The following is a 282,811-nucleotide window of genomic DNA, read 5'->3' as shown; positions in this document are numbered from 1 at the left end:
ATGAGTGTTTGTGGTTTGAGGGGGGGGGGGTTGTGGGGGTCTATGGGTGTATGCTATTTTTTTGGGGGGGGGAGGGGTGTTTGTGGGGTAGGGTAGCGTTGTTCTGTATGAGTGTTTGTGGTTTTGAGGGGGGTTGTGGGTGTCTGTGCCATTTTGTGGGGGGGGGGGGGGTGTTTGTAGGGGGGTGTTTGTGGGGTAGGGTTGTTCTGTATGAGTGTTTGTTTTTTTTGGGGGGGGGATTATGGGATTCTGTGGGTGTTTGTAAGAGAGAGATGTAGGTTTTTACTGTTTCAGTTTTTGTATTAAGGGGGTTGGGGGAGGGAGTGTGTGTGTATGAGTGTGAAAGCAAGATGTTGTCTGTCCATGGCAGTGTGTGGCATTTTGGGTGGTGGGCAGTTTGGTTGTATGTATGTGTGTTAGTGAGTGATGCTGATTGTCCATATTAGATGTGGGTTTTTTTTTTGTGGCTGGTAGGGGGTGATTCTCTGCGTGTGAGTGTGATACAGTAATCTTAATTCAGCAGGGCACTCTGATGTGGTATTTGTAGGCACTTGTATTTTTTTTGAAACCAGAGGGATCCGTTGCAGGCAGGCAGTAGGAGTAGATATGGGTTTTTTTTCGAGTGTGGAATGTGGGTGGTGTTCTGTAGGGGGGGACGGGGCTGAGGGCGCATGTGTCTGGAGGTCTCCTTGTAGGCACTGATTTCAGCTGGGCACTCAGGTGGGCTATTATCTGTTTTTTTAGGGGGGGGTTGGGCGCCGGAGGTTTCTGTTTGGGTGGGTTTTTTTTGGGGGGGGGTTGATTTGGTTTTAGTGTGGAATGTGGGTGGCGTTCTGTAGGGGGGGCGGGGCTGAGGGCGCATGTGTTTGGAAGTCTCTGTTGTAGGCACTGAACGCCGGCTTGGAGACTCACCGCATGAACAGCTTGCAGAGTAAGGTCCGCGATGTAGTGGTTGTTTAGTGGCGTTCTTCGTCCGCGCTTTCCTCGCGGTTGGTCCCCGTGCTGGTAGCTACCCCCTCCTCAGGAAGGGGCGGGACTCGTGTGTGTTTGTTTTTTTCCTGAACGCCGCTGCATTTTCTTCGCTGTCCCACTCCTGCTCCTCTGCAGCACCGGTCCCATTCAAAGGCTTGGTGGTTTCTAAGTCCATGTGAGTGTTTGGGAGGTGGAACCGTACTTTGTGTGCATCACCTGAGGCACAGCCAATCAGCAGCGCGTGGGCGGGTGGAACCGTACTTTGTGTGCATCACCTGAGGCACAGCCAATCAGCAGCGCGTGGGCGGGGCAAACACTGATGTTCAAAAAGTGGTCTCTGCCGCCTCACTTTAGAACGTTGGGAAAGTGAGACTTCATTAGAATGTTGGAGGTGTGTTTTATATAGAGAGATTATTCTAAATTATATATTTTTTTACATAGTTATTCATATTGGAACATTCTTATTTTAGGTACGTGTCCTATTTTTCCTTTTTTTTTCTCTGTTTTTGTTGTGATACGGTATGACTATGTTCTTAGAATTAATTGTTTCTCATGATATAATACAATTATGTTCCCAGTATTCATGTTCATATTTATATGTACAAGTTTGAATAGATGCCTCTAATGGGATATAGTTAAACCCAGAGCTACCACTTGGATATACATATCTGTCTTTTATTTATTTCATATTTAGCTTTGATACATGGGCATTGCGATGTTGTGAATGGTTCTCTTGATAATTAATGTTGTTTGATCAGTGATATATGTGTTATATTAATGTATGTAATGTACTTATTAATATTGTTTACATTTTAAATTATGAGGGATATTTGTGTTTATTATTCTTTTTACATATATTTATATATATATTTTATACATATTTTGATTGTGTGATATATTATGTTTTTATATTATTTTATATTTGTAATTTTATGTGTTTCTCTATTTTAGCCCCTGATGCAGCCCCTTTGGGAGAAACACGGCCTGTGTCGGGCAATTTCTTGGTATATGGTGGTATTATTAAAATCTTTACAGCTTTACATTTTGTATTGATCTGCTCATTTATTTTCCACGTCGGAGTTTGCAGATTGTTTGCCTTGTTGTTTTTGGAACAAAAAGGTTTTCCACGTTGGACTCTGCGGGCTTTAAGTGTCCTCTTTTGCATGTATGTCCCAGTGCTCTGGACCCAAGCACTGAACACACCAGTTATGGGAGCCTGTGCCTGAAATGGTCCTATTGCATTGAGAGTGCATTTCTCAAAGCCACTCAGCACCCTCACTGACAGAGGAGCAAATGGCTGACGCAAGGGCAAAAGGCTCAATGGCCCAGGGAGCTGGAGTAGTTCTGTACCCGAAAATGGTTGATGCTTCCAGTCCAAAAGGAGGGCTCAGAGAAAAAATATCCAGAAAAAAAGAAGGCATCCAAAGGGAAAAGTTTGACATGCTGAGGAGAGATTAGTAACCTGGCCTCTCTGCTCAATGGAAAACAGACTGCTAGTCCTGCGCTCGAGCATTGGGTGGGAAGGTACCCACGCATGTGAGGTAGGGGCACTGCCTCAAAGTTTTAAAGTGACAGTTCACTATGGCAGTGTCCGCACCGAGCGCCATAGATATCATAACCCACATGTGAGAAGATCATGCTTGCTTGTCCTCAGAGATCTGATATTAACTGAAGAAGAATTGGTAAAGTAAGAAATCAAATCAGACCAAAAAAAGGTCAGGAAAGATTTTTACCTCTCAATAAGCTACAAGGGTCCCCCCCCCCCCCACACCTTTTTGTTGTTTTCAATTGCCAGTTGACAGTAAATTTGAGTAGAAAATGGTCAGTCCAAACCAAAAGTGACCAATGAACTGTCATAAAAAGATTTGGAAAGGATAGAGTGGTAAAAGCAAAGATATCAAACTGATTGTCTTTTTCAAGACTACTGATAGTGGTATGAAAGGAAAAGCCCAAATCCAACAGGAAATCATTAAACTCTATTACAGCAACTTAAATCTAGATGGAAATTTGCATCCTCTAGAACAGAGTCCAGACCTGGAGTACCCCTTGCCAGTCAGGTTTTCAGGATGTCCACAATTAATATGCATGAACGTGATTTGCATACACTGTCTCCATTATTTGCAAATCTCTTTCATTCATATTAATTGTGGATATCCTGAAAACCTGATTGGCAAGGGGTACTCCAGAGCTGAACTTGGGAATGTCACAACTGTTAGGAATAGTGAGCCCTTGGACCAAAGCCGGAGCTTTAGCAGACAAAACATCTGGGCTGGCACAGGCAGGAATCAGAACAGACTGGACTAGGATAAACTAACAGACTCAACAAGGCAGGACAGAGGTAACTAAACACAATGGACAACACAAGAACCGGATCCAGACGAGGCAAGGAAAAGAAGGCAAAGGGCCAGAACTGGAACCCAGACAGGACGAGGCAAGACTCGGAACTGGATTAAAACTGGGACTGGGACCCAGAAATGCAAGACAAGGCAAAACACAGAAGTAGATTAAAACTGGGTCCAGAAAAGGGCAAGACAAGGACAAGGCAAGGACTGGATCCGGACAGGACTAGACTGAAAGAGGCAAGACAGGGTAGGAGCTAGGCAACAAGAATAAGAGAAGTAAGACAATAAACAAGGCAGGAACAGGATTCTGGATTCTCAAACAGGCTTGGCTGGAACAGGATTCAGGATTCTCAAACAGGGTTCAGGATTCTTGAACAGGCTTGGCTGGAACAGGATTCAGGATTCTCAAACAGGGTTCAGGATTTTCGAACAAGCTTGGCTGGAACAGGATTCTAGAACAGACTTGGCTTGGCTGGAACAGGATGTTGGAACAGACTTGGCTTGGCTTCGCTGGAACCGGACTCTGAAAGGGGCTTGGCTTGGCTGGAACCGGACTCTGAAAGGGACTTGGCTTGGCTGGAACAGGATACTGAAAGGGCTTAGCAGGGAACTGGGATAGAACTAACTCAAACATAGAGCAGGAGCAGAACCTGGCTCAAACACACCCAGGAACAGAACTTGGCAGAAACAGAGCTCAAGAACCAGGAAGCAAACATAGCAGGCAAAGGATTAAGCAGACTAAAGGAAGACAAACAAAACAAACAAACAAACAAAGAAGCAATGTGCTTATCAGCATCCACAGCTGGAAGGGAAAGGCCAGGCAGATTGAGAAGCAGCAGACACATATTTTTTTTGTATGAAAAAATGTTTGAGTTACAAAATCAAACGGCAATTTCCAACAGGCAGTCCAGCTGCCCGGCAGTCCATAAAAAGAATATACCCCAAATTATCTTCCAGTGAACAATCTGAGATCTCACAAGCAGTGGCGTTCCTAGGGGGGAAGCGGTAGGTGCGGTCCACCCCGGGTGCACGCCGCTGGGGGGGGGGGCCATGCGCGCGCCTGTCCTCAGTTGTTCCATGCTTCTTCTCTGCCCCGGAACAGGTTACTTCCTGTTCCGGGGCAGAGAAGGAGCATGGAACAACGGAGGACAGGCGCGCGCATGCCCCCCCCCCCCAGCGGCGGCATGCACCCAGGGGGGTTTCTTCGCGAGGGTGTCCTTTCGCCGGGGGGGGGGGGGGGGGGGGGTCCATGCTGCATCGGGGGGGGGGGGGGGGGGGGGGCGCTGCACCCGGGGGGAGGGCACAGCTGCGATCCGCCCCGAGTGTCAGCCCCCTGAGGAACGCCACTGCTCACAAGCAAAAGTTTCAAAAGCTGGATCATTCAAAAAATTATACAAGTTCACTTTAAAATAGCAATACCACCCCACTGCAACCTATACAAGACTGATGAATTCTCTTATAACCTTGGGGGGGGGGAAGGTTCAACAAAATCAGGTCATCTTGAAGTTGTAATCAAGATTCTGTAATGAAAAAAAAAGCCAGACTGATTTTCTACAAATCAGTCCTTAATTATGAGACTTGTTACATAAAGACTAGTGTTCATATCATCTGTTCTTAGGTCTCATATTATTTTTTCTTCAACTCAGGATGGTTGAAACTGAGAAGAACAGTCAATAAGTCAGCAGTTACATTGTATCCTGGGGGAACAATAGCTTTTACTATAATAAGATAAAGGTATAACCGAGATAGCATAGTCTCTCTCAACAATGCTAGTCAAATATCCCACCCCAATCCCTAAGCAGAAAAATAAATGTAAAAAAATACGAGAATGGTATGGGATTTGCGTTACAAGACGTATGAGGAGAGACTTGCTGATCTGAATATGTATACCCTGGAGGAAAGGAGAAACAGGGGTGATATGATACAGATGTTCAAATATTTGAAAGGTATTAATCCGCAAACGAACCTTTTCCGGAGATGGGAAGGTGGTAGAACTAGAGGACATGAAATGAGATTGAAGGGGGGGGGCAGACTCAGGAAAGATGTCAGGAAGTATTTTTTCACAGAGAGGGTGGTGGATGCTTGGAATGCCCTCCTGCGGGAGGTGGTGGAGATGAAAACGGTAACGGAATTCAAAAATGCCTGGGATAAACAAAGGAATCCTGTGCAGAATGAATGGATCCTCAGAAGCTTAGCCGAGATTGGGTGGCAGAGCTGGTGGGGGGAGGCGGGGCTGGTGGTTGGGAGACGGGGCTAGTGCTGGGCAAGATTTCTACAGTCTGTGCCCTGAAAATGGTAGATACAAATCAAGGTAAGGTATACAGAAAAATTAGCACATGAGTTTATCTTGTTGGGCAGACTGGATGGACCGTGCAGGTCTTTTTCTGCCATCATCTACTATGTTACATATTGATAGAATAGATTTATATAAATAATATAAACAAGTTACCCCAGAAGTTGCCCACAAAGGAGCACACTAAGAGGCAGTACACTCCCCTTAGGCATGCCCCTTTGACAGTGTGCTTCAGAATAGGTGTGCTGAAATACTCCTGCAGCAGCGCCAGGAGACTGAGAAAGTCAGGTAGATTCATTGTCAGAGCGCACTAATAGTGCAGAGCAGAGGCCCAATAAATGGTAAAAATGGTCTTAAGAGCCTCCGAATAGGCAGTTGAAATATTCCTGCAGCAAGAGATGTTGGGGACGCTGGTGATGTCACTGAGAAGGGCAGGGCTAACACCGCACTACCAGCAGCAGGAGATGGTCAGAAAATCAGGTAGATTCACTGTCAGAGCGCACTAATAGTGCTGAGCAGAATCCCAATAGATTGTAAAAACTTTTCATTCTGATTAGAGTTATTTGAAACGTTTGGGTTGCATGAGCTCATTTGTGCACTGAAAATAAATGAAGATGCCTTTGAATGAAGACTGATCAGAGGACATGCTTAGTGAAGAAGAGGCACGTCTGGAAGGCCAGTGGGGTTCTAGAATCCTGCGTGGTCTCTCAGCAGGTCCTTGGCCAGTGGGATCACCTGAAAGCTCAGTGTTGCACTGACAGACATTTAACCTACTTTTGTCTTGGATGCAAATTTATTTATTTAGATTTTGCTCACACCTTTTCAATAGTAGCTCAAGGTGAGGTACATTCCTGTATCTCAGAGTATGTATTTCCTCACAGTATATAATGCCTATTTCTTAGTGTTTGCACCAAACTATAATGTACTTCTAACTGTAATATTGTTTTTTTTTGTTCACTTTTCAGAAATTACAAATACATTTTGCTTTTGAATCCCTTGAACTACCTCTTAAGAACACAAACCCTGTACTATTTTTCAGTAATGTTATGCCTTGTTATTTTATCATCTGCATAAAGGAATCCTGTGCAGAAGGAATGGATCCACAGAAGCTTAGCTGAAATTGGGTGGCGGGGGGGGGAAGAGGGGTTGGTGGTTGAGAGGCTAGGATAGGGGAGGGCAGACTTATACGGGGTCTGTGCCAGAGCCGGTGATGGGAGGCGGGAAATACTGCTGGACAGACTTATACGGTCTGTGCCCTGAAAAAGACAGGTACAAATCAAGGTAAGGTATACACATATGAGTTTATCGTGGGCAGACTAGATGGACCGTGCAGGTCTTTTTCTGGCGTCATCGACTATGTTACTATGTAACCAGTAACAAATTGCTCTTCAAACTCAGGGTAGAACAGGAAATGGCTCAAAATTCCAGGTGCATTAACCTTTCCGATTTGGTAGAAGGAAAATCTACCAATTTATTTTCTAGTATCCCAAATTAATTCTACTTTTGTTAAAGGCTATAAACATTTGCTTATTGGTCAGTGAATTCCTTCAGCCAATCAGCTTGTGTTAGGATAGAAGTTGCTCACAGTTTAGCCCCTTTGGCTCACCCGTTCACACCTTTCCAAAATCCAGAGAGGGTGGTATTCAATAGCACTTATGTGTTCAGCAGTGGATGCTGAATGCAGAAGTGTTTTGTTTTAAACTGGGGCCACTACATGTATAATTTTGGATGTATAATGCATTATAAATCCAAAATTATATGACCAAAAGGGGGCATTCTGGGGTGGAACCAGCTGAATGTATAATCTACATGTCTAAGCAGCAATATTCAGCTGCTATAAATGCATAGATTATATGTCTAGCTATGCCAGATGTAAGACGGATATAAGTTGGAATGTCTAAATTGGACATGCTACTGAATATACATATAATTTCAAATGTCTGCATCAGAGGTTTCAAATTATATACTGTCTACCCTGAACAATATTACTCTCAGAATGTTGGAAAGAATTATATAAAAGGATCGATGATTCTGGCTAGCTGAAGGTGCAATAACTCTTACAACATTGAAAAGTGAATGCTGTAGATATTGACAAAAGGACATGTCACTGTGTGAGTGGGTGTTTGATTGCAGAGATAGTGAGGAACTGGGTGGATGTGTGAGTATATGGCTAAGGCTGGTTCAGTGGTGGAGGGAGGGTTGGAAAAGGATGAGGTAGAAGGTAAATTATTCCTTTCTCCCCTCCCCTCCCCTCTCCTTTTCACCCTCTTTTCCCCTCCTCTTAAACTTTCTTCCCTCTAGTCATGCTATGGTTCTTTTTCTTCTCTTCAGCTGGAGTGGAAGAGTATCCTAGTGGTTACTGCAGGGGGCTTTGATCCTGGTTAACTGGGTTCAATTTCCACAACAACTCCTTGTAACCTTGGGCAAGTCACTTAACCCTCCATTGCCCCAGGTTCAAAAATAAACTTAGATTGTGAGCCTACTAGGGACAGAGAAAGTATCTGCATATATCCCTAGTTTCTACATATCGTGCTGATATTTCTGCATGGAAATCGAAGCGTATTCCATAACAATGCACATAAATTGGTTAACAAGCCAATCAGTGCTGATAATAGCCACTTAACAAGTAATTATTGGCATTAATTAGAGTTTATGCACAGAACTGTCTAGGCTTATTCTACAACGTCCTGTGCGTAAATTCTAAGTCGCATAGTTGAAAAGGGGATGTGGAATGGGCGGGTGGTGGGCATTACTAAAGACTATGCAAGTTATATAATACACAGTCTGTGCCTAATTTAGGTTTTACTCTTATAACTGCCTGTAACTAAATGTAGTCGCACATACTGGCACTTGGCGTATTCTATAATCCACGCGGAAATTTAGGCTTATTCTATAAAGTCCACCTAAATTAAGGCATACTTTATAGAACGCACTTAGGCGAATTTCATTTGTGTGTCAAATTTTTTAGGAGTGATATACAGAATCTAATCCATAATGTGTACAGCACTGCATGTCTAGTAGCGCTATAGAAATGATTAGTAATAGTAGTAGCTGCTATGGGACTGGCTTTTTTTTCTTTCACTGGAGGAGGTTGGGGACCTTATCAGTATATAGTTCTTTGCTGCTGCACGAGTCTCTTGCTGATTAGCTGCTGAAATTTTAATTTAATGTGTGTGCTTCTGAAGCAAACTCCCTGCTTACAGATGGACAGACAGACAGACTGACCCTCAAAAGAAAGGCACTCTCGCTTATGTGAAACTCATCAAAGAAGAGGTAGACATTCACCAAACTCAGCAAGAGGAAAGAGAATCTGGATATCTCCTCACTTACAAAGTTGAAAACCAGAAACTTCAGCTTAGTAATTTTAGAGAACATAGTCTAAAAACAAAACAAAAAAATATTATTTTCTATGGGAAACTACGAAGGCCCTGGATATTCAGTGCTGAGCCATGTCGAGGCACCAGCATTGAACATTCAGGGCTAATTGTGGTTATTCTGGCCACCAGAGCTTATGTGGATCGCAGTCGATATTCAGCCAGGGCCTGCATAGCTAACCGGGTGGAATTTAGGACTGCTTTTAAGCTGCCCTAAATTTGCCCATTTAACTACGCGTGTGCCGGCACTAAATATTACTGGCCCACGTATAACTGCTAGTTCCTCCTCAACTCTGCCCCTGACCTGCCAACTTCAAGCGTATTCAGCAACACTGCCTGGTTAAATGCCGCTGAATATCGGTGGTTGGGTGGCTCCAAGCTTAAATCGCTTTAAATATTGGGTGGTGTATATGTAAGTTTTGTACACTACTAAAATCAGGACTAGAATATCTCAAATAACTCAGTTATACCAAAACTCCATTTATGCAGGCATTAAAGGCAGCCTTATCAAAAAATTACAAACTGTACAAAATACCGCTGCACGCCTCATAGGTAGATCACCTCGCTTCGCCAAAGCAACTCCTCTTCTATACAACCTACGCTGGTTACCAATAAAAGATAGAATATCTTTCAAGTTTCACCAAATTCTATATGGTTCTGCTCCATCATACATGAACAATCAGTGCCGTAGCGAGGGCTAATGGCACCCGGGGCTGGTCGCCACTGCGCCCCCCCCCCCCCGGGTGTAGCATGGCGCAACCCCCCCCCCCCCAGACCACATTCTTACCTGCGGGAGGGCCGATCCGCCCCGAGTGCACGTCACTCGGAGCTGCGTCGGCCCCGCTGGTTCCCTGCTCTCTCTGCCCCAGAACAGGCACCCGGGGACCGCCCCTCCCGCCCCCCCTTCCTATGCCACTGTGAACAATCTCATTGATTTACTCCCACGTAATGCCGTATCATCATCCAGAGAATATCTCATTCTGCATTTCCCTATTTGTAGGAATGTAATCTAAAAAACAATTCACAATGCCAGTTTCTCATGTCAAGGCACTAAAATTTGGAATTCTCTACCAACAACTAAATATACAGATGATTACCTGTCCTTCAGAAACCTACTGAAAACTCGTTTTTTCAATTTAGCCTTTCAGAAGGCAAAGAATTCTATTTGAACATTATCCATTCATACAATTAATTTAACTTCTTTCCTCCCTAATTATATCTAGCCCAAATTGAACCCATATTTATTAATCTTCACTTCTTTGTTTACAAACTTAATTATGATTTAATCTTCTTCTCTATCCATCTACCTTTAAGAACAGTTGCATCCAGATTAATTCACCAAATTTAAAAAAAGCCAATGTTATAGCATTATTTATTGTACTTTATAATCTGTTTATATACTTTTTTAATATGTATCATTCATTTAATTGTTTGCTATGTAAACCACAGTGTACCTGAGTCACTCTCGGGCTAATGTGGGATAAAAATAGATTTTTCTATGTATTTTTCTTTTTTTTTTTCTTTTGATATTGAACTACAAACAATACAACAAATATTCACCTTACATCAAATAATGTCAATGTCAAGTTATAAACTCCAATCACATCATCATCATTATTGTCATGTATGTGGAACTCCTCCCATATGAGGAAAGGCTAAAGAGGTTAGGGCTCTTCAGCTTGGAAAAGAGAAGGCTGAGGGGGGATATGATTAAGGTCTATAAAATCCTGAGTGGTGTAGAACGGGTAAAAGTGAATCATGTTTTCACTCATTCAAAAAGTACAAAGACCAGGGGACACTCAATGAAGTTATATGGAAATACTTTTAAAACAAATAGGAGGAAATATTTTTTCACTCAAAGAATAGTTAAGCTCTGGAACTCGCTGCTGGAGGATGTGGTAACAGCGGTTAGTGTATCTGGATTTTTAAAAAAGGTTTGGATAAATTCTGAGAGAAGAGGACATTTCTCTGGTAAGTGAATAGTATTTTGCTTTGTGCTTTGGGAACTTAAAGATTGGGGTTTAAAGGAGGAATTGTAGGTTAGTGATAGGCAGAATAAAAATATAAAAAAGCACATTTTATCAACTAATCTCCATAGTCTTTTCCCCTTAGTTTTAAAACTTGAGCTTTGTACCAAAGCATTAAAAGATAGCCTCTAGCAGGCACTGCAGGATCTAGTTTAGTCTTTCCACCCTCCCCAACACCCACCACCCCTAGGACAACTCTTCATTTATAGTCAGTTATTGTAATTAGGATAACAAGCAAGGAGTGCTCTTACTGAGTTTTAAATACATTTCATTACTATGTAAGAAGGAAGCACTAAATACATCACACAATATACCATATAAACTAAAAGACATTTTTATATTAGGCTAATATCCTTAATACTTTAGCAAGTGTCACATGTATGATTATCTCCCAGTTGGTGAGCAGTTATATGTGTGTGCCCAATGTAAAGAGCTCTTAGCTCTCAAAGAACGTGTCCGTTCTCTTGAGGCTAGAGTAGCAGACTTGGTGGAGCTGAGGGAGACAGAGAGGTACATAGAGAAGACCTACAGCGATGTTGTAGAGAAGTCCCACCTCCAGTCTGGTAGCCCTTGTGCTACCTTGGAGGAGGGAGGTCTCCTAGAAGGAGAGTATCACCCTGGTGAAGTAGGAAGTACTCTTGTAGCCAGGACCTGCCCACCATGGGATGTATTATCCTCTCGCACCGAGGATATGTATCCAAGTGCTGCCCAGGAGGGAAGGGTTAGGACGGCTGTTGTAGTTGGTGATTCGATCATTAGGCATATAGATAGGCTGGGTGGCTGGTGGATGTGAGAATCGCCTGGTGACTTGCCTGTCTTGTGCGAAGGTGGCGGACCTCACGCATCACCTAGATAGGATTTTAGATAATGCTGGGGAGGAGCTGGCTATCTTGGTACATGTGAGTAACAATGACAGGAAAATGTGAGTGAGAGGTTCTGGAAGCCAAATTTAGGCTCTTAGGTAGAAAACTCAAATCCAGAACCTCTAGGGTAGCATTTTCTGAAGTGCTACCCGTTCCACATGCAGGGCCCAAGAGACAGGCAGAACTCTGGAGTCTCAATGCATGGATGAGACAATGGTTCAGGGAGGAGGGTTTTAGATTTGTTAGGAACTGGGCAACATTCTGGGGAAGGGGAAGCCTATTCCGAAAGGTTGGGCTCCACCTTAACCAGGGTGGGACCAGGCTTCTGGCATCAACATTTAAAAAGGAGATAGAGCAGCTTTTAAACTAGAAATGGGGGGGAAGGCTGACAGTCGCTCAAAAGCGCATGGTTCAGGATAAGGTACAAGTACATAAAGCGAATGCTACATACCTGTAGAAGGTATTCTCCGAGGACAGCAGGCTGATTGTTCTCACTGATGAGTGATGTCCACGGCAGCCCCTCCAATCGGAAACTTCACTAGCAAAGGCCTTTGCTAGTCCTCGCGCGCTCATGCGCACCGCGCATGCGCGGCCGTCTTCCCGCCGAACCGGCTCGTGTTCGTCAGTCCCATATGTAGCAAAACAAAGCAAGGGAAGACACAACTCCAAAGGGGAGGTGAGCGGGTTTGTGAGAACAATCAGCCTGCTGTCCTCGGAGAATACCTTCTACAGGTATGTAGCATTCGCTTTCTCCGAGGACAAGCAGGCTGCTTGTTCTCACTGATGGGGTATCCCTAGCCCCCAGGCTCACTCAAAACAACAACCATGGTCAATTGGGCCTCGCAACGGCGAGGACATAACTGAGATTGACCTAAAAAAATTTACCAACTAACTGAGAGTGCAGCCTGGAACAGAACAAACAGGGCCCTCGGGGGGTGGAGTTGGATCCTAAAGCCCAAACAGGTTCTGAAGAACTGACTGCCCGAACCGACTGTCGCGTCGGGTATCCTGCTGCAGGCAGTAATGAGATGTGAATGTGTAGACAGATGACCACGTCGCAGCTTTGCAAATTTCTTCAATAGAGGCTGACTTCAAGTGGGCTACCGACGCAGCCATGGCTCTAACATTATGAGCCGTGACATGACCCTCAAGAGCCAGCCCCGCCTGGGCGTAAGTGAAGGAAATGCAATCTGCTAGCCAATTGGATATGGTGCGTTTCCCCACAGCCACTCCCCTCCTTTGGGATCAAAAGAAACAAACAATTGGGCGGACTGTCTGTTGGGCTGTGTCCGCTCCAGATAGAAGGCCAATGCTCTCTTGCAGTCCAATGTGTGCAGCTGACGTTCAGCAGGGCAGGAATGAGGACGGGGAAAGAATGTTGGCAAGACAATTGACTGGTTCAGATGGAACTCCGACACGACCTTTGGCAAGAACTTAGGGTGAGTGCGGAGGACTACTCTGTTATGATGAAATTTGGTGTAAGGGGCCTGGGCTACCAGGGCCTGAAGCTCACTGACTCTACGAGCTGAAGTAACTGCCACCAAGAAAATGACCTTCCAGGTCAAGTACTTCAGATGGCAGGAATTCAGTGGCTCAAAAGGAGGTTTCATCAGCTGGGTGAGAACGACATTGAGATCCCATGACACTGTAGGAGGCTTGACAGGGGGCTTTGACAACAGCAAACCTCTCATGAAGCGAACAACTAAAGGCTGTCCTGAGATCGGCTTACCTTCCACACGGTAATGGTATGCACTAATTGCACTAAGGTGAACCCTTACAGAGTTGGTCTTGAGACCAGACTCAGACAAGTGCAGAAGGTATTCAAGCAGGGTCTGTGTAGGACAAGAGCGAGGATCTAGGGCCTTGCTGTCACACCAGACGGCAAACCTCCTCCATAGAAAGAAGTAACACCTCTTAGTGGAATCTTTCCTGGAAGCAAGACGCGGGAGACACCCTCTGACAGACCCAAAGAGGCAAAGTCTACGCTCTCAACATCCAGGCCGTGAGAGCCAGGGACCGGAGGTTGGGATGCAGAAGCGCCCCTTCGTCCTGTGTGATGAGGGTCGGAAAACACTCCAATCTCCACGGTTCTTCGGAGGACAACTCCAGAAGAAGAGGGAACCAGATCTGACGCGGCCAAAAAGGAGCAATCAGAATCATGGTGCCTCGATCTTGCTTGAGTTTCAACAAAGTCTTCCCCACCAGAGGTATGGGAGGATAAGCATACAGCAGACCCTCCCCCCAGTCCAGGAGGAAGGCATCCGATGCCAATCTGCCGTGGGCCTGAAGCCTGGAACAGAACTGAGGGACTTTGTGGTTGGCTCGAGATGCGAAGAGGTCTACCAAGGGGGTGCCCCACACCTGGAAGATCTGTCGCACTACCCTGGAACTGAGCGACCACTCGTGAGGTTGCATAATCCTGCTCAACCTGTCGGCCAGACTGTTGTTTACGCCTGCCAGATATGTGGCTTGGAGCACCATGCCGTGATGGCGAGCCCAGAGCCACATGCTGACGGCTTCCTGACACAGGGGGCGAGATCCGGTGCCCCCCTGCTTGTTGACGTAGTACATGGCAACCTGGTTGTCTGTCTAAATTTGGATAATTTGGTGGGACAGCCGATCTCTGAAAGCCTTCAGAGCGTTCCAGATCGCTCGCAACTCCAGAAGATTGATCTGCAGATCGCGTTCCTGGAGGGACCAACTTCCTTGGGTGTGAAGCCCATCGACATGAGCTCCCCACCCCAGGAGAGACGCATCCGTGGTCAGCACTTTTTGAGGCTGAGGAATTTGGAAGGGACGTCCCAGAGTCAGATTGGACCAAATCGTCCACCAATACAGGGATTCGAGAAAACTCGTGGACAGGTGGATTACGTCTTCTAGATCCCCAGCAGCCTGGAACCACTGGGAAGCTAGGGTCCATTGAGCAGATCTCATGTGAAGGCGGGCCATGGGAGTCACGTGGACTGTGGAGGCCATGTGGCCTAGCAATCTCAACATCTGCCGAGCTGTGATCAGCTGGGACGCTCGCACCCGCGAGATGAGGGACAACAAGTTGTTGGCTCTCGTCTCTGGGAGATAGGCGCGAGCCGTCCGAGAATCCAGCAGAGCTCCTATGAATTCGAGTCTCTGCACTGGGAGAAGATGGGAGTTTGGATAATTTATCACAAACCCCAGTAGCTCCAGGAGGCGAATAGTCATCTGCATGGACTGCAGGGCTCCTGCCTCGGATGTGTTCTTCACCAGCCAATCGTCGAGATATGGGAACACGTGCACCCCCAGCCTGCGAAGTGCCGCTGCTACTACAGCCAAGCACTTTGTGAACACCCTGGGCGCAGAGGCGAGCCCAAAGGGTAGCACACAGTACTGGAAGTGATGTGTGCCCAGCTGAAATCGCAGATACTGTCTGTGAGCTGGCAGTATCGGGATGTGTGTGTAGGCATCCTTCAAGTCCAGAGAGCATAGCCAATCGTTTTCCTGAATCATGGGAAGGAGGGTGCCCAGGGAAAGCATCCTGAACTTTTCTTTGACCAGATATTTGTTCAGGGCCCTTAGGTCTAGGATGGGACGCATCCCCCCTGTTTTCTTTTCCACAAGGAAGTACCTGGAATAGAACCCCAGCCCTTCTTGCCCGGATGGCACGGGCTCGACCGCATTGGCGCTGAGAAGGGCGGAGAGTTCCTCTGCAAGTACCTGCTTGTGCTGGAAGCTGTAAGACTGAGCTCCCGGTGGATAATTTGGAGGTTTTGAGGCCAAATTGAGGGTGTATCCTTGCCGGACTATTTGGAGAACCCACTGATCGGAGGTTATGAGAGGCCACCTTTGGTGAAAAGCTTTCAACCTCCCTCCGACTGGCAGGTCGCCCGGCACTGACACTTGGATGGCGGCTATGCTCTGCTGGAGCCAGTCAAAAGCTCGTCCCTTGCTTTTGCTGGGGAGCTGAGGGGCCTTGCTGAGGCGCGCGCTGCTGACGAGAGCGAGCGCGCTGGGGCTTAGCCTGGGCCGCAGGCTGTCGAGAAGGAGGATTGTACCTACGCTTGCCAGAAGAGTAGGGAACAGTCTTCCTTCCCCCGAAAAATCTTCTACCTGTAGAGGTAGAGGCTGAAGGCTGCCGGTGGGAGAACTTGTCGAATGCGGTGTCCCGCTGGTGGAGCTGCTCTACCACCTGTTCGACTTTCTCTCCAAAAATGTTATCCGCACGGCAAGGCGAGTCCGCAATCCGCTGCTGGATTCTATTCTCCAGGTCGGAGGCACGCAGCCATGAGAGCCTGCGCATCACCACACCTTGAGCAGCGGCCCTGGACACAACATCAAAGGTGTCATACACCCCTCTGGCCAGGAATTTTCTGCACGCCTTCAGCTGCCTGACCACCTCCTGAAAAGGCTTGGCTTGCTCAGGGGGGAGCGCATCAACCAAGCCCGCCAACTGCCGCACATTGTTCCGCATGTGTATGCTCGTGTAGAGCTGGTAGGACTGAATTTTGGCCACGAGCATAGAGGAATGGTAGGCCTTCCTCCCAAAGGAGTCTAAGGTTCTAGAGTCCTTGCCCGGGGGCGCCGAAGCATGCTCCCTAGAACTCTTAGCCTTCTTTAGGGCCAGATCCACAACTCCAGAATCATGAGGCAACTGAGTGCGCATCAGATCTGGGTCCCCATGGATCCGGTACTGGGACTCGATCTTCTTGGGGATGTGGGGATTAGTTAAAGGCTTGGTCCAGTTCGCCAGCAATGTCTTTTTTAGGACATGGTGCATGGGTACAGTGGACGCTTCCTTAGGTGGAGAAGGATAGTCCAGGAGCTCAAACATTTCAGCCCTGGGCTCGTCCTCCACAACCACTGGGAAGGGGATGGCCGTAGACATCTCCCGGACAAAGGAAGCAAAAGACAGACTCTCGGGAGGAGAAAGCTGTCTCTCAGGAGAGGGAGTGGGATCGGAAGGAAGACCCTCAGACTCCTCGTCAGAGAAATATCTGGGGTCTTCTTCCTCTTCCCACGAGGCCTCACCCTCGGTGTCAGACACAAGTTCACGGACCTGTGTCTGCAACCGTGCCCGACTCGACTCTGTGGAGCCACGTCCACGATGGGGGCGTCGAGAGGTAGACTCCCTCGCCCGCATCGGCGAAGCTCCCTCCGCCGACGTAGTCGGGGAGCCTTCCTGGGAGGCGACGGCAGCCGGTACCGCACGCGGCACCGACGCCGGAAAACTCACCTCGGGCGATGGGCCAGCCGGCGCCACGCTCGACGGTACCGGTGGCGCAAGCACCGCCGGTACCGGAGGGGTAGGGCGCAACAGCTCTCCCAGAATCTCTGGGAGAACGGCCCGGAGGCTCTCGTTCAGAGCGGCTGCAGAGAAAGGCATGGAGGTCGATGCAGGCGTCGACGTCAGAACCTGTTCCGGGCGTGGAGGCTGTTCCGGGCTGTCCAGAGTGGAGCGCATCGACACCTCCTGAACAGAGGGTGAGCGGTCCTCTCGGTGCCGATGCCTGGTGGGTGCCGACTCCCTCGGCGACCCAGAGCTCTCGGTGCCGACCCGGGAAGGAGACCGATGACGATGCTTCTTCGATTTCTTGGAACGAAGCATGTCACCGGAGCTTCCCGGCACCGACGAGGAGGACGTAGAATCCAGTCGTCGCTTCCTCGGGGCCGAGGCCGAAGGAGGTCGGTCTCGGGGGGGCTGTACCGCAGGAGCCCTCAGGGTAGGGGGAGACCCACCCGAAGGCTCGCCGCCACCAGCAGGGGAATGGACAGCCCTCACCTGCACTCCAGACGAAGCACCACCGTCCGACGACATCAGCAGACGAGGTCCCGGTACCACAGACGTCGATGCAGCTATCCGATGTCTCGGCGCCGATGCAGAGGGCCGATGCCTCGATGCACTGGCGGCCGAGGATGAAGCTCTGGACGCTGAAGATGTCGATGCACTCGATACCCCCGGTGCCGATGCCGACGAAGAGCCCGAGAACAAAACGTTCCACTGGGCCAATCTCGCTACCTGAGTCCGCTTTTGCAAAAGGGAACACAGACTACAGGCCTGCGGGCGGTGCCCAGCCCCCAAGCACTGAAGACACGACGCGTGCCTGTCAGTGAGCGAGATGACCCGGGCGCACTGGGTGCACTTCTTGAAGCCGCTGGTAGACTTCGATGTCATGGGCGAAAAAATCACGCCGGCGAGATCAAAAGTCGAAATGGCGGAAAAGGCACCGAAAAAAACAAGGGGAAGAAAACTTCGACCCGAGGCCTAAAAGCGGCCTACCCCGACGACGAAAGAAAACTTACCGGGGCGAAAGCTGAAAATAGCGGGGGAAGAAAAGACAAAAAGTCTTTTCCCACACAGAATGGATTACAATTTTTCTCTCTCGAAAACACACGACGAACGCGCGAGGTCGACTTTGCGGGGACCGACACGGCGAAAACACGACCGTACCGAGCGCGGACAAAAGAAGACTGACGAACACGAGCCGGTTCGGGCGGGAAGACGGCCGCGCATGAGCGCGCGAGGACTAGCAAAGGCCTTTGCTAGTGAAGTTTCCGATTGGAGGGGCTGCCGTGGACGTCACCCATCAGTGAGAACAAGCAGCCTGCTTGTCCTCGGAGAAGTATTGTCATACTGGGAAAGTCCAAAGGTCCATCAAGCCCAGCATCCTGTTTCCAACAGTGGCCAATCCAGGTCACAAATACCTGGCAAGATCCCAAAACAGGGAAGATATGGTATCCCGATAGGTTGCAAAAGAGACCATAGTAGATCAGGTGTCCTTAAATAAAAATAAAAATCAGACAAAAGATTGCAAATTAATACTGTCAAGTACTGAGCATGATGTAAATAGGAACAACAAACATAGTTTGAAATGTCTATATGCGAATGCCAGAAGCCTAAGAAATAAGATGGGAGAGTTAGAATATATTGCACTAAATTAAAAATTAAATATAATAGGCATCTCTGAGACCTAGTGGAAGGAGGATAACCAGTGGGACACTGTCATACCAGGGTACAAATTATATCGTAGTGATAGGGTGGATCGAATTGGCGGAGAGGTAGCATTGTATGTTGGAGAGCCTTGACTCAAATAGATTGAAAATTCTGCAGGAAACAAAACACATCTTGGAATCACTATGGATTGAAATTCCATGTGTAAAGGGGAAAAGGATAGTGATAGGAATATGCTACCATCCACCTGGCAAGGATGAACAGATGGATGTAGAAATGTTAAAGGAAATTAGGGACGCAAACAAACTGGCAACACAATACGAACAACAGCAGATCACCAGGACTAGATAAGAATGTCGCTTTAATAAAATCACATAAAAGACCCAACATGACCATGTTTCGCCCTACCTTAATAAAGAGATGTTGTTATCCACTTGTGATCTGCTATTGTTTCTGTACTTCTAGATTGACTACTGCAACAGTTTTTTTAGGATGCAAAACCCAAATACTGAAGAGACTCCAAACTGCCCAAAACACGGCAGCCAGACTTATTTTTGGCAAATCAAAATTCGAAGCTTCACTGGCTCCCCATCAAAGAAAGAATAAATTTCAAGATCAACACAATGACCCACAAGATCATACACGGTGAATCTCCTGGCTACATGAATGATTTGATCGACCTCCCTGCCAGAAACAGATCTATTTCTTCAAGAACTTATCTCAACCTACACCTTCCCAATTGTAGAGGAATTAAATACGCATCCAGTTTCTCCTTTTTGGGCAGCCAGCTTTGGAATGCTCTACCAAGACCAATCCGATTAATTAACGACTACTTGCCCTTTAGAAAAATGCTGAAAGCTCATCTCTTTAAGCAAGCCTATCCTAATGTCCCAACCTAATCTCACCAACCTCCAGTGGCGTACCAAGGGGGGGCGGTCCGCCCCGGGTATCAGTGGGTGGGGGGGTGATCCGCTTCGCTCCCACTGCTCCCACTTTACCTTTAAAAATATTTTTTTGAAGCGTCGTTGCAGGCAGCGCCTTGCGTCTGCCCTGCTTGTTGTAAAAAGTAAATCTCTTTGCTTCGTCGTCGTCGGGCCTCACTATGTCCCGCACTCCTCTGAGGTAATTTCCGCGAGGGCGGGACATAGTGAGGCCCGACGACGACGAAGCGAAGAGATTTACTTTTACAACAAGCAGGGCAGACGCAAAGCGCTGCCTGCAACGAAGCTTCAAAAAAATTTTTTTTAAAGGTAGGGGTGAGAGCAGGAGAGTCGGGGTGGGGTCCTCAGATGGGAGAGGGGTATTGTGGGGGTTCTCACATGGGGAGGGGAGGGGGTTTTCATATGGGAGAGGGGTGTTCTGGGGGTTCTCACATGGGGAGGGGAGGGGGTTTTCATATGGGAGAAGGGGACTGAGTGGGGAGGGGGTTCTCAGATGGGAGGGGGTGTTCTCACATGGGGAGGGGAGGGGGTTTTTATATGGGAGAAGGGGACTGGGGTGGGGAGGCGGTTCTCAGATAGGAGAGGGGTGTTGTGGGGGTTCTTAGATGGGGAGGGGGTTTTCAGATGGGAGAAGGGGACTGGAGTGGGGAGGGGTTTCCAGATGGGAGAAGGGGACTGGGGTGGGGAGGGGGGGTTCTCAGATGGGAGAGGAGAGGGGTGTTCTGGGGGTTCTCAGATGGGAGAAGGGGACTGGGGTGGGGGTTCTTAGATGGGAGGAGGGGGCTCTCAAATGGGAGGAGGGGGCTGGAACTGGGGTCTGAGAAGGGGTCATGACGGAAAATGGGGCATGCCTGGGTCAGGTGGGAGAATGGGTCGGGCTGAAAAGGGGGGCAAGGCATGTAGATGAAGGGGGCTGAAGGAGGGTAGGTGGGATAAGGGGGCTAGTACTGGGACTGGGGGCTGAAAGGCGGCAGGGGCTGAAATTGTGGGGACTGGGGGTTGAAAAGGAGACAGGGAGAAGTGGCTGGGGCTGAAGCTCAGGACTGGTGACATAAAAGGGCTGGGGTTGAAACTGGGGGCTAAAAAGGGGACAGGGAGAAGTGGCTGGGGGCTAAAGCTCGGGACTGGTGGAAGAAAAGGACGGGCTGAAACTGGGGACTGGTGGGATAGTGGGGCTGGAACTGGGGGCTGAAAAAAGGGGAAGAGAGAGGGGACAGATCCTGGATGGAAGGGGGAGGAGAGGGAGGGCAGACCCTGGATGGATGGGAGAGGGAGGGCAAATGATGGATTGAAGGGGCAGAGAGAAAGGGCAGACAGTGGATGGAAGGGATAGAAAGGGGGAGAGAGAGAGGGCAGACAGGGGCAGATGTAGATGGAAGGGGCAGGGAGAGAGGGCAGACATTGGATGGAGGCGACAGCAGAGAGGGCAGACACTGGATGGCAGAGAGAGAACAAAGACAGATGCTGGATGGAAGGAAGACAGTGAAAAGAAGATGAGGAAAGCAGAAACCAGAGACGACAAACTGTAAATAAAATATATATTTTTATTTTTTTTTGCTTTAGGATAAAGTAGTATTGTAGCTGTGTTAATGTTTATAATAGAACATGTAAACAAGGTAATCTTTTTATTGGACTAATTTTAATACATTCTGGCTAACTTTCGGAGAACAAAACCCCCTTCCTCAGGTCCGGGTAGGATATTGTAACAGCACTATACTGTATTGACCTGAGGAAGGATGTTTTGGCCTCTGAAAGCTAAATGTATTAGTCCAATAAAATGGTATTTTATTTTCTATATTTGTTTTATTTCTATTTGTTAATTTGTAAAGTGGTGATTGGTACTTGTTAGTTTTTTCAAATTTACATCTGCTGTCTTTATGTTTTGCATAGTACTAGGGGACATTTTCTGTTTCTGTGGTGTTGCATTGTATGCAGAGTCTGGCATCTTGGGGGTTCAGTTTAATTTTTGTCTAAATAGAAAGGTTATTGCTTATTCTATAGTGGATTAGGGTGTATCTGTGTTTGTGAAAAAGACATGGCTTTCGGTTGGCATTGACTGTGCAAGATGGACGATCTGTGTTATTCTGCCTGGTTTCGTTTTACAGTAGGTGAATTGATGTTCTAGTGCTCACTGTAGTGTTTAAGATGCTTTCCTTTTCCTTGTGTGACTTGTAGAAATTACTGCTTATGGTATGCTAGAATTGCTCTATAGGTCCTGAGTGTTTTGTATTCTCGGCATGCCTAGTACTAGATTTTGGAGGGGGGGGGTGGTGTTAAAAAATGACCGGCCCCGGGTGTCAACTACCCTAGGTACGCCACTGCCAACCTCCACTCCCAATTCTGTTCTGACTTAGATGACGACCTCATCATTGGTTTTATTTATCCCACCTCCCCATTCCCCCTCTACTCATCCCATCCTTCTCTTCTCCATCTCCCCTTTATTTTATCCCTCCTTACCTATTTTCTCCCTAATTATACTATCCTATCTACCCTCTCTTATCCTAATCATATGTTATCAAGCTCAACGTATCATACACTATCATGCTCAACTTACAATGTTTTGAAATTTCTATTACATGACCTTGTATTTCAATTTACTATGTAAGCCGCATTGAGCCTGCATTATGTGGAAAAGCGCGGGGTACAAATGTAATAAATAATAATAATGGGTGATTTCAATTACCCCGATATTGACTGGTTAAATGTAACATCAGGGCATGCTAGGGAAGTAACATTCCTTGACAAAATCAAGGACTGCTTTATGGAGCAGCTGGTACAGGAGCCGAGGAGAGAAGGAAAAATTCTTGACCTAGTCCTTAGTGGAGCACGTGATCTGGTGCGGGAGGTAATGGCGCTGGGGCCACTTGATAACAGTGATCATAATATGATTTGATAGTAGCTTTGGAGTAAGTATACACAGGAAATCCAATACGTTAGCATTTAACTTTAAAAAAGGACACTATGACAAATGAGAAGAATTGTGACAAAAGACCTTAGAGGAGCGACTGCGAGGGTCAAAAATTTACATCAGGCATGGATGCTGTTCAAAAACACCATCCTGTAAGCCCAGGCCAAATATATTGTGTATTAAAAAAGGAGGACGGAAGACCAAACGACAACCGGCTATTAGAGTTAAAAGAAAATCCCTCAGAAAAAGGAAGAAGGAACCAACTGAAAATAATAAGAAACAGCATAAGGAATGTCAAGTCAAATGCAAAGCGCTGATAAGGAAGGCTAAGAGGGACTTTGAAAAAAAGATTGCGTTGGAGGCAAAAAACACATAGTAAAAGTTTTTTTTAGGTATATTAAAAGCAGGAAGCTGGCAAAAGAATCAGTTGGACCGCTAGATGACCGAGGGGTAAAAGGGGCAATCAGGGAAGACAAATCCATAGCAGAAAGATTAATTTAATTCTTTGCTTCAGTCTTCACCAAGATTTGGGAGAGATACCGGTGCCAGAAATGGTATTCAAAGCTGACGAGTCGGAGAAACTTAATTAAATCTCTATAATAAAATCAACTATACCAATATAAACATACTAAATCACACTCTTCCTGTTGCGGAAAACCTGAAACTCTTAGGTGTAACAATTGATCGTAACCTTAATCTAGATAACCATGTGAAAAATGTTATTAAAAAATGTTTTATGCAATGTGGAGGCTTAAAAGAGTAAAACCTTTCCTCCCAAGAGAGACATTCCGCAAACTTGTGCAATCACTGGTCTTGAGTCATTTGGACTACTGCAATTCCTTAAATGCGGGTTGCAAGGCTCAAACCATTAAGAAACTCCAAACTGCCCAGAACACCGCAGCCAGACTGATATTCGGAAAGGCGAAATACTATAGTGCTAAACTCCTCAGAGAAAAATTGCACTGGCTTCCACTAAAGGATTTAGTTACATTCAAGATATGCACCTTAGTTCATAAGATTATTTTTGGACATGCCCCATCTTATATGTCAGACCTTAAAGATCTACCAGAAAGAAACAACAAAAGCTCATCACATACTTTCTTAAATCTCCATTACCCCAATTGCAGAGGACTTAAATACAAATCAATACATATATCTAGTTTTTCATACATCTGTACACAATGATGGAATGAATTACCAACCACTATAAGAAACACACGCGACCTGATGACCTTCCGGAAACTATTTAAGACTTACTTGTTAAAAAAAGCGTACAAAATGGATCCCTCAGAACGATCTGACTCCTAAACTACACCAGACACAATGTATATTGGAACGCTTTCATTTTGCCTATTTTATTTACACCCTAATTACCGATAATCATACCCTGTCCTGATATCATTATGTTATGTTGTTATCCATTTACCCACTTCTTAATCAACATAATTTTCGTATGAACCTAACAGCAATAATTCTGAAATTCTTCTCCGTTAATACGATTACCATAATATTCCTATGCACCTTATGCTGTGGAGGAGTGGCCTAGTGGTTAGAGTGGTGGACTTTGGTCCTGGGGAACTGGATTCGATTCCCACTGCAGGCACAGGCAGCTCCTTGTGACTCTGGGCAAGTCACTTAACCCTCCATTGCCCCAGGTACAAATAAGTACCTGTATATAATATGTAAGCCGCATTGAACCTGCTATGAGTGGGAAAGCGCGGGGTACAAATGTAATAAAAATAAAATATATACTCTGATTCTCTATTCCATCAATGTGATTGTAGTTGTATTATATTGTAAGCCACATTGAGCCTGCAAATAGGTGGGAAAATGTGGGATATAAATGCAGCAAAATAACATAAAATAAACCTGGAGGATGTAATGGGGCAGTTCTACAAATTGAAGAGTAGCAAATCTCCTGGACCAGATGGTATTTATACCAGAGTACTGATAGAACTGAAGAATTAACTTGCGGAGCTATTGTTAGTAATATGTAATTTATCCTTAAAATCAAGCATGGTACCGGAAGATTGGAGGGTGGCCAATGTAACGCCTATTTAAAAAAAAAAGGTTCCAGGGGAGATCTGGGAAATTATAGACCGGTGAGTCTTATGTCGGTGCCGGGCAAAATGGTAGAATATTATAAGAACAAAATTACAGCGCATATTCAAAAGCATGGATTAATGAGACAAAGCCAACATGGATTTTGTGACGGGAAATCTTGCCTCACCAATCTATTACTTCACTTACATTGGCACTCAACTGTGGAACGCCTTACCCAAATTAACAAAAACTACCCAGAACTACCTAAATTTTAGGAACATTGAAAACAGTATTGTTCAATAAGGCTTACTCCCCAGGTTCAACATAATCAGAATTATCCCTTACTACTATAAGATCCAATAGACTCTAATTACATCTTATCTTTCGTATTTACTACTGATTGTTATTCATATCCTACTTCAATACCCATCGCTGTTTAATGTTATTTTTTATTCTGCTAAATTTGAAAAATTGTACTTCTTGCATTGTAACTTACTACAATATTTTTGTAAGCCACTTTGAGCCTGCTATCAGTGGGAAAAGGTGGGATACAAATGTGATAAATAAATATTACATTTTTTGAAGTGATAAACAAACAAGTGGCATTTACTTATGAAGGCAAGTCTTACAGAGTGCACAGTAAAGAAAAAGCAGGTTGATGCATTGGTTGAAGCAGGATTTTTGGAGGTGAACCAATGCCCAGCAGTGCAGCAGCAGTCTCAACTGGTACAAGTGGAGAGACTAAGATAGCAGTGCATGGAACAGGGGAAGAGAAGATTATAGCAAAGTGGATCTGGGGAAAGTCCACCAGCAGGATTGCTACACTGAGGACCTACTCAAAGCATCTTGGGGACATTGTGGGTCTCTTGGTCACTTATTAGGGAGACGACCAAGTGTATATTATAACTAAAGGGTTATAACAAACCTTACTTGGCTAGGGCCAGGTCTATGTTCAGGTGGTGCTGGTCATCTCAGGCTGGGTTCTGGGGCTGTTGTGGACAGGTGCTGCATTGCCACAGCGGCTTATAGCTTGGCCACCAAGGGACTGGTACTGATGTTTTCAGATAGGCTGGTATGGAGGAGGTGGCAGGTCCAGGATTACCCTGGTCCTCTGGTGCCATTCCCAGACTTCAGGAGGCCGAGTGAACGTTGGGCATGCCAAGTGCACCAGAGTTGTGGTTGATGCAGCCACTAGCTGTAGGAGAGCCCAGGGAGTGAGCTGCAGTTGGTGTGGGAGCATTTCCATGCATGCACAGACATGCCCCGGAGCATGCCCAAATTGAATCTGGGGCTATTTTGAAGCTGCCTAGCAGGCTTGCTGTTGGAACTTGTGCCTGGGCCACACTGTGGGAAAAATGCACCTAGATCTCATTGGAACGCAGAAGGGACCAGAATTTCATCAGGAGCAGGGGCGTAGGCAGACCTGCCATTTTGGGTGGGTCCAGAGTTAACCTGGGTGGGCCCTTCCTACCCCCACCCCTACCCCGTACATACATTCAATATACTGTTTTTTTTTTAAATGACCTGACGTCTGCCCGTTTCTGTCTGAAACCCCTCCCCCAGTCCTACCTCAGAGAGCCAATGCCTGTTGCAATTCCTATAGGCAATCTGCACCGGGTCTACAGGCTTCTCTACCACATTCCCGCAAAAGAAACAAGAAGTGACATCATTAAGAGCAGGACATGCTGACTGGGTGGGCCTGAGGCAAGACTGGGTGGGTCTGTGCCCACCCAGGCCCACCCTCAGCTACGCCACTGATCAGGAGAGCCAGGTATGAGTGACTCTGGGTTAAAAAAATGCATGTGATGCATGTGGGAAATTTAAAGAGTAATGAGATTTGATATACTGCCTTTCTGTGGTACACTCAAAGCGATTTACATTTATTATATGCAGGTATTTCCTCTGTCCCTGGTGAACTCAATCTAAATTTTTGTGCCTGGGGCAATGGAGGATTAAGTGACTTGCCCAGAGTCACAAGGGGATGTAGTGGGAATTAGGTTCTCAGCCTAGTTCACTAACCATTAGGCTACTCCAATATAATTTTATTTTAGGGTAATTTTATGGGTTTTGTCCCAGGTTATTTCAAATTATTTTAATTAGTTTTCAATTATAGTTGAGGCAAGGGCGGGGAATTGTATGGGTGGATTTGGGGTTTAGAAAAAAAAATGTGTTTTTGTGGGAATGGATCCTCAGAAGCTTAGCCGAGATTGGGAGGCGGGGCTGGTGTTTGGGAGGTGGGGCTAGTGCTGGGCAAGACTTCTACGGTCTGTGCCCTGAAAATGGCAGATACAAATCAAGGTAAGATATACACAAGAAGTAGCACATATAAGTTTCTTGTTGGGCAGACTAGATGGACCGTGCAGGTCTTTTTCTGCCGTCATCTACTATGTTACTATGTTAAAAGTAGTAGTTTTGGGTTTGGGGTGTTTAAAAGTTAAAAATGCCTGTGCGGAAGACATGCCACATGTGAATCATCTATTTAATATTGTTATGTCAGTGTGAGGTGATGTCATGGAGTTTTGTGATTTTTGGTGAATATTGTGGAAAATGTGGTGACTTGAGGTTTCAAAATTGGTAAATATGAATATTTTGTGAACAAATGTCTGGTATGTGTGAAAATGAATGGATTTTATTTTGTTTGTGCAAAAATGGTGTTTGGTAATTGACTTCTATAGAAAATTTGAGTTTAGAATGGAGATTCAATTCAAAACTTGGTTTACAACCTGTTAAGGATGATTGCAAAAATCCTTAGAACTATCTAAGTGCTTGTCTGATTGGGTAGAGATGAAAATGGTAACATTGTTAGTGACATCACTAGAGTCAGTTTCCAAGGAAACAATTTGAGTTTTCAGTTGGGAGAAGAGCTGAAGACAGTGTCGAGATCAGATGTGAGTGAGAAGAGCTCCTGAATTTAGTGTGAAACATTCAGAAAAAGTGTTTGATTTACATGGATGTATTAGGATATGACTGAGAATGTGTGTGAAGTGAAAATTGTGAGAAAGTTTAAGTGCTGTGCATCACTTTACCCTCAAAAGAATATACAGCTATCAAATCTATAATAGTCTGACTGGGATTTGCTGACATTGAATCGGGTATGTTTAATGACTGACAGTGAGTGAGTCTGTGCTGGGAAAATCTGGTATTTCTGCAGAATGTTCTTGATATATAAACCTTATAGGTGTGTGTTAGGCCCTGTAAAATAAGGGCTCCTGGAATTCTGATTAGGTCTTGGAGAGCTGAGTGGTCTGGAAAAACTGACTTAATAGAAAAGTTCTTTGAGCCTTACAGTTTGAGAAAACTGGTTGCCCTTGCAGTACCTGAAACTTTGACAAACTAAATGGTGATGTGCTATGCTATGTCTGTAAGATAAGGATGATAGGGAGTGTCAATATTGCCCACCAGGCTTGTGAATGATAGCATACACAATCATTGGCAATATTGGAGTGTAGGAGTGGTCTAATAGTGTAGCAGTTTGCTGACCTAGGGAACTGGGTTCAATTCCCACTGCTGCCTGAGAGTCAGCAGTGGGTTGAGATCCTGGAGAACCAGGTTCAATTCCCTCTGCATCTCTGTGTGACCCTGGGCAAATCACTTAACCCACTGTTGCCCCAGGTATAACAGTAGTACAATGTACTACTTAGATTCTGAGCTCACTAGGGATAGACCTAGTACCTGTAAAATGAAACTGTAAACTGTTTAGGTCTAAGCAGTATATAAATACAGAAATGAATGAATGAATTAATAGTGCCTGCCTGTGTTAATAGAATTAGGGGAGACTGTATTTGGAAACAAGTGGGCTTCTTGAGCTTAGAGAACCCAATGACTAACTTAGGGGACCTTTTACTAAGTTTCGTAAGTGTCTACTTGCGTTCAACGCATGCCAAAATGGAATTACTACACGGCTACCGCGTGACCCTTGTGGTAATTTCATTTTTGGCGTGTGTTCACTACGCGCACACGAAAAATATTTTTTATTTTCTGGTGCATGTCAGCTGTGCGCACCAAGTGGAATATGGCGCGCGTAGGTCATTATTGCCCAGTTATCATGGGAAACTTTACCACTAGGTCGCTGGCAGGTGTAGAAATGTTATCAGAAATTAGGGAGGCTAACAAACTGGGCAACACAGTAGTAAAGGGTGATTTCAATTACCCTGATATTGACTGGTTAAATGTAACATCAGGGCATGCTAGGGAGGTAAAATTCCTTGATGAAATCAATGACTGCTTTATGGAGCAGCTGGTTCAGGACCCAACAAGAGGGGGAAAAATTCTAAACCTAGTCCTTAGTGGAGCACATGATCTGGTACAGGAGGTAATAGTGCTGGGGCCACTTGATAGCAATGATCATAATATGATCAGATTTGATAGCAGCTCTGGAGTAAGGACACACAGAAAATCCAATATGTTAGCATTTAACTTTCAAAAAGGAAACTATGATAAAATGAGAAACTTAGTGGAGCAGCTGCAAAGTTCAAAAATTTATATCGGGCATGGATGCTGTTGAAAAATACCATCCTAGAAGCCCAGACCAGACATATTCCATGTATTTAAAAAAGGAGGAAGGAAGGGAAATGATAGCTGGCATGGTTAAAAAGTGAGGTGAAAGAAGCTATTAGAGCTAAAAGAAAATCCTTCAGAAAATGGAAGAAGGATCTGACTGAAATTAATAGGAAATTGCATAAGGAATGGCAAGTCAAATGCAAAGCGCTGATGAGGAATGCAAAGAGAGACTTTGAAAAGAAGATTGCGTTGGAGGCAAAAACATAGAATAACAACTTTTTTAGGTATATTAGCAAAGAATCAGTTGGACCGCTAGATGACCGAGGGATAAAAGGGGCAATCAGGGAAGGCAAGGGCACAGTGGAGAGATTAAATTAATTCTTTGCTTCAGTCTTCACCAAGGTAGATATGGGAGAGATACCAGTGCCAGAAAGGGTATTCAATGCTGACGAATCAGAGAAACTGTATCAAATCTCTGTACACATGGAAGATGTAATGGAGCAATTTGACAAATTGAAGAGTAGCAAATCAGTATACATCCCAGAGTACTGATAGAATTGAAGAATGAACTTGCAGAGCTATTGTTAGTAATATGTAATTTATCTTTAAAATCAAGCATAGTACCAGAAGGTTGGAGGGTGGCCAATGTAACGCCGATTTTTAGAAAGGGTTCCAGAGGTGATGCGGGAAATTATAGACTGATGAGCCTGACATCGGTGCCAGGCAAAATGGTGGAGACTGCTATAAAGAACAAAATTAGAGAACATATACATAAGCATGAATTAATGAGACAAAGCCAACATGGATTTAGTCAAGAGAAATCTTGCCTCACCAATCTACTACATTTCTTTGAAGGGGTGAATAAGCATGTGGATAAAGGTGAGTCAGTCAATATTGTGTATCTGGATTTTCAAAGGCATTTGACAAAGTACCTCATGAAAGAATCCTGAGGAAATCAGAAAGTCATGGGATAGGAGGCAATGTCCTATTGTGGATTAAAAACTGGTTACAAGATAGAAAACAGAGAGTAGGGTTAAATGCTCAGTATTCTCAATGGAGAAGGGTCTAGATAGTAGGGTTCCCCAGGAGTCTGTGTTGGGACCGCTGCTTTTTAACATATTTATAAATGAGCTAGAGATGGGAGTAAATAGTGAGTAATTAAATTTGCTGATGTCACAAAGTTATTCAAAGTTGTTAAATTGCAAGAGGATTGTGAAAAATTGACCTTATGAGACTGGGCATCCAAATGGCAGATGAATTTTAATGTGAGCAAGTGCAAAGTGATGCATGTGGGAAAGAGGAACCCAAACCATAGTTGCGTGATGCAAGGTTCCACATTAGGAGTCACTGCCCAGGAAAAGGATCTAGGTGTCATCATTGATATGATGTTGAAACCCTCTGTGCAGCAGTGGCTAAGAAAGCAAATAGAATGTTAGGAATTATTAGGAAAGGAATGGAAAACTCCATGGTGCAACCTCACCTTGAATACAGTATATGCAGTTCTGGTCATCGCATCTCAAAAAAGATATAGTGGAATTAGAAAAGGTACAGAGAAGGGCAGCAAATATGATAAAGTTGATGGGAAAGACTTCCCTATGAGAAAAGGCTAAAGCAGCTAGGGCTCTTCAGCTTGGAGAAGAGACAGCTGAGGGGAGATATGATAGAGGAGAAGTGGAACAGGTAGATGTGAATTGCTTGTTTACTCTTTCCAAAAATACTAGGACTAGTGGGCATGCAAAGGAGCTACTAAGTAGGTAATTTAAAATGAATCAGAGAAACCTTTTCTTCACTCAATGAGTAATTAAACTCTGGAATTCGTTGCCAGAGAATGGGGTACATGCAGTTAGTTTAGCAGGGTTTAAAAAGGTTTGGATAATTTTCTAAAAGAAAAGTTCATAAGCCCTTATTAAGATGGACTTAGGAAAATCCACTGCATATTCTAGGATAAGCAGCATAAAATCTGTTCTGGGATCTTGTCAGATACTTGCGACCTGGATTGGCCCCTGTTGGAAACAGGATACTAGGCTTAATGGACCTTTGGTCTGTCCCAGTATGGCTATGCTAATGTTCTTAACTTGTCCAAATATTTTTGTAAACCCAAATATGCTAACCACTGTTACCACTTCCTCTGACAGTGAGTTCCAGAGCTTAACTATTCTTTGAGTGAAAAAATATTTCCTTCTCTTTGTTTTAAAAGTATTTCCATGTAATTTCATTGAGTTTCCTTTGGTCTTTGTACTGTTTGAAAGAGTGAAAAATCAATTAATTTCAACCCATTCTACACCACTCAGGATTTTATAGACCTCAATCACATCCCACCTCAGCCATCTCTTTTCCAAGCTGAAGAGTCCTAACCTCTTTAACCTTTCTTCATATGGGAGGGGTTCCATCCCCTTTATCATTTTGGTTGCTCTTCTTTTAACCTTTTCTAATTCCGCTATATATTTTTTGAGATATTGTGACCAGAATTGAACTAAATACTCATGGAGCAATACAGAAATATTATAATATTCTTGGTCTTATTTTGCATCTCTTTTCTAATAACTCCTAGCATCCTGCCTAGTCTTCCAGTTTCCTAAGGTCTTCCTGCAATTTTTCACAATCCGCATGTGTTTTGAGAACTTTGAATAGTTTTGTGTCATCATCAAATTTAATTGCCTCACTCGTCGTTCCGTTTTCCAGATCATTTATAAATATCTTAAATAGCACCGGTCCCAGAATCCATGCGGCACTCCACTATTCACCTTCCTCATTTGAGAAAAATGGCCATTTAACCCTACCCTCTGCTTTCTGTCCAATAACCAATTCCTAATCCACAGAAGGACATTGCCTCCTATCCCATTACTTTTTAATTTTATCAGGAGTTTCTCATGAGGAACTTTGTCAAAAGCTTTCTGAAAATCTAGATACAGTACATCATCCAGCTCATCTTTATCCACATATTTATTTATGCCTTCAAAGAAATTAAGCAAATTGGTGAGGCAAGACTTCCCTTGGCTGAACCCATGCTGAAGCTGTCCCATTAAACCATGTTTGGCTATGTGTTCTGAAATGTTATTCTTTATAATAGTTTCCACTTTTTTCCCTGGCACTGAAGTCTGGCTTAACAGTCTGTAATTTCCTGGATCACCCCGGAATCCTTTTTAAAAATCGGCGTTACATTGGCCACCCTCCAATCTTCAGGTACTACAGACGATTTTAATGACAGGTTACAAATCACTAACAACAGATTAGCAATTTCATGTTTGAGTTCTTTCAGTACTCCAGGATGTATACCATCTGGTCCAGGTGTTTTATCACTCTTAAACTTGCCAATTTTGCTCAGTATGTCTTCCAGGTTCACTGAGATTTCTTTCAGTTCCTCTGCATCATCATCCTTGAAATCCATTTCCGGTACAGGTAGGTCTCTACATCTTCTTCCGTAAAGACCAAAGCAAAGAATTAATTCAGTCTCTCTGCTATGGCCTTGTCCTTCCTGAGTGCCCCTTTTGCTCCTTCATGATCTAACGGTCCCACAGATTCTCTCACAGGCTTTGTGCTTCTGATGTACTTGAAAATGGTGCTACTATGAGTTTTTGTCTGCACGGCAAGTTTTTCATGATATTCTCTTTTAGCCTTCTTTATCATTGCTTTGCATCTAGCTTTAACACTGCTTATATAGCTTCTTATTTTCTTCAATCAGATTCTTTTTCCATTCTTTGAAGGATGCTCTTTTGGCTCTATTAGCCTCTTTCACTTAATCTTTTAACCATGCTGGCTATTGTTATATATTGTTATAGCCTTACAAAACTACCTCACCAATCCACACAGTTATTACAGTCCACCTTATATCCAGCCTAACACCTTCCTTCTCTCTTCCCTTACCTAATCTTTGAACATTACTAATTGTATCTGATATCATGGAATGATTATGTCATAACCAAACTCTGTAAGCCACATTGAGCCTGCAAATAGGTGGGAAAATGCGGGATACAAATGCAATAAATAAATAAATAAATAAATTGTTTGCTCTTCTTTCCACCTTAATTAATACATGGAATACATCTGGTCTGGGCTTCCATGATGCTATTTTTAAACAATGTATATGCCTAATTTAAAGTCCTAACCTATACAGCTGTCCCTTTCAGCTTCTTTTTAACCATTTTCCTCATTTTGTCATAGTCACGCTTTCGAAAATTGAATGCTGCTACAGTAGATTTCTTTAGTGACTTCAGTCCAGATATCAGTTCAAATTTGATCATCTTATGCCATTGTTTCCCAGCAGACCCAACTCCTTTACATCTTGTAACATGCCCTGCATTCCACTAAGGATTACATCTAAAATAGCTCCCTTTCTTTTCGGTTCTTGGACTAGTTGCTCCAAGAAGTAGTCATTTATTATATATAAGAATTTTACCTCCCTAGCACTCCCTAATGTAGCACTTATCCAGTCAGTCTTGGAATAATTGAAATAATCTGTTATTATAATGTTGCCCAATTTTCCAGCTTTCCTTATTTCTGTAAACATTTGTTCATACATCTGTTCATTCTATCCTGGCGGATGGTAGTACAGCCCTACCAGTATACTCTTTCCCTTCACATATAGAATTTCTATCCACAAGGATTCCACACGACTGTTTTATGTAGAACTAGTAAAACAGGCCCATTTCTGACACAAATGAAATGGGCGCTAGCAAGGTTTTCCTCGGAGTGTGTATGTTTGAGAGAGTATGTGTGAGATTGACTGTGTGTGTGAGAGAGAGAGCGAATGTGCGAGTGTGTGTGTGTGATAGAGAGAGAGAGTTAGACTGCTGGGTGCGAGTGTGTCTCCTCTGTCCCCCCTCTAGCCACCCAGCGATTCTCCTCTCTCCCCTGTTCCCCCTCCAGGCACCCAGCGATTCTACTTTTTCCCTTGTCCCCCTCCAGCCACCCACCAATGCTCTTCTCTCCTCTGCCCCCCCCCTCCAGCCACCCAGCGAGTCTCCCGTGTCCCCTGCTCCCCCTCTTCACCTAGCGAGTCTCCTCTGTTCCCTGCCCTCCCTCCAGCCACCCAGTGATTCTCACTGTGTCCCCTGCCCCCCTCCAGTCACCCAGCGATTCTCCTTCTCTCCCCTGCCCCCTCTCCAGCCACCCAGCGATTGTCCTGTCTCCCCTGCCCCCCCCTCCAGCCACTCCTCCACTTTAATCAGCATATATTAAATTCCCCCCATGTGCTACAGAAAAGCACCGAGCACATCCTATATAATAAAACGCACCGCCAACGTTCCGAAGCCGAGAAAGTGAAGCCTTCAAACCTTGAAGCATTCCTGCAACGTTCCGGAACTACGTGTCGTCAATTGAGGAGATGGAGCCTTACACTTAGTTCCGGAACATTGCTGGAATGCTTCAAGGCTTGAAGGCTTCACTTTCTCAGCTTCAGAACGTTGGAGGTGCGTTTTATTATATAGGATATTTATTTTGTTTCACTCAATTCCCTCTTTAACACCCCTCCCATCCAATTTGATCCATTCTATCATTGCAATATAATTTGTATCCTAACACAGTGTCTCCTTGATTGTCCTCCTTCCACCGGGTCTCTGAGATGCCTATTACATCTACCTCTTCATTTAGTGCTATAAACTCCCATCTTTTTTTAGGCTTCTAGCGTTTATAGACAGAGGGTAGGTTTAGATGGTAATCTGAATCATAGTTACCTGATGCTAGGGTCCACCTTGTGGGTCAGCACTCAAGAAAAGATCTAGGTGTCGTTGTAGATAATCTGCTGAAATATTGTACTCAGTGTGTGGCGGCGGCCAAAAAAGCAAGCAGAATGTTAGGAATTATTAGGAAAGGGATGGTGACTAATACGGAAAATACTATAATGACTTTGTATCGCTCCATGGTGCGACTGCACTTTGAGTATTGCATTCAGTTCTGGTTGCCATATCTCAAAAAAATATAGTGGAATTATAAAAGGTTCAAAGAAGAGTGACCAAAATGATAAAGGGAATGGAACTCCTCTCTTAAGAGGACAGGCTAAAGAGGTTAGGGCTTTTCAGCTTGGAAAAGAGATGATTGAGGTCTACAAAATCCTGATTGGTGTAGAACGAGTAGAAGTAAATCGATTTTTTTACTTGTTCTAAAAGTACAAAGACTAGGGGACACTCAAGGAACTTACATGGAAATACTTTTAAAACAAATAGGAGGAAATATTTTTTCACTTAAATAGTTAAGCTCTGGAACTTTTTGCCGAAGGATGTGGTAACAGCGGTTAGCGAATTTGGGTTTAAAAAAGGTTTGGACAAGTTCCTGGAGGAAAAGTCCAAAGTCTGCTATTGAGACATACATGGGGAAGCAACTGCTTGCCCTGGGATTTGTAGCATGGAACGTTGTCACTATTTGGGTTTCTACCAGGTACTTGTCATCTTGCTTGACCACTGTTGGAAACAGGATACTGGGCTAGATGGACCATTGGTCTGACCCAGTATGGCTACTTTTATGTTCTTATGAAATTTGAAGTTGTGTTTTTTTTCCTCGCATCCACAAGCTGCTTTGAAGTTGACGAGGATAATTTGCATCCTTTACTTTGTTCTCCCAGCTTTGACCATCATTTATGGTGAGAATACAGAATGCCTATAAAAAATGTAATGAATCGCTTTTTCCACACATGTTAATTGCGCTCTCACAGGCAACATGTCTAGCCTCCTCAAGAGGAACCTGGAGCTTTTAAAACTTTCAGTGCAGGCCTAACCCTGGCACAGAAAGTCCATCCTTATTGATTTGGATGACTTAATAGCAGCTGTTACCTAGATAGCCCTAGATATTCTGAAAGATAACATACCGTTATTCATAGCATCAGATCAGCATCCTGAAAAGACAAAAGCATGCAATAAATAGTCTCAGGAACAAAGGATACATCTTAGAACATAGAAGAAGCAGGTGACACTGTCTGGGGGTTTTATTGGAACCTTGCTAAGTTTTGCCTTGCCACTGATCATGAGCCTTATTGGCAATGCTGTATGCTGTAAAGATTACTTGGTTCCTAGTCGGCACCGCGGTCATTTAAGAGGTCCTCCAGGGCCCCATTAAAATAACAGAATGGATGCCATACAAAGGTTTGATGAATAAATTAGTTGTATTCTTCACAGATCCAGACTGCCTATGAAAAGGCTAAACGTTATTCGGCTGTTACAGCACTACCTTTCATTTGCCAGAGTGAAAGAGAAAGAGGAAAAAAAAATCCTGTATCTACCTGAACAAGATCAAAAGCAGATGGAGGCACTGCTAGATAACAATGGGCCACTTGACCCTGTTCTTTAGGAAGTGTTAAAAAGCATTGGCACGTGTTATAGGAAAACCACAGAAGTGTTGCTTGATAAGCTATCCAGTCACAAGAATGTGATGACCTGGTATGCCTACACGACTTTTTTTTATACAAGGGGGACTCCGTCAGCGGGTCTAACCTGCTCGACCTGGTTTGTGGGGTTAGGCAGACACACACTCTTTTACAACAAAGGAAACACAGAGGTTGGGAAGAATTCATGCAGTCCTTGGTCAAACTCAATATACCCTCCATGGTAGTTGGCAATGTGAGCAACAGGGCCGTGCCAACACAGTAAGCGGGGTAAGCACCGCAGGGGGGCGCCGACCTCTGGAGGGCACCGCCACGGTGCTTACCCTAGCCGCTTACCCCAGCTCTGCGCCGCCCTGGGGGCTTTAAATCTGTTATCTAAATTTATCTCCGATATCGCAGCAGCTGAGCAGCGTCAGTGAAAGCGCTGCTGACGTGTTCAGCCTTCCCTTCATGCTCGTTCGTTCCCTCAGTGTCTCGCCCTCGCAAGGAAATGATGTCAGAAGGCGGGACATTGAGGGAACGAATGAGCGTGAAGGGAAGGCTGGAGGTAAATTTAAATGAAAGATGGACATGGATGGGAGGACCCAGGGAGAGGAGAAATTGCTGGAAATGGAGGGGAGGGGAGAGAGGAGAATGGCTGGATATGGATTGAGGAGGGAAGGGCAGAGAAGAAATTGCTGGAAATGGAGGGGAGGGGAGAGAGGAGAATTGCTGGATATGGATGGAGGAGGGAAGGGCAGAGAGGGACAAGGATGGACATGAATGGGAGGACAGGGCCCAGGGAGAGAGGAGAAATTGCTGGAAATGGAGGGGAGGGGGAGAGGAGAATTGCTGGATATGGATGAAGGGGAGGGAAGGGAAGACAGAGGAAGGAGATGCACATGGATGGAGGGGAAGGGGGAGAGAAGAAATGCTGGGCATGGATGGAGGGGAGGGAAAAGAGAAGAAATGCTGGGCATGGATGGAGGGGAGGGAAGAGAGAGGAAGGAGATGAGATGAGGGAAAAGGAAGAGAGGAGAAAAACTGCACATGGATGGAGAAAATAGGCAGAAGCTGGATCCACTGGACAGTCAAGTCTGCAGAGGACCCAGCTTTTACTTATGGATATAGAGCAAGAAATGAAGAAGAAAGGAGGAAAGTAACGAAATAAATGGAAAGGAAGCCCTGGAAACGGAGTTAAGAGGACAGATAGCAGCAGAATCAGATACTGGGCCAGCATGATCAGAAAAAGAAAGTCACCAGACAACAAAGGTAGAAAAAAAATCATTTTATTTTCATTTTAGTGTTTGGAATATGTCCACTTTGAGAACTTACATCTGCTATCTTATTTTGCAATGTATAGCAGTTTGTTTCTAAGAATATTGCTGAGAATTCCTGTCAGTGTGGCAAGTGGTGAGCGATCATTTTCATGGTTAAAAATCATAAAAAATTATTTGCAATCAAGTATTTCGCAAGAAAGGCTTGTAAGCCTTGCCATGATTGCTATTGAGAATGATATATGTGCCCAGTTAGATATCAAAGATTTAAGTACTAATTTAGTGAACATGAAAGCACGAAAAGCTAAGTGGTTGTAAACCCTCTATTTGTTCAGCAATCCCACAAAGATGCACTCCATCTTTTAGCTCCTTTGCATTTTGTGCCACACGGGGGGGGGGGGGGGGGGGGGGGGGGGGGGGGGGTGCCAACTGCTAGTCCTGCACAGCCCTGGAAAGCCCACCTCTTTAACATTGCTAGTTGTAACCACTCGCCTCCACCTACCCTCCTCTCTTCCTTCCCGTACACATTAATTGATTTGATTTGCTTACTTTATATTTTGTCTATGAGATTGTAAGCTCTTTGAGCAGGGACTGTCTTTCTTCTATGTTTGTGCAGCGCTGCGTACGCCTTGTAGCGCTATAGAAATGCTAAATAGTAGTATTAGTAGTAGTGGCATCAGGGCACCCACTTATAGAATTGCCTCTCAGTATGTTATTTTCCATTTCACATTGCTTATTAAAAGCTTTAATAAAAATGTTGTGATATGCAGCACAGGCCCAACAGCAGTGCTATGCACTGCCATGTTTGGAACAGCTTTGGTTGTTTGGCTGAGAGGTGGTATATCACGTCTAAATAAATAAACAATAAGCTAAGTTGGCTTCTGCTTCCTGGGCCTTCCGGTGTTTCTGTGGAGGCAATATTCACTGCATCTACAGGAAGCAAAACTCAGTCCACTATACAGCAGTGACATCTAGTGGCTAGGCTACATGATCACACCTACCACCTTCCAGAGAGTAGCATGGTAAGCTTATCAATGAAGAGAGAAAAAATAGGGGGAACACCTGGTACTTGCTAATGAAGACTCTTGCCACTGAACTTCAAGAAAGGCTAGTTCCAACTGGACAGGAGACCTAAAAGAGTGAGAAGAAAACTGCTTGGGCAGAAGCTTAAGGCAGGTCATCTCTCCAAAGGAGGAAGCAGGTCTAGTTTAATTGTTAATGAGAGTAGAAGGTTGCCTAGGGAAGTGGTTTCTGGGGGAGGAAAGCTGCAATCAAAGCAAATCAATAAGTCTTGACAGTTGCACAATTAGAATCAACAGTGCACATTTTTTTCTCTGCTGGGAGGTATGCAATTTTCAAATAACCCATTTATCTGGGTGAGTTTTGGGGAAATGTCCCTCCTTTTGTGTGTATATCCATAGGAAACAAAATGCTTTGTTTGTTCAGACTTCTTTATTACTTACAGAAAATGAACCAGCAACCTTAAATTGCCATGTGCCACTTTCATATTTAAGGAAACACCAGGGATCATCTAGCTTAAATAGAAGCAATAAAGGTATGTCATGGTTTCCACAGCCTTCTGCAACTCTTTTGCAGATTTCTTCTGAACTGGCCATATTTGTGAACAGTATATATGTTCCACCAAAAATTAAAGTCAAATTGAGCATTATCTTTTCAGTTGAAAAAAAAAAAATATATATATATATATATATATTTTAAAGGCTGGTAAGAAGAGGTCTCATCTTTGTCCTTTGTTGTTCATATCTGAATTGCCAACTATTCTTGTGTGAAAGTAATGAATGAGACAAAATAAATAGCATTATAGTAAAAAAAAAAAACAAAAAAAAACCTGCACAGACCCAGTATAACAGTGCTATTTATTTTGTCTCATTACTTTCATACAAGAATAGTACATAGATGGCTTATTAGATCCAGATGTTATTTGTTCATTTTGTTATTTGATCCATACTGTGTCAATATTTTTGTCTTATGTATTTATTATTTTATATATATATTTTTAGACTCCGGAAGAAGGCCTTTTTAGGCCGAAACACGGCTCGTGTTAAGTCTTAAATGTCATAATAAAGCTGTTTTTTTGGACATCATCTTCTGTACCTTCGCTTATCACCCTCGCTGTGATTTACTTGCTTTCTGCGACTGCAAGGGTTTCTGTTCTGTTTGTTTGCCAATTTCAGATTTGGCACATGACCATAATGCCAGAACAAATTAATTTTGTATTTCCTACTGCGGACAATGTTTCCGGCGTTAATCAGCAGTTGGCGCGCTCCGACCAGTCACTGTACATATAATTTGTGAGCCACTACCACTAGATCAATGGGTGACATTAAGGACTCAGGCCATAAATAGGCGTGAGCTGGTTTCAATTTTAGCGCACGTCCATTTTCCAGCCCCTTAAAAAAGGCCTTTTTTCCTAGACACAGTAAAAAAAGACCCAGCGCATGCCCAAAAGACACGCTCGCTCTATCACAGACCAATTTTTACCGTGGCTTAGTAAAAGGACCCCTTAGGTATTTGAGCAATCTTCACTGGATACCAAAATTATACTCCTACCGGAATTGTGCACGTAAAAAAAAAATTATAAATTCTACATATAATTTGCAAATTCTGTGCACAAAATATGCTAATTCTGCAAGTTTATTTGCCATAATTTAACCAATATTACAGTCCCCCTCTCTTTACAGATATCATCCATATTTCTCCCAGCACCCATAGCATTCACTTTTTCTTCTAGCCCCTTCCCTGCACCCACACCCCATCTATATTTTTTCCATCCCCCCTCTCTGCACCCACACATAGCATCCACCTTTTTTACAACCTCTCCTGGACCCATACATAGCCTCCATTTTTTTTATTTACAGCCCCCTCCCTCCTCGCACCCACACATAGCATCTACCTTTTTTACAGCCCCCCCTCTTCCCTGTACCCACATATAGCATCCACTATTTTTGTTTACAGCTTCCCTCCCTCCCCGCAACCACATAGCATTCGCTTTTTAAAGCCTCCCTTCCTCCCTCCACCCACAACATCCACCTATTTTTACAGCCCCTCCCTCTACTTACATTCACATTTTTAATGGCTCCCTCCCTCCCTATTTTACAGCCCCCTTCCTCCTTCCCGCCCCCTTTTTTACAGCTCCCTCCCTCCACTCACATCCATTTTTTTACAGCCCCTCCCTCTTTTTACAGTTCCCTTCCTCCCTCCACCCCCTTTTTTTTTTTTTTACAGCTCCCTCCCTCCTTCTGCCCACCCACCCACTCCACTTTTTTTTTTTACAGCCCTTCCCTCCCTCTACCCACATGCCATTAATATATTTGTTTTCAGCTGCCACTGCACTCACCTGTGAGGTAGGAGGAGCTGTATCGGGAGTACTTCTTTGGGACTCTTTACTGCCCACTGCCGCTGCTCTGGGCCAGTACTGCTGCTTTTTCCAAATAGTTGCCAAGATTTCCTGTGGCAGTCTCACAAGATTACAGTTAGAAGTCTCGGTGGCAATTTTGAAGAAGCAGTGGTCCCAACCAGAGAACGGCAGCAGCAGGCAGGCAGGCAGGCAGGAAGGAAGGAGTGGGGTTCTTTCCTGCCCCCCCAAAGAGGCCACTAGTCCACCAGGGAATGCTCAGGTAGGTCCAGGGCGGGCCCACCAAAGCTCAAGAGGGATGGCAGGGGAACCAGACAGGAACATGGGCTTTTGGGGGGGGGGGGGGGGGGGTGGAGGAAGCCAGCCAGTTCCTCTCAGAGCAGATTCTGCACAAAAAATGTTGAATTCTGCACGGCTGGGGAATCCTGCACAAATTCTGCGCTCCACTGTCATGCAGAATTCTGTCAGGAGTAAAATTTGTATTTATATCTAGATATGGGAAGCCTTCAAATAAATTAAAAAGCTGTCAAAAAATAAAAAAAAACTTTTGTTCTCCACCTTTTAAGTCCATGCCTATCCAATTGGAACAGTTTTAGACTACAGATTGATCACCCATTTATTTTTAATAATCTTTTGTTATTTTTTTTTGTTACATTTGTACCCCGCACTTTCCCACTCATGGCAGACTCAATGCGGCAGGCAATGGAGGGTTAAGTGACTTGCCCAGAGTCACAAGGAGCTGCCTGTGCCGGGAATCGAAGAGATCCTGGATGGATGCATCAGTCAAGGGGAGTGAGAGGACATTCTAGATGGAAGGGAGAGACACTGGATGGAATGGGGAATGCCTGGAGAGACAGCGAATGAAAGAGGATAGAGAGGGGAGAGATTGTGACTAGAAAGGAGAGAGAGGGGGAGATGCTGGAGGGAAGGAGGAAGGGGAGTTACTGGATGGAAAGGAATGAGAGAGATGGGAGACAGTGATAAGGAATCAATCTATTATTGTCAAAAATGCAATGCAGCGCATTCTTTCTTTAGCAAAATTAAAAAAGCAAGTGATTATGAGGGATTATTTGATATCTCATGGTGGGAAACAATTACAAATTGGTTTTCTGGGTTGGGATCATGGTTAAAAGGTATAGTACTGGGATGTATTGTTTTCATATGTGTTGCAGGGCTGTTGCTATGCTGTTTGCCATGTCTGATGAGTTGTTGTCACAACATGTGTCAAAGAACTTTAAAAATGACAATGGTAAATCAAGTTCACACTGTCAGTTCACCAGATACTATGGGTGATACATCAGAACCCAACTGTCCAGGATTATTAGGATACTTGGACGTCAGAAAAACCTCATATGCTGATTCTATGATTTGATAGAAAATGTTTGTCATTGCCATGACGGCCTGAAGAATAACCTGGCAATAGGAATTGTTCTCAGTCTAACAGTGATGCAAACTATAATCGTATAATCAGGTGTGAACCTTATAAATAAGGTTCAAGGGAGGATTTGTATATTTAGTGCTGGAAAAGTACCAGTTGGCAACAGCTGTGACCGATTATAAGTCATACACATGTGCAAACAATGAAACCATTCACGGGGTTAATAGGGCATAGATCAAGGGGTCAGAACGTCTGAGAACCAGTAAAGAAAATAGCTGACATTCGCAGATGTGGCAATGATTGATTCAAGAAATTAGACACAGAAACTACTATATAAGATGTATATAAGAAACTGAAAAGCAAGCAAAGCCTCATTTTTATCTTGATTTGTATTCTTCTATATTGTAAGTATTCACTTTGCTTCCTGTATAACGTTCTTATACAGCCTCGGCCCAAGGGAGGGTAGTTGAAATAAATCTTTTTCTCTACTATGTGTTTGTGAATTGTTTACAAAGAAAGTTAGATCTAACACATGGAGTGTGCTATCATTGGAACCATTGTTGTGTAAGATACGGGAAGAGAGGGGGATAGGTGGGTTTGGAATACAAGGGGTAACTACGAAAATACTTGCCTATGCAGATGACCTATTACTGCTGCTGGATGAGAGAGACTCCTCCCTTCAATGTCTGTTAGAGGTCTTGCAAAGCTATGGGAATCTGTCAGGTTTTAAACTTAATCTCACCAAATCACAAGGGATGCCGTTAGGAAATGGGGTGAAGGAAAGTTGGGGTGATAGGTTTCCCTTGAAATGGGTGGAGGGTCAAATCAAGTATTTAGGAGTTTGGGTACTGGAAGATCTGTCCACTCTGTATAGACTGAATGTATTTCCCTTAATGGCAGAGACCAAAACACTGCTGCAATTCTGGGGTGCCTATCCCATTTCTCTCACGGGCCGCGTAGCACTTTTTAACATGATGCTAGCGCCAAAGTGGCTCTACTTATTTCAAATGCTGCCAATATGGCTGCGGAGGAGAGAGGAAAGGGCACTGCATCAGATGGTGCAGGGTTTCTTGTGGAGGGGACGGCGCCCCAGATTGACAATGGGGTACTACAGAAGCCCCGGGCTCATGGGACTTCTGAACATTAGGTATTTTGTAGTATCTAGCATATTGAGGCATATTAGAGACTGGCTGGCTGGTACGAAGAACTTCACGCCAATTAATATAGAGGCCTTGTTATCCCCTCATGAGCATCTTGGGTGGCTGGTACATACCACCAGAAGAAGACCAAGGATGGAGATAAAGAAAAACCCGTTTGTATCCTCGGCACAGGCGGCATGGAGGTGGCTCTGTCGGAGACATGGATTTTCTCTGGCAGCAACGCCTTTTCTGCCATTAAAGTATAATCCAGATTTCCCAGTGGGGACTTCCTCCAAGACTTTTATTGATTGGCAAGCAATCAATATTTGTATCAGCTGCTGGATGAAGAGAAAATTAAACAATTCCCGCAACTGCAGCAAGAGTTTGGACTGCCAACCTTGGACATCTTTGCTTACTACCAGGTGCGGCACTACGCTTCCTCATTAGGCTGGGTGAATCTGTGCGAAGATGTACAAGAGGTAATAAGCTCGGCTCTCACATTAGAATCCCAAACTGTGGTGCCGCTGAGGTTCTTTCATCACAATCTGCTGGACACAACGGAAGACATAGATTACAGAGGATATGCGAAAAAGTGGGCTGATGACCTACAAGTAGAAGTCACGGAGACCCTATTAACAGGGCTCCTGAGGAGCATCCTGAAAGCTACCCCCTTTTTACGGGACTGGGAGCTGCAGTATAAATTTGCTTTGAGACTTTACATTGCACCTAACCGAGCATACAAGGCGAAATTTGGAGCTTCAGGGGCATGCCCAAAGTGTGGACAAGATCCTGCTACTCTGGGACATATGTTTTGATCCTGTCTGCAGGTACATAGCTTCTGGAGTGAGATTATAAACGTTATTGAGACATACTGGGATCGTAAAGTGCCTTTGCAGCCCTTGCTTCTATTTGATGAGGTGATGTACACGGGCCTTAAAGCGCGGGCCTGAAGAGATTTTTGCAGAGATCCATGCTGCAGGGGAAAAGAGTGATATTACTAAACTGGAGAGAAAGTGCCAGCCTCACCCTGGCTCACTGGAGGGTACAAATGGTGGAGATGCTGAAATTAGAGAGGCGAGGAGTGAGTGACTTTGAAACAGAAGCAGGTAGAAACCTGACAAAGATATGGCGCCACTTTTGGGACACTCTGCAACCAGCAGCCAGAAGTAGACTTCTCAACTGCTGAACTCTGTGTAACATGCTGCCATAATTTAAAGCGTTGTGTCCTGCCTTCTAGTGGAGAGATAGGGATGGAAAGGGGGGTGCGGAGGGAGGGAGAGGGAGGGATTGTTGAGGGAAGACTTAAGCTGCATATTGTGATGGTACTAGAAACTTGATAGTTATTGGTTGTATAGTTATGTGAGGATGTTGGAGCTTGCGCATGTAATTTCTTTTGACTTATATAAATCAATAAAAAAGATTTAAACATAAATGGCCAGACAGCAAAAGTAGAAAAATAGTTTTATTTTTAATTTATGATGAAGTAATACGGTAGCCATGTTAGTCCTCTTTAAAAATTAATATAAAGAAAAAAAATAAGGTGACACCTTTATACTGGACTATACACATTTTCTGACTAACCTTTGGAGACCAAAACCTACTTCAGGTCAGAACTGTATACTGCCGTAATAATATTCATGCCTAACTTAAGGAAGGAGGTTTTCACCTCTAAAAACTAGTAAAAAAAAAAAAAAAAAAATTAGTCCAATAAGAATATATCACCTTATTTTCTGTTTTTGTTAATTTTTAATGTAGCAACTGGAATGGGTAAATTAGGCCTTACCTGCTAATTTGCATTCCTTTAGTCCCTCCGGACCGGCCCAGAATGTGACTGATGGGTTGTGCACGCCTTCTAGCAAGTGGAGACTGAGAAAAAACTGACTCTAGCGAGCCAATAAGAGCCCTTGCCAGATAGAGAAAGATCCAGTAATAGAGTACCAAAGCAGAAGAAGAAAGTACCTAACCTGTGCATCCAAAAACCTGAGCAGCCACCAGCACCTTGCCAACCAAGGGTGAGTGCCTGAGAACATATCGTTTTTCTGTTTTCTTTCATTCTTTTGATCATGTTCTCTCTTTTTTTTTTTTTTTTTTTAAATAGAGAAACCAACTAGCAACACAGCTCCCAAAAAGAAACCGACAACGAACCACTGAAACACAGAAATCTGAAGGGAGGGATCTGGGCCGGTCCGGAGGGTCTAAAGGAAAGCAAATTAGCAGGTAAGGCCTAATTTACCCTTCCCTTAGCGTCCCTCCGGACCGGCCCAGAATGTGACTGATGGGAAGTAACAAAGCAGTGAAATTATGGGAGGGATCCTAGCAGCCCCGTCGACAACACGCGCGCTCCGAAAACAACTGGGCGACGATTGAGAATGTCCAAACGGTAGTGCTTAGAAAAGGAATGCAAGGACGACCAGGTCGCCGCCCTGCAAATATCCTCCGGAGGAACCAGACAACGCTCTGCCCACGAAGCTGCCTGACCTCTAGTAGAATGAGCCTTGACATGGTCTGGAACTGCTTTCCCAGAAAGAAGATAGGCCGAAGCAATCATTTCCTTGAGCCAACGAGAAATCGTGGGCTTAGAGGCCATGAGCCCCTTACGCGCCCCGCCAATCAAAAGAAACAACCGATCAGATCTCCGAAAGACATCCATAGATTTAATATAGTGCTTCAACACCCGCTTGACATCCAAACACTTCAAACTCCGCTGCTCCTGGGAGCCAGAAAAGGAACTTAAGACAGGCAAAACAACTGGCTGAGAAACATGAAACCAAGACACCACCTTTGGAAGAAAAGATGGAACCGACCTCAAAACAACACGATCGGGAAGAACTCCAAAAAAGGAGATCTACACGACAAAGCCTGCAACTCCGAAACTCGCCTGGCTGACGCAACGGCCACCAAAAACACCGTCTTCAGAGTTAAATCCTTCAAAGTACAGGACGACAAAGGCTCAAAGGGAGGCTTAGTAAGAACCGATAGAACCAAATTCAGATCCCACGATGGAAACGAACATTGCACAGGAGGACGAAGAAGATTAACCCCTCTGAGGAAACGCACCACATCCGGATGACTAGCCAACGACTTTCCCTGTACAGGACCACGAAAACACGACAAAGCCGCAATCTGTACCTTAAGGATTACCTTAAGGGAAGACAACGCCAAGCCTCTGTCAAAACCCTGCTGCAAAAAATCCAAAATCTGCGACACCGAAGCAGCCAGAGGAGAAAGAGAATACTCCAAACACCAATCCTCAAAGATCCTCCAAGTACGCACATAATTCAAAGAAGTGGAACGCCGGCGCGAACGCAGCATAGTAGCAATAACTGGAGCAGAATAACCTTTCCTTGCTAACCTAGCCCTCTCAAGAGCCAAGCCGTAAGAAAGAATCGACCCGGATCTGGATGAGCGACTGGACCCTGCGACAACAGATCTGGCGAGACTGGAATCCTGAAGGGAAGATCCACCAGAAGACGCCGAAGGTCGGCATACTAAGGCCTCCGAGGCCAATCCGGCGCCACCAGAATGAGACGACCCCTGTGAGCCTCTACCTTCTGCAGAAGACGTCCTATCAGTGGCCAAGGAGGAAACGCATACACGAGTCCGTCCGGCCAGGATTGAAGAAGAGCGTCCACTCCGTGCGTTTTGGGATCCCTGTGACGACTGAAGAACAGAGGAAGCTTTGCATTGGCTGCGGAAGCAAACAGATCCATCTTGGGAGCTCCCCAACGATCTACCAATTGACGAAAAGCCACGTCGCTTAACGACCACTCTCCGGGATCGAGCATGTGACGACTGAGAAAATCTGCTTGAACGTTGAGAGATCCCGCTACATGCATCGCTGATAGAGTCACCAGGTTGACTTCTGCCCATTGCAGAAGCAGCGACGCTTCTCGCTTCAACAGGAGACTTCTCGTCCCTCCTTGTCGATTGATGTACACCACTGCTGTGGCATTGTCTGACATTACTCGCACTGCCTGACCTCTCAGCAGATGACGAAACCTCTGGAGCGCTAGATGTATGGCCCTTGTTTCCAACAGGTTGATTGAACAACTGGTCTCCGGAAGAGACCAGCGACCCTGAGCCACCTGCCCCTGACAGTGAGCACCCCAGCCGTGAAGACTGGCATCCGTCGTTACAACAATCCAGCTGGGCTGCTCCAGAGGCAAACCCTTGGTTAAATTGACTCTCCAAAGCCACCAATGCAGACTGGCCCTGACTTGCACCGAAAGCGGTAGAAGGTGAGAAAGCGACTCGGTCTGGGACGACCACCTGGAAAGCAGAGACCTCTGCAAGGGCCGCATGTGAGCTCTGGCCCACGGCACTGTCTCTATTGTTGCCGCCATCAAACCCAGAATCTGAAGGTAATCCCTTGCCGACGGCCTGGACATCTGTAAGAAAATTCGAATCTGAGTCTGCAACTTGAGCACGCGAGCCTGAGGAAGAAACACACCACCCCAGCTTCGTATTGAAGAGGACTCCCAGATACTCTAAGGACTGAGAAGGCTGAAGATGACTCTTTTGCATATTGACTACCCAACCGAGGGATTGCAGGAACTGGACTACCCGAGCCGTCACCTGAACACTTTCGCCGAAAGACTTTGCCCGAATCAACCAATCGTCCAAATAAGGGTGGACCAAAACACCTTCCATCCTGAGAGCTGCCACCACCACTACCATGACCTTGGTAAACGTGCGAGGAGCCGTAGCTAGTCCGAAGGGAAGGGCCCGAAACTGAAAATGATGGCCTAGAATCGCGAAACGAAGAAATCTCTGATGTGCCGGACGAATCGGAATGTGAAAATAAGCTTCCGTAAGATCCAGAGAAGTGAGCAACTCTCCATCCCGCACCGCAACAATGACAGAACGAAGAGTCTCCATCTGGAAAGAGGGCACCTTGAGAGCTCGATTGACTGCTGTGAGATCTAAGATCGGACGAAAAGACTCGTCCTTTTTGGGCACCAGAAAATAGATGGAATAACGGCCCTGACCCCTCTCCGCCGAAGGCACTGGACAAATCGCTCGAAGATCCAGAAGCTTGCGAAGCGTAAGGCGCACAGCGCCGCCCTTGACGCAAGACCGACAAGGCGATTGAAGCAAAGCATCGGACAAGGGACGAGCAAACTCTAATGCGTACCCGTCTCGAATAACCTCTAGAACCCACTGATCTGAGGTAATTTGGGCCCACCTCTCGTAAAATTGCGCCAACCGGGCGCCTACCTGGACAAGAGGCTGGGTCCGCACACCTTCATTGCTGAGAAGAGACAGAGGAGGAAAAGGAACCCCCTGTCCCCCGACCTCCCCGAAAGGACTGAGTTCTTTGCGCAAACCTAGACCGAGGACCTTGAAAACCTCTGGTGGCCCGAAAACGACGGAAATCACGGCCTCTGCCACGAGCGGAGGAATAACCGCGACCAGAACCTCTAGGTTGATCCTCCGGTAACCTCGGAACTTTAGCCTCCCCCAGGCTATTCACCAGCTTGTCCAACTTCTCGCCAAACAAAAAGGAGCCCTTAAAGGAAATTTACACAGCTTGGACTTAGACGCCGCATCCGCTGACCAACCACGAAGCCAAAGAGTAAGGCGAGCCGCCACGGAAAAAGCCATCGACTTTGAAGATGCCGAAGCAAATCATACATAGCATCCGCCAAGAACGCTGAAGCCATCTCCAGCTTAGCGACATCATGATCAATGGCCAAAAGATCATCCGAAGAACGATCTAAAACCCGCTCAGACCACCGCAAACTCACGCGTGCGACCAAGGAACCACAGATGGTGGCCTGCACCGCCAGAGCCGAGACATCAAAACATTCTTTAATAGGGTTTCAATCCTGCGATCCTGGGGGTCCCGCAGTGCCGTGCCACCATCTACCGGCACGGTGTTACGCTTAGTCACCGCTGAAACCACAGCATCTACCACCAGGGAACCTAAAAGCTCCTTATCCGACTCAGGAACAGGGTACAGCCTGCCCATGGCCCTAGCCAGCCGAAAACCAGAATCCGGTCACTCCCACTGAGCCTGGATAATATCCCTTATATCTTGATGCATGGGGAAAGACTTGCCGGCCCTGCGAATACCCTTTATTAGCATATCCACCTTCCTGGACTCAACCACTGTACTATCCTGGTCGTCAAAATGGAGCTTAGAGGAAACCTGAGAAATGAGCTCCTGAAAGTCATCTTTATGAAAAATTCTGACCACCGAAGGATCCTCCCCTAGGAGAAGGGAATCACCCTCATCTACCGCCTGACCAAAATCCTCAGAAAAAATCTCCTCTGGGAAGCATGACTCCTCTGCTAAAGCCGGGAGCTCTTGATCAGGGTCAAAGGAGTCCTCCTGCTCTGTTTGCAGGGACTGCCTGATTCTCTTTAAGGGCACAGCAGGGCCTTCCAGCAAACTCTGTGCTGGAGGAATAACAGGAGCTGATTGATGCAATAAAAATGCCTGATACATCTGAATCACGAATTGCGGAGGGAATCCAGCAGCCCCCTGAGACAACGAGGAAGAAGCCTGCTGCACAGAAGGCAGCGCGGCCCTAGGGACATCGGGCCCAGCAGAATCCAAAATGGCAGACGTTCCCGCCAAAACCGGCAACGAGGGAGCGGGAGACGCGACCGCAACACGGACACCCGAATCGGTCCCCCCCCCCCGACGCCGGTAGTACCAAAGCCGGCGATTTAGCTGGTCCTGCCCCCTGCTCCTCGAAAATCTCATCCGCAGTACAAAATTTGCAGGCGCCGCTTGAACCGAGGCCCCAACGCTGACAGACGGAGCAGCGCCGCAAGCGCTCCGACATCGCGAACAGCTGATCGCAAAAATAAACAAACAGCCCCGAAAACGAAAGTAAAAGCGCTACTTCAAAGAACAAACTCAACGGAGCTGTCCTGCTTGCTGAAATTGAGCCACACACAACAAAGATGACAATCACGGAGCCCAAAGCCCGGATTCCTCTTTTTTTTTTTTTTTTTTAACTCTTACTTTAGCAGAGCAGCTACCTCTCCCTGCCTCTACAGGTCTCCCCACGAAGAGCTGGAGGAATTTAACAGGAGTCAGCCTGTTCCGGAGAACAGACTGCTACTGAAAGCATCATTCAGAACAGCAAATTTATGCTTTCTGACCAGGGAGGAATAGGGGGGAGGGACTCGACCACCCGAGTGTGACACCCCCGGGGCAAATAGAGACCCCCACGGACCTCAGCCCCAAATAAGCAGGTTTTTTTTTTTGTTTGTTTAAAATGCACAGGAAAACTGAACCTTTTACTAAGAACAATAGAGAAAAGACAAAGAATGAGACTGAAGGACTCACCACCTTCCACCTGCTGGAGACTGAGATTACTGGATCTTTCTCTATCTGGCAAGGGCTCTTATTGGCTCGCTAGAGTCACAGTTTTTTCTCAGTCTCCACCTGCTGGAAGGCGTGCACAACCCATCAGTCACATTCTGGGCCGGTCCGGAGGGACGCTAAGGAAATGTAAGTTTTTGAAATTTATATCTGCTCTTTTATATATAGAGAGTTGTCACTGTCTCAGTTCCTTTGGTTCACACAGTATGCGCTTCTTGGGGGTTCAGTTTAATTTTTGTTACACATTTCTATTTTTAGTTTGTGTTTACTTATTCTGTATCTCACAAGGGCTACCTCTATTCATGTGAGAAAAAGGCAAAGTATTCTGTTAGCATCAAGTGTTCTATGTAGGACTAATCCATCTTCTTTTGTTTTCCAATAGGTCAGTGATCCCTAAACCTGGTCCTGGAGGCACCCCAGCCAGTCAGGTTTTCAAGATATCCACAATCAATATTCATGAGACATTTGCATGCACTGCCTGAAAATCTGACTGACTGGGGTGCCTCCAGGACCAGGTTTGGGAACCCCTGCAAGGAGAACCATGTTGCCACTTTATAGATTTCTAAAGGAGGTACTAAGCAGCACTCAGCCCACGATGCAGCTTGTCCCCTGGTAGAGTGCGCTACAAATATTGTTTGAGAACTAATCTGACATCAAGTTTACGCAAATGTCTCTGATCTGGATAAAGAACCTAGCACTGGCAAAACCACTGCCTGGTTTAAATGAAATTGCAACAATACCTGTAGAAATATGCTAGCCCTTGCTCTCAGTGGAATACAGGCCAATGGCTCAGGCTAAGAGCTAGGCCTCTTAAAATCAAAAATAATCTCTGACACAAAATACATTTCACTGTAGCAAAAGCTGAAGTGAGTTCCCAGAGAGCTGACAAGGGAGGGGGAATTTGCTCGTCACCAATGCTGGGACTGGCACCTGTAAGACGTCATGAGCGAAGATGTTTTGGCTAATGAAAAATAGTAGTGGGTCAGGTGCAAGTAGGGGGGGGGGGGGGGGGGGAAGCTGAAGAGGGCAAAATGACCTGTGAAGTTATTTCTTCACAGATGTTGCCCTGAACATATTTTGCTTATACTTAAGAGTTTGGGAACATGTGAAGTCATTCTTATCAACTGATAAGGGCCAAAGAGCTCTGGTGAGAAAGCTAGGGTCCACTCCTTGGCCACCTTTAAATCTAGACTGAAAGCCCACCTCTTTAACATTGCTTTTGACTCGTAACCACTCGCCTCCACCTACCCTCCCCTCTCCTCCTTCCTGTACACATTAATTGATTTGATTATTTTTTGTCTATTAGATTGTAAGCTCTTTGAGCAGGGACTGTCTTTCTTCTATGTTTGTGCAGCGCTGCGTACGCCTTGTAGCGCTATAGAAATGCTAAATAGTAGTAATAGTAGTAGAAATGAATAGAATCAGAAGGATATAAAAAAGGGCAGTCTAAAAGGGTATTTGATCAGAAGGCTGGAGACGGCTGGGCAGAAGGCTACAGAAGGCAGAGGGGTGCAGAAGGCTGGAGAGAGAGGACGTGTTATGAAGTGCTGTTCCACTATGTGAATGCCTAATTTGCCTGTACTGCCTTTGGGTAAGATACTGATGCTAATAAACTATATTATTGTAGCTACTGACCATTGGGTTTCTTTCTAATTATGGGGCTTGGGTCAGGGTAATTAAGTATTTAGAGGGAACATGCAATCCTTTTCAGGATAGTAGAAAGCCCATGGCTTCCGCTGCCCAAACTGTTCTGGCAGACCCAATTATATTCATACCTTAGGTAGGAAAGAAGGTACGGGGCGTAAAATTACCCACTAGTTAGAGAATAGAAAAGAACACCTGCAGGTGAATGCTTCTAATTCAGACACCTACCTAGTTGAGGCCATGGCTACCAAAAATACCATTTTGAGCATCAAATCTTTAAGGGAACATACAAGCCGACAAAGGCTCAGAGAGAGGTCTAGTAAGGACCGAAAGGACCAAGTTGAGATTCCAAACTGGAAAACCAGATCTAGGAGGAGGGCAAATGAGTCCCGCTCAATGGAAACTCTGGGCCATTGAAGCTCAAAGAGGAAAAACAGCCCGATCGGCACACCAAGACTCAAAAACATGCCAAATGCAAATATAATTCCGAGAAGTGGAACGACGTCGCAAACGTAGCATAGTGACAATCACATTCACCAAGCATCCTCTTTGTCAAACATGCCCTTTCAAAAACCAATCTGTAAGACAAAATCGAGCAGGATCTAGATGAACTACTGGATCCTGGATTAGGGTTACCATATGGCTCCAGAAAAAGGAGGACAGACTGAGCCAGTCTGGGTTTTACTTCCATTGCTTTCATGGGAAGCAAAACCCAGACTGGATCGATGTGTCCTCCTTTTTCTGGAGCCATATGGTAACCCTACCCTGGATCAGGAGACTGCTTTAACTTCAGAGGAGTGTTTACCAGAAGACGCATGAGATCGGAATACCACAGCCTGTGGAGCTCTCAAGACTACAAGACCCCTGTGCATCTCGATCCTCTGAATGAGGCACTCTAGGAAAGGCCACGGAAGGAAAATATAAAGCAGCCCTGACGGCCAAGGCTGAAGAACATCTATGCCTTCTGCCTTGTGATCTTTTCTTCCATTGAAGAAACTGATGGTATTTCCTTGGTGGTACAGAACTTAGACTCCAGCCACCATGAGACCCTTTCTCTGACAGACCCCCCTTCTCTAACATACCGGACAGTGCCGGACCTTTTCCGCCATGGTGCAAGGCTTTACGATTGTTTATTTTTATGGGGAAAAAAATCCCCCTGAAAGACAGCTGAGCTACACCAAAGAATAGCAAAGCTTGAAGCACAGATGCTTTGCTCGTTCATTTTTTTTTTTTTTTTAAGAAGATTAACATGGCTGTCTCTCCTAGACTTCAACACACTTCTCGCAAAGGGGTCGCGGTTACTGCAATATTTCACTGTCAAGGAGGCTCTTGCCTGTACAAACATAGGAGGAGGTCATGGGGGGAAGGACCCAGCCACCTGTGACACCTACAAGGCTTACAGGGAACCCCCGCAGACCTCAGCCTGACTAATAACTAACGCCGGTGCACAGAAGAAAAGTGAAACCATAAAGATAAACAGTTCGCACCAGGAAAGATTAGAAAGAAGATGAGAAGTAAGAGACTGAAGGGCTCACCACCTTCCACCTGGTGGAGACTCAGAATACCGAATCTATCTCTAGCTAGCTGGGGCTCTTATTGGCACTCCTGAGAGTCAGTCTCCACCTGCTGGAAGGCATGCACAACCATCAGTCATTTTCTGGGCCGGTCTGGAGGGACGCTACAGAAAGGTGTATAAAATGTTCTTCTGCCCACGGCAATGCTTAGGGAGTTTTTTTTCTAGGAAGGACTTTGATGATTTCATGGAAGTTTGTTTGTAAACATACTAGATTCTGTGGTCCAACTTAAGAATACTTTTTACTTTGTAGTAAAAATCAGTTTTAAGAGCAGTACTTTATTACTTTTAGTTGAGTATTTTTTTTTTTTATAAGACTTTCTATTTTACTTCACTACATGAAGCCAGTATTTTTACTTTTTACCTGAGTATTTTTAAAAAGTAAACTACCCCCATCTCTGGCAAGGAGTATGCCGCCACTGCCTTATAACGTGGTCTGAACCAGTTGAGGGACTGTGAAGAACTTGCAGGTAGGTGCCATGGGTTCTCTGTAATAAACCAATCTGGGTAGCTTCTCTTGTGGTGAGGATGAGGAAAGGGGAAATGTGCACCTACCTGCAAGTTCTGCACAAACCCCACTTTCCACTTCTGAGAAACTGCAACCACACAGTTAAAAACTTCTAGATTAAAAAAAAACTTTTATAAAGCAGCATAGACTACTAATTGGATTATGAACATTCTACAAGATAATCATCATGCTTTTATTAACGAGGCTATAAAATACATCTCATTTTCATAAAACTTTTAAATTGTAAAATGAGGGAATGATTATCCTCAACTATTCTGATCAGGGTTCATTACACAGCAAAGTCTTTATATCAGAAAAAATTCAAACATCCCATTACCTTTACTGTATAAATCGAGCAAGCTTATATACATTTTTTGACATGTTTTCTCCAGAGGTTTAAAGTTTTGTTTAAAATAAAAAATGTTTCGGTGCCTGTGAATCAGTGTTCAAAATGGAAACAAAAAATACCTTTAATTAGAAGACCAGAATTGCCCCACTCAGTTACAACTGAGTAAGAGAAACACATTACTACAATACCAAGGACTGTCTTTAAAGAGGTAACCAAGAATGGCAAAGCACAAAAATCCTAAACTTCTGTTTCAAAGGGGTTTAGGTATTTTTAGATTTCTGAAGTTTTGGTGAACAAAAAAAATACTAAGAAAAAAAAAATTAAATTAAGAGAAATGAAATATAGACCAGCTTCATGACTCAGGCCAAAGGACTGCAAACTGCAGTGCATGCAGGTTTGGAGCCCCCTATCCACTTGGGTTAGTTGAATCTAGGCATGTAGATCAAGTGATGTTTGTTCATTAAGGCTTGATATACTGCCTTCCAAATTAAAATCAAAGCAGTTAATAAAATGGTAAAAATCAAAAGGAAAAGTAAGGATCTACAACTACCACATAGAATAGTATAAGCAAAGGAAGGAAGAAAGTTGAGAAACCATTGTTGCCAGGACAGCAGCCCACAGAGAGCATGACCTCAAGACCAGGAGGGAGAAAGGGAAAACAGATGCCATTATTACGGCAGTCTCTTGTTGTTGGCCAATAAACTGTTGAGAATGCTCCCTAAAGGAGGTGTCCCTTTTAACTTTTGGACTAATCAGTAATTCCTGAGCCACCAGTAAATTAGTGGTAAAGACATTTTGTGTGGGCTAGGAAGAACACAAGAATGAATGAGAAACTGGTTGACTTCTCTATCATTCTCCTAGGGTCTACAACTCTCACCATATATTAAGGATAACAGCACATCATGCATGCAGTTTTAATAGCTATGAATGTCAGGCAAAAATGACACCATTGAGACAGTTACTGTAACAGAACTTAAAAAAAAAAAAAAAAAAAATCCTCCAATGAAACCATGGAAAACCAGAAACTATACGTGCTAGTTAGGAAAGAAAACAGGAAAGCTGAAAAATAGTATGATACTTATTCTTCACTATACAATTATCTTCAGTATAAAATGCCCTGTAGCGTTGCTGCTGTAAATAGATTACAAGAATTACCATTGATGGGAAATTCTTTCAATAAACTGGTGCTAGTCTACCAAGGGAAAGTAGAGCAAAACTACCTTAAACAAGCTCAGATTCAAATGAAAAAAAAAAAAAAATTACAGACCATTCTACAAAATATAGGAAACAAAGTTTTTCTATGAAGGAAGACTTCCAAGGATTCTGACATTCTGAGGCAGCCATGGTTTGATCCCATTTCTTTAGGATGTATGGATATTTTAAGCTGTGCTTAGTAGTGTCGTTTTGAGTCTCAGTAAGCTCCTCTTCAGAACTTTGCAGCTACACTATCAATGGGATTCCATGATGCTCACAGAAGTTAAATAGAAACAACACACACCGTGGTTTCCCCCATTCCAGACTGATATGAAAGCTACAGAAACAACAGTATTGTCCCAGTCACTGGCACCAAGAAATTAGTGCCAACAGCAGCTTGAGAGCCTCTCTCAGTCCAAAGACTGGCAAAAAAAAAAATCCCCTGATTTTCTTAATTCTACCTTTAAGATTAAGTATTACTGTAATGTAAAAACATTTTATATACTTGCTCTTTAGATCAGCAGTACTACAAAACAATTCACTTAGTAAGCAGAGCTAATAAAAGCACTAAGCAAAAATTAGTTTTTACAGGGTTTTTTTTTCCCCTGTGGTACTCAATTGCAAGGCCTGACCCCCCCCCCCCCCCCCCACAAAAATAATTAAAATCCTCAGGGAATATCTATGCTATTTGGTGAAAGAATAATAAAAAGGACAGTATAAACATAAAAACAGTGATAACAGTGAAAGCTGTTTTCTTTTTTAAACACTACACACCTATAATTTCCAGAAGAACTGTAAAAAGCAGCAGCAGGAGATAAAGCAGTTTTTGAAGTAAATATGAAGTTGGACATTTCACATGCTTTAAAAAATAATTCTCTGCAGTTGCAGAGGTTATGAGCAGCACAAAGGACAATGGGAAAGATAAACAGTGTTGCTCAACAGAATCATATCACAGTATCTGAGTTTTAATTCTAAATAAAACATAAGTAGAATAAAGATTCTGCATAACAGAAGCCTCAGTTCCTAAATCTTTTGACTTGTAATTGAGGGCTGACTGCCTTGTGGTGGTTTCTGCATAGGCTTTGTATTCAAATACTTTGCGTCTGAGTGCGTCTTCTTATGTGCAACAAGGAGTGCTGGATCATTGAAGCTTTTCTCACAGTGATCACACTTATGTGGCTTGTCTCCTACATGTACTTTCAGGTGCTCATTTAGCAGTGATTGATAAGCAAAGCTTTTGTCACAGTGATTGCACCTGTAGGGCAATTTTACTGGCTGGGTTGTTGTACTAATGCCTTCCTTGCCTTGTCCACATGGGAGCTTGTTTTCTGTGTGGGTTTTTTTGTGAGCCAATAGTAATGCTGGGTCATTGAAGGATTTTGTACACTGGTTGCATGGGTGCTGGCTTTCATCAGAGTGGATCCTTTTGTGATTGACCAGTAGTAATGGGTTATTGAAACTTTTATCACAATGGTCACACTTGTGTGGTTTATCTGGCATGTGGGTTCTTAGATGAACAACAAGGAGAGATGCATTCTCAAATTCTTTAGGACACTGACTGCATCGATGGGGCAATTCCTCTGTGTGAACCTTCTGGTGTGCAACAAGGAGAGCAGGGTCATTGAATCTTTTATCGCAGGAGGAACATTTGTGGGGCTTACCTCCTAACACAAATGTTGGTTGGGCATTATTAGTTTTCTCCATGGATTGTGGCTTCTGCATAGGCTGTAGATTCTGTACTGACTGTGGTGTCTGCACAGGTTGTGGCTTCTTGTTACTGTGAATTTTGCGATGAACAATAAGTGCAGACTTATAGCTGAAAGACTGTTGACATTCTGTACACTGATGAGGAGTAGCACCAGAATGGATTCTTTGGTGTGCCACAAGGCCCGACTTATGATGGAAACTCCTCTCACAACCTGAACACTGGTAAGTCTTCTCTTTTCTATGAGTCCTTTCATGTGCCGTCAGGTGAAACTGCTTGCTAAAGCTTTTCTCACATTGCTGGCACTTGTACTGTTCTTCACTTTTTTGCTTCTCCGCAAGAATTGAGCGTACAATGAAGGTTTTCCCATCAATATGGAACTGATTTATGGCCTCTCCTTTATGATCTAAGGCAGGCTTTATTTGATCATCAGCCTTTTTTTCACATTCGCTCAATTCTTTCTTTCTATTATCTTGGTGGACTACCCAGTGCTCTGTAGAGTTGGTTGGTTGGCTGAGGTTTTCATTAGGTAGATCAGCTATGCCTCTCTGACTTAAGTCCTGTCCTCTAGTATGTTCATGGTTCCTTTGCTTCAAATTGGCAGCCTGATGTAACACATTCTTATTTTTCTCCAAACCTGGTAGACTTTCTCTGGTCTGTATTTCAGGATAGGAGTTCTCAGATGCCACTTGCTTGCTTTCCCTTGGGCAGTCAGACACTAAAAAGGGGGGGGGGGGGGGGGGGGGGGGGAGAGGAAGAGAAAAAAAATCCCACAGAATATATAAATTTTGGTCATATGTGGTCTTAAAAAAAACTCCCCCCCACCAATCACTCAAAAAAAAGCATTTCATATGTACTGGGCTCTTCTGCTATAATGTGCCTTTGTGGCAAAATTCTGAGTATAATCTATTATATACAAGAATAGTGATATAAAAAGTATTTAACCTCTCTTGGTTTCCTCTGTATGAAACACTGAATGGTTCTTGATCTTTAAATAAAAGGAACCTGAACACACAGTTCTTAAATTATAACTTCATTTAAGGAAAAAAGGGGCTCTACTACCAAGCTGTGCTAGTAAATGGGCTTAGTGCATGCTCTTGATTTATGTAAGCCACACTGTGCCTGCTTATGTGGGAAAGTGTGGGGTACAAATGCACCAAAATAAAAAATAAATAAACCAGGACTTTCCCATGAACTAAGCTCATTTCTAGCATAGCTATAAATTTGGCCTTTCAATTATTTCATTTCTGGCTGTGCGCTGTTAGCATTAATGTACCCCCTCCCCAACATGGGAGCCCTTACAGCCTTATTCAGTTGACGCGCTGTCAGCATGCTAAGTGAATAGCACTTCCATGCCCATTCTCTGCCAAATACACCCCCCTCCCTCAAATACTGTGCTGCTAGCATGTGCAAATGGCAAAACATTTTGCTGGCCCTGTATTAGGACATTTTTCCTGCAATAAGCACACATTAGCGCTTAATGCGGTTTGGTAAAAGGGGTCTCAAAGTTATTCAACACCCATGTGAAAAAGTAACTGTCCCCCCTTAGTTACTCGTAACCAATTGACCAAATATAATTGACAATTAGATTCAGCTGACTGAACACAGCCAACTTGATTACAGTCAGCCCTGTTGAATATAAACCTCATTATATATTGAGCCTTACAAGAGTGAGATGCTATTCTATGATGAAAGGAAATTCCAGAACAGATAAGAAAAAGTTATTATAAGAACACTAGTTAAAAAGGCCCGTTTCTGACACAAATGAAACGGGCGCTAGCAAGTTTTTCCTCATAGTGTGTATGTTTTGGAGAGTGTATGTGAGTGACTGTGTGTGAGAGAGAGAGAGTGAAAGTGCGAGTGTGTGTGTGTGTGTGAGAGAGAGTGAGTCTGGGTGTGAGTGTGTCTGTGAGAGAGTGTGTGTGTGAGAATGTGAGTGTGTGCAATTGCGTATGTGAGACACAGTGTGATAGAGAGTGTGTTTCACACAGATACAGTATGTGCGAGAGTGTGTGACACTGATTCTCTGTGAGACTGAGTGTATGAGACCAAGCGAGTGTGTAAGTGACTGTGTGACACATAGAGAGTGAATGTGATACACTGTGAGACAGTGTGTGTGAGAGTGAGAGACAGAAAGACATTGTCTGTGAGAGAGAGAGAGAGAGTGTGTGTGTGACAGAGATACCTCCCTCCCTCTCTCTCTATGGTGTCAGGCCCCCCCTCTCTCTCTGGTGTCTCAGATTGCCGCCACTGCACCTAAGCAATTGGTGTGCTGGAGGAGGGGGAGAGAGAGTGTGTGTGTGTGTGTGGGGGGGGGGGGGGGGGATGTGTTGGAGGGGTTCAGGTTGGAAGAAGAGGGGTGTGGGGTGTTCAGGAAGCGCTGGCAGATGAGAGTGAGTGTGTGTGTGTGTGTGTGTGGGGTTCAGGAAGCAATGCCAGATGACATTGTGAGTGTGGGGGGGGGGGGGGGCAGGGGGTTCAGGCAGCGCTGCCAGATGAGAGAGAGAGAGTGAGTGTGTGTGTATGGTGTTTCAGGAAGCGCTGCCAGATGAGAGAGAGAGAGTGAGTGTGTGTGTGTTTGTGGGGGGGGGGGGGGGGGGGGGGGTTCAGGAAGCGCTGCCAGATGAGAGAGTGAGTGCATGTGTGTGTATGGGGTTTCTGGAAGCGCTGCCAGATGAGAGTGAGTGAGTGTGTGTGTGTGTGTGGGGGGGGGGGGTGTTGGGGGGGTTCAGCTTGGAAGAAGAGGGGTGTGGGTGGTTCAGGAAGCGCTGCCAGATGAGTGAGTGAGTGTGTGTGTGTGGGGGGGGGGGGGGGGGGGGGTTTTCAAGCATTGCCAGATGAGAGTGAGTGTTTGTGGCGTGGGTTCAGGAAGCACTGGCAGATGAGAGAGTGAGTGTTTGTGTGTGTGTGTGTGGGGGGGGGGGGGGTTCAGGAAGCGGGGCGAAATGAGAGTGAGTGAGTAAGTGTGTGTGTGTGGGGGGGGGGGGTCAGGAATGGCTGCCAGATTAGTGAGTGACTGTGTGTGTGGGGTGGCAGGGGTTTCAGGAAGCGCTGCCAGATGAGACAGAGTGAGTGTGTGTGTGTGTGTGTGGGGGGGGGGTTCAGGAAGCGATGGCAGATGAGATTTTGAGTGAGAGAGTGTGTATGTTTGAGGGGTGTGTTGGTTGTGTTGGGTGATTCAGCTTTGAAGAAGAGGGGTGTGTGGGGGGTCTGGAAGCGCTGCCAGATGAGTGAGTGTGTGTGTGTGTGTGGGGGGGGGGGGGGGGGGGGCGGTTTATCAAGCGTTTGCAGATGAGAGTGAGTTTGTGTGTGTGTGTGTGTGTGTGTGTGTGTGTGTGTGGGGGGGTTCAGGAAGCGCTGCCAGATGAGAGTGTGTGTGTGTGTGTGGTGGTGGTGGGGTGGTTCAGGAAGTGTGGCCAAATAAGAGTGATTGTAAGTGTGTGTGTGTGTGTGTGTGTGTGGGGGGGGGGGGGGGGGGGGGAAGGAACGGCTGCCAGATTAGTGAGTGACTGTGTGTGGTTGTGGCAGGGGTTTCAGGAAGCGCTGCCAGATGAGAGCGAGTGAGTGTGTGTGTGTATGTGTGTACGGGGTTTCTGGAAGCGCTGCCTTATATGACAGAGTGTGTGGGGGGGGGAGGGGTGTGTGTGTGGGGGGGGGGGGGAGGGTTCAGGAACCGGTGCCAGATGAGTGAGTGTGTGTGGGGGGCAGGGGTTTCAGGAAGCGCTGCCAAATTCCGCATTTTTAGGTATAACTTGTCTGGAATGTTTTTACGTTTGGGGAGCGTGCCAGGTGCCCTTGACCTGGATTGGCCACTGTCGGTGACAGGATGCTGGGCTAGATGGACCTTTGGTCTTTCCCAGTATGGCACTACTTATGTACTTATGAGAGAGTGAATGTGTGTGTGGTGGGGAGGAGAGGGGTTTGCCAGATGAGTGAGTGAGTGAGTGTGTGTGTGGGGGCAGGGTCTTCAGGAAGCGCTGTCAGATGAGAGAGTGAGTATGTGTATGTGTGTGTTGGGGGGGGGGGGGGGGGTTTAGGAAGTGTGGCCAAATGAGAGTGAGTAAGTGTGTGTGTGTTTGGTTGGGGGGGGGGGGGGTTCAGGAACCGCTGCCAGATGAGGGAGTGAGTGGGGGGGGCAGGGGGTTTTGGAAGCGGATGAGGGAAGGTAGCGCTGCCAGCTTGCCGGGTTTTTTTCGTTTATTGCCGTCATTGCCTCCTCCGTGTGATGTCCCGCCGCCGCCATCCCACCCCCCGCGATGCCCCCACCCCCGCCGCCATCCCACCCACCGTTCGTTACGTTGTTTTGCTGGCGGGCGACCCAAAATCCCGCCAGCAGAAGTCCTTTGTTGTCTGCTGACTCCGCTTGTTCTTCGGCATTGCTAGCCTTTGCTGGGCAGGGTTCTGTGCGTCGGACGTCCTGCACGTGCATGACGTCAGACGCACAGAAGCCCTGCCTGCATAGGCTAGTAAATGCTGAAGTTCACGCTAGAGTCTGAAGACAGGACTTGTGCTGGCGGGGTTTCGTGTCCCCCGCCAGCAAAGCTACGCGACGGTGGGTGGCTTTGGGGGGCTGCTCGGGGTGGTTGTTGGACCTCCATCATTTTGTTGGCTGGGCTTCTTTTCTTTTGATGTTGGTTGTTGCGGTGGGGGGGGTGTTGTTCCTCGGTCGTTCTGTGTGCGGGGCTTCATTTTAACTCCTTAGCTTTCGGGTGGTTTGCGAGGTTGTTTCCCAGCGTTTCCTAGGCAGGGGGAGGAGTAGGGAAACACTCCTCCCCCTGCCTGAATGCAGTCCCTTCTTTCGTTTTTCTTTTGGTTTTCCACCCTCGACGTCATTATGTTTGATGCGAGAGCGGGGCAGCGAGTCTTGTCAGTGGCTTCACCACCACGAACTTACGAACCGTTCTGGGAGTCTGAGTGACTTCAGAACGTTGTCCTCAGAACGTTGAGGGTGCGTTTTATTATATTAGATAAGCACAAGTGTTGCCATAATGGGACAGACCAAAGGTCCATCAAGCCAAGTATCCTGTTTCTAACAGCGCCAATCCAGGTCACAAGTACCAGGCAAGATACCAGTCAAAACGGATTTTATGGCTGCTTATCCTAGAAAAAAAAAAAAAAAAAAACACAGTGGATTTTCCCAAGTCCATCTTAATAATGGCTTATGGACTTTTCTTTTAGGAAAATTATGCAAAACTTTTTAAAACCCTGCTGAACTACTTTTACTACATTCTCTAGCAATGAATTCCAGAGTTTAATTATATGTTGAGTGAAGAAATATTTTCTCTGGTTTGTTTTAAATTCACCACTTAGTAGCTTCATTGTGTACCCCCTAGTCCTTGCATTTTTGGAAAGAGTAAACAAGCAATTCATGTCTACCTGTTCCACTCCACTCAGTATTTTATAGACCTCTATTGTATCTCGCCCTCAGCCATCACTTCTCCAAGCTAAAAAAGCCCTAGCCACTTTAGCCTTTTCTTGCAGAGAAGTCAACTTATCCCCTTTATCATTTTCATTGCCCTTTTCTGTACCTTTTCTGATTCCACTATATACTTTTTGAGATGCAGTGACCAGAACTGCACACAGCATTCCAGGTGCAGTCGCACCATGGAGCGATACAAGGGAATTATAACATTCTCATCTTTGTTTTCCAATCTTTTCCTAATAATTCCTAACATTCTATTTGCTTTCTTAGATGCCACTGAACACTGAGCAGAGGATTTCAACGTATCATCAATGATGACACCTAGATCCTTTTCCTGGGCAGTGACCCCTAATATGGAACCTTGCATTATGCAACTATGGGTGTTCCTCTTTCCTACATGCATCACTTTGCATTTGCTAACATTAAACATTGTCTGCCATTTGGATGCCCACTCTTCCAGGCTCTTACTACTACTACTCTTAAGGTCCTCTTGCAATGTTTTCACAATCCTCTTGTGATTTAACAACCTTGAATAACTTTGTGTCATCAGCAAATTTACTTGCTTTGCTAGTTATTCCCGCCTCTAGATCATTTATAAATGTTAAAAGGGGAACCCACTAGCTACCCTTCTCTGTGGAGAATACTGAACATTTATCCAGTTCTTAATCCACAATGGGGCACTGCCTATCCCATAACTTTCTAATTTCCTCAGGAGTTGTTCATGAGATACTTTGTCAAATGCCATTTGAAAATACAGATACACAATAATCAACTAGTTCACCTGGATCCACATATTTATTCATCCCTTCTAAGAAATGTAGCAGATCTGTGAGGCTAGCTATGTGGTTGAAGCCTGTTTTTGCTGGGCAGAAAGACTTCTGGATTCCCTGGGGGACCACAGCTCAAGTTTCTAAGGATGTCAAAGTTAAGAGTTAAGTACAGCCTTTTTGGAGGACACCATGTATGATGTAGTTAATGCTTCAGCAAAGAATTTGGCCTTGGCAGTGCTGGAGAGGCATTTCCTCTGGCTAAGGATTGGTCCGTGACTGTGGCTTCAAAGGTATGTCTGAGTCAGCTGCCCTTTAGAGGGAAGTTACTTTGTACATAGTAATATAGTAAATGTCAGCAGATAAAAGACCTACACAGGCCATCCAGTCTGCCCAACAAGGTGGCCAGAGTTGAATCTGTTTCTTCACAGGTTCTACTTAATGATTAAACACATGGATACTTAATCTTTGTCTCTTCCTGCCAGTTTTGTGGCACAAACTGTCTGCCTGGCACTGGCCCTACTTCTTAACTACTGGAAGATTTGGAGAAGCTAGTGAAGAATTTGGGTGGATCCAAAGTTCCTAGACTCCCTGAGATTAGATCTCCCTCTACAGTCAGGAAGCATTTTTAGAGACAAGGAGATACCATCCAGACAGGTCAAGTGGAACCCAGTGAAGTAGGTTTGGAGTACAGTTCCTTCCTTTCAGTTCTTCTGAGGGGGTCACCATGAAGGCCAAGAGGCATCTGGAGCCTCTCGGGCCTCCCAGTGACGGTGATTGGGCCTATCCTCTATTTTCATAGGAGGAAGGTTGTAGCTGTTTCATCAGAGATGGACTGAAATCACCTCAGATCAGTGAGTCCTGGACATCTTCAGGCTAGGCTATACTCTGGAATTCTCTGTTGGAAGATGACCCCTTCATGAGGGAGGAGCATCTAACATAGAAGGCTGTATTCTAATGGGTCCCTCATTACCCTTTTTTTGTTTGTTTTTCTCATTTTGTCTTTATCTTAGTCTGAGCTGAGCCAAGATCCTGCACCATGAATCTTTGTTTGCAGCTACTTTGGAGGCCCTTGATTCAGCCACAATCCGGCTTTCATAAAGATACTGTACTGAGACAGTCTTATGTTCCTTAGTAGCCAAAAATAGAGCCTTACTAGGCAAAGGTAACAAGTTCTCATGTAAGTTGACTTGTCCACTGCTTTCGATTTGTCATATCACTAACTGTTTATATTGAGTGAGGTTGATGTGGGAAATGTTTTTCATTGGTTCGGAGGATTTTTGACATTGCTAGCATTTTGACATTTAGATTACAAAAAGTAAAATTCCAAGGTTCACTCTCATGCGTAGAGGGTAAAATGCAGGGTTCCTCAAGGCTGACCATTGTTGCCAGCTTTAATGTATTTATGAGTTCCTTGCATTAATATATTAGGGCAATTTGGCTATACAGTTTTCATCTACGCAGAAACTACAGTCCTATTACCCACACTTCAATCTGCAGAAAAAATCAAAATAAGAGACTGCCTTAGTTTGATAGATTCTTGGATTTTGAGGCACTCTCTGAAACTGAATAAAGATAAAACCAAATTTTTGTTAATAGGCCAATCTAATTTGGGGTCAAGAATACAACTCAACCCTCCTAGGCCTGTTTTATTTTTTTCCAGGCTGCACTCTTATTCAGATTGTAAATAGTTCAGGTTAATCTGGTTATGTCCTTGCCGTTATGAGGCCCAGTTGTCCAATTTTTGTTGTCTTTGGTGAGCCTGGATGCTAGGGATTTCCCCACTTGTGAGAATAAATAAGCCCACTTGTTCTCTAAGAAAGCAAAGGTACTTACCTGTAGCAGGTGTTCTCCAAGGACATCAGGCTTTATATTCTCACAGTTGTGTCTTCCCTTGTCTTGCTACATATGGGACTGACGAACACGAGCCGGTTCGGGCGGGAAGACGGACGCGCATGCGCGGTGCGCATTGGCGCGCGAGGACTAGCAAAGGCCTTTGCTAGTGAAGTTTCCGATTGGAGGGGCTGCCGTGGACATCACCCATCAGTGAGACCAATCAGCCTGCTGTCCTCGGAGAATACCTTCTACAGGTATGTAGCACAATCCCTCCCTCCCACCTCCCTTGGAGTTGTCTCCTTTGTTATTTTAACTTTATTTTTGCTGTAGTATTAAACTGAGGAGACTGCGTTCTTGCAGAGAGTGGGAAGGCACATGCATAGTGGACCATTTCTCGCACTCCACAAAGCTGTACTTATACTGGTTATAAGTTCCGGACCGGGCGACACTGGTCGGTGTCGCCCTCTTTTGAGAATATAAAGCCTGCTGTCCTTGGAGAACACCTTCTGTAGGTAAGTACCTTCGCTAAACTAGAATATATAATGAGGCAATTTTGATAAATTAGAATAGTAAATCACCTGGACTGGATGGTATACATTCCAGAGTGTTGATAGCACTGAAAAGTGAACTTGCAGAGTTATTAGTAATATATAAATTATCTTTAAAATCAACCATGGTTCCAGAGGTGATTCAGGAAATTATAGACCAAGCTTGATGACCGTGCCGTGCAAAATGGTAGAAACTATTCTAAAAACAAAATTACTAAGCATATGGATGGATCAAAAGAAACAAACAATTGGGCGGACTGTCTGTTGGGCTGTGTCCGCTCCAGATAGAAGGCCAATGCTCTTTTGCAGTCCAATGTGTGCAGCTGACGTTCAGCAGGGCAGGAATGAGGACAGGGAAAAAATGTTGGCAAGACAATTGACTGGTTCAGATGGAACTCCGACACTACCTTCGGCAAGAACTTAGGGTGAGTGCGGAGGACTACTCTGTTATGATGAAATTTGGTGTAAGGGGCCTGGGCTACCAGGGCCTGAAGCTCACTGACTCTACGAGCTGAAGTAACTGCCACCAAGAAAATGAACTTCCAAGGTCAAGTACTTCAGATGGCAGGAGTTCAGTGGCTCAAAAGGAGGATTCATCAGCTGGGTGAGAACGACATTGAGATACCATGACACTGTAGGAGGTTTGACGGGGGGGCTTTGACAAAAGCAAACCTCTCATGAAGCGAACAACTAAAGGCTGTCCCGAGATCGGCTTACCTTCCACACAGTAATGGTATGCACTGATTGCACTAAGGTGAACCCTTACAGAGTTGGTCTTGAGACCAGACTCAGACAAGTGCAGAAGGTAGTCAAGCAGGGTCTGTGTAAGACAAGAGCGAGGATCTAGGGCCTTGCTGTCACACCAGACGGCAAACCTCCTCCATAAGAAGAAGTAACTCCTCTTAGTGGAATCTTTCCTGGAAGCAAGCAAGATACGGGAGACACCCTCTGACAGACCCAAAGAGGCAAAGTCTACACTCTCAACATCCAGGCCGTGAGAGCCAGAGACTGGAGGTTGGGATGCAGAAGCGCCCCTTCGTCCTGTGTGATGAGGGTCGGAAAACACTCCAATCTCCACGGTTCTTTGGAGGACAACTCCAGAAGAAGAGGGAACCAGATCTGACGCGGCCAAAAGGGAGCAATCAGAATCATGGTGCCTCGGTCTTGCTTGAGTTTCAACAAAGTCTTCCCCACCAGAGGTATGGGAGGATAAGCATACAGCAGACCTTCCCCCCAGTCCAGGAGGAAGGCATCCGATGCCAGTCTGCCGTGGGCCTGAAGTCTGGAACAGAACTGAGGGACTTTGTGGTTGGCTCGAGATGCAAAGAGATCTACCAAGGGGGTGCCCCACACTTGGAAGACCTGGCACACTACTCTGGAGTTGAGCGACCACTCGTGAGGCTGCATAATCCTGCTCAACCTGTCGGCCAGACTGTTGTTTACGCCTGCCAGATATGTGGCTGGGAGCAACATGCCGTGACGACGAGCCCACAGCCACATGCTGATGGCTTCCTGACACAGGGGGCGAGATCCGGTGCCCCCCTGCTTGTTGATGTAATACATGGCAACCTGGTTGTCTGTCTGAATTTGCATAATTTGGTGGGACAGCCGATCTCTGAAAGCCTTCAGAGCGTTCCAGACCGCTCGTAACTCCAGGAGATTGATCTGCAGATCGCGTTCCTGGAGGGACCAGCTTCCATGGGTGTGAAGCCCATCGACATGAGCTCCCCACCCCAGGAAGTGACGTGTGACCAGCTGAAATCGCAGATACTGCCTGTGAGCTGGCAGTATCGGGATGTGCGTGTAGGCATCCTTCAAATCCAGAGAGCATAGCCAGTCGTTTTCCTGAATCATGGGAAGAAGAGTGCCCAGGGAAAGCATCCTGAACTTTTCCTTGACCAGATATTTGTTCATGGCCCTTAGGTCTAGGATGGGACGCATCCCACCCGTTTTCTTTTCCACAAGGAAGTACCTGGAATAGAATCCCAGCCCTTCTTGCCCGGATGGCACGGGCTCGACCGCATTGGCGCTGAGAAGGGCGGATAGTTCCTCTGCAAGTACCTGCTTGTGCTGGAAGCTGTAGGATTGAGCTCCCGGTGGGCAATTTGGAGGTTTTGAGGCCAAATTGAGGGTGTATCCTTGCCGGACTATTTGAAGAACCCAATGGTCGGAGGTTATGAGAGGCCACCTTTGGTGAAAAACTTTCAACCTCCCCCTGACTGGCAGATCGCCCGGCACTGATTCGTTGATGTCGGCTATGCTCTGCTGGAGCCAGTCAAAAGCTCGCCCCCTGCTTTTGCTGGGGAGCCGTGGGGCCTTGCTGAGGCGCACCCTGCTGACGAGAGCGAGCGCACTGGGGCTTAGCTTGGGCCGCAGGCTGTCGAGAAGGAGGATTGTACCTACGCTTACCAGAAGAGTAGGGAACAGTCTTCCTTCCCCCATAAAAACGTCTACCTGAGGAGGTAGATGCTGAAGGCTGCCGGCGGGAGAACTTGTCGAAAGCGGTATCCAGCTGGTGGAGCTGCTCTACCACCTGTTCAACTTTCTCTCCAAAAATGTTGTTCGCTCGGCAAGGGGAGTCCGCAATCCGCTGCTGGATCCTATTTTCCAGGTCGGAGGCATGCAGCCATGAGAGTCTGCGCATCACCACACCTTGAGCAGCGGCCCTGGACGCAACATCAAAGGTATCATATACCCCTCTGGCCAGGAATTTTCTGCACGCCTTCAGCTGCCTGACCACCTCCTGAAATGGCTTGGCTTGCTCAGGAGGGAGCTTGTCCACCAAGCCCGCCAACTGCCGCACATTGTTCCGCATATGGATGCTCGTGTAGAGCTGGTAAGACTGAATTTTGGCCACGAGCATAGAAGAATGGTAGGCCTTCCTCCCAAAGGAGTCTAAGGTTCTAGAGTCCTTGCCCGGGGGCGCCGAAGCATGCTCCCTAGAACTCTTATAGCCTTCTTTAGGGCCAGATCCACCACACCAGAGTCGTGAGGCAACTGAGTGCGCATCAGCTCTGGGTCCCCATGGATCCGGTACTGGGACTCGATCTTCTTGGGAATGTGGGGATTAGTTAAAGGCTTGGTCCAGTTCGCCAGCAATGTCTTTTTTAGGACATGATGCATGGGTAGTGTGGACGCTTCCTTAGGTGGAGAAGGATAGTCCAAGAGCTCAAACATTTCAGCTCTGGGCTCATCCTCCACGACCACTGGGAAGGGGATGGCCGTAGACATCTCCCGGACAAAGGCCGCAAAAGACAGACTCTCGGGAGGAGAAAGCTGCCTCTCAGGGGAGGGAGTGGGATCAGAAGGAAGGCCATCAGACTCCTCGTCAGAGAAATATCTGATGTCCTCCTCCTCCTCCCATGAGGCCTCACTATCGGTGTCAGACACAACAAGTTCATGAACCTGTGTCTGAAGCCGCGCCCGACTCGACTCCGTGGAAACACGGCCACGGTGGGATCGTCGAGAGGTAGACTCCCTCGCCAGCACCGGCGAAGCTCCATCCGCTGACGTCGTCGGGGAGCCTTCCTGGGAGGCGGCCGCAGTCGATACAGCAAGCGGTACCGATGTCGGAGACCTCACCCCGGGCAAGGGGCCAGCCGGCGCCTCACTCGACGGTACCGGTGGCGCAAGCACCACCGGTACCGGAGGGGAAGGGCGCAACAGCTCTCCCAGGATCTCCAGGAGAACGGCCCGGACACTCTCGTGCAGAGCGGCTGTGGAGAAAGACATGGAAGCCGATGCAGGCGTCGAGGTCAGAGTCTGTTCCGGGCTGTCCAAGGTGGAGCGCATCGACACCTCCTGAACAGAGGGTGAGCGGTCCTCCCGATGCCGATGCCTACTGGGTGCCGACTCCCTTGGTGACCCAGAGCTCTTGGTACCGATGCGGGAAGGTGACCGGTGTCGATGCTTCTTTCATTTCTTCAAACAAAGCATGTCACCGGAGCTTCCCGGTACTGACGAGGACGACGTAGAATCCAGCCGTCTCTTCCTCGGGGCCGAGGACGAAGAAGGTCGGTCTCAGGGGGGCTGTACCACAGGAGCCCTCAGGGTAGGAGACCCACCCGAAGGCTCACCGCCACCAGCAGGGGAATGGACAGCCCTCATCTGCACTCCAGTTGAAGCACCACCGTCTGACGACATCAGCAACAGCGGAGGTCCCGGTACCACCGACGCAGCCTTCCGATGTCTCGGTACCAACAATGCAGAGGGTCGATACCTCGATGCAGTCGATGCCGAGGTCGAAGGTCTTGATGCTGCCGACGTCGATGCACTCGATGCCTCCGGTGCTGTTGTCAACGAAGAGCCCGAGAACAACACGTTCCACTGGGCCAATCTCGCAACCTGAGTCCTCTTCTGTAAAAGAGCACAAAGACTGCAGGCCTGCGGGCGGTGCCCAGCCCCCAGACACTGAAGACACGACGTGTGCCTATCAGTGAGCGAGATTACCCGGGCGCACTGGGTGCACTTCTTGAAGCCGCTGGGAGACTTCGATGACATGGGCGGAAAAATTACCCCGGTGAAATCAAAATTTGCGATGGCGACGAAGGGCACCAAAAATAAGGGAGAGAGAAAAAACCCGTACCGAGGCCCCAAAAAAGGCCTACCCCGAAAGCAAAAGGAAACTTACGTCAGGGAAACAAACTGGACACACGGGAATGGACAAAGACCGAGGTCTTTTCTTTTGCGAAATCGCAAAGACGCGCGAGGGTCAAATTTGAGGGGCGCGAAACGGCGCAAAACACGACCGTCCCGAGCGCGGACAAAAGAAGACTGACAAACACGAGCCAGTTCGGGCGGGAAGACGGCCGCGCATGCGCGGTGCGCATGGGCGCCTAGCAAAGGCCTTTGCTAGTGAAGTGGAGAAGTGGCCTAGTGGTTAGGGTGGTCGACTTTGGTCCTGGGGAACTGAGTTCGATTCCCACTTCAGGCACAGGCAGCTCCTTGTGACTCTGGGCAAGTCACTTAACCCTCCATTGCCCCATGTAAGCTGCATTGAGCCTGCCATGAGTGGGAAAGCGCGGGGTACAAATTTAACAAAAAAAAAAGTTTCCGATTGGAGGGGCTGCCGTGGACGTCACCCATCAGTGAGAACAAGCAGCCTGCTTGTCCTCGGAGAATATACATTTTACTCTCACCCGCATAATGTATACTCCCGGATAGACTACATGTTGGTTACCACTTCCTGGCTGAACACACTCTCTAAAGTGAGTAAAGTGAGCATACTTGACACTGTGCTGAGTGATCATTCAGCAGTCACCTTGAACATATCATTTGCTGTAGAACCAGATGAGAGGGTGTAGAGATTTTTGCCAACGTTGTATAACAGAGAATTCTCACCAGTCGTAGTAGGCATGCCATATTGTAGTATTTAATATTGGGAATTCCCAGTCCCCCCTGTCTCCAACCTCCCAACATGTGTTTTTGCTGCATTTTAGCTCATTTTCTGGCCCAACAGAACCTAAATATTAGTCGATAGAAACATTTTATGTCTTTCTGCATCAGCACTATGGGCAAAATCTGCAAGGCATATAGCCATCTCGGCAACACCACCATTTTAATAAGGTTTATCCTACCCGACAGCGTCAAAGTACCCCAGGAGTCTAATTGTTGCTTCGTCTGTTCCAGTATTTTTGCTACATTTAATTTATACTAGTAAAAAAAAACCCGTTTTTGATGCAAATGAAACGGGGGCTAGCAAGGTTTTCTTCAGAGTGTGCATGTGGGAGTGTGTGTGTCCCTGCCCTCTGCCCTCTCTCCCTCCCCCTCTGAGTCCAGTCCTTCAGTGTTGTTTCCTGCTGTTCTGTGTTTTTGTTAGAGAGAGAGTGAGGGCATCTCTCTCCCCTCCCCCCCCCCCCCCGAGTCCTTCACAGTTTCGTGGGACTTCCTGCTGTGCTGCTTTCCTTCACTCATGGGGAAACCGGATATCTCTGGCGCTTCACACTTCCGGCTGGAGGCTTCAGTGGTGCCTTTTATATATACAGATAGTTCTTTTGGTCTAGCCGGCAGCAAAATACCCATATATATAAAGGAGTTGTGAGCCTGTTTCAAGGGGAATCCGCTCGGCCATAGTTTCTGTATGTTCACATTGATCGCAAGAGCTTCTGACTTTTCTATATTTAATTTGAAACCCAAGTAATCCCCATATTCTTGAAAGATTTCCAAGAGATTCGTCAGAGTTTCTTTCAGTTTTGTGATTATCATTAGCAAGTCATCAGCAAAAGCAGCCAGCTTGAATTCCTGCTGCTTAAGTTGTACCCCCGAGATCGCTGCACATCCATATATGTCTCTAATTAAAGGATCCAATTGAAGCGCAAAGAGCAGAGGCGACAGTGGACATCCCTGTCTGGTTCCCCTACTAATTTGGATTTCGCCCGAGACATTGCCATTTACCATCACCTGCGCTCTTGGCAAGTGATACAGAGCTCTAATCGCCTGCACAAAGTTACCGTGAAATCCATATTTCTCTAGCACCGAGTACAGAAAGGGCCACTCCACTCTGTCAAACGCTTTTTCTGCGTAAAAACTTATCAAAGCCTGTTCGTTGGAGTGGCCCAATCCTTCCAAGGACACCAGGATGTTCCTCAAATTTTTTGTGACCGATCTCTCTTGTACAAAGCCTACCTGTGCCGGATGTATAAGTAACATAGTAACATATAGTAACATAGTAGATGACGGCAGAAAAAGACCTGCACGGTCCATCCAGTCTGCCCAACAAGATAAATTCATATGTGCTACTTTTTATTTGTACCTGTCCTCTTCAGGGCACAGACCGTATAAGTCTGGCCAGCACTATCCCCGCCTCCCACCACCAACACCACCTCCTTTCTTCTGCTGGTCCCACCTCTTTCTATACAGCCTAGCAACCTTCTCGCTACAGCCTCCGCCTTGTCACACTGTTTCATTGCCTTCAGATCCTCAGATACTATCACCCCAAGATCCCTCTCCCCATCCGTACCTATCAGACTCTCACTGCTTAACACATATGTCTCCCGTGGATTTCTCTTCCCTAAGTGCCCTTTGCATTTTTTCACATTGAATTTTAATTGCCAAACCTTAGACCGTTCTTCTAGCTTCCGCAGATCCTTTTTCATGTTTTCCACTCCCTCCCGGGTGTCCACTCTGTTACAAATCTTAGTATCGTCCACAAATAGGCAAACTTTACCTTCTAACCCTTCGGCAATGTCACTCACAAATATATTGAACAGAATCGGCCCCAGCACCGATCCTTGAGGCACTCCACTACTCACCTTTCCCTCCTCTGAGCGAATTCCATTAACCACCACCTTCTGGCGTCTGTCCGTCAACCAGTTCCTAATCCAGTTCACCACTTCGGGTCCTATCTTCAGCCCATCCAGTTTATTTAAGAGCCTTCTGTGGGGGAACCGTGTCAAAAGCTTTGCTGAAATCTAAGTAGATTACGTCTATAGCTCGTCCCTGATTTAATTCTCCAGTCATCCAGTCAAAGAATTCAATGAGATTCATTTGGCACGATTTCCCTTTGGTAAAACCATGTTGTCTCGGATCTTGCAACTTATTGGCTTCCATGAAATTCACTATCCTTTCCTTCAGCATCGCTTCCATTATCTTTCCAATAATTGAAGTGAGGCTTACTGGCCTGTAGTTTCCAGCTACTTCCCTATCACCACTTTTGTGAAGAGGGACCACATCCGCCGTTCTCCAGTCCCTCAGAACCTCTCCCCTCTGTATGGATTTATTAAACAAATCTTTAAGAGGACCCGCCAGAACCTCCCTGAGCTCCCTTAATATCCTGGGGTGTATCCTGTCCGGTCCCATGGCTTTGTCCACCTTTAGCTTTTCAAGTTGTTCATACACACTCTCTCATACACATAAAGATCATAAAGGGCATCAGCCAAAAAAGACAGGGCAGACTCCATACGCGGACCGACCTCAGCGAGGGAACCCGCTCCATCGGCGGGCTGCTCAACCGCCTGCTGCAACCAGGAAAGGCCCGAGATATCAAAGGACCGCTACAGCACGGATTCCAGTCGCCGGTCCTGCATATCTTTCAAAGCGACCCCTCCCTCCACCGGGAGAGTAGTCTTTTTAGTCACAGCTGTGACAAATGCATCCACTTTAGGCATCCCAAAGAGGGTCAACTGACTTTCCCTCAGGGTCAGACCATTGAGCTGAAATAAGCTCTTGGATGGACGCATGGACGGGAAAAGCCCGAGAAGGATTCTTAGTGCTAGCCATCCTAGGATTAATAGAAGAGGCAGCGCACTCGTCAGGATCTTCATTACAAAGGGCCTGTAAGGCATCAGAAGTGAGAGCTGGCAGCTCGTCGCGGTGGAAAATCCGAACCGCTTTAGGGTCATCCAACTCCTGTGGCAAGCAGCCACCCTCATCTGGATCATCAGTCCGTGAGGACCTGCCAGACCGCTCAGACTCCTCGAAACTAGACCACGGGGGAGAACAGAGTTAAGAGTCCTCCTCAGACGGGGTATTCACTCATCTATGCTTAGCGTCAGCCAAACGCTTGGGGGAAGAAATAAAGTTTCCAGCAGACGCTGGGCTATAAAGACCCGGAGGCAACCCAGACCGACAGAAATTGTCAGGAGCCTCAGGCAGTGCTCTTTTTAACATAAAAGCCTTATGCATCAGCAGCACAAATTCAGGGGAGAAAAACTCACCCTGTACATCTGCCCCCACATTGAGGGAAGTAGAGGCAAAAGCTCCTCTAGGAACCTCGAAACGAGGAATCCACCTGCACTCAGACCCCTCCGCAACCGCAAGGGTCGAGTCACGTGGCGCCTCCAAGATGGCGGCCGCTGCCAACTCCGGCGGGTGGGAATTATCACCGCCCGCTATGCTCGTGCCAGCATTAGCACAAAGCCCCGCTGCTGATCTGCATTTCCCACAGTGGGAGCAGTGCTTAACCCCTTCAGCGGCCATCAAATACAGAAAACAAAATGGTGCCTTGGCACCAAAACTTACCCCGCACAGAGCGCTGTCAGCGGGAACCTCCCTGGAGGAGCTGGGCACCACTCTCACCTCAGGAGACCGAGTCAAACGAGCTGCGGTCAAGCTGCACTGAACCAGGAGAAAGCCTCTCTCTGCTTTTTTTTTTTTTTTTTTACTGTGAGGAAAGTTAGAGGCAGGCAGCCACAGAGGAACTCCGGGAGGAGGGGGAATGGGGTAAGGCAGGGAGAGGGAAAACCAAGTATGCCTTTAAAGTGGGCACCACCAGCCACAACACCCGCTGCTCTACTGGCAAAGCACAGGAGCCACCCCAGGTAGAAATCCAGGAGCTGAGAAGCGACGTCCCTCACCTGCTGGGAGATAAGAGTTATATTGAAGGCAGAGGGGGTTGGGCATCCTAGAACACCATGCGCTTTCAGTGTTCTCTATCTCCACCTGCTGGTAGGCGGATACAACCCATCAGTTAATGGATTCATCTGCTGTTGATGACAAGGAACAATCTACACCTAGACAAGCAACGTGATGCCAACACCAGACTTCTAACAAACTTCCTGAACCAATGGAACTTCAAAATGGCACCAGCCACCTCATCTCATGTAAAAGGTCACCAATTAGACATACAAGCTTACAGACTCTTAGCCAACAACCATATAATAGAGAGTCATAACTGGGTAGAGGTGTCCCTACTGCCTATAAACATGCTGTGGTCACACCTCTCCTTAAGAAGCCTTCACTGGACCCTACTTGTCCCTCTAATTACCGACCCATCTCCCTCCTCCCTTTTCTCTCTAAATTACTTGAGCGTGCTGTTCACCACTGCTACCTTGATTTTCCTCCTCACATGCTATTCTTGACCCACTACAATCTGGTTTTCGCCCTCTCCACTCAACCGAAACTGCGCTTACTAAAGTCTCCAATGACCTATTACTGGCTAAATCCAGAGGTCAATATGCCATCCTTGATCTTTCCGCTGCTTTTGACACTGTCGATCACAGCATACTTCTCGATACCCTGTCCTCACTTGGATTCCAGGGCTCTGTCCTTTCCTGGTTCTCTTCCTACCTCTCCCTCCGCACCTTCAGTGTTCACTCTGGTGGATCCTCTTCTACTTCTATTCCTCTGCCTGTCGGCGTACCTCAGGGTTCTGTTCTTGGTCCCCTCCTCTTTTCTATCTACACTTCTTCCCTTGGTTCATTAATCTCATCCCATGGCTTTTCCTACCATCTCTATGCTGATGACTCCCAAATCTACCTTTCTACCCCTGATATCTCACCTTGCATCCAAACCAAAGTTTCAGCGTGCTTGTCTGACATTGCTGTCTGGATGTCTCAACTCCACCTGAAATTAAACATGACCAAAACCGAGCTTCTCATTTTTCCCCCCCAAACCCACCTCCCCACTCCCCCGTTTTCTATTTCTGTTGATGGCTCTCTCATTCTCCTCAGCTCGAAACCTTGGGGTCATCTTTGACTCTTCTCTCTCCTTCTCTGCTCATATCCAGCAGATCGCCAAGACCTGTCGTTTCTTTCTTTACAACATCCGTAAAATCCGCCCCTTTCTTTCCGAGCACTCTACCAAAACCCTCATTCACACCCTTGTCACCTCTCGTTTAGACTACTGCAATCTGATTCTTGCTGGCCTCCCACTTAGTCACCTCTCCCCTCTCCAGTCGGTTCAAAACTCTGCTGCCCGTCTCGTCTTCCACCAGGGTCGCTTTACTCATACTACCCCTCTCCTCAAGTCGCTTCACTGGCTCCCTATCCGTTTTCGTATCCTGTTCAAACTTCTTCTACTAACCTATAAATGTACTCACTCTGCTGCTCCCCAGTATCTCTCCACACTCGTCCTTCCCTACACCCCTTCCCGTGCACTCCGCTCCATGGATAAATCCTTCTTATCTGTTCCCTTCTCCACTACTGCCAACTCCAGACTTCGCCCTTCTGTCTCGCTGCACCCTACGCCTAGAATAAACTTCCTGAGCCCCTACGTCTTGCCCCATCCTTGGCCACCTTTAAATCTAGACTGAAAGCCCACCTCTTTAACATTGCTTTTGACTCGTAACCACTTGTAACCACTCGCCTCCACCTACCCTCCTCTCCTCCTTCCTGTACACATTAATTGATTTGATTACTTTATTTTTTGTCTATTAGATTGTAAGCTCTTTGAGCAGGGACTCTCTCTTTCTTCTATGTTTGTGCAGCGCTGCGTACGCCTTGTAGCGCTATAGAAATGCTAAATAGTAGTAGTAGTAGTAGTAATATCTTGAAAAAAAAAAATAAAAATAAGGTCAAACCAAGCTGCAACACAAACACTCAGATTTCTTACACAAATGTGATATCAATGAGGATCACATCAAGACAGACAGAATCTGGTCCTCCTTTAAGATACCAACAACCAGCTCACTGAAAGCACTACTGACAAATTATGCACACACCAATTGCCTTCTAGACAGCTGCCCAAACTACATGATGGAACACCCACCAGATTGGTTCATCAAACGCTTAACTGAACACACAGAATACATGTTCTCGAAAGGCCACTGCCCTTCTTACAAAGGCAACATCACACTCACTCCAATCCCTAAAGACGCCACCAGAAAGATCAGTGAATTCACTAATTACAGACAAGTGGCATCAATACTACTGCAGACACCACAATGGAGGGACTAGTAGCACAACAATTAATGGAATATCTAACGCACTACTCAGTCCTTCACAACTCTCAATTAGGCTTCAGACCATGCTATAGCACTGAAACAATAACCACCCTGATCACAAAATTCAGAAGAATAATAAGCCAAGGTCGGACAATACTACGACTACAATTATGTCAAGCGCCTTTGACCTAGTAGATCACAGAATACTAAATGACTCTGCTCGGGAACATAGGAATAACTGGAGCAGTAGCAGCCTGGTTTAATGGTTTTCTAGGAATCAGATCCTACCTTGACAAGGTGTCCAATGAATTTTCAGCCCCCTGGATCCCTGAATGCGGGGTCCCCCGATACCACCAATATTCATGTCCTGATGGCTCCACTTGGCATGAAACAGGAAAAAATGGGTTTAAACCCATTCATATACGCAGATGTCACCATCTACATTCCTTTCAACAACAGAATCACAGAGATAGTGGATAAGGCCAAAAAAGGACTCAATGTCATGAAAAATTGGGCCACAACTGTCAAACTTAAACTGAACCGAGATCAAACTCCTGGTTTTATCCAGCCAGCACAATCCCACTACTTACCAAAACCTCATAACAGATCAACAATCTTGCACTACTGAAACACAAATAAAGATACTAGGAATCATTCTGGACAAACACCTGACCCTTGAAGACCAAGTTGCTGCAATCACGACAAAAAGCTTCAAAGCTCTATAGAAACTGAGAAGAATCAGAGACTACTTCCCCAGTCATTCTGTCTTATAGTACGCTAATATTGTCCCAACTAGACTACTGTAATGCAGCATATGTAGGCTGCAAAGAAATCCTACTACGATCATTGCAGACCATCCAAAACACAGCAGCAAGATTGATATTCAAAAAGTCAAAATATGATAGAGCAACCCCACTACTTATAAAGCTATACTGGCTCCCGATCCAGACCAGACTATTTCTCAAAACCAGCACAAACATCTTCAAAATACTGTTTGGCATGTCACTGGAATACATGCTAGACACGATCAAACTATCACCAAGAACTGGAAACCCAGGAACCAGAGATTACCTACTACTTCACCTGCCCAACTGCAAAAAAGTACAAGTCCACCTACATGGCGGAATTTAGCTACCTGGGCTCTAAAATGGTGGAACTCAATTCCCATAGTCATAAGAAGCATCACAAACTACCTTCAGTTCAGAAAAGACCTACCTCTACAGGAAATTCTATGAGTAAAATATGTACTAATCATTCCGGAACAGCAATGCACAACCTCTAACTGTAACACATCTTTTCATTTAAGAAATGAGCTAAGCCATATCTCTCAAGAAACCCAATGACTACGCCATACGCACTAATAGTTATCTTGCCAACCACTGTAAAACAGCATCATACAACCTTGTAAATGTAATTGAATCAATGTAATCTCTAACAACTGTTAAATGTAAGCCACATTGAACCAAAACTCATTTTTGGATAATTGTGGGATACAAGTATGAGTAAATAAAAAAGTAAAACCACCCCATGTCTCTGGGGACTCACCCTCAATTGCTGTATCAGCAGAATGGTCAACTTCTTCATCCCAACATACAAAACCTAGCCCTCACAGCTTGGAGGCTCACAGGCTCCCTACATCTTTAGCACAATATACAGTTCAAGGTGTTCTGTCTGCAGCTACTAAGCAATCTACTCAAAAACCTTATTCCTATAAATGGAGGAGATTCATGACATGGTGCACGGATCATGACTTTGATCCCCTTACTTGCTCAGTACAAACTCTTCTCCAGTATTTATTACATCTCTCCAACTTGGGATTAAAACCTTCATCTAGCAGCCATTTCGTCACATCATACAGATGCTCAATCATCTTTTTCATCTTATCCATTGATCAAGCGTTTTTTCACAGGACTGCTAAATCTACATCCTCCTATTCAACCTCCTCCACCTAAGCGGGACCTCAATTTAGTTCTTACTCAGTTGTTCCTTTCATCCCAAAACACTTGGTCAACCAGTATCAAAGTCTACTCTTTTACTTTGGATAACAGACTATTTATTTTCATTACAATTGAGCTAACCTTTCTCCACCAGATAGAACTGAAGTTCATTCAGTTTGAGCGATGACCACTTCCATTGCTCATTTAAAGGGAACTCCATTCCTGTCAGTTTCTTCATGGCTATGAAACAACCCATCATGAAAAGATTGGGAGGATGAATATTAAGAAAATAAGCTTTGGAGTACTGCTTGTTCAAATTTGACATCCGTTCACGATGTATTGTCCACAAAATAATGTTGAGCAAAAGTATGTGGAGTAGACCATGCAGCTGCTTTGCTTATATTCAGGAATGGAGTTCCCTTTAAATGAGCAATGGAAGTGGTCATCACTCGAACTGAGTGAACTTCAATTGGTGTGTGCATAATTTGTCAGTAGTGCTTTCAGTGAGCTGGTTGTTGGTATCTTAAAGGAGGACCAGATTCTGTCTGTCTTGATGTGATCCTCATTGATTTCACATTTGTGTAGGAAATCTGAGTGTTTGTGTTGCAGCTTGGTTTGACCTTATTTTTTTTCTTCAAGATATTGTGCAAGCTTGTCTGCTGTTGGTGTTTTTTTTTGTTTGACATTAGCAGAGCTTGTGTGTTCAGTACGTTTTTCATTCATATTTTTTTTTTCATGTTTCTCTTCTGGGCGCACATATGTGCTATAGTATTCCATTTTGGATCTTTATATGTTGTGTGCACATGCTTAGGGCTTTCCTCCATGTGGTTTTGTTCATGTCTGACTTGTTTTTGAACCATTTTCTTTCCAGTTTCTTGCACAGTTTTTTTCATCTCTAATAGCTCCTCATTGAACTAGGGGCAAGGGAAGGGGAAAAGGGGGGGGGGGGGCTTTAGATTGGCATTATTAGAAAAGATAGATTAAGAAAGTTATAATGTAAATGTTTGCACAGTCATTTGCTGTAATAATACAATTATGATCAGTTGTTTTGAATAAAAATGATTTAAACAAAGAACAGGGCATCACAGAGATGCAAGGGAGGACAAGGGGGGAGGGACCCGGCCACCCGAGTGTGACACCTCCTGAGGCTAGAGGAGACCCCCATGGGCTTCAGCCTCAAGTGACAGGCTTTGCTTCCCCCCCCCCCCCCCCGGCTGCACAGATCAACTCAAGAATTAAAACTAAGAAATAATCAGAAATCAAACTGTCATCTCAACAACTAAAGAAGAAGAGAGAAAAAGAATAAAGAAGGAGACTGAAGGGCTCACCATCTTCCACCTGCTGAGAGACTAAGAGGCATATTTTCAAAGCACTTTGGGAGGCTAAGTGCTTTGAAAATGAGCCTCTAAGAATACTGGATCTTTCTCTGGCTGGCAAGGGCTCTTATTGGCTCTCTCTCTAGTCACAGTTTCTATCTGCTGGAAGGCATGCACAACCTATTAGTCACATTCTGGGCCAGTCCAGAGGGACGCTAAGGAAACACCGATTATTTAATAGCCAACATGTTAGGAAAAGATACGACCAAAATTAAAACCCTTAGAAGTCATTGCACTTTATTCTTTACACACATCTATGGGGTCCTTTTACTAAAGCTTAGTGTGTGCTAAATGTGTGCTAAATATTGCACATCCTATTTTATACCTATGAGTCATGTGGCACTTAGCACAAGCTAATGTCCATTGCAATGTGCTAAGCTTAAGTATAGGGCCCCTAAGTTAATATTCAGCTTAACTGATTAAAAGCACAAGGCATATCTTCTTGATCAAGTGGATTATTTGATGATTAAGTCACACACTTACCTATGACCATACCATCAATGCTCTCTCTTGCTGAATCAATATGATCCTGAATACAAGGATCTCGTCCTTGTTCCATTAGCAGCAGGACTTCAGGTTTTGGAATATCATAACCTGTGTTTAAAATGGGGGGGGGGGGGGGGGAAATTAATAAAGCAGATCTCTGTGCTCTCCTTTTATTCAAAAAGAGGCAAGTTCTTTCATTGCTGACTTGTAGCCTATGGATTGAGACTTATCTGTCTTGAAAATTAGGTTTCAATTTTATTCATAAAAATCATTTGCTAAATTGAAACTGATTTGTCTGAGGTACAGTACATCTGAACCAAATGGTGCAGGCAGTTTGGTTGTTTCTGGCTTGGACTACTGTAATCTGATCTATTTGAATCTTACTTAAACAAAAACGTTGTCCAAGCTACAAGACAGAAACAAGATTATATATATATATATATATATATATATATATATATATATATATATATATATATATATATATATAAACAAACTAAAATCATACCAAAATGCATACATTTACAAATAAAAACATCTCAAAAGTATATTAAAAAAACAGTACAGTGAAAACATGGAGGAATTACATTATTATTATTAGCATTTGTATAGCGCTACCAGACGCATGCAGCACTGAACACCTGACACAAAGAGATAGTAACTTAGAGACTATGTCATAATTTGAAAGTCACAATATTAAAAAAATACTGACCGAGTATGGCAATATTTATGTATTGTCTGTGAGGCTTAGTTCACTCCAAGTAAATGGCCAATGCTAGTTTGCAGTCCAAGGTGTGCAAGGCACTCAACAAGATGGGCATGAGGTCAGGGAGAATGATGGCAAGACAATCGACTGATTCAGATGGACCTCTGGCATATATCTCTATACTGGCAGTTACTCAATGAAACTGAATACTTGAGCACTGCAAGTACCCAATGAGCCACCTCTCTCATATGATTCTTCCATAGCTCCATGGATGGGAGCGTTTTGTCCATCCATGCCTGCAAGATACATTTCTTTATCAATAGAGTCGCCAGGAAAACAAATCTACTCTGGGCGGCTCTCAACCCCTGCTCCCGTAGAGACTCCACACAGCCCAGCAAAATAATTGAATACCTCCATTCCACCCCGCACTGCAGGATATCCTCAATTGCACTCAACGCCCCCACCCATATATTGTGCAATGAAGGGCACTCCACAAATGAATGCAAAAAAGTGCCCACGCTTTTCCCACATTTATTGCAGCTGTCGTCATCCCACAACCCCATTACTTTCCCTTTTCCTTAGAGATATGCACCCTATATAATATTCTATACTGGATGTCCTGCAGGGCTGCATTTGGCGTCACCTTGTGCAAGTCCCTGAAAACTGCACTCATCCGGCCCTCAGAGATGTTCTCAACCAGGTCTTTACTCCATATATCTGTTAGACTGGATATATGGTTTGCCCTTTGGGATTGCCTAACCAATTTACACCACTGTGTCAATTTATTGAGACTTGGATCCATTCGCAAAAAATCATAGTCCAATTGCGTAAACCGCACTTTCATCTGACACAAGGTTTTTGAATATAAAATTTCATTCTCCTAATATTTTCCATTAGTTCACAATTGAGTGTAAAGTTGATGATTTTTGCAAAAATGCCCAAAATAGGGTATTTTTAGCCCACTTTTACAAAAAAAGACCTTCTGGAAACTCTTTTTAATCATTTTCATTAGAAAGAGCACGTTTCAAACCCCTTAAAAAAGTAGGGTTGGTTTTTCATCGCTGGCATATAAGGCCCTAGAAATAGGGACAAAGTTGAGGACGTTGCTATCGCACGCTATCGCAACATCACATGCATTCTATTGTTTTATACAGACATTACTAGTACCTAAATTGTGTGTTGGTCCATGGTGACATTGTCACTACCAGTTCAGGAACTTGAACCAGTAACCCCATCGCCATAGGGGTCACGCCCAATAGCTGTGCAATACCAGCCACAGGTGGGTTTCTTGGATGAGGATCCCAAGCCTCTAGTCTGGGTTCTTCATCAAGGTTCCAAAGCCTTGTTTGGGTATCTGTCCGGTTCCCAAGCCGACGATTGAGCAGCTTATCCTAGGTTCCTAAGCCTAAAGTGGATATCTTAAATGGTTCCCAAGCCGAAGTCTGTAATGTTTGTATGAACTGCCAAATTCCAACGATTGCTTATTTATTATTGAATTTATGAGCCACTTTCTTTAGTGTCACTTCTGGGAACTGATACTGGCGGCCTGACGACGTAACTGATGGCGCTGGAAGCACACAAATAAGATGTTGTGCTGGAACCCAACAAACATCTTTTCTTTCAGGCCAATAAAATGAATGAGCCGGGCCTGGTGGATGCATAAATGTTACCAATGCATCATTTTGTTTGATGGAAATTTCTACAACATTGCCTACCCACCACTTATTATCATAAATGCAGGCAACATAACAACCAGGCAATAGTTTGGCCAATTTTAAATTAGGATCGACGATATCGGAAATTTTGGCCACAAAGTTAATCGTGTCATTTGAAACTTTGCTGACAGAAATCTAATTCGAATCAACTGGCACAAACTGGTGATGATCTCTTGTGCCAGCTATTGTGTGGCTAGCTTTCCATCTTTCTTCTTGCAGCATCCTGTTTTCTTGCATTTCTTCAGTCGGAACATACATATATTTAATTCTATGAACGTTTTTGTCACAAAAGTTAAACAGATCTATTGGTGTCAGTATTTGGTCGGTTAATGGTTGCTGGAGGCTGGCTCGAGCAGCCAAACGTTTAGTTGTGCCACCAACTCCATCACATGGTGACTTGCTATGACTCGTGCCAAAAAAGTTCCATTCGGCCTCAATTTCAAAATCATTCTTCTGATTGCACAGATTGACAACATTTTTGTATTATGCTGCTGAACCATCACTAAAGTAGTATATTCTTGTAATCTTCGTTTTATTCGTCAAAAACTCAATCAACTTCCGAATGAACATGTGCACGGAAACCGTATCATGTTGCATATGATCAGAAATTATGCAGCAGTTGACAATTTGCAGCACGCCATCTTTATAGATATAATAAGCGACAAATGGATGCACTGTGCATTGTGAATTCTCCCAGTGAAAGCCCTGAGCAGCGTCTTGGACAACAAACGAGTAATTCTGCGCAAAATCCATCAGTATGATAAGTTCGGTTTCTTTTAGGCCAGCTTTTAATGGACTTCAAATATTCGCTTTGATGTTTTAAAATGAAGTGGTGGCCAGTCAGTTTCCAAATTTTGCTAGCGAGTTTTTCAGTAAAGTTGTCAACAGTGAAAACATGTGTTTTGAGCATTTCACAGTCAGTATGAACCTATTGTTTGAATTCTATTGATTATTCTGAGTCCCAGTCCTCAAATATTTCTTCCAAATATGCTATCAGTGCCTCTTCACCAGGACAGTTTTGGCATCGCTGCAACATACAATCTTTGGCGTCCAGATCGCAAACTGCCTTTCCCATGAGCATCTTGTAGTCTTCTTTAATGTTGGCACCTTGTAGCATAAGCTTAACATTCTGATGGATGGTGCACAGACGGAATGTGTGCCTGAGGCACCGACAGTAACACACCACTTTGGTCTGAGCTCACAGAATTTGGAAAAAAATTTCAGAACCATATTTTTTTCCAATATGCTACATACAGTTCTTTCAGATAGCACAGTAGCAACCGCTTTTGGTTTTGAACCTTGATGCCATCAAGCCGAACAGAAACAAAATCTTTTTTACCAGGGCACATCCTGCTAAATTCATCATCCTCGTAGAAATCTCGAACTTTGTCGGCGATTGCCTTTGGTAGCAGTTTGCCAACTTTTGCATTCGGTAGTGCACAAATGCCTCTGTCTTGCTTTAATTTTCGCGCTGTTTTAACCATACATTCCGAAACGCTAAACATTTTTGCTGTCACTGGTATTGACCAAATCTTTGGGGCCAAAGTCAGTAATTGAATTTTCATGGATCTATTGGATATTTTAATTTTCATTTTCACATCTTCGATTAGGTCAGTGTAATCTTGGCATGACAGGCATTCCTTAGCAGCCGACTTGCTAGTTTGTCCAATATCTTCGGCTGATACTGCAGCGGCTACCATTATTTTTTCTGCTACCACTTTTTGCACGCGTTCAATTTTTCGTTTCACATATCCAGTTTTATCCCTACTGGCCAACCTCCGAATTTTTAATGCAGAAGTCCCCAAATCAGTCAAACTTTGATCAAGAGTATCTGAAATGTCCATATCGTAATTTTCTGGTGACGACGACTCTGCCTTGCTTTCGACCATAGAAACATATTTGGCTTTACACTTAGAACACATTTTTTGGCCTGGCTTCACATTTGTTTTCAATTTTTTTCAAATCATCGGACATGGCTAGATCAACTTTCAACAGTCCATGTTTAACTATGTGATTTTGTTTGTTGAATGGGTTGCAGCACGACTTTTGCTTCATTTCGTACTTTTCCAAATACATCGCTTTGTGATGCAGGCAGATTTGGTCATCGTCTGTGAACTCAACCTCCAATCACCGAGTAATGAGCATTTTTAAATTGGCGGACAAGCTGTGCACATAATGCAGCATAATTTCTTTAGAATAAAATGAACCATGGTGGCAAGTTGACGACAATTTTTTTCCAACAACGCAAATGGGCAAAGTGGGATTGTCAGTTGACTCTGACATTCATTTTTCACATATTAAGCAAAATCGCAATAATTAATAATATGAAGTGTATTAAATTAATGCGAATCTGAAAAAGAGAAGTTATAAAGATTCTTATGTTATGACAGAAACCTACAACTACACCTGCACAGTACAGAATCCTATTGGAGGTGTATTTTCAAAGCACTTAGACTTACAAAGTTCTATAGTAACCTATGGATCTTTCTAAGTCTAAGTGCTTTGATAATGAGCCCCATAGCCAAAACATGCTAATGCGTGGCATCAATAAGGTATAGAATATTTAATCAATGTCATTAGTGTAGAAGCACCGCTAGCAGACTAACAGATTCATATAGCATACAAAAAATGAATTATACACAAACTTCAGCAGAAATGGAAAGAAAATGACACAATATAGAAAAATGCATGTTGAAGTATATGACGTTGCGATAGCAACGTCCTCACCTTTGTCCCAATTTCTAGGGCCTTATACGCCAGCGATGAAAAACCAACCCTATTTTTTTAAAGGGTTTGAGACATGCTCTTTCTAATGAAAATGATTAAAAAGAGTTTCCAGAAGGTCTTTTTTTGTAAAAGTGGGCTAAAAATACCCTATTATTTTGTGTTTTTTGCAAAAATCATCAACTTTACACTCAATTTGTGAACTAATGGAAAATATTAGGAGAATGAAATTTTATATTCGAAAACCGTGTGTTGATAAGTTGTTGTGTGCAAAGTTTCACGTTTATCACCTTTAATTCCAGAGATATAAAAAGCCAAACTTTACAATGTTTTTGTGCCGCAAATTTTTCGGACCAAGTTTACTCCAAGTTTTCTTCATGGAAATCGCTCATGAAGATTTTTTTATTATTTTGTTTAATAGAGTGCAAAAGGTTGTACAAGATGGCCAAGTTTTGTTCCTCTCAACAAAATATTACCGGAGATACAGTGTCTCAAAGTTGCAGAAATCTCAGAGTCATACCATAGAAGGCTGCAGTATGGGGTCAAACAGATTACTATATCTCAGCAAGTATTGCATCGGTGAACGTAAAACTTTACCAATGTTCATTGGGGACATGTATGAATGTTCACAGAAAATTTCATCGAAATCCGTGATGGTCGTGCAGGGACCACCAGACCACTTGACATGGAATGACCCAACTTCTCAGAAGGAAAGGTAAGTGGGACCTTTTCTCTTTGTATAGTTTTGAATCTAAGGGGACTGCTTCAAACAGACCCATTGAAGCTAACTCAGTAATCAGATTGCCCTCAATAACCTCTGCTCACAACTTAATTACCACCTAATTCAGGTCAGTGGCAGTGCTACCTCTCCAGCAACCAAAAATAACTTTTAGAACAAGATTTGAGCCTTCCCACTACACTTTTAGTTCTTTGGCTGTTGTTTCTACTACTAGAAAAAGTTTCAGTTTAAAACTATGGGAAAGGCGTCTACTTCCAGAAAACACTTTTGTATTAAAACTATAGGAAAAGGATTGTATACTATGGAAACTAGTTAATAATGCTTGCTTTTCTCTCTCTCCTAAGACTAAACTAGGTCCTGCAGTGCCTGCTAGAGGCTGTTAAGGGAAAATTAGGTTCTTACCTTGGTAATTTTCTTTCCTTTAGTCATAGCAGATAAATCCATTACGAATGGGTTGTGTCCACCTACCAGCAGGGGGAGATAGAGAGCACTGAAAACTACCGCCATCTGCCTCTCAGTATTTGAAGCTTCCAAAGCAGTGTTACACCGCAAAGCATAATAACATGAATTTTCCTCACAGCGAACAAACGCCCCAGAACAGGAGCAGTAATTCAAAGGAGGGACGAACTCAACCTCCTGTAACAGAACAGAAATCCTGAAAACTGTTTTCCAACTTCTCCCAATGAGTGAACATATATACAGGAAAAACGGAACCCAAAACAGCATCAATCAAAACAATCAATCAGGGCGGGCTCATGGATTCATCTGCTATGACTAAAGGAAAGAAAATTACCAAGGTAAGAACCTAATTTTCCCTTCCTTGTCATCAAGCAGATGAATCCATTATGAATGGGATGTATCAAAGCAATCCCTAGATAGGGTGGGAACAGGCTCCAAAATGCGCATCTCTCCTGGCAGCCACATCCAGCCTGTAATGTCAGGCAAACGAGAGCTTAGAAGCCCATGTCGCTGCACTGCATATCTCTTGAACAGAGAGTGCTCCAGTTTCAGCCCAAGAAGAGGAAATCACTCTTGTGGAATGTGCCTTAAAGGCTTCAGGCGGAAGCCGGCCAGACAGCAGATATGCTGAAAAAATAGCGTCTTGGAGCCAGCAGGCTATAGTGGCTTTAGACACTGGAGACCCTCTGCAAGGACCTGACAACAAAACAAAAAGGTGATCAGAGGTCCTGAAAGCATTTGATATGCGCAGATATTGCAACAGAACCCTTCGCACATCTAGAAGGTGCAATTGCCCAAAAGATTCTGGAAACTCCTCTCTAGAAAAGGAGGGCAGGAAAATAGGATGGTTTAGGTGAAACGCTGAAACCACCTTAAGCAGAAAGGAAGGCACCGTACGTACCATAACTCCGGACTCTGAGAATTGCAGAAATGGGTCTCGACAGGACAGCGCCTGGAGCTCAGACACCCGTCTCGCCGATGTAATGGCCACCAAAAAGACCGTCTTTAGTGTCACATCCTTCTCCGAAGCTCGCCTAAGCGGCTCGAAGGGCGAACACTGAAGGGCCTTTAAAACTAACCCCAGGTTCCAGGCTGGAAATGGAGCCCGCACGGGAGGACGGAGCCGAAGCACCCCTCTAAGACACCGTGCCACATCCGGATAAGCAGCCAGGGAGAGGCCAGCCACCTTCTGCCGAAAACATACTAAGGCTGCCACTTGAACACGCAGGGAATTATAGGCCAAGCCTTTTGTAAACCATCCTGCAAAAAGTCAAGTATCGGCGAGACAGAAGCCTGCATGGGTGTAATCGCTTTAGCAGCACACCAAGCCTCAAACTGGAGCCAAATCCGAGAATAGGCAACGGAAGTGGAACGCTTGCGGGCCTGAAGGAGAGTGTTCGAATAGCCCTTGTCTCTCAATTGCGCCCTCTCAATAGCCATGCCGTAAGACCAAAGCGCCAGGCGTCCTCCATGGTTACCGGCCCCTGTGACAACAGGTTCGGTACCAGAGGCAAAGGAAGGGGAGCCTCCACCAGCATCTGCCAGAGGTCCGCATACCATGGCCGCCTGGGCCAATCCGGAGCAATGAGAACCACCTCTCCTTGATGAAGCCGAATCCGCAGGAGTACTCGCCCTATCAAGGGCCAAAGAGGGAACACATACAGGAAGCCCTGAGGCCTGGGTTGAGCCAAGGCATCCAACCCCACCGAGTGAGGATATCTCCATCTGCTGTAAAAGCACGGGACTTTGGCATTTGCGGTTGACGCCATAAGATCCGCTACGGGCGTCCCCCATTTGGCACAGATCTGAAGGAACACTTCGTCTGCCAGTTCCCACTCCGCTGGGTCGATTTGATGCCTGCTTAGATAATTGGCTTGCACGTTGCTCTGACCCGCAATGTGAGCTGCTAAGTCATTCCATGTCAAGTGGACCAGGGGTCCCCACCTCACCATCTCAGATTTTGATGAAATTTGATACATAGTTTCTTTATGATAAAAAACTAAGCTGTGCAAAATTTTAGTTCAAAAGACTAAAAATTGGAGGTTCTAGGGGACCTCAAGTAAAGGGTTGCAAAATGTCGCCTGAGCAAAAATGACATTTTGGGCCAACTTCCAGAAGCTGTAAAACTGGAAGTTTTAGTAGTACAAGGGGGATATTTGGAGAACCTGCACTACTGTTAGGGCTTAATGAACTGGCAAAACCCCATGTTCCTAGTCCTCTTACTTTTTGAATGGTTTAGGCTCAAACTTTGCCAAAAAAACGGCTAAAATCAATTTACAGCGATGTTGAGGCTGCTGTAGTTTCTAAACTAGTTGGCCTTTCAGGTTGATATTTGGTAGGTGTACTAAATGCAGGGCTGTAATGAGGCATTCCAATTTGCAGCACTTTCCTTCAAGTGGTTGAAAATTTATAAGCGTTCAAAGTTGGTATAAAAAGCATTTTTGCCCATTTTGGGCTATCTTTGATGCCCTTGATCTCCAGTGGGACAGCTTCAATATTCTTTCTTTTAGCACCATTAGAAAGAGCAGATTTCCTTCTATCAGAATATGTAGTTTTCATTTTGGAGTCTCATCATATAAGGATTGCAAAAATGCCCTCAAATGTTTGCGGGCAGCAGCCTGTGATTTCTTCACTACACCCTTGATACAAGTGTAGTAAAAGTGATTCTTCTTTCAAAAAGCACCAATTTTTTAAAATAAAGAACACATTATGTTATAAACCTGTATTCAAGAAAACTAAAAAAACAGGAATGTTTTTTAGGATGTGGAAGGATGAGGCCAGGTTTCATAACAGGTTTAAAGAAAACTGCAGTCAGTTAGGATGACCCACTTGGCCAATTATGATTGGTGGACCCTGTTGCAAGGCGTCTGAGTGTCTGTTGCTGGTGTTTCTTCACCCTTGCTACAGTTTGACCTCTTAGTGAACTGTAGGCATCAAAGTAAGCCTAGCAACAGGCACTCAGGAGCCAGGAGGTACCAGAAGCATACAATTGGGCAATGAAACAAACAATTCTGCCTTGCAACAGGGTTCACCAATCATAATTGGCCAAGTCTAACTGGTTAAAGAAGTTTTCTTTAAACATTATGTTATAAAACTGTGTTCAAGTAAACTAAAAAAACAGGGTGGAAACCATTGTATACATACTTCTTGTTGAAGAAACTCGCACCTGCACCGACAGGCTCATTTATATTGAATTAAATGCCACAAATGAAGATATTAATCACTTTAGACTGAAGTAAAATTTTACCCATTGAAAACCTGATTGCAAGAATAAATGCGTTTGTTGAACTGATGCTAATGGTCATCAATGGATCCAGAAAGATCAGATGAATTTCCACTTTGCTCAGTTGGCTGTTCAAGTACATCAGAGTGTCATTTACTGACATACAATAAAAATAAAGGTTTGAAATTAATTGAAGAGCTTCTGCCTGATCAACAGAAGTTGTTACAAGAGCGTTCTGGTCAACTTTTCAATGCTGGATCAACTATTTGCCTTCATCATGAATCCTTACTGTTGAAAAAGTTTGAATTTTTGCAAAGAACCTGCTGTAACCCATTTTCCAAAGGTGGTCATAATGCAAAAAGGGGCTTAAGAGTGCTGGATGACACACTAGCAGCCCAGCTAAAGGCCTTAACAAGTAAAATATTTGTGCCGGGTCAGAAACTATGTCCATCTTGTCGAAAAGATGTCAGTAACAGAGCTGCTGATTCTTTATCATCATCATCAACAGCAGCAGATGATGAACACAGTGACATTTCTGGCAAGTTGAACACAAGTTTGACATCTCTTGGTATTTCTCCATTAAAGTTCAAAAAAGTCAGCAAGCGTGATGTACGAGGCTACACCAAGCGCAAAATCAGGCGAGTGCAAAATACTTTGAGTCATCATCTGGCAGTTGCTGGTAGCTTAGACCTAAATGAGTTTGAAACTCAACCTTCTACCAGTCAGAAATGTGACAAATGTTCTGATTATGATGACCTGCTAAACGAGTTGAAAAACAAAGTCCAAGTTTGAGCAAATCATGCAGAAATACTGCAAATACTAACTTTAGCACCAAACAGCTGGTCTATTGAAAGAACTGCCTCAGAATTCATGGTTTCAACTAGAATGGTTAAAAAAGCAAGAAATCTGAAATCAGTTTGTGGAATTCTGGCAAAACCAGACAAGAAGAAAGGTAAAGTTTTACCAGAAGAAACAGAAAAAAAAAATTCTTGCCTTTTTTTTTTTTTTTGAAGATGATGAATTCAGTAGACTGTGACCAGGGAAAAAAGATTTTGTCTCTGTCAGAACTGGCACTGAAAACATTCAAATGCAAAAGCGCTTGCTGCTTAGCAATCTAAAAGAAATGTATGTTGCATATCGTACTCGAAATGGGCCAGAAGTGGGTTTTTCCAAATTTTGTGAGCTAAGGTCAAAATGGTGTGTCACTGTTGGCTCATCTGGTATGCATTCAGTGTGTGTTTGTGTCATTCATCAAAATGTGAAGCTTATGCTTGCTGGAAGCCATCTGCTGAACGAAGATTACAAAGCACTGATGGCTAAAACTGTGTGCAATTTGGAATGCAAAGAATGCATGCTTCACAGGTGTGAAATATGTCCAGGTAAAGATGTGCTTGAAAATTACCTGACAGAATTATTCAGTGATGCTGACCCAGGTGAAACAATCGAGTTTAAGCAGTGGGTTCATACAGATCGCACCACACTGGAGACCAAACAGATGTATGTTGATGATTTTGTATCTGAGCTTGCATTGAAAGTTTCAAACCTGTCAATTCACCATTACATTTCCAAACATCAGACACAATACTTAAAAACTGTTAAAGAAAACCTAAATCCTTGTGAAATTGTTGTTCTCTTGGACTTTGCTGAAAACTACTCCTTTATTGTCCAAGATGCTGTTCAAGGTTTCCACTGGGAAAACAGTCAAGCTACACTGCATCCATTTGTTGTGTACTTGATGATGCTTCAAGTGAAATTCAGTGCATAAGTGTTTGCATAATAAGTGACAGCTTGAGGCATGATGCAGTTGCTGTACATGCATTCTTGGAAAAAATAATCACGTTCTTGAAAAGCAAAATTGGAGAAATAAAATATGTAACATACTTTAGTGATGGCTCAGCTGCACAATACAAGAACTTCAAAAACTTTGCCAACTTGTGCTATCATCAAACAGAATTTGGAATAAGTGCACAGTGGAATTTATTTGGCACAAGCCATGGCAAGTCACCATGTGATGCCATAGGTGGTACAACAAAGTGACTAGCTGCTCAGGCTAATTTGCAACGACCTAAAAATAGCCAAATTCTCACAGCACAAGGCTTGTTTGAATTTTGTGATCAAAAAATAAATAAAATCAAGTTCATTTTTGTTTCCAAGGATGAAATTGAATCTTCAAGATCTGCACAAGAGGAAAGATTCAGTAAAGCTTCCACAGTTGCTGGAACTTGTGAAAATCACCAGTTTATTCCCATTGACTTGAACCAAATTTCAGTCAGTGGAGTGTCAAATGATTCCTCCTCATTTGTTGTCAAACTTTGTCAGTCAGATGACCCAGTGAGTGTACCTGGCATAAATGTGTCTCAACTTCAGCCTGGGCAGTATGTTGCCTGTGTTTATGACAACAAATGGTGGATTGGCAATGTCTGTGACACATCATTTGAAGAACATGATGCCTTGGTCAACTTTATGCATCCATGCAGGCCTGCACGATCATTTCATTGGCCTAGCAGAAGAGATTCTTGTTGGATTTCTGAATAGCATGTTTATGACAACAAATGGTGGATTGGCAATGTCTGTGACACATCATTTGAAGAACATGATGCCTTGGTCAACTTTATGCATCCATGCAGGCCTGCACGATCATTTCACTGGCCTAGCAGAAGAGATTCTTGTTGGATTTCTGAATAGCATATTCTAGCAATTCTTCCAGTACCAGCAACTACAGCACTTGGACGACAGTATACATTTCCAGAAACAGCAGTGAAACTTATCAGTGAAAAATTCTTGTCACTTCAGCACCGAGGTTTTACTTGGGAACCATTAAGACACCCCCATTAGGCTTGAGAAATTAGGCAAAGACAACCAAATGAGGCTTGGGAACCTCAAGTAAGATGCCCACCTTCAGGCTTGGGAACCTGTGCCAAGTGGCTGGACTTGCCTGGCTATCGGGCGTGACCTCTTGGCGATGAGGTTGCCACTTCCTATTGAATTGGTAGTGGCGTAGCCACCATGGACCAACGCATGCTTAAAGCAACTGAGTGACTTATACAGCAATTAGAAACATCGATGGGCCCTATATCCGTTTCATCTATCATTCAACAATACTGGCCAAAAAACACTTTTTTTGCAATCCTTATATGGAGAGACTCCAAATTGAAAACTACATATTCTGATAGAAGGAAATCTGCTCTTTCTAATGGTGCTAAAAGAAAGAATATTGAAGCTGTCCCACTGGAGATCAAGGGCATCAAAGATAGCCCAAAATGGGCAAAAATGCTTTTTATACCAACTTTGAACGCTTATAATTTTTCAACCACTTGAAGGAAGGTGCTGCAAATTGGAATGCCTAATTACAGCCATGCATTTAGTACACCTACCAAAAATCAACCTGAAAGGCCAACTAGTTTAGAAACTACAGCAGCCTCAACATCGCTGTAAATTGATTTTAGCCGTTTTTTTTTTTGGCAAAGTTTGAGCCTAAACCATTCAAAAAGTAAGAGGACTAGGAACATGGGGTTTTGCCAGTTCATTAAGCCCTAAAAGTAGTGCAGGTTCTCCAAATCTAGCGAATGCTACATACCTGTAGAAGGTATTCTCCGAGGACAGCAGGCTGATTGTTCTCACCGATGGGTGACGTCCACGGCAGCCCCTCCAATCGGAAACTTCACTAGCAAAGGCCTTTGCTAGTCCTCGCACGCCCATGCGCACCGCGCATGCGCGGCCATCTTTCCGCCCGAAACCGGCTCGTGTTCATCAGTCCCGTATGTAGCAAGACAAAGACAAGGGAAGACACAACTCCAAAGGGGAGGCGGGCGGGTTTGTGAGAACAATCAGCATGCTGTCCTCGGAAAATACCTTCTACAGGTATGTAAGCATTCGCTTTCTCCGAGGACAAGCAGGCTGCTTGTTCTCACTGATGGGGTATCCCTAGCCCCCAGGCTCACTCAAAACAACAAACATGGTCAATTGGGCCTCGCAACGGCGAGGACATAACTGAGATTGACCTAACAATTTTTCCAACTAACTGAGAGTGTAGCCTGGAACAGAATAAAACATGGGCCCAGGGGGGTGGAGTTGGATCCTAAACCCCGAACAGATTCTGAAGCACTGACTGCCCGAACCGACTGTCGCGTCGGGTATCCTGCTGCAGGCAGTAATGAGATGTGAATGTGTGGACAGATGACCACGTAGCAGCTTTGCAAATCTCTTCAATAGTGGCTGACTTCAAGTGGGCTACCGACGCTGCCATGGCTCTAACATTATGAGCTGTGACATGACCCTCAAGAGCCAGCCCCGCCTGGGCGTAAGTGAAGGAAATGCAATCTGCTAGCCAATTGGATATGGTGCGTTTCCCCACAGCCACTCCCCTCCTGTTGGGATCAAAAGAAACAAACAATTGGGCGGACTGTCTGTTGGGCTGTGTCCGCTCCAGATAGAAGGCCAATGCTCTCTTGCAGTCCAATGTGTGCAGCTGACGTTCAGCAGGGCAGGAATGAGGACGGGGAAAGAATGTTGGCAAGACAATTGACTGGTTCAGATGGAACTCCGACACAACCTTTGGCAAGAACTTGGGGTGAGTGCGGAGGACTATTCTGTTATGATGAAATTTGGTGTAAGGGGCCTGGGCTACCAGGGCCTGAAGCTCACTGACTCTACGAGCTGAAGTAACTGCCACCAAGAAAATGACCTTCCAGGTCAAGTACTTCAGATGGCAGGAGTTCAGTGGCTCAAAAGGAGGTTTCATCAGCTGGGTGAGAACGACATTGAGATCCCATGACACTGTAGGAGGTTTGACAGGGGGCTCTGACAAAAGCAAACCTTTCATGAAGCGAACTAAAGGCTGTCCTGAGATCGGCTTACCTTCCACACGGTAATGGTATGCACTGATTGCGCTAAGGTGAACCCTTACAGAGTTGGTCTTGAGACCAGACTCAGACAAGTGCAGAAGGTATTCAAGCAGGGTCTGTGTAGGACAAGAGCGAGGATCTAGGGCCTTGCTGTCACACCAGACGGCAAACCTCCTCCATAGAAAGAAGTAACTTCTCTTAGTGGAATCTTTCCTGGAAGCAAGCAAGATGCGGGAGACACCCTCTGACAGACCCAAAGAGGCAAAGTCTACGCTCTCAACATCCAGGCCGTGAGAGCCAGAGACTGGAGGTTGGGATGCAGAAGCACCTCTTCGTCCTGTGTGATGAGGGTCGGAAAACACTCCAATCTCCAGGGTTCTTCGGAGGACAACTCCAGAAGAAGAGGGAACCAGATCTGACGCGGCCAAAAAGGAGCAATCAGAAACATGGTGCCTCGGTCTTGCTTGAGTTTCAACAAAGTTTTCCCGACCAGAGGTATGGGAGGATAAGCATACAGCAGACCTTCCCCCCAGTCCAGGAGGAAGGCATCCGATGCCAGTCTGCCGTGGGCCTGAAGCCTGGAACAGAACTGAGGGACTTTGTGGTTGGCTCGAGATGCAAAGAGATCTACCAAGGGTGTGCCCCACACCTGGAAGATCTGTCGCACCACTCGTGAGGTTGCATAATCCTGCTCAGTCTGTCGGCCAGACTGTTGTTTACTCGTGCCAGATATGTGGCTTGGAGCACCATGCCGTGACGGCGAGCCCAGAGCCACATGCTGACGGCTTCCTGACACAGGGGGCGAGATCCGGTGCCCCCCTGCTTGTTGATGTAATACATGGCAACCTGGTTGTCTGTCTGAATTTGGATAATTTGGTGGGACAGCTGATCTCTGAAAGCCTTCAGAGCGTTCCAGACCGCTCGTAACTCCAGAAGATTGATCTGCAGATCGCGTTCCTGGAGGGACCAGCTTCCCTGGGTGTGAAGCCCATCGACATGAGCTCCCCACCCCAGGAGAGACGCATCCGTAGTCAGCACTTTTTGTGGCTGAGGAATTTGGAAAGGACGTCCCAGAGTCAAATTGGACCAAATCGTCCACCAATACAGGGATTTGACAAAACTCGTGGACAGGTGGATCACGTCTTCTAGATCCCCAGCAGCCTGAAACCACTGGGAAGCTAGGGTCCATTGAGCAGATCTCATATGAAGGCAGGCCATGGGAGTCACATGAACTGTGGAGGCCATGTGGCCCAGCAATCTCAACATCTGCCGAGCTGTGATCTGCTGGGACGCTCGCACCCGCGAGACGAGGGACAACAAGTTGTTGCACTCGCCTCTGGGAGATAGGCACGAGCCGTCCGATAATCCAGCACAGCTCCTATGAATTCGAGTCTCTGTACTGGGAGAAGATGGGACTTTGGATAATTTATCACAAACCCCAGTAGCTCCAGGAGGCGAATAGTCATCTGCATGGACTGTAGAGCTCCTGCCTTGGATGTGTTCTTCACCAGCCAATCGTCGAGATATGGGAACACGTGTACCCCTAGCCTGCGAAGTGCCGCTGCTACTACAGCCAAGCACTTCGTGAACACTCTGGGCGCAGAGGCGAGCCCAAAGGGTAGCACACAGTACTGTTAGTGACGTGTGCCCAGCTGAAATCGCAGATACTGTCTGCTGGCAGTATCGGGATGTGCGTGTAGGCGTCCTTCAAGTCCAGAGAGCATAGCCAATCGTTTTCCTGAATCATGGGGAGAAGGGTGCCCAGGGAAAGCATCCTGAACTTTTCCTTGACCAGATATTTGTTCAGGGCCCTTAGGTCTAGGATGGGACGCATCCCCCCTGTTTTCTTTTCCACAAGGAAGTACCTGGAATAGAATCCCAGCCCTTCCTGCCCGGATGGCATGGGCTCGACCGCATTGGCGCTGAGAAGGGCGGAGAGTTCCTCTGCAAGTACCTGCTTGTGTTGGAAGCTGTAAGACTGAGCTCCCGGTGGACAATTTGGAGGTTTTGAGGCCAAATTGAGAGTGTATCCTTGCCGGACTATTTGAAGAACCCACTGATCAGAGGTTATGAGAGGCCACCTTTGGTGAAAAACTTTCAACCTACCTCCGACCGGCAGATCACCCGGCACTGACACTTGGATATCGGCTATGCTCTGCTGGAGCCAGTCAAAAGCTCGTCCCTTGCTTTTGCTGGGGAGCCGAGGGGCCTTGCTGAGTCGCACGCTGCTGAGTGCGAGCCCGCTGGGCCTTAGGCTGGGCCACAAGCTGTCGAGGAGGATAGTACCTACGCTTGCCAGAAGAATAGGGAACAGTCTTCCTTCTCCCATAAAAACGTCTACCTGTGGAGGTAGAAGCTGAAGGCTGCCGGTGGGAGAACTTGTCGAAAGCGGTATCCCGCTGGTTGAGCTGCTCTACCACCTGTTCGACCTTTTCTCCAAAAATATTATCCGCACGGCAAGGCGAGTCCGCAATCCGCTGCTGGATTCTATTCTCCAGGTCGGAGGCACGCAGCCATGAGAGCCTGCGCATCACCACACCTTGAGCAGCGGCCCTGGACGCAACATCAAAGGTGTCATACACCCCTCTGGCCAGGAATTTTCTGCACGCCTTCAGCTGCCTGACCACCTCCTGAAATGGCTTGGCTTGCTCAGGAGGGAGCTTGTCCACCAAGCCCGCCAACTGCCGCACATTGTTCCGCATGTGTATGCTCGTGTAGAGCTGGTAAGACTGAATTTTGGCCACGAGCATAGAGGAATGGTAGGCCTTCCTCCCAAAGGAGTCTAAGGTGCTAGAGTCTTTGCCCGGGGGCGCCGAAGCATGCTCCCTAGAACTCTTTGCCTTCTTTAGGGCCAAATCCACAACTCCAGAGTCATGAGGCAACTGAGTGCGCATCAGCTCTGGGTCCCCATGGATCCGGTACTGGGACTCGATCTTCTTGGGAATGTGGGGATTAGTTAAAGGCTTGGTCCAGTTCGCCAGCAATGTCTTTTTTAGGACATGATGCATAGGTACTGAGGACGCTTCCTTAGGTGGAGAAGGATAGTCCAGGAGCTCAAACATTTCAGCCCTGGGCTCGTCCTCCACAACCACCATGAAAGGGATGGCCGTAGACATCTCCCGGACAAAGACCGCAAAAGACAGACTCTCGGGAAGAGAAAGCTGCCTTTCAGGGGAGGGAGTGGGATCAGAAGGAAGGCCATCAGACTCCTCGTCAGAGAAATATCTAATGTCCTCCTCCTCCTCCTCCCACGAGGCCTCACCATCGGTATCAGACACAAGTTCACGAACCTGTGTCTGAAGCCGTGCCCGGCTCGACTCCGTGGAACCACGGCCACGGTGGGAGCGTCGAGAGGTAGACTCCCTCGCCCGCACCGGCGAAGCTTCCTCCGCCGACGTCGTCGGGGAGCCTTCCTGGGAGGCGACCGCAGTCGGTACCGCAAGCGGCACCGATGTCGGAGACCTCACCCCGGGCAAGGGGTCAGCCGGCGCCTCACTCGACGGTACCGGTGGCACAAGCACCCCCGGTACCGGAGGGGAAGGGCGCAACAGCTCTCCCAGGATCTCTGGGAGAACGGCCCGGAGACTCTCGTGCAGGGCGGCTGTGGAGAAAGACATGGAAGCAGATGCAGGAGTCGAAGTCAGAGTCTGTTCCGGGCGTGGAGGCTGTTCCGGGCTGTCCAAGGTGGAGCGCATCGACACCTCCTGAACAGAGGGTGAGCGGTCCTCCCGGTGCCGATGCCTGCTGGGTGCCGACTCCCTCGGCGACCCAGAGCTCTTGGTACCGACGCGGGAAGGAGACCGGTGTCGATGCTTCTTTGACTTTTTCAAACGAAGCATGTCACCGGAGCTTCCCGGTACCGACGAGGAGGACGTAGAATCCAACCGTCGCTTCCTCGGGGCCGAGGCCGAAGAAGGTCGGTCTCGGGGGGGGCTGTACCGCAGGAGCCCTCAGGGTAGGGGGAGACCCACCCAAAGGCTCACCGCCACCAGCAGGGGGATGGACAGCCCTCACCTGCACTCCAGACGAAGCACCACCGTCCGACGACATCAAAGCGGAGGTCTCGGTACCACCGACGCAGCCTTCCGATGCCTCGGCCCCGACGATGCAGAGGGTCGATGCCTCGATGCAATCGATACCGTCGCGGCCGAGGGCGGAGGTGTTGACGCTGTCGACGCACTCGGTCCTCCTGGTGCCGATGCCGACGAAGAGCCCGAGAACAAAACGTTCCACTGGGCCAATCTCGCTACCAGAGTCCTTTTCTGTAAAAGGGCGAAAAGACTGCAGGCCTGTGGGCGGTGCCCAGCCCCCAGATACTGAAGACACGACGCTTGCCTATCAGTGAGCGAGATTACCCGGGCGCACTTCTTGAAGCTGCTGGGAGACTTCGATGACATGGGCGGAAAAATCACGCCGGCGAAATCAAAACTCGTAATTGCGGTAAGGCACCACAAAGATGGGGAGAAAAAAACTCGACCCGAGGCCTCAAAAGGGCCTACCCCGAAAACAAAAGAAAACTTAACGGGGCCAAAAACTAGAAATAGGGGGAAGGGAAAAGACCAAAAGGCCCTTCACCGGAATCCCTTTTTGTTTTTTTTTAGCGAAAAGTCAAAAAGACGCGCGAGGGTCAACTTAAGGGGCGCGAACGGCGCAAAACACAACCGTACCGAGCGCGGACACGAGCCGGTTTGGGCGGGAATACGGCCGCGCATACGCGGTGTGCATGGGCGCGCGAGTATTAGCAAAGGCCTTTGCTAGTGAAGTTTCCGATTGGAGGGGCTGCCGTGGACGTCACCCATCAGTGAGAACAAGCAGCCTGCTTGTCCTCGGAGAATCCCCTTGTACTACTAAAACTTCCAGTTTTACAGCTTCTGTAAGTTGGCCCAAAATGTCATTTTTGCTCAGGCGACATTTTGCAACCCTTTACTTGAGGTCCCCTAGAACCTCCAATTTTTAGTCTTTTGAACTGAAATTTTGCACAGCTTAGTTTTGTATCATAAAGAAACTATGTACCAAATTTCATCAAAATCATCAAAATCTGAGATGGTGAGGTGGGGACGACTTTTAAAATTGGTCCACTTGACACGGAATGACTCTGCTGACAGAAACGGCAGATGTAGCTCGGCCCAGTGGCATATCTGAGCGGCCTCTGCAGCCAGTGCTTGACACTGAGTGCCGCCTTGTCGATTTATGTAGGCCGCCGCTGTCGTGTTGTCCGACAGAACTCTGACAACCAGTCCCTCCAGGGTCGTGTGAAAGCCCAGAAGCGCCTGGAATATCGCTCTTAACTCCAAGCAATTGATGGACCACTCTGACTCCTCGGATGTCCAGAGACCCTGGGCATGCCTTCCCCGGCAATGTGCTCCCCAGCCCTTCAGGCTGGCATCTGTTACCACCAAGGGTGCTTTCCTTTAGTCCCTCCGGACCGGCCCAGAATGTGACTGATGGGTTTGTGCACGACCTTCCAGCAGGTGGAGACTGAGAAAAAACTGTGACTCTAGCGAGCCAATAAGAGCCCTTGCCAGCCAGAGAACGATCCAGTAATGGAGTACCAAAGCAGAAGAAAAGTACCACCTAACCTGTGCATCCAAAAAACCTGAGCAGCCACTGGCACATTGCCAACTAAGGGTGAGTGCCTAAAAACATATCATTTTTCTTTTTTTTTTTTTTTAAACAGAGAAATAAACTAGCAACACAGCTCCAAAAGAAACTCAAGATATCTGAAGGGAGGGATCTGGGCCGGTCCGGAGGGACTAAAGGAAAGCAAATTAGCAGGTAAGGCCTAATTTACCCTTCCTTAGCGTACCTCTGGACCGGCCCAGAATGTGACTGATGGGAAGTAACAAAGCAGTGAAATTATGGGAGGGACCCTAACAGCCCCGCCGACAACACATGGCGCTCCAAAATCAACCGACTACTGAGAATGTCCAAATGGTAGTGCTTAGAAAAGGAATGCAAGGACGACCAGGTCGCCGCCCTGCAAATGTCCTCCGGAGGAACCAGACAGCCCATGAAGCTGCCTCACCTCTCGTAGAATAAGCTTTGACATGGTCTGGAACTGTTTTCCTGGAAATAAGATAGGCCGAAGCAATCATCTCCTTGAGCCAACGAGAAATCGTGGGTTTAGAGGCCATGAGCCCCTTATGTGCACCGCCAATCAAAAGAAACAACCGATCAGATCTCCGAAAGACCTCCGTAGATTTAAGATAGTGCTTCAACACCCGCTTGACGTCCAAACACTTCAAACTCCGCTGCTCCTGCGAGCCAGAAAATGAACCTAAGACAGGCAAAACAACTGGCTGAGAAACATGAAACTGAGATACCACCTTGTGAAGAAAGGATGGCACCGGCGGCAAAACTATGCAATCTGGACAGAACTCCAAAAAAGGAGACCTACATGACAAAGCCTGCAACTCCAAAACTCACCTGGCCGACGCGACGGCCACCAAAAACACTGCCTTCAGAGTTAAATCCTTCAAAGAACAGGACGACAAAGGCTCAAAGGGAGGCTTAGTAAGAACCGATAGCAGCAAATTCAGATCCCACGAAGGGAACGCACATGGCAATGGGGGACGAAGATTAACTCCTTTGAGGAAATGCACCACATCCGGATGAGTAGCTAACGACTTCCCTTGGATAGGACTGCGAAAACATGACAAAGCCGCAATCTGCACTTTAAGGGAAGACAACGCCAAACCAAACCCCCGCTGCAAAAAATCCAAAATCTGTGACACCGAAGCCGCCAGAGGAGAAAGAGAATACTCCGAACACCAATCTTCAAAGATCCTCCAAGTACACACATAATTCAAAGAAGTGGAACGCCGGCGGGAACGCAGCATAGTAGCAATAACCTGAGCAGAATAACCTTTCTTTGCTAACCTAGCCCTCTCAAGAGCCATGCCGCAAGACAGAATCGACCCGGATCCGGATGAGCAACCGGACCCTGCGACAAAAGATCTGGAGTGACCGGAATCCTGAAGGGAAGATCCACCAGAAGACGTCGAAGGTCAGCATACCACGGCCTCCGAGGCCAATCCGGCACCACCAGAATGAGACGACCCTTGTGATCCTCTACCTTCTGCAGCAGACGTCCTATCAGAGGCCGAGGAAATGCATACACTAGCCCGTCCGGCCAGGATTGAAGAAGAGCGTCCACCTCGTGCGCTTTGGGATCTCTTCGACGACTGTAGAACAGAGGAAGCTTTGCATTGACTGCGGACGCAAACAGATCCATCTTGGGAGCCCCCCAACGATCTACCAACAGACGAAACACCACTTCGCTTAACGACCATTCTCCGGGATCGAGGTGACGACTGAGAAAATCTGTCTGAACGTTGAGAGCTCCTGCTACATGAGCCGCTGACAGAGCCACCAGGTTGACCTCTGCCCATTGCAGAAGCTGCGACGCTTCTCGCTACAACGGTAGACTCCTCGTCCCTCCTTGCCGATTGATGTATGACACCGCCATGGCATTGTCTGACATTATTCGCACTGCCTGCCCTCTCAGCAGATGACGAAACCTCTGGAGCGCTAGACGGATGGCCCTGGTTTCCAATAGATTGATTGAACAGCTGGTCTCTGGAAGAGACCAGAGACCTTGAGCAATCTGCCCCTGACAGTGAGCACCCCAGCCTTGAAGACTGGCATCCATCGTTACTACAATCCAGCTGGGCTGCTCCAGAGGCAAACCCTTGGTTAAATTGGCTCTCCACAGCCACCATCTCAGACTGGCCTTGACTTGCAACAAAAGTGGCAGATGGTGGTAAAGCGACCCAGTCTGGGACGACCACCTGGAAAGAAGGGACCTCTGCAAAGGCCGCATGTGAGCCCTGGCCCAGGGCACCGTCTCTATTGCTGCCACAATCAAGACCAGAATCTGAAGATAATCTCTTGCCGACGGACTGGACATCTGTAAGAAGATTCAAATCTGAGCTTGCAACTTGAGCACGTGAGCCGGAGGGAGAAACACACGGCCGAGGCTCGTATCGAAGAGGACACCCAGATATTCTAAGGACTGAGAGGGTTGAAGATGAATCTTCTGCAGATTGACTACCCAACCGAGGGAGCGTAAGAACTCGACTACCCAAGCCGTCACCTGAACACGCTCGTGGAAAGACTTTGCCCGAATCAACCAATCGTCCAAATAAGGGTGGACTAACACACCTTCTGTTCTGAGAGCTGCCGCTACCACCACCATGATCTTGGTAAACGTGCGGGGAGACGTAGCTAGTCCGAAAGGAAGGGCCCAAAATTGAAAATGATGGCCTAGAATCGCGAAACGAAGGAACCTCTGATGTGCCGGACGAATTGGAATGTGAAAATAGGCTTCTGTAAGATCTAGCGAAGTCAGGAACTCTCCAGCCTGCACCGCAACAATGACAGACCGAAGAGTTTCCATCCAGAAAGAGGGCACCTTGAGAGCTCGATTGACCGCCTTGAGATCTAAAATGGGACGGAAAGTCTCGTCCTTCTTGGGCACCAGAAAATAGATGGAGTAACGGCCCTGACCTCTCTCCGCCGACGGCACCAGACAATAGATGGAGTAACGGCCCTGATCTCTCTCTGCCGACGGCACCAGACAAATCGCTCGAAGATCCAGAAGCTTGCGCAGAGTAAGACGAACAGCACCGGCCTTGAGGAGAGAACGACAAGGTGATTGAAGGAAAGCATCTGACAAGGGACGAGCAAACTAATGCGAACCAGTCTCGAATAACCTCTAGAACCCACTGATCTGAGGTAATTTGGGCCCACCTCTCTTGAAATTGCACCAACCGAGCGCCTACCTGGACCAGAGGCTGGGCCCGCACACCTTCACTGCTGCGAATTGGAAGAGGAGGAAAAGGAACCCCCTGTCCCCCGAAAGGACTGAGTTCTTTGGGCAAATCTAGACCGAGGGCCTTGAAAACCTCTGGTTGACCAAAACAGACGAAAACCACGCCCTCTGCCACGAGCGGAAAAAGAACCGCTACCAGAACCTCTAGGCCGATCCTCCGGTAACCTCGGAACTTTAGCCTCACCTAGGCTATTCAGCAGCTTGTCTAACTCCTCCCCAAACAAAAAGGAGCCCTTAAAGGGAAATTTACTCAGTTTGGACTTAGATGCCGCATCCGCCGACCAACCACGAAGCCAAAGAGTACGGCGAGCCACAACTGAAAAAGCCATAGACTTTGAAGAGGCCCGAAGCAAATCATACATAGCATCTGCCAAAAACGGGGAAGCCATCTCCAGCTTAGCCACATCGTGATCAATGGCCGAAATATCATCCGAAGGACGGTCCAAAACCCGCTCAGACCACAGGAAACTGGCTCGTGCGACCAAGGAACCACAGATGGCGGCCTGCACTGCCAGAGCCGAAACATCAAAAACATTCTTTAACAGGGATTCAATCCTGTGATCCTGGGGGTCCCGCAGTGCCGTGCCATCATCTACCGGCACGGTGTTCCACTTAGTCACCGCAGAAACCACAGTATCCACTACCGGAGAACCTAAAAGCTCTTTATCAGACTTAGGAACAAGGTAAAGCCTGCCCATGGCTCTAGCCAGCCGAAAACCAGAATCCGGACGCTCCCACTGAGCCTGGATAATATCCCTTATGTCTTGATGCATGGGAAAGGACTTGCCGGCCCTGCAAATTCCCTTTATCAGCATATCCACCTTCCTAGGCTCAACCACAGTACTATCCTGGTCATCAAAACGGAGCGTAGAGGAAACCTGAGAAATAAGCTCCTGAAGGTCATCCTTATGAAATATTCTGACCATCGAAGGATCCTCCCCTAAGGGAAGGGAATCACCCTCATCTACCGCCTGAGTAAAATCCTCCAAAAAAATCTCCTCAGGGAAGCTTGACTCCTCTCCTAAAACCGGGAGCTCTTGATCAGGATCAAAGGAGTCCTCCTGCTCTGCCTGCAGGGACTGTCTGACTCTCTTTAAAGGCACAGCAGAGCCTTCCAGCGAACTCTGTGCTGGAGGTACAGCAGGAGCTAATTGATGCAATAAAAATGCCTGATACATTTGAAGTACAAACTGCGGAGGAATTCCAGCAACCCCCTGAGGTAACAAGGAGGTTGAGGACTGCTGAAAAGAAGGCAGAGAGGTCCTAGGGGCATCAGGCCCAGCAAGATCCAAGATGGCGGGCGTTCCCGCCAAAATCGGTAACAAGGGAGCGGGAGATGCAACCGCAACATGGCTGGCAAGGGCTCTTATTGGCTCGCTAGAGTCACAGTTTTTTCTCAGTCTCCACCTGCTGGAAGGCGTGGTAATCCTGAGAAATTGGAGACCATCGTTGAAGCAGGGAACACTGCAGAGGTCTCAGGTGCGCTCTCGCCCATGGCACCACTTCCATGGTGGCTGTCATCGACCCCAACAGCTGGACTATGTCCCAAGCTCGCAGGTGAGGCATCCTCAGGAGCAGACGGAGCTGGTTCTGAAGCTTGCACCGCCTTTGCTCGGGTAGAAAGACAAATCCCGAGGCTGTGTCAAAACGGATCTCCAAATATTCTAGAGATTAAGAGGGGCTCAGGTGACTTTTGGGTATACTGACCACCCAGCCCAGAGACTGAAGTACTGAGACCACTCTGGCTGTTACATGATGACTCTTCTGCCGAGTCCGCTCTGATGAGCCAGCCGTCGAGGTACGGGTGAACCCGGATACCCTCTCGCCTGAGAAAGGCAGCTACTACCACCACTACCTTGGAAAAGGTTCGGGGAGCTGTGGCGAGGCCAAAAGTCAAGGCCCGAAACTGGAAATTTTTTCCCAACACTGCAAACCAGAGAAACTGTTGGTGCGGGGGCCAAATAGGAATGTGCAAGTAGGCTTCTTTCAGGTTCAGAGACGTGAGAAACTCTCCTGGCTGTGCCGCACTCTCAGTGACTTCTTGACTTCCTTTAAGTCGCGTATGGCCCGAAAAGACCCTCCTTTTCGCGGCACCAAAGTAAATGGAGTAACGGCCGTAGCCGAGCTCGGCGGGAGGCACAGGGACCACCGCCCCGAGGTGCAACAAGCCTTGCAAGGTCTCCTCTACCGCTGCCCGTTTGACGGCAGAACCGCATCGGGACTCCACAAACACGTCTCTCACCAGGGCATTGAATTCTAATCTGTAGCCATCTCTGATCTGGTCCAAAATCCACTGATCTTAGGTAATCTTGACCCATTCCTCGAGAAAGAGGGAAAGACATCCTCCAACTGCAGGAATCGAGGAGAGGGCCGGCGCACCATCATTGAGAGGGTCGCCCATAAACTCCAGGCTTTGAGCCGGCCGCTGCAGAACGTTTGTCCGAGTGAAAGGTGTTCCTCTGCTGAAAGCGGGCACGTGAAGTAAACCCAGCAGAATGCCCCAGGCGGTACCTTCTAGCTTCACGGAAGTGAGGTCTGGAAGAGGAGGGAACCGCCTGACCCTTGGAAGAAGGCCGCGGCCTATCCTCGGGTAAGCGCTGGGGTTTAGCATCCCCCAGGCCCTTGACAATTTTCTCCAACTCCTCACCAAATAGGAGGCGGCCCTGGAAGGGCAACGTCACCAACCTTTGCTTAGAGGCCATGTCAGCTGCCCAATGCCATAGCCATAGAAGGCGGCAAGCAGCCACCGCCACAGCCATCTGTTTAGCCGAAGCTCTGACCAGATCATAGGGGGCGTCAGCCAAAAATGACAAGGCTGACTCCATTCACGGTGACACCTCCGCAAGGGGCTCCGCTCCATCTCCGGGCTGTTCCACTGCCTGTTGCAACCAAGCGAGGCAGGCTCGAGCAGCATAACAACTGCACACAGATGCCCGTAAGGCTAGGCCTGAAATCTCAAAGGCCTGTTTGATTGCTGATTCCATACGCCGGTCCTGCATGTCCTTCAGGGCGACCCCTCCCTCTAATGGGAGGGTAGTCTTCTTCGTCACAGCCGTGACTAGGGCATCCACTTTAGGCATGGCCAAGCGCTCCTCACTAAGAGAGTATAAGTGGCCAATTGCCCTGGCAACTTTCAAAGGCCCCTCAGGGTCAGCCCACTGAGCCGAAATAAGCTCTTGGATGGAGTCATGCAAAGGAAAGGCTCAAACAGGCTTCTTAGTACTTGCCATCCTCGGATTACCAGAGGAGGCTTCGCCCATCACAGAATCTTCAATAGAGAGGGCCGGCAGGGCATCAGAAATAAGCGCTGGCAGCTCCTCGCGGTGAAAAATCCTAACCACAGTGGGATCATCTGGATCCAGTGGCAATCCTACACCTTCCTCTGGCTCTTCGGACCACGAAGGCCTGCCAGACCCCTCAGAATCCCCACAGCCCAACCGAGGGGGGGGGGGGGGGGGGGGGGGGGGGGGGGAGGGGAGAAGGGGGGTGCGCCACTTTCTGAAGGGGAATTGACCCTTCTGCGCTTGTCTTGCGGCCAGCTGTCTGGGGAAAAAAACACCTGATGGCAATCCCGGGCCAGTCTCCACCGGAGGGGAACCAGGTAGCAACGAGGAGTCAGACATCTACGGCAGAGCTCTTTTTAACATGAACACTTTATGTAAAAAGCAACACAAACTCAGGGGAGAAAGGCTCACCCTGGCCTCCCGGTTCCAATCCAGGGTAAGCAGCTCCTCTGGTAGCCTCCATCCGAGGCTCCCTTCCGGCCTCAGACCCCTCCGCACCTGCGGGGGTTCAGCCATGCGGCGCATCCAAGATGGTGCCCGCTGCCAGCTCCACCGAGCGGGAAGAAACATCGCTCGCCATGCTCGGGCTGGCCCTGACGTCTGAAGAGCACAATTTACAGAGCCCTGCTGCGGATCTGTGCTTGCCGCAACATGAACCAGGGCTGTGGAGTCGGAGTCGGCAGCAATTTTGGGTACATTGAGTCGGTGTTGGAGTCGGCAAAAATGTACCGACTCCTCATACATTTGAATGAAGTACTTCTCTGCTGTGAATAAAGCTTAGTACCTAGTTGTTTCACTAGTGTGAAGTCCAGCTGAACTATTTTGCTGGAGAGCTTCCCTCTGCTCAGTCTCCCTTTGCATTTACTGACCTGCTGTAGAGCACCTCCTCTCTGACCCCACAGTGAACTTAAGCTCCAAGAGACGATCATTCAGCACACACAGATAAGGCAGCAGAGAGACTCCACCCAACTTCCTCTCTCTCTGCAAGAAGAGCTTTATATTTTAGTGGAAGTGGCACACCATTCACAATGGCAAAAAAAATGTCAGGAAACATGACAAAGTCTGCTGTTTATAAACACTTTACAATATCAACAGATGGGAAACATTATGTATGTCAATGTATTATAGAAGATGATGATGGTGAAAAAGCATGTGATGCAAAAATTAGCAGTTTCAGTGGTTATGAAAAAAATGCACCTACAAGAGCATCAAATTTAAAAAGACACCTGCAGCGTTTCCATCCTAAAGTGTTAGAAGCTGTGAATGAGAAAGATAGCAATGAAAACATTCCATCTACTTCAGGGTAAATAAAAGATCAGAAATCTACTGGAGGCCAGACACAACTATCAAGATTTTTTACAGCTGACAAAGTTACTATAACAATGACACCAGAAAAATTCAAAAACCACATCATTGAAATGGCAGTAAAGAATAGTATACCACTATCTTTTTTTTCACAACCAGCCTTTTTAGGCTTAAATGGAGAAATGGCTAAAAAGCTTGGAGTTTCTCTGGAACGAGAAAGTATAAGGAAACTTATACTTGAAGAGGCCAAATGTAAGAAGGAAGAACTAAGAAAAAGTCTGAAGGGACGTTTTGTCTTTATTAAAATGGATGCATGCACACGTCACAGAGTCAATTATTTTGCAATTAATGTTAGATTTGCTGATGAAAACAAAAAAAACGATAACCCGGACATTAGGAGTAAAGGACACTCAGGCATATCATACCAGTGAGTATCTGCAGAAGTTAGTGGAAGGTGTTTTAGAAGATTTTGAAATTAAAAAGGAACATATTCTATGTATTGTAACTGATAATGCTTCAAATATGTTAAGCACAATTGAAAAAATGAAGGAACTTGATGAAGAAAGCAGCATACAAATATCAGAAGATGACAGTTCTGCAATTCAAGAAAGCTGTGAAAGTTTGGATGATATTGCTGAAGAAGCATCTAAGCTTATTACCATTCAACATATGCGTTGTGCTGTTCATACTCTGCAACTAGCAATAAGAGATGGATTGAAGGATCGTCATGCGGCTACACTAATTAGCAAGTTGAGGCAAGTAGCTGTTGCAGCCAGGATCCCTAAAACAGATGCTATTCTGAAGAGACGTGCTGGAAAAGGAGCCATTTTGGATCAAGCAACGCGCTGGGGAAGCACTTACTTGATGATAAAGTGTTTGCTTGAACTAAAAGACTTTCTTGAAGAACTGGACAAGGGAAAATTAGGTTCTTACCTTGGTAATTTTCTTTCCTTTAGTCATAGCAGATGAAGCCATTACGTATGGGTTATGTCCATCAACCAGCAGGGGAGATAGAGAGCACTCAAACTTTCACAGTGCCCTCTTGGCCAGCTAGCTCCACTGCCTCTTCAGTATTTGAAGCTTCCAAAGCAGTATGGCAAACCGCAATGGGAATCACAAGAGCTTTCCTCACAGCGAACGATGGCCCATCACAAGGGCATGAACTCATAAAGGAGGGAATGCACATCCTCCTGGAGGGAATAAACTCATCCTCCTTATTGTATAAGTGGAGGGGAACACACGTGCCTCCTGGAGGGAATCACACATCCTCCCAACACACTGGAGGGAATAAACTCATCCTCCTATTTATAGAACTGGAGGGGAACACACGCGCCTCCTGGAGAGAATCAACACATCCTCCAAAAAAAAACATGCTGGAGGGAATGAACACATCCTCCTAAATTTAAACTGAACATGAATCCTGAAGATTGTTTTCCAACTTTCTCCCAAGGAAGGAACTTCAGGAAATTAGAACAGAACCTGAAAAACAGATTCACAGCATACAATCATACAGGGAGGGCTCATGGCTTCATCGGCTATGACTAAAGGAAAGAAGATTACCAAGGTAAGAACCTAATTTTCCCTTCCTTGTCATCAAGCAGATGAAGCCATTACGTATGGGATGTAACAAAGCAATCCCTAGATAGGGTGGGAACAAGCCACACCACGCGCTAGCACTTGTGCACCAAAACGCGCATCCCTCCTGGCAGCCACATCCAGCCTGTAATGTCGGGCAAAGGAGAGCTTAGAAGCCCATGTTGCTGCACTGCATATCTCTTGAAGAGAGAGTGCTCCAGTTTCAGCCCAAGAGGAAGAAATCGCTCTAGTAGAATGTGCCTTAAAGGATACAGGCGGAACCCTGCCGGCCAGCAGATAAGCTGAAAAGATAGTTTCTTTGAGCCAGCGGGCAATAGTGGCTTTAGACGCTGGAGACCCTCTGCGAGAACCGGATAGCAAAACCAACAGATGATCAGAAGTCCTGAAAGAGTTAGTAACTCGCAGATACTGCAGCAGAGTCCTGCGCACATCCAAAAGGTGCAGCTGCCCAAAAGATTCTGGAAACTCTTCCTCTGAAAAAGAGGGCAAGAAAATAGGCTGGTTTAGGTGAAAGGCTGAAACCACCTTAGGCATAAAGGAAGGCACGGTCCGAACCGTGACTCCGGACTCTGAAAATTGCAGAAATGGGTCTCTACAGGACAGCGCCTGGAGCTCTGACACCCGTCTCGCCGAGGTAATGGCCACCAGAAAAACGGCCTTCAGTGTCAAATCTTTCTCCAGTGCTCGCCGAAGCGGCTCAAAAGGAGATGCCTGCAGGGTCTTTAAAACTAGCCCCAGGTTCCAAGCTGGACAGGGTGCTCGCACTGGAGGTCGGAGCCGAAGCACCCCTCTAAGAAACCGTGCCACATCTGGGTGAGCAGCCAAAGACACGCCTTCCACCCTACCACGAAGGGAGGCCAACGCTGCCACCTGCACCCGCAGGGAATTATAGGCCAAGCCTTTTTGTACACCTTCCTGCAAAAAGTCCAGAATCGGCGAGACAGGAGCCCGCATTGGAGCAATGGCTCTGGAAGCACACCAAGACTCAAACAGGCACCAAATCCTGGCATAAGCCACGGAAGTGGACCGCTTGCGGGCTTGCAGGAGAGTGGAAATAACTTTATTGGAATAACCTTTATCCCTCAATTGCGCCCTCTCAATAGCCATGCCGTAAGACCAAAGCGGCCGGCGTCCTCCATGGCTACCGGTCCCTGAGTCAACAGGTTCGGTACCAGAGGTAACGGCAGAGGAGCCTCCAGGAGCATCTGTCGGAGGTCTGCATACCAAGGTCTCCTTGGCCAATCCGGGGCGATGAGGACCACTTCTCCTGGGTGCAGCCGTATCCGCAAGAGCAGGCGCCCTATCAAGGGCCATGGGGGAAACACATAAAGTAGACCCGGAGGCCAGGGTTGAGCCAAGGCATCCAACCCCACCGAGCAAGGATCTCTCCGTCTGCTGATGAAGCACGGGACTATGGTATTAGCACTTGTCGCCATTAGATCCATCACGGGCTTGCCCCATTTGGCACAGATCTGCAGGAATACTTCGGCTGCCAGATTCCATTCTGCTGGATCGATCTGATGCCTGCTCAGATAATCGGCCTGCACATTGCTCTGACCTGCAATATGAGCTGCCGACACTGAAGATGAAGCTCGGCCCAGTGGCAAATCAGTTCGGCCTGCGCGGCTAGTGCTCTGCACCTTGTTCCGCCTTGTCGATTTATATAGGCCACCGTTGTCGTGTTGTCAGACATCACTCTGACGGCCAATCCTTCCAGGGTCATTTGAAAGGCCAGAAGCGCCTGAAACACCGCTTTCAACTCTAGGCGGTTGATGGACCACTCCGACTCCTCGGGTGTCCATAGACCCTGGGCATGCTTCCCCTTGCAGTGTGCGCCCCAGCCCTTCAGGCTGGCATCTGTTACCACTAGGCACCAAACGGGGAGCGTCAGCGGCATTCCTCGCCGCAGCATGCTGTCCAAGAGCCACCACTCCATGCTGAGACGGGCCGCAGGGAGCCAAGTAAGTCTGCATTGGTAATCCTGAGAAATAGGAGACCATCTCCGGAGTAGGGAATACTGTAGAGGTCTCAGGTGCGCTCTCGCCCAGGGTACCACTTCCATCGTGGCTGTCATCGATCCCAGCAGCTGGACAATGTCCCAAGCTCGCGGGCGGGGCATCCTCAGGAGCAGACGGACCTGATTCTGAAGCTTGCACCGCCTTAGCTCGGGTAGGAACACATAGCCCGAGACTGTGTCGAACCTGGCCCCCAAAAACTCTAGAGATTGTGAAGGGGACAGGTGACTTTTGGCCATATTGATGACCCAGCCTAGAGATTGCAGTACTGAGACCACTCTGGCTGTAGCTTGTAAGCTCTCTGTTGCAGAGTCTGCTCTGATGAGCCAGTCGTCTAGGTACGGGTGAACCCTGATACCTTCTCGCCTGAGAAAAGCAGCTACTACCACCATTACCTTCGAAAAGGTTCGGGGAGCTGTGGCGAGGCCAAAAGGCAAGGCCCTGAACTGGAAATGTTTTCCCAACACCGCAAACCTCAGAAACTTCTGGTGCGGGGGCCAAATCGGTATGTGCAAGTAAGCTTCTTTCAGGTCTAGAGACGTGAGAAACTCTCCTGGCTGAACCGCCGCAATGACGGAGCGCAGGGATTCCATGTGGAAATGCCGCACTCTCAAAGACTTGTTCACTTCTTTTAAGTCCAGAATAGGGCGAAAGGACCCACCTTTTCGCGGCACCACAAAGTAGATGGAGTATCGGCCGCAGCCTTGCTCGGCGGGAGGCACCGGGGTCACTGCCCCTAACTGAATCAGACCTTGTAAAGTCTCCTCCACCGCCGCCCGTTTGACAGCAGAACCGCATCGGGACTCCACAAACACGTCTCTTACTGGGGCGTTGAATTCTATTCTGTATCCATCTCTGATCAGGTCCAGAACCCACTGATCTGAGGAAATCTTGGCCCACTCCTCGACAAAGAGGGAAAGCCGTCCTCCGATGACAGGCATCGAGGAGAGGGCCTGCGCACCATCATTGAGAGGGTCGCCCCTGAACTCCTGGTCTTGAGCCACCGGCTGCGGAACGCTTGTCCGAGCGAAAGGAGTTCCTCTGCTGACCACGGGCACATGAAGTGAACCCAGCAGAACGCCCCGGGCGGTACCTTCTAGCTTCACGGAAGCGAGGTCTGTACGAGGAGTGGACCGCCTGGCCCTTAGAGGAAGGCCTCTGCCTATCTTCGGGCAAGCGCTGGGGTTTTGGATCACCCAGGCCTTTCACAATTTTCTCCAACTCCTCATCAAATAGGAGAAGTCCTTGAAAAGGCAACTTCACCAACCTTTGTTTAGAGGCCATGTCCGCTGCCCAGTGTCGTAGCCACAGACGACGGCGAGCCGCCACTGCTACTGCCATTTGTTTAGCCGAAGCTCTGACAAGGTCATAAAGGGCATCAGCCAGAAAGGACAAGGCCACCTCCATCCGCGGAGCCACATCCAAGAAGGGCTCCGCTCCATCTCTGGGCTGAGCCACTGCCTGTTGCAGCCAAGCTAGGCAGGCTCTCACAGCATAACAGCTGCATGCAGATGCCCGAACAGTGAGACCTGCAATTTCAAAGGACCGCTTCAATGCTGTTTCCAGCCTACGGTCTTGAACATCCTTCAGGGCAACACCTCCTTCAACAGGGAGGGTAGTTCTCTTTGTCACCGCAGTGACTAGGGCATCCACTGTAGGCATTTGAAAACAAGCCATATGTCCCTCACGCAGAGGGTATAACTGCCCCATAGCCCTCGAAACTCTCAAAGGTCCCTCGGGGTCAGCCCACTGAGCCGAAACAAGCTCTAGGATGGAGTCATGCAAAGGGAAGGCCCGAGCAGCTTTCTTGGTACTAGCCATCCTGGGATTACCCGAGGAGGCCATGCCACTGTCAGGATCTTCAATCGAGAGGGCCTGCAAGGTATCTGAAATAAGCGCTGGCAGCTCATCACGGTGGAAAATCCTCACCGCGGAGGGATCATCCAGATCCTGTGGTAAATCCGCACCGGACTCTGGTTCCTCAGACCAAGAACGTCTGTCAGAGTTCTCCGAATCCTCACACCCCGACCACGGGGGGGAAAAAGGTGCACCACAATCTGAAGGGGAATTAACTCTTCTGCGCTTATCTTTAGGCCAAGCATCCGGGAAAAAAGCCTCACCGGGCAGTCCCAGGCCAGAATCCATCGGGGGGGCAATCAGAGGAGCCTCAGGCAACCCTTGAGGAAGGGCTCTTTTCATCATGTATGCTTTATGCAGCAAAAGCACAAAATCCGGGGAGAAAATCTCACCCTGGGCACCCAAATCCTGTCCAGTGCTAGCCACTCCTGAAATAACCTCATCTCGAGGTGCCCCACCCGGCTCAGGTCTCTCCGTGTCCACGGAGGCCGCGCCATGCGGTGTAAGCAAAATGGCGCCCGCTGCCAGCTCAGAGCGGGAAGAAATATCGCTCGCCATGCTCGGGCCGGCTCCTACGCCAGTACAGCACGATTTACAGAGCCCTGCTGCTGATTTGCGCTTGCCACAAGTGGAACAGCGCTTTACATTGTCCGCAGCCATCGCCGAAAAACGGCGGTAAAATCCAAAATGGTGGTTTCGCGCCAAAATCGCCCCGATCGCGGGCCCACCCCGGAGGAGTTGGAAAACACTCTTACCTCAAAGGATCTAGTGTACAACTACGATCCTGCTGAAAATCAGGTCAAAAACCTCTGTTCCAGCGTCTCTGCGTTTAAAAACGTGACGCAACTTTTTTTTTTTTTAAGCTGTGAGGAAAGCAGAGGTACTGAAGACTCCGGAGGCTCAGATGAGTGGGAAAGGCAGGGAAAGGGCGAACCTATATGCCTGCATCCACTGTTGGTGGGTAAGGACAGGGAAAGCAAGGCAATATGTCCACATCCACAGAGGTATGGGTAAGGCAGGGAAAGGGCTAACCTATGTGCCTTTAAAGTGAAGCTGCTATAGCCTCCAACACCCCGGTTAACAACTGGCAAGCCAGGAACCACCTCCCGGCAGATTTTTCTGGAGCTCGAACAAGCTGCAGCCACCCTGCTAAGGGAGATAGAGAATACTGTGGCACCATCCACGTCTGTCAACGAGGCTGTTTCTTCTTACAACAATACTCTATCCTCTGCCTTAGACACTCTTGCACCTTTTATGACCCGCCCTGTAAGGCGTACAAAACCCCAACCTTGGCTGACTTCTAATATCCGCTACCTACGTTCCTGTACCCGCTCCGCCGAACGCCTCTGGCGGAAATCTCGGGCCCTTGCTGATTTCTTACACTTTAAGTTCATGCTGACCTCCTTCCAATCTGCTCTTTTACGTGCCAAACAGGATTATTATATCCAACTGACCAACTCTCTTGGCTCTAATCCTCGACTTCTCTTCACCACATTGAACTCTCTCCTCAAGGTGCCCCCTCCCCCAACTCCACCTTCATTATCTCCTCAGACCCTTGCTGAATTCTTTCACAACAAGGTTCAAAAGATAAACCTTGCTTTCTCTACCTCACCAGCTCTCCCTCCACTAGTCCGTTCCCCTCTCTCTCCTTCCCCTCATTCCCTTTCCTCCTTTCCTGAAGTTACTATTGAGGAAACTACACTTCTCCTTTCTTCCTCAAAATGTACCACCTGTTCCTCTGATCCCATTCCCACCCACCTTCTTAATGCCATCTCTCCTACTCTTATTCCTTTTATCTGTCACATTCTCAACCTCTCACTTTCCACTGAGACTGTCCCTGCTGCCTTTAAACATGCTGTGGTCACACCTCTCCTTAAGAAGCCTTCACTTGACCCTACTTGTCCCTCTAATTACCGACCCATCTCCCTCCTTCCTTTTCTCTCCAAATTACTTGAGCGTGCTGTTCACCGCCGCTGCCTTGATTTTCTCTCCTCACATGCTATTCTTGACCCATTACAATCTGGTTTTCGCCCTCTCCACTCAACCGAAACTGCGCTTACTAAAGTCTCCAATGACCTATTACTGGCTAAATCCAGAGGTCAATATTCCATCCTCATTCTTCTTGATCTTTCCGCTGCTTTTGACACTGTCGATCACAGCATACTTCTCGATACCCTGTCCTCACTTGGATTCCAGGGCTCTGTCCTTTCCTGGTTCTCTTCCTACCTCTCCCTCCGCACCTTTAGTGTTCACTCTGGTGGATCCTCTTCTACTTCTATCCCTCTGCCTGTCGGCGTACCTCAGGGTTCTGTTCTTGGTCCCCTCCTCTTTTCTATCTACACTTCTTCCCTTGGTTCATTAATCTCATCCCATGGCTTTTCCTACCACCTCTATGCTGATGACTCCCAAATCTACCTTTCTACCCCTGATATCTCACCTTGCATCCAAACCAAAGTTTCAGCGTGCTTGTCTGACATTGCTGCCTGGATGTCTCAACGCCACCTGAAATTAAATATGACCAAAACCGAGCTTCTCATTTCCCCCCCCAAACCCACCTCCCCGCTCCCCCCGTTTTCTATTTCTGTTGATGGCTCTCTCATTCTCCCTGTCTCCTCAGCTCGAAACCTTGGGGTCATCTTTGACTCTTCTCTCTCCTTCTCTGCTCATATCCAGCAGACCGCCAAGACCTGTCGTTTCTTTCTTTACAACATCCGTAAAATCCGCCCCTTTCTTTCCGAGCACTCTACCAAAACCCTCATCCACACCCTTGTCACCTCTCGTTTAGACTACTGCAATCTGCTTCTTGCTGGCCTCCCACTTAGTCACCTCTCCCCTCTCCAGTCGGTTCAAAACTCTGCTGCCCGTCTCATCTTCCGCCAGGGTCGCTTTACTCATACTACCCCTCTCCTCAAGACCCTTCACTGGCTCCCTATCCGTTTTCGCATCCTGTTCAAACTTCTTCTACTGACCTATAAATGTATTCACTCTGCTGCTCCCCAGTATCTCTCCACACTCGTCCTTCCCTACACCCCTTCCCGTGCACTCCGCTCCATGGATAAATCCTTCTTATCTGTTCCCTTCTCCACTACTGCCAACTCCAGACTTCGCGCCTTCTGTCTCGCTGCACCCTACGCCTGGAATAAACTTCCTGAGCCCCTACGTCTTGCCCCATCCTTGGCCACCTTTAAATCTAGACTGAAAACCCACCTCTTTAACATTGCTTTTGACTCGTAACCACTCGCCTCCACCTACCCTCCTCTCTTCCTTCCCGTTCACATTAATTGATTTGATTACTTTATTTATTTTTTGTCTATTAGATTGTAAGCTCTTTGAGCAGGGACTGTCTTTCTTCTATGTTTGTACAGCGCTGCGTATGCCTTGTAGCGCTATAGAAATGCTAAATAGTAGTAGTAGTAGTAGGAGCTAGCTGGCCAAGAGGGCACTGTGAAAGTTTGAGTGCTCTCTATCTCCCCTGCTGGTTGATGGACATAACCCATACGTAATGGCTTCATCTGCTTGATGACAAGGAATGTAAATGTTTCATTAAAAGAAAACCAGTGGGCTCAAGTTACAGAATTAGAAAGGCTACTTTCTTACCCTTTTGCTGTTACCAAGAAGCTGCAATATGAAGATTTAACACCAGGTAAAAATTCTTCTTGGAATGGAAGAGCTTGATATATAATCTTAACAAAAGTGGGGGGTTAATTGCTGATGGCATTGTATCTTCAATGAGGAAAAGAGAGGAGCTCTTGCTGGATAATCAAATTCTCTTAGCTGCTATTTATGTTGATCCAATGAGATGAATTTTGTTGAGCAGTGACCAAATTGCTACAGGAAAACAGGCACTCTGACATAGCAGTTCGCATGAAAGGGTTGCTACCTGAAACTCAAACCACTGGATGAAGCTAAAGCTATAAATACTGGTGGTAATGGTAACTCAGGTTCATTCTCTTCAAATGAAGAAAAGAATTTTCAAGCCTATTTGGACAAAATGGAAGCTTCAAAAGCAAAGCGATGTCGGTTAAGCATGGAAAAGCAACCTGTAAATGTCCATATAAAGAAATTCATGCAAGAGTTTTTTAAAGGATTAAAAGAAGTGGAAAAGTTTGACCGCTCATCAAAACTGACTATAGAAGAAGCCATGATTGTTTATCCAGAGATTGTCAGTGATGCAGGAGGATCTGGCAGAAGCAATTCTGTTTCTAAGAACAATATATTAGTTAATTTTGGATTATGTTTAACAGCTATTCTACAGCTATATATGCCAAGTTTAAATAATATATAAGTTGTTTTAGGTTTTCCAAATGTTTTTGGTTTATGTAGGTTAACTTTGATTTTGTTCTAATTTCCAAAGGATGTTGTTCTAGAATTTCCAAAGGATGTGGTTGTTCCAGATTTTTGTACTTGCTAATGCTATGATGACTTTATACTTGATAAAAAAAACAAACATAACCTTGTTTTTTTATGTGTTTTTTTTTTGTTTAAACTTTAGGATTAATGAATATTTATAGTTTCTTTAATAAATAAAATAAAAAGTCACAATGACATAGATTTTAAACCCAAACATTAACATGGAGCCTTGCATGCTGCACTCTTTCAGTCAACATGCAAAAAAAAAAATACATATTAAAAACTGAGGAGTCGGAGTCAGAGTCGGAGGTACCATAAACTGAGGAGTCGGAGTCAGAGTCGAAGGATTTTTGTACCGACTCCACAGCTCTGACGAACAGCGCTTAACAACCTCTGCAGCCATCGCCGAAAACGGCGGAAAATTCAAAATGGGGGATTCACGCCAAAAAACATCCCGATCGCAGGCCCTCCCCGGAAGAGCTACAAGACTCTCTTACCTCACCAGACCGAGTCCCAGAGATTCGGTCACGCTACACAGACAGAAGAAAGCCTCAGAATCGAAGCGCTAAAAAGCACATCGCTTTTTTGTTTTATTTTATTTATTTTTGTTATATTTGTACCCTGTGCTTTCCCACTCATGGCAGGCTCAATGCAGCTTACATATTGTATACAGGTACTTATTTGTACCTGGGGCAATGGAGGGTTAAGTGACTTGCCCAGAGTCACAAGGAGCTGCCTGTGCCTGAAGTGGGAATCGAACTCAGTTCCTCAGTTCCCCAGGACCAAAATCCACCACCCTAACCACTAGGCCACTCCTCCACGCTGTGAGGAAAGTTAGAGGAAACAGCTACAGAGGTACTCCGGAGGTTCAAGAGAGTGGGAAAGGCAGGGAAAGGACGAACCAATGTGCCTGCATCCACAGAGAAGAGTGTGGGAAAGGCAGGGATAGGGAAAACCTATATGCCTGCATCCACATAGGGGGCCGGGTAAGGCAGGGAAAGGGCGAACCTATGTGCCTTTAAAGTGGGCACCACCAGCCACAACACCCCTGCTACAACTGGCAAAAGCACAGGAGCCACCCCAGGCAGATTTTTGAAGGAGCTGAATAAGCTGCGTCCAACCCTACTGGGGAGATAGAGAATACTGAGAGGCAGATGGAGCTAGCTGGCTAAGAGGCACTATGGTTTTCAGTAGGTGGACACAACCCATTCGTAATGGATTCACCTGCTTGATGACAAGGAATGCTGTGAGTTCAAAGTTCAAGTTTTAAAACTAGGGGGAAAAGAGTATGAGATTAATTGATAAATTTTGTTTTTTTATATTTTTATTCTGGATGGTTGTCAATTTAGGGACAAATGATTAAGTGTAAGCAAAAACCAAGCAGTGCTTGACAGCATCCTGCAGGTGACTACAGGGTTGACCCCAGGGGTAGTGCTAAGGTGTTAGGTGATAATGTCTAATAAAGGATACAAGTAATGTGAAAAACTGAACTTTTCCAGTTTTCAGCAGCCTTTATAAAACTATGCATGAATATAACTTATTTAAACTACTACTGAAAAGGTGTGAGCTAAATTTAAATAAATAAAACCGCAAATGCTTTTCAGAGACATCAAAGCCAGCAAGGATTAACACAAATATCTTTTCTTACTGTATGCTGAATTGCTGCTTTGAAAGAAAGCCCCACTTAGCATGTGCTGGGTAATGCTTCAGAAGTTCACAACACAAGCTGCATATGAATCCTGTTCAGATGGAGAAAAGAGGGGAGGGGTGGGCAAGATAGATAAAAATCATCTGATGGCTTGGCCAAGTCCAACAGATGATGTACTAACAACCAAGTTAACGTAGTCACTTACCTGTAAGCAGGTGTTCTTTGTGGACAGCAGGCTAGAAGTCCTCACATGTAAGATATATCTTTCCTTTATTCCTATCAGACCAGTCCAAAATTCCTCCCTGGTAATTTTATTTTGGTTACAAGCTATATTTTTTAGGTATCACCAATTCTACTTTTAAATTTTTTTTTACCTATTGTATGTCACACATCTACTGACTCAGTGAAATATTTGCATGCTAGTAGAGTCTATGTTGCAATGGCTGGTAAGGTTACGACCTAATTGAGATGTTTGGTCTGAAGGTTTCAATATTAGCCATCAGGCAGATTTTGAGCACCACTGCTTGGCAAATGAAAATACAGAAAATTCTATTCTGCATGATACCCTTAAGGAGAACTCAGAGATACATCAGTTCCAGAGAACTGCTTTTTTTTTTTTTGTTTGTTTAAACAGGAGCTTATGTCAAAGAAGGTACCTCCAATGCTACTGAAACCTAGGCATTAAACTGGGTTGAGAACAAGCCCAGGAGAGCACCCCCAACTCAACTGAGACTCAGCATAAAATTAGCTCGGGAGCACAAAACCCCAAAAGTGTAATTAAAACTCAACTGAAACTAATCAGAAACCAGGTCAGGAATAGAGCTGTTAGTCTATCATTCATCTACTTGGGAGACCCATCTGCTGGAAGATGGATACAACCCATTGGTCTGGACCGGTCTGATAGGATGCCAAGGATATTACAGTTACAAGAAGCAGAAGGTTGATTCAACAAATTAGGATAATTTAGGAACCCTCTAGTATGAGCAGAAAATGTTGGGCTGGGCTTCTGGACTGGTCTGGAGAGACTAAAGAAAAAAAAAAAGTTATTGGGTAAGAATTTTTTCTTCCTTGGCATTCTCAGATCAGTCCAGAACTTGTGGGATGTACTAAAGGGTAAAGGTAAAATGTCACAGATGTGATATACCGCCTTTCTGTGATACAACCAAAGTGGTTTGCATATATTATATGCAGGTATTTTCTCTGTCCTTAGTGGGCTCACAATCTAAGATTTTGAACCTGGGGCAATGGAGGGTTAAGTGAATTGCCCTGGGTCATAAGGAGCTGTAGTAGGAACTGAACCAAGTTTCCCTGATTCTCAGCCCACTGCACTAACCATTAGGCTACTCTTCTACTCCAAAGCACTTCTGAACATCAGAGGGACTGCAGAATGTCAGAATATATTGCACTAAGAGAGCAGCAATTACCAAAAATAAAGAGAATAATGCTTCAAGGAAACTATGGAGCCAGAAAAAGATCACTTATTTGATTGAGAATAACTACCCTTAAGCATCTTTACAAAGACAAATAACTCCAGGCTATGGAGACAAGTCATTTCTTTGAGAACATCACTCAGACTAATTCTACCAATGACAGAGGGAAAAGGCCATATATAGGTTAATTGGAGCTAGCACCTGTGGTTGCCCAAAATAGATAATTGAAAGAAGGCGTAAGGAAACAGGATGCCAGAAGTACTAGAAAAACAGCATGCAAATAAGGAAGGGTAAAAGCCCTGAAATAAAAGAAAACTCCAAATATAAGAGACTCAGGGCCCAATGCACAAAGGCAGCAGTAAAATACGCCTTTCTTGTTAAAAACATTTTTTACTGAGTTGCAAACAGTGACCAATGCACAAAGGGGATTGAATGGATCCCCCTTTGTGCATTGGTCAGCCATAAGCTAGAGCTATGTCACATGGCATAGGGGAAGGTTAAGGTAAATAAGCCAATGGATCCTGAATTGAAAAAGGAAGATGAGAACCTATACAAGAAACTGGATTCCAGAAAGAGACTCACTAGGGCCAGTAAGACCACAGACAAAGGGTTAACCTATAGAACTTGAGAAAAAGTCATCCCTCCTCTTGAAAATCAAGAGACATGTGCAATTATGAAGCCACTCAAGGAACTAGACAATCTAGGTAGAGGCCACTAGCAAGCCTGAGTAAGCAGCAATGAAGAGGACCCATAGAGGAAATACTAATTGGGCAAAGCAAGAAGTGTGTATCATACAGCAACAACCTAGGATGGAAAGACACCCCCCCCCCATCTTCTCATGTGTACTAACTTTGTATAGGCTGCCAACCAAGGATAAAAAAATATATGAAATCAATTCATGAAGGAACAAGATGGAACCCAGAGCGCTCTAAAAGAACTGCTTAGCTCCTGTTGCAGAATAATGGTTTCCAATCATGTTCCTTTTCTATGTTTACTTCTTTTTCTGACTTTTTAAAAATTTGCATAGCAACTAGACCAGGTATACCCACTGCTGTTTAGAAACTTAAAACAAAGAAATGGACAATGGATGAGAGGGAGAATTTACTGAACAAGAAGGGTCAAGGAGAGAATGGACCCAGGAGTACTGAATCTCCATTCACGAAGATGGAAAAAAGTTGCAGACATGCTGTGAAGACAGATGTACATAACTGGGACAACATGCAAAAAAACACTGCAGAGGTAGGAAAGCTCTATACTATCAGAAGAGTACATACTAGAAGTAAAAGAGCTACACAAAGTCCCAAAGCCACAGTAGATGGAGGTGAATGCTGCAGCTTGTAATAGCAGTGTGTTTTAAACATGCTGTACACAACCTTGAATGGATTTTATTAACCATCTTTTCGAGGAGAGTCAAATAAATATAGTTTATGTACGCACAGCATCATTCCAAATATTTCTTAAGTCAGGTGACAACAGAGTCACTTGGAGGGAGAAAACCCTGCACCACCAGGTATCCCTTCTAGCAGAGGAATCTATGACTGGAAAGTCTCTCCCCATCTAATTCAACTGAAGACCAATCAGAAAACTGGTCTAGGAGTAAGACTCGGAGCAGTTCAGCTGTGCCGGAACTCTCAACTCCAAAGGAGTATATAGCTAAAGTACGAAGACATTTTCAGTATGCTGAACAAATAAAAAACAAGGCAGATAACACAAAGTAAGAGAAAAAAAAGAGCTTGAACATACAAGGATCAGATTCCACCTTAGGAAGGAAAGCAAGAGAAAAGCTTTTACCAGTGCCAACCTCTAGCATACATTTAAAAAAGCTTGCACAGCAACACATACACTAATGCACTAAGAGGGCGTGATGGGGTTGAGCAGAGGTGTGGCTGTCAGCCAAAGGAATCCAGAAGGAAAACGACCTGTGAGGTAGCCAAACTGGACTAAAATTCCGAGTTGGCTCGAATCAGCAAGTCAATCAAAGAAGAAATGAACCAAAATATCCTGATGTCGGAGGTACGCAGTAGAGAATGACAAGGGAAAGGGGACTTGCGGTAACCGTAGGAACGGGGACAGAGCCCACGGGGACAGGGCAGGGATAGGGATAAACTTTGTCCCCATGTCATTTTCTACTTCAAAGCCTGTTAATGAACTGGATTATTCTGAGTAATGCAGTAAACAATATTTTGATTTTTTGGAAAAATAAGCAAACATGCTGGCCACAACTAGAAATATTTGAATGGGGGATCCTGTACATTCCTGACAGCAGAACATCTTCTAAGAAGACAACTTCTATTGCAGGAAAGACTGTGGAAGACAGGAGAGCTAAACTGAATCCTGAGACTTCTGATGACTCATCCACAGATTTAAAAAATCATAACAGTGCTTCATAAGCATGTTTCTCCCCTGCTAGAGCATACAGAGCGGGTTGTATTTTGTACCCCTGGACATTTTAACAGGGTGGATTAGGATTCCTTGGGGTAGTAGAAGTCAGCTACTGATGGGGTTGTAAGGGTAGAGTGTGGTGGTGGGGGAAGAGTTATTATAGTTGCTCGTTATGTTTTTCTATTTGTGATTTATAAACAGTTGCACAGAATATTTTAATTACAAGATTTAAATATAAAGTCATTAAGTGTTGAGGCTTCTGCAGATGAGAACGGAGCACACGGGATGGGATGGGGGAAAGAACCTGCGGGGATGGAGACAAACTTTGTCCCTGTGTCATTCTCTAGTACGCTGTCACCACCCCCACCACTTTGGAAGAAGTGCAGATTGCTATAGCCAGACCAAAGGAAAGGGCCCAGAACTGAAAGTGCTGCCCCAACACACAAGTGCAGGAATCTTTTGTGACTATCTACAATGGAGAAAGGCCTCCGCGAGGTCCAGGGAAGTCAAAACCTCCCCCAGCCACACCAAGGCAACAACCGAGGAAACATTTCCATCCGGAAGCGCTGGACTTGCAGACAATTCTCCACCATCGAGGTCCAGGTTAGGTGAAAGGCCCAGGACCATGAAATATAGACGGAGTACCTGTCCAGGCCACACTCCACGGGCAGAACAAGTTCCACCACTCCTATATCGCAGAGCACTTTAAAGCCAAGCCGCAGGGAGAGGTCATGAAGGTGTTTGGAACTGGACGGGCACACTCCATGGAGCACTCTTCTCAACCATGGAGCACTCTTCTCAACCACCTACAGAACCCAGTGATCTGAGGTGATGCGGACCTACTTGTTGTGGAAGAGAGAGCCTGCCTCCCACAAGAAACAAGGGGCTAGGCTTGCTTGAGGCCTCAAAAAGACCCCTGCTTGAAGCACCTACTTTAGGTGCCAAGCAGAACTGAAGTGGAATACCCCTTGAGGCACAGCTCAGGGAGACGGAGAACCACACCTTCATATCAGTCACCAACATCTCCAAGCCATCACCAAACAGTAAGTGTCCCCAAAAAAGCAGCTGACTCAACCGCATCTGCACCTAGTGGTGAAGCAACAACCAATGGCTTGCCATGATGCAGCCACTGAATAAGAAGCCTGACAGACCAGATCGTAGAGGATGTCTGCCCAAAAAAGCCAGCCCAGCTCCAGGCAAGAAATTTTCAGGGACCCCCATCAACCACTGTGGCAAGCTTTGGAAGCATCACTTCTGAGTAATCTTGTAAGTGACAATGTGCTTTTTGATATCTGTGCACAAAGCCAATAGCCACTGGTATATTTTAAAACTAATATGCATCTTTTAAACCAAATAATGTATATAGTCACATTCTCTTTCTTGGCGGTGTGCCTTGCTTACTCTACAATGACGTCACCGACCTTTTACCCTGCCGATTAGGCACTACCTTTAGCGCAGGCTCTGCTTGTACATTTCTGGCGCGGTTTTTAGTCATTTAAATAACGTACATTTGATGTCTTTCTTTCGCTTTGAATACTTTGTTTAGACTGCTACGGCAGGCTTTGGAAGCATCCATCCTGAGTAATTTGGTAAGTGACTATGTTCATTTTAATATTGGTACCAAGGTTTCATAGCTATCAGTATACTACATTGTTTTCGGTCATGGACATTCCCGTTAAGTCAAACATATTTAAACCAAAAAGCTCTCTGGACCAAGAGAACAGAACCCCATCCTCATTATTTGTTTCTGAACACTCATATTTACATTATTGTTACAAAAGAACTAATCTTGCAATAAGAAGTGGTTTACTTAGCTGTTGTACTTTTGTTTTTTTAGTCCCGTGTTTCTTTTTAATCCCGTTTTCAAAACAGTAATGGTTTTTACCGATCTAACCTTGTGTAGTATCTTCTGGCTCATTCCTACATGCATTTTAACATTCTCATTTATATTAGTGGTTTCCATTATAAGTTTTTGAGATTCTCCACCATAAACACAATAGAATATTCTATATATATGCCTCATTCTGTGTAACCCTTAAGGCACAACCATCTCTCTTTCTTCCCTACAACTTTATATTGTTCTTTTTTATAGGATTGTGACATCCAACAAAATAACTACATAAGAAAACTTGTTTCCTGTTTCTTTTTAAACCGTTGGAACATCACAAGGTCAGTTATCTAGAGCACACACCCATCTATTTATTAGGATTTATTTACTGCCTTTTTGAAGGAGTTCACTCAAGGAAGTACAGTAAGAATAGATCAAACATGAGCAATAGGCAATTACAGCAGTAAAAATATCTGAAAACAATACAAAGTATGGCATGGTATACTAGCAATGTTGTGACTGCCATTTTATATATATATATATACACACTAATAAAAAAGGCCCGTTTCTGACACAAATGAAACGGGCGCTAGCAAGGTTTTCCTCGGAGTGTGTATGTTTGGGAGAGTGTATGTGAGAGTGACTGTTTGAGAGTCAGAGTGAAAGTGAGTCCAATCCATGCTCCTCTGTCACCTGGCCCCTCCATTCATCCCTATCCAGCAATTCCCCTCTTCCTGAGTCCTGCCCTTCCAATCCATGCCCATCCATGCTCCTTTGTCACCTGCCCCCTCCATTCATACCTATCCAGCAATTCCCATCTCTCCCTGAGGCCTGCCCTGCAATCCATATTCATCCATGCCCATCTGTCCCCTCCATTCATCCCTATCCAGCAATTCCCCTCTCCCTGAGTCCTGCCCTTCCAATCCATGCTCCTTTGTCACCTGGCCCCTCCATTCATCCCTATCCAGCAATTTCCCTCTCTCCTTGAGGCCTGCCCTTCCAATCCATGGCCATCCATGTTTCTCTGTCACCTGCCCCCTCCATTCATCCCTATCCAGCATTTCCCCTCTCTGCCTGAGGCCTGCCCTGCAATCCATATCCATCCATGGCCATCTGTCCCCTGCCCCCTCCATTAATCCTTTTCCAGCAATTCCCCTCTCTTCCTGAGCCCTGCCCTCCCAATCCATGGCCATCCATGTTTCTCTGTCACCTGCCCCCTCCATTCATCCCTATCCAGCATTTCCCCTCTCTGCCTGAGGCCTGCCCTGCAATCCATATCCATCTATGCCCATCTGTCCCCTCCATTCATCCCTATCCAGCAATTCCCCTCTCCCTGAGTCCTGCCCTTCCAATCCATGCCCATCCATGCTCCTCTGTCACCTGGCCCCTCCATTTTTCCCTATCCAGCATTTCCCCTCTCTGCCTGAGGCCTGCCCTGCAATCCATATCCATCCATGGCCATCTGTCCCCTCTATTCATCCCTATCCAGCAATTTCCCTCTCTCCCTGAGTCCTGCCCTCCCAATCCATGCCCATCCATGCTCCTCTGTCCCCTGCCCCCGCCATTCATCCATTTCCAGTAATTCCTCTCTCTCCCTGAGCCCTGCCCTCCCAATCCATGCCCATCCATGCTCCTCTGTCTCCTGCCGCCTCCATTCATCCTTTTCCAGCAAGTCCCCTCTCTCCCTTCCATGACCCCCCCTCGCATCCATGCTCCTCTCTCTCCCATGTGGCAGCCTGGGCCAGCCTGTTCTTCCCCCCCCCCCCCCCCCTTCGCATCCATGCTGTGGTTTCTCCCCTGCCCTCCCGCTCCCATTGTTGTAGTTTACTGGCCACCCTCTTCTCTCCCCCCAACATGCGTTTTTTTTTTTTTGTTTCTTGTTTTTAAATTGACCTCCGTGGCGGTTCCGGCAGCGAAGCGTCAGGGAAGGAGGCGGCGCTCTCGACGTCTAGCCTTCCCTTCGCTGTGTTCCGCCTTCTTTTGACGTCATCCTTGACGTCAGAAGAAGGCGGAACACAGCGAAGGGAAGGCTAGACGTCGAGAGCGCCGCCTCCTTCCCTGACGCTTCGCTGCCGAGCGATGCGATTGGTTGTGTCATAGCTCCGCCCTCGACGTCATCACGTTTGACGCGTGGGCGGGGCAGACACAATGCGATCTCACCCCCTTCACTTTGCTAAGAGAGGCTTCAATAGAACGTTGGAGGTGCGTTTTAAATATTTATATATATATATATATATATATATATATATATATATATATATATTCTTCACATGTGTTGAGAGGTCCGCTTAAATAGGGAGGAAAAAGGTCTCAAATTGCCAGTTTGCCCATATACATGAATAAATCATAAGGCATATCTCAGGCTAAACTCATCATCGACCTAAAAAAACCTCCTTCAAATTTATTCAGATAACTTTTCACAAAGGGAAAACTTCTTTTGACTTAGCTTTTATATGCTCGATGGTCTCACCTCTATTCTCTTATCTCCCGATGGGGACCCGTTTCGATCCACCGCTTTTCTCAAGCGAGGGACGTAGATGTGCCTAAAAAACAAAGTAAGTCAGAGCCCAAAGTTTAACCTTACTACTTTATAGCATAATCAGCTCCCCAACACAAGACCAACAGTGTCTGTAAAATGGCTTCTCATTTAAATACCTTGGAAACTAGGGTGTGTATCAGTCAGCTGATTGAGGCTAGGTATGGTGTCTCAAAAAGGACATACTTATGTATGTATTAGTGGCTGGTTAAGGCTAGATATGGTGTCTTAGATAGGACATACAACTCAAATCCTTCTATGAAATCTTAAAAGAATGCAGTCCATTCAATAGTGGAATTTAGCCCCTTAGGTACTACTGATTGTAGGCATGTATCCATCGTTGTTCACATTGAGTCAACTTCCTGTCATGATTACCCCCCCGAGAGGGAGGCTCTACCTGCTGACCTGCTGTATAATGCAACATCTAAAATCTTAAGACATGATGAGTCTTTTACAATGTTGGACTAAAGGAGCTCCTAGCTTGCGGGTGGATATGCATGACTTATGCTCTATTAGTCGGACATATAATGTCCTGCTTGTTTTTCCTACGTATATTTTATTGCATGGGCATCGCATAACATATACAACATGCGTTGATTCACAATTAGTATTTGACTGTAAATGATATTGTTTCAAATCCATGGGATTAGTGAACGTTTCACATTCATCCATAATGTCACACATGCTGCATGCTCCATATTTTATATGTTTCTTACTCTCTGTTATATGATCTCACTTTACTGTCGGGTCTGATGGACTCAGGATTTCCTTCAGATTTCGATTCCTAGAAAAAGCTATGCAAAGCCTATGTTCATTGAACAGATTATGGGTTTTCAAGACAGGAAGGGGGGGGGGGGGTGATCATGACAGGAAGTTGACTCAATGTGAACAACGATGGATACATGCCTACAATCAGTAGTACCTAAGGGGCTAAATTCCACTATTGAATGGACTGCATTCTTTTAAGATTTCATAGAAGGATTTGAGTTGTATGTCCTATCTAAGACACCATATCTAGCCTTAACCAGCCACTAATACATACATAAGTATGTCCTGAGACACCATACCTAGCCTCAATCAGCTGACTGATACACACCCTAGTTTCCAAGGTATTTAAATGAGAAGCCATTTTACAGACACTGTTGGTCTTGCTGCACACAGAGAGACACATCAGTAAGAGTGCCGGGGAGCTGATTATGCTATAAAGTAGTAAGGTTAAACTCTGGGCTCTGACTTACTTTGTTTTTTTACAAACAAAAAAAGGTTGCTTTTTTTGTTTGTACACTTTCTGTGTATGCTGTATTACCCTCTCTATTTGTGCTTTACTTTGTGTTTTAGGCACGTCTACATCCCTCCCTTAAGTGGTGGAGCGAAACGGGTCCCCGTCGGGAGATAAGAGAATAGACATGAGACCATACAGCATATAAAAGCTAAGTCAAAAGAAGTTTTCCCTTTGTGAAAAGTTATCTGAATAAATTTGAAGGAGGTTTTTTAGATCTATGATGAGTTTAGCCTGAGATATGCCTTATGATTTATTCATGTACTAGTAAAAAAAAGGCCCCTTTCTGTTTAAAGGAAACGGGCGCTAGCAAAGTTTTCCTCGGAGTATGTATGTTTGAGAGAGTGTGAATGTGCGTGTGTGTGACAAGAGAGAGAGTGAGACTGGGTGCGAATGTGTGTGTGAGAATGAGTGTATGTGCCAGGGTCCCCCCCTCTCTCAATTCTAGGGTCGTCCCCCCCTCCGCCCGGTATGTCTCCCATTTGCAGGGGTGTCCCCCCTCCCTCCCTCCCAGTTGCAGGGTCCCCCTCCCCCCTTCCCAGTTGCAGGGTCGCCCCTCCCCCCCCCTTGCAGGGTCTGTGTGTCTCCCCCCTCATTTTGTCCAGTGGAAAAAGCTGTAAAAACGGCAATGAGAAGCAGCTCCTAGGTTTCCTTTTTTTTGTGTGTGTGTATAGGAATGACGGCTGCTTTGGGGAGTGGAATCAGAGATTAACCAATGGGCTTCCTTGCTTACCATAGACTTGCTTTGTTCACTTCCACTCCTGTCTATTGAACGTTCTGCAGCATGTCACAGCAGCCAATCAGTGGCACTTCAGGAATGATGTCACTTATCTACTCCACTTTCCTGAGCAGCTCTGACAGGAAACCACGGTTCCAGGCAACGTTGGCGGTGAGAATTATTATATAGAAGGATATGGGCAAATTGGCACTTTAAGACTTTTTCCTCCATACTTAAGTGAACCTCTCAACACATGCGAAGAATATATATATAATTGCAGTCATTCTATTGCGGTATACACGAGTAATATCTGCAATTCGGGTTGTCTAGTTTGAAGTAATACTAGCAATGTCAACATAATACGTAATAGAACATTATAATTGGTTGTGAAGAGTAAGGCAAAGTTGTAACATATAGATGGGTAAGAAAGTAGGAAGAATTAGAAAGTAAGGTGACTGATTTGAAGAAAATTGCACATGGAGGAGTGGCTAAACATGTCCCGCTGCAGTATGTGCAGCCCGAGTCACTCCTTGTGTGTGTGTGAGAGAGACTAACTAAAGAATAGGATGATCCTCCACACACCACCAAGGACACTAAGGTCCTCCCAAGGACTTTCACTAACTACACCCTCTCCAAAAGACATTACACAATGTGATACCCCCAAGCGAGCCTTCGCCTGAGTAGCCCCCACACTCTGGAATGCATTGCCTGAAAGGCTCTGTTTAACACAAGACTATCTCTACTTCAGGAAGCAGGTGAAAGCTTGGCTTTTCAACCAGGCCTTTTAATGGAAGAAGTAACTAACTTGATACTCAGGGCCATTTCCTTTCAGGGCCTTGAAGATCAGACAGAATTTTAAATTTAGTCCTGTACTGGTAGCCAATGAAGTTTTTGCAAAAATGGTGTGATGTGGTCACGACGCTTGCAACCTTCTATGAGTCTTGCTGCTGCATTCTGAATCAACTGGAGCTGGTGCAGGCCCTTTGTAGTCAGACCACTGTATAGTGCATTGCAGTAATCCAGTCTTGATGTTACCATGTCATGCACAACTGGGATAAGATTTACTTTCTCGATGTAAGGAGAGAGGCAGAGTAGCTGTCGCAAATAGTAGAAGCAGCTCTTGAAGGTTGCTTTGATTTGGGCAAGAGTAAGTGTTGAATCTAGCTGTATTCCAAGGTTCCTGACTTGTGATTTGAGGGGGAGTTCATACTTCCTGAAAGGGATTTTGATGTCAGGTATGTAGCCACTTGTGTTAGGGACCCAAAGAAGCTCGTTTTACTTGGGTTCAGGCAACGTTTGTTGTGCTTAGCCCATTCTTGAATTGATGTTAGACAGGTAATCAGTTTATTCAAGGCTGTAGGTAAGTCAGGTTCAATGGGTATGAGTAGCTGCACATCATCCGCATAGATGTAGAACTGAGTGTCCATTGACCGAATCGGCTCAGCTAGTGGCTTGAGGTAGATATTGAACAGAATAGGTGACAGCATAGATCCTTGTGGTACCTGTCAGTGTCCATGGTGGTAATGAGTTGCTGCCAATCATTATGGATTGCTGTCTGATAGATAGGATCTGAACCAGGCAAGTACTGTTCCATTGATACCTGTTTCTGTCAGTCGTGCTAGCAAGATGATATGATCCACAGTGTCAAAAGCTGCTGAGAAATCTAGCAGTACTAACATTGAGGCAAATTCCTTGTCTCGATTTCTGTAAAGATCATCTAGCAGGGATACGAGGACCGTTTCTGTTCCATAACCGGGTCTGAATCCAGATTGATATTGATCTAGCCAGTTACTCTTTTCTAGCCATTCATTAAGTTAAACACAGACTGTTTGTTCTATGAGTTTCCCTAGAAATGGGATAAGTACATAAGTACATAAGTAGTGCCATACTGGGAAAGACCAAAGGTCCATCTAGCCCAGCATCCTGTCACCGACAGTGGCCAATCCAGGTCAAGGGCACCTGGCACGCTCCCCAAACGTAAAAACATTCCAGACAAGTTATACCTAAAAATGAGGAATTTTTCCAGTCCATTTAATAGCGGTCTATGGACTTGTCCTTTAGGAATCTATCTAACCCCTTTTTAAACTCCGTCAAGCTAACCGCCCGTACCACGTTCTCCGGCAATGAATTCCAGAGTCTAATTACACATTGGGTGAAGAAAAATTTTCTCCGATTCGTTTTAAATTTACCACACTGTAGCTTCAACTCATGCCCTCTAGTCCTAGTATTTTTGGATAGCGTGAACAGTCGCTTCACATCCACCCGATCCATTCCACTCATTATTTTATACACTTCTATCATATCTCCCCTCAGCCGTCTCTTCTCCAAGCTGAAAAGCCCTAGCCTTCTCAGCCTCTCTTCATAGGAAAGTCGTCCCATCCCCACTATCATTTTCGTCGCCCTTCGCTGTACCTTTTCCAATTCTACTATATCTTTTTTGAGATACGGAGACCAGTACTGAACACAATACTCCAGGTGCGGTCGCACCATGGAGCGATACAACGGCATTATAACATCCGCACACCTGGACTCCATACCCTTCCTAATAACACCCAACATTCTATTCGCTTTCCTAGCCGCAGCAGCACACTGAGCAGAAGGTTTCAGCGTATCATCGACGACGACATGGGATGTTGGATACTAGCCTGTAACTTTCAAGTTTGTCCTGGTAAAGGTTGTTTTTCTTCAGCAGAGGGCGAACCACTGCCCTTTTTAATGCTGTTGGTAGTTGCCCATTAGAAAGAGAGGTGTTCACAATTTTTGTGGCGCCTTCTATAAGGCCCATACTTGCCCGCTGCACTGTCTTTGATGGGCAGGGATCGAGGGAGCAGGTAGTTGGTCGAAGGTCTCTTAGGATTTTGTCAAGGCTCTCCTCTGTCATTAGGTTAAAACTGTTCCATCTGTCTCTGTTTGGAGGGGGCGAGTTTGTGCACCCCTGGTTGACTGGTTGGGCACTGGGTGGGATTGCCTGTAAATCCTGGTGGAGACTTTTAATTTTGTTGGCAAAGTATGCAGTAAAATCATTGCAGTTCAGTTTAGACTGGGCAGCCTGGTTCTGTTGTGGGGGTTGCAGTAGGTTGTTTACTGTACTGAACAGCTGTTTGGTTGAATTGGCAGCCTATGCAATGCATTGAGAGAGTTACTGTTTTTTGGTTGCTGTTAAGGCTTGGCGGTACTTTGCCATGTGCTTCCTGCAGTTTAGCCTGTCTTCATCCGGTGAGATTTACGCCATCTCCTTTCCAGTTTTCATCCTTTGCGTTTAAGGATCCAAAGTTCTGGAGAAAACCAAGGTGAGCGTTTGTGAGTGGGGCATAAGACCTTTTTTAGTGGTGCTGTTTTCTCTAAGGTCTTGGCTAAATGTGTATTCCAGATGTCAACTTGTTCTGCCACTGTTGTCTTTTCATCTACATGTGGATAGTCCAAGGCCTCTAGGAAATTCTCAGCGGTCAGCTTTTTTTTGTCTCTGATCTCCTTCCAAACTCTGGGAGGTGCCATTTGTGTCAGGTGGCCACTTATGGAGAATTTAATTAGAAAATGGTCTGACCATGATAGGGGTGTTATTTCAATACTGTTATCCCAGAATTCTGGGATATCCATCCACCCCTTTGTAGAATACCAGGTCTAGTATGTGACCCTTTTCGTGGGTTGGAGAATTGATCACCTGTGTAAATCCTAGTGCTGTCATCGTGTCCAGAAAGGCAGCTGTGGTGGTATCTGGGGTTTTGATGTGTAGATTGAAGTCTCTCATGATCACCAGCCTAGAGTAATTCAGGGTCACTTGAGTAATCAGGTCTAGTAGTTCTTGCACAGATAATGTGTTGTTACGAGGTGCTCTGTAAACCATGAGCAGCCAGATTGTTTTCTCCTATTCAAGTTGGATTAAGAAGGATTCTGATCCATGCAGCTGGGGGATGGATATTCTGCACAGTTTGATTGTGTCCCAAATCAAGACGGCTACCCCACCACCTGTCTTCCAGGTCTTGGTTGATGTTGGATGTTGAAACCTGTTGGGCATAGTTCAACCAGTGGTAAACTCCCACTTTCATCTAGCCAGGTTTCACTTATTCCTAGGATGTCAAGATGCTGTTCATTTATGGCATCATGGATCACCGAGGATTTATTTGCAGCTGGTCTGGCATTCACCGGTCCTATAGTTCCCAAGGGTGGTCTGGGGGTGCTGTGGGTAGGTTTGGTGTTGACAATGAGGTGATCTTTTAAGTACTATCTTTTAGGTTTTTGACCTCTTGCACTTTTGCCTTCTCTTTGGTTGGTTGGGGTTACGGTTCCCTCTCCCACACACCACTAGGATGATTGCATGACACATTTTTGTGTCAGAAGCTAGTTAGGTAAAATTTCACTGGGTGGCGCTGCAATCCACTCCAAAGATCTACACCCTGTAGATCAGCAGTTTTTCTAGTTAGCAATGCAGGGTTAAAGACCTTTTTAAAGTTATAAATTCAGACCAGGCCTGAGAGATCAAAGTCTTCCATCAAATGGAGAAACAAATGGCTGCACTTACCACTTCTATGTGAAATTCTTGGAGACAGTGCATATGTTTCCTTTAGTTTTAAGGAATCTAAAAGATTCAGTTATAGAAGTAGATTATATAGTTAAAATAAATTTTTAACTCACAGATTGCAGGTATGAACTTTACAGTTTCTGGTTCTGATATCCTTGGATAGTCCAATTGATGCAGGCTGCTGTAGGCTTTTTCTTTATTGTCCCAGAGGAAGGATAGATTTTCACATGTAATCTTAAATGTGAAAATCTATCCTTCCTCTGGGACAATAAAGAAAAAGCCTACAGCAACCTGCATCAATTGGACTATCCAAGGATATCAGAACCAGAAACTCTAAACTTCATACCTGCAATCTGTGAGTTAAAAATTTATGTACATGTTATGTACAACACCTATATATATATATAAAAAGTTTTTAAATGCATGGAAGATTTTTTTTTAAATGTATATTTTTACTTTACTTTCATGTGTATTTTCAATTTTAAGTTTTATGATTTTTGAATGTTCCTTTAGACTCCTGAAGCAGACGCATAGCGCCGAAACACAGCTGCTGTGTTGAGTCACTTGATGTTCTCTAATAAAGACTTTTATTGTATATACGTCCTCCTTGGTTATGCTCTGCTAGAGCCACTCAAAAGCTCGTCCCTTGCTTTTGCTGGGGAGAGGAGGAGACTTGGGCGTATGCTGTTGATGAGAACGAGCGTGCTGGGGCTGAGCCTCAACAGGCCGGCGAGCCGCAGGAGCATACCTACGCCTAGAGTAGGAATAGGAAGCACTCTGCGACTTACTAAAATACCTCTTGGATGAGGAGGCAGTTGCAGAAGACACCCGGTGGGAGAGAGAAGACATAGCATTTATATGCTTCTTGATTTGGTCAGCGACCTCCTCAACCTTATGTCCAAAAAGATTATCCCCTCCCCCCCCCCCCCCCCAGCAAAGGGCATCCACCAACTTCTGCTGAACAGCATGATCCAGGTCAGAAACACACAGCCATGAGAGTCTGCACATTGATCCTGTATGCCACGTTAAAAGTCTTAAGTGCCCCGGCTAAGAACTTGCGACACTCCTTCTGCTGCTTGACCAATTGGTGAAATGGCTTGGCCTGCTCTGGGGAGAGTGCATCAACCAAATCTGACAGGTGCTGCACCATGTTCCGTAAGTACATGCTTGTGAAGAGCTAGTATGACTGGATACAGCGATGAGCATAGAGGCCTGATACATCTTTCTCCCAAAGAGTCCTGGGTTCTAGCTTCTCTGCCTGGGGGAGCCAAGGCATAGTCCTTAGTACTCCTGGCTCTCTTGAGAGCGGAGTCCACCGCCATTGAGTTGTGAGGTAACAGACCTCACCAACCCAAGTTCCCCATGGATCCGATAGGGTGTCAATTTTCTTGGGGACCACAGGGACAGAGGGGACACCCAGTTCCTAATGAGAACTGCCTTGAGTACCTCGTGGAGAGGAGCAGTCACTGTCTCCTTAGGAGGGGAAGTGTAGTCCATGACCTCGAGAATCTTAGCCCTTGGCTCCACTTGTACGGGGAATGGAATGGCCTCAGCTATTTCCCACACAAAAACTATAAAAGAGAGGCTCTCAGGTGGAGACAGTCTCCTCTCAGGTAGAGGGGAGGGCTCAGAAGGGATCCAATAGGACTCATCGGAGGAAAAGTACCTAGGATCCTCTTCTGATTCCCATGAGCGAACCTCCTCGGTGTTGGATAGCACCTCCCTCAGGGATGTCCGAGGCCAGGCCCGCCTCGATGCCGAGGAACCATGTCCTCAAGAGCGGCGTTGAGAAATCAGCTCAGTCTACTCTGGCAAAGCTTCCTCCACCGACGGGGTGCTAGCCTGGGCGGCAGTCAACACCGGAGAAGCAAGAGGCATCAGCGTCAGAGGCTGCACCATGGGCCAAGGGCCAGGCGGGGCCACAGGAGAAGGTATGGCAGGCGCACGCACCTCCAATTCCAACGTACATCGCGGCATGAGGCCGTCCAAAAGCTCAAGGAGCAAGGCCCGGATGTGCTCATTGAGGGCCGTCATCTGGAAAGGCTGTGGGTCGGCTGGGGTGCATGCTGCAGAACCACCGGGGCTGGTGCAAGAGCAGGATCTCAATTACTAGGAGAGATGGAACGCATTGCCACCTCCTGGATGGAGGGGGAGCTGTCCTCCCAGCATTGACGCTTCTCGGGTACCAAATCCCTTGGCGCCCCGGAGCTCTCAGCACCAAGTGTCAGTGCTTCTTGGCCTTCGCCCAATGTTACCAATGCTCCTCGATGCCAACGTCAAATTCCATGATGGACCGTACCGGGGGGGGGGGGGGGGGGGGGGGGGGGGGGGGGCTGCATAGCAGGAAGCCTCGAGACAGGTGGAGACCCACTCAATGCCTCACTGCTCCCAGTGTCTCAGGGTTTTGAAGCAGCCATTCCTACCGTGACTCCCGATGTTGAAGAACCGGACCAGGCTTCAAAATCTTCTCGTGTTGAGCCTCCTGGAAAACCTGGGTCCCTCCTCTTCTTATGAAGAAGAAGAAGAAAAAAAAAAAAAAAAGACAATTGGGAAGGCTATGGTCAAGCCCAAGACACCAAGAATTAGTGTCTTTTCCCTGAGGTGGTCCAGTTGCACCAGGTATAACGCTTGAAGCCACTGGGATTCTTCTTGGTAGACATGGAAGGAAAAATGGTTTTGGCGAAATTAAGTCGCGATGGAAGGGGAAAGGCACTAAAAATCGCACTACTGGGTGTGTGATGCGAGCAGAAAAAAAACGAAAACTGAAGCAGCGCATTCTCGCAGCAGGCGGGAAGGCACATGCAAGCTGGAGAATGGCTCACGCGCCTCAAATCTCTAGATTTTTCCTCTGGCAATTTTGCTGAACTGGGCGACATGGGATGGCGTATACCCACTTGTGAGAAAAAGCAAGCCTGTTTGTCCTTGGAGAAGGATATAAATGCCCTCTGAGCCGGCCTCCTTCCTCCTGCTGAAAAAGCGGCAAGTTTTGTTATTGTGCCGAGTCGTCATGAGGTCAATCATCGGCATACCCCACTTCTGCATCACCCAGTAGAACATGGCATCTGACAGCTCCCATTCCACCAAATCCAACAGGGTCTGGCTGAGGTAGTCTGCCTGCACATTGAGTGCTTCCACTATGTGCAAGTGACTTTCCACCCAGGAAAGGAGTAGGCAAGCTTCCAGAGCCAAGGCCAGGCCAAGCTAGGCTGCAGGTCTGCCCCCGTCTGGTGATACAAGCCACCGCTGTCGTGCGGTCGGAAAGAACCTGTATTGACTTGCCCTGCAGGAGCCCCTGAAACGCTCGTAGTGCTAGACAAATCACTCAACTCCAGACGGTTGATGTGCCACTGTGCCTTATTCGAGTTCCAATACCTTTGCCCGTGGCGATGAAGACAGTAAGCGTGCCAACCCGAGAGGCTGGTGTTGGTCACTACCACCACACAAGAGGACAATGCTTCCCCCCCCCCCCCCCCCCCCACTGGAGATGCTGAGAATCTAGCCACCACGCCATGCTGAGTTTGCTCACCAGCGTCCACAGGTGGCGGAGCTGATAATCTTGCAACACTGGGGAACACCAACTCAACAGGGACTGTTGCAGTGGGTGAATATGTGCCTTGGCCCAAGGAACCACCTCCAAGGTTGCCACCATTGAACTGCACATCTGGACATAATCCCACGCGAGAGCATTGTTGTTAAAGCAAGGTCTGGTCCTGAAGCTTGGCGATCCTCTGCTCTGGCAAGAACACTCATCCCCGTAAAATCGAATCCAGAGATAATCCAGAGATTGTGATGGGTGAAGATGACTGTTGGGAAGAATAAACGCCCACCTAAAGGAGCACAAAAGATACACAACTCTGGCCGTGGCCTGACCGCTTTCTTGTTCCGCAGACGCTTGAATGAGCCAATCATCCAAGTACAGATGGGCCTGAATGCCCTGTTTTCCCAAGGAAGGCTGACACCATCACAACCACCTTGGAAAAGGTTTGGGGCACAGTTGCTAGTCTGAACAGCAATTCCCAAACTGACAGACGACTCAAGATGGCAAAGCACAGAAAATGCTGATGAGGAGGCCAAATCGGAATCTGGAGATAGGCCTCCTTTAAGTCCAGAGTAGAGAGCTGCATGGGAATGGGGTTAGCGGGAATCCCGTGTTTCCCGGGGGGGGAGACACAGGTCCTGTGGGGATCCCGTGGCACTGTAGTGCTAGGCCAGCCTACCTATCCTGTCCTTGTGCCATGGCAATGGCTGATAGCACTGAAATCCCCATAAACACCGGGAGGGGAAGTTATCAACATGGACTACTGTTATTTTACCACAGGGGGTGGAGGAAATTCCAGTGAGGGTGCGTGGGAACTGGTGAAATTTCTGTCTCTGTGCAACTCATCTAGTCCAGGGCTGTCAAACTCGCCCTGCTGGACCGCCACCAGCACGGACTGCAAAGGTCTCCATTCAAAAATGACAGATCCGCCAAAAAGACGGAACCCATCTCAATTTTAGCTACCTCAAGAGTCTATAGAAGTCAAATCATCAGATCTGTCCAAGACTCGCTCAGACCACCAGAAAAAACAAGCTCTAGCGACTAAGAGCCACAAATCGTTGCCTGCACCACTACGGAAGAGAAGTCAAAATTACTCTTTAGAAGGGCCTCCACCCTGCGATCCTGAATGTCTCGAAGGGCGGTACCACCATCCACTGGGACTGTATTGCATTTAGTGACTGCAGACCCCACCACATTCACCTTGAGAAGCAATTTGCCAGCTTCCAGAACTGGATAAAGTCGAACCACTGACCTTGCCAGCCAAAAGGGAGAATCTGGGAAATCTCATCGAGCCTGGATATCATCCCTAATGTCCTGGTGTATGGGAAAGGTTTTCCCAGGACGCCCAATGCACTTAAACAGCAGATCTACCTTGCGTGCCTCCAGGACCGCAGACTGGTCCTCCTCAAATGTAAAGTGCTAGCTACTAACAAAATGAGCTCCTGCAGGTCCTCCTTGTGAAAGGGAAAATTAGGTCACAGCAGATGAATCCATTAACTGATGGGTTGTATCCGCCTACCAGCAGGTGGAGACAGAGAACACTGAAAAACCATAGTGCCTCTTGGACTGCAAGCCCCAACTGCCTTCAGTATTTGAGATTTCCAAAGCAGAGTAAATCATAAAGGTATAATAACAAACTTTCCTCACAGCGAACAAACCCCCCAGAACAGGAGCAATAACCATACAAAGGAGGGATGAACATCATGTAGAAATTTTGAGAACTGGTATCCAACTTCTCCCAATGAAATATGTATCTGCATGAAGTATCTGAACAAAAAACAAGACAGGGAGGGATCATGGATTCATCTGCTGTGACTAAAGGAAAGAAAATTACCAAGGTAAGAACCTAATTTTCTCTTCCTTGTCATCAGCAGCAGATGAATCAATTAACTGATGGGATGTACAAAAGCACTCCCTAAATAGGGTGGGAGCAGGCCACACCGCGAGCAAGCACTTGTGCTCCAAAAATCGCGTCCTGCTTTGCTGCAACATCCAGCCTGTAATGCCGGACAAATGAGAGCTGAGAAGCCCAAGTACCCCACTACAGATCTCTTGAAGAGAGAGTGCGCCCGTTTCAGCCCACGAGGAGGAAATTGCTCTTGTGGAATGCACCTTAAACGCTTCAGGTGGAGACCGACCTAAAAGCAAATACGCAGAAAAAATGACTTCCTTGAGCCAACGGGCTATATTGGCCTTAGATGCCAGGCATCCACATCGAGGACCTGACAACAAGACAAAAAGGTGATCAGAAGTCCTGAAGTCATTTGACATCTGTAAATACTGCACCAGCGCCCAGAAGATGTAACTACCCAAAGGAGTCCGGGAACTCTTCCCTAGGAAAAGGAAGGAAGAATAATGGGCTGGTTCAGGTGAAACGCTGAAACCACTTTAGGCAGGAAGGAAGGCACCGTACATATCTTTACTCCGGACTCTGAGAATTGTAGCCAATGTCACGGCCACCAAAAAGACTGTCTTAAGAGTCACATCCTTTTCTGAAGCTCGCTTAAGCGGCTCGAAGGGCGAACACTGAAGAACCTTCAACACCAGCCCCAGGTTCCAGGCCGGACAGGGCAACCAGATGGGGGGACGGAGCCTAAACACCCCTATGAGAAACTGGGCAATGTCCGGATGAGCAGCAACGGACAAGCCAGCAACTTTCCCTCGATAGCATGATAATGCTGCCACTTGAACCCGCAGGGAATTGTAAGCCAGGCCTTTTTGTAAGCCCTCCTGCAAAAAAAGTCCAGCACTATCGAGACTGTAGCCTGCGTGGGAGTGATCGCCTTTCAAACACCCCATGCCTAAAATTTGCGCCAGATCCGAGCATAAGCTGCAGAGATGGACTGCTTGCGGGCCTGCAAGAGAGTGGAGATGACCTTGTTAGAGTAACCCTTGTCTCTCAATAGCCAGGCCGTAAGACCAAATCAGCAGGGATCCTCCATAGACACCGGACCCTGAACCAACAGGTTCGGCACCAGGGGCAAATAAACCGGAGCGTCCACCAACATGCGGCGGAGATCTGCATACCACGGACGCCTTGGCCAATCTGGAGCGATGAGAATCACCAGACCTCGGTGCTGTCGAATCCTCAGTAGGACTTGCCCTATCAAGGGCCAAGGAGGGAACACATAAAGGAGTCCCGAGGGCCAGGGTTGAGCCAGAGCATCCAACCCCGCCGAGTGAGGATTTCTCCTTCTGCTGAAAAAGAAAGGTACTTTGGCGTTTGCACTTGACGCCATTAGATCCATTCCGGGAGACCCCCATTTGGCACAAATCTGAAGAAAAACTTCTTCTGCCAGTTCCCATTCCGCCGGGTTGATTTGATGCCTGCTGAGAAAATCAGCTTGCACTTTGCTCTGACTGGCTATGTGAGCTGCTGACAGAAGATGCAGGTGTCGCTCGGCCCAGTGGCAAATCTGAGCGGCCTCTGCGCCCAGGGCCCTACACTGAGTGCCTCCCTGACGATTTATGTATGCCACAGCTGTTGTGTTGTCTGACAGATCCTGGACAGCGAGCCCCTTCAGAGTCTTTTGAAAGGCCATAAGAGCCTAGAATATCGCTCTCAGTTCCAAGTGATTGATGGACCACCCCTCTTCCACGGGTGTCAGACCCTGGGCATAGCTTTTTTTTTTGTTGTTACATTTGTACCCCACGCTTTCCCACTCATGGCAGGCTCAATGCGGCTTACATATACAGGTACTTATTTGTACCTGGGGCAATGGAGGGTTAAGTGACTTGCCCAGAGTCACAAGGAGCTGCCCGTGCCTGAAGTAGGAATCGAACTCAGTTCCCCAGGACCAGAGTCCACCAACCTAACCACTAGGCCACTCCTCCTCAATGCGCTCCCCAGCCCATAAGGCTGGCATCTGTTATCACCAGGCACCAAGAAGGAAGCGCAAGAGGCATTCCTTGGCGCAGCATCCTGTCGGAGAGCCACCACTCCATACTGAGCCGCAGGGAGCAACGTTAGTCTGCGTTGATATTCCTGGGACATCGGAGACCATTGTTGAAGCAGGGCAATCTGCAGAGGCCTCATATGCGCTCTCACCCAAGGCACCACACCTCCAAGGCGGCTGTCATCGACCCCAGCAGCTGGACAAAGTCCCAAGCTCGCGGGCGAGGCATCCACAGGAGCAGACGGACTTGATTCTGATGCTTGCACCGCCTTTGATCGGGGAGAAAGACAAACCCCGAGGCAGTGTCAAAACGGACCCCCAAATACTCGAGAGACTGAGAGGGGGTCAGGCGACGTTTGGGTATATTGACCATCCAGCCTAAAGCCTGCAGGACTGCCACCACTCCGGCAAGACGACTCTCGGTTGCCGAATCCGCTCTGATGAGCCAGTCGTCGAGGTAAGGGTGAATGAACTCTGATACCCTCTTGCCTGAGGCACGCAGCTACGACCACCATTACTTTGGAAAAGGTACGGGGAGCTGTGGCTAGGCCGAAAGGCAAGGCCCAAAACTGGAAATGTTTTCCCAACACCGAAAAGCGGAGGAACCGCTGGTGTGGAGGCCAGATAGGACCCGCCTTTTCGAGGCACGACAAAATTAACGGAATAGTGGCCGCAGCCACGTTCAGCGGGAGGCACCGGGACCACTGCTCCGAGGTGCAGCAAGACTTGTAAGGTCTCCTCTACCAGTTCCGCATCAGGACTCCACAAACACGTCTCTTACCAGGCCACCAAATTCCAGTCGGTAACCTTCTCTGATCAGGTCCAGGACCCACTGATCCGAGGTAATCTTGGTCCACTCCTCTAGAAAGAGGGAAAGGCGTCCTCCTATTGCAGGCATGGAAGAGTGGACTGGCGTCCCATCATTGTGGACGCCCCTGAACTCCTGGCCTTGAATCGGTCCCTGCGGAACGTTTCTCCGAGCGAAAGGAGTTCCTCTGCTGAAAATGGGTATGTTGAAAAAACCCAGCAGAGATCCCCGGGCGATACCTGCGAGCTTCACGGAAGCGAGGTCTGGAAGAGGAGGGAAACACTGAACCTTTGGAAGAAGGCCTCGGCCTATCCTCAGGTAACCGCCGGGGTTTAGAGACCCCCAGGTCTTTCATAATCTTCTCCAATTCCTCTCCAAATAACAGGAGGCCCCGAAAGGGTAGCCTCACCAGTCTTTGCTTAGAAGCCATGTCAGCCGCCCAATGACACTGCCACAGACATCTGTTTAGCCGAAGCTCTGACCAGATCATAAAGGGCGTCAGCCAAAAATGAAAGGCCAACTCCATCCACGGGCCAACCTCAGAAAGGGGACCCGCACCATCGGCGGGCTGTTCCACCGCCTGCTGTAGCCAGGAACGACATGCCCGGGCTGCATAGGAACTGCAAATAGATGCCCTTGAAACCAGGCCCACAATTTCAAAGGACCGCTTTAGCGCAGACTCCAGCCACCGGTCCTGCATGTCTTTCAAAGCCACCCCTCCCTCTACTGGGAGAGTGGTCTTTTTTGTCACCGCAGTGACCAATGCATCCACTTTAGGCATCCCCAAGGGGGCCAAGTGCTCCTCAAGCAGAGAGTAAAAGCTGACCCATAGCCCTGGCCACTTTCAACAGCCCATCAGGGTATCGAACAGCACACCCAGATATTCCAGAGATCGGGTTGGGACCAGGTGGCTCTTGTCCAAGTTGACAATCCAACCCAACGAACGCAGGAGACACATAACCCTCTCTGTTGCCTGTACTCTCTCCTGGTACGAAGGGGCCCGAATCAGCCAATCATCCAAGTAAGGGTGCACCTGCACCCCCTTCTTTCCGCAGAAAAGACACAACTAGTACCATGACCTTGGAGAAGGTCCTTGGCACCGACGCCAGAACAAAAGGCAAGGCACGAAACTGAAAGTGGTGGCCCAAGACCAAAAAACACAGAAACCGGTGATGAGGGGGCCAAATGGGAATGTGTAAGTAAGCCTCCTTGAGATCGAGGGAGGTCAAGAACTCACTGGGCTGAACCGCGGCCATAACCGGAGAGTTTCTCTGCGAAAGTGATGCAATTGCAGAGTCCGGTTTACGCCCTTGAAGTTGAGTACAGGACGATAGGATCCAACTTTTTAGGGCACCACAAAGTAGATGGAGTAATGGCCTAAAAACTGTTCCTCCACTGGCATGGGAGCAACTGCCCCGAGACTGACCAACACCTTGAGAGTCTCTCTGACCACTGCCACTTTGTGCGGTGCTTTGCAAAGAGACTCCACGAAAAATCCTGCCAGCAGTCGAAAAACTTCCAAACTTGTACCAGTCTCAGATCACTTCCAGGACCCACTAATTTGAAGTCACCCTGGTCCATTCTCCCAGAAAAAGGGACAGCCGCCCCCCCTATCATTGATGGGAGATGGATCAGGGCCCCATCATTGGGCATGAGCCCCAGTAGCTGCTCTCGAGGAAGCACCGCCTGAGTGGAGATCCCCACGAAATGGCTGATGTTTCTTGGAAAAATGCATTTTCCCACAGGAACCGAACCTGCTCAGCTGATAATGGCAGGCCTCCCTAATATGGGAACGTGAAGTTCCCACTTGAGGGCTGGCCTTCGGCTTATCTTCAGGAAAAAGACCCTTGGAGTCTCCCAGGTCCATGACAATCTTGTCCAACTTCTCTCCACAAAAAAGGCATACCCTGGCTGCATACGAACCGCAAACCGACGCCTGGAGAAACAAATTGGCTACTTCAAATGACATCTTCAGGAAGGATTCCAACTTCCTGTCCCGAGGATCCTTGAGGGCCATGCCGCCCACCATGGGCAAAGTGGTCTTCTTAGTGACGGCCATGATCAAGGAATCCACTGTGGGGAGACGCAAGGCCTCCACATCCCCCTCCGGGAGCGGATACGGGCGCACCATGGCTCCCACCTGCAAACCTGCCTCAGGCGTGTCCCATTGTGCTGCGATAAGCATCCTCATTGCCTCATGGATCATTGTGGCCGAGGGACCGCCATCAAGAGGAGAGATGTTCAAAACCTCCAGAGCCTGAACAATAAGGGCTGGGAGCTCCTACTGGCGAAAAAGCCACACTGCCGTAGGATCATCCCCCCATCAGTCGTAGCTCGCCATCTTCTAACAAATCTGATTTAGCCAGCTGTGAAACACAGGACAACTGGCCATCATCAACATGATCGCTTAGCCAGCAAAAGGGAGGGGGGGGGGGGGGGGGGGGGATGTGGCCAACTCATCCAAGGGGGCCACGGGAGCTGCCTTAGCGGGCCATCCGGAGAACTTGAGGAGGAAGGCTTTGTGCATCAAAAGCAGAAATTCAGGGGAAAAAGGAACTTCAGCAGCCCCAAAACTCCTTCCTCCCATCTGCAGTGTCTCTGTCTCCAGAATAGAGGATCCAGGCGCTGAATCCACAGGATGACCTGCAGCCATGGCTGCAGTCTGAGCTTCCCCACGAGAAGAGGGACACAAAATGGCACCGGGAGAGACCAGCCCAGGAGGAACAGCTTGAAAAACAAGGCAAGCCGGCGCTCCCCTGCACAGCCACAAAACAGTGTCAGGCAATGCACACGAAGAGCTGAGAGAGAAGGCGGCCTCCACTGCCGAGCCCAAAGCCGCCCGGGAAGAAATGGCGCCAAAATCATCCCCCTCCGTGATTGAAACAGCACGGCTGGAGGAGTCCGCCAACTCTGACCTCTACATGCTCTGAATGGCCCTGTACGTCGCCCGAACATTCCCCATTAAGAGAACCGCGAGGGCAAGATAAACAAATTCCTGATGCTGCTCTCTGGCTCCCACACCAGAAGCAGCAAATCACCGTTTCAGAGGGAGCTGCCATCGGATCAGCAGAACTGCTCCCCCACTCAGCCTCCCACACACAATCACCACCACCAGGAATTAAACCCTGCTTATTGAGAGTGCCGCAAAGAATGGTCTAAAATCCTCTCGGACCACCGAAAACTCGCCCTTGCGACCAGAGAACCACAAATAGCGGCCTGAACCGCTAGAGCTGAAACATCAAAAGCATTCTTCAGGAGGGTCTCAATCCGGCGCTCCTGAGGGTCCCGCAGAGCTGTGCCACCATCTACTGGCACCGTGTTCCGCTTAGTCACCGCGGAGACAACTGCATCCACTACAGGGGAACTCAAAAGCTCTTTATCGGAATCCGGAACCGGGTAAAGCCTGCTCATGGCCCTTGCAAGCCGAAAACCAGAGTCCGGACGCTCCCACTGAGCCTGGACAACATCCCTAATGTCTTGATGCATGGGAAACGATCTACCAGACCTGCAGACTCCTTTGATCAACAAGTCCACCTTCCTAGGCTCAGCCACCGCACCATCATCCTCAAAACGGAGAGTAGAAGAAACCTGGGAAATAAGCTCCTGAAGGTCATCCCTATGGAAGATTCTAACCACCGAGGGATCCTCCCCCACAGGAAGGGATTCCTCCGTATCACCTGTATTAGAAAACTCTTCAGACCAATCCTCCTCAGGCAACCAAGAATCCTCTGCCATGGCAGGGAACTCCTGCTCAGGCTCAAAGAAATCATCCTGCTCTGCCTGCCCAGAAGGCTTGAAGCGTTTTACAGGTACAGAAGGAGCCTCCACAGAACTCCTTACTGTAGGTGCAGCAGGAGCAGACTGCTGCAGTAAAAAAGCCTGATACATTTGAACAACAAAGGCAGGAGGGAAACCAGCTGTCCCCTGAGACGGTACTGTAGCTGGACCAGCTGGCAGCGAGACCAGGGGATCCCGAGACAGATCAGAGCGGGCTACATCCAAAATGGCGGGCGTTCCTGCCAAAACCGGCAACGAGGGAGCGGGAGACGCAACTGCCTTACCGCTACTCGAATCGGGACCCCCCCCCCCCCCCCGACGGCGGAACTACTGGCGCCGACGAAACAGACGGTCCTGCACCCTGATCCTGCAAAATGTCTACCGCCGTGCAAAATTTACAGACACCACTGGATGCGAGGCCCCGGCACTGACAAACTGAACACCGCCGCAACTTTTCCGACATCGCGAACAGCTGATCAGGTAAACAAAACTCCGGCGTGAAAACGAAAGTAAAAACCGCTACTTCGCTAAAACAAACACCGGAGCTGCTCTGCTTGCCGAAGCTCAAGGAGAAAAACAGCAGGCTGTCAGAAATCACAGGATCAAAGCCTGGGTTGCTGAAGCTCCGTTTTTTTTTTTTTTTATTGCTCTTTTACAAGCGGCTGCCTCTCCCTGCCTCCACAGTTCTTAACATTAAGAGCTGGAGGGAATTCACTTCAGTCAGACTGCTCCTGTCAACAGTCTGCTATATAACAACAGCAGAAATAGGCATCAAGGGAGGATTAGGGGGGGAGGGACTCAGATACTCGAGTGTGACACCCCCAGGGAAAGCAGAGGCCCCCACGGACCTCAGCCCCTAACAAGCAGGTTTTTTTTTTTTTTTTGTAATTCAAATGCACAGTAATAATCTGAACCTTTCAGCAGAAACTAGAAAATACTAAGACTCACTAAGAATAAATAGACCAGAAAAAAGAATGAGACTGAAGGACTCACCACCTTCCACCTGCTGGAGACTGAGATTACTGGGTCTTTCCCTGTATGGCAAGGGCTCTTATTGGCTCTCTGGAGTCACACTTTTTTCTCAGTCTCCACCTGCTGGAAGGCGTGCACAACCCATCAGTCACATTCTGGGCTGGTCCGGAGGGAGGCTAAGGAAGTGCCGGTTGTTTTTGTTTTCGACAGAATAAAGGCACTGACTCATGTGGATCTCGAAGAAGGGGTCGGGGGGGGGGGGGGGGGGGGAACCTGGCCCCACCAGGTGTACCCTGCTCACCAGAAATGGGAGCTCTCAACCCTCTAAGGGAAGCTCAACTCGGCTCGAGGGAACGGGTGAGGACCCCAGAAACCAGAGCTGCAGAGTTATGACCCTCCACCTGCCAGATAGAGAGAATACTGAGGTTTGGGTGGCTGCATATGACCACATATAGTGAACCTCAGAAGATCTATCTCCACCTGCTGGCAGAGGGACATAACCCACCAGTCAATGAATTGATCTGTGGGATGCTATGGAATGAGCTGTGGCTGCACAGTGCATAGCTCACTGATCTTTGTCTCCATCTGCTGGCCGATGGGTATAATCCATTGATTCTAGACTGGTCTGCTTTGGATGGTAAGGAATTGTGATCTTGGGCAGGTCACAGTCTTCCATTGCCTCAGGTTGTAAGACTTCTGAAAACAGGAAAATACTACTGTACACGAGTGTAAAGCACTTTTTTTTATGTTCCAACGTTTTTTATTGATAGTAAATAAGCACACATTTCCAACTAACAAGCAAATTTATATTACAAGATGTAGATGCGTGATCTTCTTAAACAGAAAGAAACTGTCTACCATCAAACTTTTCTTGAGTGTAAAGCACTTTAAGCTACTACTGAAAAGGCACAAGCTCAAAATCCCTTCCCTTTAACAATGTAAAGCTAGAGAAAACTTTCATGTGTAGGCTTCTGTGGTATGATGCCATCTACTTGATATCCTGTTTGCCCTAGGAGAAAATCCCATCAGAGCTCAGTGTGTTATTTAAGGTCAAGAAGACAATGAACGCTAATTGTCTCTGGTCCCAGTAATTTGTAAGTAATTCATACCTAATGAAATCATAATTTGGTAATTGTCTTCCATCACATGTCTGTAAATTGTCTTCTGATCTTCATCTAATTGGCTCCACTCCTCCGAAGAAAAATAAATCGCCACATCATCAAATGTTGCCTAAAACGAGAAGTATCACATCCTTACTAGCTTTAGATTCAGTCTGCAAGCCATGCTGCTATTAAAACATCAATACCAAAATCAAGGTTGTACCCACAGCAGCAAAACGTTACAAAATTCTGCAGGAATTCAGAGGCAGATTTATGCACTCACATACAGTTCAAACAATTTAATATGCAAAAATATTCTTTAAAAAAAATATTTTAAATGCACATGGGAAAATTAGGTTCTTACCTTGGTAATTTTCTTTCCTTTAGTCATAGCAGATGAAGCCATTACGTATGGGTTATGTCCATCAACCAGCAGGGGAGATAGAGAGCACTCAAACTTTCACAGTGCCCTCTTGGCCAGCTTGCTCCATTGCCTCTCTTCAGTATTTGAAGCTTCCAAAGCAGTATGGCAAACCGCAATGGGAATCACAAGAGCTTTCCTCACAGCGAACGATGGCCCATCACAAGGGCATGAACTCATAAAGGAGGGAATGCACATCCTCATTATTGTATAAGTGGAGGGGAACACACATCCTCCCAACACACTGGAGAGAATGAACTCATCCTCCTAGTTATAGAACTGGAGGGGAACACACGCGCCTCCTGGAGAGAATCAACACATTCTCCAAAAAAAAACATGCTGGAGGGAATGAACACATCCTCCTAAATTTAAACTGAACATGAATCCTGAAGATTGTTTTCCAACTTTCTCCCAAGGAAGGAACTTCAGGAAATTAGAACAGAACCTGAAAAACAGATTCACAGCATACAGAATCATACAGGGAGGGCTCATGGCTTCATCTGCTATGACTAAAGGAAAGAAAATTACCAAGGTAAGAACCTAATTTTCCCTTCCTTGTCATCAAGCAGATGAAGCCATTACGTATGGGATGTAACAAAGCAATCCCTAGATAGGGTGGGAACAAGCCACACCACGCGCTAGCACTTGTGCACCAAAACGCGCATCCCTCCTGGCAGCCACATCCAGCCTGTAATGTCGGGCAAAGGAGAGCTTAGAAGCCCATGTTGCTGCACTGCATATCTCTTGAAGAGAGAGTGCTCCAGTTTCAGCCCAAGAGGAAGAAATCGCTCTAGTAGAATGTGCCTTAAAGGCTACAGGCGGAACCCTGCCGGCCAGCAGATAAGCTGAAAAGATAGTTTCTTTGAGCCAGCGGGCAATAGTGGCTTTAGACGCTGGAGACCCTCTGCGAGAACCGGATAGCAAAACAAACAGATGATCAGAAGTCCTGAAAGAGTTAGTAACTCACAGATACTGCAGCAGAGTCCTGCGCACATCCAAAAGGTGCAGCTGCCCAAAAGATTCTGGAAACTCTTCCTCTGAAAAAGAGGGCAAGAAAATAGGCTGGTTTAAGTGAAATGCTGAAACCACCTTAGGCATAAAGTAAGGCACGGTCCGAACCATGTCTCCGGACTCTGAAAATTGCAGAAATGGGTCTCTACAGGACAGCGCCTGGAGCTCCGACACCCGTCTCGCCGAGGTAATGGCCACCAGAAAAACGGCCTTCATGGTCAAGTCTTTCTCCGATGCTCGCCGAAGCGGCTCAAAAGGAGATGCCTGCAGGGTTTTCAAAACTAGCCCCAGGTTCCAAGCTGGACAGGGTGCTCGCACTGGAGGTCGGAGCCGAAGCATCCCTCTAAGAAACCGTGCCACATCTGGGTGAGCAGCCAAAGACACGCCTTCCACCTTACCACGAAGGGAGGCCAACGCTGCCACCTGCACCCGCAGGGAATTATAGGCCAAGCCTTTTTGTACACCTTCCTGCAAAAAGTCCAGAATCGGCGAGACAGGAGCCCGCATTGCAACAATGGCTCTGGAAGCACACCAAGACTCAAACAGGCACCAAATCCTGGCATAAGCCACGGAAGTGGACCGCTTGCGGGCTTGCAGGAGAGTGGAAATAACTTTATTGGAATAACCTTTATCCCTCAATTGCGCCCTCTCAATAGCCATGCCGTAAGACCAAAGCGGCCGGCGTCCTCCATGGCTACCGGTCCCTGAGTCAACAGGTTCGGTACCAGAGGTAACGGCAGAGGAGCCTCCAGGAGCATCTGTCGGAGGTCTGCATACCAAGGTCTCCTTGGCCAATCCGGGGCGATGAGGACCACTTCTCCTGGGTGCAGCCGAATCCGCAAGAGCAGGCGCCCTATCAAGGGCCATGGGGGAAACACAAAGTAGACGGAGGATCTCTCCGTCTGCTGAAGAAGCACGGGACTTTGGTATTGGCACTTGTCGCCATTAGATCCATCACGGGCTTGCCCCATTTGGCACAGATCTGCAGGAATACTTCGGCTGCCAGATTCCACTCTGCTGGATCGATCTGATGCCTACTCAGATAATCGATCTGATGCCTGCTCTGACCTGCAATATGAGCTGCCGACAGACACTGAAGATGCAGCTCGGCCCAGTGGCAAATCAGTTCGGCCTGCGCGGCTAGTGCTCTGCACCTTGTTCCGCCTTGTCGATTTATATAGGCCACCGTTGTCGTGTTGTCAGACATCACTCTGACAGCCAATCCTTCCAGGGTCACTTGAAAGGCCAGAAGCGCCTGAAACACCGCTTTCAACTCTAGGCGGTTGATGGACCACTCCGACTCCTCGGGTGTCCATAGACCCTGGGCATGCTTCCCCTTGCAGTGTGCGCCCCAGCCCTTCAGGCTGGCATCTGTTACCACTAGGCACCAAACGGGGAGCGTCAGCGGCATTCCTCGCCGCAGCATGCTGTCCGAGAGCCACCACTCCATGCTGAGACGGGCCGCAAGGAGCCAAGTAAGTCTGCATTGGTAATCCTGAGAAATAGGAGACCGTCTCCGGAGTAGGGAATACTGTAGAGGTCTCAGGTGCGCTCTCGCCCAGGGTACCACTTCCATCGTGGCTGTCATCGATCCCAGCAGCTGGACAATGTCCCAAGCTCGCGGGCGGGGCATCCTCAGGAGCAGACGGACCTGATTCTGAAGCTTGCACCGCCTTAGCTCGGGTAGGAACACATAGCCCGAGACTGTGTCGAACCTGGCCCCCAAAAACTCTAGAGATTGTGAAGGGGACAGGTGACTTTTGGCCATATTGACGACCCAGACTAGAGATTGCAGTACTGAGACCACTCTGGCTGTAGCTTGTAAGCTCTCTGTTGCAGAGTCTGCTCTGATGAGCCAGTCGTCTAGGTACGGGTGAACCCTGATACCTTCTCGCCTGAGAAAAGCAGCTACTACCACCATTACCTTCGAAAAGGTTCGGGGAGTTGTGGTGAAGCAAGGCCCTGAACTGGAAATGTTTTCCCAACACCGCAAACCTCAGAAACTTCTGGTGCGGGGGCCAAATCGGTATGTGCAAGTAAGCTTCTTTCAGGTCTAGAGACGTGAGAAACTCTCCTGGCTGAACCGCCGCAATGACGGAGCGCAGGGATTCCATGTGGAAATGCCGCACTCTCAGGGACTTGTTCACTTCTTTTAAGTCCAGAATAGGGCGAAAGGACCCACCTTTTCGTGGCACCACAAAGTAGATGGAATATCGGCCGCAGCCTTGCTCGGCGGGAGGCACCAGGGTCACTGCCCCTAACTGAATCAGACCTTGTAAAGTCTCCTCCACCGCCGCCCGTTTGACGGCAGAACCGCATCGGGACTCCACAAACACGTCTCTTACTGGGGCGTTGAATTCTATTCTGTATCCATCTCTGATCAGGTCCAGAACCCACTGATCTGAGGAAATCTTGGCCCACTCCTCGACAAAGAGGGAAAGCCGTCCTCTGATGACAGGCATCGAGGAGAGGGCCGGCGCACCATCATTGAGAGGGTCGCCCCTGAACTCCTGGTCTTGAGCCACCGGCTGCGGAACGCTTGTCCGAGCGAAAGGAGTTCCTCTGCTGACCACGGGCACGTGAAGTGAACCCAGAACGCCCCGGGCGGTACCTTCTAGCTTCACGGAAGCTAGGTCTGTACGAGGAGTGGACCGCCTGGCCCTTAGAGGAAGGCCTCTGCCTATCTTCGGGCAAGCGCTGGGGTTTTGGATCACCCAGGCCTTTCACAATTTTCTCTAACTCCTCACCAAATATGAGAAGTCCTTGAAAAGGCAACTTCACCAACCTTTGCTTAGAGGCCATGTCCGCTGCCCAGTGTCGTAGCCACAGACGACGGCAAGCCGCCACTGCTACTGCCATTTGTTTAGCCGAAGCTCTGACAAGGTCATAAAGGGCATCAGCCAGAAAGGACAAGGCCACCTCCATCCGCGGAGCCCCATCCAAGAAGGGCTCCGCTCCATCTCCGGGCTGAGCCACTGCCTGTTGCAGCCAAGCTAGGCAGGCTCTCACAGCATAACAGCTGCATGCAGATGCCCGAACAGTGAGACCTGCAATTTCAAAGGACCGTTTCAACGCTGTTTCCAGCCTACGGTCTTGAACATCCTTCAGGGCAACACCTCCTTAAACAGGGAGGGTAGTTCTCTTTGTCACCGCAGTGACTAGGGCATCCACGGTAGGCATTTGAAAACGAGCCATATGTCCCTCACGCAGAGGGTATAACTGCCCCATAGCCCTGGAAGCTCTCAAAGGTCCCTCGAGGTCAGCTCACTGAGCCGAAACAAGCTCTAGGATGGAGTCATGCAAAGGGAAGGCCCGAGCAGCTTTCTTGGTACTAGCCATCCTGGGATTACCCGAGGAGGCCATGCCACTGTCAGGATCTTCAATCGAGAGGGCCTGCAGGGGATCTGAAATAAGCGCTGGCAGCTCATCACGGTGGAAAATCCTCACCGCGGAGGGATCATCCAGATCCTGTGGTAAATCCGCACCTGACTCTGGTTCCTCAGACCAAGAACGTCTGTCAGAGTTCTCCGAATCCTCACACCCCGACCACGGGGGGGGAGGGGGGGGGGAAGGTGCACCACAATCTGAAGGGGAATTAACCCTTCTGCGCTTATCTTTAGGCCAAGCATCCGGGGAAAAAAGCCTCACTGGGCAGTCCCAGGCCAGAATCCATCGGGGGGGCAATCAGAGGAGCCTCAGGCGACCCTTGAGGAAGGGCTCTTTTCATCATGTATGCTTTATGTAGCAAAAGCACAAAATCCGGGGAGAAAATCTCACCCTGGGCACCCAAATCCTGTCTGGTGCTAGCCACTCCTGAAATAACCTCATCTCGAGGTGCCCCACCCGGCTCAGGTCTCTCCGTGTCCACGGAGGCCGCGCCATGCGGTGTATGCAAAATGGCGCCCGCTGCCAGCTCAGAGCGGGAAGGAACATCACTCGCCATGCTCGGGCCAGCTCCTACGCCAATACAGCACGATTTACAGAGCCCTGCTGCTGATTTGCGCTTGCCACATGTGGAACAGTGCTTTACATTGTCCGCAGCCATCGCCGAAAAACGGCGGTAAAATCCAAAATGGCGGTTTTGCGCCAAAATCGCCCCGATCGCGGGCCCACCCCGGAGGAGTTGGAAAACACTCTTACCTCAAAGGATCTAGTGCACAACTACGATCCTGCTGAAAATCAGGTCAAAAACCTCTGTTCCAGCGTCTCTGTGTTTAAAAACGCGACGCGACTTTTTTTTTTTTTTTTTTAAGCTGTGAGGAAAGCAGAGGTATTGAAGACTCCAGAGGCTCAGATGAGTGGGAAAGGCAGGGAAAGGGCGAACCTATATGCCTGCATCCACTGTTGGTGGGTAAGGACAGGGAAAGCAAGGCAATATGTCCACATCCACAGAGGTATGGGTAAGGCAGGGAAAGGGCTAACCTATGTGCCTTTAAAGTGAAGCTGCTATAGCCTCCAACACCCCGGTTAACAACTGGCAAGCCAGGAACCACCTCCCGGCAGATTTTTCTGGAGCTCGAACAAGCTGCAGCCACCCTGCTAAGGGAGATAGAGAATACTGAAGAGGCAGTGGAGCTAGCTGGCCAAGAGGGCACTGTGAAAGTTTGAGTGCTCTCTATCTCCCCTGCTGGTTGATGGACATAACCCATACGTAATGGCTTCATCTGCTTGATGACAAGGAAATAATTGTTTTCAGGGTTCTCCCTCTCTAAACTTCATCTCAGTTCTTTCTTCATTTTACTTTGTAAACACCTAAATGCAGTTGGGTTGTCAGGTTATTTCACCTGATTGCAACTAACACCCAAAAAATAAAGGTGATTCCGTTTTATTGAATTTAACAGCTTTGTTAGAGTTAAAGGAGAACAGCTATTTAGTCTAATGACTCTATTCTTTTGAAATAAAGCAAAGTTACTTACCTGCAGAAGAAGTTCTCCATAAACAGCAGGATACATTTTGCACACCTACACATGCAGCACCCATTCAAGTCAATAGTTTTTGCAACACCTCCCATCAGACATCTCCCCTCGAAACAGAGACCCTCTCCATCACACAAACCTCCCACCATTGTACATACTTTAAAATCAAGTTTTTGTGCAGAATGGTGACATTCAGTCATGCCTGTAAATTTCCTTTTAGTTGGGCTTTACCAACTTAAGTGAGTGTTATTCCTTACAGCCAGCAGATGGAGGTAGAGAAACTGAGTTTTTCTAGTGATATCACCGGTAAAACTTGCTGGCACTCAGTAGAAAGCTCCGTTGAGAGATGCTTAAGAAAAAGGGCAAGAGACACAGAGGCTAACGACAGGGCTAGCTCTGTGGTTTAGTGTTTCCTACTACTACTACAAATCATTTCTATAGCACTACCAGTCGTTTCTGCAACAGATCACAAGTTTTGAGCTCAGAACAAAGTAGTGGGACCTGATGGTATTCATCCCAGAGTATTAATAGAACTAAAAAATGAACTTGCGGAGCTACTGTTAGAAATATGCAATCTGTCCCTAAAATCGAGTGTAATACCGGAAGACTGGAGGGTAGCCAATGTTACTCCGATTTTTAAGAAAGGTTCCAGAGGAGATCCGGGAAATTATAGACCGGTGAGTCTGACGTCGGTGCCGGGCAAGATGGTGGAGGCTATTATTAAGAATAAAATTGCAGAGCATATACAAAAACATGGACTGATGAGACAAAGTCAGCACGGATTTAGTGAAGGGAAGTCTTGCCTCACCAATCTAATGCATTTTTTTGAGGGGGTAAGCAAACATGTGGACAATGGGGAGCCGGTTGATATTGTATATCTGGATTTTCAGAAGGCGTTTGACAAAGTGCCGCACGAAAGACTCCTGAAGAAATTGCAGAGTCATGGAATCGGAGGTAGGGTATTATTATGGATTAAGAACTGGTTGAAAGATAGGAAGCAGAGAGTAGGATTGCGTGGCCAGTATTCTCAGTGGAGGAGGGTAGTTAGTGGGGTCCCGCAGGGGTCTGTGCTGGGTCCGTTGCTTTTTAATGTATTTATAAATGACCTAGAGATGGGAATAACTAGTGAGGTAATTAAATTCGCCGATGACACAAAATTATTCAGGGTCGTCAAGTCGCAGGAGGAATGTGAACGATTACAGGAGGACCTTGCGAGACTGGGAGAATGGGCGTGCAAGTGGCAGATGAAGTTCAATGTTGACAAGTGCAAAGTGATGCATGTGGGTAAGAGGAACCCGAATTATAGCTACGTCTTGCAAGGTTCCGCGTTAGGAGTTACGGATCAAGAAAGGGATCTGGGTGTCGTCGTCGATGATACGCTGAAACCTTCTGCTCAGTGTGCTGCTGCGGCTAGGAAAGCGAATAGAATGTTGGGTGTTATTAAGAAGGGTATGGAGTCCAGGTGTGCGGATGTTATAATGCCGTTGTATCGCTCCATGGTGCGACCGCACCTGGAGTATTGTGTTCAGTACTGGTCTCCGTATCTCAAAAAAGATATAGTAGAATTGGAAAAGGTACAGCGAAGGGCGACGAAAATGATAGTGGGGATGGGACGACTTTCCTATGAAGAGAGGCTGAGAAGGCTAGGGCTTTTCAGCTTGGAGAAGAGACGGCTGAGGGGAGATATGATAGAAGTGTATAAAATAATGAGTGGAATGGATCGGGTGGATGTGAAGCGACTGTTCACGCTATCCAAAAATACTAGGACTAGAGGGCATGAGTTGAAGCTACAGTGTGGTAAATTTAAAACGAATCGGAGAAAATTTTTCTTCACCCAACGTGTAATTAGACTCTGGAATTCATTGCCGGAGAACGTGGTACGGGCGGTTAGCTTGACGGAGTTTAAAAAGGGGTTAGATAGATTCCTAAAGGACAAGTCCATAGACCGCTATTAAATGGACTGGAAAAATTCCTCATTTTTAGGTATAACTTGTCTGGAATGTTTTTACGTTTGGGGAGCGTGCCAGGTGCCCTTGACCTGGATTGGCCACTGTCGGTGACAGGATGCTGGGCTAGATGGACCTTTGGTCTTTCCCAGTATGGCACTACTTATGTACTTATGTAGTGTACAAGGCACTGAAACAGAACTGGCTAGAACAGGTTCAGAGGAGATAGTGTACAGGATGCACGTATGCGGAAACAAAAATTCAGTATATATGTAACTGCGTAGTAATAGGAGCCGAGCATTGTTTCCTGACTCCTAGATTTGTGAATGCTTGTGATTCCTGCTCCCTTAAGAATGAAGTCTATGGAAAAATTATGTTCTTATCTGATAATTTTCTTTCCTTTAATCATACCAGACCAGTCCAGACTAATGGGTTGTGTCCATCTACCAGCGGAAGGAGACAGACAAAATAGTTCCAAGTAAACCGCCACTTAAGGGTATCGTGCAGCCTGGAATATTCAGTATTCACCTGTGCCAAGTGCTTTAAACCTGTGACGTAATCCAGTCAATCTGGTGTCTGTTTTCATTAGAATTGGGTGTTGAATCTACAGTGCCAGAGACTTAATTCAATCAATTTGGTTACATAGCATCTGGTGACTCATAGCTCTGGAGGAGGGGCAATTTTGTTTAGAGCTGTTTGGTAGAACCTAAGTTTACCTTGTGAGCTACGCTAGGCATTTTCAGACTTGGTTTGATTGGTAAGGTAAAATTATGTATCATACCTGATAATTTTCTTTCCATTAATCATAGCTGATCAATCCATAGACTGGTGGGTTGTGTCTATCTACCAGCAGGTGGAGATAGAGAGCAATCCTTTTGCCTCCCTATATGTGGTCATGTGCTGCCGGAACTCCTCAGTACGTCGATATCAAAGCTCCATCCGCAGGACTCAGCACTTAGAGAATTACACCCACAAAGGGACACTCTGCCCAGCTCACCACCGCCGAAACGGGGGAGGGGAATTAACCCAGCTCATCCCCACACAAGTCGGGGAGGGGAATCCGTCCAGCTCATCCCCGCGGAGCGGGGGAGGGACACCACACCCGCCAATGCTGGGGAATCTGGCTTATCCTGCAACCGCAACCGCGGGTGGAGCTGACTGACCCTAACACCGCCGAAGCGGGAGGGGTACAAAGCTGCCCTACAGCCGCACGAAGTGGGAGGGTGCGCCGGCAGAATTTAGGTCTCAATCCAGCCCCGTAAAACGGAGGGGAGAGGAATGCAGCAGCTCACTGTAACACAAAATCGTCTCAACTCCTGAAGAATCCAATTGAAAAAACTTAAACACGAAGTCTTCCTGAACAGGAACTGAAGACTAAACTTGAACCTGAAATGCAACCAGAATATAAACATTACAGATATCTGGGAGGGGCTATGGATTGATCAGCTATGATTAATGGAAAGAAAATTATCAGGTATGATACATAATTTTACCTTCCATATCATCATGCTGATCAATCCATAGACTGGTGGGATGTACCGAAGCAGTACTCATCCAGGGCGGGACATAGAAATCCCGGACCGCAACACTGAAGCTCCAAACCAGGCCTCCGCCCGAGCAGCCACAGTCAAGCGGTAATGCCTGGAGAAGATATGAGCCGATGCCCAAGTTGCCGCCTTGCAAATCTCTTCCAAGGAGACGGACCCGGCCTCTGTCATCGAGGCCACCTGCGCTCTAGTGGAGTGAGCCTTCAGCTGGATAGGCGGCATCTTCCCCGCGGCCACATAAGCCGCTGCAATGGTTTCCTTGACTCATCGTGCTACTGTAGGCTTGGCAGCCTGCAGACCCTTACGAGGACCTGCGAACAGCACAAACAGATGATCCGACTTCTGGAAATCATTGGTCACTTCCAAGTATTTGATGATGACTCGTCTCACATCTAGATATTTGAGAGCAGAGTACTCCTCTGGGTAGTCCTCCCTACAAAAGTGATGAAGAGAAGGAAGGCCGCGATGACCACCATTACTCTGGAGAAGGTCCGCGGAGCAGTAGCCAACCCGAATGGGAGGGCTCTGAACTGGAAGTGTCCGTCCAGGACTGCAAAACGCAGAAAGCGTTGATGAGGAGGCCAGATGGGAATATGCAAGTAAGCTTCCTTGATGTCCAAGGATGCCAGGAACTCCCCTGCCTTCACTGCCGCTATAACAGAGCAGAGAGTCTCCATTCAGAAGTGCTGAACTTTCAAAGCCCGATTGACCCCTTTGAGGTCGAGGATAGGCCGTACAGAACCTCCTTTCTTTGGTACCACAAAGTAAATGGAGTAACGTCCCTTACCAAGCTGATCTTCTGGCACCGGAACGACCGCACCCAGGTGGATCAGATTGTCCAAAGTCTGCTGCACTGCCATAGCTTTGACCGGAGACTTGCAGGGAGAGTGCACAAACCCGTCTCTTAAGGGTCGGAGCGAGAAGCAGGTAATTTTTACCTTTTGTAGAGGGCAGGGGGTTCCCCGATTGGTCTCCACGTGGCCTATGGCGTCGGAGGGCGAGGGCGTGAAGAATCGCTCCCCGGACCGCATGTGCGCATCTAGCGGGGATGCAGGGGTTTCAAAACCTGAATCGCCTTTTTTGGGCGTCAGTTGGGAGGCCAGTCAGTGTCCTGGTTCTTCCTCCGGTGCGGCGGTTTTTCCCGCCATAAACGCCCATACCCCGCTGCTCGCACCCCCCCCCCCCCCATTTTGGCCGGCCACTCTGCTCGGACGGCTTCTTCTTGGGCCGCCCTCGAGGTGGAAGATGTTAATGCTATTGTCGCCCTTGATTCGGGCGACGGCAAAAAAGCGGCCAAAGTTTAAGTGCCGTTCTTCCCGCGCGGCTCCTTCTCGGAGTTTCACGCCGGACGCCATTTTGGATGCGCAGCATGTTTCTCCCCCGAGTTCATTTTGCTGCTGCATCAGGCTTTCCTTATGTAAAACGCTGCCCCTGCTCCCTTGTCCGATAAAGGGGTTGAGGCCTCCGGAAGCAAACGCCCTCGGGTGGATTTCCAGACCCTAGAGGACTCTGTCTCCTCTGATGTAGATGAGGGCAGTGTATCTGAGTTCTCCCAACGGTCCTTTGGGGATTCCTTGGAGGAGACGGATTCCCGCTCGGATGGAGCGGATGACCCCTCTGCAGCGCGGATCTTTCGCTCAGAGGATTTGCCCAACCTGTTAGTGCAGGCCATGAGTATTTTGAAGATTTCCTCTCCAGAGGACGTCTCTCCCTCAGCCTCTGTTGGCTCCGCCATTATGCGGGGGACGAAGCACCCGCCTGGAACCTTCCACGTGCATGAGGCCATGCGCACCTTGATTTTGGCTCAATGGGATGTCCCGGAAGCGAGCCTCAAAGTGGCTAGGGCTATGTCCCGCCTCTATCCTCTGCCTGAAGGTGAACGGGAGGCCTTTCTTTGGCCTACCGTGGATTCTTTAATCACTGCGGTGACTAAGAAAACGGCGTTGCCGGTGGAAGGTGGCACGGCCCTAAAGGACGCCCAAGACAGAAGATTGGAGGCGGCCTTAAGGTCGTCCAAGGCGGCTGCTTTAAGTTTGCAGGCCTCAGTTTGCGGCTCCTATGTGGCCACGGCGTGCCTGACGATTGTGCAGCGGGCTTCCCCCTCGGATCCTTCCTTGAGGACTGATTGGCCGGCCCTGGAATCGGGCTTGGCTTATTTGGCAGACTTGCTGTATGATGTCTTGAGAGCCTCGGCTAAAGGTATGGCTCAGACAGTCTCTGCACGGCGTTGGCTCTGGATGAAGCATTGGTCTGCTGACCACGCCTCTAAGTCTCGCCTGGCTACGTTGCCTTTTAAAGGCAAGCTGCTCTTTGGGGTCGAGCTGGACAAAATTGTGACCGATCTCGGCACGTCTAAGGGCAAGAGGTTACCAGAGGTCAGGGCTCGGGCCAATTATTTCTCTTTGGTGTTCACGGAGAAAAATCCTGAAGGACCGCGCTTGGCTGCCGAGGGAACGTCTGGGAATGGAGTGGATACTGCGCTGTTTACGGAAGTGTTTATAAACAGTTGGATAATCTGAAGGTGGACAAAGCTAAGGGGCCGGATGGGATACATCCCAGGATACTGAAGGAGTTCAGAGAGGTCCTGGTGGGACCTCTTAAAGATGTAATAGAGTCATTCCGTGTCAAGTGGACCAGGGGTCCCCAGCTCACCATCTCAGATTTTGATGAAATTTGGTACATAGTTTCTTTATGATAAAAAACTAAGCTGTGCAAAACTTTAGTTCAAAAGACTAAAAATTGGAGGTTCTAGGGGACCTCAAGTAAAGGGTTGCAAAATGTCGCCTGAGCAAAAATGACATTTTGGGCCAACTTCCAGAAGCTGTAAAACTGGAAGTTTTAGTAGTACAAGGGGGATATTTGGAGAACCTGCACTACTTTTAGGGCTTAATGAACTGGCAAAACCCCATGTTCCTAGTCCTCTTACTTTTTGAATGGTTTAGGCTCAAACGTTGCCATAAAAACGGCAAAAATCAATTTACAGCGATGTTGAGGCTGCTGTAGTTTCTAAACTAGTTGGCCTTTCAGGTTGATTTTTGGTAGGTGTACTAAATGCACGGCTGTAATGAGGCATTCCAATTTGCAGCACTTTCCTTCAAGTGGTTGAAAAATTATAAGCGTTCAAAGTTGGTATAAAAAGCATTTTTGCCCATTTTGGGCTATCTTTGATGCCCTTGATCTCCAGTGGGACAGCTTCAATATTCTTTCTTTTAGCACCATTAGAAAGAGCAGATTTCCTTCTATCAGAATATGTAGTTTTCATTTTGGAGTCTCATCATATAAGGATTGCAAAAATGCCCTCAAATGTTTGCGGGCAGCAGCCTGTGATTTCTTCACTACACCCTTGATACAAGTGTAGTAAAAGTGATTCTTCTTTCAAAAAGCACCAATTTTTTAAAATAAAGAACACATTATGTTATAAAACTGTATTCAAGAAAACTAAAAAACAGGAATGTTTTTTAGGATGTGGAAGGATGAGGCCAGGTTTCATGACAGGTTTAAAGAAAACTGCAGTCAGTTAGGATGACCCACTTGGCCAATTATGATTGGTGGACCCTGTTGCAAGGCGTCTGAGTGTCTGTTGCTGGTGTTTCTTCACCCTTGCTACAGTTTGACCTCTTAGTGAACTGTAGGCATCAAAGTAAGCCTAGCAACAGACACTCAGGAGCCAGGAGGTACCAGAAGCATACAATTGGGCAATGAAACAAACAATTCTGCCTTGCAACAGGGTTCACCAATCATAATTGGCCAAGTCTAACTGGCTAAAGAAGTTTTCTTTAAATATTATGTTATAAAACTGTGTTCAAGTAAACTAAAAAATAGGGTGGAAACCATTGTATACATACTTCTTGTTGAAGAAACTCGCACCTGCACCGACAGGCTCATTTATATTGAATTAAATGCCACAAATGAAGATATTAATCACTTTAGACTGAAGTAAAATTTTACCCATTGAAAACCTGATTGCAAGAATAAACGCGTTTGTTGAACTGATGCTAATGGTCATCAATGGATCCAGAAAGATCAGATGAATTTCCACTTTGCTCAGTTGGCTGTTCAAGTACATCAGAGTGTCATTTACTGACATACAATAAAAATAAAGGTTTGAAATTAATTGAAGAGCTTCTGCCTGATCAACAGAAGTTGTTACAAGAGCATTCTGGTCAACTTTTCTATGCTGGATCAACTATGCGCCTTCATCATGAATCCTTACTGTTGAAAAAGTTTGAATTTTTGCAAAGAACCTGCTGTAACCCATTTTCCAAAGGTGGTCATAATGCAAAAAGGGGCTTAAGAGTGCTGGATGACACACTAGCAGCCCAGCTAAAGGCCTTAACAAGCAAAATATTTGTGCCGGGTCAGAAACTATGTCTGAGGCAGCCATGGCATAATTATATATATAAGAAATGATATTAAAAGCTTGAAGTTAGAATTCTAACTTTTTACTTTGCAACTGAAGTGAAGGTATGCCAGATGGTTCAGATTATATTGAACTCTAGCTTGGCCGAGCTAAGGTTAGGAAAGGTCAGTGAGAAATGAAACTCTGTCCCTTGTGAATTGCCAATGCTAGCTGGCACAGCTGTAAACTATTATGAATGAATAAAGGAATGAGCCAGACATATGATTAATTGTAGTTTAAAATGCTTAGATAGAAAATACTATTTAGAGAGAGAGAGGCAATAGATTAGTATTTACAAGTTTTTGATATTTAGAATATGTCTTATAAGAAATACTGATTCTGTGTAAATTAATAAGGTTTGTGTCTGTGTAGAATATCTGTTAAATTCTGTATTACTCTTTGTCTGCTGTTTAAGAGGTCAAGCAAGGACTGCATTGAGGAGATCAACATGTGGTTTGACTTAGCCATAGTTCTGGCTGGTTCAATGTATAAGCTGATAGGTGAAGAGGTCAGAACTAGTCAGCTCTCTTCTCCTTGATTAATTATAGCTAAGTGTAGGACTGGCCTCCTGGAAGTAATAACCTGATATGTATGCTATTAAGTAAGATTGGCTTTTGACCTCTTTAATGAATGCCAGAGTTTAGTTAGCAGTTAGTACTAGGAATATGAGAAATCAATCATAATAACATGTAAGAGACTGGAGACCAAATGTCTGGCTTAAGGGGCCCCAGGTCAGAGGTCAGTTTAGGATGTCTGGAACCTATGTAACTGATATTTCAAAAGTAATGATTGGTTGAGGCAAAGTGACCAATCTATTCCTTAACCAATTGGGAGTAAAGGGGGCTAGGCTAGGAGGAGGGCTTAGGACCCTATTTAAGTAGGAGCAGAAGCAGTTTACGTCAGAAGGAGCTCAGAAGAAAGAGAAGGACAGAAGGAACAGACAGAAGAAGGAGAAGACAGCATAAGAAGAGAGCTGAGACAAAGACACAGAGAGCTGAGACAGAGGAGAAGAGAGCTAGAACTGATGTCTTGCTTTGTTTGCTGGCAAATAAAGAAGATTACTTTCTCAGACTGGTGTGTGCTGTCTGACTCCTGAAGCATCACAAATTCATGCATCCATTCCTGCAACATGTCCATCTTGTCGAAAAGACGTCAGTAACAGAGCTGCTGATTCTTTATCATCATCAACAGCAGCAGATGATGAACACAGTGACATTTCTGGCAAGTTGAACACAAGTTTGACATCTCTTGGTTTTTCTCCATTAAAGTTCAAAAAAGTCAGCAAGCGTGCTGTACGAGGCTACACCAAGCGCAAAATCAGGCGAGTGCAAAATACTTTGAGAGTCATCATCTTGCAGTTGCTGGTGGCTTAGACATTCTACCAGTCAGAAATGTGACAAATGTTCTGATTATGATGACCTGCTAAACGAGTTGAAAAACAAAGTCCAAGTTTCAGCAAATCATGCAGAAAAACTGCAAATACTAACTTTAGCACCAAACAGCTGGTCTATTCAAAGAACTGCCTCAGAATTCATGGTTTCAACTAGAATGGTTAAAAAAGCAAGAAATCTGAAATCAGTTTGTGGAATTCTGGCAAAACCAGACAAGAAGAAAGGTAAAGTTTTACCAGAAGAAACAGAAAAAAAAATTCTTGGCTTTTTTGAAGATGATGAATTCAGTAGAATGTGCCTAGGGAAAAAAGATTTTGTCTCTGTCAGAACTGGCACTGAAAAAATTCAAATGCAAAAGCACTTGCTGCTTAGCAATCTAAAAGAAATGTATGTTGCATATCGTACTCGAAATGGGCCAGAAGTGGGTTTTTCCAAATTTTGTGAGCTAAGGCCAAAATGGTGTGTCACTGTTGGCTCATCTGGTATGCATTCAGTGTGTGTTTGTGTCATTCATCAAAATGTGAAGCTTATGCTTGCTGGAAGCCATCTGCTGAACGAAGATTACAAAGCACTGATGGCTAAAACTGTGTGCAATTTGGAATGCAAAGAATGCATGCTTCACAGGTGTGAAATATGTCCAGGTAAAGATGTGCTTGAAAATTACCTGACAGAAGTGTTCATTGATGCTGACCCAGGTGAAACAATCGAGTTTAAGCAGTGGGTTCATACAGATCGCACCACACTGGAGACCAAACAAATGTATGTTGATGATTTTGTATCTGAGCTTGCATTGAAAGTTTCAAACCTGTCAATTCACCATTACATTTCCAAACATCAGACACAATACTTAAAGAAAACCTAAATCCTTGTGAAATTGTTGTTCTCTTGGACTTTGCTGAAAACTACTCCTTTATTGTCCAAGATGCTGTTCAAGGTTTCCACTGGGAAAACAGTCAAGCTACACTGCATCCATTTGTTGGGTACTTCCGTGATGCTTCAAGTGAAATTCAGTGCATAAGTGTTTGCATAATAAGTGACAGCTTGCGGCATGATGCAGTTGCTGTACATGCATTCTTGGAAAAATTAATCGCGTTCTGGAAAAGCAAAATTGGAGAAATAAAATATGTAACATACTTTAGTGATGGCTCAGCTGCACAATACAAGAACTTCAAAAACTTTGCCAACTTGTGCTATCATCAAACAGAATTTGGAATACGTGCACAGTGGAATTTCTTTGGCACAAGCCATGGCAAGTCACCATGTGATGCCATAGGTGGTACAACAAAGCGACTAGCTGCTCAGGCTAGTTTGCAACGACCTAAAAATAGCCAAATTCTCACAGCACAAGGCTTGTTTGAATTTTGTGATCAAAAAATAAATAAAATCAAGTTCTTTTTTGTTTCCAAGGATGAAATTGAATCTTCAAGATCTGCACAAGAGGAAAGATTCAGTAAAGCTTCCACAGTTGCTGGAACTAAATCACCAGTTTATTCCCATTGACTTGAACCAAATTTCAGTCAGTATAATGTCAAATGATTCCTCCTCATTTGTTGTCAAACTTTGTCAGTCGGATGACCCAGTGAGTGTACCTGGCATAAATGTGTCTCAACTTCAGCCTGGGCAGTATGTTGCCTGTGTTTATGACAACAAATGGTGGATTGGCAATGTCTGTGACACATCATTTGAAGAACATGATGCCTTGGTCAACTTTATGCATCCATGCGGGCCTGCACGATCATTTCATTGGCCTAGCAGAAGAGATTCTTGTTGGATTTCTGAACAGCATATTCTAGCAGTTCTTCCAGTACCAGCAACTACACACTTGGACGACAGTATACATTTCCAGAAACAGCAGTGAAACTTATCAGTGAAAAATTCTTGTCACTTCAGCACTGAGGTTTTACTTGGGAACCATTAAGACACCCCCATTAGGCTTGAGAAACTAGGCAAAGACAACCAAATGAGGCTTGGGAACCTCAAGTAAGTCGCCCACCTTCAGGCTTGGGAACCTGTGCCAAGTGGCTGGACTTGCCTTGCTATCCCACTTCCTATTGAATTGGTAGTGGCATAGCCACCATGGACCAATGCATGCTTAAAGCAACTGAGTGACTTATACAGCAATTAGAAACATTGATGGGCCCTATATCCGTTTCATCTATCATTCAACAATACTGGCCAAAAAACACTTTTCTTGCAATCCTTATATGGAGAGACTCCAAATTGAAAACTACATATTCTGATAGAAGGAAATCTGCTCTTTCTAATGGTGCTAAAAGAAAGAATATTGAAGCTGTCCCACTGGAGATCAAGGGCATCAAAGATAGCCCAAAATGGGCAAAAAGGTAAAATTATGTATAATCATACCTGATAATTTTCTTTCCATTAATCATAGCTGATCAATCCATAGACTGGTGGGTTGTGTCCATCTACCAGCAGGTGGAGATAGAGAGCAAACTTTTGCCTCCCTATATGTGGTCATGTGCTGCCGGAAACTCCTCAGTATGTCGATATCAAAGCTCCATCCGCAGGACTCAGCACTTAGAGAATTACACCCACGAAGGGACACTCTGCCCAGCTCACCACCGCCGAAACGGGGGAGGGGAATTAACCCAGCTCATCCCCACACAAGTGGGGGAGGGGAATCCGTCCAGCTCATCCCCGCGGAGCGGGGGAGGGACACCACACCCGCCGATGCGGGGGGATCTGGCTTATCCTGCAACCGCAACCGCGGGAGGAGCTGACTGACCCTAACACCGCCGAAGCGGGAGGGGTACAAAGCTGCCCTACAGCCGCACGAAGCGGGAGGGAGTGCCGGCAGAATTTTAAGTCTCAATCCAGCCCCGTAAAACGGAGGGGAGAGGAATGCAGCAGCTCACTGTAACACAAACTCGTCTTAACTCTTGAAGAATCCAAGTGAAAAAACTTGAACACGAAGTCTTTCTGAAGTAACTGAAGACTAAACTTGAACCTGAAATGCAACCAGAATAAAAACAGTACAGATATCTGGGAGGGGCTATGGATTGATCAGCTATGATTAATGGAAAGAAAATTATCAGGTATGATTATACATAATTTTACCTTCCATATCATCAAGCTGATCAATCCATAGACTGGTGGGATGTACCGAAGCAGTACTCACCCAGGGCGGGACATTGAAATCCCTGACCTCAACACTGAAGCTCCAAACCGGGCCTCCGCCCGTGCAGCCACAGTCAAACGGTAATGCTTGGAGAATGTATGAGCCGAAGCCCAAGTTGCCGCCTTGCATATCTCTTCCAAGGAGACGGATCCGGCCTCTGCCATCGAGGCCGCCTGAGCTCTCGTGGAGTGAGCCTTCAGCTGGATAGGCGGCACCTTCCCCGCGGCCACATAAGCCGTTGCAATGGCTTCCTTGACCCATCTTGCCACTGTAGGCTTAGCAGCCTGCAGACCCTTACGAGGACCTGCAAACAGGACAAACAGATGATCCGATTTCCGGAAATCATTGGTCACTTCCAAGTATCTGATGATGACTCGTCTCACATCCAGATATTTAAGAGCAGAGTACTCCTCTGGGTAGTCCTCCCTACGAAAGGAAGGGAGACAGAGCTGCTGATTCACATGGAAGCGAGAAACAATCTTGGGCAGGAAGGAAGGCACTGTGCGAATAGTCACTCCTGCCTCAGTGAACTGCAGAAAAGGCTCTCGACATGAGAGCGCCTGGAGCTCGGAAACTCTTCTGGCTGAAGTGATAGCCACCAAAAAGACTGCTTTCAACGTCAGGTCTTTCAGAGATGCCCTCGACAAGGGTTCAAAAGGCGGCTTCTGCAATGCTCTTAGTACCAGGTTGAGATTCCACGCAGGCACCACTGAGTGCAGAGGAGGGCGCAGGTGATTAACTCCCTTGAGAAAGCGCACCACATCTGGCTGCGAAGCCAGGGAAGCACCCTTCAGGCGGCCCCTGAAGCAAGCCAGAGCCGCTACCTGGACTTTAAGGGAACTGAGCGACAGGCCTTTCTCCAGACCTTCTTGCAGGAACGCCAACACTGAAGAAATTGGAGCAGTGAAGGGAGAAAGTGAGCCTGCTTCACACCACGCTGCAAAGATACGCCAAACCCTGGCGTAAGCAGTAGAAGTAGAGCGCTTCCTCGCTCTCAGCATAGTGGCGATGACCTTGTCTGAGAAGCCCTTCTTCCTCAGACGCTGCCGCTCAATAGCCAGGCCGTAAGACCAAAGGGGGAGGGATCCTCCATCACCACGGGACCCTGATGTAACAGGCCCTGCTCCACTGGCAGCCGCAGAGGATCGTCGACTGAGAGCCTGATCAAGTCCGCATACCAGGGACGCCTGGGCCAATCCGGACCCACCAGGATTACCCTGCCGGGATGCTTTGCCACCCGGTCTAGCACCCTGCCCAACATGGGCCAGGGCGGGAACACATAGAGAAGCTCTTGTGTCGGCCACTGTTGGAGAAGAGCATCTACTCCCAGGGATCGAGGGTCCCGTCCTCTGCTGAAAAAGCGCGGCACTTGGCAATTGGCCGATGACGCCATCAGATCTAGGCTCGGCTGGCCCCAGCGCTTCGTGATGTCCAAGAACGCCTGAGCAGATAGCTGCCACTCTCCGGGCTCCAAGGTATGGCGACTGAGAAAGTCCGCCTTGACATTCATGACTCCGGCAATGTGGGCCGCTGACAGCTGCTCCAGGTTCGCTTCCGCCCACTGGCAAAGATTCATAGCCTCCTTGGCTAGAGGGGCGCTCTTGGTACCTCCCTGGCGGTTGACATAGGCCACAGCCGTGGCATTGTCCAACAGGACCCGTACAGGCTTCAACACCAGTACCGGGATGAACTCCAAAAGCGCCAACCGAATGGCTCTGAGTTCCAGGAGGTTGATAGACCACTTTGCCTCTGCAGGAGACCAGAGCCCCTGCGCTGTCCTTCCCAAGCAGTGGGCTCCCCAGCCCGACAACGAGGCGTCCGTCGTGACGACAATCCACTCTGGGGTCACCAGAGGCATTCCCGCAGACAACTTGTCTGTCTGCATCCACCAGCTCAGCGCCTTGCGCACTGCTGGGTCCAAGGGAAGGCGCACAGCATAATCCTCCGACATCGGAGTCCAGCGCTGCAGCAAAGAGTGTTGAAGTGGTCTCATATGAGCCCTGGCCCAGGGCACAACTTCCATCGTGGCCGTCATAGAGCCCAACAGCTGCACATAGTCCCAAGCCCGAAGGGGAGAGGCTACTAGGAACTGGTCCACCTGAGCCTGAAGTTTGACAATCCGATTGTCTGGCAGGAACACTCTGCCCACTTGGGTGTCGAATCGAACTCCCAGGTACTCCAGGGACTGAGTCGGGCGCAGCTGGCTCTTCTCCCAGTTGATGATCCATCCCAGGGAGCTCAAAAGAGCAACTACCCGGTCCACAGCTTTGCCACACTCTGCATAAGAGGGGGCTCGGATCAACCAGTCGTCCAGATAAGGATGGACTTGTACCCCTTCCTTTCGTAGGAAGGCCGCGATGACCACCATTACTTTGGAAAAGGTCCGCGGAGCAGTAGCCAACCCGAAAGGGAGGGCTCTGAACTGGAAGTGTCGTCCCAGGACTGCAAAACGCAGAAAGCGTTGATGAGGAGGCCAGATGGGAATATGCAGGTACGCTTCCTTGATGTCCAAGGATGCCAGGAACTCTCCTGCCTTCACTGCCGCTATAACAGAGCGGAGAGTCTCCATGCGAAAGTGCCGCACTTTCAAGGCCCGATTGACCCCTTTGAGGTCGAGGATAGGCCGGACAGAACCTCCTTTCTTTGGTACCACAAAGTAAATGGAGTAACGTCCCTTGCCAAGCTAACTTTCTGGCACCGGAACGACCGCGCCCAGGCGGATCAGATTGTCCAAGGTCTGCTGCACTGCCACAGCTTTGACCGGAGACTTGCAGGGAGAGAGTACAAACCCGTCTTTTAAGGGTCGGCAGAACTCTAGTTTGTAGCCGTCTCTGATGACTTCCAGCACCCACGCGTCTGAAGTTATTGTGGTCCACTCGCCCAGAAACGAGGACAGCCGTCCTCCAATCTGCACTGGGGCGTGGACCAAGACCCCGTCATTGGGTACGAGACCCTGGGGGAGGACCGGAGGGAGCACCTCCGGGACGGCGGTCTCTGCGAAAGGAATGCTGCTTGGGGGAGAAATTCCTCTTGAAGGAAGAGGGGGCAGAGGAACCCGACTTGCCCGGGCGGTACCGACGGGCTTCCTGCAACCGTCCTCTGGAGGTACCGGGACGAGTACTAACCCGAGCCCTGACCTCTGGTAATTTCTTGCCCTTAGACGTGCCGAGATCGGTCACGATTTTGTCCAGCTCGACCCCAAAGAGCAGCTTGCCTTTAAAAGGCAACCTAGCCAGGCGGGATTTAGAGGCGTGGTCAGCAGACCAATGTTTCAGCCAAAGCCACCGCCGCGCAGAGATTGTCTGAGCCATGCCTTTCGCTGAGGCCCTCAAGACATCATACAGCAAGTCTGCCAAATAGGCTAAGCCCGATTCCAGGGCCGGCCAATCAGCCCTCAAGGAATGATCCGAGGGGGAAGCCCGCTGCACCATAGTCAGGCACGCCCTGGCCACATAGGAGCCGCAAACTGAGGCCTGCAAACTTAAAGCAGCCGCCTCAAAGGACGACCTTAAGGCCGCCTCCAATCTTCTGTCTTGGGCGTCCTTTAGGGCCGTGCCACCTTCCACTGGCAACGCCGTTTTCTTAGTCACCGCAGTGATTAAAGAATCCACGGTAGGCCACAGATAGGCCTCACGTTCACTCACAGCCAAAGGATAGAGGCGGGACATAGCCCTAGCCACTTTAAGGCTCGCTTCTGGGACATCCCATTGAGCCGAAATTAAGGTGTGCATGGCATCATGCACGTGGAAGGTTCTAGGCGGGCGCTTCGTCCCCAGCATAATGGCAGAGCCAACAGGGGCTAAGGGAGAGACGTCCTCCGGAGAGGAAATCTTCAAAGTGGCCATGGCCTGTAACAACAGGTTGGGCAAATCCTCTGGGCTAAAAAGCCGCGCTGCAGAGGGGTCATCCGCTCCATCCGAGCGGGGATCCGTCTCCTCCAAGGAATCCGCAAAGGACCGTTGGGAGACCTCAGACACGCTGCCCTCATCTACATCGGAGGAGACAAATTCCTCCAAGGCCTGGGAATCAACCCGAGGGCGTTTACCTCTGGGAACCTCAACCTCTTTACCAGACGAGGGAGCAGGGGCAGCGTTGTGCATGAGGAAGACCTGATGCAGCAGCAAAACAAAGTCGGGAGAGAAACCCCCCAGATTGTGCACTTCCGCAGCCTGGGCAACAGCCCTAGACGCACCCTCAACCGGCGCTCGCAATAGCGGGGGAGAGACATGCTGCGCATCCAAAATGGCGTCCGGCGCGAAACTCCGCGAAGGAGCCGCGCGGGAAGAACGGCTCTTAACTTTAGCCGCTTCTGTGCCGTCGCCCAAATTAAGGGCATTCATGGCATTAATGTCTCCAACCTCAAGGGTGGCCCCGAAGAAGCCGTCCGAGCCGCGTGGCCGGCCAAGATGGCGGAGGCGAGGAGCGGGGGATGGGCGTTTATGGTGGGAAAAACCGCCACGCCGGAGGAAGGACCGGGACATTCATCGGCCACGAAACTGTCACCCAACAAGGGCGAATCAGGCTTTAAGACCCCCGCATCCCCTCTAGAAGCGCTCAAGCGACCCGGGGAGCGACCCTTTGCGCCCTCGCCCTCCGACGCCATATGCCACGAGGAGAAGAATCGGGGAACCCCCTGCCCGCTATAAAAAGGTAAAAATTACCTGCTGTCCGCTCCGAGTTGTAACGACCTGGTGTCCCAGTGAGTAGCTGCAATAGACGCTTAAATAAACGTCGAAATAAACGCCTTTAAGGACGTTCAAAAATTTTTTTTTTTTTTTTTTTTTTACGGAGCCAGCGGGAGGGGGGAGAAAAGGAGGGACCTGGCACCACCAGGTTTGCACTTGCTCAGAAGAGCCCTCAACCCCAGGCACTCAACAAAACCTAAAAATTAGGCTTGGAGGCCTAGCCAGAGCTGCTGCTGTGTGTGACCACCACCTGCTGAGATAGAGAACATACTGAGGAGTTTCCGGCAGCACATGACCACATATAGGGAGGCAAAAGTTTGCTCTCTATCTCCACCTGCTGGTAGATGGACACAACCCACCAGTCTATGGATTGATCAGCTTGATGATATGGAATGCTTTTTATACCAACTTTGAACGCTTATAATTTTTCAACCACTTGAAGGAAAGTGCTGCAAATTGGAATGCCTCATTACAGCCGTGCATTTAGTACACCTACCAAAAATCAACCTGAAAGGCCAACTAGTTTAGAAACTACAGCAGCCTCAACATCACTGTAAATTGATTTTTGCCATTTTTTTGGCAAAGTTTGAGCCTAAACCATTCAAAAAGTAAGAGGACTAGGAACATGGTATTTTGCCAGTTCATTAAGCCCTAAAAGTAGTGCAGGTTCTCCAAATATCCCCCTTGTACTACTAAAACTTCCAGTTTTACAGCTTCTGGAAGTTGGCCCAAAATGTCATTTTTGCTCAGGCGACATTTTGCAACCCTTTACTTGAGGTCCCCTAGAACCTCCAATTTTTAGTCTTTTGAACTAAAGTTTTGCACAGCTTAGTTTTTTATCATAAAGAAACTATGTACCAAATTTCATCAAAATCTGAGATGGTGAGGTGGGGACGACCTTTAAAATTGGTCCACTTGACACGGAATGACTCAATAAATCTTTTTTTTTTTTTTACATTTGTACCCCGCGCTTTCCCACTCATAGCAGGCTCAATGCGGCTTACATGGGGCAATGGAGGGTTAAGTGACTTGCCCAGAGTCACAAGGAGCTGCCTGTGCCTGAAGTGGTAATCAAACTCAGTTCCTCAGTTCCCCAGGACCAAAGTCCACCACCCTAACCACTAGGCCACTCCTCCACTCTTTAGAGACAGGAGAGGTTCCGCGAGATTGGAGATGAGCGGATGTGGTCCCTCTTCACAAAAGTGGAGACAGGGAAAAGACAGGGAAGAAGTGGGAAACTACAGACCCGTAAGTCTCACTTTGGTGATAGGAAAAATAATGGAGTCGCTGCTGAAAGAAAGGATAGTTAACTTTCTAGAAGCCGATGGGTTACAGGACCCGACGCAACGTGGCTTTACCAAAGGAAAATCCTGCCAAACGAATCTCTGACTTCTTTGACTGGGTGACCAAAGAACTGGATGAGGGGCGTGCACTAGATGTAATCTACTTGGTCTTCAGCAAAGCATTTGTTATGGTCTCCCACAGAAGACTCATGAATAAGCTGAAAGGGTTGAACTGAGGACCGAAAGTGGTAAACTGGATAAGAAACTGGTTGATCGACAGGCAGCAGAGGGTGGTGGTAAATGGAATAAACTCAGAGGAAAGGAAGGTGGGCAGTGGAGTTCCTCAGAGGTCGGTGCTGGGGCCTATTCTGTTTAATATATTTGTGGGAGACATTGCTGAAGGGTTGGAAAGAAAGGTGTGCCTTTTTGTGGATGACCCGAAAATAGCCAATAGAATGGATAACCTGGAGGGAGTAGTAACGATGAGAAGGGATCTCTGAACCTTAGAATGGTCGAGGGTATGGCAGTTAAAATTTAATGTTTTAAATATTCTGGGTTTATAGCAAATTCCTGTTTCTATTTAGTAAACTTAATATTTAAAGAAACCAAAAGAAAAAAACAAAACAAAAATGTGTTTTATGTGTACAAAACTTAATACATATATCTTTATAAAGTTTTAAATAGTGCTCAGTTTTTTTGGTGTATCACAACGACTCGAAATAGGTGTATACACCCTTCCACCATCATAGCACTCCCTGCCTCCACTGCTATCTGATATAATAAATCAAATTAAACAGTCTTAAGAGGAGTCTTTCAAACAGCAGCTACTTAGCTTTCATTAGCTGTGGAGGGGAGTCTTCTTAGCGTTCTCAATAGGTCCTGCTATGCAGGAACTGGTGCGAGCCCCATCGAATGATCAACGTTTTAGTCACAGAGTGGTTTTGAAGCAGAAATGTCTCACATCGACCCGGGGCAGGGAGTGCTATGATGGTGGAAGGGTGTCTACACATATCTCGAGTCTTCGCGTCGTGATAAACAAAAAAAAAAAAAATGAGCACTATTTAAAACTTTATAAAGATATATGTATTAAGTTTTGTACCCATAAAACACATTTTTGTTTTGTTTTTCTTTTGGTTTCTTTAAATATGGGAAAATTAGGTTCTTACCTTGGTAATTTTCTTTCCTTTAGTCATAACAGATGAAGCCATTACGTATGGGGTGTGTCCATCAACCAACAGGGGGAGATAGAGAGCACTCAACTTTTCACAGTGCCCTCTTGGCCAGCTAGCTCCACTGCCTCTTCAGTATTTGAAGCTTCCAAAGCAGTATGGCAAACCGCAATGGGAATAACACGAACTTTCCTCACAGCGAACGATGGCCCCTTAACAAGTGCATGAACTCAAAAGGAGGGAATGAACACATTCTCCTGGAGGGAATAAACTCATCCTCCTTATTGTATAACTGGAGGGGATACACGCAACCTCCTGGAGGGAATAAACATCCTCCCAAAACATAAACTGGAGGGAATGGACTCATCCTCCTATAAGTGAACATGAATCCTGAAGACTGTTTTCCAACTTTCTCCCAAGGAAGGAACTTCAGGAAATTAGAACAGAACCTGAGAAACAGATTCACAGCATACAGACAATCATACAGGGAGGGCTCATGGCTTCATCTGCTATGATTAAAGGAAAGAAAATTACCAAGGTAAGAACCTAATTTTCCCTTCCTTGTCATCAAGTAGATGAAGCCATTACGTATGGGATGTAACAAAGCAATCCCTAGATAGGGTGGGAACAGGTCACACCACGCGCTAGCACTTGTGCTCCAAAACGTGCATCCCTCCTAGCAGCCACATCCAGCCTGTAATGTCGGGCAAAAGAGAGCTTAGAAGCCCATGTTGCTGTACTGCATATCTCTTGATGAGGGGGTGCTCCAGTTTCAGCCCAAGAGGAAGAAATCGCTCTGGTAGAATGCGCCTTAAAGGCTACAGGCGGAGACCGGCCGGCAAGCAGATAAGCTGAAAAGATAGTTTCTTTGAGCCAGCGGGCAATAGTGGCTTTAGACGCTGGAGACCCTCTGCGAGGACCTGATAGCAAAACAAACAGATGATCATAGATCCTGAAAGAGAGAGTAACTCGCAGATACTGCAGCAGAGTCCTGCGCACATCCAATAGGTGCAACTGCCCAAAAGATTCTGGAAACTCCTTATCAAAGGAGGGCAAGAAATTGGCTGGTTTAGGTGAAACGCTGAAACCACCTTAGGCATGAAGGAAGCCATGGTCCGAACCGTGATCCCGGACTCTGAGAATTGCTGAAATGGGTCTCTACAGGACAGCGCCTGGAGCTCTGACACCCGTCTCACCGAAGTAATGGCCACAAAAAAAACGGCCTTTAGTGTCAAATCTTTCTCCGTTGCTCGCCGAAGCAGCTCAAAAGGAGAAGCCTGCAGGGCCTTCAAAACTAGCCCCAGGTTCCAAGCTGGACAGGGTGCTCGCACGGAAGGCCGGAGCCGAAGCACCCCACTAAGAAACCGTGCCACATCTGGATGAGCAGCTAAAAAGACACACCTTCAACCTTACCACGAAGGGAGGCCAACGCTGCCACCTGCAGGGAATTATAGGCCAAGCCTATTTGTACACCATCCTGCAAAAAGTCCAGAATCGGCGAGACAGGAGCCCGCATGGGTGTGATTGTTTTTGAAGCACACCAAGACTCAAACTGGCGCCAAATCCTGGCATAAGCCATGGAAGTGGAACGCTTGCGGGCCTGAAGGAGAGTGGAAATGACTGTGTTTGAATAGCCTTTGTCCCTCAATTGCGCCCTCTCAATCGCCATGCCATAAGACCAAAGCGGCAGCGTCCTCCATGGCTACCGGGCCCTGTGACAACAGGTTCAGTACACCAAAGGTAAAGGAAGGGGAGCCTCCACTAGCATCTGTCGGAGATCCGCTTACCAAGGCCTCGTTTGGGCCAATCCGTGGCGATAAGGACCACTTCTCCTGGGTGCAGCCGAATCCGCAGGAGCACGCGCCCTATCAAGGGCCACGGAGGGAACGCATATAGTAGGCCCGGAGGCCAGGGCTGAGTCAAGGCATCCAACCCTGCCGAGCGAGGATCTCTCCGTCTGCTGAAGAAGCACGGGACTTTGGCATTGGAACTGGTCGCCATAAGATCCATCATGGGCTTGCCCCATTTGGCACATATCTGCAGGAATACTTAGTCTGCTAGTTCCCATTCTGCTGGATTGAGCTGATGCCTGCTTAGATAATCGGCTTGCACGTTGCTCTCCACAGGGAGGGTAGTTCTCTTTGTCACCGCAGTGACTAGGGCATCTACTTTAGGCATTGCAAAGCGAGCCAAAGGCTCCTCACGCAGAGGGTATAATTGCCCCATAGCCCTGGAAACTTTCAAAGGTCCCTCGGGGTCAGCCCACTGAGCGGAAATAAGCTCTTGGATGGAGTCATGCAAAGGAAAGGCTCGAGCAGACTTTTTGGTACTAGCCATCCTAGGATTCACAGAGGAGGCCGTGCCACTGTCAGGCTCTTCAATAGAAAGGACCGGTAGGGCATCTGAAATAAGCGCTGGCAGCTCATCACGGTGGAAAATCCTCACCAAGGAGGGATCATCCAGATCCTGTGGTAATTCTGCACCTGACTCTGGCTCCTCAGACCACGAAGGCCTGCCAGAACTCTCCGAATCCTCACAGCCCGACCGGGGGGGGGGGGGGGGGGGGGGGGGGAGGGAGGAGGTGCACCACAATCTGAAGGGGAATTAGCCCTTCTACTCTTTTCTTTATGCCAATTATCAGGGAAAATAGCCTCAGTGGGCAGTCCCAGGCCAGAATCCACCGGGGGGGGGGGGGGGGGGGGGGGACACACACACACACACAAAATAGAAGGGGCCTCAAACGACCCTTGAGGGAGAGCTCTTTTCAGCATGTATGCTTTATGCAATAAACACAAAATCAAGGGAGAAAAACTCGCCCTGGGCACCCAGATCCCGTCCGGGGCTAGCCACTCCCTGAATAGCCTCAATTCGAGGTCCCCCCTCCCCCGGGCTCAGGGCTCGCCGTCTCTACGGAGGCCGCGCCATGCGGCGAATTCAAAATGGCATCCGCTGCCAGCTCTGAGCGGGAAGAATCATCGCTCGCCATGCTCGGGCCTGCTCTTACACCTGTACAGCACGATTTACAGAGCCCCGCTGCTGATTTGCGCTTGCCACACCGGGAACAGCGCTTTACATTCTATGCAGCCATCGCTGAAAACGGCAGGAAAATTCAGAATGGCGGTTTCGCGCCAAAAACGCCCCGATCGCGGGCCCACCCCGGAGGAGTTAGAAAACACTCTTACCTCACCGGACCGAGTATCACAGCTCTGGTCCCATAGAAGAATCAAATGGTCCCATAGAAGAATCAAAGGAAAACCCTCTGTTCCATTTTTTTTTTTTTTTTAACGCTGTGAGGAAAGCAGAGGTAATAAGAACTCCGGAGGCTCAGATGAGTGGGAAAGGCGAACCAATGTGCCTGCATCCACTGAGTGGGAAAGGACAGGGAAAAGCAAGCTAATATGTCCACATCCACGAGGGCATGGGTAAAGCAGGGAAACGGCTAACCTATGTGCCTTCAAAGTGAAGCTGCTATAGCCTCTAACACCCCGGCTAACAACTGGCAAGCCAGGAGCCACCCCCAGGCAGATTTTTGATGGAGATCGAAGAAGCTGCAGCCACCCTGCTTGGGGAGATAGAGAATACTGAAGAGGCAGTGGAGCTGGCTGGCCATGAGGCACTGTGAAAGTTGAGTGCTCTCTATCTCCCCCGGCTGGTTGATGGACAAAACCCATACGTAATGGCTTCATCTGCTTGATGACAAGGAATGTTAAGTTAAAATGTAATGCCAAGAAGTGTAGAGTGATGCACTTGGGGTGCAGAAACCCAAAAGAGAGATACCGGATAGGAGGGGCGAGATTAGTAAACGCGACTCAGGAGAGAGACCTTGGGGTGTTGGTGTCTGAGGATCTAAAGGTGAAGAAACAATGTGACGGCCATGGCCAGAAGGATGCTAGGCTGCGTAGAGAGGGGCATAACAAGCAGAAAGAAGGTGTCGTCTATGCCCTTCTACAAGTCATTGGTGAGGCCCACTTGGAGTATTGTGTTCAGTTTTGGAGGCCGTATCTTGCTAAAGATGTAAAAAGACTGGAAGCGGTGCAAAGAAAAGCTACAAAAATGGTATGGGATTTGCATTGCAAACTGTACGAGAGGCTTGCTGACCTGAATATGTATACCTTGGAGGAAAGGAGAAACAGGGGTGACATGATACAGACGTTCAAATATATGAAAGGAATTAATCCACAAATGAACCTTTTTCGGACACGGGAAGGTGGTAGAACTAGAGGACATGAATTGAGGTTGAAGGGGGGCAGACTCAGGACTAATGTCAGGAAGTATTTTTTCACAGAGAGGGTGGTGGATATGTGGAATGCCCTCCTGCGGGAGGTGGTGGTGATGAAAACGGTAATGGAATTCAAACATGCGTGGGATTACATTTCTGCATCAGCAGTTTGGGCTCCCCCTCCCCCCCACCACCAGGTTATGTAATAATATATTCTAGTCTTTTTACCACCATCCCACATGTACCAGCCACCCACAATTTGGAGTGATAAAAGACCAAGGCCACGTATGAGAAAAGCAAGTTTTATTACTTACCAAATACAGATACAATTAATTGTTTCTCATGGGAGAACAACTCTGCTATACATAAGTACTATCTGAAACTGTCTCTCCCAAGTAATGTTCTAATACAGCTGCTTATATATCTTTTCCTTCAAACAATGCTTAACATAGCTTCAGCAAGTTATCTTCCTTTCTTTTCTCACCATCTGTTTCCTCTCTGTTGCTAAACCACATTTTTTTTGTCTATTCATAATTACTCCTTTCTCATGCTTGCACACAAGAATGTCTTATCAGATCTTGAGTTTCTGGTTCACATGCTTATCAGTTTTTGCCCTTTCGCCCTGTTCCATGGTGCATAACCTGTGCTCATTATTTACAGTTATCTTGCTTCTCAACTAGCACATCCTGTCCTTTGAACTGCCACAGTTCCTTTTGTTAGTAATTGTAAAGCCATCTTCAAATGTTATATTAATTAATGTGGTTGTCCTTATTGGAAAGGGCCTGCAATATTAGTATATGCACACTCGCACAAGGACATAACCTATGTATTTCACTTTTGCAATTTTAAAGTGAAAAAAACCAATATATTTACATATCTCTCACATTGCTCATGATTTACAGAACACCTCCTAACAACACATTATCTGTGCAAGAACTACTAGACCTGATTACTCAAGTGACCCTGAATTACCCTAGGCTGGTTATCATGGGAGACTTCAATCTACACATCAAAACCCCAGATACCACCACAGCTGCCTTTCTGGACACGATGACAGCACTAGGATTTACACAGGTGATCAATTCTCCAACCCACGAAAAGGGTCACATACTAGACCTGGTATTCTACAAAGGGGTGGATGGATATCCCAGAATTCTGGGATAACAGTATTGAAATAACACCCCTATCATCGTCAGACCATTTTGTAATTAAATTCTCCATAAGTGACCACCTGAAACAAATGGCACCTCCCAGAGTTTGGAAGGACACCAGAGACAAAAAAAAGCTGACCGCTGAGAATTTCCGAGAGGCGTTGGACTATCCGCATATAGATGAAAAGACAACAGTGGCAGAACAAGTTGACATCTGGAATACACACTTAGCCAAGACCTTACAGAAAACCCACACCTTTCATAACCTACACTTCCCCAACTGCAAAGGTATAAAATACAAACTAACACACGAGTCTAGCTTTTCTTATACAAGCACGCAGATGTGGAATTCTCTTCCAATACACCTAAGAACGATCAAAGAATTTACCGATTTCCGCAAATCCCTGAAGACATACCTCTTTAGCAAAGCCTACCACAAGAACCCTTAACTACAACACAACACCTAACCAAAATGGCACAGAATGTACCTTCCAATAACGACTTGTCCAAACCTCCTTCTATTCCTTTACCTCTATGTAATACTAATTGTTTTCTTTAACATGGTATAGATATGCTATAACAATCTAAAAATCCTAGGAGTAACATTAGACAAACACTTAACTTTAGACACTCGTGCAAAAGCCACGACGAAGATGATGTTCAACATGATATGGGTACTGAAAAGAGTGAAACCATTCCTCCCACAGAAAACTTTCCACAATCTAGTACAATACACAGTACTTACCCATGCCGACTACTGCAACAGCACCTTCATCGGTTGCAAAGCCCAAATCATGAAAAAACTCCAAACTCGCCAAAGCACAGCAGCAAGACTCATTTTTGGCAAATCACGATTCGAAAGCGCAACACCACTTCGAGAAAAGCTATACTGGCTCCCTATCAAGGAACGAATAAACTTCAAAGCTCACACTATGATCCACAAGATTCTCAATGGCGAATCTCCAAGCTACATGTCCAACCGGATCGATCTTCCAGCCAGGAACCGGTCCAACTTTTCTCAAACATATCTCAATCTTCATCTTCCCAACTGTAAAGGCCTCAAATACAAAACCTACTACGCATCCAACTTCTGTTATAGGCAGCCAACTCTGAACGCCATACCTCGACATATCCGAAAAACCAGCGAACACCTACCCTTCCAAAATCTGCTAAAGACTTACCTATTCAAACAAGCCTACCCAAACGACCCTACAAAGTCTCAAACCTAACACACACAACAAACAATACCCACACTCCAATCCTTTCCCCAAATCGTTATCTCCATGATAACTTTGTACCATACTTTGTATTATCTCCATGATACTTTGTACCATACTTTGTATTATCTCTGTGATACAAAGTATGGTATATAGTAAGCCGCACTGAACCTGCTACTGAGCGGGAAAGAGAGGGTATAAATGCCACAAATAAATAAATATAACAGGTCTCTGTAAGCTACATTGAGCCTGCAAATAGGTGGGAAAATGTGGGATAAAAGTGCAAATAAATAAATAAAAATAAAACAGCACCACTAAAAAAGTCTTATGTCCCACTCACAAACGCTCACCTTGGTTCTCTCTAGAACTTCGGATCCTTAAACGCGAAGGATGAAAACTGGAAAGGAGATGGCACAAATCTCACTGGATGAAGACAGGCTAAACTGCAGGCAGCACATGGCAAAGTACCAGCAACCAAAAAACAGCATCTCTCTCAATGCATTGCACAGGCTGACAATTCAACTAAACAGCTGTTCAGTATAGTAAACAGCCTACTACAACCTCCACAACAAAACCAGCCTGCCCAGTTTAAACTGAACTGCAATGATTTTACTGCATACTTTGCCAACAAAATTAAAAGTCTCCACCAGGATTTACAGGCAATCCCACCCAGTGCCCAACCAGACAACCAGGGGTGCACAAACTCGCTCCCTCCAAACAAAGACAGATGGAACACTTTTAACCTAATGACAGCCCTGACAAAATCCTAAGAGATCTTCGACCAACTATCTGCTCCATCGATCCTTGCCCAAAGATAGTGCAGCAGGCAAGTGGGAAAATTAGGTTCTTACCGTGATAATTTTCTTTCCTTTAGTCATAGCAGATGCAGCCATTACAGATGGGTTGTGTCCATCAACCAGCAGAGGGAGATAGAGATCACACTTTTTCAGTGCCTCATACCAGCTTGCTCCACTGCCTCTCTTCAGTATTTGAAGCTTCCAAAGCAGTATGGCAAACCGCAATGGGAATAACATGAGCTTTCCTCACAGCGAACGATGGCCCTACAACAAAGGGCATTAACTCAGAATGGAGGGAATGAAACATCCTCCCGGAGGGCATAAACTCATCCTCCACTGAGACATAACTGGAGGGAATAAACTCATCCTCCAAAACATGAAACTGGAGAGAATTAAGTCATCCTCCTTTAATTAAACAAGAATCCTGAAGACTGTTTTCCGACTTTCTCCCAAGGACGGAATCTCCAGGAAACAAGAACAGAATCTGAAATAGATTTACAGCAGATAGCATCAGACAGGGAGGGATCATGGCTGCATCTGCTATGACTAAAGGAAAGAAAATTATCACAGTAAGAACCTAATTTTCCCTTCCTTGTCATCAAGCAGATGCAGCCATTACAGATGGGATGTATCAAAGCAATCCCTAGATAGGGTGGGAACAAGCCACACCACGCGCCAGCACTTGCGCTCCAAAATGTGCGTCCCTCCTGGCAGCCACATCCAGCCTGTAATGTCGGGCAAAAGCCCATGTTGCTGCACTACAAATCTCTTGAAGAGAGAGTGCTCCAGTTTCAGCCCAAGAAAAGGAAATTCCTCTAGTGGAATGCGCCTTAAAGGCATCAGGCGGAGGCTGGCCGGCAAGCAAGCAAATAAGCTGAAAAGAGATTCTTTAAGCCAGCGGGCAAAAGTGGCTTTAGACGCCGGAGACCCTCTGCGAGGACCTGATAGCAAAACAAACAGATGATCAGAGGTCCTGAAAGAGTTAGTAACTCGCAGATACTGCAGCAGAGTCCTGCCCAACAGGTGCAACTGCCCAAAAGATTCTGGAAACTCCTCCTCGACAAAGGAGGGCAAGAAAATAGGTTGGTTTAGGTGAAACGCTGAAACCACCTTAGGCAAGAAGGAAGGCACGGTCCGAACCGTGACCCCGGACTCTGAAAACTGCAGAAAAGGGTCTCTACAGGACAGCGCCTGGAGCTCTGACACCCGTCTTGCCGAAGTAATGGCCACTAACAAGACGGCCTTCAGTGTCAAATCTTTCTCTGAAGCACGCCGCAGCGGTTCAAAGGGAGCACCCTGAAGGGCCTTCAGCACTAGCCCCAGGTTCCAAGCTGGACAAGGTGCACGCACGGGAGGACGGAGCCGAAGCACCCCTCTAAGAAACCGTGTCACATCCGGATGAGCAGCTAAAGACACACCTTCAACCTTGCCACGCAGGGAGGCCAACGCTGCCACTTGCACCCGCAGGGAATTATAGGCCAAGCCTTTTTGAACATCATCCTGCAAAAAGTCCAGAATCGGCGAGACAGGAGCCCGCAGGGGTGTGATCTCTCTGGAAGCACACCAGACTTCAAACTGGCACCAAATCCTGGCATAAGCCACGGAAATGGAACGCTTCCGGGCTTGCAGGAGAGTGGTAATTACTTTATTGGAATAGCCTCTGCCTCTCAATCGCCAGGCCATAAGACCAAATGGGCCGGCGCCCTCCATGGTCACCGGACCCTGTGACAACAGGTTGGGAACCAGAGGTAACTGAAGGGGATCCTCTACGAGCATCTGTCGGAGGTCCGCATACCAAGGCCTCCTGGGCCAATCCGGGGCGACGAGAACCACTTATCCTGGATCCACAGGAGCACTCGCCCTATCAAGGGCCACGGAGGGAACACATACAGTAGGCCCGGAGGCCAGGGCTGAGCCAAGGCATCCAACCCCGCCACGTGAGGATCTCTCCGTCTGCTGAAGAAGCACGGGGCTTTGGCATTGGTGCTTGTCGCCATTAGATCCATCATGGGCTTGCCCCACTTGGCACAGATCTGCCTTAGAAAGGCAGCTACTACCACCATAACCTTCGAAAAGGTGCAGGGAGCTGTGGCAAGGCCAAAAGGCAAGGCCCGGAACTGGAAATGCATTCCCATCACCGCAAACCTCAGAAACCTCTGGTGCGGGGGCCAAATTGGAATGTGCAAGTAAGCTTCTTTCAGGTCCAGAGACGTGAGAAACTCTCCTGGCTGTACCGCCGCAATGACGGAGCGCAGGGTTTCTATGTGAAAATGCCGCACTCTCAGGGACTTTAATTCTTTAAAGTCCAGAATAGGGCGAAAAGAACCTCCTTTTCGCAGCACCACAAAGTAGATGGAGTAGCGGCCGCAGCCGTGTTCGGCGGGAGGTACTGGGGACACAGCCCCTATCTGAATCAGACCTTGTAAAGTCTCCTCTACCGCCGCCCGTTTAGCGGCAGAACCGCATCGGGACGCCACAAACACGTCTCTTACAGGGGCGTCGAATTCTATTCTGTAACCGTCTCTGACCAGGTCCAAGACCCACTGATCTGAGAAAATGTTGGCCCACTCCTCGGCAAAGAGGGAAAGACGTCCTCCGATGACAGGACTCGAGGAGAGGGCCAGCGCACCATCATTGAGAGGGTCGCCCATGAACTCCAGGCCTTGAGCCAGTGGCTGTGGAACGTTTGTCCGAGCGAAAGGAGTTCCTCTGCTGAAAACGGACACGAGAAGTGAACCCAGCAGAACGCCCCAGGCGGTACCTTCGAGCTTCACGGAAGCGAGGTCTGTAAGAGGAGTGGACCGCCGCACCCTTAGAGGAAGGCCGAGGCCTATCTTCGGGCAAGCGCTGGGGTTTAGCCTCACCCAGGCCCTTCACAATTTTCTCCAACTCCTCACCAAACAGGAGAAGGCTTTGAAAGGGCAACTTCACCAACCTTTGCTTAGAGGCCATGTCCGCCGCCCAAAGCCGTAACCAAAGAAGACGGCGAGCCGCCACTGCTACTGCCATGTGTTTAGCCGAAGCTCTGACAACATCATAAAGGGCGTCAGCAAGAAAGGACAAGGCTGACTCCATCCGCGGAGCCACATCTGAAAAGGGCTCCGCTCCATCACTGGGCTGTTCCACTGCCTGTTGCAACCAAGCCAGGCAGGCTCCAGCAGCATAACAACTGCATGCTGACGCCCGAATAGTGAGACCTGCAATTTCACATGACCGTTTAAGTGCCGATTCCAGTCTACAGTCTTGAATATCCTTCAGGGCAACACCTCCCTCAACAGGGAGGGTAGTTCTCTTTGTCACAGCTGTGACTAGGGCATCCACTTTAGGCATAGCAAAGCGAGCCATATGCTCCTCACTCAGAGGGTATAATTGCCCCATAGCCCTGGAAACTTTCAAAGGTCCCTCGGGGTCAGCCCATTCAGCCGACATAAGCTCTTGGATGGAGTCATGCAAAGGAAAGGCTCGAGCAGGCTTTTTGGTACTAGCCATTCTAGGATTCACAGAGGAGGCTGTGCCACTGGCAGGGTCCTCAATAGAGAGAGCCTGCAGGGCATCAGAAATAAGCGCTAGCAGCTCATCACGGTGGAAAATCCTCACCGCGGAGGGATCGTCCAGATCCTGAGTCACTTCTGCACCAGACTTCTCCTCAGACCATGAAGGCCTGCCAGAGTCCTCCGAATCCTCGCAGCCCGACCACGGGGGGGGGGGGGGGGGATGGAGGTGCAGCACTCTCTGAAGGGGAATGAGCCCTTCTGCGCTTCATATTCTGCCAATTATCAGGGAATAACGCCTCAGAGGGCATACCCAGGCTAGAATCCACCGGGGGGGGGGGGGGGGGGGGGGCATTAGAAGAGGCTCATGCCGAGCTTTGTGGGAGAGCTCTTTTAAGTATGTATGCTTTATGCATTAATAAGACAAAATCAGGGGAGAAAAACTCACCCTGGGCACCCGGATCTCTGCCGGGGCTAGTAGCTCCCATATCAGCCTCACTCCGAGGCCTCCCCCCTGGCTCAGGACTCTCCGTCTCAGCGGAGGTCGCGCCATGTGGTAAATTCAAAATGGCGCCCGCTGCCAGCTCAGAGCGCGAAGAATCGTCCCTCGCCATGCTCGGGCCAGCTCTAACGTCTGTACAGCACAATTTACAGAGCCCCGCTGCTGATCTGCACTTGCCACACTTGGAACAGCGCTTTACTGTCTCTGCAGCCATCGCCAAAAATGGCGGTAAAATTCAAAATGGCAGTTCACGCCAAAATCGCCCTGATCGCGGGCCCACCCCAGAGGAGTCAGAAAACACTCTTACCTCACTGGACTGAGTATCACAGCTCCGGTCCCACAGAAAAAGGCAAGAAAAAACCTCTGTTCCAGCGTCTAAGCGCTTTTTTTTTTTTTAACGCTGTGAGGAAAGCAGGGGTAAATAGAACTCCGGAAGCTCAGGTGAGTGGGAAAGGCAGGGAAAGGGCGAACCTATGTGCCTGCATCCACTGTTGGTGGGGAAGGACAGGGAAAGCTAAGCAATGTGTCCACATCCACAGAGGTATGGGTAAGGCAGGGAAAGGGCGAACCTATGTGCCTTTAAAATGAAGCTGCTATAGCCTCCAACACCCCTGCTAACAACTGGCAAAAGCACAGGAGCAACCGCCAGGCAGATTTTAGAAGAAGCTGGAAGAAGCTGCAGCCACTCTGCTAGGGGAGAGAGAGAATACTGAAGAGAGGCAGTGGAGCAAGCTGGTATGAGGCACTGAAAAAAGTGTGCTCTCTATCTCCCTCTGCTGGCTGATGGACACAACCCATCTGTAATGGCTGCATCTGCTTGATGACAAGGAAATGGGCCTTATAGAAGGCGCCACAAAAATTGTGAACACCTCTCTTTCTAATGGGCAATTACCAACAGCATTAAAAAGGGCAGTGGTTCGCCCTCTGCTGAAGAAAAAACAACCTTTACCAGGACAAGCTTGAAAGTTACAGGCCAGTATCCAACATCCCGTTTCTAGGGAAACTCGTAGAACAGTCTGTGTTCAACTTAATGAATGGCTAGAAAAGAGTAACTGGCTAGATCCATGTCAATCTGGATTCAGACCCGGTTATGGAACAGAAACGGTCCTCGTATCCCTGCTAGATCTTCACAGAAACCGAGACAAGGGATTTGCCTCAATGTTAGTACTGCTAGATTTCTCAACAGCTTTTGACACCGTGGATCATGATATCTTGCTAGCACAACTGACAGAAACAGGTATCAATGGAACAGTACTTGCCTGGTTCAGATCCTATCAGACAGCAATCCATAATGATTGGCAGCAACTCATCACCACCATGGACACTGACAGGTACCACAACGATCGATACTGTCACTTATTTTATTCAAAATCTACCTCAAGCCACTAGCTGAACTGATTCGGTCAATGGACACTCAGTTCTACATCTAATCGGATGATGTGCACCTACTCATACCCATTGAACCTGACTTACCTACAGCCTTGAATAAACTGATCACTTGTCTAACATCAATTCAAGAATGGGCTAAACACAACAAACGTTGCCTGAACCCAAGTAAAACCAAGCTTCTCTGGGTCCCTAACACAAGTGGATACATATTTGACATCAAAATCCAATTTGGGAAGTATGAACTCCCCCCTCAAATCACAAGTCAGGAACCTTAGAATACAGTTCGATTCAACACTTACTCTGATTCCCCAAATGCAAGCAACCTTCAAGAGCTGCTTCTACTATTTGTGACAGCTATGCTGCCTCTCTGCTTAAATCGATAAGGTAAATCTTATCCCAGTTGTGCATGCCATGGTAACATCAAGACTAGATTACTGCAATGCACTATACAATGGTCTGACTACAAAGGGCCTGTACCAGCTCCAGTTGATTCAGAATGCAGCAGCAAGACTCATAGAAGGTTGCAAACGTGACCACATCACATCATTTTTGCAAAAACCTTCATTGGCTACCAGTACAATACAGGGCTAAATTTAAAACTCTGTGTCTGATCTTCAAGGCCCTGAAAGGAAATGGCCCTGAGTTCCTGAAGAATAGGATGATCCTCCGCACACTACCATGGACAATAAAGGTCCTCCCAATGACTTTCACTAACTACACCCTCTCCAAAAGACAATACACAATGTGATACCCGCAAGTGAGCCTTCTCCTGAGTAGCCCCCACACTCTGGAATGCATTGCCTGAAAGGCTCCCTTTAACACAAGACTACTCTACTTCAGGAAGCAGGTGAAAGCTTGGCTCTTCAACCAAGTCTTTAACGGAAGAAGTCTTTAACGGAAGAAGTAACTAACTTGTTAGTCTCACTCACACACACAAGGATTGACTTGGGCTGCACATACTGCAGTGGGATAGGTTTATCCACTCCTACCCTAGCTGAGATAATATTTAACCATCTCTCCGACCTCATGTGCAACTTTCTTCAAATCAATCACCTTACTTTCTAATTCTTCCTACTTTCTTACTCATCTATATGTTGTGTGGGGAAATCTTGCCTGACCAATTTACTTCAATTCTTTGAAGGAGTAAACAAACATGTGGACAAAGGGAAGCTGGTTGATATTGTGTATCTGGATTTTCAAAAGGTGTTTGACAAGGTACCTCATGAAAGGCTACAGAGGAAATTGGAGGGTCATGGGATAGGAGGAAACGTCCTATTGTGAATTAAACACTGGTTGAAGGATAGTTAGAGTGGGGTTAAAGGTAAAATTATGTCTTACCTGATAATTTTCTTCCCATTAGTCCCAGCAGATCAATCCAGAGATGAGTGGGTTATGTCCCTCCACCAGCAGATGGAGATAGAGAGAACTTCAGAGACTTCCTATATGTGGACCTGTGCCTCCACCTTAGCCTCAGTATTGTTGATACCAAAGCAAAAGAATAAATCCAAAACAAAATCCACTCCTGCCTCTATAAAGCCCATGAAGGCTCTTCCTCCAGCGCTCCTGCGGGAGGAAAATCTCCAAAATGCAACTGTAGTCCAAACGCATCATTGTTTTACAAGGAGCCTACAACAACCAAAACCATCGAAGGGCGGGACTCTGGATTGATCTGTTGGGACTAATGGAAAGAAAAGTATCAGGTAAGACATAATTTTACCTTCCATAGCGTCCCACAGATCAATCCAGAGACGAGTGGGATGTACCAAAGCAGTCCCCTAGTTGGGTGGGAAATCACAAACGCAGAAGCCGCCTCCAGAGACTTCATTGAAGTCCAACTTCAGAAGAGAGGCAGCCCAAGGGAAGACCCCTGCCACCAAATCCAGAAAAATCCAGAAAATTCCAGCCCCCAAGGATCAGAACATCGAACTCCCCCCGAGGAAGAACGCCTCAGCCACCTATCACAGGGGAAACCCGACCGAGGCAGTCATCCACCAACAAAACTCGATCAGCCATGACCGCCATCATGAAGGAGGCCTAGCGGCCAATAATCATCCGAACCGACTGAAGTGCCCGAAACTCCACCGCCGGACGAAGTCCAGTATTCAGTATCCAGAGCTGGTACAGAAGGTGACCACTAGAAAAATAGGCAGACTAAGCAACCCGGAGTAAAGGCTATCCGAGCGAAGAAGGTTCAGTCCCCTGGAAAGGAGCCAGGCTAGCCAGCCAAAACTCACCACAGCCGGACCAAAAAACATCCGAAAGAGGTAAGGAGCCTACTCGCAAAGAGCCCAAGGTCATCCACCCCTGGAAAGCTGACCCCAGGAAATCCAGATTCCGAACCCCTGAAAATGTTCAAGGGAAGATCTGTGTGGCCGAAAAATAAGCCAGCTGAACAGATAAAGAAAGAGACAGATCAGAAGAGGAACAGGGCAGAAAGATACACCCACACCTAGAAGTGTGTCCAGACTCCACTCTTGACCAAAGGAGACAAAAGCTACATGCTAGCCTCCAACCCCCCCCCCCCCCCCCCCCCCGAAAGGAAGCCTGGAGGAATGGCAGAGACCAACTTCTGAACAACCTGCGGAGACGAGGCACTGCCCAAGTCCAGCCAAAGAGCCATATCACACCGTGGAGGCTGAAGCTCCTCGCCGGCAACAGACGAAGGAAAAGAACCGAAAACCGGAGCAGCCCCCACGGCCACATACCGTTAATAGCCCCCAAAGGAGCGGGGAACAAACCAGTTCCCTAGCAAGCCTAGCCAAACCTGTGACAAGAGGAAAGGTCGATCCCGACAGGCGCACCTCGACTGCCAGAGAGGAAAACTGGGCTGCGCAGACAGAACAGAGCCCGCCCCTCCAAACAAAAGGGCAAAAATTATGACCTGCCAGGGGCAGACATCGTCAGCCCAACCAGGGCACTGCCTGACAGCAACTCCCAGCTGCAGACTTAGATCAAACGCCCCTTCCCCAGATGATGAGCAAGGCTCGGCTCCCGTAGCTGACCTGAGACGAAGAAGTCTCCATGAGCCAAACTGACTGAACAGAATGAAAGCGCGATGTACAGATCCGTCCTGAGACAAAGGAAGATCCAGCAATCGAAGTTGCCTGAAAACAGGACAAGATTCGGCATCCGGAGCTGTCCCGGGAGGAAGTCCCACCCAAGGCTGGAGCTACTCTGAAACAAGCTCCACAACTGGGACAGGGTAGACCCAAACACCTCGCAGATGACAACGGGATTGACTATCCAACTGAACATAGAGAAAGGCCAACTCTCCTGACATCCTGGAAACCAAACGTGGCTCCAGGCCTCATGCCCAGACGGCCAGAGACGTAGCTGGGCTCCACATCCGAAGTTGACTCCGGGGTCTACATCCGAAGCCAGAACTGGGCTCCACGCCCAAAGCCGAATCCGGACTTCAAGTCCGAAGCCCAATCCAGACTCCACAATCAAAGACGGACCCGAGCCCCACGGCCGAAGTAGAACTATAAAGGATAGGTCCGAGCCCGAAGATGAAACCGGACCAGAGAAAACAAAACGATGCCGGTCACCACGTGCGAAGACGGAGCAGAGCCTCCACGCCCGAAGCTGGAGCAGGGCCTCCACGCCCGGAGACGGGACAAGGCCCCACGTCGGAGACGGAGCAGGACCCCAAGACGGGCGACGGCGCAGAGGCCCATGCCCAGAAACGGAGCCGGGGTCCACGCCCGGAGACGGAGCTGGGAACCACGCCTGAAGCCGGAGTAGGGCCCGCCGTCCGAAGACGGAGCTGAGTTCAATGTCCGAAGACGGAGCTGAGTTCAACGTCCGAAGACGGAACAGGACTCCACATCCTAAAACGGAGCAAAGCTCCACACCCCAAGACAGGCCAGGGCTCCACGCCCCAAGCCGGGCCAGAGCTCCACGCTCCAAGCCGAGCCAGGGCTCCAAGCCCTAGGCCAAGTTCAGGCTCCACGCCCTAAGTCACAACAGGGCTGCACGCTCTAAGCCGAGTTTGGACGCCACGTCCTAAGCTGGGACAGGGCACCACACCTGAAACCAGAGTAGGCCTCCTCATCCAAGCCGAAGCCGGCCTCCACGACCGACGCCAGAGCAGGCGTCCACTTCCAAAGACAGAGCAGAACCCCACAGCTGAAGATAGGTCAGAATCCAGTAGGCCTCCGCAGAGGACGCAATTCTCAACTGCTGAGAGACGCGGCAAGTCTCAAAGCTCGGACCAGAGAAGGTCCGAGGGAAAACAGATGACCTCCCAGACCCAAAACAAAGCTCAACCTCCAAAGGTTGAAGCAGCAACGGCGGAACGCCCAGAGACTAAGAAAAACATTCACAGGCTCTGCCACGGAGCACCAGAGATGCAAAATGACATAGGAACTGCCGCTGTAAGACGGTACTAGACTCCCAGCACACAAACTGCCTAAGGCATGCCATGGACCACTAAAACTAAAGAAAAGAAAAGCTTAAAGAGATCTGAATTGACCACTCTAACCTACTACTACTTAACATTCACAGCTAGGCAGCCAAGAGCCAGAGACGCAGATTGAAAACTGACCCCTCAAGCCTAAAGCTATATATAGCCAGTTCATAGAGACAAACGAACAGGCAAAATTACCCTGAACGAGGCCAGTAACCCGAAGGGAGCTAGTCTTCCAGGCCCATGGAGCTAACAGTAGCATCAAGGGACCCAGCAGACTCTGAGAAGAAACCTTAGTAGTAGCAGAAGGCAAATTAAACGTACCAGGGTAAAATAAGCAAAATACCTAGGTCAAGCCCGCACACTGCTCCCCGAGCAGGTAGAGAAGTCCCTGCCCTAACCAAAGCCTAATATAGCCAACCTCACGTAGAAAAATTGAGTCTGGGAAGCAGCCTGCAAACAAATAACAGAAAAGAGCCAATGGCCCGCACTGCTATAAAACGCTGTCCTTACCGCCGGAAACTCAGGCGCTAAAACGGGAGACGAAGCAGACCTTCCAAATCAGGGAAAGCTCCGAAGAAACCAGCACCCGTAAGAGGTGTATGTCAGCACACAAAACCTGAGCTGAGCCGCAACTGCCTGAAAAGAAAACTGCAACCAAGGGAAAGTGCCTACCTGACCATGCCCCGCAGCACACATGCCGGGGCCAACGGAAGCGCGGTCAAGCAGAGCTGAACCTAATCAAATTGCTCTCGAGAGTCTCCCGAAAGTAATCGCAGCGCAACACTCAAATAATAGAAGCGCAAAGTTGAACTGTTCGGCCTCACCCCACAGCTCAAAATGGCGCCGCCATACCGCCATCCGCTCCCGAGCCCGCCAAAAACGTGGTGTCCTCAGAAACGGACAGCAACCCGTAAAAGAAGCGAGCACCGAGAAAACGGAAATAAAAACCAACCAGAAAACTGCTTGCCAGGAGAAACAAGCTCCTGCCACAGGGGTGATAAAACTGCCGAAAGAAATTAAAAGCAATACTCACTGTAACAATCCTGACTTTAGAGCAAAGCTGCTGTCTGAGGTTTTTGTTTTTAAAGAGGCAGGAGTGACTGTGAATACTTTCATGAGGAAAAATCCGCTCCAATAATTCCTCAGAAGCCCGAAGGCAGGGATTTGGGGGGGGGGGGGGGGGGGGGGGGGGAAGAGACCTGGCACCACCAGGTGTACCCCAAACTGGCTCAACCTAGCCACGACTCCCTGGCTCAACTAATCCTGAGGGAACAGGCTAGGAGCAACGCCCAATCCAGAGAGCTGCACAGGATACGTCCATCCATCTGCTGAGATAAAGAGAATACTGAGGCTAAGGTGGATGCACAGGTCCACATATAGGAAGTCTCTGAAGTTCTATCTCCATCTGCTGGTGGAGGGACATAACCCACTAGTCTCTGGATTGATCTGTGGGACGCTATGGAATGGGCAGTATTCACAATGGAGAAGGGTAGTTAGTGGGGTTCCTCCGGGGTCTCTGCTTTTCAATATATTTATAAATGATTTAGAGATGGGAGTAACTAGCGAGGTAATTAAATTTGCTGATGATACAAAGTTATTCAAACTCGTTAACTCACGACAGGATTGTGAAAAATTACAGAAGGACCTTACGAGACTGGGAGACTGGGCGGCTAAATGGCAGATGACGTTTAATGTGAGCAAGTGCAAGGTGATGCATGTGGGGAAAAAAGAACCCGAATTATAGCTACGTCATGCAAGGTTCCACGTTAGGAGTTACGGACCAAGAAAGGGATCTGGGTGTCGTCGTCGATAATACATTGAAACCTTCTGCTCAGTGTGCTGCTGCGGCTAGGAAAGCGAATAGAATGTTGGGTATTATTAGGAAAGGTATGGAAAACAGGTGTGAGGATGTTATAATGCCGTTACATCGCTCCATGGTACTACCGCACCTTGAGTACTGTGTTCAATTCTGGTCGTCGCATCTCAAGAAAGATATAGTAGAATTGGAAAAGCTGCAGCGAAAGGCGACTAAAATGATAGCGGGGACGGGATGACTTCCCTATGAAGAAAGACTAAGGAGGCTAGGGCTTCTCAGCTTGGAGAAGAGACGGCTGAGGGGAGACATGATAGAGGTATATAAAATAATGAGTGGAGTGGAACAGGTGGATGTGAAGCATCTGTTCACGCTTTCCAAAAATACTAGGAGGCATGCGATGAAACTACAGTGTAGTAAATTTAAAACAAATCGGAGAAAGGTTTTCTTCACCCAACGTGTAATTAAACTCGAATTCGTTACCGGAGAACGTGGTGAAGGCGGTTAGCTTGGCAGAGTTTAAAAAAGGGTTAGACGGTTTCCTAAAGGACAAGTCCATAAACCGCTACTAAATGGACTTGGGAAAAATCCACAATTCCGGGAATAACATGTATAGAATGTCTGTACGTTTGGGAAGCTCGCCAGGTGCCCTTGGCCTGGATTGGCTGCTGTCGTGGACAGGATGCTGGGCTCAATGGACCTTTGGTCTTTTCCCAGTGTGGCATTACTTATGTACTTATGTAACTTTGCCTTACCCTTCACTGCCAATTATAATGTTCTAGTACATATTGTGTTGTCATTGCAAGTAGAATACCATGCCATACTTTGTATTGTTGACCGAATATTTTTACTGCTTTAATTGCCTCCTGCTCATGTTTGATCTATTCTTACTGTACACCACCTTGAATTAATTCCTTAAAAAATGCGGTAAATATATCCTAATATAACAGACACCCATTCTTGCATTTTGAAATAATAAATTAAGACTTGCTTCACCAATTTGTTTTTGAAGTTCTTTCTTTATATTTGTTTGTTACATTTGTACCCCGCGCTTTCCCACTCATGGCAGGCTCAATGCGGCGGGCAATGGAGAGTTAAGTGACTTGCCCAAAGTCACAAGGAGCTGCCTGTGCCGGGAATCGAACGAAGTTCCTCAGTTCCCCAGGACCAAAGTCCACCACCCTAACCACTAGGCCACTCCTCCACTCAGGTTATCTAGAACCCATTTCTAACACTCTGGAGACCCAGAGTTGCTGCTCCATAAAACTTCCCACACAACTAAAGTGAGTTCAAGTATAATAAGGAGGGTGCAATTCTGAATACCCTTCCCAGGTGCAGAATGAGCTCAACCAGGCTTTGGATGAGCAATTTTCAGGTAGTCTGTAGCACAGGTAAACAGCCTTAAAAACTCAATTCTTCCAACTATAATAAAATGTGCACTATTATGATGCACAAATTACCACTATTGTTAGCAGAATCTATGGTACTTCAGGAGTCAAATACCACACACCAGAATGAGAGAAAAGTCTTCTTTATTTGCCAGCAAACAAAGTAGGACATCAGCGCTAACCCTCTCCTTCTCTTGGCTCTCTGTGTCTTGTCTCTTCTCTCCCGTAAGCTGCTTCTGTTCTCATTTATATATGGTTCTAAACCCCTCTAGCCTCCACCTTCTCACCAGATGGTAAGGAATAGATTGATTACCCTGTCTTGAACTAATTATCTCTACACATTACTTAAAATAATCAGTTACACAGGTTTCAAATATTTCTTAAACTGACCTACGACCTGGGGCCTCTCAAACTAGACAATGCGGCACCTATCTCCTGCATTTTATTATTATTAAATTCTCAGATTCTATTATTTTACCAATAACTTGTTTTATTTACCCCTCTATAGACTCCCGTGGGGTCCTTCCACATGGAGGTCTACAGAGGCTTTGTTCTTCTAAGATCTTCTTAACCGCCTCCCTAAATTCCAGTGACACCCCTTGCCATGGGTATCGACGCTGGGGAGGCATCAGAAGGTGCAGTTCAAATCTAATCCCCATTACCACGGCTTTCTGTCTATCTGGATCTAAGTGAATCCTTGGCCATTTATGTTCCCATATTTAATCTATGTAAGTGAGAGAGAGAATCTAATTTGTGTGTATGTGGGTGGTATTCAGTGAAATAGGTGAATGAGAGAAAATAGATTGAAATAAAGACTGAAACCAGTTAGTGAAAGAATTACTCATTTATTCTTACCCCCCAAATAGGGACTTCAGTCAGGTACAGACATCGGACAGATTCTGGGTACAACTGGACAGAGCGTTGCTGCTTCCAAGGCGTTGGGGAAAAGTTCCAACGATCTGCCAAAATCTCATCTCTTTTATAGGCGCAGGTCTCTATGCAAGTCAATGGCAAGACCCTTTTTTTTCTTAATATTGCACAACCTCTGAATCATACTTTCCTTTCCGGCAGGTGCCCATTTGTACCCACCTCTCCTTTCCGTTTTAGCTATTGCAAGTTATTTTGCAATTTCCGTTATTGTCAACAACTTGTTTTTCTTGTTACCAAAATATCACATATCAGTTTCACATCATCTTATGATCTGTGTGCCATCTCATAGAAAGACAAACTCCATTTTAGACCAAACTTTATCCATTTTTGTCCATTATTTCTACATCTTAGATGCTATGTTCAATTTGACAGTTGTACCAGATTTTGTTAAGACTCATCATGCAGGCCTGCTTTTGCAGGTTCTCATCTATGAGGCCATTGGTGGGCTTTCAGGCCTAGTCAGGGCTTCTAAGCAGGTTAAAGCCGTGTAACTTGGCCCATCACCATTCCAGTGGATAGGTCTCAAGCTACAACCCATATTAACAAACTCAATCCTCTGTTTTATTATTCACATAATCAGATTCCCAGTTAGCTCATAACTTAAACCCCTCGGGGCATTCATTAAGGGGCCAGTCCTACACTTAGCTATAATCAATCAAGGAAAAGAGTTGACTTTTCCTGACCTTTAGCTTCATACACAACTAGCTAGGAATGTGGATAATTGAAACCAGATGACCTCTTAAACTGTAGAAAATCTCACTTGAAAAGTCAGACAAAGATGTAACACTGAATTGAAAAGATATTTTACAGGGAGAAATAGAACTTATTAAAAGAAAGCATTAAAAATTAAACAGAATAAAACATTTTAAAATAAGCAGAGATCAGAATTCCTTATAAGACAGAATCTAAATTATCAAGAAATTATCTCCTATTTCCAGGACTGCCTCAATTACATATGCAAGTGTGTCACAAAAGTTTAGGAAACTTCTGCTAGAGAATGTATGAACACGTGAATATAGTTTACCTTACCTGCCATCACAGGCAACCAGGTGCAGTACTCGCGACGCTCTTTATTCCCATTTGCACCGTTTCCCGTTTTTGCATGCATGGCTGAACTCGTGAAACAAAACTTTACACCCCCCCCCTCCACACACACATTTTTATTCTAAATTGCTCAGATTCTCCCTGCTGTTCTTTTTACCATACTCTCAAGCAGGGAGCAGCGCTGGTCAAAATTTGGTTATCAGTAGAAATCAAACAAAATAAAACATGGAAAAGAAAATAAGAGGATACCTTTTTTATTGGACATAACTTAATACATTTCTTGATTAGCTTTCGAAGGTTGCCCTTCTTCGTCAGATCGGAAATAAGCAAATGTGGTAGCAAGCAAATTAGTCAAAATTTGGTAAATTGTACTGCAAGATCAGGGTAGGTTTTTTTTTTTTTTTTTTAATAATTCTGACCCGAGCATCTCTCAGAATAGACTCCCTTTGCAGAGGCGCCATTAAACCAGAGAGTACGGAACGGTTTCAGCTGAAGGCACTGAAAAAGGCACAACACGTGAAAATATCGGACCACATAAACTATATTTTAGAATTCTGCCCTGTACTAATCTTTGCACTTTTACCGCTAAAGTGTTTTTGACTGAACTCATCCTCTAGACCATAATTCCCGCGGGAACAAAAGCTAGTATCTCCTTCCCAAATGAGACAAAATAAACAAACTTCAATGAGCAGTTAATTTACTTCAACCTCCTTTTCTCTCGGTTTTTTTTTTTCTTCTGGTTTTAAAATGTCGTGAAGAGCCTAATTCATCCCGCCCCTCACAGCTCACCCCGTCCCCGCGGCCTGGACATAGTACACCAAAACTGTCGACAAAAATGTGACTAACATCGTCGTAACAACAAAACACGGAGGAAACAGTAGAAGCTATGCGCGCGGGAGGAAAAAAAAAGGCGCCGGTGAGGCTAAAACAAAAGGCAGTAAGAAAGCGCCTTACCTTCTTGAGAGTAGTGCTCGACATACTGCAGGCCTGCTCGTCAGATCTCTCCAGAACGAGACGAGATGGGGAGAAGAATGGAGAGTACGGAGCGTCGGTCACACCAGTAGCGGCGCGTGTCCTGCCTCCTCGAGCCGTAACCGTCATTCCCCTCCTTCCAGCTCTCCCCCGCGCCCGCCTCCTGCCACCATTCCTCACCATGGCAACTCGCCCCGGCTTCACTTTTGTGTGTGTGTGTGTGTGGTGGAGCAAGTTCAGCTAGCTAGCGGCAGTAGTGTTGGTGGTAAATGATTCCAGCTGCTTGTTGAAAAAACATTAAAACGTGGACGTACAGAAAAGGGTTTGGCTCTAATACGTTGCCGCCGGTTATGTAGACTAGACTTCCTCTGGGTCAGGCTAAGTAAGGCAGGGGCAGGAGGGGAGGGCTGCCTAGTTGGTTGTTTTTTTTTTTTTGCCAGTGATAGTCACGTGGGTAAATATTCAAAGTTGAAACCCGTGAGCTTTGGTGATAACAAAAGTAAGTACGCAAAGCGCCTCAATACGGATAAGCGATGGACTCGGGTAAACTATACCCATAGCAAAAAGAGCTAACTGCTATAGTATTAGCTAAAAGCTAAGTAGTTTAATTTAGGGCTGCTGAAGCATTTGAAAGTGACCTGTCGGCCCCCCTGGGTTTTTTTTTTGTTTTGTTACATTTGTACCCCGCGCTGTCCCACTCACGGCAGGCTCAATGCGGCTTACATATAGAGGTACTTATTTGTACCTGGGGCAATGGAGGGTTAAGTGACTTGCCCAGTAGTCCCCGGTTATTTCCTGCTGAATAAGGCATACCTAGATTTTCAGCTGCACGAAAATGGATGGTCCCATCTACGGAGACCACCACCGAGCAGTGTAAGGGTCAGAGTCGAACCAGTGGCTAGCCAGACCTGACATTTTGGGTGGGCCCAGAGCTAATATGGGTGGCCACTAGGTGTGAGTAGTGTTTCTTGGGATACTCCTTAATAGAGTGCACTTGATGATGGATTTCTACCTAAACCAGTGATGGGCAACCTTTTGAGCTTGGTGTGTCAAAATTCGCCAAAAAACCGAGCATAACTCGGGTGGTGTGTCACTTCGAGAAAAAAACCATAATTTCGCGATATTTATAGTTTAAATAACAAAAATGTATAATTGTAATATATAACTGTATTTCCATATCATCAAGCTGATCAATCCATAGACTGGTGGGTTGTGTCCATCTACCAGCAGGTGGAGATAGAGAGCAAACTTTTGCCTCCCTATATGTGGTCATGTGCTGCCGGAAACTCCTCAGTATGTTCTCTATCTCAGCAGGTGGTGGTCACACACAGCAGCAGCTCTGGCTAGGCCTCCAAGCCTAATTTTTAGGTTTTGTTGAGTGCCTGGGGTTGAGGGCTCTTTTGAGCAAGTGCAAACCTGGTGGTGCCAGGTCCCTCCTTTTCTCCCCCCTCCTGCTGGCTCCGTTAAAAAAAAAAAAAAAATTTTTGAACGGCCTTAAAGGCGTTTATTTCGACGTTTATTTAAGCGTCTATTGCAGCTACTCACTGAGACACCAGGTCGTTACAACTCGGAGCGGACAGCAGGTAATTTTACCTTTTTATAGCGGGCGGGGGTTCCCCGATTCTTCTCCTCGTGGCACATGGCGTCGGAGGGCGAGGGCGCAAAGGGTCGCTCCCCGGGTCGCTTGAGCGCTTCTAGAGGGGATGCGGGGGTCTTAAAGCCTGATTCGCCCTTGTTGGGTGACAGTTTCGCGACCGATGAATGTCCGTCCCGGTCCTTCCTCCGGCGTGGCGGTTTTTCCCGCCATAAACGCCCATCCCCCGCTCCTCGCCTCCGCCATCTTGGCCGGCCACGCGGCTCGGACGGCTTCTTCTTGGGCCGCCCTTGAGGTTGGAGACATTAATGCCATGAACGCCCTTAATTTGGGCGACGGCACAGAAGCGGCTAAAGTTAAGAGCCGTTCTTCCCGCGCGGCTCCTTCGCAGAGTTTCGCGCCGGACGCCATTTTGGATGCGCAGCATGTCTCTCCCCCGCTGTTGCGAGCGCCGGTTGAGAGCGCGCCTAGGGCTGTTGCCCAGGCTGCGGAAGTGCACAGTCTGGGGGGTTTCTCCCCCGAGTTTGTTTTGCTGCTGCATCAGGCCTTCCTCATGCACAACGCTGCCCCCGCTCCCTCGTCTGGTAAAGAGGTTGAGGTTCCCAGAGGTAAACGCCCTCGGGTTGATTCCCAGGCCTTGGAGGAATTTGTCTCCTCCGATGTAGATGAGGGCAGCGTGTCTGAGGTCTCCCAACGGTCCTTTGCGGATTCCTTGGAGGAGACGGATCCCCGCTCGGATGGAGCGGATGACCCCTCTGCAGCGCGGCTTTTTCGCCCAGAGGATTTGCCCAACCTGTTGTTACAGGCCATGGACACTTTGAAGATATCCTCTCCGGAGGACGTCTCTCCCTCAGCCCCTGTTGGCTCTGCCATTATGCTGGGGACGAAGCGCCCGCCTAGAACCTTCCACGTGCATGATGCCATGCACACCTTAATTTCAGCTCAATGGGATGTCCCAGAAGCGAGCCTTAAAGTGGCTAGGGCTATGTCCCGCCTCTATCCTTTGGCTGTGAGTGAACGTGAGGCCTATCTGTAGCCTACCGTGGATTCTTTAATCACTGCGGTGACTAAGAAAACGGCATTGCCGGTGGAAGGTGGCACGGCCCTAAAAGACGCCCAAGACAGAAGATTGGAGGCGGCCTTAAGGTCGTCCTTTGAGGCGGCTGCTTTAAGTTTGCAGGCCTCAGTTTGCGGCTCCTATGTGGCCAGGGCGTGCCTGACTATGGTGCAGCGGGCTTCCCCCTCGGATCATTCCTTGAGGGCTGATTGGCCGGCCCTGGAATCGGGCTTAGCCTATTTGGCAGACTTGCTGTATGATGTCTTGAGAGCCTCAGCTAAAGGCATGGCTCAGACAGTCTCTGCGCGGCGGTGGCTTTGGCTGAAACATTGGTCTGCTGACCACGCCTCTAAATCCCGCCTGGCTAGATTGCCTTTTAAAGGCAAGCTGCTCTTTGGGGTCGAGCTGGACAAAATCGTGACCGATCTCGGCACGTCTAAGGGCAAGAAGTTACCAGAGGTCAGGGCTCAGGCTAGTGCTCGTCCCGGTACCTCCAGAGGACGGTTTCAGGAAGCCCGTCGGTACCGCCCGGGCAGGTCGGGTTCTTCTGCCCCCTCTTCCTTTAAGAGGAATTTCTCCCCCAAGCAGCATTCCTTTCGCAGAGACCGCCGTCCCGGAGGTGCTCCCTCCGGTCCTCCCCAGGGTCTCGTGCCCAATGACGGGGTATTGGTCCACGCCCCAGTGCAGATTGGAGGACGGCTGTCCTCGTTTCTGGGCGAGTGGACCACAATAACTTCAGACGCTTGGGTGCTGGAAGTCATCAGAGACGGCTACAAGCTAGAGTTCTGCCGACCCTTAAGAGACGGGTTTGTACTCTCTCCCTGCAAGTCTCCGGTCAAAGCTGTGGCAGTGCAGCAGACTTTGGACAATCTGATCCGCCTGGGTGCGGTCGTTCCGGTGCCAGAAAGTCAGCTTGGCAAGGGGCGTTACTCCATTTACTTTGTGGTACCAAAGAAAGGAGGTTCTGTCCGGCCTATCCTCGACCTCAAAGGGGTCAATCGGGCCTTGAAAGTGCGGCACTTTCGCATGGAGACTCTCCGCTCTGTTATAGCGGCAGTGAAGGCAGGGGAGTACCTGGCATCCTTGGACATCAAGGAAGCGTACCTGCATATTCCCATCTGGCCTCCTCATCAACGCTTTCTGCGTTTTGCAGTCCTGGGACGACACTTCCAGTTCAGAGCCCTCCCGTTCGGGTTGGCTACTGCTCCGCGGACCTTTTCCAAAGTAATGGTGGTCATAGCGGCCTTCCTGCGAAAGGAAGGAGTACAAGTCCATCCTTATCTGGACGACTGGTTGATCCGAGCCCCCTCTTATGCAGAGTGCGGCAAAGCTGTGGACCGGGTAGTTGCTCTTTTGAGCTCCCTGGGATGGATCATCAACTGGGAGAAGAGCCAGCTGCGCCCGACTCAGTCCCTGGAGTATCTGGGAGTTCGTTTCGACACCCAAGTGGGCAGAGTGTTCCTGCCAGACAATCGGATTGTCAAGCTTCAGGCTCAGGTGGACCAGTTCCTAGTAGCCTCTCCTCTTCGGGCTTGGGACTATGTGCAGCTGTTGGGCTCTATGACGGCCACGATGGAAGTAGTGCCCTGGGCCAGGGCTCATATGAGACCACTACAACACTCTCTGCTGCAGCGCTGGACTCCGATGTCGGAGGATTATGCGGTGCGTCTTCCCTTGGATCCAGCAGTGCGCAAGGCGCTGAGCTGGTGGATGCAGACAGACAAGTTGTCTGCGGGAATGCCTCTGGTGACCCCAGAGTGGATTGTCGTCACGACGGACGCCTCGTTGTCGGGCTGGGGAGCCCACTGCTTGGGAAGGACAGCGCAGGGGCTCTGGTCTCCTGCAGAGGCGAAGTGGTCTATCAACCTCCTGGAACTCAGAGCCATTCGGTTGGCGCTTTTGGAGTTCATCCCGGTACTGGTGTTCAAGCCTGTACGGGTCCTGTCGGACAATGCCACGGCTGTGGCCTATGTCAACCGCCAGGGAGGTACCAAGAGCGCCCCTCTAGCCAAGGAGGCTATGAGTCTATGCCAGTGGGCGGAAGCGAACCTGGAGCAGCTTTCAGCGACCCACATTGCCGGAGTCATGAATGTCAAGGCGGACTTTCTCAGTCGCCATACCTTGGAGCCCGGAGAGTGGCAGCTATCTGCTCAGGCGTTCTTGGACATCATGAAGCGCTGGGGCCAGCCGAGCCTAGATCTGATGGCGTCATCGGCCAATTGCCAAGTGCCGCACTTCTTCAGCAGAGGACGGGACCCTCGATCCCTGGGAGTAGATGCTCTTCTCCAACAATGGCCGACACAGGAGCTTCTCTATGTGTTCCCGCCCTGGCCCATGTTGGGCAGGGTGCTAGACTGGGTGGCAAAGCATCCCGGCAGGATAATCCTGGTGGGTCCGGATTGGCCCAGACGTCCCTGGTATGCGGACTTGATCAGGCTCTCAGTCGACGATCCTCTGCGGCTGCCAGTGGAGCAGGGCCTGTTACATCAGGGTCCCGTGGTGATGGAGGATCCCTCCCCCTTTGGTCTTACGGCCTGGCTATTGAGCGGCAGCGTCTGAGGAAGAAGGGCTTCTCAGACAAGGTCATCGCCACTATGCTGAGAGCGAGGAAACGCTCTACTTCTACTGCTTACGCCAGGGTTTGGCGTATCTTTGCAGCGTGGTGTGAAGCAGGCTCTCTTTCTCCTTTCACTGCTCCAATTTCTTCAGTGTTGGCGTTCCTGCAAGAAGGTCTGGACAAAGGCCTGTCGCTCAGTTCCCTTAAGGTCCAGGTAGCGGCTCTGGCTTGCTTCAGGGGCCGCCTGAAGGGTGCTTCCCTGGCTTCGCAGCCAGATGTGGTGCGCTTTCTCAAGGGGGTTAATCACCTGCGCCCTCCTCTGCACTCAGTGGTGCCTGCGTGGAATCTCAACCTGGTGCTAAGAGCATTGCAGAAGCCGCCGTTTGAACCCTTGTCAAGGGCATCTCTGAAAGACCTGACGTTGAAAGCAGTCTTTTTGGTGGCTATCACTTCAGCCAGAAGAGTTTCCGAGCTCCAGGCGCTCTCATGTCGAGAGCCTTTTCTACAGTTCACTGAGGCAGGAGTGACTATTCGCACAGTGCCTTCCTTCCTGCCCAAGATTGTTTCTCGCTTCCATGTGAATCAGCAGCTATGTCTCCCTTCCTTTCGTAGGGAGGATTACCCAGAGGAGTACTCTGCTCTTAAATATCTGGATGTGAGACGAGTCATCATCAGATACTTGGAAGTGACCAATGATTTCCGGAAATCGGATCATCTGTTTGTCCTGTTTGCAGGTCCTCGGAAGGGTCTGCAGGCTGCTAAGCCTACAGTGGCAAGATGGGTCAAGGAAGCCATTGCAGCGGCTTATGTGGCCGCGGGGAAGGTGCCGCCTATCCAGCTGAAGGCTCACTCCACGAGAGCTCAGGCGACCTCGATGGCAGAGGCCGGATCCGTCTCCTTGGAAGAGATATGCAAGGCGGCAACTTGGGCTTCGGCTCATACATTCTCCAAGCATTACCGTTTGACTGTGGCTGCACGGGCGGAGGCCCGGTTTGGAGCTTCAGTGTTGAGGTCAGGGATTTCAATGTCCCGCCCTGGGTGAGTACTGCTTCGGTACATCCCACCAGTCTATGGATTGATCAGCTTGATGATATGGAAGGTAAAATTATGTATAATCATACCTGATAATTTTCTTTCCATTAATCATAGCTGATCAATCCATAGCCCCTCCCAGATATCTGTACTGTTTTTATTCTGGTTGCATTTCAGGTTCAAGTTTAGTCTTCAGTTACTTCAGAAAGACTTCGTGTTCAAGTTTTTTCACTTGGATTCTTCAAGAGTTAAGACGAGTTTGTGTTGCAGTGAGCTGCTGCATTCCTCTCCCCTCCGTTTTACGGGGCTGGATTGAGACTTAAAATTCTGCCGGCACTCCCTCCCGCTTCGTGCGGCTGTAGGGCAGCTTTGTACCCCTCCCGCTTCGGCGGTGTTCGGGTCAGTCAGCTCCTCCCGCGGTTGCGGTTGCAGGATAAGCCAGATCCCCCCGCATCGGCGGGTGTGGTGTCCCTCCCCCGCTCCGCGGGGATGAGCTGGACGGATTCCCCTCCCCCACTTGTGTGGGGATGAGCTGGGTTAATTCCCCTCCCCCGTTTCGGCGGTGGTGAGCTGGGCAGAGTGTCCCTTCGTGGGTGTAATTCTCTAAGTGCTGAGTCCTGCGGATGGAGCTTTGATATCGACATACTGAGGAGTTTCCGGCAGCACATGACCACATATAGGGAGGCAAAAGTTTGCTCTCTATCTCCACCTGCTGGTAGATGGACACAACCCACCAGTCTATGGATTGATCAGCTATGATTAATGGAAAGAAAATTATCAGGTATGATTATACATAATTTTACCTTAATAAACCAAAACCTATTTATTTAACTTACCTGCTTAGTGACTTCTTTGTTCATCTGTCAGTCGGTTTCTTTTGTTGGTCTTGATATTATTTAACTTGTGTGGGGTGCCGTGAACTAAGATAAGTGAGGGGGAGGGGGAATTCTTTAACTAATCTGCCTATTAGTGACTTTTTTGTTGCTGAATTTCATTGGCTAAATCTTCAATTGAAGGTTGGTATTTTGTACACTTCATGCCCAAGCAAGCACTACTAACTTCATCTTTCAATCTGTTTCTTTTGTTGGTTTTGATATTATTTAACGCTGAGAATAAGGTTTCACAAAACTACGTAGAGGGAAAAATTGTGAGTAAAGCCATTGCTATATTTTTCAGGGTGCTAAAAGTGTCTGGTAATCGGATCCAGGCACTCCAAATTTCCTGGTAACTCAGATATTCTCTTAATAATTGCATCTTTATTCTGCATATCATGAAATAGAACTGGTGCACATCTTAGGAGAGTTTCTTTAATAAATTCTCCCTCACTGAGTGCTTTTCCATGCTGAGCTATGGAGTGAGCAATGCTCAAACTTGCAGATGTTAAATTTGTAGAACCTTTTACAAATTTAAGGATGGACTTAGATTGGCTCTTATAAAAGTGTAGCTGCCTGGAAATGTATTCCTTCCTTTCATCCTCACTTTTTTTCAAGAGCTGGGAATGATTAGTTTCAAAATGTCTATTTATGTTCCACGTTCTGCTTACTACCGTTTCAGTACATAGAACGCAAAATGATCTGCCATTTTTTTCTATAATGCCATACATCTCGGTCCATGTCTCTTGAAAGGGTCGGCTACTGCTACTACCACTTCCTTTACTTAACCTTGGTTTTTTATTTTTTGGGTTCTCCATCAGGGGGGCAGTGACAGAAGATAGAATTATAGATAGCCTGTTAGCCCTGCAGGCAATTAGGGGTTAACTAGCCTAACTGACCACCTTATGTAAATTAAGATGGCTGCCGCTATTTCTAATGGCGGGAAACGGCACCCATAGCACATGCCCTCGCCTCTCCCAGCCTCCCCCTCACCTATCTCAGCAATGATGGTCAATTAGAAATCCACGACACCCCAGAACAGTAGATTGGATGATGGTTGCTGTGGTTATGTGGTAATGGCGATCACAGGGCCCCCAGAGATGCGTCCCCCACGGCATTCCGCTGCTCTCTGCTCCGCCGGCCGGAAGTGAGGTCAAAGATCCCCTAACGGCCGTGCAGGAGCCGGGGCAGAGGGAGCAGCAGGGAGGGAACAAGCGGAGGACTCGGAGGGAGCCAATAGGAGCGCACACGGCACCCCCTCAGCGGGTAAACATGCACCGGGGGGGGGGTGATTTCGCCGGGGGGGGAGGTCGCGCTGCACCTGGGGGGGGGGGGGACGCATCGGCGATCCGCCCCGGGGAATGCCGCTGCTTCTCTGTATGCGGCCACATGCGGCCGCGTGTCACTGAAAATGGCTAAGCGTGTCAGTACTGACACGCGTGTCATAGGTTCGCCATCATGGACCTAAACAGTCTGTGCAACAGCTCTCCTACATTAACACAAACCACATTTAACACCATTTAAATATAGTGATTTTATCCCATATTTAAACTTGATCAAATATGACTGCTATAAGGCAAACATGTCAATGGCACATATCCTTCAAACTTTGCTTTGTAACAAATGCAAATGCCTGATTAAGCTGTGTTTATAAAACAGGTAAATTCTGAAACTGACATTCCCATTAAAAAAGCCAGAGAAGTCAGAATCATATAGATCCCCACACGAACTACATGCACACAGAATCTTTTACATCGGTCACATGCAGAACACAGACCACCCCTTACCAACTGCAGAATAAAAGAAAAAAAATTAGAAATTGCAGAGATGCCAAGAACACAGACCACCCTTTACAAATTGCAGAATAAAACACAAAAAATTAGAAATCACAGAGATGGCAAGTTACCCAGTTCCAGGCTTGAGATTTTGTGCAGTCCTGATTTAAACTTTATCACCCAAATCAGTGTAGGATTTGCAGTGCCTGATTCTGCCCATGGAAATCAGTGCTGCAAGTCCCATAACAATGGGGTCAGGGCCGTGCCAACACGGTAGGCGAGGTTAGCATGGCAGGAGGCCGCTGCACCATGCTTACCTCGCCCTCTTCTCCCCAGATCCTTTTCCTTTTTTGTTTAAATTTACCTCTGTCCAGCGGCAGCGTAGCGTTAGTGAGGAGGCGGCTCTCCCCCGCCCCGATGTGTCAGTCTTCCCTTCACTCAGTTCCGCCTTCTTATGACATCAGAAATGACATCAGAAGAAGGCGGGACACTGAGCGAAGGGAAGATTGACACGTCAGGGCGGGGCAGCGCTGCCTCCTCACTAACGCTAAGCTGCCGCTGGACAGAGGTAAAGTTAAACAAAAAAAAAAGGACAAGGATCTGGGGAGAAGAGGGCGGGTAGTGTAGCGATCGTTTTCGGGGGGGGGGGGGGCAACTCCAGGGGGCGCCGGAGACCCTAGGCATGGCCCTGAATGGAGTGGTAAGAAATGCAGGACTGTCCCAAAATCTCCAGCCTGGAACTGTAGCCCAGCATCAATCCTGCCTTCCATATCATCAAGCTGATCAATCCATAGACTGGTGGGTTGTGTCCATCTACCAGCAGGTGGAGATAGAGAGCAAACTTTTGCCTCCCTATATGTGGTCATGTGCTGCCGGAAACTCCTCAGTATGTTCTCTATCTCAGCAGGTGGTGGTCACACACAGCAGCAGCAGCTCTGGCTAGGCCTCCAAGCCTAATTTTTAGGTTTTGTTGAGTGCCTGGGGTTGAGGGCTCTTTTGAGCAAGTGCAAACCTGGTGGTGCCAGGTCCCTCCTTTTCTCCCCCTTCCCGCTGGCTCCGTTAAAAAAAAAAAAAAAAAAAAAATTTTAAACGTCTTTAAAGGCGTTTATTTCGACGTTTATTTAAGCGTCTATTGCAGCTACTCACTGGGACACCAGGTCGTTACAACTCGGAGCGGACAGCAGGTAATTTTACCTTTTTATAGCGGGCGGGGGTTCCCCGATTCTTCTCCTCGTGGCACATGGCGTCGGAGGGCGAGGGCGCTAAGGGTCGCTCCCCGGGTCGCTTGAGCGCTTCTAGAGGGGATGCGGGGGTCTTAAAGCCGGATTCGCCCTTGTTGGGTGGCAGTTTCGTGATCGATGAATGTCCCGGTCCTTCCTCCGGCGTGGCGGTTTTTCCCGCCATAAACGCCCATCCCCCGCTCCTCGCCTCCGCCATTTTGGCCGGCCACGCGGCTCGGACGGCTTCTTCTTGGGCCGCCCTTGAGGTTGGAGACATTAATGCCATGAACGCCTTTAATTTGGGCGACGGCACAGAAGCGGCTAAAGTTAAGAGCCGTTCTTCCCGCGCGGCTCCTTCGCAGAGTTTCGCGCCGGACGCCATTTTGGATGCGCAGCAGGCCTCTCCCTCGCTGTTGCGAGCGCCGGTTGAGAGTGCGCCTAGGGCTGTTGCCCAGGCTGCGGAAGTGCACAGTCTGGGGGGTTTCTCCCCCGAGTTTGTTTTGCTGCTGCATCAGGCCTTCCTCATGCACAACGCTGCCCCCGCTCCCTCGTCTGGTAAAGAGGTTGAGGTTCCCAGAGGTAAACGCCCTCGGGTTGATTCCCAGGCCTTGGAGGAATTTGTCTCCTCCGATGTAGATGAGGGCAGCGTGTCTGAGGTCTCCCAACGGTCCTTTGCGGATTCCTTGGAGGAGACGGATCCCCGCTCGGATGGAGCGGATGACCCCTCTGCAGCGCGGCTTTTTCGCCCAGAGGATTTGCCCAACCTGTTGTTACAGGCCATGGACACTTTAAAGATTTCCTCTCCGGAGGACGTCTCTCCCTCAGCCCCTGTTGGCTCTGCCATTATGCTGGGGACGAAGCGCCCGCCTAGAACCTTCCACGTGCATGATGCCATGCACACCTTAATTTCGGCTCAATGGGATGTCCCAGAAGCGAGCCTTAAAGTGGCTAGGGCTATGTCCCGCCTCTATCCGTTGGCTGTGAGTGAACGTGAGGCCTATCTGTGGCCTACGTGGATTCTTTAATCACTGCGGTGACTAAGAAAACGGCATTGCCGGTGGAAGGTGGCACGGCCCTAAAGGACGCCCAAGACAGGAGATTGGAGGCGGCCTTAAGGTCGTCCTTTGAGGCGGCTGCTTTAAGTTTGCAGGCCTCAGTTTGCGGCTCCTATGTGGCCAGGGCGTGCCTGACTATGGTGCAGCGGGCTTCCCCCTCGGATCATTCCTTGAGGGATGATTGGCCAGCCCTGGAATCGGGCTTAGCCTATTTGGCAGACTTGCTGTATGATGTCTTGAGAGCCTCAGCTAAAGGCATGGCTCAGACAGTCTCTGCGCGGCGGTGGCTTTGGCTGAAACATTGGTCTGCTGACCACGCCTCTAAATCCCGCCTGGCTAGATTGCCTTTTAAAGGCAAGCTGCTCTTTGGGGTCGAGCTGGACAAAATCGTGACCGATTTCGGCACGTCTAAGGGCAAGAAGTTACCGGAGGTCAGGGCTCGGGCTAGTGCTCGTCCCGGTACCTCCAGAGGACGGTTTCAGGAAGCCCGTCGGTACCGCCCGGGCAGGTCGGGTTCTTCTGCCCCCTCTTCCTTTAAGAGGCATTTCTCCCCCAAGCAGCGTTCCTTTCGCAGAGACCGCCGTCCCGGAGGTGCTCCCTCCGGTCCTCCCCCAGGGTCTCGTACCCAATGACGGGGTCTTGGTCCACGCCCCAGTGCAGATTGGAGGACGGCTGTCCTCGTTTCTGGGCGAGTGGACCACAATAACTTCAGACGCTTGGGTGCTGGAAGTCATCAGAGACGGCTACAAGCTAGAGTTCTGCCGACCCTTAAGAGACGGGTTTGTACTCTCTCCCTGCAAGTCTCCGGTCAAAGCTGTGGCAGTGCGACAGACTTTGGACAATCTGATCCGCCTGGGTGCGGTCGTTCCGGTGCCAGAAAGTCAGCTTGGCATGGGGCGTTACTCCATTTACTTTGTGGTACCAAAGAAAGGAGGTTCTGTCCGGCCTATCCTCGACCTCAAAGGGGTCAATCGGGCCTTGAAAGTGCGGCACTTTCGCATGGAGACTCTCCGCTCTGTTATAGCGGCAGTGAAGGCAGGGGAGTACCTGGCATCCTTGGACATCAAGGAAGCGTACCTGCATATTCCCATCTGGCCTCCTCATCAACGCTTTCTGCGTTTTGCAGTCCTGGGACGACACTTCCAGTTCAGAGCCCTCCCGTTCGGGTTGGCTACTGCTCCGCGGACCTTTTCCAAAGTAATGGTGGTCATAGCGGCCTTCCTGCGAAAGGAAGGAGTACAAGTCCATCCTTATCTGGACGACTGGTTGATCCGAGCCCCCTCTTATGCAGAGTGCGGCAAAGCTGTGGACCGGGTAGTTGCTCTTTTGAGCTCCCTGGGATGGATCATCAACTGGGAGAAGAGCCAGCTGCGCCCGACTCAGTCCCTGGAGTATCTGGGAGTTCGATTCGACACCCAAGTGGGCAGAGTGTTCCTGCCAGACAATCGGATTGTCAAGCTTCAGGCTCAGGTGGACCAGTTCCTGGTAGCCTCTCCTCTTCGGGCTTGGGACTATGTGCAGCTGTTGGGCTCTATGACGGCCACGATGGAAGTAGTGCCCTGGGCCAGGGCTCATATAAGACCACTACAACATTCTCTGCTGCAGCGCTGGACTCCGATGTCGGAGGATTATGCGGTGCGTCTTCCCTTGGATCCAGCAGTGCGCAAGGCGCTGAGCTGGTGGATGCAGACAGACAAGTTGTCTGCGGGAATGCCTCTGGTGACCCCAGAGTGGATTGTCGTCACGACGGACGCCTCATTGTCGGGCTGGGGAGCCCACTGCTTGGGAAGGACAGCGCAGGGGCTCTGGTCTCCTGCAGAGGCGAAGTGGTCTATCAACCTCCTGGAACTCAGAGCCATTCGGTTGGCGCTGTTGGAGTTCATCCCGGTACTGGTGCTGAAGCCTGTACGGGTACTGTCGGACAATGCCACGGCTGTGGCCTATGTCAACCGCCAGGGAGGTACCAAGAGCGCCCCTCTAGCCAAGGAGGCTATGAGTCTATGCCAGTGGGCGGAAGCGAACCTGGAACAGCTGTCAGCGGCCCACATTGCCGGAGTCATGAATGTCAAGGCGGACTTTCTCAGTCGCCATACCTTGGAGCCCGGAGAGTGGCAGCTATCTGCTCAGGCGTTCTTGGACATCACGAAGCGCTGGGGCCAGCCGAGCCTGGATTTGATGGCGTCATCGGCCAATTGCCAAGTGCCGCGCTTCTTCAGCAGAGGACGGGACCCTCGATCCCTGGGAGTAGATGCTCTTCTCCAACAATGGCCGACACAAGAGCTTCTCTATGTGTTCCCACCCTGGCCCATGGTGGGCAGGGTCCTAGACCGGGTGGCAAGACATCCCGGCAGGATAATCCTGGTGGGTCCGGATTGGCCCAGACGTCCCTGGTATGCGGACTTGATCAGGCTCTCAGTCGACGATCCTCTGCGGCTGCCAGTGGAGCAGGGCCTGTTACATCAGGGTCCCGTGGTGATGGAGGATCCCTCCCCCTTTGGTCTTACGGCCTGGCTATTGAGCGGCAGCGTCTGAGGAAGAAGGGCTTCTCAGACAAGGTCATCGCCACTATGCTGAGAGCGAGGAAACGCTCTACTTCTACTGCTTACGCCAGGGTGTGGCGTATCTTTGCAGCGTGGTGTGAAGCAGGCTCACTTTCTCCCTTCACTGCTCCAATTTCTTCAGTGCTGGCGTTCCTGCAAGAAGGTCTGGACAAAGGCCTGTCGCTCAGTTCCCTTAAGGTCCAGGTAGCGGCTCTGGCTTGCTTCAGGGGCCGCCTGAAGGGTGCTTCCCTGGCTTCCCAGCCAGATGTGGTGCGCTTTCTCAAGGGAGTTAATCACCTGCGCCCTCCTCTGCACTCAGTGGTGCCTGCGTGGAATCTCAACCTGGTGCTAAGAGCATTGCAGAAGCCGCCGTTTGAACCCTTGTCGAGGGCATCTCTGAAAGACCTGACGTTGAAAGCAGTCTTTTTGGTGGCTATCACTTCAGCCAGAAGAGTTTCCGAGCTCCAGGCGCTCTCATGTCGAGAGCCTTTTCTGCAGTTCACTGAGGCAGGAGTGACTATTCGCTCAGTGCCTTCCTTCCTGCCCAAGATTGTTTCTCGCTTCCATGTGAATCAGCAGCTCTGTCTCCCTTCCTTTCGTAGGGAGGACTACCCAGAGGAGTACTCTGCTCTTAAATATCTGGATGTGAGACGAGTCATCATCAGATACTTGGAAGTGACCAATGATTTCCGGAAATCGGATCATCTGTTTGTCCTGTTTGCAGGTCCTCGTAGGGGTCTGCAGGCTGCTAAGCCTACAGTGGCAAGATGGGTCAAGGAAGCCATTGCAGCGGCTTATGTGGCCGCAGGGAAGGTGCCGCCTATCCAGCTGAAGGCTCACTCCACAAGAGCTCAGGCGGCCTCGATGGCAGAGGCCGGTTCCGTCTCCTTGGAAGAGATATGCAAGGCGGCAACTTGGGCTTCGGCCCATACATTCTCCAAGCATTACCGCTTGACTGTGGCTGCTCGGGCGGAGGCCCGGTTTGGAGCTTCAGTGTTGCGGTCAGGGATTTCTATGTCCCGCCCTGGGTGAGTACTGCTTCGGTACATCCCACCAGTCTATGGATTGATCAGCTTGATGATATGGAAGGTAAAATTATGTATAATCATACCTGATAATTTTCTTTCCATTAATCATAGCTGATCAATCCATAGCCCCTCCCAGATATCTGTATTGTTTTATTCTGGTTGCATTTCAGGTTCAAGTTTACTCTTCAGTTACTTCAGAAAGACTTCGTGTTCAAGTTTTTTCACTTGGATTCTTCAAGAGTTAAGACGAGTTTGTGTTACAGTGAGCTGCTGCATTCCTCTCCCCTCCGTTTTACGGGGCTGGATTGAGACTGATAATTCTGCCGGCACTCCCTCCCGCTTCGTGCGGCTGTAGGGCAGTTTTGTACCCCTCCCGCTTCGGCGGTGTTCGGGTCAGTCAGCTCCTCCCGCGGTTGCGGTTGCAGGATAAGCCAGATCCCCCCGCATCGGCGGGTGTGGTGTCCCTCCCCCGCTCCGCGGGGATGAGCTGGACGGATTCCCCTCCCCCACTTGTGTGGGGATGAGCTGGGTTAATTCCCCTCCCCCGTTTCGGCGGTGGTGAGCTGGGCAGAGTGTCCCTTCGTGGGTGTAATTCTCTAAGTGCTGAGTCCTGCGGATGGAGCTTTGATATCGACATACTGAGGAGTTTCCGGCAGCACATGACCACATATAGGGAGGCAAAAGTTTGCTCTCTATCTCCACCTACTGGTAGATGGACACAACCCACCAGTCTATGGATTGATCAGCTATGATTAATGGAAAGAAAATTATCAGGTATGATTATACATAATTTTACCTTTCCCCCTCCCCCATAGTTTGGTGTTATGACCCGGTAGTGGTGAGCCCCTGTGCCCCGACTGAGCACGGCAGAGATGGAGTGACACCGCACTCGGTCAGGCAGCCAGACAACCCCAAGCTTCACCTGGGAAGCGACCACCGTTCACCGGGAGTTAAGCCCCCAGCTGCAGGCGGCCACCAGGACTTCAGGAACCGGCGGGGTTGCACAGCCGCTGACCAGGAAAGCAGGAAACAGACACTGTCCAGAACCAGAACTCCAACAGGCCAAGAAATAGTCCAAATCAGTCCAGAATCAAGGCAGGCAGCAAACAAGCAAAATCCGAAATAACTAGCCAAGGTCTGGTACACAGGAAAAAACAGGAACAGAAGGCGGTCGGTGAACAGCACTCCGACAGCATCTCCTCGGAACAAAAGAGGACGAAGCAATGAAGGCCTGGAGGCAGTGCTTTAAATAGTGAGAAAATCTGAGCAAACCACACTCAGGTGAAATCAACATGGCTGCCCCCATAGGAGATCCTCCCAAGACCAAATATGGAGTTCCTTCCTGATCTCGTTTACACAAGATGGCCGCCCCCTCCTGAGCTAGCCAAGATGGCCACTGCCTGTGCTCTAAACCGGATGACGGCTGCCAGACTTGGGAAACTGAAACCGACCCCTCCTGGAGAAATATCAAAAAGCCGGCTAGCACTGCCGGACCGCACCTCGCCGGTGAATCAGACGCGCAGGCCTGGAATCAGGTGAGGAACGTAACAGTATCCCCCCCTGACGCCTCCCCCGTCTCCCTGGTCCGAGTCGATTAGGATGGAGGGAATGGTACTCACGGACCAGGTCTGGAGCATGGACGTTGGTTGCTGGCTCCCAGGAGTTGTCTTCGGGTCCGAAGTGTTTCCAGGACAACAGGTAGAACAACCTCCCTCCACGTAGCTTCGAGTCCAGAATCCGGTCCACCTCGTACTCGGGGTCTGGATCACTCTCTGGCACGACCACCCTCTTAGGTTCCGGATGCCACTTGGACCTGCGGAAAGGTTTCAAGAGAGACACGTGGAAGGCATTGTGTACTCTGAGTTGACCGGGCAGGTGCAGCCGATAAGTCACCGCGCCTATCCTGGAGCGCACCGCAAACGGCCCAATGAAGCGAGGGGCAAACTTGAGTGATGGGAGCCGCAGCTTCAGGTACCGGGTGCTTAGCCAAACCTTCTCTCCTGGCTGGAACGTGGGAGCCGCCTGCCTCTTGCGGTCGTACGTCTCCTTGGCCTTGACCGCTGCCCGGCGCAGCTGCTCCTGAACCTTCTTCCATGCTTCCTGAAGAGTTCGGACCGTGGACTGAACTTGAGGTGGAACCTCAGCGGGGGAAATTGGTGGAGGTAGACGAGGATGACGCCCATAGATGGTGCTGAAGGGTGTAGTCCGGGAGGCCGAATGCAGACTGTTGTTGTAAGCGAACTCCGCCCAGGGTAGCAGGGTGGACCAATCATCTTGGCGCTGATTTGAGTAGGCTCGTAGGAACGCCTTCACGGTTTGGTTGACCCGTTCCACCATCCCGTTAGTCTGCGGATGGTACGCTGAGGAAAAGAGAGTGGTTACCCCAAAAGCTGAACAAAGCGCTCTCCAAAAGCGGGAGGTGAACTGAGAGCCCCGGTCACTGATGATCCTTTGGGGTAATCCATGGAGCCTGAAGATGTGGGTGATGAAGCTGGCGGCAAGGCTGGCTGCAGTGGGCAAGGTCTTCATTGGAACGAAGTGAGCCATCTTGGAAAACCGGTCTATCACCACCCAGATGACGGTGTTGCCCTGGGAGGCCGGCAGATCAGTGATAAAATCCATGGACAGGTCCTCCCAGGGCTGCTGTGGTACCGGCATGGGCTGCATCAAGCCCCACTGCCTCTGATGGGAACTCTTAGTTCGGGCGCATACTGGACAGGTGGTCACATACTGCCGCACATCCTGCGCCATCCGCGGCCACCAGTACGACCGAGAGATCAGATGGAGGGTCTTGTGGAACCCGAAGTGTCCGGCGAATTCAGAAGCGTGCCCCCAGCGCAGCACCTTCCTCCGGAGACCCACTGGTACTGCCCTCTGGCACGCGGCACTCGCCCCGGATATGGAAGGAATGCAGGCCGGATTCAACATGGGATAGGGCTCTTCCTGGTCCCCGGGAGCCTCGAAACTGCGGGACAAGGCATCCGCCTGGACGTTCTTCTCCCCTGGTCTGAAAATCAGGCGGAAGTCGAAGCGTGCAAAAAACAGAGACCACCGGGCCTGACGAGGATTCAGTCTGGTAGCATTTTGGAGGTATAAGAGGTTCTTATGGTCGGTGATCACCGTCACCGGATGTGCTGCTCCCTCCAGCAGGTACCGCCATTCCTCAAAAGCCAACTTGAGCGCCAGAAGCTCCCGATCTCCCACTGTATAGTTTCGTTCCGCGGGGGTGAACTTACGGGAGAAGAAGAAGCAGGGATGCTTCTTCCCGGCAGCAGATGTCTGGGAGAGCACGGCCCCTACTCCCAAGGCTGAGGCGTCTACTTCCACCAGGAAAGGCTGGGTAGGATCCGGACTGCGGAGGACTGGTGCAGAAAGAAACGCTTTCTTCAAGGTGGTAAATGCAGCAACCGCCTCTGGCGTCCAGTTCTTGACATCGGCGCCCTTCCTAGTGAGGGCCGTTAAGGGAGCCGTGATGAGGGAGTAGTCCTTGATAAACTGTCGGTAGTAGTTGGCGAACCCCAGGAACCTCTGCAAGGCCCGCAGGCACTGGGGAGCCGGCCAGTCGCGGATTGCAGTCAATTTTCCAGGATCCATTTGTAATCCGGTGGAGGACACAATATACCCCAGAAATGGAAGACTCTGCTGGTGAAACGAGCATTTCTCCAATTTGGCATATAAGCGGTGCTCCCGGAGCCGCTGGAGCACAATGCGGACATCGGACACATGCTGGTGCAGTGAGGCAGAGAAAATCAGGATGTCATCCAGATACACTATGACAGAAGTGTACAGTAGATCTTGAAAAATGTAATTCACGAAATTCTGGAACACCGCAGGGGCATTGCAGAGTCCAAAGGGCATAACCCGGTATTCGAAGTGCCCCTCGTGAGTGTTAAAAGCCGTCTTCCACTCATCCCCTTCACGGATCCGCACCAGATTGTAAGCCCCGCGCAAATCCAGTTTGGTGAAAATCCGGGCTCCTTGAAGGCGGTCAAACAACTCCGGAATGAGTGGAAGCGGATACCGGTTCTTAATGGTGATCTTGTTCAGGCCCCGATAATCTATGCAGGGGCGAAGGGACCCGTCCTTCTTGGACACAAAGAAGAACCCGGCCCCTGCAGGAGAAGTGGAGGACCGGATAAACCCCTTGATGAGATTCTCCCGAATGTATTCTCTCATAACACGGGACTCCTCCCGAGATAATGTATAAAGACGCCCCCGAGGTGGCTCTGCACCTGGCAAAAGATCTATAGCACAGTCAAATGACCGGTGTGGGGGTAAAGTATCCGCTGCCCGGGCGCTGAACACATCCTGGAAGTCCTGATAGTCATGGGGTAACCCAGATAACCCCTTCTGCGGGGTTGGCAGTGACACAGAGCAGAGTGGTATAGGGGTCTTGACTCGCAGGAGACAGTGCTCAAAACATCGAGAACCCCACTGCCTAATCTCACCAGTAGTCCAGTCGATTACAGGCGCGTGCAGCCGCAGCCAGGGGAGTCCCAGAATCACTGGATGGATGGCTCGGGTGAGCACCAGAAACTGGATCTTCTCCTGATGCAATGCCCCCACCTGAAGATGGATGGCTGTGGTAACCTGAGAAATAGTCCGGGGAAGGCTGTCCCCCTGGATGGAGGTGACCCGGAGCACCGGCTGACAGGGTAGCGTGGGACTTCCCAGCTGGGACAAGAACTCTGCGTCAATGAAGTTCCCTCCGGCCCCGGAGTCCAACAAGGCTCTAGTCTGAATCCGACGTTCCCCGTCTTGGAGCAGAACAGGAACTGAGAGCAAATTGTCCGGAAGGGAGGCCAACCGGCCCAGAGCCACTCCCTTCATGAGGCTCGGGCCGGAGCGTTTCCCGACCCCTTAGGCTTGTTTGGGCAATTGCCTGAGAAATGGCCGGCCTCCCCACAATACAAGCACAGACGGTTTTGGAGTCGATGATTTCTTTCTTCCTTGGACAGGCGATGTCGGCCCATTACCATGGGTTCATCCTGGGTTCCTTCCGAACCTTCCTCATGGAAACCACGTGCCTCTGGATGAGGAGACGGACCTCCGGATCTCTGCCGCGGCCGTGACATTCCTCTCTCCTGGGCTCGCTCCTGGTACCGGATGTCAATCCTAGTGCAGAGAGCAATAAGGTCGTCCAAAGTGGCCGGAATCCCTCGGCCGGCCAGCTCATCCTTGACTCGCCCATCCAGTCCTTGCCAGAAGATGGCCGTTAATGCCTCCTGGTTCCACCGGAGCTCCGCGGCCAGCGTGCGGAACCGGATGGCGTACGCCCCGACCGACCCGGAGCCCTGCTGAATCCGCAGCAGTGCTCCCGAGGCAGAAGATGGTCGGCCAGGTACGTCGAACACCATCCTGAAATGCCGCAAGAACTCCTCCAGGTTGGTCAGTATCGGGCTCCGCTGTTCCCACAGCGGAGATGCCCAAGCCAGAGCGGCACCAGACAACAGAGAAATAATGAAAGTCACTTTAATTTGGTCGGAAGAAAAAGCATCCGGCTGTAACTCAAACAAGATCTGACATTGGTTAAGGAACCCCCTGCAGGCTGCTGGGGTTCCATCAAAGCGCGGTGGCTCCGGGAGACGCAGACATGTGGTGGAAGCCTCCGCTCTAGATCCTGAAGGACCCGCAGCGGCCTGCTGCTGGGCCCCTAGAAGTTGATTGCTGACGTTCTGCAGTATACTGGACAATCGGGCTATTTGCGCCTGCTGCAGCTGTACCGCCTGAGCCAGCTTAGGAAGCTCGGAACCATCTGGCGAGCTCATGGCTTCGTCCTACTGTTATGACCCGGTAGTGGTGAGCCCCTGTGCCCCGACTGAGCACGGCAGAGATGGAGTGACACCGCACTCGGTCAGGCAGCCAGACAACCCCAAGCTTCACCTGGGAAGCGACCACCGTTCACCGGGAGTTAAGCCCCCAGCTGCAGGCGGCCACCAGGACTTCAGGAACCGGCGGGGTTGCACAGCCGCTGACCAGGAAAGCAGGAAACAGACACTGTCCAGAACCAGAACTCCAACAGGCCAAGAAATAGTCCAAATCAGTCCAGAATCAAGGCAGGCAGCAAACAAGCAAAATCCGAAATAACTAGCCAAGGTCTGGTACACAGGAAAAAACAGGAACAGAAGGCGGTCGGTGAACAGCACTCCGACAGCATCTCCTCGGAACAAAAGAGGACGAAGCAATGAAGGCCTGGAGGCAGTGCTTTAAATAGTGAGAAAATCTGAGCAAACCACACTCAGGTGAAATCAACATGGCTGCCCCCATAGGAGATCCTCCCAAGACCAAATATGGAGTTCCTTCCTGATCTCGTTTACACAAGATGGCCGCCCCCTCCTGAGCTAGCCAAGATGGCCACTGCCTGTGCTCTAAACCGGATGACGGCTGCCAGACTTGGGAAACTGAAACCGACCCCTCCTGGAGAAATATCAAAAAGCCGGCTAGCACTGCCGGACCGCACCTCGCCGGTGAATCAGACGCGCAGGCCTGGAATCAGGTGAGGAACGTAACATTTGGCATCAGCCACGGGAGAAAAGGCAGCGACAGTGGTCAAAGCAGTGGTGTACCTAGGGCAGTTGACACCCGGGGCTGGTCATTTTTTAACACCCCCCCCCCCCCTCCAAAATCCAGTACTAGGCATACCGAGAATACAAAACATTCAGGACCTATAGAGAAATTCTAGCATACCATAAGTCACACAAGGAAAAGGAAAGCATCTTAAACACTACAGTAAGCACTAGAACATCAATTCTGAGAAGTTCTGAGAGAAGAGGACATTTCTCTAGCAGTTATTTTCTGTTCCTTGGCTGCTGGAGAGTTAGCTCATCCAGTGACCTCAATTAAGTGATAATTAAGGTGTGGGGAAGTAGAATATTTGCATAGGTTGCTGAATCAGCTTCAAAGAGCCTGTTTTAAAAGAGGCCCCTTAGATTCAAAACTATATAAAGAGGAAAGGTCCCACTGAACTTTCTTTCTGAGAAGTTCTGAGAGAAGAGGACATTTCTCTGGTAAGTGAACGCTACTTTGCTTTGTGCTTTGGGAACTTAAAGATTGGGGTTTAAAGGAGGAAATGTAGGTTAGTGTTAGGCAAAAATAAAAATATAAAAAGCAAATTTGAACAACTAATCTCCATAGTCTTTTCCATTTAGTTTTAAAAGCTTTGTACCACAGCATTAACAGAATCTAACAGCCACTGCAGGATGTAATTTAGTATTCCCACCCACCCCTAGGACAACTCTTCATTTATAGTCAGTTATTGTAATTACAGTAACAAGCAAGGAGTGCTCTTACAGAGTTTTAAATACATTTCATTACCATCTAAGAAGGAAACACTAAATAAATCATAAAATATACTATATAAACTAAAAGACACTTTTATATTAGGCTAATATCCTTAATACTGTAGTAAGTTTTACATTATTGAAAAACTAAAAAACACTAAGATGGAGTTAGCAGTCCAGCAGCGAGAGGGGTGCTATCCAGTTTTTTGCATTGAGTGTCGCATGTATGATTATCTCCCAGTTGGTGAGATGTCATATGTGTGTGCCCGATGCAAAGAGCTCCTAGCTCTTAGAGAATGTGTCCGTTCTCTTGAGGCTAGAGTAGCAGACTTGGTGGAGCTGAGGGAGACAGAGAGGTACATAGAGGAGACCTACAGGGATGTTGCAGAGAAGTCCCACATCCAGTCTGGTAGCCCTTGTGCTACCTTGGAGGAGGGAGGTCTCCTAGAAGGAAAGCATCACCCTGGTGAAGTAGGAAGTACTCCTGTAGCCAGGACCTGCCCACCAGGGGATGTAGTATCCTCTCGCACCAAGGATATGTCTCCAAGTGCTGCCCGGGAGGGAAAGGTTGGGACAGCTGTTGTAGTTGGTGATTCGATCATTAGGTATATAGATAGCTTGGTGGCTGGTGGACGTGAGGCTTGCCTGGTGATTTGCTTACTGGTGCGAAGGTGGCGGACCTCACGCGTCACCTAGATAGGATTCTAGATAGTGCTGAGGAGGAGTCTGCTGTCTTGGTACATGTGGGTACCAATGACATAGGAAAATGTGGGAGAGAGGTTCTGGAAGCCAAATTAAGGCTCTTAGGTAGAAAGCTCAATTCCAGATCCTCTAGGTAGCATTTTCTGAAACGCTACCTGTTCCACGCACAGGGCCCAAGAGACAGGCAGAGCTCTGGAGTCTCAATGCGTGGAAGAGATGATGGTGCAGGGAGGAGGGTTTTAGTTTTGTTAGGAACTGGGCAACATTCTGGGGAAGGGGGAGCCTATTCCGAAAGGATGGGCTCCACCTTAACCAGGGTGGGACCAGGCTGCTGGCGTCAGCATTTAAAAAGGAGATAGAGCAGCTTTTAAACTAGAAATGGGAGGAAGGCCGACAGTCTCACAAAAGCGCATGGTTCAGGATAAGGTATCTTGCAAAGATACCTCACAAACAGGGAAGATAGGGTTTCTGGATAGTGAGGTTGCACAACAGACCATGGTAGGCGAGGTGCCCTTAAATACAACTAAAGATCAGACAAAAGATGGCAAATCAGTAGTGTCCGGTACTAAGCATCATGCAAATAGGAACAACAAACATACTCTGAAATGTCTATATGTAAATGCTAGGAGTCTAAGAAATAAGATGGGAGAGTTGGAATATATTGCACTAAATGAAAAATTGGATATAATAGGCATTACTGAGACCTGGTGGAAGGAGGATAACCAGTGGGACACTGTCATGCCGGGGTACAAAGTATATCGTAGTGATAGGGTGGACCGGACTGGTGGAGGGGTAGCATTGTATATTAACGAGAGCCTTGACTCAGATAGATTACAAATTCGGCAGGACACAAATCACACCTTTGAATCATTGTGGGATGAAATCCCATGTATAAAAGGGAAAAGGACGGTGATAGGAGTGTACTACCGTCCCCCTCGCCAGGATGAGCAGGTAGACGCAGAACTGATAAAAGAAATGAGAGACGCAAACAAAATGGGCAATGTGATAATAATGGGTGACTTCAATTATCCTAATATAGACTGGGTAAATGTAACATTGGGACACGCTAGAGAGGTACAATTCCTTGATGAAATCAAGGACAGCTTTATGGAGCAGCTGGTGCAGGAGCCGACGAGAGAAGGAAAAATTCTAGACTTGGTCCTTAGTGGAGCACATGATCTGGTGAGGGACGTTATGGTACTGGGGCCGCTTGATAACAGTGATCATAATATGATCAGTTTTAATATCAGCCTTGAAGTAACTATACACAGGAAGTCAAATACATTAGAGTTTAACTTTAAAAAAAGGAGACTATGATAAAATGAGAAGAACGGTGGAAAAAAAACTTAGGGGGACAACTGAGAGGGTAAAAACTGTACAACAGGCATGGACGCTGTTCAAAAATACCATCCTGGAGGCCCACATATTCCACTAATTAGAAAAGAAAGACGGAACTCCAAAAGACAGCCGGCCTAGTTGAAAAGTGAGGTAAAGGATGCTATTAGGGCTAAAAGAAATGCCTTCAGAAAGTGGAAGAAGAAACCGTCTGAAAATAACAAGAAGCAGCATAAGGAGTGTCAAAGCAAATGCAAGGCGCAGATAAAGAAGGCCAAGAGGGATTACGAAAAAAAGATAGCATTAGAGGCAAAAAAACATAGTAAACATTTTTTTCGGTATATTAAAAGCAGGAAGCCGGCAAAAGAATCGGTTGGGCTTCTGGATGACCGAGGGGTAAAAGGGGCGATCAAGGAAGACAAAGACGTAGCGGAGAGATTGAATGAATTCTTTGCTTCAGTCTTCACCAAGGAAGATTTGGGTGGGATACCGGTGTCGGAAATGATATTTCAAGCGGACGAGTCGGAGAAACTTACTGACTTCACGGTAAACCTGGAGGACTGTCACATCTGTGGCCGTGACCACCCTCAGACTTACCTTATTTCTGGGGGTCAGCTTCTAAGCTGGCTTCTGCCTATCCTTTCTGGAGTAGTTTTCCTTCTGTGTACTGGCTGCTTCCAGCATGGCTCTACTGCACCTGGGGGTGCTGCCTGAGTTAGCTCTACCTCTGTCTCCAGCCTGGCTCTGTTTGCTCCTCTGTGCTGCACCTAGGTATTCTAAGTCTGTCTATGTTCTGTGTGTGCTCTGCCTGCTCCTTGGTTTGTGCTCCTCTCACCCGCTGGTGGCCAGAACCAGTGGCTGCCATAGTTTGTCTTGCTGTTCCTACCCGTTCCAGACTTTAGCCGAGTCCGGTCCGGTTCTTCCAGACTGCCGGACTTGTCTCTCTTGTTTGTGCCTGGACAGCCTCCGTAGTTGCTTACTGATGGCTGCAGTTGCTCCTCAGGTGTTGAAGGACTTTATTAATCACTTAGAGACTGCAGCCTTTGCATCGTCTAAGGTCCCTGGTATGTTAGAGTGCTCTGTGCACTGCTACCTTGTCCAGTTCAGTGTGAGTTTCTAGCTTGTTACTAGTAGCTTGGGCATAGCTTTGCTTGTTAGCTTGTGTACAGCTTTACTAGTTCTCCAGTGTTTTGCTTAGTGTGAGTTTCTAGCTTGTGACTAGTTAGCTTGTGTACAGCTTTACTAGTTTTCTTGTATTTAGCTTTCTGGTTTTCCCGTGTGTGTTTTCCTTTGCTACTGGAGCTCCAGCCATTGTCTTGCTTCTTGACCTGACCATTGCCTGAATCTGACTACTCTCTGCCTGAACCCCGATACTTGCTGCTCCCTGACCCGACTACTGCCTGAACCCGGATATTCTCTGCCTGTGGCCAGACCTGACTGTTGCCGGAACCCGGACATTCCCTGCCTGCCTGTCTGCCTTGCTTTCGCCTAGGTGCCTGGGGGCACTTCTGTATCCTGATTCCTGTTGTTCCTGCTTGCTAGTTCTAGTTCCGGTTTTCCTGTAAGCCCTGCCGGCTGCCCGAACCTGAGGGCTCAACCCTTGGGGAACGGTGGCTGAGTGTAGGTGAAGCCTAGGTCCAGTGTGTTCCTGTCCAGCGGGTTCCGGTCCCGTGTGTTCCAGGCCAGTGGGCTCCACTCCAGTGTGTACCAGTCTAGTGGGTTCCAGTCCAGTGTGCACCCATCCAGTGCGTTCCACTCCTGTGTATTCCAGTGCAGAACTCCAGTCCTGGGTTCCAGTCCAGCCTTGCCTCGTCTCTGTTTTGAAGGTGATCTTGCCTGCCACTGCCGCTCCATGGTAGTGGTCCAAGGGCTCACAAACCCAGTGCTTCCAGGGAAGAAGCCTGACAAGGACGTAATGGGGCAGTTCAGCAAACTGAAGAGTAGCAAATCTCCTGGACCGGATGGTATTCATCCTAGAGTACTGATAGAACTGAAAAATGAGGTTGCGGAGCTACTGCTAATGATATGTAATTTATCCTTAAAATCGAGCGTGGTACCAGAAGATTGGAGGGTGGCCAATGTTAACGCCCATTTTTTAAAAAGGTTCCAGGGGAGATCTGGGAAATTATAGACCGGTGAGTCTGACGTTGGTGCCAGGGAAAATGGTAGAGGCTATTATTAAAAACAAAATTACAGAGCACATCCAAGGACATGGATTACTGAGACCAAGTCAGCACGGCTTTTGTGTGGGGAAATCTTGCCTGACCAATTTACTTCAATTCTTTGAAGGAGTAAACAAAGGGGAGCCGGTTGATATTGTGTATCTGGATTTTCAAAAGGCGTTTGACAAGGTACCTCATGAAAGGCTACAGAGGAAATTGGAGGGTCATGGGATAGGAGGAAACGTCCTATTGTGGATTAAAAACTGGTTGAAGGATAGGAAACAGAGAATGGGGTTAAATGGGCAGTATTCACAATGGATAAGGGTAGTTAGTGGGGTTCCTCAGGGGTCTCTGCTAGGACCGCTGCTTTTTAATATATTTATAAATGATTTAGAGATGGGAGTAACTAGCGAGGTAATTAAATTTGCTGATGACACAAAGTTATTCAAAGTTGTTAACTCGCGACAGGATTGTGAAAAATTACAGAAGGACCTTACAAGACTGGGAAACTGGGTGGCTAGATGGCAGATGACGTTTAATGTGAGCAAGTGCAAGGTGATGCATGTGGGAAAAAAGAACCGAAATATAGCTACGTCATGCAAGGTTCCACGTTAGGAGTTACGGACCAAGAAAGGGATCTGGGTGTCGTCGTCGATAATACACTGAAACCTTCTGCTCAGTGTGCTGCTGCGGCTCGGAAAGCGAATAGAATGTTGGGTATTATTAGGAAAGGTATGGAAAACAGGTGTGAGGATGTTATAATGCCGTTATATCGCTCCATGGTACGACCACACCTTGAGTATTGTGTTCAATTCTGGTCGCCACATCTCAAGAAAGATATAGTGGAATTGGAAAAGATGCAGCGAAGGGCGACTAAAATGATAGCGGGAATGGGACGACTTCCCTGTGAAGAAAGACTAAGGAGGCAAGGGCTTTTCAGCTTGGAGAAGAGACGGCTGAGGGGAGACATGATAGAGGTATCAAACATATAAACGGCAAGTGACCGTACTTACTTGCAAATGCGCAGTACAGACTTCCCTCTCTGTTCCGCCCTCTGACGTCTTGACGCGAGGGCGGGACAGAGAGGGAAACGGAGTCAAATTGTCGGATGCCGCTGCCACCTGTAAAGGAATATCGCGTGAAACAACCTCCACCCTCCCCCCCCCATCCCCGCTGCCGCTCCCGCCCCCCTCCGTATCGGGCCCCCTTCACTGACCTGACAGTGCCTCTCACCTTCGTGTGGAAGCGCTGCAGGCAGCAGCAGAGCGATCTGCTGCTGCCTGTAGCGCTTTCACACGGAGGTGAGAGGCGCTGTCAGGTCAGTGCAGGGGGCCCGGCACGGAGGGGGGAGGGAGTGGCGGCGATGAGGGTAGCTGGACATGGGGGGAGAGGCCATGGTTGCTGGACTTGGGGTGAGAGCAGGGCACAGAGGAGGGTTGCTGGACATGGGGGGAGGGGGAGGCCAAGGGAAAGAAGAGGGTCGCTGGATATGGGGGAGAGGATTGGTGGACGAGGTGAGGCCAGGGGAGAGAGGAGGACTGCAATACTCGCCCGTTTTTATGGGCTTAATGGCTAGTATAAAATAATGAGTGAAGTGGAACAGGTGGATGTGAAGTGTCTGTTCACGCTTTCCAAAAATACGAGGACTAGGGGGCATGTGATGAAACTACAGTGTAGTAAATTTAAAACAAATCGGAGAAAATTTTTCTTCACCCAACGAGTAATTAAACTCTGGAATTCGTTGCCGGAGAACGTGGTGGAGGCGGTTAGCTTGGCAGAGTTTAAAAAGGGGTTAGACGGTTTCCTAAAGGACAGGTCCATAAACCGCTACTAAATGGACTTGGGAAAAATCCATAATTCTAGGAATAACATGTATAGAATGTTTGTACATTTGGGAAGCTTGCCAGGTGCCCTTGGCCTGGATTGGCCGCTGTCATGGACAGGATGCTGGGCTCGATGGACCCTTGGAGGCATATTTTCAAAGCACTTAGCCTTCCAAAGTTCCATAAGTTTCTGTGGAACTTTGGAAGGCTAAGTGCTTTGAAAATGAGCCCCTTGGTCTTTTCCCAGTGTGGCATTACTTATGTACTTAATTCACCTATTGTAAAACGAAACCAGACAGAATAGTACAGATCGTCGATCCTGCACAGTCAATGCCATCTGAAAGCCATGTCTTTTTCATAAACACAGATACACGCTAATCCACTATAGAATAAGTAATCATAAACTTTCTATTTAGACAAAAATTAAACTGAACCCCCAAGATGCCAGACTCTGCATATAATGCAACACCACAGAAACAGAAAATGCCCCCTAGTACTGTGCAAAATATAAAGACAGCAGATGTAAATTTGAAAAAAACCTAACAAATACAAATCACCACTTTACAAATTAACAAATAGAAATATTGTGTCCCGCCCTTGCGGAAATAGGAAGTTACATCAGAGGGCGGGACACAGTGAAGGAAGGGCCGACGCAACGAGGCGAGTTGCTCACTTTACTTATAGCAGCGCAGAGCATAGCAGACGTGAGGCGTTTCACCGGGTTTTTTTTTAAAGGCTGGGTGCCGGGTGGCAGAAGAGGGTCGTCTGCTCGTCGATGGAGCTGGTTGGCAGGTAGGGACTACGGGCGCGGCGCCAGCGGAGCACCCCCCATCTGCTAACTACTACTACTACTTAGCATTTCTATAGCGCTGCCAGGGTTACGCAGCACTGTACAAGTTTAAACATGGGGAAGGACGGTCCCTGCTCAAGAGAGCTTACAATCTAAAGGACACCCAGCTACGCCCCTGAGTCGAACCCAGAGTTACGAAAATTATAGAAATAAGCTTATATGAAAAATATATGGCTAGGAAACCACAAACTTTAAGCATGCTGTTTTTTGTTGGGGAGGGGGTTTGTTTTTTTAGTGGGTAAAGCTTTTGGCTTTCTTTAGAAATAAGGTAATCAATAGAAATAAAACAAAATAAAACATGGAAAAGAAAATAAGATGATACCTTTTTTATTGGACATAACAATACATTTCTTGATTAGCTTTCAAAGGTTGCCCTTCTTCGTCAGTTCGGAAATAAGCAAATGTGGTAGATGACAGTATATATAAGTGAATGTCTATGTTGAAGAGAGGAAAATGCCTCAAGAAGCTCCCAACAAATTTATGTTATTAGGGGATGGACTTCTTCATCATAGGCATAGAAAAACCTCTCTTTCTAATATCGATGTTATTCTTCTATTATTTTAATATTTAAAAAAAATTTTTGTAATCATTAATATTTTTTTTATATATCTTTATATTTCACTCAAACTATGAGAATCCAACAAGACACCGGTTTGCATTTAACTTATAGCTGGTGTCATATCGTGCGGATCCTTCCAACACGTTGGCCACGACCAACGATGTCCGCCGTTTCGTAGACCTGCTTCAGGGTCAATGGTCCGCATGTTGCCTCCGCTCCGATAAGGACCATTGACCCTGAAGCAGGTCTACGAAATGGCGGCCATCGTTGGTCGTGGCTGATGTGTTGGAAAGATATGCACGATATGACACCGGCTATAAGTGCAAACCGGTGTCTTGTTGGATTCTCATAGTTTGAGTGAAATATAAAGATACTAGTAAAAAAGCCCCGTTTCTGATGCAAATGAAACGGGGGCTAGCAAGGTTTTCTTCAGAGTGTGCATGTGGGAGTGTGTGTGTCCCTGCCCTCTGCCCTCTCTCCCTTCCCCTATGCTGTCTGTCCTCTCCCCTCCCCCCTCCGAGTCCAGTCCTTCAGTGTTAAGTTTCCTGCTGTGCTGTGTTTGTGTTACAGAGAGAGTGAGGGCATCTCTCTCCCCTCCCCCCTCTGAGTCCTTCACTGTTACAGAGAGAGGGATTTCGTGCTGTTTTCCTTCACTCATGGGGAAACCGGATATCTCTGGCGCTTCACACTTCCGGCTGGAGGCTTCATTAGAACGTTGGTGGTGCCTTTTATATATAGAGATATAAAAAAAATATTAATGATTACAAAAAAATATTTTTTTAATATTAAAATAATAGAAGAATAACATCGATATTAGAAAGAGAGGTTTTTCTATGCCTATGATGAAGAAGTCCAGCCCCTAATAACATAAATTTGTTGGGAGCTTCTTGAGGCATTTTCCTCTCTTCAACATAGACATTATCATGCTTTTCATAGATCCCCTTAAGATTTTTCGTTATTATTTTTGTGTATAAAAAGAGGGTGATCTCCTCCTGTTGCAATTTGTAGTTGAGTATATATAAGTGAAACATCAAAGCATTACAGTGACAGTCTAACAGGGTGGGGTTGGATAGGAGATATGCGTGGGAACATCAAAGCATTTCAGTGATAGTCTAATAGGATGGGGGTGGATAGGTGAGAGGAGGGCATTGGGCAGCTGATGTTGCGTCCAAATCTTGGCTGGCTCATTTGCCTTTTTGAGGTAAATTTCTTGTTGGTGAGGACCTAGAGAAAATTGTGAAGGTGCTGGGGGATTTCAAAGGCCAGCATCTACCAAAGGACAGGTCCAAGGTGAGCTGTCACTTGGGACTACCCCGCTCCTGTTTCAGGGAGCTTAAGCGCCAGGATGTAGGCCAGGTTGGTCTACATTTTTTTTATTTTTGTTACATTTGTACCCCGCGCTTTCCCACTCATGGCAGGCTCAGTGCGGCTTATATATTGTATACAGGTACTTATTTGTACCTGGGGCAATGGAGGGTTAAGTGACTTGCCCAGAGTCACAAGGAGCTGCCTGTGCCTGAAGTGGGAATTGAACTCAGTTCCCCAGGACCAGAGTCCACCACCCTAACCACTAGGCCACTCCTCCACTCCATCCTTTCAGAGGCCTCATGTCCAGCAAAAGCACCAGTCCTTTCGGGGTGACTGACGTCCCGCGAGCAACAATCCACCAGACCTTCCCAATGTCGGGGCCCTGGTCCATCCCCTACCAACCAGTTTCGAGGGGAGTGGGCCAGGGTCACTTCAGACACTTGGGTCTTGGATATCATTCAGGACAGCTACAAGCTTGAGTTCGCCCAGCCTTTGGCAGATTTATTCTCAGAGTTCCCTTGCAAGGCCGCACCCAAAGTGGCGGCAGTATTGGCAACTCTTGGTGACCTGTTTCGTCTTGGGGCCAGGGGCCAAGGACGTTACTCCATTTATTTTGTGGTGCCCAAGAAGGATGGATCCCTTCGCCCCATACTCAACATCAAGGGTGTAAACAAAGCACTAAGAATGCATTATTTTGGGAGGAAGTGACATCACCTTAAGAAATGGCTGCCTGAGCCAGGAGCTCTGACCAGCTTCAAGCAATAATTAGCAAAACTACTTCAATAGTGTTACGTCTGTGGCCGTGACCACCCTCAGACTTACCCTGTTTCTGGGAGTCAGTGGCTGTGCTGGCTTCTGCTTGTCTCTGTGTCTGTCTCTGTCTTAGTTTCTCTCTGGCTCTGTGTGCTGATTGCCCTACTGAACCTCACCTGTGTGGGCTATGCCTTTTCCAAGATGGCTGCCGCCGACTCCTCTATGCCAGCATCCAAGATGGCTCCCGCTGGGCTGACTGCTCTGTGTGTCAAGCCTCTGTTTGGATGCAAGGTGATTGCTGCAGCTGTGCCTCTGGTGTGGAAGGGCTTTATTAATCACTTAGAGACTACAGCCCTGGCCTTTGCATTTCATTTAGGGCCCTGGTGTATAGAGTGCTCTGTACACTGTTTCAGTGTTTGCTCTGTTTGAGTTTCTATGTTTGACTAGATAGCTTAGGCACCGTGTGGCTTGTTAGCCTGTGTATAGCTTTGCTAGTGCTCAGTGTTTGTTTAGACTAGCCAGCTTAGGCACCGTGTGGCTTGTTAGCCTGTGTATAGCTTTGCTAGTGCTCTGTGTTTGTTTAGGCTAGCCAGCTTAGGCACCGTGTGGCTTGTTAGCCTGTGTATAGCTTTGCTAGTGCTCTGTGTTTGTTTAGACTAGCCAGCTTAGGCACCGTGTGGCTTGTTAGCCTGTGTATAGCTTTGCTAGTGCTCTGTGTTTGTTTAGACTAGCCAGCTTAGGCACCGTGTGGCTTGTTAGCTTGTGTATAGATTTGCTAGTGTTCTGTGTGTGTTTCCAGTGCATGACTTGTTAGCTTGGGCACAGCTTTGTTGTTAGCTGGTGTATAGCTTTCAAGTCTCCTGAGTGTGCTCTGTGTATGTTTCTTGTGTACGACTGGTTTGCCTGGGTATAGCGTTTCTATTAGCCTAGGTACAGTTTACCAGTCATTGTGTTTAAACCTGCCGACTGCCAGAACCCGGACAGTCCCTGCCTGTCGGCTTTGCCTGCGCCTAGGTGCCAGGGGGCACTCCTGGATCTTCATTCCTGCTGTTCCTGCTTGCAAGTTCCAGTTCCGGGTTTTCCTGTAAGTCCTACCGGCTGCCAGAACCTGAGGGCTCAACCCTCGGGGAAAGGTGGTCAAGCGTAGGTGAAGCCTAGGTCCAGTGTGTTCCAGTCCAGCGGGTTTCACTCCTGTATGTTCCAGTCCTGTGGGGCCCTCCAGTGTGTTCCAGTCCAGCGGGTCCCACTCCAGTGCGCACCCGTCCGGTGCGTTCCAGTTCCGTGTATTCCGGTGTAGAACTCCAGTCCGGGGTTCCGGTCCAGTTTTGTCTCATCTCTACCTTGGAGGTGATCTTGCCTGCCACTGCCGCTCCACGGTAGTGGCCCATGGGCTCACAAACCCAGTGCTCCCGGGGAAGAAGCCTGACAGTATGCCAAGGTCCTCGAGCACGCGACAAATAGTAGCTTCAGGCAATATTCCTTGCCATGACCTCTTTCATAAAAACACCTACTGTAACTGGAGATGAGTTCCAAAACATCTTCAGTGGATCTCACCAAGTTAGAGTTCTCAGGCTTGGCTGCACAAGCCTGTATGGAGGCCCTGGAATGTTTTACTGCTGCCCACCAGCAACATCGTTTCATGCAGCTCTCCCCAATATTATTTGCGACAGGCGAACCTCTGGAGTTTGAAGGTGAGCTGCTGTGAGAAATTCGAGTGTGGATGCAAGAAATTAAAACAGATCTAAAGGTGCCACGCACCGAGATCGCTACCATGGATTCAGCCATTCGTGGTGAGATCAGTGCACTGGGCAACCGCGTAGCAGAGACAGAAGATCGACTAGGAGAGCAGGCAGATGCGGTAAGCACATTGACATCACAGTTCAAAGATACACAATCAGAAACCCAGCAGTTGCAGGATAAACTAGAGGATCTTGAGAACCGGAGTCACCGTCGCAATGTGTGATTCCATGGCCTACCAGACACACCACTCTATGTGGATTGTGAGGCGGTTGTGCAGAAGATAGTCTGTGCATTGCTTGCAGAGGTACAAGTGAACATAGAGCCCTCCAATGTACAAATCAAGCACATTGGTCTTTGGGGTCACCCAGAGCTAATCAGCCTCGGGATTTGATTGCGTGTTTTACCAATTTCAAGCTAAAGGAAAAGATTATGCATACGGCGCGCACGACGGATAATTTTAAATGGGACACTTATCCAATCTAACTTTATCAGGACTTAGCTATGGCCACATTGAAGCGGAGAGCAGAACTCAAACCTTTCACACAATATCTCCGATCCCAGGGCATTTGCTACAAATGGGGTGTCACAGCTGTGATCGTGATCCCCCTAGTCTCGCCTTTTCTTCTGGTGGTCAGATTCAGAGGTGGTTCCAGTCTGTTTTTTCCTTGCATTGTTGCCTCTGCTACCACTTCTGTGTATCAAGCCTCACTCTGGTGTTTTGTGGGCTTCAAGCCTCACTCTGATGTTCAGTGTGTTTCAAGCCTCTTTCCTGTCATCATGACATCATCAGTGAAGGCCCTCATAAGGAAGGTGAGGACATTCATTCAGGGCCTTTGCAAAGCCAAAGTTCTCCAGGTTTGTCGGTGTGCTTGTGTACTACTTCTGCCCTGTTTCCTAGTCGGTGTGCTTGTGTACTACTTCTGCCCTGTTTCCTAGCTAGTGTGCCTGTGTGGCACTTCTGCCTTAGTTTTTATCTGTTTGTTTGTGTGCTAGGGTTAGCACTTCTGTCTTGGCTATTGCCTGTTTAATCTGTTGTTTAAATCTGAGTGGCTGTGTGGCACAGCCTTGCTCTTCTGTGTGGCATCCCTTATCCTAGTGGCCGTGTGGCCCAAACTAGTGTCCTGCCTAGTCTGCCTTGTCTTGAGTTCTGCCTAGTGTGCTTCTGACTGTGTGTACGTGCCTTCCCTTTTCCCTTCTGCCATTGTGCTTGGGTTCCAGTTCGGCCTTGCGGCATGTATGAGAGGATTCTGGTGTGCATGGGTTCCAGTTCAGCCTTGCGGCCCGTTTGACTTCCCTCCTTCTAGCTTTACTTGACTCTGCTCTTGCCAAGCTCTATTCCTGTGTATCTGCCTAGTCAAGCTCAGTTCCTGTGTACCCCGTTCCTGCCTGTGTGCTTCTTGCACTTCTAGTCTGTTTCATGCCTGCCTGCCTAGTCAAGCTCAGTTCCTGTGAACCCTGTTCCGGCCTGTGTGCTTATTGCACTTCTAGTCTGTTACAGTCTTGCCTGTTTATTCCATTCCTGGTTGGAAGGTTTGCCTGCTGCTGCAGTTCATCGGCAGTGGCCCAAGAGCTCACGTTTCCCTGAATCTGAGTCCGTGACATGAGACACCCATTTGCATTGTGTTTCTACAAGGATGGAAAGCTCCATCAAGTGTGCAGGGTTTAGGAAGCCAAAGAGATCTTTTTGGATGATGCTGTCAACATGGAGGAGCCTTTCACACAGCGGCCAGTGACATCGATGGCATTGTGGCCCCGCAGTCAGAGAGTCACAAAAGGTAAGGGACACCTGCAATGGTAACTCTCTGACACCGCTTTGAACTGCCAAAGCCTATTTGTGAAATCGTGAGGAGATACAGAGCGCCAAGGTATACATTTCCCTTTTGATTTTAACAGATGGCAATTTTATTAGGGCTAGTTCTGAGAGGCTCTTGAGTCCTCTCAGCACAGGAATTGACTACTTGAACTTGGGTTGCCTTCTTTTTTTCTTCAGTAATTGATGTGTATGATTTGTGAGTTCTATAGTTTTCTCCTACTAACAGGGCGAGGTCGCTTCCTCTTTAGACTCTGACAGCCTTACCCTGATTTATAATGTGGCCCTGCAGATGAGTTTGATACCTTTGCTGTCATTCTCACTGCAGAGTCACATGAACGATGCATTGTGGGTGGTGTGGTTCTCAGGGAATGTAGCTACACTGGCCTGTCTGCATAAAACTGTTATTATTGGTTGTGCTGTTGCTAGATGGCAGGCTCTGTTCCCATTGGTGGGTCTCCCCCTGCTCCCTGGGCCAGTGTGTGTCCTTCTCTATCCCTCTCACAAGGAGGCAGTCTCCATCTTGTTAAGACAGCACCCTTTCCTGCCATACCCCCTCTTAATGTACTTGTTTTTTTTTACCTTGTGTATATCTTACTGAAGAGATATTGCACTCCAGTCACCCAGCTCTGAGCTACTGTCTTCTCAGAATTACGGAGTCTCTATGCCATGGGGCAGTGCTTCTGAATTACATCTGACTGTGAGTAATCTTTGTGTTATTCAATAAAGGAACTTCAGAAATATAGAGTCTTCAGGTGTGAATTGGGGTGCCAAGGTTAAACGTCAGGATATCTAAACTTAGAGGACAGTTTGTTTATTTATTTGTTGCATTTGTATCCCACATTTTCCCACTTATTTGCAGGCTCAATGTGGCTTACAATTTCCGTTATGAGAGACCTGAATAGTAGAAAACCAATCAGTGGGGAACCAGGCAGTAAAAACAACCAAAGACTATAGTGGAAAAACCAATCAGGTTGTTCAGCTTGAAAAAGAGCCTTCTGAACTGTATTTAATCAAACCAAAAAAGTTAAGTTTGTGAAGACACAGAAGATTTTGTGAAAGTTAATACCAGTGTTAACTGCTAGCAGTTCCTCTATGACCACATTTAATGAACAGCTTCATATTGTTTCAGTACCTTGCCCTGCTCAAGTGCAGCCCCTCCCCTCTGCCTGTAGCTAAGGACATTAACCTGATCTCTGAAAATCCTCTAGGGTGAGAGAGGCGTATAGCAACAAGTTGCTAAGAGACAAAAGGAGGGAGGATCCTGACTCAGAGCTACTCTCCCCCTCCCATCTCCTCTGTTCATTAACCTATGTCTGAAACCTGATTCAGTAATGATTGCAGCAGCTTGAAAAGCAGACTTCTCCCTACAGCAATTGATTCTCAGTACAGCCTTCACACACAGTAGCCTTTTCACTTCCAGCTGCCTCTTAAACTAAAGCTGTCTACCCACTTAATAAAATATATAAATAATCACAGGATGGCAGATCTTAATGCCACACAGACTGTACCAGATAAAGTATTCCCTGCACCAGATACGCAGGAGCAGCCAGAGGGCAATGCAGACACCCTCCCCCACCAGTCCCAACAAGGGGTCAATAGTAAAAGAACTCGCAAGTTAACCCAGAAATTCCTGGAAATTTATCAAGCAAAACAGAAAAAGTATTGTGAGAAGCTGTACAAGCTCTGGGGAGAGGTAGAACAGAACATGTTTTTCAAAGGCAGGGGCGGACAAGGGCGCCTGTCTGTCATCAATAGAGACCAGCTATGCACACTATCAGCAAAAGTCAGTAGAGTATTGCCAGTTCTTAGATGAGACAAATGCTGAGCAGAGTCTTTTGAAAAAATAATTTCAAGAAGTCACAGACCAGAGGCGTAGCGTGGAAGTAGCTGAGGCTGTAAAGAAAACAGCAAATTGTCATGGAGCTGGGTATGACATTTGAGGCTAGCATAGAGGTTGGCAAAAACAAAATTTAAAGTTTTTTTTTTTTTTTTAGGGTGGGAGGGGGTTGGTGACCACTGGGGGAGTAAGGGGAGGTCATCCCTGATTCCCTCCGGTAGTCATCTGGTCAGTTTGGGCACCTTTTCACGGCTTGGTCGCAAGAAAAAATGAACCAAGTAAAGTTGGCCAAGTGCTCATCAGGGATGCCCTTCTTTTTTCCATTATCAGCCGAGGACGCCCATCTCTTAATCATGCCCCAGTCCCGCCTTCGCTATGGTGCTGAAATGCCCCCGTGAACTTTGGTTGTCCCCGCAACAGGAAGCAGTTGAGGACGCCCAAAATCGGCTTTCGATTATGCCGATTTGGGCGATCCTGAGAGAAGGACGCCCATCTCCCGATTTGTGTCAGAAGATGGGTGCCCTTCTCTTTTGAAAATAAGCCTGATAGTAAGCGAAAACACATTGAACAAAATAGCACCACTCAAAATGAAAACAAAAAACAACCACGACCCTGGTTTAATGACGAGTTAATACAAATGAAAAAAACTATGTGGGAAACTAGAAAGAAAATGGACCAAAAACAAAACAGAAATAAAACCATATGGAGGAAAGCCATAAGAACATACAACAAAATAAAGAAGGCGAAAGCGGCATACTATAATACATACATGAACCATGAACAGATAAACACGAAAAAAAATATTCAGACTTATGAATAGCCTACTGAAAACCAAAAACATACTAGCAACGACCGAAACACCACTAACTGCAAAAGAGCTTGCAAAACATTTTGAACAAAAAGTAATAAAGACAAGAACAAATCTAGCACAAACACAGAATCTGGTCTGACTTTAAACCACCCAAAACCAAAACAGTTAAGACACTACTGACAAAATACGTAAATGCACATAGTATGCTAGATAAATGTCCCAATTTTATGATGAAAAACCCACCAGACTGGTTCATCAGTTACCTCACCGAACACATCACAAACATGTTTTCGAATGGACCATTCCCATCTGACAAGGGTGACATTATACTCACCCCAATCCCTAATCACATCACCAACAACATCACAAACTACAGACCAGTAGTCTCAATACCACTACTGACCAAAATGATGGAGGGTGTGGCAGGACAACAAATAATGGAATGCCTGACGCACTTCTCAAACTTTCACAAGTCTCAATCAGGGTTCAGACCACAACACGGCACAGAGACAGTAATAACCACTCTGATAACAAAGTTTAGAAGTCTAATGTGCCAAGGTCAGAAAATCTTATTGCTACAATTCGACATGTCGAGTAAAGAGTTGAATGGGGACAGAAATGTAACCCGTCCCCACTGGAATCTAATCTGTCCCCATTGGGATCTAGCCCATCCCCTCTGCAAGTAATCTCCTCCATCCCAGCTCCCGGTCTGCTAAGTCCTTGCTGTGCTGCAGTCACCTTGTTGACACCACCCCTTTCCCCAGGAAAGCCAGATTCTATAAGCAGTAAAAATACTAGTAAAAGTAACATAAATCATTTTCTTTCATACTCTGCTAAGACAGCAGATATACAGATCAGCACAGTACCCAAAGCAGTCCAAATTCCAAAACAAGTAATCAGAAACAGCACAGTTTATACCTAATTGTTCAATCACCCTTAGGATTCACCTTTGAAATTAAAAAGCAAAACCATGTACACAGGGGCTTAACTAGGTGGGGCCACGGGGCATGGGCCCCCACAGATTTAGTCTGGGACCCTGGTTTTACTGGTGGAGGTCCCCAACCCCAGTCAGCCGAAGCCTTCTTCAGCGCCGGTCTCCGGCACGCCTCATTGCAGCGAAAGCCCGAAGTCTCTTTGAAGGAGTGGAACGCCGAATACTACCCGAATACTGCTGAACAACAGGACAACCTCATGTTTTGTGCCTACTGATGGACTTATACTTATGTACTCTACCTCTGCTTTTGGCCTTTTTAGCCATACTTTATTAACGCACTGGACATTTGTGCCTTATCCAGTTGTACTGTTTACTAACGGAAGAAGGTTGCTGTTTACTAATGTAAGGACAGAATGCAGGACTATTAGACATATAGCTTGTAACAGTAGTTTGCAAGGCCTATACAAGACCAGCTTGCATGTAGCAACGCGACCTTGGAGGGTGCTGACACCCCCTGCATTCCTGAGCCGAACCTTATCTCCTGTGCTAGAAAGGAGCATTGTGTGTGTGTAAAGAATAAGCTGCTAAGTTTCGTTTTTCTTGCCAGTATCATTTCAGTGTTATGACGTGAGTACGTACTGGGACTACAATTTTGTACTATAAGAACTACAAATGTTTACTGCGCATGCCAGTTGTGACGTGTAAGGGGCCATATGCGCAGGCCCAGTAGGGAAGTATAAATGTAAGTGTCAGATGATTTATGACACACAGTGTCCCGAGACTACTCGGTGCTGTTCACTTGTGTTTTTAATCTGTTTTGTTTGACCTCGTTTTCGTCCTCCTTGGGCTATTCCATATGGAGGATTGAACGTACTAAGTTCATCCAGAAGATTCTGAATTGTTTTTCTTACTTCCATTGTCACCCAGTCCCATGGGGGTCTGGTCTGGGCAGGCATCAACAGCCGCAATTCGAAACTAATTCCCATAACTACTGCTTTCTGTCTTTCTGGATCTAGATATATTCTGGGCCATTTATGTTCCCACATATAGTCTGTTAGAATCTATCAGTATTTTATGCACCACATGAGTGTCTGGTGCATGTTTAGTTTTGTTTAGTTAGTAAAATAAGGAATACTTGAAAATGAAGACAGAAATAGATTTCAGATAGAAAGATATTTATTCTTACCAATGTTTCAGTTCAGTACAGACATCGGACAGATTCTGGGTTCAATAGCACAGCGCTCCGCCGTCTGAGAAGTGCTGAGGACGACTTCTCAAATTAAGCCAAAATCTCTCTTCTTTTATACACTTGCCTCTCCATAGAAGTCTATGGAGGGGTACAATTTTTGTCAGTTATTTCTCAATTTCTGCGGTTATTCTTTCACATCCTGCCATCTGTGCATTTGTACCCAGCTCCTTCCGTTCCATCTATTTCAACAGGTTGCCACATTTTTCCGGTTATGTCAACATGTTTTTAGAACAAACTGTTTTTGCGGTTACTAACATAATTTTCTGTTGAGATACCAGTTTCACATACTGTTTTTGCAACACCTCTCATCACATCTTCTGATCTCTGTATCATTTTATACATTAATATAAAAAAATAAACCCCATTTTGGGAGCCACTGTTTTTCCCATTTTATCCATCATTCTTTCATTACAGGTGCTATATTTTATTTGAACATTGTACCTGTTTGTGTAATTGAGTCATAGTTCAGACCTGCTTTCTGCAGATTCTCAAATATTAATTCATTTGTTACTTGCTTGGCCTAATCATTACTTTTTTCAGATGTTTTTGGCTCTGTGGCTTTGTCCATCACAATTCCAGTGGTAGATCTAAAACCAGGCCATATATTAACATTCCCCTCTTCACCCTATCCCATAGGGTGACACCAGGGTTAATGTACCATGGTACCATCCATTCCAGAAGGTATCCTACAAGGCCATAAAATTTTCTGAGTCTCAGTGCAAACTGGCACAGTCTGAGTTATTTGGTTTCTGATTACCATTCTGGCACCACTTCAATTATTTCAATCATTTCTACTTATCAATATCTATGGTTATACAAAAACTTATAGTTACTATACTTCTACCCTTTAACATGCAGATTCTATCTTATTCTTACCTATTTTATCATTAATTCTTTGGTTATATACTGATCATATCTTATCTTATAAAGCTTTATATGGTTATATTGTATCCCTGTGTGTGCTATTACCTGATTATACAGTTGCAGACATCTCTCTAGTGTCTCTAGCAGTTGCATAGCGATTGGTCCTTCTCAGAGGGAGATAGTCCAATGTGTTATCTCCTGTGGTGTTGGGAAGGAGATTTTCGTACAGGACATATTGTCCTGCTGTTGTCTTTTTCGTTATTGCGGTTTCAATTAAGCGTTCTACTAAGCCTCTAGCACAAGGGATTATGCAACACCCTACTAACACAAAAATTGCTACCACTATGATTATAGTTGTGGCTGCTGAAATGATAAATGTCTTCCATTTACCAAAAGCTTTATCCATCCAACCAGTCCAGGATGTATCAACCCCAGAGTTCTCTGCCAATTCTTGTGACAGCGAGGTCAAGCCTTCCAAAGCTCTGGTGATTGATCCATCAGGAGCTGTATTGTTGGGGATAAAGGTGCAACACTGTGTACCTATCTTTTGGCACACCCCGCCATCCGCTGCTAGAAGTTGGTCAAGAACTAATCTATTTTCCAACGTCATCCTGCTGGTGGCGTCTAATTGTGTTGCAATTCCTTTAACTGCGTCCCTAGTGTAGTTCACAAATCTCTGCTGGTTGTAATATATATAATTAATCCAGTCTACGTTCTTATTGATAGTAGCCCACCAAAAGAAGGTAGATTCGAATCCTGCAGCTATTTGGTTTCTGGCTTTGAACTCATCAGGGACCCCTCTTGGAACACCAATAGCATCTATATAGACCCGATCATCAAAAGATCCAGGCATTGCACTTCTCTTTACTCGTGAGGAAGAGCTGCTGTGAGGAGGGAGTAAAGATGCTATTATGATTGGAATTACCAATTTTACTAAGGCACATCTGCCTGTCCAACTGTTAGGAAGTGTATGGCGAATAGTACGGGTTCCACAGTACCACCATATGTCTGCTCTACCTTGTGAGAACTGGGTTAGGTTCAGATTTTTCAGAGTCCCATTTCCTAAGGTTGTGTTACAATTGGTTAAGTTTCCTAAAAACCGTGTCTTTTTCACCCCATATCGTTCCAGACATGTATGATATCTGGTAGCAGGATTTGGAATCCTGAATACAGGTGGAACCCTCATCCGAGGGGGTAAGTAGGGGTGGTGCTCGTCAAGATATTGACAAGACTGATTTATGTCCTCTTTAACCTGCAATAACTGCAACATACACCAAAAACCATCTGGATCATTGTGGAGATCTAAAGGGAAAGGAACTACCGTTGGTTCTGCTCTTGCATGGGAACAAAAATAACAATTAGAGACATTCAAGCTCTTTGTAGTATAATGTGCCCATTCGAGCCATAGGTTTGTTTCTCCAAATCCTGTTTCTAAGGCTATTAAATCTTTGGAATTATTAATTGGCACGATCTGGTAAGGAATTTTTACTTCTGGGATCTTTGTTGTCATCAAAGGATTATTGGTCGCTGTAGGTTGGGCTGGGGGTGGAATAATCTTGAACGTTCCAACTGGATCTCTACCTGTGGCATCAATTCCTATGGAATAAGTTCTGTATGTAGTGGCTGTTACTCCTCTGAAAGTGATAGCCACTTGATTACATTTGGTCATTGGACAGAGGCCATTCACTCGCACTTTCATGATAGAAATGCTCTTCTTGAGATCTGGAATCTCACTACCTGAGTAGGGAACCCACGAACCTGTGTACCACCATACTTGTGCCCAACTTCCGCAATTGGAGAAGGGACACAGGTATACCTCAAAAGCTGACAAGTATTGCTGTACAGGATGTGCCCCACACATTGTGTAAGCACAGACATCAAGGGTTATTGTGGTTGTGTCCGTGGTGGTGGGTAATGCTATTTCGTAAATGGTAATGAATTGTTTTAGAAAACTTTCTAGTTGCTGTGTTCCTTGTATCATGGGTATGGTGTGCACACACAACAGGAGGAAGACTAAGGACTTCATGTTGGTAGTTTTCATGGTTAAATGTAAGATCTGGATTGTACCAAAGGTAATTGGCGGTTAATGAAAATGAGTAACACAATAAATCCTAGGGTCCTAACCAGAACTGTAATTGCTATAATTAATATTCCTAGGTATACCAAAGCTTGATATATCATTAGGAAGAATTTGGGTTGGGTTGGTAAATTCTAATGACTGGGTAGGGTGGGTAAATTCTAACAGCTCCTCTTTCAGGAGTGTCGGGGATAACAAAAAGACTGTATACTTCCAAAGGTCCCAATCCAACCTCTCTAATGAACACAAAGGGTATCCAATCAGTGCCCAGTACGGCGTATGTGATAATCCAAAAATCTACAACGTCACCAGTTTCTGGTCTTATTAGGAGGTCGTCGGTTTGTTCTATTTGTAAACCTAAGGTTCCTCCAAACAGTATCACAGTGTCTGTAACCGTTCGGCTAGGACCTAATGTCCAATTCTCAAACAAAGGTTCACACAATGTCAGATATCGGGTGAAGGGGTCCCAATTGGGATCGTCTTCTGGAGCTGGGTCCCAATGAGGATGTATTAACTCTCTTAGATCTAAAAGGTACTCTGGGGGTTCAGGGATTAAGTGTACACCTATACTAAAAGGCGATGGTGGGGGAGAATCAGGTGGAGAGGGCGGGTTATCTGGTAAATTCTGGGACATATATTGATGGTTACTTAAGGATGATGAGCTATCTGGGAGGTCGAGTGGCTGGGACGGTGATGTTTGAAGTGGCTAAAGTAGTATTCGTGGGAGGAGGAGCGTCACTAGGAGGAACCAGAGAATAAGGAGGAGGGGTGGGTCGTAATTCAAGCAAGGTAATATTATCCTCAAAAGTAGTTGTAAGATTGGGGACAATATGGACCGAGCTACTGATATTATTGGGAACAGTTGTAGGATGCAAAACAGGAGAATCAGTGAGGACAGGAGAAGTCGCAGAGGTTTCAATAGGCTCTGGAGGATAGCCAGTTGAAAAGTCTGTCGTGGCAGATGTGTCTGCCCAGGGGGTGGGATGACTGGTGGCAATGGGACCTATCTTTGAGGTCGTGTGGAGGGATCTGTATCCAAACAGGCGGGTAAATGCGGTGTATTGTTGGGGCTCTGTGTAGGCTGCTGTAGCAAGTGGTGGAGCAGGAGTAGATGTAAGTACCGAAGTAGTTACAAGTACTGCTGGAGTAGTTGCAAGCACAGAAGTAGTTGCAAGTACTGTGGCGTTTCCGGCTGGCAAGGTAACGTTGCCAGTGGGAAAGGCAGTAAGTGTGATCCAAAGATCCAGGAGGTTACTGTCAGCAGTATAGGTAAACAGGGTAGTGAAAAACAAAACCAAACCTATACAAAGTAGGATGATGCACACGAGTCCAACAGCAAACAATCGAGCAGATGGAAAGCAGAAGAAGAGGGTGTATTGATGTAACACCGTCACTGCTGCTGAGACAACACTTGGGCGGGTACTGGTTCCGTCCGTGTCGTCAGGATTGGTGTCGCCTTCCAAATAAGTGTCGTCGAAGTCGTTCGACCAATGGGAATTGGTTTCAGATACCTGCTCAGAGTTACACTTATCAACAGGGTAAAGTCCAATGTCCAGTGGGTCTGGTGGATCAGGTTCCTTGATATTGTCGAGGGCAGCAAGGTTCTCAGCAGTTGGTTCCCTGCGGAGACTCTTACCAGCGGGGGAGGGTGGTGGTATCAACACTTTCACAGGAGTGGTTGGAAAGGGTGGTATTGGAATAGGAACTTTATGTAGAGAAATAGTCTGTAAGGGAATGAGTTCTTCTGGAGTGAAAATCGGTGGGAATTGCTGTGGCATTTATCTGACTTGATTGGGGAAGTACAAATGTAGAATGTCAAGCAGCTCACAGATGTTGCTGTGCAGATTCTGTACTGTGGAAACCGCAACAGACTCTTGTTCTTCCGGATTCAATTGTCCTGCTAAGTTGCGGATTTGGGTGAGATCTTCTGCAAGGTTGCGGATTCGAATGAGACGGATGTGAAGATCTACGTATGGGAGTGGGAGTGCTGGAACAGTTGGAGGAAGAGGTGAGGACGGCAACTCAAAAGCAGGTTCCAATACAGGTGGTTGTTCAGATGGTGACTCTGGAGAATCAGCGAAGGTTTGGATGACAATGTCAGCCAGATCAAGGAGGTGGGATTCAGGAGATGGATGGTCTAAGTTGATTAAGTGGTTAAGTCTTTGGTCGAGTTGGTCAAGATGGTTCAAGAGTGTTGGATGTGGGGTCGGTGGTCTTGGGCTCAGTGGTGGTGGAGATGGAGTTTGTGGTGGGACTGGTCTCTCCAGTGACTGTTGTGCTGGAAACATCAATGGAAACATCCAGGAGGCCTGATTGGGTATTTGGATAGGCGCGGATATCTTTCAGATGGACCCAGGATGTGTGGTCCTCAAGCTTGGCAGCTGTGGCTGACAGAGCTTCTATCTTGAAGGGCCCAACGTAGATGGGATCTCGCCAGGTCTTGTGCGTGTAATAACGCCGGTGCACTAGATCGCCCACTTTATAAGGGGGGGATCTATTGGCATCACAATCCCCTCTTCTGTCCGAAATGGCCTGTGGAATTGAGGACAGAGAACTTACAATAGTCTGCAAGAGATCCCAATATACTGAGTATTGATCGGGTACTTGAGTATCTGGATTGCCAGGTAGGAGTCGCATCTGGCGACCTGTACATAATTGGAACGGCGTCAGTTTAAGGGAAGAGGATGGAGTGGCACGGAGAGATAACAGTGCCAAAGGGAGGGCATCAAGCCAATTCTTTATCCCATTTGCCATAAGCTGACGCATTTTTGTTTTGAGCAATCCATTGTATCTTTCAACCAAACCATTACTGGTGGGTTTGTAAACACAGACAGTTCTATGTGTAATGCCAAGTGCTGGAAGGAGGTTCTGCAAGAGTTCATTCACAAAGTGTGTACCATTATCTGTGGTAATTTTGCCAGGAATACCAAATCGAGGAATAATTTCATTACACAGTGACTGTGCCATGGTTTGTGCGGTTTCTCTAGTGCAAGGGAAAGCTTCCACCCACTTAGAGAAACTGTCCACGCAGACAAGCAGATACCGTTTACCACGCACAGGTGTCTGCATATCTGTGAAATCAATATACCAATGTTGGCCAGGTCCCTGGACAACAGGCAGATGACCGGAAGGGATGACAGGTCCTCGTTTAGGTGTATACAGAAAACATTTGTAGCAATTATGAACTACGGTGTGACACATGGGCATCATTTGGGGAGCCCATAACTTGGAAGACAATTGATCATACAGTGTATTAGCATTTAAATGTAAAGGATAATGGAGGGCATGCAAAAGAAGGGATAAAACATGCTGTGAAACACATAATTGACCATTAGGATGGGTCCAAATACCATTTGGATTAAGAAAACATCCAGCTTGCTTCCATAAACTGAGTTCTGCTTGTGAAAGTGAGGAAGTGAGGGTAGTAGAGAAGTCTGAGGTTAGGGATTCAGAGGGAGGGGACGTAACAGGGGGCTCTGACTCAGGAGATAGTAAGGAGGTTATGACGGGAGGTACAGGGAAAATAGGTGGGGTGTGTGGAGAGGAGGATTCAGAGTGTGTGGAGTCCGAAGGAGTAGAAGGAGGTGTGTCAAGGGGAGGCACTTCGGTTGCAATTACAGGAAGCGCCACATCAGTAGGGGATTCAGAAGGAAGGCTGGAAAAGGAAGTGACCTCACGGGCTAGTTCATCAGCAGCATGGTTACCATTAATGGCGAAAGAAAAAACGGTCTCCTGATGAGCTTTAATCCAAGAGATACTGGTGCGGAGGCCTTTTTGATGGCGCTTCTCCAACGCATCAAAAAGTGCAGTCCACAAAGGTAAGTGACTGAGAGGTTGTCCCGTAGAGGAAATCATACCCCTCTGGTTCCATTTGCGAACATGGGAATGCAAGGAAGCAAAAACATAGTCTGAGTCGGTGACAATGCTCAAATCAGAGTGTAGTGCTTTATACAGTAAGACGTATAAAACCGCTGCAAGTTCTGCGGTTTGGGCTGTAAATGCATCTGGTAACCGGAATTGTATAGGATCTAGAATGTGTTCTTCCGGTGTATAATGGAGGGCGGCAAAACCAGCAACTCCGTTTTGCTGAGAACCATCTGTAAACCAAACCTCACCACTCTGCAAGATTTCTGAATGCAGATGGAGGGATTCGGGAACAGACAATTGGGTAGTGCACTCATGGGGAAAGATAGCATTCTGTGCTGTCTCTGTTACCGTGAGTAATGGATCTAGGCGTTGAAGGTCAGTTAAAGTTAATGGGTGAATAGAGTGCACTACACTGAACAAAAGTACTTGATACTTTTGCAATCGGCAGACAGTCATGTGACTAATCTGTTTGTCCAACAGATATTTTACATCATGGGACGTGTGAAGAATCACCGGAAGGTGAGGAATGTAGCTGTATAATTTCGTGACAGCTGTGCTGGCGGCAACAAGGCCTTTCTCACAAGTGGCAAAGGCTCTTTCAACAGGGGAAAAAGTACCTGAAAGGTAACCACAGGCAAGATCATCATGTTCTTGAGTGATTAGGCAAGACCAAGTTGTCTCAGTATGCACAACCCAAAGGTGTACATCCTGAGAAACATCAATAGTTGCCAATGGTGAGGAAAGCATAACATCTTTCACAAGAGCCATAAGATCTGATGTTTCCTGAGCTGTGAAGTTAATGGGTTCTCGTTTAATTTTCTGTTTACCTTGTAGTTTCATATAAAATGGCTGTGTTCGAGCTGAATAATTGGGTATCCAAAGGCGACAAAAATTCAACATGCCAAGGACACCTCTGAGATCAGAAACGGTAGTGGGCATTCGCAAGGAGGATACATGTTGGAGAGTATCGGGACCTAGGCCCTTCTGACGGGGGCCTATGTGGTGTCCAAGGAAGGTAACATGTGTCTGAGCTACTTTCAATTTCTTTCTGTTAACTTTATAGCCTTTCGTAGCAAGGAAGCCAAGGAAGTCACAGGTGACCTGAACGCATGTGTTAAAGTCAGGGCAGGTAATGAGCATGTCGTCAACATATTGTACAATAGAGGTTTGTGATGGGAGATCGTATCGGTACTGTTTGAATTCCTGTATGTGTCCTGCTAAAGTTTGCGAAAAGACTGTTGGACTGTCAGTAAATCCCTGGGGGAGACGGGTCCACTGATATGTTGTGTTATTGAATTGGAAAGCCGTTAACGGGCGGCTTACAGGGTCAAGGGTGATGGAAAAGAAGGCATTGGATAAGTCAATGGTGGAATGATATGTCTGCAAGGAAATACTGTTGAGGAGTGTAGTTGGGTTTTCCACGTTTGGAAATACCGCGTAAGTGAGGTCATTTAGCGCGCGTAAGTCCTGTACTATACGGAAGGCGCCAGGCTCTTTCTTTGGCACTGGGAATAAAGGGGTATTGTATGGTGAATTACACTTTTCAATGATACCTTGCTGTAATAAGGAATCAATTTGTTCCTGAGCTCCAGCAATAACTTCAGGTTTTAGCGGATACTGGGCAATTTTAGGGCCTTTGCAACCCGGTAGCAGCTGAATACGATGGGGAGGGCCTTTAACCTCACCATAGGGTTTCTCAGGTGTGGCCCAAAGAAAACCGGGTAGGTCATTCAGTGCAACCTCTATTTGTTTCTCAACCATAGAGGTGACAGCCATCATGAGTGAGGTACTTTCATTAGGGGAAGGATCAAAATGAATTTCAAAGTGAAATAATGTCAACAGGTCTCTCCCAAGTAAGTTGACAGGGCACAACGGAGCATACAAAAAGGGAGCAGATAGTTGTTGATCCGCATAGGTAATTGGTAAAGGCTCAAGCAGGGGTGTGTCTGTTGGGACACCATCAAAGCCGGTGGTGGTAATATTGTTAGGGGAAACTTTAAGAAGTTTCTGCAATTTGTGCGGGACATGGGCTAGCACAGAGCGAGAGGCGCCCGTGTCTATTAAAAAGGGAACGGGGACATCACAGATTAACAAGGTGATCATGGGATCATCCAATCCTGCAGCAGTGTGGACCACGCCTAGTCACTGTGGGCGGCGTTGGTCGGGGTTCCATAAAGGGAATGACTGGCGTTCTTGTCGTTCTTGCCGGACTATATGTCTAGGTCTGTTTTGTAATGGTTGTGGACATTCACGTGCATAATGGCCGTATTCCTGACAGCGGAAGCACAGGACATCTGGAAAGCGATCAGGACTAGGCCGGGAACGATAGTCTCTGGTCCGTCTGGTATCCTCAAGAGGGCCCCTTGGGGGACCTCGCTGAGGTTGAGGGCGACGACCTCTTTCTTCTGGGTAATCAGTTCTACGGTCTGGCCGGTAGGGCCGTGGGCCCTGATTTCGTGTGTTATTGTCATAGCGTTGGTCAGCATACATAACAATAACAGGGGGAGAGGTCTCGGGGGTATTGGGATCTGTGTCAGCGTTCTTAGAGGCTCTCTTTTCTTTGAGATCTTCAGTCTGCAGCACTTCTAAGTTAGTGTGTACTGTCTTACGATGTTGGGCTTCATCTTGCTTGTTTTTAATAAGCTTTCTGCAATGATGAAGGATGTGTTCACGAATCTTTGGCCATTTTTCTAGTTGGAGACCAACTGTGTCCTCTAGTTTGTTTTTAATCTGTGAAGGTAGGGTTCCCTTAAGTAAATGATAGAACACCGGAAGAGCATTATCGGAGTCAAATGTCTCCTCTGTCTCTTCTTTATAGAGTTCTTGGAGTCTGAGTAAATAAGCCTCAATAGGCTCTGAATCCATTTCCCACCTTTGGGAAGTGATAACTGAGAAATCTTTAAGGGTCGGATACATGGTCCGGATTTCCTGGAATACTTTGGTCTGAATCTCTGTTAAAGGATTGCCATCGTACTGAGTATCTGTCACAAATTCGGCATATCCTGATTGGGTGAATATGTCAGTGACACTGGCGTGTGGGGTTCTGCCCAATAAAGCTTTCATGTCTCCAACTGACAGAGTGGTACCTAGTGTGATGTCCTGAAATTTCTTTAACCATCGGTTACCTCCCATTGCAATATTCGGGAGTTGCAGTATGAGGCTATTTAATTCAACCACTGAAAGTGGAATGTATTCCGCATGAGGTACACCCCCTGACATTTTATTTAGCAAGGGAAAGAGTTTTACTTTCTCAAAGGGTTTAATCAATGAAGATGTAAGGAGATCGATTGATGCGGTTGGGGGAAATTGATTCTCGTACTTTTTCCAAACCTGGAGACCTTGGATTAGGTAGAGGGTTGTTTTCTGATTCCAATGGGGGTCAGGGTGGTCATAAATAAGATCTCTCACTAGTGAGAGTTTGTCAGACCGCAAGGATCCTTCACGTGGGAAGAGGGCGGACTGGGGCTGAAGCGCCTCAGACCATCCTGCAAGATTATCAATCCATGGTTGAACATAATACCATGAATTTTCATGTAATGCTACATATTGGGCGGGTGTGCTAGGTGGACCAGATAAGCCAGGTTCTGTATCAATGTTCAGACCTGTAGGGTGACGGGGACCATCAATGACTGCAAGGCAGCGACTAGATCCCTCATCAGTAATATAACTTTGAGGGTGGCGCTGTCTGGTATGATGTGAAATAACATCATGTTGTTGGGGTATTTTGGATTTGGATGCAGCAGATGCAATAGTATCCGGGAGTACTGAAATGGACTTACGTAAGGAACGAAGTCCTTCTGAAACGAATGCGAGGTCATCTCCCATACTGGCCAATGTGGTGCCATGTTGTGGCATACAACATGCCCCTGAAGGAACGTGAGTGTCAGGGGGACGGGTCTTGGGTAGTTCAAGGTGAGATGAATCTCCTTCCACCGAGGAGGAGAAATTTAGCACTGGGGGAGGTTCATTTCGAATATCCTCCAGGTCAGATTTAGCCGGGAGTTGTTGTTTCAAAACTTCCCATGCTTCGTCTAATGGGGAGGATATTATTTTTGGTAGATCCCCAGTACCTGGTTTGGCTGGAAGAATGAGAGGACGGCGGAGACGAGCCAGTTCCTCTGCTAATTGGGGAATTTTACCCTTGGGGCGTGCACCCAATTGCTCCCATCTAGGAGGAGTAGAACACTCAGGTTCTAGAGTCGGCATGGAAGGGTTCACTGGAACATGGGGCGCTTTAATACAACCCCGATCATAGAGTTCCTGACAAATAGCCCGTGTCTGTGTAGCAGGACTACATGGAATGAAGCCCATCTGTCGTAACTGAGACAAGATAGGGTAATGTAGGGATGTGGGAGGCAAGAAACCAGTTTGGACAGAGGAGTCCAAATGTGGCGGTGGAGGTGATGTCTGAGTTGAATGTCCCATGTATGGGTAGGTAGCCGTTTGAGTAGTCATGTGTGAGGTCAATCCTGATCCTGGCACAGGACAGGTGGAGGTCTGGGCAGCCGCATCAATCTGACTGGTAGCCGGGTGGTGAATGGTGACCGGAACCAAAGGGTCCTGGACACAAGGGTAATGTTCAATAATGGGGGGGGGTATGTCAATCTCATAACCTCCAATAGTACGATAGACATGAGGTTGTGGAGTTAGCGTTTGGGTAGTTGCTTGCATCGTTGGGGCAGTCGTGACCGTGGGCGACAGAGCAACAGTCTGAGCCACTGGTATTGCTGAAGGGGTTAAGGGCGTCTGAGTTTGTACTGACCCCTGAGATATTGGGCTGATTGAGTTTTGTTGTGATGAGGGAAGAGATAGATCAACAACACCGGCAATGTGCACGGTAGTGGGTGGGTCAAATATCATAGGAGCGGGAGATACCGCAGGCAGCGGGGGAGTTACTGTCTGAGATCCTTGAGAATTCTGCAGCAGAGGACTTGTGACCGGTTTATCACAATATCCTGGGGGTATCGGGGTATATCCCACTGCACATGGTAGAAGCTTTGTCGTACCTGCAGCGGTAGCAGCATCATAAGGTGGTGGGGCAGTAGGTATTACTGCCTCCTGGTAGGGGGCTTGGTCGCAATCGGACTTACCTAAACTCCTATCGTTCTGGTTTTGTGCAATAAGTATGAATTTATTAATGGCAGCTAAATGTTTATCCCTAGATTTTCCTGTTTTGTGGGACTCATTGTAACAGACCAGAGCTTGGAGTTTGCCCTGATCAAATGAGCCCTTAGATGGCCATTCCAGTCCTTGATCCTTAGCGGACCAACCGGTATGCCAGGTTTGACATAAGCGGGTAAGTTCTTTTCTATCAGCGGGAAAGAAATTAAGGACTCTTTCCAGGGGACTAGGGGATGAGGAGGAGGACATAGTGGGATCTGAAATAGGGGGAAGACAATCCACATAGGAACTCATAGAAGAGTGTATCCTATATAACGCAATATGTATAAGTGAGATGGTTCAAGTCAAATTTCTAAGATGTATAACAGGGGCAGCTAAAGTATACAACCAATAACGTGCAAGGGAGAATTATCTAAACGAAAACATGCATCATGCATATACAAAACTCTGTTATACTCACGCGTCTTCAAGAGCGTCCCGGTGGCGGAACCTAGAACAGAAATTACTAATTGGCGGAAAGCTCAATGCTTTAGCCGCAAGTTAAAGGAACAGACATATGAAAGTCACACAGATGAATAAGGTGTTTATGAGAATAGTGTCAGTGTGTATACTACTGTACCCCTAATTAATAAAAACTACTCCCCAGAGTGTGCTTCTAAAGACAGGAATAAATCTCGGTTGCTACTGCCTGCCAAGAATTATTCCGGTTACAATTGGCCATGAGCTCCAGCCCATGATAGAGCCCCCAAAAAGGGACATTGCAACCACTCCCAAAAAGAACCCATAGGACCCGCGAAAAAGGTCTTCTGAGTCGAAGAGCAGCGGTCCACTGGATTTCCGCAGATTAGGAATCTTCTCTTTTACAACTAACCCCTCCGATGGACCTACAGTGGTTTGGAATGTTTCTCGTTTACAACAAAACACTGAGAAATTTTAAGGTGAGGAATTTTCTCTGTTACCACAAACCCAACTAAAACATTGAAAGACTAGGAATTTTCTCCGTTACCACTAACCATTCAAAAATATTGAATGCCCGAGTCAACCTGTACACAATCGCAACGAAAGTCGTTAGACGTCTCTGTATTAACCCCGCGGTCATCTGTACAAGTAACTCATAGGTGGGCAATAATGCCGAGACCGCAGGCCACTCCGAAAATGGAATGGAAGTCTGCTTAAAATCTAATAATAGAGATACCGTCATCCATTGAAGGGTTTGTGGCCCTCAAATGGGTGTGAGTCCCAGACATCAGACATCGGTATCTAGCCCAATAGTTATAGCGTGACACTGGTATATAAGGGGAAAAAAAACAAAGAAATTTTTAAGTAGAATAAAAGGTATAGCCCATCCCAGGGAAGAGCCCCTGTAACAAACTGCAAAAATAATAAAAAGAAAATAAATTTAGTTAAAAGAAAATTGAAAGAAAAATTTAACACTAAACACATGTAAGCTCTTGGGGGAAGGTACCATAAAAGATTGCTTATTAAATAATTCATAAAAAATCATTCACACTGTTATACAGCATATACATGCATAAAAGTTATACGCAAGAGTGACAGACGCAAAGTAGGAGAGTAGGTGGGACTTGGAGAGGAAGGAAAAAATGCATTATACTGCAAAAACAAAACCCATTCTGGACAAGCAAAGATGTAGCGCTACGATCGCTACAATTGAAACCAAAAGCCTTCAAACTCTGCTGTTAGTCATTGCGCATACTGAGACTAGGTACCACAAAACAGGGTTAAACTTGCAGAGAACATTGCCGTACACTATCTATTTATAGAACGCAGGCACAGTATCGTAAGCTTAAATCACTTGTATGCAGGAAAGTTACGGGCAAGCAGTTTTACAGGAAATGATTGCATATTAATCATGCCAAGCAGAAATCATGGCAGAAGCTCAGTCCCCAAAGCTCATGCAGCAGTGGCCAATAAAAACAAAGCAAGTGTTTGAAAAGGACCGTAGAAAAAGGTTGATTACTAAATATGTTTAAGTTAGGCTCCAAGGTCAAACAGATGCAGGTCTAAAATTCTTAGTAGCATTGTCCATTTCAAATACAATAATAGCCAGGTGGCAGGCAATACTCCAAACGGGAGTTTTAGCAGAAAAGATAAAAATAATTAACAGCACGGAAGACGGTAGCAGTTTGTCAAAAATGATGACACACAATCTCTACAACGTATGACCTGACAATAAGCTCTCAAAGACAAAAAATAAAAATACGAGCTGACAATACTTAAACTGGCAACAGACCTGTCACCAGAAAAATGTATAGTTAAAGCAATAAGGAACAAAATGATAGAGCAAAGAACTCACAGACAGAGATAAGAACGTAACCTTGCTGACATAAGGGCAGGGAATATAGGCAAGAGAAAAAGTAGATTCCAATGCGGGAAACACCGGAAGTGGTACCAACTGCAGGGCAAGAAGTTATAACAGAAATTATTTTTAAACAAAATGTTACAAGAGATGCCCAAGCTAAAGATAAGCAGAGTCAAGAGGGAGAGAATATTGAGAAGAAGAAGGAAGTGGGCACCGCCCTAAAAAAAGAGAAGTGAAGCATCAACGCACTTTTAATGTGAAAGGAAAAAGAAGAAGAGAAAAACAGAAAGACGGGACTTATAAGGACTTATAAGGACCAGGTTCCATACGGAAAGAATGAACAATATGTAGAAATGTCCGATGTTAGACAAAGAGAGAGAGAAACAAAAAAAATTTTAAAGCAAAGTAAGCATATGTAAGCTCTTCGGATAAGATACGTTCACTATACAATACAGACTATAATAGCTTAAGAGGAAGCAGGTGTTTCCTACAGTCATACAGTGATGGCGTACTGAGATGAGACATAAGAAATGCAGAGAAGAAGAAAGGAAATATGCTATAGATTAGTGTTAGATTATGATTTTAAAACCCTAAAAGGCTGTGCCGTAATCCTAAAAGTGAAAGCAAGAAGAAGGAGGAAAAAAATTACTTCCGTACATTGCTACATGCACAGAGGTGCACATATACTGAACTCGGCAACATGAGCCATCGAAAGATAAGTAAGTTTACTACTTTGATACTTGCAGAAAAACAGTACCTAACATGCAGATGAGGCAGATTAAACATGTATAAAGCGGTAAATGCGATACCACAGGAAACAATGGCATCCAGTAATTTTTGTGAACACGGTAAGCGAAGTTCCGGAGGCACAAAAACTGTGTTACATGGGGCTGCAAAAAGAATAGCTTTGCAGGGCATCAAAATTGAAAGGTGATACTAATGTCTTTTAAGCTTGCAAAGGAACAAAGCAGTTTTGAAAAAGAGGTCAGTAGGACAACGCCTTAAAGAAGGAACGGGAAATGTGCTTTATAGTGAGAAAACAAGCAATGTAAGGATGCTATAAGAAATAAGAAATACAGAGGTGGACCCGTAGGCTCACCGATTAGGGAAAAAATTAGATGAGACGGACCTAAGAGACGTGAAACATATAGAAAAAAGCAAACGGGAGGGCGCACGCCCACAGACGAGAAGATGAGAACAGAAGGTAAAGACCAGGGAATGGGCGTAAAAGCAGAAAAGATAGCAAAGAATCATACAGTTTGAAAGAAGGGGAAAACCCAAATCACAGGTTTCCGCGAAGCCGAAGTGTTTTTAGATGGCAGGCAAGGGCAGTGAAACAGAAGTGTTTGGGCAGGAAGAGGGGGGGGCCATGGGCTGTCAGAATGACAGAAGATAGAAAGACCAGAATGATTTGAAGGCAGACATAAGGCTACACAGGGGTACAGGCAGAAAATAGGCTAGAAAAACACATGTGGGACAGAGACGAAAGACACGAAATGTCAAGGCGTTAGGCAAAGAGTAGCCCGCATTAGACCGCACACTGACAATCGTGGTGAAAGAGAAAATACAGTCACCATCTGCTAAGTATGGTCTCCCAAAACTTAGAATCGAGATGGCATACAGATTCTTTCATACAGCAAACGCTCAAAAGGAACAGTATATAGGCAAGGAATACAAGATGAAATATAAGGACCGTCAGATGGACAGAATCATACAAGGACAAAAATACAGCTGTGTTAGTCCAGCATAGGAAGCCTAGTAAAATAGGAGACAATGGGGAGAAAGGTGAGAGGTAAGAAAAGAATGGACAGAATAATAGTGCCCAATACCCCTCAAGTGGGCAATGTCCGTAAGAGGCAGAAGTAAGGAGGGAAATAAAAGAATGCAGGAGAATAAGACATGCAGAAGACAAAGGAAGAAGGCAGAAACATAGGAGAGTATTTAATGCAGGGGTGAGAAAAAGAAACGGACAGAACATGAGTGCCCATTACCCCGCAATAGGGCAATGTCCGTAGGAGGCAGAAGGAGAGAGAGGAAAAGGGAAAAAACGAAGGAATGACAGAGGAGGGACACGAAAGAGATAATGGCCACGGGGAGAAAGAAAAAATAGGACATTGAACGCACAGTTAAACATCCCCTCTTGCGTTCAAATGGGGGGGGGAAGGTCAGCGAGTACGCTCAGCGACCGGGGCTCACCACTGTTTTTAATCTGTTTTGTTTGACCTCGTTTTCGTCCTCCTTGGGCTATTCCATATGGAGGATTGAACGTACTAAGTTCATCCAGAAGATTCTGAATTGTTTTTCTTACTTCCATTGTCACCCAGTCCCATGGGGGTCTGGTCTGGGCAGGCATCAACAGCCGCAATTCGAAACTAATTCCCATAACTACTGCTTTCTGTCTTTCTGGATCTAGATATATTCTGGGCCATTTATGTTCCCACATATAGTCTGTTAGAATCTATCAGTATTTTATGCACCACATGAGTGTCTGGTGCATGTTTAGTTTTGTTTAGTTAGTAAAATAAGGAATACTTGAAAATGAAGACAGAAATAGATTTCAGATAGAAAGATATTTATTCTTACCAATGTTTCAGTTCAGTACAGACATCGGACAGATTCTGGGTTCAATAGCACAGCGCTCCGCCGTCTGAGAAGTGCTGAGGACGACTTCTCAAATTAAGCCAAAATCTCTCTTCTTTTATACACTTGCCTCTCCATAGAAGTCTATGGAGGGGTACAATTTTTGTCAGTTATTTCTCAATTTCTGCGGTTATTCTTTCACATCCTGCCATCTGTGCATTTGTACCCAGCTCCTTCCGTTCCATCTATTTCAACAGGTTGCCACATTTTTCCGGTTATGTCAACATGTTTTTAGAACAAACTGTTTTTGCGGTTACTAACATAATTTTCTGTTGAGATACCAGTTTCACATACTGTTTTTGCAACACCTCTCATCACATCTTCTGATCTCTGTATCATTTTATACATTAATATAAAAAAATAAACCCCATTTTGGGAGCCACTGTTTTTCCCATTTTATCCATCATTCTTTCATTACAGGTGCTATATTTTATTTGAACATTGTACCTGTTTGTGTAATTGAGTCATAGTTCAGACCTGCTTTCTGCAGATTCTCAAATATTAATTCATTTGTTACTTGCTTGGCCTAATCATTACTTTTTTCAGATGTTTTTGGCTCTGTGGCTTTGTCCATCACAATTCCAGTGGTAGATCTAAAACCAGGCCATATATTAACACTTGCTAGCAATAAAGTTGCCTTGTTTGGAACCAAAAATTTGCCTTTCGTCTCCTGATTTCCCACCTGTTTCATTGGCGACCCAGATGGGACAGAAGTAGAAAGGGGAATCGGATTATATTCTTCCCCTCCCCCACTGCGGTCGGATCGGGTCATCGATCCCCTCCCGAGAAGGTGGTGAGTGGCCACCGCTGATTTCAGCGTCCATCTCCCGGAGGAGGGCCGATCAACTCCGCCTGACTGTAGAGGGGGCTGTGTGGTTCCGGCAAGGCACCTTCTCTATTTCAGAAAGAAGCGTACGACGGCGCAGCCTGCGACCCCGGCGGACAGGCGAGTATACTCTACGTAGTGACCGGCCCAGTAAGGACCGAAGAAGAGGCGTGATCACCCTCTTTTAGCCAGTGACTAATACGGACTATTGGTATACGACTAGGTCCCGAAACTCACTAGGCTCCGACGACGAAACCGAGCGGCGAACGGGAGGGTTTCTTGTGGCGTATGAAAGTGTGTGGATGGGCTTGCAGTTCCAGGCCGGGCGACCGCGTCCTGGTCAGGCCGAGTGTTGACCCTTTTGTGTCTGGTGGAACGAGACCCCTTACTCCTCCACCGCCCCTTCCCCCTTTGTCCGTCACCTGTCCTTTGGCACTCAGGTTAGGATGGGCGGGGGTGGGTCTTCACCGTTAGACTTAATGACGGAACACTTTAGCGAAGTGTTCGACCAAGATAAATGTAGCAGGGCCGGGATGATACAGAGATGTCAATTTATGTGGCCAGGGCTAGGAATTGCCGAATGGCCCCCGGGAGGGTCATTCGAGTATGAAAAAGTGGCGGCGGTCATGAATATTGTTATAGTTGAGGGAAACCCAGGCTGTCCCGAGGACATTCCATACATAGAAGCGTGGTTGGATGTAGTCCGGGACCCGCCGGCTTGGGCCCAACGGAAGGTAGAAAAGGCCGCCCTCATGGTGGTAAAGCAGAGAAAGGGCCGGAAAACTAAACTTAAGGCCCTGCGACCCATGCCTTCGCTCTCCAAAGCTCGGCAACCGCTGCCGTTCAGAAGGCCGCAGGGACCGCCCCCATACGGCCTACCGCCCCTAGCGCTGAAGCCACTGAGACCACGCCCCCTGCTACCATTGGTAAGGTAGGAGCTACGCCCAGTACGACCAACACACTTTCTAGAATGAAACCCCCAAAGAAAACCCTAGGGAAAGTTCAGGGTTTGCCCGAAAAGAAGCCTCCAAAGGCCCCGATACTTGCTACGGCGGAAGCATACGAAGACGACATCGCACCACCGCCGTATGCCCCGATATATCCCGACATCGCGAGCCTGGAGGAGGGCCCGGATAACGCAGAGGCTTCCGGGTCAGAGTCGGATGCCGGAGAGACGTCCCGCCCAGACTCACCTGAGTCGCCTGGCCCCGCAACCATACGGAAGAGTAAACGGGTTGTGAAGAACATTACTCGGTTCCCCCAATCGAGTCCGCGCAATGTCCTCCCTTCGAGCAGGAAAGAGGGAGCCACTAACTTATTCCCAGTTCGACAATCTACCACCTATACCCCTAACCCGGCGGAAGGGGGGGGCCAGCCCATTGAATCAACAGTTTATAGCCACGTTCCCTTCTCAAGTGCCGACTTGTATAACTGGAAATTGCATGGGCCGTCCTACGACCAGAAACCTGAGCAGTTGGTGGAGCTGGTGGAAGGCATTATATACAGTTATAATCCGACTTGGGGAGACCTTAGGCAGTTGAGCGCCCACATCCTGACCACTGAAGAACGCCGCCTTTTACAACAAAATATGGAGCAAGCTGTCCGGGATGCGAACCCTACCCATGCCAACTTACAGAACCTGATAGAGACGGAGGCGCCCATCGCTGCCCCTGTGTGGGACTACCGAACCGCTGAAGGCCAAACCTCTATCCGCCGATACCAGCAGGCGTACCTAGCCGCCTTAAAGAAGGGGAAGCAGAAGGTTACCAATATGGGGAAAATCCACAGTGTAGTCCAACAAAAGGACGAGAGTCCAGGGGACTTTCTTGAACGACTTATGGAGGCATTTAGAAGGCACAGCCCAATAAATCCCGAGGACCCCAGGAACCTCCCAACCGTGGTTATGAGTTTTGTTAGCCAGTCAGCACCGGATATACGAAGGAAGCTACAGAGAACGGAGGGGTTCGAAGGGATGAGCCTCAGCCAACTGAAAGCTATAGCTGATCGCGTGTTCGGATATCGCGACCAGGAAGAGAAGACGGAGGCCCGAAAAGAATCAACCAGGCGGATGAGGGAGAAAGCAGATGTGTTGGCCACGGTACTGGAAGAACGCTTGAGGTCTAGACCAAGGGGGAGGGGCAGAAAGACAAGAGGAGCACGGTCCCCCATAGGACGTAACCAGTGTGCAAATTGTAGAAAAGAAGGGCACTGGTGGGCTGACTGCCCAGAGGAGATACGGGACCATCCGAGAGAAGAAGAACCATGGGACCGGCCCAGAGAGGAGGAGACGGACGACCGTGTAGGGGCCCCCAGACAAGGCCGGAGCCGGGGTCGAAGAGACAGGGGACGGGATGACCGGAGGGAATGGCAGATGGCTGCGGAGGCTACCCGAGACAGTACCGCATGAAGAGACCGGGAGGGCAGAGTCCCCACTGACCCTCTGGTGGAAATTCGGGTGGGGACAGAGTCTATGAAGGCCTTACTAGACACGGGGGCCCAGCGATCTGTTATCACTACCGCCATAGCCCCAGCCACGAAAGAAACTATACCAATTGTGGGAGCCTCCGGGAAATCCCTTGCAGCCCCCCTCCTCAAGGAACGCCAAGTCCAGATCGGAGGGACAATGGTGTCTCATCAGTTCATACACATCCCTGGATGCCCAGTCCCCTTGATTGGTCGAGACCTACTCTGTAAGCTCCAGGCCACCTTGAAGTTCAAGACCACGGGTGAAGTGGAAGCTCGCTTTGAAGATCGGCCAGTGACACTTATCTGCCCAGTAAGAGAAGAATGGAGACTACACGCTCCCCCAACCGTAGGGCCTGGCAGCTGTCGTTACGACCAGAATACCCTTTTGCCCAGCAGAGGCGAGCCATAATGGATGGAGTGCCTAATGTATGGGCAGAAGTGAACCCCGGAGGACTGGCCGTCAACGCTATCCCTGTCTGGATTGAACTCAAACCAAATGCTCAAGTTGTCAACCAAGGACAATACCACATCCCCTATGCAGCCCGGCATAGTATGCAAACTCATCTACAGAAACTCCTCCAACAAGGGGTCCTTAAACCGATCAGATCCGCATGGAATACCCCATTGTTACCTGTTAAGAAGCCAGGAACATCCGAATACAGACCCGTCCAGGACCTAAGGAAAGTTAACAACCAGGTGGCCGACATAGTTGCCCTCGTACCGAATCCCTACTCCATCCTAGCCCAAGTGCCATCCCAGACCAAGTGGTACAGTGTCATTGATTTGAAGGACGCCTTCTTCTCCATCCCTCTTGCCGCCAACAGCCAAAAGTTGTTTGCCTTCACGTGGGAAGACTTACAGACTGGTAATAAGCAGCAGTTTACCTGGACCCGACTCCCCCAGGGATTCAAGAACTCCCCTACCCTCTTTGGTGACCAGCTCGCCCAGGACCTGAAAATGTACCAAGACGAGTACGGGCCGGTCGTCCAATACGTAGATGACTTGTTGGTGGCCCGGGAAACGTACACGGACTGTGCAGAAGCCACCTTTTACCTCTTGAAAACCCTGGAAGCCCAGGGGTACCGGGCCAGTCGCAAAAAGGCCCAGATATGCGAGATCGAAGTCGAGTATCTGGGGTTTCGCCTCCGAGAAGGAACCCGAAGGCTCGGTACCCCCCGAACCCAAGCTATCCGCAACCAACCCACTCCTGCGAATAAGAAGGAATTGCGGGCACTCCTCGGAGCCGCTGGATACTGCCGGATATGGATCATCAACTTCGCTGTTCTGACCCATGATCTGTACGCCAAGCTAAAAGGACCTGAACTCGAGGGCCAAAACCTCCAGTGGGAGAAAAACGAACTGAAAGCCCTTCAGGACCTCAAGGAGGCCCTTGTGGCCCCACCAGCGCTCGGACTGCCAGATGTGACTAAGCCGTTCCACTTGTTCGTCGACGAAAAGAAGGGACTGGCACTTGGAGTCCTCACCCAACTGGTCGGCACCTGGCAATGCCCTGTAGCATACCTCTCCAAGAGCATGGACAACGTGGCATGAGGATGGCCGGGCTGTCTCCGAAGCATTGCAGCAGCCTGTCTGCTGATACACGAGGCCAATAAACTCACGTTTGGCCAAACACTTTTTGTGACTACACCCCACACCATCCGCGGCCTACTCGAGAGCCACGGACCCAGATGGATGACCAACTCCCGATTGGTTAAATACCAAGCCCTCCTGTGCGAGAATCCGGAGGTGCGGATCCTGGACACAACTAACCTTAATCCCGCCACCCTCCTTCCGGCCCCTGAACCGCCATTCCACGACTGTGAGGAGGTAATGGCCACAGTGCATTCTAGCAGACCTGACCTCAAGGACCAACCCTGGCAAGGGGGCATCACCCTGTTCACCGATGGAAGTAGCCAAGTAATAGAGGGAAGTCGAAGAGCTGGCTATGCTGTTGTATCTGAGGACCACGTGATCGAGGCTATGGCCCTGCCGCCCGGAACGTCAGCCCAGAAAGCGGAGCTGATCGCCCTCACCAAAGCCCTCCTATGGGCTGAAGGAAAAGTTGTTAACATTTACACTGACTCCAAATACGCCTTCCTCACCCTCCAGGTGCATGGAGCCTTGTACAAGGAGAGGGGATTTCTGACAGCTGAGGGAAAAGGACTCGCAAATGCCACTGAGGTTTGCCAACTACTCGAGTCAGTGTGGAAGCCAAAGAAAGTAGCTGTAATGCATTGTAGGGCCCACACCGGCCGGACGGACCCTATTGCCCGGGGTAACCAACGAGCGGATGATGCTGCAAAAAGGGCAAGTCTGCTCCCTTGCTCTACTCACTCTTCTGACCCTGTACTCGTCGTCCATCTCCCTTCAGAGATCCCCATCTACACCTCCCAAGAAACGGAATGGGCCCGACAAGAAGGCCTGGAGACACGCAATGGCTGGTGGGTACTACAGGATGGGCGTATATGGATACCCGAAGCCTTGGCCTGGACGGTGGCCAAGGAGGCTCACGACCGCACCCACCTCGGCAGAGACGCCCTGGGGCGTCTACTCGAGAAAACTTACTACATCAACAAACTGTCCCTGTGGACCAAAAATGCTTCCAGCCGATGCGCAACTTGTGCCCGGAACAACCCTCGAACGGGGCCCGGTCCTACGCCAGGGCATGTTCTCCGAGGCACTAGCCCTTTCCAAGTCTGCCAGATTGACTTTACACACATGCCCCCGGCCCAGGGCTACAAAGCTATCCTCGTCGCCGTGTGTACCTACACCGGATGGATTGAAGCCCAGCCCACTAGAACGGAAATGGCTAAAGAAGTCACCTCCCTATTGCTTCATCAAATCTTACCCAGATATGGTCTCCCCAAGCAGATAAACTCCGACAACGGTCCTGCCTTTGCCAGTGAAGTAACTCAACAGCTCAGTACGAGACTGGGCCTCGATTGGAAGTTACATTGTGCCTGGAGACCCCAAAGCAGTGGAATAGTGGAGAGAGCTAACCGTTCCCTGAAGAACCAGCTAGCCAAGCTATGCCAAGAAACCAAAGCCAAATGGCCCGATCTGCTTCCACTGGCCTTGCTACATCTTAGGTGTACCCCCAAGGCTACCGGCCTTACTCCTTACGAGATGATGTATGCTAGACCACCACCACTACCCTCTTTTCCCGACTCCTTGCAGATACAGGGCGAGAGTTCCTTAGTGAGACAGATGAAAGCATTACACGAGGTAGTGCAAGACATCCAGCAATACACTGAAAGAGTAGCCCCCTTGGTTCTCACCAGTCCCACACATCGGTTCAGGGTAGGAGATGAGGTCTGGGTAAAAGAGTGGGATGAATCTGACTGTCTAAAGCCCAAATGGAAGGGGCCCTCCCTTGTTCTCCTAACAACCCCAACCGCTGTTAAAATTGCAGGAAGCTCGGTGTGGATACATTGGACCCGACTGAAACCTGCCGCTCCCACTAACAGCACCCCGAAGCGTTGGACTGCTCATCACCATCCAGACGCTCCATTACGGCTGACCTTAAGAAAGACGTGAACCACCAGATTCATGCCTGCCCAGCAACAGGAACTCAGCTTCTGGACCCACTGCGTTTTTGGCTCCCTGTTTATCGCAGCCTTCATCGTGGGCCTCATTATCTTCTTGCTGCAAAAGCTCGGATACCTCCCACCAAATCTATAATGCTGAGCATCTTCCTTCTCCTGTGCGCAGTCCCGAGCTATCCTGCCACCCTGAGTCTGAACTGCACTGAATGTTTGCGCCTGGTGCGCCATCGTATAGAGGGAGGATATCACCTGGTTACCACCCTCATTCACCAGACGCAGCCCCCGGAAGGCGATTGCCGGCTTCTCCCGACTTGTGCCCTCATTACCCCGAATGGCCTCCAACAGTTCCACAGATGCCTCCAAGGCAATCTCACTATCTGCCATAGCCCTACCCAGCCAAGATACTACAATGTCACCCTCAGCGTAGGACTCCCTGCGTATGTGGCCGGGCCTCCGGGAGTCGAGGGAGATGGCATTCTGTATTACATAAATTCCACTCGCATCCTTGTCGGTGGCATCCAAACTGTAGCAACCCTAACCTTCGACGTCTGTGTCGCCATGGACAAACACCCTTGGTCCCGCAAATGTGGCAGCCAGAGTTGGCGTACGGCATATGTGAACGACCACAAGTATGTCTGCCCCTTCAGTCCAGACATGAGATGCTGCTCCCCGTGGGTTTGGCTCCCATGTGCCGGTGACACTCGAGCCTCGGGCTGGGACCGAGTATGTGCTTATACGGGTGGAGGATATGCCGGATGCACCGGCCTGGGCGAGTTTCGTCGAGGTTCTGGTAACTATGTGTCCCTAGACTGGCCCATTCGAGGACACGATATGCCATGGAGAGGGACGTGGGGCCTTGGCATTGACGGAGGAGGAATGGATCCGTTGACATATATTACCATATATCAGAGCCTCGAAACAAAGCCTCCTACGCACTACCAGACTACTGTCGTCGGTTACCAAGAGGTATTCGATGAAATCGCTCGGGCTGAACAGACCGAGACTAAATTCCCCATTTCCCCAGAAGCCCGGAATATGTTCCTCAACTTGGCCGAAAACATTGCCCTCTCCCTGGGAATTGCCAACTGTTTCGTCTGTGGAGGCACCGACATGGGTGAACAATGGCCCTGGGAAGCGAGAGAGATCCGACAGCAGACATGGGATGCACTCAACACCACTAACATTACCTTTCCCCAACGGCCGAAGCCGTATGAATGGGCCCTAAGAACAAATATCATAGGTACCCTCTGCGCTAGTCGAGCGCCATCGAAGCGGTACTCTGTACCAGTGGGAGATTCTGCTTGCACGGGGGTCCTTCAGTATAATGGAAGCCGGACGACCTGGTGGCAAACGGATAACCTGCCCGCCCCGGCGCCCATCTGGACAGAACCCACCTTGAACACGACATGGACATACGGAGGCAACGCCTCCCTCAAGTGGGTAGCCCCGGAGGGCTACTACTATATCTGCGGGCGCAGGGCCTACGAACAGCTCCCGGCCCGCTGGTACGGTACCTGTCTCTTGGGCACTGTCCGACCTAGCTTTTTCCTTCTGCCCCTGCGAGTCGGCGAAACTTTGGGTATCCCCCTATACGTGGAAAAGGGGGCCAGATAACCCTGCCAGACGTAAACGGTCTTTTCTAAACACCAAGCCCAAAGTCCAAATTGGAGACTGGAAAGACAACGAGTGGCCGCCAGAACGCATCATTCATTACTATGGACCGGCCACATGGGCTGAAGATGGTACATACGGGTACCGAACCCCTATCTATATGCTGAATCGCATTATCCGCCTACAGGCCGTGCTCGAAATCCTTACTAACGATTCGGCCTTTGCCCTCAATATCCTAGCCCGACAAAACACTAAGCTCATTACCGCAGTTTACCAAAATCGCTTGGCTCTTGACTACCTCCTAGCCCAGGAGGGCGGGGTGTGTGGCAAGTTTAACCTCAGTAATTGCTGCTTACAGATTGATGACCAGAGCCATGTCATCAAAGAGATAACTGACCGGATGGTCAAATTAGCCCACGTCCCCGTCCAGACCTGGAACAGCGCGTGGGACTGGACTTCCTCTTTAACCAATTGGCTACCGACCTCTGGGAGCCTGCAAGGCCTCCTCGTCATGGGTGGCCTATTTTTGTTGTCCTGTTTACTAATTCCTTTATCTCTTCCCCTTGTTTTCAGGTGTCTCCGCTCTACCATGGAGAGCATCGCTGACCGCCGGGCTGCTGCCCAACTTATGGCTCTCCAGATGTACTCCCCCATTCCCCAGTCTGGTGAAGCTGATGATGAAGTACCTTGTGGCTGATGTGCACTTTGGACCCCCTGAGTCACTTAATGGGCCATTACCCTTGTGCCAGCAAAAGACCGGCTACAAAGGGGGGGGGATTCCTCTAGGGACCCTCCGTCTCAACCCCGGCGAAGCAACCAACGGCTGTGCAAGGGCTTAGGGCTCGCTTGTTGCCTCCCTCGCTGACTATCCTTGTCCTTTCTTTCCTTTTCAGGGTTCATGGAGGTGATACTCTCCACCAGGATGGATGTTCAAGTATCAAAAGGGGGGAATGAAGGAGTGGAACGCCGAATACTACCCGAATACTGCTGAACAACAGGACAACCTCATGTTTTGTGCCTACTGATGGACTTATACTTATGTACTCTACCTCTGCTTTTGGCCTTTTTAGCCATACTTTATTAACGCACTGGACATTTGTGCCTTATCCAGTTTTACTGTTTACTAACGGAAGAAGGTTGCTGTTTACTAATGTAAGGACAGAATGCAGGACTATTAGACATATAGCTTGTAACAGTAGTTTGCAAGGCCTATACAAGACCAGCTTGCATGTAGCAACGCGACCTTGGAGGGTGCTGACACCCCCTGCATTCCTGAGCCGAACCTTATCTCCTGTGCTAGAAAGGAGCATTGTGTGTGTGTAAAGAATAAGCTGCTAAGTTTCGTTTTTCTTGCCAGTATCATTTCAGTGTTATGACGTGAGTACGTACTGGGACTACAATTTTGTACTATAAGAACTACAAATGTTTACTGCGCATGCCAGTTGTGACGTGTAAGGGGCCATATGCGCAGGCCCAGTAGGGAAGTATAAATGTAAGTGTCAGATGATTTATGACACACAGTGTCCCGAGACTACTCGGTGCTGTTCACTTGCTAGCAATAAAGTTGCCTTGTTTGGAACCAAAAATTTGCCTTTTGTCTCCTGATTTCCCACCTGTTTCATCTTCATGACCAGGAGAACACTTTTCTGCACGATGCATCCATCCACAGATGAGCCTCAGAGCTCTGCTGCAACAAGCCCCCCTTTTTATTAAGCTTAGGACGCATGTTCAGAGCTAAGGAAAATTACAGAATGCTTCTCTATTTAGGTAAAAAGCCATTCTGTGGGAATGTGGTCACATGTTTCCCAGTCCAGGTGGCCAATCTGAACTCGAAAACAAGCCCCATCTTTCCCTTCACATAACAAATTAATTAGAGCTGTGTCTTATCTTCTACATTCCAACTTGTTTTCACACAATCAAACAATCATTTTTAAACAGAATTACTTCTAATCACAAATACAGACCCCGAGTGCACTTGTTGGTCAAGGTAGATAGATTTGAAAAGCTATCTCTCAAATCCTTTTTATTACAACGCCTCCACCACCCTTGCCGTGAAATAATACTTTCTTAGATTACTCCTTAGTGTAACGTTCTCCACAAGGAGAGGTGAGCCCTTGTACTCGATGAGGGAAACCCCTCACCGGGCTGTCGGTCAAAACCCCGAGTTCCCCCTGTGTCTCCCACCGTTCCCCAGGAGCCACTGCGGTAGCCAACAGCAGAGAGAACAAAGTCCACAGGGTTAGACCAGGCAGCAGAGAACAGAAGATCCAGGGACAGGCAGTGGTCAGTAGCAGGTCCAGGGACAGGCAGAGGTCAATACCAGGCAGCGGTCAGTAGCAGATCCAGGGACAGGCAGAGGTCGATACCAGGCAGTGGTCAGTAACAGATCCAGAGACAGGCAAAGGTCAGTACCAGGCAGCAGACAACCGAAGATCCGAAAGCACTGCAACTAATCAGCAAACTGAGTAGAAGCCGAAGCAGGAAGGACTGAGGGCAGAGCCTTAAATAGTGTAGAATTAGGCCCAAACTAGTACAGCTGAAATCAAAATGGCTGCCCCCATCAGTTACACCCTACGCCCAAATATGGGCTTCCTTCCTGAAGCTGCCCTACTCCAAGATGGCTGCCATAACCTAAGCTGCCCCCCTACTAAGATGACACCTAACCTGGAACAAGCCCAAAACCAAGATGGCCGTCCGATCCTCCGGTGCCCATACTCCTGAATAGACAGGGAACGTGACAATTACCCTATTCCCTTTAACTCACCGTATGCCCCCTAATTCCAAAGCTCTCCTTCAGTGAAAAAGGCTCACTTCTGTACATAAATGCCTTTGAGATATTTAAACATCTCTATCATGTTCCTCTCTCCCTCCTCTCTTCCAGCATGTACATGTTGAGGTTCATAAGCCTGTCCCTATATTTTTTGTGTTCAAGACTGCTTACTAATTTTGTAGCCGCCCCCCTGGACTGACCTCCATCCTGTTTATATCTTTTCGTAGGTACAGTCTCCAGAACTGCACACAGTACTCTAATAGGGCCTCACCAGAGACTTAAACAATGGCACTATCACCTCCTTTTTCCTACTGGTCATCCCTCTTTTTATGCACACAAGCATCCTTCTGTCTTTGACCGTTGCTTTTTCTACTTGTTTGGAAGCTTTAAGGTCATCAGACACAATCACCCCCAAGCCCCGCTCTTCCTTCGAACACTGAGTATTTCATCCCCCATACTGTACCGTTCCCTTGGATTCTTGCAACCCAAATGAATGACCCTAAATTTTTTGGAATTAAATCTTAGTTGCCAAATATCGTCCATTCCTCCAGCTTCGCTAGGTTCTTCCTCATGTCATTCACACCCTCCAGGTGTGTCCACCCTGTTGCAGAGTTTGATATCATCTGCAAAAAGACAGACCTTATCAGACAGCCCTTCCACAATATTGCTCACAAAGATGTTAAAAAGAGCCGGCCCAAGGACTGATCCCTGCGGTTCTCCACTAACAACATCCTTTTCTTCAGAGCAAGCTCCATTTACCACTACCCTCTGTCTTCTTCCATTCAACCAATTTTTAACCCAATCAGTTACCCTAGGTCCCATACTGAGGGCACTCAATTTATGTATCAGTCGCCTGTGAGGAACCATGTCAAAGGCTTTGCTGAAATCCTACTATTACTTATCATTTCTGTAGCACTACTAGACGTATGCAGCACTGTACACTTCAACATGAAGAGACAGTCCCTGCTCGACAGAGCTTACAATCTAATTAGGACAGACAAACGGGACAAATAAGAGATAAGGGAATATTAAAGTGAGGATGATAAAATAAGGGTTCTGAACAAGTGAATAAGGGTTAGGAGTTAAAAGCAGCATCAAAAAGGTGGACTTTATCTTAGATTTGAAGACGACCAGAGATGGAGCTTGACGTACCGGCTCAGGAAGTCTATTTCAGGCATATGGTGCAGCAAGATAAAAAGAACGGAGTCTGGAGTTAGCGGTGGAGGAGAAGGGTGCAGATAAGAGAGATTTACCTAGTGAACGGAGTTCCCGGGGAGGGGTGTATGGAGAGATGAGAGTGGAGAGGTACTGAGGAGCTGCAGAGTGAATGCACTTTTAGGTCAATAAGAGGAGTTTGAACTGTATGCGGAAACAGATAGGGAGCCAGTGAAGTGACTTGAGGAGAGGGCTAATATGAGCATAGCGACATTGGTGGAATATTAGTAGTGCAGCAGAATTTTTAACAGATCGAAGAGGAGAGAGATGGCTAAGTGGGAGACCTGTGAGAAGCAAGTTGCCCCTCCCACGTCCAACTGTTTGGTCATCTAGTCAAAGAAGTCAGTCATATTCGTTTGACATGACCTGCCACTGGTGAAGCCAGGCTGCCTCGGGTCCCACATTCCATTCAGTTTGAGAAATCTCACAATCCTCTGCTTTAGTAGCATTTCCATTAGCTTACTCACCACCAAGGTCAGACTGACAGGTCTGTAATTCCCAACCTCCTCCTTACTTCCACTCTTGTGCAAAGGAACTACATTCATCTTTCTCCAGTCCTCCGGGACCACTCCAGTTTCTAAGGAAGCATTGAAGAGGTTAGTCAGCGGAGCCGCCAGAAACTTCTCCGAGTTCCTTGAGCACTATCCCATCAGGCCTTATCCCTCTGTCTACTTTTAGTTTGGCTAGCTCCACATGAACATAGTCCTCCAAAAAGGGTCTTGGTCTTACCATCCATCCATCCCCTTTAGCCTTTGTTGTCTTCAGCCCTACCCCCGGCCTTTCATTCATGAACACAGAGCAGAAATAATTGTTAAGCAGTTCAGCTTTATCCTTATCCTCTTCCACATATTTCTCTCCCTCAGCTTTGAGCCTCACAATGCTATTATGGCACTTCCTCTTGTCACTTACATATCTGAAAAAAGTCTTATCCCCCCAATTTTACCATATTAGTTATCTTTTTTCCATTTGCTGCTTCGCTTTTCCTGATAGCTTTTCCAGCTTCTCTTTGCTTATTCAGGTATTCTTTCCTGTCTTCTTCTTTCTGAGTCATCTTGTAACATGTGAAGGCTAACCTCCTTTCCCTTATCTTTTCAGCTATTACATTTGAGTACCAGAGTAGCCTTCTTTTCCTTTTATGTACTTTTCTAACATAAAGGTTAGTTGCCTTTAATATAGCTCCTTTCAGTCTTGTCCATTGCTGTTCTACATCCTTCAGCTGTTCCCATCCTACTAACTGTTCCTTGAGAAATTCCCCCATCTCAGCAAAGTTAGTTCCTTTGAAATCCTGGACCTTCAATCTCGAATGAGCCCTCTCTCCTGTTTTAATATTGAATTTCACCATTCGATGATCACTAGATTCCAAATGGTCTCTCACCTTGATGTCAGAAACGTTCTCTCCATCAATATTTGGACACTGTCAAACAATCAATATTGCAATATGAGCTAAACACCTTGATAATGTCTGACCGATTCAGAGCAGTAGGGGAATTGTCGCGGAGGCTTACTGAACATCATTGGTATTACATCCAGTGGCGTAGGAAGGGGGGGGCGGTGGGGCAGTCCGCCCCGGGTGCACGTGCTAGGGGGGGTGTCGGCTCGCTGGTTCCCTGCTCTTTCTGTCCCAGAACAGGTTACTTCCTGTTCCGGGGCAGAGAAAGCAGGGAAGCAGCAGAGCCGACGCAGCTCCCAGTGACGTGCACTGGGGGTGGATCGGCCCTTCCGCCTGCCCCCCGCTGAAAGGTAGGGTGTGTTTCGGGGGGGGGGGGGTGTGCTCCGGAGGGGGGGGGGCACCGTGCCTGCACCCGGGGGGGGGGGATGCGCAGCGGCGACCCGCCCCGGGTGTCAGGCACCCTCGCTACGGCACTGATTACATCTTTTCTGGATGGTCTCCTCTGCTACTGTTGTTTTGAATACCCTGTTTCATCTTATGTTAATTGTAATTCTGATACTAATCCTCTTACTGTGTGGAACTGTGTCCTTACATATTGTATCTTCAAGTGTGCTGCCCACTCTGTCCTGGTCAGTTTTAAGGTATAAAAGCAAAAGAAAGTACCAGGAGCCTTCAAAAAAGTGGGATATAAGACCTTTAATCATTTGCATTAGGAAAACAGTCTTTGTATGGACTCCACACGGTCCCTGTTTCGGCGCACAGCGCCTGCGTCAGGGGTCACGAATAGTAGCAGGAAAAAATACGGCAGTATTGTGAAACACAATGTGGTTGTTGAAAGCAATATGCTGCAATGCAGTGTTGTCCCTTTGCTAAGAGAAACTGATAGAGAGATTCTCTAATGAAAAAACGCACTCCCTCAATCACTGAGTTATACTTCAGATACCAGTGAGGGATTCCCTCCTCCCTCCCTCCCCTCTCTCTGTTATACTTCAGTTTTAAGGTATAGTCTCCCCACGATCCAGGGTGGAGTGTGATGGGCCTGAAGTTAGGCTCAGTGTAGAGTCTGCACTTTAGCTGACCTCTCATGCATGATTTATGGTTGCAATTTTTGAGCAGCTTGCCAAAAGAGGATGTGCTGTTGTGTTCTGGACTGTATGTATAAAAGGGAACAAACAGGAAATGAGTCAAGTCCAGCTGACTATAAAGTCACTTATAAAAGTAAATGGAACGACCCCTCCTCAGGTTGAAGCCTCTGCTGATGAGCGTGATGCAGGTATCCCAAACTTCTCTCAGGTTTTGCTGAAGAGGGCTTTCCTAGTGAAGGACAAGGAGATAATGCTTGTAAGTTTGGTGATGTATATCTAATCTTCTAATAACGTCTGTATTTCTTCAATATCTTTGTTTATGTAAGTGTGTTTTCTTTCTTTTTTTCATTGGGATCCAAACGGACCTAGTGCAGGAGGGGAGGGGGCCGGGGGGCCACTGGACCACCATGGCATTTTTTTTTTATTTTTTTATTTATAACATTTTATACATAAATCAAGTATTTCAACTTGTTGAAAAGTGGTACATTTCGTATCATATACAATTTTAGGTAATAATTAAAGAGAAAAAAAAAATATATATATATATTTTAAATTGAAATCCCCACTCAAGTCCACAATATGGATTCAAATGAAAGAAAAGTGGAATTATTCTAACAAAAATACATTACTAGGAACATTCACTTGAGAAATTTACAGGTTACACTGTTCGGTGTCATAATTATCCATATCAAAGGGAAGATGACATTTTCAATTTTCCTTATTTTGTCTAGACACTAAGAAAGCTGTTAGCTGGGTTGGTTCAAAAAATACATATTTAAGGGATTGGTATTTTACCACACATTTACAAGGAAATCTAAGAAAGAAATTGCTCCCGCTGTAACACTGCTGGCTTCATCAAACGAAATTGTCTTCGCCTTTTTTGTGTCTCGCGAGAGACATCAGGAAATATCTGAATTTTTTGGCCTAAGAACACTTTGTCCTTATTTCTGAAATACATTTTCATTAACCATGCCTTATCTGGTGGTAATGCTACCGTCACTATCAATGTTGTTGGAATGACAGGATCATTTTCTGAAGACTCAAGTATGGCTGAAATATTAAGATCTTGTTTCTGGTTTTCTTGATTTAGTATTGGGAGGTAATAAATCTGAGAGAGAGGTGGAATCATCTCTTCTTTTACTTCAAGTATTTCCATTAAATACTTCTTTAGCATTTCCCTTGGGGATTTAGACAATTGTCTTGGAAAATTTAATAAACGAAGATTGTTACTTCTAACTGAGTTTTCCAATGATTCCGGTTTTTTTTCGCAGGAAAATCAAGTCTTTAACCATAGTCTCTTGTTGAGTTTGGAGTTTTTTAACTTCCAAGATCATATCGTTATCCGTTTGCTCTAATTTTCAACTTTAGTATCCAAAATTTTAGTTTTTTGCTCAAGAGCCAAAAAATCCTGATTCAATTAATTTACTGGGGAACAAGAGATTTTCCTAGGCCAACTATCAAAGTCCACAGCGAATCTAGCGTTACTTCTGCTGGTTTTTTAATTTCAAAAGAAAATTGTGTGGGTGGTCCACCATGGCATTTTAAAAATATTTTGTAAGGGGGGGGTCAGGGCCTGTGCTAACTACGTGTCAAGTCAGTTTGGGTCAGGAGGAGGGCCATTAGACCATCAAGGTATTTTTTTTAATTAGGGGAAGGGGGGTTGGGTCAGGTCAGGCTCAGGGTAGGGGGCAAGAAGCAGTTCAGAACAGGGTGGTCCAGGCTCCAGATCTGGTGTAAAGTTTCGTGCACTAAATGCATGTGAGAAATGTTTTTTTATTTTTTGAGTATGGCTGCAGGGTGGGTAATGACTGCATTAACATGCAAATACAGTCAAGCCATAAGTAGTACCAGCACAAGTCAGAATCATATTGCCAATTTCTAAAAAGGAAAGTCATGGTAGATAGTTTAGACCAGACAGAGAGAGAGTGCAACAGATCTCTTATACCAGGGCATGGTGACAGAGGCAATTAAAGACATAAAATCTCACATAGACTCTGCAGGGGAGAATGAATCCTAATATTTTGACACCTCTAGGCATAGCTCTAGAACCTCTATAACATAACATCAGGTCTTGCATTCTGCACGGTGCTGCTTCCGCAGGGCTGGTCTTAGGCAGGGGCGACAGGAGTGGTCGCACAGGGCCTCGTGCCTCCGGGGGCCCCGCGGCGCTTCCTCTCGCTGCCTGCCGTTTGATCCTTAGCTTTCCTTCCAGCCGCACTGCGTTTAAAAAGTCACAGTGGTTGCAGTGTCAGCAAAAAAGCAGGCTCACCTCTAGCCTTTAAGGCTTCCCTTCTCTCTCAGCGTGCACTGTGTCGCCTTTCTCTGATGCAATTTCCGGTTTCCGTGAAGGCGGCACAGTGCACGCTGAGAGAAAAGGGAAGGCTTAAAGGCTAGAGGTGAGCCTGCTTTTTCACTGATGCTGCCACCGCAACAACTTTTTAAACGCAGGGAGGCTGGAAGGAAAGGAGGGCTGTGGAAAACTGAGGGCACAGGTGGGGCTGGAGTTGGGGACTGAAACTCAGTGGCTGAAAAGGGGGGTAAGTTGGGGGCTGGGGCGAGTCACTGGACACGGAAAAGGGGGGTAAGTTGGGGGCTGGGGCGAGTAACTGGACATGGAGGGGAGGGCAGGGGACAGAGGAGAATCACTGGATGTGGATGAGAGGGGAGGACAGGGGGCAAAGGAGAATTGCTGGACATGGATGGGTGGAGAGGGCAGGGGAGAGAGGAGAGTTGCTGGACATGGATAGATGGAGAGGAGGGCAGGAGAAATGCTAGACATGGATGGAGGTGAGGGAAGACAGGAAGGAGATGCACATGGATGGATGGGAGAGGAGAAATTCTTGACACGGATGGAGGAGAGGGGAGAGTTGAAATGCTGGATATGGATGGAGGGGAGGGAAGAGAGAGGACGTGAGATGAAGTGAGATGAACATGGATGGTGGGAGGAGAGAGAGGAGAAATGTTGGACATGGATGGAGGAGAGGGAAGAGAGAGGAAATCTCGGGCCCTTGCTGATTTCTTACACTTTAAGTTTATGCTGACCTCCTTCCAATCTGCTCTTTTACGTGCCAAACAGGATTATTATATCCAACTGACCAACTCTCTTGGCTCTAATCCTCGACTTCTCTTCACCACATTGAACTCTCTCCTCAAGGTGCCCCCTTCCCTAAACTCCCCCTTCATTATCTCCTCAGACTCTTGCTGAATTCTTTCACAACAAGGTTCAAAAGATAAACCTTGCTTTCTCTACCTCACCAGCTCTCCCTCCACTAGTCCGTTCCCCTCTCTCTCCTTCCCCTCATTCCCTTTCCTCCTTTCCTGAAGTTACTATTGAGGAAACTACACTTCTCCTTTCTTCCTCAAAATGTACCACCTGTTCCTCTGATCCCATTCCCACCCACCTTCTTAATGCCATCTCTCCTACTCTTATTCCTTTTATCTGTCACATTCTCAACCTCTCACTTTCCACTGCGACTGTCCCTGCTGCCTTTAAACATGCTGTGGTCACACCTCTCCTTAAGAAGCCTTCACTTGACCCTACTTGTCCCTCTAATTACCGACCCATCTCCCTCCTTCCTTTTCTCTCCAAATTACTTGAGCGTGCTGTTCACCGCCACTGCCTTGATTTTCTCTCCTCACATGCTATTCTTGACCCATTACAATCTGGTTTTCGCCCTCTCCACTCAACCGAAACTGCGCTTACTAAAGTCTCCAATGACCTATTACTGGCTAAATCCAGAGGTCAATATTCCATCCTCATTCTTCTTGATCTTTCCGCTGCTTTTGACACTGTCGATCACAGCATACTTCTCGATACCCTGTCCTCACTTGGATTCCAGGGCTCTGTCCTTTCCTGGTTCTCTTCCTACCTCTCCCTCCACACCTTTAGTGTTCACTCTGGTGGATCCTCTTCTACTTCTATCCCTCTGCCTGTCGGCGTACCTCAGGGTTCTGTTCTTGGTCCCCTCCTCTTTTCTATCTACACTTCTTCCCTTGGTTCATTAATCTCATCCCATGGCTTTTCCTACCATCTCTATGCTGATGACTCCCAAATCTACCTTTCTACCCCTGATATCTCACCTTGCATCCAAACCAAAGTTTCAGCGTGCTTGTCTGACATTGCTGCCTGGATGTCTCAACGCCACCTGAAATTAAATATGACCAAAACCGAGCTTCTCATTTCCCCCCCCCCCAAACCCACCTCCCCGCTCCCCCCGTTTTCTATTTCTGTTGATGGCTCTCTCATTCTCCCTGTCTCCTCAGCTCGAAACCTTGGGGTAATCTTTGACTCTTCTCTCTCCTTTTCTGCTCATATCCAGCAGACCGCCAAGACCTGTCGTTTCTTTCTTTACAACATCCGTAAAATCCGCCCCTTTCTTTCCGAGCACTCTACCAAAAACCTCATCCACACCCTTGTCACCTCTCGTTTAGACTACTGCAATCTGCTTCTTGCTGGCCTCCCACTTAGTCACCTCTCCCCTCTCCAGTCGGTTCAAAACTCTGCTGCCCGTCTCATCTTCCGCCAGGGTCGCTTTACTCATACTACCCCTCTCCTCAAGACCCTTCACTGGCTCCCTATCCATTTTCGCATCCTGTTCAAACTTCTTCTACTAACCTATAAATGTATTCACTCTGCTGCTCCCCAGTATCTCTCCACACTCGTCCTTCCCTACACCCCTTCCCGTGCACTCCGCTCCATGGATAAATCCTTCCTATCTGTTCCCTTCTCCACTACTGCCAACTCCAGACTTCGCGCCTTCTGTCTCGCTGCACCCTACGCCTGGAATAAACTTCCTGAGCCCCTACGTCTTGCCCCATCCTTGGCCACCTTTAAATCTAGACTGAAAGCCCACCTCTTTAACATTGCTTTTGACTCGTAACCACTTGTAACCACTCGCCTCCACCTACCCTCCTCTCTTCCTTCCCGTTCACATTAATTGATTTGATTTGCTTACTTTATTTATTTTTTGTCTATTAGATTGTAAGCTTTTTGAGCAGGGACTGTCTTTCTTCTATGTTTGTGCAGCGCTGCGTATGCCTTGTAGCGCTATAGAAATGCTAAATAGTAGTAGTAGTAGTAGAGGAAGGAGATGCATACTGACAGAGATGAAGGAAAGGGAAAAGGAGAAAAACTGCACATGGCTGGAGAAGATAGGCAAAAGCTGGATCCACTCTATACCTACTCCAGTCAAGTCCGCGGACGACCCAGCTTTTACCTATGGATGTAGGGCAAGAAATGAAGAAGAAAGGAGGAAAATAAAGAAATAAATGGAAAGGAAGCCCTGGAAGTGGAGTTAAGGGAGCAGATAGAGAGCAGCAGAATCAGAGACTGGGACCAACATGATCAGAAAAACAAAGTCACAAGACAACAAAGGTAGAAAAAATCATTTTATTTTAATTTTAGTGTTTGGAATATGTCCAATTTGAGAATTTACATCTGCTGTCTCCGAGGGGGAGACAGAAAGTTATTATTACAGCAATGTGAGGCCAAATGGATTTTTCGCCTCAACAGTCTGGAACCTGGTGGTTTAAACAGTAACATGGACTGGCATATTAACACATCATAAGTTTTCTTGAATGTACATTTTTTATTATGTTTATGTTTAGCTTCGTGGGGGCATGGTTATGCTAATTAAATAATCCCGCCTCAGTATTTAAACATTTGAAGTTAGCATCTGACGTGTCAGTGCCATTTTGAAGCACAGAGCTGAAGACAGAGTGTAGGTGTTAGAGTGGAGCTGAAGTTTAGAAGTTAAGTGTTTTTGAAACTTGTGTGTTCAAACATTAAGGAGTCTTTTCTTTTTTTCAGATGTCATTCATTGTCATTTATTTGGCGTTTTCACCATAAGCACTGGTTCCTGATGAAGCCTCAACAGGGGTGAAACGGTGGCCCCGTAGGATGTTTTGAAAGCTAAGTGCTGACTTTTCTTAATTTCCAGAAAAGTTTGTTTAAAAGATTTCAGACCAACAATAGTGTAATACGAAGTTTTTGCCCGATGATAGAAACAAAATAGTGGGTTAAGACAGTTAACCATACCATTCTAAAGGCTAAAGTCCTTTAGTTTCTGAGGGCTTTTCTCCTGAAAAACGGTTTTTCAGCAATCTTAAATGTTATAGGCACGCACGGACGCCTCTTCAGACTGCCTTCACTTTCGCTTCTGTTCAGCTGTTCCTCTGGTCCCGCCCTTCCGCAAACAGGAAATTAGGGCGGGATCAGAGGAACAGCTGAAACAAAAGCAAAGGCAGTCTGAAGAGGCGTCCGTACGTGCTGGACTTCACTGTTGCCGGCGGAGCAGGAGGTAAACATTTTAAACAACAGCTGGCACTTACGAAGGGCTGGGGCACCCGCACACGTCCTGCTTGCACTCAGAGGTCAGAGACAGAGAGGGAGGGAGGTGGAAATCAGAGGAGGGGGGGCGTGGAACTCGGATGGGAGTGGGGCTGTCGGACTGGAGTGGGCCCGTGGAACTCGGACGGATGGAGGGAGGTAGGGGGTCATGGAACTTGGGGGGGGGGGGGGACGGGGACGATTGTTTACTCACTTCCGGTGGCTGCTGCTGGGTTCCCTTCCCTCTCACTTCCCATTGGTCTGCCCTGTGACGTCATCCCAAGGGCGGACCAATGGGAACTGTGTTACGAACCCAGGCATCCAGACGGAGGTGCAAATTATTATATAGGATATGATGTCAGCATAACACTAACTAATAAGCACACAATTAGAACATTCAAATAACATAGCTATGATACTAATGCTTTTCTACAATACATCTTACCATATAGCTGAGGGGCCAAGTGCAGATATATAGATGGGGACAAGACGGGTGGTACAGAGTCAGTTGGGATAAATAGATGGGTGGCTAAACTAAAGGCAAGTTCTTTGTACAGTTAAATAAAACATAAGGAACTGATCTAAGTTACAGTGTGTGTAGCAAGCTAATCTAGGTGCAGAATGAGTGCATAGTCAGTTACCCTATGTATTAAAGGCTTGGGAGAAGAGCCAGGCTTTTACCCGTTTCCTGAAGTAGAGGTAGTCTTGAGTTATACGTAGCCCCTCTAGGAATAAATTCCAGAGCATTTGTTCTACTCCTGAGAAGGCTCACTGGCAGGTATCATATCATACAATTTCTTTTGATGAGGGGACAGATAGTGATGAGAGGATCTTAGAGGTCTCAAAGGTGTGTAAATGGCTAGCTTATGTTTAAGTACTTGAAGAAGCCACAAGGCAGGATAGCGGGGAGAGCCAGCTTAGTCACATTATCAGAGAAGATTCTGTCCAGCAAACTGCAGCCTAGGTGAAGACCCATACCCTTGCACACGAAGGCGCACAGTCACAATCTGACTGTGATTAAGCCAGAGGCACCCAACCAGTCACACTCCACACCTGACTCCAGACAAATTGTACCTACTGTCATCATGCTAGAACCTTCAGCGAGTCAAGGTCTAGCAATATAGCTTGCAAAAAGATGGTGAAAATGGGGCTTATCCAGTTCAATAACTGCCCCCAAAAGTATAGAGGTTGGAAATCTGACTTTAAGGATGTCATAGCAATTATGAAGCCCACTCCAAAGCAAGAAATAAACCTGATAATAAAATGGCTTGGAACTGAGTCGGCTAATTGTGTAAAGGGATCAAAGGATGCATATTTGTATGACTCCTCCAGAGGTTTGAAAGAAATGTGGGAAAGACCTGTCCAGCACTATGGCACCCCAGAAGCTATCCAAAAGGCACTGATAAAGAGAATAAGGAGATTCCCAAAGGTTATAAGTAGAGATAATGACGTTACAAGAAAAAGGAGATCTCTTCCAGGAACCTTCCAAGCCTGTGCTACTTGGACACAGCTTGGGGCAGTGGTTCCCAAACTGTGTGCCGCGGCACCCCAGGGTGCTGTAGCAAACTCACAGGGGTGCCAGGATCCAGCATATTTTCTACATCTCCGTCCCATTGCCACCCAAGCCACTGCTGTTGCTTCTCTGTCTGAACAGAGCAGAGCCAGAGGGAAAGCTTCCGACGGCGACAGTGAAGGCAGTGTCTGCACATGGAGACAGAGTCAGTCCAGAACATTGAAGGAGCCAGGTAGGAGGCGGCGTGAGCAGGCGGACGGACGGACAGCACAGCGGTGCAGCAGGGAAAGGAGTCTGGACGGACGGTGCAGGGAGGGAGCGGTCACGTCACGTGCCACTGCCAAATTATTGGGGGTGCTTGAGCACCCACAGCACACACGGAGTCGGCGCCTATGGTTGTAGCTATGCTGCGGTTGCCTCGTCGGACCGTGTCTCTCTCTCTCTCTTCTGGTTCCTTCTTTTCTGTCTACCGGAATGTCATCTTTCTCAATCAGTTTTTTCTGTCTGTTCTGGGGTCAATAATTTCGAGTTTAACAGAGATCTTGCCAATTAAGGGAGCTGTTACATAGTATTGCTCAACTGTCACGACTATTGACCATTTTCGGCGCTGGGATGGTCTTTCTGTTCTTCTAGCCGATTGGCGTAAGATATTGGTCGTTTCTACCTCACTATGTCTACATGCATTAAGGAGATCAGAACTTCTATTTCTCTCCTCACCGGGAGTACAGTTAACAGTAAGGCCAAAAAGAAAAAAAAAATTCATTCCACGACTAAATGATCGGTTGTTCCTTGGCAGAGTGATTTGTTTTGGGGTCCTCAGAGTACTGTTGTACATTGAATGGTCACTATCGCAGGTAGCCGCTCTTGGCAACTTCAGTAGTTCCACCAGGTTTCATAGGGTCCCTCCCGTAACGTTACTGCTTTGGTACTTCCCATCAGTCCAATCCTGGTCCGGTCCGGAGGGACGCTAAGGAAGGAGAAATTAGATCTTACCTGCTAATTTGCTTTCCTTTAGTCCCTCCAGACCGGACCAGGCCCCTCCCAAGTTTCATCATTGGTTTCTACAGAATATTAAAAAAAACCAAAAAAAACAGATGCTAGTATATATAGAGAACTTTAAGTGGGACATACCACGTCTGTGGTCGGAGTTGCCGGTGGGCTCAGTTGCTGGAATATGTGTCTGTATGTGTTTATATATATAGATATATATGTGTATGTATGTATATATATATATATCTATATATCTATATATATAGATAGATATATATATATATATAGATATATATGTGTGTATGTATGTATCTATATATATAGATATATAGATATATATATATATAATATAAAAATAAAACTCTGAGAGTTGCTGGTGAGTTCTAATTCTTGGGAGCCATGCCACTTCTCTGGTGGGAGTTGCTGGTAAGCTTTACTACAAGAGGGACATATCACTTCTCTGGTGAGAGTTGCTAGGGGGCTCAGTTGCTGGTATGTATATGTAAAACTTTAGGTGGGCTATACCACTTCTCTGGTGAGAGTTGCTGGTGAGCTATAATACAAGTGAGCCATACCACTTCTCTGGTGAGGGTAGTTGGTGAGCTATAATACAAGTGAGCCATACCACTTCTCTGGTGAGGGTAGTTGGTGAGCTATAATACAAGTGAGCCATACCACTTCTCTGGTGAGAGTTGCTGGTGAGCTATAATACAAGTGAGCCATACCACTTCTCTGGTGAGAGTTGCTGGTGAGCTATAATACAAGTGAGCCATACCACTTCTCTGGTGAGGGTAGTTGGTGAGCTATAATACAAGTGAGCCATACCACTTCTCTGGTGAGAGTTGCTGGTGAGCTATAATACAAGTGAGCCATACCACTTCTCTGGTGAGAGTTGCTGGTGAGCTCTAGTACTCGGTTTTGCCGAGGAATTTGTGGCTGCTAGGATTCCATACGGCACAGAAGGTCTTTCTTTCTTTCCTGCTTTGTTATTCAAATACTGAGGCTAAGGTCACATGGCCAGGGCTCCTATTGGCTCTCTAGAGTCAGAGTTTTTTCTCAGTCTCCACCTGCTGGTAGGCAAGCACAACCCATCAGTCCAATCCTGGTCCGGTCCGGAGGGACTAAAGGAAAGCAAATTAGCAGGTAAGATCTAATTTCTCCTTTACCTTTCCTGTTGAGAAGATAATGACAGCGTGCCATGAGAATACAGCATTGCTTAACTTCTTCATTAATTTCCTGTTGGTTCTTTATAACCCATCCCACCTTCTCTTTCCTTCTAATGCTGCAGCTGTCCTGCTTATCATCATTTAAACATGTCATTTCAGTCACTGATTAGTATGTATGTTTTATGCCGTATCATTGGAAGTTCTTGGTGTAAGAATCACATGTTTTAATTTAACACATATTAACATTATCCAGCTTTATTTACAGTCAAACCTGTTATTTTGTAGCATACTTCCATTGGTAAAAGATCCTCTCTAAAATTGCCTCTCTATTGTAAACTTGTTACCTTGCCTGTATTAGAAATAAACATTTTCTTTTTAAAGTTAACTATCTGGCCTTTATATTGGGAAAAGCACATATCCTCACATGTGCAAGCTCCAAATGCTTTAAGCACATGTTCCTAAACATACAATGCAGGTTAATGTAATTAATTCAAATTTAGTGTATTTACTTCCCCTTTTCCTTACATATGCTTATCTTATTACCTTATAGGTAATTGGGGGATAATAAAACAGAATAGAATCAAAATATATCTTAAAACTTAGAAATACAGCACATGTTGCGACCACATGCTCTGAGCGATCCCCTCTATTCTTAAATATCATTTTGGAACTGTAACATTTCCTGTAACATTTTTAATGGTGGAGAAATATGGCCAAGGAAAAGTGTGCACAAGATAACAGTGTTCTTCTAAAAATTATATTGTTATATCGTGTTGCTGGGTTCAGGTATTGAAGTAGGGTCGGTAGGGTATGCCTTTTTGAATAGGTAAGTTTTTAGTGATTTCTGGAAGTTTAGGTGGTTATACGTTATTTTCACGGCTTTTGGTAGTGCGTTCCATAGTTGTGTGCTTATGTAGGAAAAGCTGGATGCATAAGTTGATTTGTATTTGAGCCCTTTGCAGCTTGGGTAGTGGAGATTTAGTTATGTTCGTGTTGATCCAATTCTGATTGGTAGGTCGATGAGGTCTGTCATATATCCCGGGGCCTTGCCGTAGATAATCTTATGAACCAGGGTGCAGTTTATGAAAGCAATACGTTCTTTGATTGGGAGCCAGTGCAATTTTTCACGGAGGGGCTTGGCACTTTTGAATCGCGTTTTTCCAAATATGAGCCTGGCTGCCGTGTTTTTAGCAGTCTGAAGTTTCTTTATGAGATGTTCTTTGCATCCCGCATAAATTCCATTGCAGTAATCTAGGTGGCTTACCTGCTTATTTTAGAACGAGAAGGCTGGCCATCTTCCGACACAAATTGGGAGATGGCCAGCCATCTCCTAAACCCGGCTAAATCGGTATAATCGAAAGCCGATTTTGGCCGGCTTCAACTGCTTTCCATTGCAGGGCCAGCCAAAGTTTAAGGGGGCATGTCGGCAGGGTATGGAAGGCGGGACAGGGGCGTGGTTAAGACATGGCCGGCTTCAGCAGATAATGGAAAAAAGAAGGCCGGCTCTGACGAGCACTTGGCCAGCTTCACTTGGTCCATTTAGTTTTAGGACCAAGCCTCCAAAAAGTGTCCCAACTGACCAGAGGACCACCGGAGGGAATCGGGGATTACCTCCCCTTACTCCCCCAGTGGTCACCAACCCCCTCCCACCGAAAAAAAAAATTAAAAATAATTATTTTACCAGCCTCTATGCCAGCCTCAAATGTCATACCCAGCTCCATCACAGCAGTATGCAGGTCCCTGGAGCAGTTTTTAGTGGGTGCAGTGCACTTCAGGCAGGTGGACCCAGGCCCACCCCCCCACCTGTTACACTTGTGGTGGTAAATGGGAGTCCTCCAAATCCCCCCCCCCCCGGCTATCTTGTTTCGATAATACGGCCGTGGCGCCGCT

At 47.3% G+C, this 282,811-nt stretch overlaps 1 protein-coding gene across 1 annotated transcript; it reads right to left on the bottom strand.

Moving 5' to 3' along the window:
- Positions 1-54,857: 54,857 nt before the first annotated feature.
- On the bottom strand, positions 54,858-199,593 carry LOC115465784 (zinc finger protein 2 homolog). Its single transcript, XM_030196516.1, has 4 exons — positions 199,224-199,593; positions 150,020-150,140; positions 81,927-82,037; positions 54,858-58,676 (listed from the first exon to the last, which is right to left on the bottom strand). Exons 1-4 carry the CDS (start codon positions 199,422-199,424, stop codon positions 57,277-57,279), a joined length of 1,833 nt encoding a protein of 610 aa, XP_030052376.1. The 5' UTR covers positions 199,425-199,593; the 3' UTR covers positions 54,858-57,276.
- Positions 199,594-282,811: the final 83,218 nt, after the last annotated feature.

Source organism: Microcaecilia unicolor, chromosome 1, assembly GCF_901765095.1.
Source record: "Microcaecilia unicolor chromosome 1, aMicUni1.1, whole genome shotgun sequence".
NCBI lineage: Eukaryota > Metazoa > Chordata > Amphibia > Gymnophiona > Siphonopidae > Microcaecilia > Microcaecilia unicolor.
Note: the sequence above shows the minus strand (reverse complement) of the source record. Positions and strands in the feature narration are given on the sequence as shown.

What these genes read in the sequence shown, in the direction of transcription:
- LOC115465784 (XM_030196516.1), bottom strand. Translation starts at nt 199,424, where the DNA reads ATGGTGAGGAATGGTGGCAGGAGGCGGGCGCGGGGGAGAGCTGGAAGG. An exon ending in CGAGCACTACTCTCAAGAAG is followed by an intron (nt 150,141 to 199,223) that starts GTAAGGCGCTTT and finishes TTCTCGTTTTAG; the next exon opens with GCAACATTTGATGATGTGGC. An exon ending in CATTGATGGTATGGTCATAG is followed by an intron (nt 58,677 to 81,926) that starts GTAAGTGTGTGA and finishes CCCCCTTTTTAG; the next exon opens with TGTCTGACTGCCCAAGGGAA.